The 270,894-nt window shown below is 39.7% G+C and overlaps 2 protein-coding genes across 2 annotated transcripts; both read right to left on the reverse strand.

The window, feature by feature from the left end:
• Positions 1-5,388: 5,388 nt before the first annotated feature.
• Positions 5,389-21,962, reverse strand: HHLA1 (HHLA1 neighbor of OC90; the record flags this gene model as incomplete). The annotated part of the gene is made up of 14 exons (XM_082755401.1): positions 5,389-5,432; positions 5,628-5,710; positions 6,045-6,201; positions 13,810-13,881; positions 14,470-14,667; positions 15,510-15,602; positions 16,352-16,438; positions 16,547-16,603; positions 17,167-17,250; positions 18,472-18,555; positions 18,648-18,731; positions 19,205-19,285; positions 20,395-20,454; positions 21,887-21,962. The coding sequence occupies 14 exons, from the start codon at positions 21,960-21,962 to the stop codon at positions 5,389-5,391; spliced, it is 1,260 nt and encodes a 419-aa protein (XP_082611527.1).
• A 16,701-nt stretch (positions 21,963-38,663) lies between these two features.
• On the reverse strand, positions 38,664-230,432 carry KCNQ3 (potassium voltage-gated channel subfamily Q member 3; the record flags this gene model as incomplete). Its single annotated transcript, XM_082752137.1, has 16 exons — positions 38,664-39,401; positions 40,364-40,448; positions 42,269-42,367; positions 43,078-43,209; positions 46,388-46,490; positions 47,579-47,766; positions 55,671-55,727; positions 59,497-59,523; positions 61,244-61,338; positions 62,716-62,811; positions 63,447-63,557; positions 64,962-65,117; positions 67,048-67,220; positions 69,120-69,246; positions 71,083-71,173; positions 230,086-230,432. The coding sequence occupies 16 exons, from the start codon at positions 230,430-230,432 to the stop codon at positions 38,664-38,666; spliced, it is 2,625 nt and encodes an 874-aa protein (XP_082608263.1).
• Between the last annotated feature and the right edge of the window lie 40,462 nt (positions 230,433-270,894).

A 270,894-nucleotide genomic window follows, 5' to 3' on the forward strand; every position in this document is an offset into this window, starting at 1 on the left:
TTGTAGTGGGAAAATGCTGAAACTGTTATTGATTTCTATTCATACAGTAGGAGTCTTAAGACTTGTTTTCAATAACATAATTTCTCCATGCATTTTGTGTTAGAACAGTTTCTTTACTGTGTTGTAATGCATGTGACACCTTAGAAGAGAGGCAATGAGAGAAAGTGAGGTAGGTCACTGTGGAATTTTGTGTGTGCAAAGGTGCTGGGCTTTCTTTTCACTTTAGAAGTAAGCCCACAGAACAACCAGAAATGGTGTTAGACCTTCTATGAACCCTTTTCTTCACCTGCACACTGCTAATTATATTGACATTCCCACACAAATGCAGGGATTGCAGAAATTTGAAATGTTTTCTCATTTCTATCCCTTTCACTGGATCACTTAGAAGCTCATTCACTTCATGACACCAAAATCTGAAGAGTTATATGAAGAAAGATAAAATTAAAGTAAATTAAAAAATCAAAGTAAAATTTCAAGGAGGAGCTTTAGCTGAGCATGAGTAATATTTCAGGACCCACTTAATTTTTATTTTTTTCAGTCTAAAGGACTTAGATCATGACCAAATGCTAGCAGAAGGGAAGTTGCAATTTTTTGTTTAAATATTTTAACCCTACTAAATGTTTCTTGCTTTACAACAAGTTCTAAGAAAAAAAAAAAAAAAAACATTTTACAGCTACTCCATAATTACACTTATTTCAGTGCATTTGAATGTTGAACAACAAGGTTTGAAGGGGTAGAAGGTGTGTTTCTAGAGTTCTATTTCTATGTGCACATAAAACAGTATTTAGGAATATATGCCAAGTAATCATAAAGAGTGAATGGTGACTTACCACTGTGCAACACCATTGACATAGACACCAGAAGAATTGCAATCATTTTTGGTTTAATCCAAAGATAAGAAAAAAATCACACAGAAGACTGATGTGCCTGATGAGTTAAATAAAATATTAGGCAGAATGTTATTTCTTGAATCTGAGAGTAGGAAGACATTAAATTAGAAAATTATTCTTTTATAATCTGGACATATTTCTGCTTGATGCAGTATGTTTTTTATCCTTATCATAGGAAGTGTACATATTGCAGCAAATAGTCTTACGTATGCTCCACATTTTATCAACACTCTTTATAAACCTGAATAACAATATCTATTTGGGTATTGATATAAGATAGTCAGCAGGCTCCTCAAAAGTTCCATGGACAGAGCAAGTCCATAGAGCAAAAAAATGGTGTGCTTGAAGTATCTTTTGTTTTTCAAACAGTTTTCATACCTTACTTGATCTAACAGAATGTTCAAACAGTTCTTATAAATGAACAAAAATTCTGGAATTGATTCTACTGAACCCAGTTAATTTGTACTCCCACATATTAGTTTGTTTCACGTCATGAAAATCACTCCCACTTTGTAGTCACACATTTGCTCTGATCTGTGTTGAGACTGATGGAATGCATCATATATTTTACTAATCACAAATTCTATATTGCTTGAAGATCTTCAAAATCTGGGTATGCTTGTCCTTTTAGAAATGTAAGTAAGGAATTCTTCTGAAGCCAAAAGCTTTGCACCAGTATTCATTAAATGACAGAAAATTGGTTTTGAACTACACTTACAGTTCATCCCAAAATTAGAATAATTTTCTAAGTCAGGCATGGAGTTTTTTTATAACCAAATAAATGAACAATTATTTATCAGTTTTCAAATATGTACCTACAGTTGATTTCTGGTTTGTCAAGTATAAAGTCAAATATTGCATTCATTTTTATTTAAAAATCTTGTAATATTTAATCAGGATATGAGGTTATAAATCTAACAGCTCTAAATATTTATAGTTTGCTGTCTGAAATCTCTTACCTTCACTTCAGTCTTACCTGTACTCCAGAGTGCCGAATAACTTTTTTTTTTTTTTTTCCTCTACATTTTCTTCCTAATTTCTGTATTATAGAGTACATCTAGAAAAGCTTACCTTGAGGGATATTATTCAAAAGCAGTTGGATGAAAGACAAATGGATTTCAGCAAAGTCAGTACTAAGTGATTTATACTCGCTTGGATATATACCTCACCCATGTGATCACTTCCTTTTTCAAACCCACTTCAACATTTATTAATTAATCCTTCCATGAAGTTCCTAAGAGTCATTATGCCCACAGAGTATTTTCGTAATACAGCTCCAGCCATGTAAAGGATCTATACTGAGAGGTCTTTTCTGCAGGTGCATTCACCGTATAGTAACTTGCCCTAATACTCTGTGGCTGTAATTAAATAACAATCATTCCACTGTTATTAATCACAAAATCTCTGTGGCATGTGAGTGTGCCTTAGCAAGAGGTAGTGTTCAGTGGTGAAAGATGAGTGAAAATTTATACAGCTTTAAACACTGGCATTCCTCGAGGTTGAGAAGTCTGTTCTTGTCTATCCACTGTGGCTCTGATCCAAAGCTGAGTGAAATCCAGGGGAAGGCTGAATCAATGAGCTTTGGCTCATTGGCTTTTCCTCCTCAGGAAGGTGTGCTTTCTGCCAGGGTCAGACACAGCTACCTTTCAAAAATACTTTAGCAAAGGTGTTTTTTTTTTGTTGTTGTTGTTTTTTCCAGAGATGTGTTTTTGGTGAAAGCTACTTCATCTGTCCTGAACTTCAGCAGGTGGCTGAAGTTGAAGCTGATGAGAAAACTTAGGTCCCAGTCGACATAGATGGTTCTAGTTTGTCACTACAGATATCCCATCACACACTCTCTGTGAGATGCACACCTTCAGTACTCACCCAAGGCCCTCCCCAAGGCTTGCTCAAAGCCCTTTCAGAGACGCAGTCTAGATAAAATTTTCCCAAAGTGCTGTAGCAGAAAGCAGTGTCAACAAGGTCTCCCAGAAATATCAATATCTCATCCTGATCCTCCCAAGACATAACTTGGACAAGAGGTCACATGGTCAGCAAATTAGGATGCCACAGCACTCTTAACTTCATTTAAGGCACTTTAGGCCAACTCTCCACTGAACATTACCATAATGAAGAGAAAAGACTGGCAAAAGAACTATAACAATATCTACATGAAGAAAAGGTTTGGCTCTTCCAAGATCCAGTGAACTACACTTGTCTGTATTGGTTCAGTACTGACATCTTGCCAGGAGAAGGACAAATATTTCTTGGTCTAGTCATACCAGCTCTGTGACCAGCTCTATCAAGGAACTTTAGACAAGAGGAAAATATGGCAGAGATTATACCAGAATGATATGAAAATAGATTTCCTACAACCTCCATGAGTTTTGATGTTTCCAGCTGGAGTCCTCAGCTACCTCAGGGGTTTCCTGTAGTGCATTTTTACTGTCTTGATGAAAAATTTCAACCTGACAAATCAGAGTGGGTTCAAGTGGGCATAATAGTAAACACAAGTCCTTTGAATTTCTGATGAATGATGATGAATGCCATCATCATTTATGAACTTATGAACTTCTGGCAAGGCATTGAGGCATTGCAGGAATGAAAACCCTGGAAACACGTTGTTTTTTGTTTGTTTGTTTGTTTTTGTTTTGTTTTGTTTTAAACAGTCTTGGTTTTTATTCCTTTTCATATTTAGATATTTTGTAGGTTTTTGTTTTTGTTTTTGTTTTTCTCCCCATTAATTTTCATTATTCTCTTGGGCAAGCCAAGCAGTGAGTCTTAAGCAACTGTGACAAGAAGTCTGTCACTCAGGACACGTGCCTTTAGATCGTTTCACAAGACACCTTTAACTACATGGCATTCACTAATTCTCTCCCCATGAACACATTCAGGCAGTAGTTCCCAACCCTTTCTAGGACCTTAAATTGGAGACAGCTGTGACCTACATGCAGTGCCAGACATGGCACTTGTTGTACCACACAGAGGTTAGTTAGCACTCTGCCCTAGGACTCATACTATTCCTGCAGCAAAAATGCAGAAGCCAGTGATACCTTACAAACACAAAAGCCTCCTGTAACATGGAGACTGTTGCTACAACTCAAAAACACTAAAATAATAATAATTAAAAAAAATCTTCTCAAAGGGAAGATTTTGACAAAAATATATTTCTTTCAATTATTGAAAACCAGAAAGTCAAACAAAATTATTCTTCTTCCCCCACCTTATGTTCATCCTTGCATGTCCTTCTTCCTCAATTCTCAGGAAATGTAATGATGATAATGACTGTAAGAAGCAATATAGATTTACTTTTTTATCATGTCTTCAGACTTTACAATGTTTTTGTGGGTTTGAAAAGCAGCTGTTGCACAAAGTTGTTGTCACCCAGCCCTTCACAACAGAATTGATCTTGCCTTGGGTGAGGAGAGGTGCTGTGGTGCAGCTTTGCAGTACCATGGCCATATTTAACACTCCCTTCAATTTACACATCCACTATATCTTCATTCCTATTTCTTTCACTGGCCTACATTGCAATATCAACTGCAATTGATGCTACTCCAGTCTGTCCTGAGCTTTGATATGAATGAAAGATTAATGCTTCCTTTGTGCCATTGGGCACAATAAATTAACCTTTTTTTGGGGAAAGAACTATCTTTCTCTGGTGTCAGCATTCCCTATGGTGCCACCTTTCTCTTTCACATTATATTACTTTGAACACAAATTTCAGTGAAACATCAATGCATATCATCTGTACTGCAAATATTCCTCTTTTGTTGGATGTTGTAATGACTTGATTATCCACTTTAGGCTGACTGAGGAATCATATTGCTGCAGTGAAGCAAAATACAGGACTGTGCCTGTATTGTTTGACTATTCTTTCTTTCTTTTTTTTTTTTTTTTTAATTATTAAGAATTTTATTTTAGTTTACCAGAAGTGCAATTAAGGAAGAAAAGTCATGATTCTTGCTGAGCTCACACAAATGTGTCACAGAGTGAGGGTATAAGAGGTGTGAACATTTCCTTGGTTGAGCTCTGCACGAGATGAGTTGCTGAAGTAGTGGGAGTATCTCGATTCAGAATCATGGACAGTCTGCATGGGTTTAGCCCCCAGGAAAAAATAAAAAATAAAAATGTTGTCTTTAATATTTCAGCTTGTTTTAAAATTATCTTATATTTGCTCATTTTGATTATTTTGTGTTAATTGTAAATTGTACTAGAGGAAACTACTTACATGCACTAACCAACCATATAAGAGTCCTTTATATATTAAAATTTTAAAAAGCCTTCCAATGTTTTTATTGCAGTTACAACACTTGTATAAAATGCATCTGTTTTTACACATAATTTTTACATTGCTTCGAGGAAGACAGATTCTAGGTTAACATCCAATTAATAACTTGTCTTGCTACAAATATTTGTAAATAACATATCACAATCTGATTTTTCTTACGCTGAGAAATGAAAGAGACTACTAAAACTGCCACTGATCATCTGAATTCCAGTGAAATTCTTCAGTGCTCTAAACTGATTTACAGATGTTTTTCAGGCATTTCTGTTTTAATGCTGGAAGAACAAAGGAAAATTGCAGTCAGAACAGGTTTTACAAGGAGAATATTAAAACCATACATGGTTCAATAAATCTCTTTATAATACCTGAAAAAATCTTCATCAGGAGAAATAGCTATCTGAAGAAAGTCAGCAAATACTCTGTTATATATTCTTAAGGTATGTAGAAGTTTAGATAAAAAACATACTTACTGTGGGAGTAAGCAACTCTTTTGACTCGTTCACAGACATAACTTGCATTTTTCAAGAACCAGGAATAGTATTCAACACAGTACCTAAAGAAGTAAAGTTAGGAGAGTACTGTCCTGCTATCTTACATAAGCATAGCTGAATGCACGTCATGCTGCTAATATTGCACTTTGAACATAGTAACAAAGAGATTCTGACCTCACCTATGCCATTAGATACTTGGAAAAATTCGTCTGAGCAACATTCACTTAGTCTGACAATTGGAGGCCAGATCAGTGCCCTGGGGGCCCACATGGGACTCAGCCAGTAGCCACAGACTTAAAAGTAAGCACTGGCGACTGAAAATTGTCATTTTTTTGCAAAAGCATGAAGGATTATTTTAAGAAGACAGAAGCAAGTGAAACTGCTGTCAGATTTTACCTCATGGCTTCCTTTCTGAAATATTTTCTTCGACCAACGCAGAGGCACAGCTGGAAAAACCTGCACAGCTCCATCACGCAAGGATTGATCTTCTGCACTATGACTGTGACAGGAGGCGAAGTCACACGGGACTCTTTGAAAATTGCTTGTGGACACCCTAGGAAAAACACAACTGTGAAATAATTCATAAATTTATCCCATAAAATTTCCTACAATTACTTATCTGGGCTAAGGGATATATGCAGATTAAAGAGCTCACATAGGTATCTTAAAATCAAGTTGAGTGCGGCAGATAACTGAATAGAAAGCCACACAGTTTGGCAGTTGTTAGAGTGATAGCACAAATGTTCTCTTCAATTTATTATTTATCATTTTTAGTTATTAAAGTCCATGTTGCTTTTATTTATCACAAATATAAGGAACAACTCTAAAGATGTAATTTATTTATTGTTACCTCTTTAGGTGGAGGTTCAGTTGCCACGGAAGCATCAGTTTTCCACAGCACAAAGCAGTTAGATAAACAGCACCATATACTTATTATATTTTCTATATGGATATGACACTTTAATGCAATACCCATTTCCATTTCCATACTCTTTAATACACACACCCTCTAAGTCTGAATCTTAGGCTAAATACAACGGAGATAATAAGCAGTGAGTCTCTCACTGTTCTTTTCATCTCCTTTTTAGCCTAATTAACAAAATAAACATGATTTATTTGTAGGTTATGGCTTTCTTTCTGTCTATTTCTATATTTGTCTGCCATTTTCCCCCTCTTGCTTCCAGTAACTTGAATCATCATCTAATTTCAGATAACTTTTTAGAGAAAATTAAAAATCCTCTGGATAAATAGTTTCCTACAGGTTTCTTGAAAACTACCAAGAAACTGGAGGAGAAAAGGTCAATTTTTGCCTGTATTGAATCATTTCTCCATTTTACTCTTGGTCAGCTGCCAGTTGGTTAATCTATGTTTGTTTTTGTTTGTTTGGTTTTCCTTCAAGTGACCATGATTATATTAATTTAACTTAAGAATAATGTAGGAAAATTGTGTAGTCAGGGATGGACTCCCTCTCCGTTCTCTGAAATCCACTAAAAGGAAAATATCTAGCTTATTCTGTTCATTGAATCTTCTGCAGTCAGCAGTGAGAGAGAAACATTTGTACACCAAACAGTTCACCCCACCAGAAAATGCACCTGTGCCAGGCTGCAGATAATGTAATATAACAGAATAGGTGATAGCAGGTTATAAGAATTGCTATGTTTTTTTTGTTTGTTTGTTTGTTTGTTTTTCCCCGAATGTGAAATACAATCTCCTTTCAGACTCCCTTTCTATTATATAAAAGAGAAAACAAAGCAAGGTGAAAATGAGGGAAACTTAGAAAGGGTAATGCAAAACTGAAGCTGCTTTCTTTTTTTTTCTTTTTTTTTTTTTTTTTCCACTGTTTTTCTTTACCATATTAAGAGAAAATATAACATTAGCTATAATCTTGTTTTCTTGAAGCCATACTCTGCCGCACATCGCCTTGAGTCTTTGCTGTTAGTTACATTAACTTAGTTAACAGTTGTGTTATGGTAGGTAAAAATCAAAGGGCTTTCTAGGAAAAATAAATGTGACATTTAAACTGTGCTAAAAGGCTAGGAAGTGGCTGAAATGGGTGTGGAATCAACTCTCCTTTGTGAATTAAATAATGTCGCTCTTGCAGAGGAGGTGCTGTGGGGAGGCACACTTGGGTCACTGTGGTGTGCAGATCGTGTTGCCCCCTATGTGCAGCAAGACTTCCAAAGATGCTGACCCTGTGCCAGAGTTCCAAAAACCGAGGGACATCCCTGCAAACACCACTGGAACTGGAAGAAGATAACCAGAGACCATGACAGGAGAAGCCATATTTTGCATGACCTGGGTGTCCTTCTCTCTTCCACCCGCTGGGGTGGAAGAGCCCAAATGTGGGGAGCAAAGGCAGCAGCTGTGGGATTGCTGGCTGTCTTTTCCATTTGTGAAACCAGCAGCAGGCTTTGGCCACATGCCTAGATAAACTGTCTTACCTGCAGAGCGTAATCCCCTTAGACAGTGTAATTGCATTTCCAGGTTCACATGTCTCACATGCTTTATAGCTTTGGGCCATCTTATGTTATGCGATAGGAGAGGTTACGGAGGTTAAATTTGGACTAATGAAGTTCTGTTGAAATAAGACTGAGTTGTCTAGTGCTGACAGGAAGTTTAATATAAAATGGCATCCGTGGGCAGAAGGAAAATAGAGGCACTGCCAAGCTGAAAGAGATTGCTACGAAACAATTTGTCTTCTGCCAGAGCTTGCCCGAGGTAGCAGAAATCATGGAGGAGTAATGGGCAGACCTTGCAGCTCTCACGCTCTTGGTCCCCTCTGAAAGAGGACTACTGGCTGTGTCACAGACAATGTGTTGTAATTAGTCAGTGACGGGCAAGAGGGAGCCCCATTTCCCTCAATCTCAGCAGTTTTGCATGATCACTAGCACTTGACACATCTTGACATGTCTTGATTTTTTCCACTTACTGGCAATTAAAAATGACCGATGTCTTGTTTTAACAAACAACCTTCATGTTAATAACTGAACATCAGAGCTTGCAGTGATGAGTTTTTCGTGTAAGTTATCCATTAAAAGGGATGTTAGAGTTGCTTGGAATAATTAAAACTTCCTAAAAGCCACCTTCCAATGAATCTCAACATCTCCACCAAGGTAGGTACTCGCTATTCCATCGAACAGGTGTTAGTGCTTTGCTCAAGCTGTGCATTTTGCCAGCAGAAATTCAGCTCTATCTAAATGTAAATTGAATGACTGCAATTTCAATGTGGACTCATTTATGTAGGGAAAAGAAGTCAAATAAAAAAGTTGAAAGTTAAACAAATTGCTCTGGTTTTCATTTCTAACAATAATTTCATTTTAAATTGATGTATTTACATAGTATTGCATTTAATGTTGAAATTCTTTTTCAATTAATATTAGATTTAATTTACGTGTATTGGATAGTACACTTACATGACAGCATTGAAATCAATATTTTCAGTGCTTCATAGTCATTTTTTATCTCATTGTAATAAATTTCTACTTTTTTTTTTTTTTTTAATTCCTAAAAATTCAGATTGAAGCAAAAAGATTTATATGCAGGAATTTATCTTAAAAGTTTCCTTTCTAATATTTTTATTTTCTAAGATAATGGGTTAGTCAATACAGACAAGATAGCACAAAAAACAGTTTCCTATGCAGAGCTTTGCTCTTGCCCTTTTGAAATTACTACACTACTGTTGCAGGTAGATAAGTGACCAGTTCTTGCTGCACTAAAGAGCCTTTTCCACTAGGAACCAAATATCACCTCTCTTTGACACTGAGATTAAATTTTGCCGTCAGTGAAAAGCAGTATCGTGGTTGCCGTGAATAATTCAGGCTTACAATATCCCTCTCTGCATGCTATAATACACACACACATATTTTATCAGTTGGCATGCAATAAATAAACAAGTAAATAAACAGATTCATTTTTGTGATTTAAGAAATGGCTTAATGGAATAATGTCTTCGTCTTCAGAGTACTGTGGCTGCTCTTCACTGCTGTGTGATCCCACTGTTCGATTTTATTTTATTTTTTTTCTTCTCAAAATGCCATGATTTATATATGCAGCTATATAGCCTCTGCCATGGTTTCTGACAGACAGGAGTTTTGTGACTCTCCATTCACTGATTGCAACCTTTTCAAAAAGGTCTGGTTCCCAGTTTTAGGTTTTATAGGGTTTATAGTGTTGTCCACTAGACAGCACATTGCAGATTAACAAATCCTGGACAGCACACACCACAAATCCACTCACAGACTCCAGGGTTGGGTGGCCCTTATTTAATCCTCAAGTCAAACTTATCCAAAGGAACTAGGAAACACAGAGAACATTGTCATTGCTGGTGTGTGTGTGTGTGTGTGTGTGTGTGCAGAATTATGTCTTGGTGGACAAGAATTACCATAGCATATTCATCTGATCTCTATTAAGATAAGAAGACATAGTTCATCTTAAATTCTTCCCTTTACACCATCAAGAGTGTCAAGAAATCAAATTATATTCATGATATTATACTGGTTCATTTTCTTCATACAATGTATTTCATGGGGGTTAAGATGAGGATGCTGGTTTTTTTTTTTTTTTGACTCTTTAAACAAAAGTGAAAAGAAAGAAATATCAATAATTTAAAAAAAACAAACAAACAAACAAACAAAAAACAATGTTGAAAGGATAACTAGCTCCTTAACAGAATGGTTTGAAAGGCCTCTTAACATCAAGAACTGTTTCTTGTCTCACCACCACTGAGTCCTCTCCTTAGAAATAAGTCTCAGTAGACAGTGCTTTACTGAAGTTTTTCCAAGCCTCCTAGGCAATAGATTCCTCTCCATCCTCTTTGCCACTGCCTTTCTTGCAGGTCTTCCCCCACTGTGTTTGATCATTTGATGCTGTTCTCAAAATCCTTTGTATTCATAATCATTATTTTTAATTAACTACAATAACATCAATAACATTATTTCCTCCAAGAATGGATGCCCCACTGAGTCCTATGCTCTCAAATGCTTTCTTTTCCTAATAGCATGATTGAAAAGAAAAAAAAAAAAAGAAAAAAAAAAAAGAAGAAAAAAAAGAAAGAAAAAGAAAAAGACAAACAAACCAACTTCTGCTAGTAAATTCAGCCAACCAAAACTATGAAAAATCTGATCAGAATCAGTAAAAGCTACAAAAATTAACAGCAGGGGATGCTATTCTTGGTTTGCTGCAACAGGCAATGACATCAAAACCAAGGTAAAAAGCAGACAACACCAAAGATATAAGATGTTACTTCTCTCCTATTATGTGATTATTCCCAGTAACAGCAAACTGAAGATCTACAACAGGACTTTTCTTGTCTGACACAATTATGCTTATCCCCTCACAATAATTCTTTTCAAACAAATAAAGGTGGGTTAGAATACAACAATGAGCAGACAGAAGTCAGTATTTAAAATACACAAACTGTGAGATTAACAGACAATCCAATGAAAGTCTTTGGCTTTAAGACTCAAAGCAATCCCAAACAAAGACCTGATGGTTGCCTGCATGGAGCTGGGGAACCAGCTGCATCTCTGATGTTCTGGGTTGGTTCCAGTAGCACAGAAGGAGACCACAAGGCTGCAGAGTGTCCCTTCACCTGCTGCTGATGCTCAGTTTTTCACTTTGCCTGTTCTGTTTTGACAAGACAGCAGCAGCTTTCTTGGTCAGACTTATTAGGAATTCATATCAAAGGCCCACATTTTTGTTTAACAATATCAGACAGTGCAGCTTATTTTTCCATCATCCCCATCAAAATACCACAAGCCATATAATCAGCACTTTTTTTTTTTTTTTCCATCCTTGCCTACTGACCATCTGAATTTGCTGGCCTTAATTTGCTCAGATCATCTTTTTTTTTTCTTCTTCTACTTCCCGTGTGTTCATACACACCATCTTAAAAGTATTATTTGATCGGCATTTTTGTCCTTTGGACAAATAAAAAATTCTTCTGTTTTTATCTATAATATCAAGACTAAATGATACTGAAGAGCCCCTGCATTTTAGTCTGATATATTACCATTGCACAGCCCAGCATCTATGCTTTTGGCATTAGACAGTCACTGCACAGAAACATGAGCAGGCAAGGAACAGATTTCCAAAATCCCCTCTGGCAGTCCTCACAACCAAGCAAGACTCGTGTTCCTGCTCATCCTCTCCCAGGAACAATCACATCTCTGGTAGCAACACAGTCAACTTCACCGTGGGGACCAAAGACAGCCTCTTCCCAGAGCATCCCATCTGTTTGTATCTCTATCACAGCTCGGAGCAGCCAAATAGGTGGATTTAGGGTGCAAGAGGCTGAGAATACAATCCTAATGCCAGGAAACCTTCGAAATGAGCGATATGTTTATTCTGGTAAAGTGGGGACCATTTCTTCCCTTTCTAGTCTTCTTTTCAGCTGCAGACACTGATCCTGAATTATGTTCTACAAACTGACGTCAGTGGTAGCTACCACGTTTCTCTAAAAAGATCGTGTTACGCTGAATAGCAGATAATCACAATCCCAGTCTGGAATATAGGTATGAAGATTTTGTCTGGATCCAAGTGCAGGCAGTGTGGATTTTCCCTCCAAATACAGCAGCAATATGAAATCATAATAATGCTCAAGTGCTTTTCTATGCGAATACCAAAGCTGGACCGTGCACCCCAGCATATCCCTCAAATTTACTTTAATTCTATTAATTTACTTCCTAAACTCCATTAATTTAATTCGTTAATGCCATTAGCATTCTATGATTCTATGATTAATTAGCAGGTTAGCAGGGAGTGCAATGTTTAATCAGGAGCTGAAATACACGCAACTTCTCTTGTCAGGAGAATCCTGCCCTAAGGTGTTGGCATTAGTCCACTGGAAGAGTTATTATTTCTTCCCTGTGATAAACCCATGAAAACCCAATTCAGAATTTATATTCTACCATTCTACCACTCCTGGCATTGCTGGAGCAAGCAGAAATTTTCTTCAGGTCTGTGACTGCTGATTTTGACTTTGATTGGGATTTGCAGCCAAGATTTATTCCTATTGTACTTCTGAACTATGCTTCTACTTCGCAAATTTGGGAGTGAGCAGCCTGGACTCATTCACATACCCAGAATCCAAAGTTTGGGATAGATTCTCCCAGAATGCAGATTCCCTTTCTGGAATTGTATCAGGTTCACTTTTTCAAAACATGTAACATCTTACTAAATACCTTCAGAGAAATATACTTTTATCATCTACATGACTAGATGAGACTTGTAAGTATAGTGGCATATCATCATATGTTTACTACACTGAGCTCCTAAATTCCAATTGTTTTGGAATTTATTCCAATTGTTTTGGAATTTAGGAAAAAGGAAAAGTTCTTCCGTAAAAGGAAGAACTGAGTTCTCCTCAAAAAATCTAGCTGATAACTGTCCTTCTTTAGCCAAAGAGGAACTTTGCAGAATTAAAAATTTGGGGTAATTCTGAAGATTCCATGTGTCAGGGATTGACTTAATCATTTTATTTGTACCAACAGGAGGATTTAAAGCATGACAATTTCTTTTGGAATAAAGGAATTTTAAGATTTCCCAATAACCAATCCATATTAAAATTGACATGTGGACTACACAATTTAAATATAATATAATTTGTGTTTTCAATCTGAGATCATGTATGATTCAGAAATATGGAAGCAAACCCTTTGACATTTTGTGTGTTTTACATTCATAAAATATACTATATAATATACTATATAGTACATTAAACATACACATTGTTTCTGCATGTGAAAAAGTGTACGTGGTTATACTTTCAAACAGGCTACTATTTTTGCTGTATGCTCAACTACTACTTACAGGTAATTGAGTGAAGTTTCACTGTCACACCAGGCCGGTAGGGTGCAGTAGACAGTACAGAGGAGAGGAAATCTGAAGGAGGAAGAATAATATAAAATGCTGTGACATACTAACGAAAAAAAAAAAAGGAGAAAAGGAAGCTTGATGAAGAGTAAAAAAAATACTGAAGTTGCAGACCACTAATACACACTTCTGTAGATGTTGATGCATAAATACATTCACACTCTCCTGCTTCTATACATATTATTATTATTATTATTATTATTATTATTATTATGTATTTATTTATTATTATTTTAATTTTCATGCATGTGCTGACCAACACACTGTTATTTTCCCAGATCAATCTCACCTGGCTCTGTTTGCATCAGTTTGCTGGCTTCTTGAGGAGGCATGGTCTGCATCCAAAATGCATATACATCACCTGTGGGAACAGAAAGACACACCACATTATTCAGGAAATTTGTTATTTGTCAATTGAGAAGAATATCCTGCTATGTATGAGACTGCTCAACGGACAAGGGTCCTTACCCAATACTTGCAGTGGCTTATAAAAATGTCATGATGAAAAAGAAAGGTCAGAAGCTGTATTTATTAGAACTTGGAAAGTACACGGGCTAAAGAAAGAGGATTTAAAGAAGATATTTTTAGTAGAGACCTAGAGAATCAGCTCTATTTTATGGTTGGTTTTAGTTTTGGTGTTCCCTACCCCACCCCTGCCCAGGTCTATTCAGTGGACTTGGAGCAAAATGTGAGCAAAGAATTGAGTGGCAGATCTGTCCACGAGAAGCAGGACCTGTGTTTTTCCCCAAAAAGTAAGAACTATGGGATGGTCCCTCTACGTTATGTTTGCAACTCTACAGTAAAGAAATCTACTCACTAGTGACCAAGAGTGGGTCTCCTTGAAGGGCCTCCTAACATCCACCTCTGAAACATGCTTTGGGTTGGGCTTTTGGCTAAACTCCAGAGCTAATAGGGTAAAGTAGGTTTTGGTCCTGTGTACAGAGCTCACCAGGGCTGGTCTGAAAGGCTGATGATGGGGCCAAGATCTCCTCAGCAGCCGGAGGGGTTCCAGCTGTGCCTCTTGGTCCTGAAGCATCCAAGTGCAGATATGGAAACCCTGATCCCTTCGCACCAACTGTTTTTGGCCATGGTCGGGACCTCGTGGTGGGAATGTCCTCCCCTTTCAGGGCAAGAGGGGTGCTGGTAGCTGGAGAATCAGGAGAGACAGAGGGAAGGCACCATAAAAGTGCCTTCTGGTGCCCCATGGCAGCAGAGAATGTAACACACTGTGGGAAAATACTACCTAAAATGCACCCAGAAAATCCCACCTTCTCCTCAAGTGCTTCCACTGGCAGCTGAGATTCAATTTTTCACTTCATTTTAAAGATTATGGTTTTTTTGTTGTTGTTGTTTGTTTGTTTTTTTATTTCCAGGAGAACATGAGGAGTAGCAATAAAGTTGGAACCTTTAACTGAGTACAGAATTATAGAATGATTTGGATTGGAAGGGACCTTAAAAAATCATCTAATTCCCACCTCACATTTCAATGTCCGAGTGTTCATAAACAAAAAAGAAAGTGTGGTGGTGTGGTGTTCCAGTGCTCCTTCAGAGTGTTTTTTTTTTTTTTCCTTTCTTCACATAAATTATTTTTTATTTCCTAGGCTTTTTTACTGTAGAGGAAAAGATGAAAGCTCTTGTCTATGTGAAGGGAAGCAGGCAGGTACTGGAGCACAGATAGTGGAATTGGAGAACTGATTACATTTTTGTGGCAGGAATAACAACCAGTCACTCGTAAGTGAGGGCCATATAAAATCAATGTTATCAATTTAAAATCAAAATCATTGTTTTTTTGTTTTGTTTCAATTTCAGTGATTTTAATTAAATAAAGTACATAAAAATGCCAGTAAGAAGAAACAAAACAACAAAACTTTTTATTGGTTTAAAACAGACAGTTATTTTTTTCTTTACTTCTCTGTCTCCTAGAGAACTCCTAGATCACTAGTTGAGACTAGTGAAGGAGAATATAAAGGTCTGGCAATATTCACTCACTTTTAAATGTCCACTTGTGTTCTACTGATGGATCCATGGTTTTGTTTGAGTCTTCCTGTAATTTCATGAAGCTTGAAAAAATTGAATCCAGATCTTTGAGGTAAGAGAAGATAATGTTAGTGCACTCAGCATTCATAGAATATCATACAATAAAAAGTAAATAAATCAGGTTCTGGTGCAAAAGGAACTGATGTATTTTTAAAATAAAGTTACTGGCAAAGTGTCTTGTATTTATTTATATTTATTTATAAATTTATTTATTTATATTTATTTATTTATGTTTATTTATATTTGTTTATTTATGTTTATTTATATTTGTTTATTTATTATTTATTTTAAATTTATTTTTAAACAGGTGAGAGGCTTCCTACAGCTTTCAGCACAGGTGAACTTGCCACTGATTTCCATGTCTCCCTGTTTCAATCCACTGTTAAAAATGAGAAATATTGGCAGCAATAAGAGGTCAGTATCTACAGTCAGCTCAACCTGGCAAAGAAGTTACAGGTGGAGAAGCCATGCAGCACGCTGTCTGAGCATATCTGACTCCTTTCCAAAGGATACTCACATAAATTCAGATTACTTGTGCTGAGAGCTAAGGGAGATAACCATTTAGTTCAAGAATATTACAGAGCCTTCCCAGCCCAGTGCTGAATCCGATGAAAGCTCTGATCCCAGGAGCTTTTGTTTGCTCTTCCAGTAGAAGACGTCATAGTCAATAATTTAAATGTTTGTAAATTTTACTTATTTTTACAAGATGAAAAAGGAACATTCATTGCAAGTGCTACCTGGGCATTGTTTTCACTGTTGTTGCTGTTTCTTTTTATTCCCCAGGATGTACTTACCCAGGTCAGATGATGTGTTACTGGAAAATGTGTAATTAATAACAGGGGGCTTCTCCAATATTTCCCAAAAGTCAGACAGATTTCTCCCTGCAAATATAAATGATTAAAAATATGAAGACAGACTTGTTTCTAGTATAAGTCATCATTGAAAGTAAATAGGACAATATTTTGAACAAGAATGATTTTTTCATTTACCTGTTTGGCCTGTCATCACACAGATGTAGATACAATCTGAATCATTGTTCTGACGCACTAAAAGGCAAAAAAAATGTAAACCAGGTCTTTGTTACCAGTTTTCATATGATATTATCTTAAACAGTGAAACACAAACCCAGAATGGTATATGGCTACTACAATTAGTCAAATATTTTAATTCAGATTTGACTTTGACAAAATCTCAATCCAGCACAAAATCCAAATGCTAACATTTCTAGGAGAAATGTTTCTCCTAGTATAAATTTTTAATTTAATTAAAATTCTTAATACAAGCATTTTTACAAGAAAAAAAAATCAAAAAATATAGCACGTAGGCTCATAATTTCCTAAAATATCAGTGTTCAATAATAATTAATCAAACTGTCAAGTAAAACATATATGTTCATAGAAACATACTATACTACATATTTAAAATTTTATATATATGTATAGATTGTTCCCCTAAGGAGACCTTGTTTTACAGCTGCAGTCATGCTTTAGAGCACAAATGCTGCCAAATAAGAGCAATAAACTTTTATATGCATTTCTATGCTTGTTTCCATGTCAGAACTAAATCACACAAATAAGAAAATGACAAATGTTTAAGAGGAAATGCAAACCTGAGAGAATAGAAGTAGATTTGAAAATTTCTGTGAGATAACTGGTGGAGTTTCCAATTATATCAACAAGTAAAGCTGTAAAATCTAGACAACAAAATACAGAAAATTTATATTTGAAAACATATTCAACTATCCACATTATCAGAAATCATTTTTATAAGTGATCATATTTGCATATGTGCTTGTACATGAAAATGATTGAAATATGTAAAAGTTCAGAACTTTTCTGCTGTATAGGAGTAGACTTAGGAAGCCATTGGATTACTCTGTGGAAATACGTGTCAAAGATTGTATGCAAAATAGCACCAATGTACGTAAATGAAAACTTAAATAGAATCTATCTGTTCAAGAGAGCTATTTAAAGTAACACTCTATTAAGGCTGCTTAAAAATAGAAGAGCCCAAGCCTGTAGGCTCTGTGGCAGTGATTGCCTATCTGCCACATGGGACCATGTGGGGACATGTGATTGTCCATCTACTCTGAAGTCTGCTTCAGAAAAACAGATACTGTTAGCTCAAAAAATGGTTAGTGGTGGTGTTTTTATTTATTTATTTATTTTTAAACTAACAGGTTCTAGCAGTAACAGGTCAACATTCTCATTTAGGGAGTGACAGACACTAGCTCTTGCAACCTGTGTTGAGCCCACAATTTCCACTGCCTGGGAGGGTGCTCTAACAATCATATTTTGGATTTGGGGCAGGAAGATTTAAGTTTCTGCACCATCTTCCAGTGCAGACTGGGTCATTATGCTACAAGGCTTGTGAGCTGTGTGTGCCCAGAAAAATAACCACAAAACACACTGTTTCTCTGTCGAGGGGTCAATAGCATTTGACACTATTAAACAGCTCTATGCAGGCATTAATCCTTACTTTTCACTCCTGTTTGGCTTATTGAGGTTATTGGATTCTGTTGGTGTAAAGAAACCCTTGTTTGTCTTCTGTGAGTCAACTCAGGAGGGCGAAAGTGGCTAAGATAATGTATTAAAAAATGCCATGTTGTCTGTCCTGCACTGCTTTTTGTACTCAGAGAAGGAAAGCAAGGTCCTTCCACCAGGCAAGCCACACTGCTCACTTGACTGATGGCTCCATCGCAGTGGCCGGTTGGGTGCAACCACCTGAGATTTTCATCAAGTTTACCCAGAGGTTCATAGCAACACTCATTATGAGTAATGGCTGCTGACTTCAGTATAGTGATGCTATTTGTACAAAAATAAAAAGCCTGCAGAGCTCAGGCTGCAGCCTTCAGCTCCTAAGGAAATAATTTACCTTAAGCACATTCAATTGCTAACCTCTTTTGTGTACCTACCTGCCAAGTCATTTGTCACATTGTTTAAACAGTAGCAGTAATGCATAGGAAACTTGCCAGGGTCAACATTTTTCAGGCTAGAAACTGTGGAGAGAGAAGGAGAAAATGGGTATCTTGATGCACGTGCCATGTGAGAGGAACTGCTCCTGTGCGGAGCAAAGCGCTGAGGCACTCACTGTTATAAACGGTGACTGACACTTTGTGGAAGGCAAACGAGCTGTAAGATGTGACACTCAGCAAAGAGAAGAGTTTTTTGGTACCTGCAGAAATACATGCCCATGCTATTAGCGTTTGGAACAAATTATGCGAACAGAATGTTTCGGCTCTGCTCATTTGGTTTCTAAAAGACTCCTGAGGTGCTGATGCTCTACAGCTGCCTGAGACTCAATTCCTTTTCATTTCCACTGAGGGAAGGATCATTGGTATTACATTTTTTTTTTTTTAAATCAGGCAGGCAAATCCACACTGGGTTACACAGTGCTTTCTAAAGGCATCCCATAAGTAATTATGCTATGCCTATATATAAACACTCTAATTTCTAAATTCTTTTGGGGTAGACAGCTATCTGCATTATATCTGCATTATAAATATGCAAGTGTGGCTTGCTCTGAGAGTTAATTCTGGAGGCAGAGAGCATGCATTTATGACTTCCCCTGCTAACACCATCAGCCCTTTATCTCATTCACCGTGGGGCTGACTGCCTGCGTGACCTGCCCAGCCTCTGCAGCATTACCTCTGAGTGCCGTGCTCAGCATGCCGTTCACCAGCTCGGTCAGGTTAAGAGCAGCCAGATCCACAGACTTTGCAGGCAGCTCTGGAAAATAAAGGGTCTCTGAGCAGCTGGAAATGGCTGCTAATCCCCTGTTTTGTGTACAGCAGAAAGCTTCCAGAACGGGAAAATGAAATAAGCCGTTTATGTATTGAGGCACACTGAAAGAAACTGTGGTTAGGAAAGGAATATTCCGGGAGTGCAGACAGAAGTTGGGAAAATAAGAAGATAGAGCAGGCAGTGCAACAGCAGGCCAAAATTCAGGCAGGGCTCTGTGTCCCCTGCTCCCTTGAGCATGCCCTGGAGCAGGCTGCCAGGAGCAGCACCCAGTCCTGGCGTTTTGGTGCCCCCTCGTGATGGCCAATGTGCATTTTCTTCTGAAATAAAAGCGGGTCTCTCTGTGCAGATCACAAATGGAGGTAAAAGTACCTGGGAAATCCCCAGTGCAACATAGAACGGTGATGAAAACACAGATTTTTTTTATTTTTTTTTTTTTCCAACTACCTTGATGGCTACACTACTACCACAGATTAAACTGACTGCAGCTGAAACACACTTTTTATTTAAAAAGATATTTTCTTCCTGTTGATGTTGCTTGTCTGTTTTTCCCAAGCTGTACTTTCAAATATGATATTTTGCCTCCCTCCCATGAAATCATACAAACTTAGAGTGCTGTGGTGCCTCTGTGTGTGCAAGGAGGAAGGTCTGTGTCTGCATGACAGAGAGAGAAAAAACAGAGCAGGATGGAAAACAAGCACAGAAAGCCAGGACGAGAACAAAATCAAATTTGTGGAGAAATATTATTTTCTAATGACATCAGTATCATTTTTAACCTGTTCCAAACTGAGTGTCTTAAGGCAAGTGAGACTGGAGATGACAGCCCTGTCCTACAGACCACGGAAAGAAGAAAGAGACAACTCCACCTCACATTGCTGGAAGGACAGAGGTTAAAATGGATTAAGCAGGGATTTTCATAGTCCTGAGGAGCTGCCTGTGTTGGGGTTAGGAGTCCCTGCAGTAGTGGTGGCTTTGTATTCACAGACTCCACAGGAGAAAGGCCCACCCGCCAACACCTCCCCGCTTGGTACAATATCTCCCATCCTATTAATACCCACACACAGGCTCGAGGGGATTCCTCAGGGGTTGCTTGTTACCTGCAGTAGCCAGCACCACCGCTTGCTTCTCTCTCTTATGTTCTCTTTTTATGCATGAAGCTGTGAAGTGAAGAAAGAGACTTGAGGAACTGTTTTCCCCATTGTGCTAGCAAGTGGCCCTCGGTTGAGCTCTCCATAAACATTACTTTGCTGCTGTTATTCATTATAACCCAGGCACCCATGGACATAAGCACTGCAAAGCAGGACACTGAATATGTGTAACAGCAGCTGATCAGTTGCCTAAGAATAAGGATGTCCCAAAAAATCTGTCAGGTCCTTTAGGTGCCAGCTAAAGGAGGAGAACAGATTAAATATCAGAGCTTGTCCCTTTAACTCAAAAATCAAAACAAAATACTGTTTTTGCAGTCTGAAACTGGACTTGCAAGCAATACATTGCAATGTATGTAATGAGGCTTAACCAAAAGGGATCTACGTAGGCTGCATGCATGTTTGTAATTCAGAGCAGGTGTTCAACTGAGGGCCACTCTAAAGAGACGTGATCTGGGAAACAGACTGGGGTGGGGCTCAGGAGTTTGGACTCACTTCAATGACCAACAAAGAGATGATACAAAGCAGTGATTTAGCCATCACAGGACAGGTTGAATAGCAGGACTTTTGTACTTAAGCTCCCTGTCCCACCACTGGAGATTTGAGAGCCCCCAAAGGGTAATCCAGAAGGCTCCTCAAATGAGCCAGCACTTGCTAACACTAAGCTCTCACATCTCTCTGAATCTTCAGTATCTCAGTCCATCCAAGATCACCAGAGGGAAGTCTTCTCTTGAAAGCTGGTGCTGAAGGAGGCTCGCCTGGTGAAGCTGGTGATGCCCCTCTCTGCGTTATAGACTAATGGGCATAGCTGTCACCAGAGGGTAGGAGACTTGGGGTCAGTTTCCTCTTCAGCAAGAGTAAAGCTGGAGGACTGGAAACAGCAGAAGAAAGAGTTGTTGAGACTGCATAATCTGGTCGTTTTTACCCAAATTGGTGAAACTTGGATGCTTGTCCTAATTCTTTCAAAAATTCATGCCTTCTACAGGATGGAATCTCATGATACATTTCTTATCATTCTTTCTTTATGTATGAATGCATAAAAAAGAAAAACAACCTGTGGATAATCGATGTTACAAGGCCTGTAAATCATGCCTCCTGGTACAATGCTAATCAGATGAGCCAAATTTATGAGACAAATTTATTTAGACTGTCAATCTAGCTGGTAAGAAGTCTTCTAAGTCTTCTTTGTCTTTCTCTATAAAACCTTCTGACTCCATATTCATGGCTCATAAGTCAAGAATAAACCTTTGCCATCACCTGTCTTGTCCTGCTGTATGGCACCAGTCCTGGAGCCCCAGCCCATCCATCTTGCCTACGGAGGGAGAAAGAATACAGAACCAAGTCTGCTATGGATATGGGAATGGGGAAATACTTCAGGCTATGGGAACAACTGGAAAAAAGATATCTTGGAGATTCCCTGGGGAGCACCAAACCACGTCCTTACCTGTGTTCCAAACCAGAAAGAGACACAGAAATCCTAGGCTCATCTTTGCTGGCACATGCCAACAGAACCACCGCATTATGAAGTCTGACTCCCAGTGGCTTTGGCTGCTCTAGGAGAAAGAAATGCTGTTTTGGTATGGGTAGTGTTGTGCAGTTTTGTCTAGACCTTGTCCCAGAATGATGTGACCATGAGAGTAATATGGATGCAAAGAAAAGATTGGTGGCATAAATGGCAAAGAATCAGAAATCACACAATCAGTATTTTTTGTGTTTGTATGAGTATACAATCTCTTGCTCCGTGAGTACCAATTAACTGTCTCTTTACTGGAACTTGGTGAGGCTGTCTACAGAGTCTTCTTCTCTGGCAGGATGAACTGTACCTAAAGCACAATGACACACCAAGTACCCACTTTTTTATTGCTGTTGAAATGAGATGACATTTATTTAGGTTCAATCAGTTATCAACCGAGCTCCTTTTCTGCAGAACTGTTGGTTTCCCAGACATTCTTAATCTTGTATTTCTACAGTTAATTATTCTCACCCAGCTGTGTCCTGTGCTGCCTTAGAGATAGTTAGAAAAAAACAGAAGGAAGGTCCTTGCTTTCCTCCATTATTATTATTATTTAGAATATTGGAAAATACAAAATAAAAAACTAGCTGTCAGAAAAGTAGGGAGTGTATGAAAATTAAAAAAAGAACAACAACAAAAAACACTTTTTTTATTATTATTAATATGTCAGCCATCTCCTCTCTTAGTAGCACACAGTGAACCATTATCTTGAAGATAGCACTTCTTGATTAACAATCTATTACCATCATGTTTAAAATCTTTCTCGTCTTTAATTCACTGGAGGATTAACACATTCTGAAAATAGTTTTGTACTTAGCAGTGGTAAAGAAAACCTGGATGATGAAATGATACAAAGCTTTTCTGTGTCTGAAACATCTGTGTTTGCTTGTCTGATGACTCTAAAGTGTTTAAGCACTAGCTCTGCAAATTCAAACAAAGCTCTGAGAAGCTATTCAGGTAATCCTTATCTATTAGGTCTATCTGGGTGATACTTTCTTCTTGGCCCCAAACCTAAGCTCATCCAGTTTCTGCATACCATGTACTGAAGAGTGAGGCTGAGGATGAGAGAAAGCCTTGGTCAAGTCTCATTCCCCAGATTTCATAACCCATCTTCTTTATGTGGGCTCAAAAAGTTATTCATAGGCAGAGTCCAGTGTCCAGATTTAACATCAACAATCCTAAACTTGGTTCTCCATGTAACGATGTTCAGGATCTGAGCAACAGGTAGACTATAGACCATGATTGTAATGCTGGCCTGACACCCAGGGAAATCTAGCTGTTCTTCCACTGTCCAGACTACGAAGCTTAATGGGACTTCTGAGAGATTTTTCTCTGCATCTATGGACTCTTTAATAGGGAAGACTAGCAGGTTTGCTCAAGTCTGCTAACATGCTGACATGATGGAAGTATCATGCTGGGGAGAGCAGGCTCTGGAGTTCAGGTGAGTTTGTGGAATGGAGAGCTGGGTGACCATGTCATGGGGAGGTTTGTCACTACACAGCTTTTGGAGCTGGAGGGCTACAGTGGCAGGTGCATGTAGTCAATGGAAGTGGCCTGAGAGCTCTCGTCAAGGGGGTGCTGTTGGGCTGTGTGTTTGGCTGAGGCCAGCAGCAGTATGTTTTGCTGGATTTTTGTTTGTTTTTAAGAGAAATTCAAAAATTTTTATTCCTGTACTATGAGAAGTAACTGACACCTTAGCTCTGCGAGATCTCCTTTAGGATGAGTCAAGCTTCGCAAAGACAGTTCAGTGTTTATGGGCCATACACCTCCCCCTGAGCGTGCTCCTAATGACCCATTTCCTGCACACGGTGTATGACCAGGCTGCACTGCCCATGCTGGCTCTATGCATGATGGTCCAAGGGACACAAAACACAGCCAACAGCAGTGCTGCCACTGCATTGCTCCTGCAACATAAGGCTAGCCTTGGCTAGAGGGTCTTTGTTGCTCAGACTGGAAGAAAAGCCCAAACTTCTGCCCTTCATGGGGATTTTGGCTGTGTGGCGAGAGAGAGACCCAAAGCTAGGAGGTGAGAAAAAAGGACTCCATCTGCTCCACTTCATCTCCCCCTACAGTTACCGATCAATGCTTTCACCGAAGTGGAAAGACTTCATTTTCAGGACATACTTTGAGCAGCGTGGGTTCTCCTGGGTCACCATGGAGCTAACCCCAAAGTCCTTGCTGTTCGTAAGAGTATTTTGCAAAATGATGTGCAAGCGCAGATGTTTTCTATGAAGATTCACAAGTAAAAGGGGTGATAGGCTGTAGATAACTTCGTATCAGGGATTTGCCTTCATTACTAATTTATTTAAATTGTCCCAGAGCTGTTCATGCTGGTAGAACAGGGAAAACATCTGACAGAGGACTCAATGCAGCATGTGAGAAAGCAGGGCCTATATGAAGAACATGTTTCCAATGTTAGCAGGGGCTAACAAACACATTGGAAAAGAGGGAAGAAAACAAGAAGCTGTAAAAAGAGAAACAAAATAGAGAATGAAGTACAAAGGTGTGCTTAGAAGTATCTCGCGGACATTGAGAGACATTTTCCTGCTCACCTGAATGTGCAGCTCACAGTTGTCCTCCTAGCTGAGCTGCTCCTCCAGGCTTACCACCACAGCCAAGTTTCTCCACATACAATGCTGCTTTGCAGCAGGAATTCAGAGCAAGTGTTAGTGTGGCCATTGTGCCCACACGTAGCTGAGATTACATTCTACAGGCTGCAGACTCAATCAAGTAAAATATTTGATGATTGGGACAAAATGCAAACATAACCTTGAAGGATGGATCATAAACCAAATCCTGTCTACTTCTAACATGAAAATATTAAACAATATTGCTATGGAATTAATGGAAATTTCTCCATTCATGTGAAGGCTTGTTTCGACTGGATGTCAGCTTTAATTTTCTGCCCATTACAAGCTTCTTAAAAAGAAATTGCAGAGAAACTTTAGTACTAAAAACAGTGTCTTGGAAAGACTGCCACTAGTGCTCAACAGTTAGCCAGTGGTTTAAATTTGAAGCATTAGGTTTTAGCTGCTTTCCAAGATCTTTTCCGAGCATTACCTCTCTGAACATTTGTGCTGTCCAATTAAATTTTAAAGCCATCTATGACAAATATTCCTAGAATTTCTACCTGAAACATCTTATCTCTCAACAGTGTGCATATTAGTAATATTAACTCTTATGATACACGTCATGTTTGCGTTATTCTGGTTATCTGATTTCTAATTTTTAATCTACCAGGGACAAGTCTTTATTACCCTGTAACTGTATCTCTTTTGTTTGCCAACATAAGCGACACTACTGTGATAACTAAAATACATGTCCAGATTGCAAATATGAAACCCTCCCTGGACTCCAACTCACAATCACTAAAAATTTCTATTGCAAAATATAGCGAGATTTGCAGGTGTTAAAGGAACAGGGGCCACACAACCATGAGCAGACAGATAAATTCCATAAACTGACTTTCAGTGAATATTTTTGTTCCAAAAATGTATCTGATACAAGATGTAGATCAGGCCTTTAGGTACAAATTCCCCTTTGCCACTACTGGATACATTAATACAACTTTTGTGTTGGTTTTAAGCTGAACAATATTACTAAAATCCATTTTACTCAGAACTGTTAATCCAGAGTTCCCTGACCTGCTGAACTGGGGGGTTTAATCTAGTTCAGACTACCTTTATGCACTCATGAAGACCTCTTATTAAATTCCCCTGTGCTATTCTAGATTTTGGGATTAATTAACACGGTTATTAGCTATGCTTCATTGAAATCATTTTAATGCAGCAAGTAACCATGAAGTTTGAATTGTTTTCATTTATTTTTTTTCCCCTCTATAAACAACTGTCAAGTAATTTTTCCATATCTTCACTTTAAAAAGAGTGGGACAGAATTTAATAGACCAATAATAATAATAATAATAAAACTCCTTGAGTTAAATTAATTTCCTTACCTTTGTTCAGTCTCACCATCTAAAGGTCACCTCTCATTTTAAACACACCATGATACACCCGGTCTAAAGAAATATTCCATGTTAATATGAAAATAAGCCTTTGTTACAATTACACACTTCATTAGATTGCTACAACCACTTTTTAAGTTAAGGTTTATTTGTACCAGAATTTAAGCAATACTCTAATGAAATTACATTTCATTTCCTATATTCTCATTCAGCAATAATAGCACAGATATTGTACAATATGATTCCCTCTAAGTACATTTGAAATGACTGAGATCTGGAATAATTAATATCAACTTACCCGACTTCTCTTGACAAAGATGATTATCTTCAAAGCCTATATAAGACTGGAGGCTATCACCAGGTCTTAATAACCACTTAGTGAAAGACTTTGAGTAGATAGGCTTGATAATCTTGCTTTAAAATCCAGTGAAAATTGTCATCCTAATCCCAGAAATACTAACTAAAGGTAACACAATCGTAAGCAAACACAATACGCACTGAATCCCTCATGGAATGACTCTGTGGCACACCAGGTTAGGACTGGAAGCTCCTTTTGGCAGTAATGACTTGAACTGCAAAGTAGAAAGGATTTTTTTCCCCCCTTTTAAAGGGACAGCTCATTTTACTGCAATTAGGCCAATGACACCTTTACAGGGAGAGGTAGGCCAGATGAAACCCCTTTGATAAAGTTTTATCCATGCTTGGGATAGCAATTTAAACAAGGGGTGTTTTTGGGAGAATATGGAAGAAACTAGTGTGTGTCTTAACTGTAGAAAATCAAAAGGAACAAAATGACAGATTAAATCAGAAAATTGTCTGGCATTGTGTTGAAGTGGCGGGGAAGGAAGAGCAAGCTGGTCACAACAATGATGTAGAGCAATTTTGGTCGTGTTGAGTGATATTTAGCATAAGCCAAGAGATGATCGTCACTGGAAGCTGTGAGTAAAATTCTGCTTCCATTTGCTCCAATGGCAAGTGATCCCTCTGAAATCAGTGGATTTAAGCCCAGCTTGGTTAAAAGCAGATACTTTACCATAAGCCACTGCAACATGTGAGGAATGCTGTCATTCAAAACCTTATGATAATTAAAGGAAAGAGAGGAAATTAAAAGGAATTTGCAACCAGTCAGTCAATGGACTAAAAGGTTCTTTAAGAACCAGTTTAAAACCTCAGCCGAGGAGTAGTCTGACCCCTGGTAGAGGACAAAGAAGACCTGGCAGATGTCATGTATGACAAACTGGCTGTACAGGATGGTCCCTGGCCTCTCCTCACCTCCCGTATTCGTCCTGGGAAATGTTGAAGCTGCTGGTAGGCCTGGATCATGAGTACTCCAAGACTTCCTATCAATGTCATGGTCTTATTAATGACACAGGCATTTGGGTTGTAGGGCTGTTCCCCAGCACTACTTAATTGATTATTGCTGATATTGCCTGGGTAACTGGTGTGTCATCAGACTTGTTTTGTTTGTACTTTATTTAACTCTCTTCCTTTAATTGCATTGTCTCACTTTTTCACTTCCACTAATTATATCAGAAAGAGCTGTGCTGTTACCCAAAGACACTTACTGCAATGGTTAAAACACCGTAGTCCTCCAGAGTGTCAGATAAAAGAAAGTGATTTTGCTGGGTTCTGATTTCAGTCATATACTTTCAGTTCTTGGTTTCTTACAGAAAAGAAATTTATGGGTCATGCTATGTGTATGTTAGGGTGGTGTCTCCATCTGTCCTACAAGCCCAAGAACTTCCAAAGCTGGAACACAACGTGTAACAATTATATCTGGCAAACATTAAACTTAAACGTGTACACACACACACATGCACATTCTTACCTTTATCTTCTTTTACTTTGCTTTTCATAAAAAATAAAAAAAAAATAAGAAAAAATATTCAGTGTGGTGTTATTGCATCTAGAATTATCTAATTCTATCTGGAAGTTACTGATATGATATACAGGAAAATTTTTGTGAATCGTGACTAAATGCTGCAGCTTGAGGAACTTGGAAACATCTTTTCTTTGACAAGACTTACTTTGCTTTTACTGACTTAATTACCAGTTGCTCAATATCTCATCAACAAGACTGGGATGAAAGTTCTCTCTGTAGCAGCTCACAAAACCAGGTATAGCCAAGAAAATGTGTGTGCTGGGATCTGTTCCAACCGTTTGATGTTTGGCTATGAGGATAATTTGACTTTCAGCAGGTTTTCCCTCATGCTGTGTTTTGCCCTGGGACCCTGTAATTTTAACTTTGCTCAGCTGCAGAGCGATGCACAGGTGACCGGGGAAGGTGCTATTGTTCAGCCCCAACTTTGACTCTTCAGGACAATGTGGTGTTCTCACTCAGAGCATCACTCTGAGCAAACAGCTTTCTCAGGAGTATAGTCTTTACGTGCCTTCTTTTTTCAGTGCCTCTTTGTGTGGCAGAGCTGTGTCCATAACTGACATCTCAAAATCCAGAACAAGTAAAGTCATTTTTAGTGTGTTCTCAGCAACGTAATATAGATGCGTAATTCATATAAGTTGCCATGTAAAAGCATTAATTTGCTGAAAGCTACACAGAAGTCCTCCCCTAATACAAGTTAAATAAACACAGTTTCATGCCACAAGCCTTTGATTTACCTGTAAGAAAGAAGACTGGGAAGGAGGGAGAAAGCAAAGTCCCAATGTTGGTGCTTTATCTCTCTGGGCTGGGAACACAGCATGGAGATGATGCACTACTTTTTTCGTGTTAAAACCATTGAACAATTTTTGTTAAATGGTTTCAAAACACCATGCTACATAAGCAGTTGCAATGTGTATGAGTGATGGCAAGGGCTCCAGCATCATGTTCTTGTGACCTGAGCCAGAGTTAGCACCCAGCATCCCCTCCCACTTCTACGTTTCAGAAAATCTTAGCACTATTTTTCTAACTAAATGTTATTTATTTTTGCACAAATTTCATTAAGTACAATTCTCAAATGTAATCATGTTTCTTTGTTACTCTTCTTTCGGAAGAGTAAAATAAATTTAATCTCTTAAGGGGAAATTATGTATATATATTAACTTCTATTTATTCCTGTCCTTAAAATGTCTTTCCTATTTGGGGAAATTTATTTAGAATTGCAAATGAATCCCATTCTTTATAATAGTATCTCTTTAATCTTTTTCATTAAGATTTTGCTAAGATTGGTACTAACAACAGAAAAGTCCCTGAAAAGAACGAATACCAAACTCTACAGCCATTTAACTTGAATTTACTAGCTTCCAGTAAGAAAGTTTTATCTATTTGTATGTCTAAAGTAGCTAAAATATTTCTTTAAATTTTCAGATATTGTAAAACTTTTGTGAATTTAAGCATATTATTAAGGAAAGAAGGAAAGGGAGAGAAACAGGAAGAAAAAAAAGGTGTGGAAACTGAAAATTATATAATGACAATAGCAAGTAGTTATCACAGCTGATGTGGAAAAGGTCTAGGAGTTGTTTTTGCCATATTACAAGGCAGAAAATGACTGCATCTGGAACATTAGAAAGATGTTGTGTCTTGAACACATTTTTTTTTTTCCACCTGTACTCTGGTTCACTTGGTTAAGCAGGCCAAGATTTGGCCACCCAGAATTTTGTCATCTGAAGACTGCTATTGCTTGTCCAACAGAAGAAGAATTAAAAGCATAAGAACTGAGTAGCTGTGAGAGCTGAGTATCTGAGTAGTAACTCAATTTCTCAATGGAGTTATTGACATATTGTGACAAGAAAAAAATATAGCAGAGTCAGATGAGCTGCCTCAGTGGGTAGAGAAAAACATATTTACTGAGTTATACTCATTGCACTCTCATTAAAAGAACAAAGCTATTGCAAGTATTTGTTGAGGGATTTTTGAAACAGCAAGGAGGCCATGACTTGCTGCAGCTGAGCAAACCAAGCTACCATGATGACTATGAGAAGTTCCCGTGACAGTGTTCCCACATCGCCCGATTGAGGAATTTAAAAAATATTGTTGCCAGCAGCTGGCTTCAAGGACGGGATCTACATGACTGCTAATCACAAGGGGGTTGTTTTCTTGCAGGTGGTGCTGTTTTCTTGCAGTTGTTTGTCTGAGTGCTTTTGACCAATAATCTTGTGTGAGACACTATCTGCCCCTGTTAAGTTTGCTATAAAAGTCAGACTATTCAGGTAATAAAGGGAGAACATGATCTGACCATACTAGTGTCTGTCATGTTTTCAGCTGTTCTTCCTGCAACAAGCATCTTTCTTCAGAGCTCTGTCACCAAATGTTCATTCATAGCATAAATGTTTCTCCAGAAAAAGCAGCGAGCACAATGGCTGTTGCATTGACTGCATAAATTGTGTTTCCCAGTCTATAAAGCAACATGGAAACTACAGGGAATGTACTGAATCTCAAAACAAAGTTCATTTCTGGTGGGCTTCTGATGATTTTGTTTTCTTCTCTGCATGGTATAGAGATCCCATGAGATTTTTACAGACTCATGCAATGTCTTGCATTGCTCCTTTGGGGCTTCTAAAAACAACAGTCAGAGATCGAACACTTCACATTTGTAGATCTTGAAACTCATAGGGCTTTGATTAGATAAACAGAAGTTTCAGCAGTTCAGAACTTATAAAATATTTAACAATTTATCCAGTGTTGTTATTTCTGATATACGTGTCAGACACACAGCTGTTCCCTGCAAACGTACCAAAATATTCACAGCATGTCTTACATCATATTCTCTTTTCATAATCCCTGGTCTGTGTTCTGATGACCATCTGTGTCTGACACAAGGAAAAGGAGAGAAGCTGCAGTGCTGTCCTGAGTCCACTGGGCTAACAGCCATCAGGGCCATATGCCTGAAAAACCTTCTTGGAGTGCAATTTCTTTAATGGCAGTCTAGCTCACCTGCTGGTCTGTGCCATGCAACTTGGCTGTCTTGACTCCTTCTCTTCTCTGTGGTCCAACAGAATGCTTGACGTTAAAGGGCATTTTTTATTATTATTATTATTATTTTTTTTCTGAGCTAATTTTCAAGACTGTGGAAAGAGTGCTAAAAATCAAAATTCCCTGATAAGTACCCTGAGAAGTAAGGGAAGGATGCACTTGGAGAAGAATGCACTTGCAGAAGTGAATAAGCCACCACCCCTGACAGCATTGCTTGATTATACTGAAGGCATCAATACTAACCCATTATAAAACATTCAGAAGTCTTGGCCATGCTCTGCTCAGGCAGAGAACAACTATATATGGTCTCAGCAGTCCCATATAAACATAAGAAGAGTCTGAAAAAGTGGAAATCTCCCTGGATACAAGCTGGGATCTTGTCTGAATATAGTCATCATATTTTGTTCTCATTTTAGAAAATTGTTTCTTAGAAGATTTCTCTGAGCATCCTGGTGTCCCTGCCCATGGCAGAGGGTTGGAATTAGATCATTTTTAAGGTCCCTTCCAACCCAAACCACTCTCTGACTATGATTCTTAGAGCAGAACCAGTGCCTTAGTGAAATCCAGTGATTTGGCACGTGTGCATATTTGGGTGGCTGCCAAAGGGAAATTTTAATGCAATATATTTCAGTTCAGGTGAGCAAAAGCTGAGTGGTTCACCTATTGTGTCTGTAAAGTACTCATTTAAATGTCATTACTGTGGCTGTCTGTTTTGCTTTGCAAAAGAATTCTACTGCATAGGTAGCTATTCAGTTAGCTGTTCATTGCTAAGTAATGTTAATGCATGGTAATACTGCCTATAAAATGGTGTGAATACATTTAAAATAGCTTTGTATTTGCCTGGAGAGAAATGCAGAGAAGAAAGAAAATGCTCGTGTCATACTTATTCTTTGAGGAAAACTGAAGCCTAGATATTCATAATTCCATGCTTTAGTCGATTTATTTATTTATTAATATATATATATTTAATATTGTCAATCTCTGGAAAAATTGATAAAATTTGTTTGTAAGAGCCTGGCACTGATCCTATTTAAATTGAACCATTTTAAAAACAAAGAAACAAAATAAAACATAAACACTTGGAAACAATTGGATGTTGTGTTACTTTAAGATTTTTTGAATTACTCCCGATTTACAGAGGTGTAAAACTTAGATCACAAACTGGATTAATTGCTGAATACATTTTTACCTACCACAAAAATTAAAGAAATATTTTTAGTTAAATTTCAATTTTTAAGCAAAGGTTGGTGAAAATCATGATGCTGATGACACAGGGAATGCCTTAAAATTATCCCTTTGGGTCCAGCCATATTTTGGGAAAAAGTTCATGTGCCATGTGCTCTCCTGTCTTGTTCAGGACAGTTACCTTTCAGCCTTCTCTCTGAACTGATTCTTTGCACATCTCAGTCTCTCCGTTTTAGGTTGTATATTAGGATAAATTTCTTTACTGACAGGGTTGTGCAGCATTGTAACAGGCTGCCAAGGGAAGTGGTTGAGTCACCATCCCTGAAGGTCTTCAAGAAATGTGTAGATGTAGACTTAAGTAGCATTCATGGTATGGTGGTGGACTTGTCAGTAGTAGGCTAAAGGTTGGACTAGATGATCTTAGAGGTCTTTTCCAACCTGAATGATTCTGTGATTCTATGATTCTGTGAAAAGATATGATTCATCTCACCTCACCTAGCTATCTAAAATATATTTGTGTCTAAGTGGGTCATATTGAATTCTGTGGTTAAGAAAAATGCTGGTTAAAGACAGGCACCACCCGAGAGAGGCACCACCTGAATCTGGTTCATTTGCAATATGACAGACTGAACCGTCCTCTGAAAAGCACTATTTTCCATCTATTCATTGCAAAAACTGTCTAACAAGAATAAAAACATGTATCTTCTTTGTGCGTTGAACTGTTACATGACTGTTGTCACTGAGAAAAATCAGACCCGCTGCACCTGATATTTCTGATACTGATGTGTATGAGATTGCGGTTCCTTTTCCTTCCAATCATAGTGCTTTCAGGAAATATTTCCAGCTGAATGTATTTTCCACTAGTTTTCATTTTCCCACACATTTATGACCAAATATGTGTAAGTTGCATGGCTACTAAATGAAAGGAAGTAATTAATAATTCAATCTACTATGCATTGTATTATAATGGACTAAGTGTGGAAGAAGGATAAAGCTTACTCATAGTAAGATTTACTTATAGACTTTATACAGACTTTTACTTATAAACTTCATATATACTTTATACTTTACTCATCGATAGCTTACTCACTCCTGCATGGAAGATCTTTGCCAGTATCTGCTGGAAGGACATTTGATATCATGTTCCCTGAATGTGTGTGAATATATCATGCTTTAAATGAAAAGAAATTCCTCCACATCATAATTGAAATTTCTATTTATTAATAAGTGGTGCAGTTTTTAAAGACAGAACATAAAAAATCAGTTAAGAAGTATTGTTTGCATAATATATTGAAATAAACATATTAAAGTTGTTCAAATATTGGACAGTGCCAGAATATAAATTACACATACAGTTTAAAAATTACAATAAATAATATTATAAAGAGCACTAAAGGCCACTTGTAAAAAAGTTGTGTTCCCTTGTCAGCCAGAATCTGAAAAGCATCTTTGTAGCATGGAGAAAATTTCAGTGAGCAAGGCACAAATACTAGTAATAATAAGATGCCATAACTAGAAAACAAAATGCAGTTGTCTATGTAACCTTCAATCTCAGCATATTCTGGAGGATGGAGATAGGATCCTGCTTTTTGCTTCACTTTACTTCAGAGGGAAGCTGCCGAAAGCTGAACAGGGAAGGATCAAATCTTACAGCCTAAATAATCAGAAGTAATAGTGATATCCAGTGTCTTCATTCTCATGGTGCCCAGCTAAAGACACTTCAAAATGGCCCCGTCTTCCTCTGCACCTCTGGAAATGGTCTTTTAAAGGCAATACCTGTGTTCAGTTGGCCTTCTGAAAAAGTGATACCACTTCAAATTCATGAGGTGCTGTAGAAAATTTTCGTTTGCTCTTGGCACCTAAAGCTTAGTGAAGGGGTGCAAGGATCTAAGATCTGTCTCTTTCTCACATGCTTTGCACTAAGTGGGACAAATCTAGTTCCTGCAAAAACTGGGCTCCCAGCAGGGACGAATTTGCTTCCTAATCTACATTTTCTGATTGCTTTAATTTACATTTTCTGATTGCTGATCCTGCAAACTGATCGGACCACGGTGCTCACCTGAAGGCCACGAGTCAGCCGTCCTGCTACACAAGGGTTCAGGCAGGAATTAGTTTGTGGCATTTCTGGGCCACAATTTGAAACAGACTAATATATAACTATTTCCACTCTGAACCATAACAATGCAGCAAAGTTAGAGATAAGAATCAAATAAATATACCCAAAGTCAGCTCGGGGACAGATACTATCAATACCTCTATATGTGTAGTTCCCAGTTATTTTAACAGGAGCCAAACCAACTAATTTAGCACAGGGAAAAGCCAAGGTAAGGACAACAGCCATTACCTGACTAGTTTTTTTCTTAAAGGAGCAATTTGCTAAATGGAGCATAAACCACATTTTCTACAACAGTGTGCTTAGCCTAGACATTCACTTCTGCATTAATGAAATATTCTTGCTTTAAATTTAATTTGTGGAAGCCTGACTGATGATAATGTTGCAAAGAGAACTACAGAATGTAAACACATATTCACTTTTCCAAAAACTTACAGATAAGCTTCATTTACAGTGACAGAAAAATCAGTGTAAAAATATCTCAAAATCATTGAAATTCATAAATAAAGGCAGATTAGGACCTAATTCTGACCCAGTGCATTTGTTTGAGGCTTCTTACTGACTTAAAGGAGAGCAGAGAAAACCCCACACTTGCTAATTATAAAAATCATTTCAAGGCCTGAAATGTATTCTTGGTTACTCATAGGAGTCAGCAAAGGGCAGATCCCAACAATTAATTGTTTTCTTATGTTAACTATACATAAACAAAGATTCCAGAAAGATTTAACTCCAAGAAGACTAATAGCTGAAGACTGGAATGCCACACACTGATGAAAGACAGGTATGAAGAGTAATAATGGACCTGGATGACTCTCCCACCTGAAATTGTTAATAATTTTTTCTTTATTTGTGGAAAACCTACTCTGAGAAACAGTCTTAACCTTTTAAATGTTTCCAGGGTTAACAGCCACAGATACTTTATTTTGTTTGTTTTGCCCAGTATCTCTGGCAGACACACAAACTGCAGCTCCTTGGTTGACACACTTCTTGGACTCAACCTAAGCTGGAGTTTTATGAAGTTTTGATGCACATCTCAGATCTGGGAAGATTTCCAGGTCTCACCTTACTGGTGATATCTAGACACATTTACATTGCCACCACAAAGAACAGCATGAATGCACTCTGTTTTTTGTTTTGTTTTGTTTTGTTTTAATCCAGATGATCTAGAAAGACAGTGTTGCTGAGCACATTGCCCTTCTGAAGTGACCAGTGACTGGTTTCAATGGAAATAAGTGTGTTGGGTAAAATAAATAATAAAATAAGCTAGTAAGACCATACTTGAACCTCACCTAGTGTATTTTCCAGAGGACCCAGAGATGCCCACTGTACACAGCCTTTGTGAACTTGCCACCAGCACCTTTAGGATGAAGCAGGCCCTAACTGGTCACTTAGCATGTCATTAAATATTTCATGATGTAACTACAGACACCTGGCCCTGTGTTTTTAACCTACTTATGTAAATTGGTACTTACAGTGCATTGCAAATGCAAATTTGAAGGTAGTTCAGCTGCTGCAGTGCACAGATTTTAGGGTAGCCCAAATCCTGATTTCCCTAGGGGTGCACTTTTGTGTGCAGATAAGACTGATCCAAATCCCTGCCTCTGCTTGGATTTTTTCTTAAAATTAATGTACCTTTTTAATGAGTTGATTTACAAGTTTTCAGCCAGGATTAATACTGAGAAAATATTCCTTTTATATGACCTGGCATAGGAGAGATTAGAAACCTGAACTGAAGAACTGGAGGGAGAACTGAGCAGAGAATTGCATGGCATAGCCACTGTCAAAGGTCTTCACAAACAAATTTCTCAAATTGCACTTGGCTTTGGGCTGTCTTGATTTTTGATTTCTCATCTCTAGAAAGAATTTTAAGAAGGGCCAAACTCCACTGAAATCAGTAGGAATGTCAGGCACTTGGCATACTAGAAATATGAAACAAGCTTGTCTACCATATACTTACACACAACTTCAGAAGAAGTCTAGCAATGTTAATATAAGTTTTCATTACTTTTCATTCATCACATGATGGTTAAGTTTTATGACTCACCATTGATATATATTATTACATTAAAGAGATTCCAGCAACTACAGTATAGGTATTTCCTAGAATCATTGGTGGCCAAAAGTTTTTTCTCAATATGTCAAATTACAGTGAATTACACTTTCATCAGCTAGTTTTATTCTCTTTGAGTTTAGCCATGAAACTGCAGCAAACACAGACTATTTGTCAATTAAGTAATTACCAAAATTGTATCTTGTATTATCATAGTTACTGACCTCAGAATAGCCCATGGACTCAGCTCAGTCTTCAAAGGCTGTAATTGGTGTGCTTTGTTTACTCAAGTAACTACAGCAATTTCTTCTCCTTAAAGATTTGGCCCAGAAGGGTGTATCATGATTTTAGCTAAAAAGCAGATCCAGTCTTAAGAGTACAAAAATCCTAATCCTTTAGATGTCTCTTAAATAGAGAATAAATAATAAAGATGAAGGCAATGCCTATATCTGGAAAAGAATAGAAGATGCCTGGATGAGATGTCAAAAATATGAAAGAATCGACAAACACAAAGTTTACTATAGTGGGAAAAACCCAACAAGGTGTCTTTCACCGAAGCACACTCTATCCAGGCCTGTGCATGATCCAGTTACAGATACACATGGGAATCCCAGTAGGGTGCATCTCTTTCTTGTGTTCTAATTGTATGTATCAATGATGCTCAGTTGTATAGCTGCAGTATAAAGTCACTACAGAAAAATCACTTTCTAATGTCTTTTTTGGTCAAATCCTTATTTCTTTGCTGGTCGGTGCTCTAGCCATGGTAGTACTCATTAGACATTTGGAGTGGCAGGGATGATTCTTAACAGAAAGTGGACAGGAGCCATGGTAGAGAGGCTGCACCATGGATCAAAGGGGTGGAGGTGAGAGCCTCATCCACTGACCGTGGGTATTTGTGACATGCCTACTTCTAAGGAAATCACCCTCAGCTCCCTTTGAAGTCAATTGGCAATTGTAAATAATGGAGTTAAAGGTCTGATTAATCCTATCCTAAAGATGATGTATGCTTTGGTTCTTGTACCCTGCGCTCACTGACTGTATTGATTATTTTTCCACAGCTGTAAAGTGCATAGCAATAAAATTTGACATCAGATGGACACTATTTCATGGACTCCTGAACTGAGATCAGGTGAATCCTGCATAGGATATTTGGACAGATTGTTTGCACTAGCTGTGCAGATACTACATTCCCATTGTGGTGGTGAGATCTCAGTTTCATTTTTGCCTGGTGCCCAGTGGGCTGGATGGTTTCCTTGCTCTCCCTCAACACATTTTCCAGTTCCCATGCAAAATGTTTGGCTGAGGCCTAATGAGTATACTTATACCTCTGTTGCTCAGGGACAGGACACAAGAATGATATTTATTTATTTTTACATTGATGTTAAATATGATACACATACATGGATTTGGAGCAGTCCATTTTGAAGAGAAACTGTAAGCCAAACCCTGGCATCTTCCTGCACTGTGGAACCCCCAGGGAACAAAACAGTGAGACTCTGCTCAAAGCACCTGACAAATATTAGAGAATTGAGTCTCACAACTTGTATATATGTAAGTATAACTCTGAATTAACAGATGGGAAACTGAAGCACACTTGCATTATGCAGCTTACTTAACATCATGTAAGTCAATAAAAGAGTGGAGAGTAGAAACCTGGGGTTCCCTACATTGAATACCTTTTGAATTTTTTAATATATATATATATATTTTTTTTTAACAGAAAGAAACCTTGTCCCCATAAGAAACCAATGGGCTTGGCAAAAGTTTTTTCTACAAAACAGTATTGTAGTCGCACTTCCATTAATTTTATAACCACTAGTGGAGATTTTCAAAGTATCTTGAGGAATTTATACAGTAAATAAATATCAATGACTAATCTACCCCTAGTTTCATTTGGCATTGTATTTCATTTGCCATTGTATTCATGGGTAGTTGTATAATAGATCACATGAGAAACATTTAGTTTACAAAACTGTTTCAGTAATGTTATTTACTTTGACTCAGCTTTTTCCCTTTGACTATTAGATCCTTTTGCCTAGGTTGGATAGAATTGATTTATTTATATTGGAAAATGGATTCAGACTTTTTATTTCCACAAAAGGATATTGCTTCTGGAACTGTTTTGACTTTGCTGCTCAGTTTACAAAGCGTAGCAAGGACCATCATATCTTGGCTGTTATCAATCCACCTTGTATTGAAGAGTATCAAATAGGTATGTATCATAGAAGAAATCAGCTGTACCATTTATATAGGGTAAAGTCATGCAAATCGTGCTCAAAACTAAGCTCCTTAGTTTTGGTAGCATGAAAAAAACTGCATTAGTAAATTGTATGAAATGGTGCAGAATGACTACCACTAATTACACATGCATCTTATGCAGCCATTGGTGTTTTGAACTAGTAAGCTTTGGGTGTAGAGTAAGAGAGATATACAAAGTATGCTTACATTACACGGAGAAGTCAACCAGTGACTAACCCTCCCCAACTTTTAAACTGGCTTATTTGAAGGGGTCCATATTGAATCTGAAATCCCATCCCCTGTTGAAGACAAAGGCATGGAGCCACTTGGTGTAAAAGGATCGGTGTCTGTGTCTGTTTCTCCCTCTGCTAGGTAGCGTTTCTCTCTCATCCATGCAGATCCCCCATTGGGGCCAAATGGAAAGTCGTCTCTGTCTTGGGAGATACTGAAGCCACTTGGGGAGCGCTCAAGTTCCTCATGGTTGACAGAGAGAAGGGACAATGGCGTATCGCTGTCTCTTGTTAAGCTCCTTCTCTGCCTTGGAGACACTTTGTCTGAGTACGGGCTTTGCAGGTCTCCTTGGGAGTGGTAGCTAACCTGCGAGTCCATCAATGTAAATATAGGCAAAACTGTTGGCCTTTCTGCATATGAAGTTGAGGAAGGTGTGGCTTGCAGTTTGCCAGAGTTTTGCCCACCCATTGATAAATGTTGTGAATGAGTCATATGACCATGTGCTGAGAAACCATAAGGACTGACTTTGTTGACTGGAACCTGCTGGAAGCTGTATGGAGTTTCATGAGCACACTGCTCAGTGTATTTGTATATTATTGTTTTTAATTCAGAATACTTATTTTCTTCTCTCTTCTCCTTTGCAGGAGAAGCAGTTTCTTTCAATGGACTTATCTCAGCGACTTGTATTTGCAGCTGTTCCATATGATGCATATGCATATCGACAAGAAAATCCAGTTTCTTCCCCATGTCATTAACCTGAAAAATACCAATTTTATCATATTGTCTCGGTTTTGTTATTTAATAAAATAATCAATGCTTTCATAGGTATACTTCCCCCACAATTATGTGTTGCCATCTTTACTGGTCATGAAGGCAATTAAAAGATAATCATGAGACAATTGCAAGATAATCATGACTTTTTCTTGGAAGCTGGACTGCAGTGGATGTCAGTTTATATACTAATTGCCTCAGATTAATTGCTTATGAATTGTACCAGCATTTTTTCTGTATTGTTGGGTATTTGTCAATCCACTATCCAGTGGTGGATACAACATTATGATCAAAGTTGTGATAGCATACTGTAAATAGCTATTACCAAAATGCAACAGATGGAATTACCTTTGCACACAGACCTCCTCTCTAACTTGATAGTTCTACAACATAAGGGTTAAATATCAGCACTAATTTTCCTTTCTCTTTTGATGGTATATTGCACCTGAACATCTACATTCCACGATAAGACCTGTTGTGAATCAATGCAACTTGCCTCCATCTTAGTTATGTATTTAAAAATGAGAGTGTCATGTTTTTCTAAGCATATGGTTAAAATGCATAAAGAAGACACAGAATATCCTGTGGAGGCAATAATTCTGAGTGCCAGAGAACATTGCAAGAGAACATTGTACTCACAGCAAAACACCAGCCATGATAAGCATGGAGTGAAAAAGTCTCACTTAAACATGCTGGTATGGGTCTTGCTGCCATACATAATTACAACCATTCAACAGGTCTCAAAATTTACTCTTCCCAGGTAATTACATTACTTCATGGAAAAATAATCAGATAGTTTTTTGATCATTAGTACAAGATCTTTGTGATGCTTGATCGCCAGCAATACAAATCTGCCTGGGTCAGACAAAGAATGACATATAATTGATATCAGTTTATTGTTTCTGTACAAGCACCTCAGTGTCCTTTGTTGTCATGAAATTACATACCTGTCGTTCAACTTTAACAAATTTGCCCATCATACTTTGGTCTTCAGTATCTGCTGTAGATGCTTTGGCTACATATGGATCATTTCTATAAAGAATTAATATATCTATTAGTGTTCCATTTTTCTTTGCATCACACTGAGTAGTTTATATCAGAAAACAGAAATGCCATGTTAGTGGTATACTAACATAGCTCATTGGAACCCCATTTAAGAAAGGATTGGATCTGGTTATTTGCAATACAAATGGAATAAAAATATTGCTATGTGCAATTTCAGTGCATTTCTAAAGAATAGGTTACTGATTTTGTGTTTCATTAATTTTTTTTTTTTTTTTGGGTGTTCAAAATCAAGACTGAGATTAAGGCAAAATAAAAGCAAACAAAAAAGCTCAAAATGGCAGTCAGTGAAATTGATCTCAGAGTTGGTGGAAAATTTTCAGATTTGTGAAAAATGTTGCAGTCTATTCTGATAGTAGGTTTACAGATGGACATATGTTTTGAAATCTAATTCTTTCTAATTAGTTTGTGTGAAGACTTTGAATATGAGTTTCATGGTCGAGTGTTTTTTTTCTCCATTTCATTAAACCAAATAGAAAGTGGCAGAGACTGGAAAAGCTGAAAAGAGAGTCTCGCCTGGATATTTAAAGTAGATTACTGAATACATATTCTTCTACACAATTTCCTACTGCTCATCTGTCAGATGAAGTAAGCTCAAGAGGTAGGAAGATAGCCTCTGCTTAACTAAAGAACCTTGATTTATAACATCATGGGATCTGAGATGGTCATTGTCAAGCTAAATCTTTATCTAAACGGTTCCAAATCAACTTCAAAGGAAACTATGTCTTTCCACAAACTGTGTCAAAGTCTAGAAAACTAATTTGTAGGCTCCTGTTCTTAAGATGACTTAGAAAAAATATGTCCTAAAACTTTAGTTTTAACAGGTCCAGTTCTTGTCCTCTCTTTTTGACAAAATTCAAAAATCACAGCTGTGGATATATCTTAAAGCAGAAACTATAACTAAAACATGTCAGATTTTGCAGGTTGGGTTATCACTGATATGGCTCATGCAAATTTTGCAATCTGCTTTGTTTCCAAAATCATCATTGCCTCTTTCCATATAAGTAGGGCTCTGTCTTCATATTTTCATGTTTTCAGATTTTTCACTGGGTGGGATAAACCAGATAGAGCCAAGTTAATTTATTTTTTGTAAGATTACTTTTGTCCTGAGAAACCGTAACAGCTTTGGGGACAGATTGTTGATGGCTTTGTGTGGTTCTTCATGGGTATTTATTGACAGATTAATAGTTGTAAATAACAGAAGAAAAAACAAAGCCATTTATTATTGAATTTTTGCTACCAGGATTGCAAGAATACAATAACATGCTGTAACATTCATACCCAGAAACCTGTTGTTGCAATTTATTTTCAGCAGTTCCCTCTAGTCATTGATTTTAAAGCTGCATCATTGAAACTCTGTGTTTGTTGTCGGTGGGGGCTATAATGAAACTTTTTTCACTTCAGGAAATTTTAAGTTTTAATTTTACCTTAAAATTGTTGGCAATTTTTATTGAGTTTTTAACTGTTTTCACTAGTTGAGTGTTAGAAATTCAGCACTTCAGCAATCATAAATACATATTCCATATAAAATCACATCTGCAAACCACAGAGAATCTGAGCTAGACAGTTAAGAAGCCATTAAGTTTATATTTCCATTATACATAATTCTTAGGGAAGCTAGTCTCATTCTGGTTCAACATTTACACATATGTATCTTATAGCATCATATCCGCTTAGTATTGTTACTATAACAGTGTTCTTTCTGGATTAATTAAGTGCATGCTTTTTGGTATGAGCAAACATGTATATCTGTTATGGTCTGTGCAAAATACTAAGCAGAATAATTTCACCTGGGAGACTGTTGTGAAGGGTAAGAAAAAGCTCCTCCCTTTTGGGATTTCTTATGCTTGGGAGTAGATGGAGGTCCAGGTGTAAAAATCATATCTACTCTGAAAAAAAAGAAAAGTGCAACTGCATAAGTCCACCTCTAAATGCTAGCACATGATAGAAACAACTATGGATCTCTGCAGAAAACAGTAACAAAGACTCAAAAGGGAGTTTTGGAAGTAGAGTTTAAAAAAGATCAAGGCAAAACTTGCAAAGCTAACTATTTCCTAGGCACCCAAGCATTGCAGGGACATATTTCCTAGGCACCCAAGCATTGCAGGGACATGTTGTAGACACAGATTTCTAACATCATGAGCTCTCCTCAAATTTCTGAGCTCAAAAAATATTTTTGTATATGTTAATTTACATCTGAGCAAAGGGGATGTGAAACCTTCCAGGCTAATTTGTTTTTTCACTCATACAAGGTCTTTCACGAGGCACAGGTCAGCAGAGAATCCATCACAAAGGAAAGTTCTATGTAGTGTAATTACTGCTTTCACTGATTATCTGTGCAAAGGAGAGAAGGGGGAAAACTTCCCCATAATCAAAGGAACCAATGATCAAGAAAATTCTCATGATTTTTGATTTCCTTCTTCTAACTATGAGCCAGTGCTCTTTTCTATAGCTATGCCAGCTAGCTGCTCACTCACCTTTACTCTTTGGGGAAGAGGAAAGTGCAAAGACGTAGCTTCTGGATGGCCTTGTACACAAATAGACCAACTATGCTTTTGCCAGCACTATACATTTTCCCCACTTCCCAGAGGATTCTTACCTTGCCTGAAGATACTTTATTCTGGAAAGCATATCAAGATGCCCTGCTGAGTATTGCTCTATCACATCCTTTACATCATAAGGCCTCAATGTCTCCTTGAATTTTTTTTTATAAAGACGAAACTGTAGTATTCTGTTAAATATACAGGAAAAAAGTAATACTAAGTTCTTATATAAATTCCATAATGACCATTTGCAGCTTTATCAAATAATTGGTGAATACTCTGGATGTCTGAAAAGTGAAGTTGCTCACTAGACAAATACTAGAAAATAAAACATAAGCAGAGAATCTCCAATATCATACTATGTTTTTAAACATATAATAGGTGGCTTTTCACAGGTAATAGGCTAGATTTTCCTAAAAATAATTATATACACATGATGTATCTTTTTCAGTACCATCTTCATAACTAGAAATTGTTCAAAGCAACCTATGATATGGAACTTGTTTTTGAACAGCATAGGTCACAGGAGATGTTGAAGCTGAAGGCACGGTTCAGCATATTATAAAGCTAATTTAGAGTGTATATATAGTGTTGAATCATTTTCAGCTTGTTTTTCATTTAGCACCTAGGAAAGTTTTTGATGGGAAATGTTAACTTGTTATAAACGTGGAAGTTAAGTAGTCAGCAGATCAAGTTGTGAAGAAAAAGAGAAAAATGTTAGAACTACCTGAAGTGCCCTTGAAAAAGTAGCAGTATAACACTATTGTAGTAGTGGTAGTAGTGGTGGTGGTAATAGTAGTAGTAGTAGTAACAATAATGATGATATAAATCATCATCATTACTGGTAAGTAATAACAAAATCATAGATATAGTAAGGAAGCATGACAGCAAGATTACTTGAAAACTGTTTTGCAATACTTTTGCAACCTTTTTTTTTTTTTTTTTACTTACTTTCTGTTTATACATTTGTTCATGTGTATCTTGGAAAATTAAACAAATAGAAAAAATACATATGTAAAGAAGGAAAGTATTTTTTTTTTTTAATATGTCTTTGACTTGGAATTCACGGATTTTCTTCCTCAGTGCAATCTTCATGTTCTTCTTGGTCTAAATTGTGGAATTGCTTTCATCAATTATGGTTCTGACCTGTCTTTTATTCAAGTTATATTATAAATATATATATATGGACTTTCATTTAGCAAAGATAATTCTAGCATGACTTTTAAAAGCTTTTTAGACTACTTAACTTTGCTGCTAATAAGTCTTTCAATGTCCAAGATTTCAAAATTTTACCTATGCCTATTCCAGCCAAGATATATATGATTATATATTATATGATTATATATTATATGATCATATATATGACCAGAACTATACTTAAAATAGGAACCACACTGTTAGTGATTTAAATTTAAAATCTTCTTGATTATGGCACTGGAAACTCATTAAGAGGTTTTGTCTGAAATAATTACTTCCTATTAACATTCTGGGTCTGGGTAAACTGTACAGGGAAAAAGAAAAGAAGAAATAAATAAATAAATACATAAAAAAGCTTGGCATCTTGAGTCATAATTGAGTTTAAGAGGAAATTACATGAATCAATTAGGTTTACACAGGGTGTGAGAGAGGAAGTTTTGCAAAAGTAATGCAGAGTCTTATGGAGTCTTAGTCTTATGGAGGTGGGGACTGTAAATAAAAGGCAGTGGTGTATTCTTTGAAAACAAGGAGATATCAGGGAAGGAAAAAGGTGAAAATTGTGGAGGAATCAAGGATGAAGTAACTTTCAGCAGGAGGGAAGCAGTCATGGGTAACAAAAGCAAAGCCTGTGGGATATGGCTTTTGGCATGCTTGAGAAAATTTGAAATTTTAATATCTAGTTTTTCTGCACTCAGCTGGAAAGCAACAAGGAGAAAATACTGCTAATTTTACTTTTATTTGTTAATATAATATAATGCAGTCTTGGATTATTGGTAAAAATAAAATGAAAACAAACAGACACTATAGTTATACAGAATAAAATAAGTACTAGATTCAGACCAGTCATCAGTTATGGAAGCTCAGATGAGACCAAAATGGAGTTACAGATAATTATATGTTGTGAAAGAAATACCATGTATACAGTGTTTTTCTTTCTCAGCCATTGCCCAGTTATTACAGATGTCTACTGTCGAGGAGAAGAGGAAGAATCTGACATTGGTTTTCAGTTATAATTCAGTAACACAACCTGTTAGTATAATATAGCATCCATAAATGGGGAAAAAAAAAAAATAAAGCTCTTCAGAAGCTGTTAATTCAGCTCCTGCAAACATATATTCTCTGGTAATACATGACTTACTCTGTGTTACCATCAACTGAAAATGTGAAATAATACCTTTCATCGCTTAGTAGTTGATTGGAAGTTATTATAGGCAGAAATAATCCACACTGAAATGGAGAGGAGGGCAGGTTGGCTAAGAGCCCTTGCATGGATTGGGAAAACATACAGTCATAACCAGTGACAATGGGACATTCATCTCATACACCTGCAGCTGATTTACAAACATTTCTAAATGTAGAATATACAATCATGTTCTCTGAACCTTTTTGAAGAAAATAGAGTTTGGGACACTCTAGACTTGAAATTCTTCTACTGGAAGGTGGTAACTCACTGAACTCACTGGTCTAAAACAACTGGTAGAATAAAAAAAAGTGACTGCAATGAAAATAGAATATTTTTCCTCTGGGGGCTTTTTTTTTTTTTTTTTTTTTTCTTTTTGTGTGTAGAGTAGAAAATTCAGAGTGGAGAAGTAACAGAGCATAAGTGAACAAATTTCATGTTTTTGATGTTCTAAGCACATTACCAAGCCTTACCAGGAGTTTTTTAACCCCAGGGATAATATCTTGTGATGCAAAACTAGAGGTGACATATGTGACAGGCTGAAGACCGATGAAATGGAGACTTCAGCATCTATTAAAGCATGACAGACAAAAAATATATTGCAGACTCATACAATTGTAAATAAATAAGAATTGAGTCAGCTAAGGATTTGCTACTAAGCTAGAATTCCAGCTGTACATAAATGTTACACTCAGTAACTTGGGCAAGATACTATATTTACAGCATATTTTAAAGATAAGCTGTATACTACATTGTTTTATAACAAATATGTTTATAGTGTCTTGCAAAAAATGGCATGATCAGTGTTACTGAAAAACATTTTCCTTTCCGTATATTTTGAAAGAGGACTTGTATAGCATTTATAGTTCAAGTATTAAACTATGAATAACAACAATGAATCAACATGCAGCAATACAGTGGTGTGTTTTCCTGAAGCACAAACATTCAAAATCAAAGCCAAGCACCAAGAAGAAGTCAAAGACATTTACCTGACAGCTCGGATGGCTGTCTTGAATGTGGGGATCATATCTTCCATGAGGAAGTCACTACTGTCGCCTCTCTCTTCTCCCATGGGTTCCCCTGTACCTGCATCTGCAAGGCAGGTCAAAAACAAACAAACAAACAAACAAAAATCTGACTGCACAATATACAAAGGGATAAAATAAGTGTAATTTAATAAGGAAACATTTCTTGTGGCTTCCTCTTTCTCTAGTCAACTTTTGAAATGATTTTCTTAATTCTGCTGGGATAGTAGTAAGACATCATTTGAGGCATCTCCTCTCAGATTTCAGCATTTTGAAAACATTGAGAACTTCTCTTCCTTTCAAATAAATTTAGAAGTTCCCACTTTTATGAACTTATATGGTGAAAAGTCTTTACCAATCTTATTTTACATAGGTCTAGAACAGCTGTAGAAGCTACAGGCCAAGTTCTCCAACTTGCACTACTCTGAGCTCATGTTACTTCATGGAGGAGGATACTCAAGTCCCCAGCACGGACACCCAAGCTACAGCCATGGTAGTATGGATAGATGCACAGAAGCCAGCTGGCACAATAAAGGAGAAACTGTTCTTTAGACACCATTTAGACACAATAGACAATAACAGAAAAATGTGTTGAGAGAGACTGAGAGGAAAAAATATCCTCTCTTGTGGTATGGACACCACTAAATATAAACCTGCCGAGGGGCAGCAGTCTTAGGGAAAGTGGAAAGGGAACAGCCGTTCACTCTATAAAATGTGGTTTTAAGGGATTTCAGTGAGGAGGTATTTGAGATGCCTAGACACAGGCTAATGCATGCCTGGATACAGTTTAGCAGGGAGCTGCCTTAGCATAGCATCCCTGATAATTAACAGACCCATGATGTCATGTGCTTTTGTGGGGACATCAGTTCACTGACTGGTGTGCCCTTTTGTTCAAGTTCAAATGGGTTGACTCCATTTATGGCCAAATCCAATATCAATTGCTCTGTTTTGGAGGGCCACTGCCTTATTTCATGTACTGTGTTGTCTGTACACCAGCATTCATTTCCTGGAGCTTCCCCAAATGTGCCACATGAAACCAGGAGGTGGCAATGCTTGGCCCAGAAAGTCACAAACCTTCAACAGAAGATGCAGAGGAAGAAAGTAAAATGAAGAGAAAAGGGGAGGGATAGAAAGAAATCAACACAGATGGGCTACCTTCTGAGCTTTGCCAAAAAGCGTACGCTTTCATTCGGAATGCAGTGCGAAAACGCTCCTTATTATTCAAGACAACATTCTTAGGCTCTTTTGAAGGACTTTCTTCAATGGCATCTACATTCAGAGGGGTAAATAGCTTTCCTTTAGTATTGGTACCACGAACCCGATCCAAGAGACCCAGCTTTTGGCTACAAAATAAGCAAAAGTAATCATTTTCCTCCTTTGTACACTTTTAACTTGTTTTCATGATGCTTTAAATATATAAGAGGCTAAATAAATGTTTTGTACACAAGGACACTGCTGGGGCTACCGTAATACATCAATGTCTTTGTAAGCAACAGCTAAGCTCCACATGTAATTAACTGCTTTTTATGAGCATTTTTTTGTATCAATGTTGAAAATGTTACCAGAGGGTTTTGCTATCCTCTCTACATAATGTATCACAGTGCTTCAGCTCCAGTACTATGTCTGAAGCATGAGATTTATTATTAAGAAGAGAAACACTACTACTTAGGCAGTTCTATTATCTAATGGCAAGGATGCTTGGCCTTTCCTGTTCAGTGCTTCCTTTTTCTACTGGGTCCATGGCAGGCTATTAAATGTGACTACCAGGAGCAGAAGAAAAGTCAGATGTGCTGTGAACCAAATAAATTATCAGCAAAACACTGGAAAGGCATTGCCAAGCAATTACTAGGTACGTGGTAGGGCAAGCCACCTAGTTCTCTCCATTATTCAATTTCAGTCATCTCTCACTATTATAGGAATTGAGGTGTTGTAGACAAATAGTAGTAAAGTGGCATATTTTGTTCCTCTGATGATTCCTTGCACTGTCCTCTTATGGATTTATGGACCAAAGATCTTTGCCCTTCAGTGACAACTGCACTGAATTGCAATTGCATCTGTCTGTCATCTTACCAGCATCATTAACCCTTCTCACAGCCCAATGACCATAACAGTCTTAAAGGCAATTACCAATGTCACTGGAAACAGCAGCACAAAAGAATTTCCTAGTTAGTGCATCAGCTTAAATACACTCTGAGAGATGATATAAATGTTTTATTTGCTTGTTCATTTTACTACTAAAAATATCTGTTTATTGACCATTTGTTAAAAAATATAAATGAGGGGCTAAGGTTTGGGAAGAAAGCCTACTTTTAAACCCAGTCTTGGGCACTTCAGTGTGGGACAGCTCTGGGAAGAGATGTCTTGTGCACACATAGTAGAGGCACTTCTCTGTGGGAGAGTGGGTCAGAAGGGTTGAGCAGGGGGAGAGAAGAAGCCACAGCACCTGGCAAATTTCTGAAAGTCACGGCTGGGAGCAGAGCTGAAGGAAGAGTTGCAATGGTGGCCAGAAGAAAGAGATTTCATAGGTATGCAGAGAGGTTTTTGTATGGTTTGTTCAGCTGAAGCCACTAAACTTGACTGGCATGAAAGAGCAAGGATGGGGAGGGTGCAACCTGCAAGGACATAGTGGTCGAAGACAGAGACCTGTGTGCAGACAATGCAAGTGAAGGGTCTCACAGAATGTTTTATTCTTTTTTAAGGGGTTACCTTGATCAGATGGGTTACTTTTGTGTTCTACTGATGTCTTTGTAAGCTAGGGGTCTCTGGTGCTACTGGTGCACCTCTTTGCCAGGAGTTTCTACCTCAGAGAGGCAGTATCCTGATGCAGTATCCCACCACAGTGGAAGTTCTTGGAATATTCCTCTTAAAATGGCAAAGGTAAGAGGCATTTAAAAACATATGATGTCTTTGCTGTTTTCATAACAGTACTGACTGTAGTAGGAATACTGCAATTTACAGCATACAAAGTTCCTCCTTCATTTGAGCATTGCAGATCACAATTATTGCAGGGTATTGTTGTTATTGTTGTTGCTGTTTTTGTTTGTTTTAATATGAATTAATGATACTGTCTTCTTTACTGTCAGATTCTTATTAATAAATCTTTGACCTAGGACATAAGAAAATATGGGTATTCCTGCTTTAGAAGTCTGAAGCACTAAAGATTACTGCAGAATGTTTTTTGGGGCTTTCCAAATCTTGTTGCTGACAACATCACAACAGTTGTGAATACAATTTCTGCAGCCTAGTAAATTCAGACACTTGCACTGTCATTGTCTGCATGAAGTGTGCAGGTGTGTGAAAGTATGGAAGTGGCAGTTAAGAAAGAATTGTGTAAGTATGGAGACACAGCTAGTCCTGATATATCAGCAGTGCCAGGACTGAAGTCAATGACGTGAGAAGAGAAAATAATGTATTTGAGTGAAGAAATAGAGCAGCCTAAGTGAATGGTATTAATGTTACCAAAAGTTTATTGTAGTGTAGTTTCCTGAGAAATTAATGGCTATGGGGAAGATGCACAAAGTGCAGACAAATGCACACAGCAGCAATTGCTTCCTTCTTTGGAGTAAAAAATTAAAGATGCTACTTCTTGATACCTGTGACAAATTAGTCACCACAGAATATGTAGGGTAGTTTAATGTTAAGCCCTAAGCACTTATTTAAAAAGTAGTTTCCATAGTGTTTCTTTTTGGCCTGGACTTTTGATCTGGCTGATCTGCTACAGTGTTCTAAAAGACTAAACTAATGATGAGTGCAAGATCCCAACAAGTGATTTGCTTTCCATTCAGACAGAGAATCCTGTGATGTCTTTTCTGCATTTGTCCTGGTTTCAGTTAGAACAGAATTAATTTTCTTCCTAGTAGCTGGTGGAATGCTGTGTTTTGGCTTAGGACGAGAAGAGTGCTGATAACACCCCAATGTTTTAATTGTTGCAGAGCAGTGCTTATACCAAGCCAAGGACATCTCAGCCTTTCGCTCTGCCCTGCCAACAGGCAGGCTGGGGGTGCAGTAAGAGCTGGGAGGGGACAGACCCAGGACAGGTGACCCAAACTAGCCAAAGGGGTATTCCATACCATCTGATGTCATGCTAAACAATATATAGGGGTGGCTAGCCAGGGGGAGGGGGCCGGACTGCTTGGGGTTAGGCTGGGCATTGGTCAGCAGGTGGTGAGCAATTGCATTGTGCATCACTTGTTTGTACATATTATTATTACTTTCCTATTATCACCATTGTATTATTATTATTATTATTGTTATTATTATTTTTGTTATGATTATTTTCCTGTCTTATTAAACTGTCTTTATCTCAACTCACGGGCTTCACTTTCCATTTCTCTCCCCCATCCCAGAGAGGGAGGGGGGAAGGTGAGCGAACGGCTGCGTGGTGTTTAGCGTGGTGTTTAGCTGCCGGCCGGGTTAAACCACTGCCATTTATCTACTCTCTCAGAGGCAGTGTTTGAGAACAGCACTGCTTTGCAAGACAGATGTCTTAACTACAGGGCACTGCTGTGAAATTTGGATTCTTCAAGCACTCATGTATCATATTTAGGAAAAAATATTTACAGGAAAAGAATACAGCTAACCTGAGCAAGTTTTGAAAGGGCATGACAAATAAAGTTGGGGACAATAAAGGCCAACTGAATGACTTGAGTGGGTTTTGGAGGGCAAAGTAGAAAAAACGCTAAAACAGATTTTACTGCAAAGGAAGGCACAAAAAATCTAGTTGAGTGATAACAAAGAGTCAGATGGGAAATATAAACTGATGGGCATGAAAATTAGAAGGAGTGAGCTTGTGAGGTCACCAATGTGAAGAAAGATAGAGCTGTTAAGCATGCTTGGCAAGGCAGTGATCTTTGTAGACTGAAAGAGACTGTAATGTACACTACAAAGAGGAAGAAACTCAAGAATTTTTAGGATGAGAACATCTAGAATGAAGAATTTTCCTCTAGGTAGGAAACAATTATATTTACAGTAGGGTTGTTGTGAATATCAGCTTTTTCCGTTGGGAAGATTAACAGATTACCAATGAATGACACATGAACCTCAAATGAAGGTGGGGACTATATTACACTTATACTTAGGATTTCAAAGTTGAGCGTATTAGTTCAAGGGCTTCTGCAAAGACATTCAACGATGTGAAAGAAACTCCTAGGAGGATGAAAGATAAAAGTGAAACTCAGATGATTTCAGGTGATGAGATAATTTGGTCAAAATTGGCCACACACAACACATTGCCTTGGAGCAACCTACCAAACTTCACAAGATTTGATTTGGTAACACTACATAAAAGTTCTAAATGGAAAAATATGTTTACAGCAGAGAACTTCAAAGCCAAAGAAGCAGAAAGATAGGTGAGACGGAGGGTTTCTATTGTTTATAAAAAGCTGTTAAATGTTGTATGAAAAGATAATTTTCATTACATATGGTTTTTGAGTCTCAGAAATTTGCTCAGTCCTTCAAAATACATGTCCAGGTCTCTCAAAGTTTGTCACTTAAAATTCCTTTATCAACTGTCTTCTTTACCAAAAGACAAGGAGGCACATAATGTGTTACAAGGTTTCACACAGATCAGATCAGCAGGAAAAGGGTCAGTGGACAATGCAAAGAATCCAACAGATTCATATTGAATTTTTATTTATTTATTTTTTTTTTCCCAATGTAGGGCTCAAAATATCTGCCATTAACTGACCTCAGAATAGGAATGATTAAGATTTAATATCTTCCTCACAGATCAAAACAGATCAAAATATTCCATTGCATTCAGCACAAAAGACTACTTTTTTGTCTTGGTGTTCTCTATTGCATATCTACTAATCTAGTAACAATTTATTTATTTATTTATTTATTCATGGAGGTAGATAATTTGAACAGAAAGCATTCCTAAATTCTCTTTCTAAGGTAACTTTCTCCATTAATAAGTGTCATTTCAAGAAGAAACCATTGTCTCAAGACTGTTGCTCAGGCATCTTAGGTTTAGGAGCTAGAACTCCTAAAGTTTAAAAAGTTGAATTTTTTGTCTAAGATTGACCTTTAGACACCTTTTTATGCTCTGTGGGAATTTATTAACCTACTGAGATCTGTTTCATTTTGGGGTGACTTTTTAACTGGGGGAACTTGTCTGTTAATACTGATTACAGCTAGATCTAGAAGAGAATTCATTTTAAAAGCAGATTTCTAGTCTCAGCTAAAGTTACATAAGCTGAAGCCTTTATCAATAATTTAATGCTGATAATTAACCCTTAAAGTAACATTCAGACAGTATGTTTACACAATAATATAGACAATTGTGTTCATATCCAGGCAGCCAGAGCAGTAGAATACTCAGAAAATCATTAATCAGCTTCACATGAAAAAAATACAACAATATGTTGTATACAAAACAAAACCCAAACTTCTTTCCAGATAAATGGATAGCTGTCATCAGGGAAACAATGGACTTTATTCTCATTTCCAGGGGATGAAATCTGGGTCTGCTGGGGTTTTTGTTTACATTGTGCTTTTTAAAAACACTTAAGAAACATTTGTTTTCATGACACAATCTCCTTCAATAAATCAGCATGCGCATGGCTCGGTCTCAGAGTATGAAGCATGCGCAGATCACATCGTCCTTCAATGAGAGTGGCTAGGACAGTGGTTCCCACCTACAGGTTTACATACTGCTGCTTATCTTTCAGACTCCTCTTACTGATATGAGCTGCTCTTCCTCTCCTTGGGACAGTGGTCTCACTTCATTTGGCTTCCTCACATTCAGGAAAATATGATTGTGACTTCCAGTGTAATTCCAGAAGTTGTGGGGAATAACACATCTCAAAATATTCTGATATAAATGCAGAGTATTTTTTCTATCTTGTGATTGCTTGCCTTGCATGTTATTGCATCTGCTCCCTTGTGTTGGAATAAAAGTTTTCCCCAAAACTTCGCCTTTAAGGTAGAGTTCAAGGATGAGAACTTCATAACTATGGAAGATACAAACCACCACAAAGGGGGAAAGACAGATGCATTGCAAACAGTTTGGCTTGAAATCTTCACAGCTAAAGAACAATTCAGCTCTCAGATTCTTGCTCTTCAAGAGCAGTGGGAATTATTTTGGAACATCTGAGAGAAGAATTTGGTTGCTGATATACAAGAGATGGATGGCTTCTGCAGAAGATGTTTTACCCCTGCTCAGAATAAAGAGTGGGAACCACTGAACTAGAAATACTGTTTCAGAAACAGTCATGCAAGGAAATAATGCAGTTACATCCCATCATGCAAGCCAGATACTCTCCTCTCTGTTCTTTGCCTAGTATTGGAGTTTCATAAGCAAATGGTACATGTATGAGAAGAAAAATAATGAATTAATAATAAAAATGAATCAAATACAGCCCTCTTCCATGTATTAAACACTTTCACCTCACATGGAGTAATAATATTCAGAAAATCTTTCCATATTTTTGCAGTTTAGCTAATCTGTAGGTTTATTTATTCCTGGTCTCAAGCAACTGGAAGCAAAAACAAGTCATGTTTACTTCAATATTTTTCTACATTATCCGCTGTCCTTATTTGGGTGAACATAGCTTTGGGAAATCAAACATTCTAAATGAAGTTTTCAGAAATATTCTCCTTTGAACTTCTCCCAGTGGAAATTAGCATGAAACTATGAGGACAGCAATGAGTCCTGCTGAAAATCTAACCCTCAGTAAATACATTCAACTGATCTCTAAGAGTCTATGTCTTTTCCCAACAAAGAACATTTTGCATTTCCAAAGTTCTTGAGAACTTTAGCCAAACAGTTTTTCCTTTTAAGGAAATCAAATAACATTAATTTCTATAGAGAAGAACTCACAAAAATGTTCGACCTTAAAATAGTTGACTCTAACTTCCTGAAAACTAATGCCTTCTTTAAAAGCCACTTTGCACCATGAATCCCAAGGTCTAAATTTACAAGTGTCTGATTTATAATAGGAAAACACCCCATTTTAGGTAACTTTTCCTCACCCTCTTGTGTTTTATGTTCTTATTGGTATTTATGTGTAGGCATAACTCTAAATCCAAACTCACCTACCATTCAAATTATTTGGTCAGAAACATGAGCACAAGTCCTTACTTAGGCTCATCTTTGATGCCCCTCAGGAAGAGAAAGAGCTGTTGTCCACACTAGAGGCTTTTGCTGAGTCCTTTTTCTCATATGCATTCACTAAAGTGAATGGAAATGGGCAAAAATAAGCAGTATCATGGCAATCCATGGAGAAAATAATCCAAATTCAATTCTTTGTGAAAACAGGATGGATATTTTTCACCAAAGGCTGCAGCCAGAAATGTAAATAGAAACCATGTGGATGTTGACTCACTCTTTACTTTGCAGTGAACATTTCTTCATGTATCAACCACTAGAAGCAAACCAAACTGAAAAAATCAATGTCTCTCAAATGTTTTGCATGGGCCAATCATTCAATGAAAAATAGAGTGCTTCACTAGCAGCTCTCCAAAAGCTGAAGGGCTTAGGCTAGGAAAGCTGTGTTGTGTGCTGATGATTTCATGTTTGTGGAATGAAGCAGAACTGAGAAGAACAAGCTAAAGTTGAATGGTAGGAAGATGTTTGTGCAGGATAAAATAGAATGTTTGACAATTTAGTCGAAATCTTAGTATTTCCAATGGTGTGTCCTTCAGATTTCTGAATTGCTACTAATTACTTCTATGTCCCATTGCAGGAAGATAAAGTTCTTGCCCCACATTTCAGGTCACAGTTCAGCAAGATGTTTAAGCATGTCATTAACATTACTGAGATGATAAAAATCCTCCACTTGTTTTCCATTTGCTGAACCAGTACCTGTAAATAAACATGCAGGGATGTTGATCCATTAAAATCAAATACTATGTTACTTCTATGTATTTGTATTGACAGGGTTGGGACTGCAAAATAAACAGTTTTCATCTATTAAAGAATGTTTTTCACCCATAGATTTCTGAATGCTTAGCAGAGTAGGTTAGTATCATTTCCATTCTATGAAAACAGTGAAAAGCAGTTGTTTCTAAGCAGATCATTGGCAGAGCCAGGACTAGACCCAATGTTTTCTGAACAGCAGAACAATGAACTACCTGCAAAGTCATGCAAGTTTCTTTTTATGTTTAAATAATGTTTCAGTCTTATCTCTCATTACTTTTCATGGTAGTTAGATGAACTACTGTAGTCAAAACAGAAAGTGCAGGCAGAGAATGGCATGCAAAAAATATGAAGAGTGAGGCTTGATTGTTACTTGAATGTATATACCTAAGTTTTCTTGTGAGGCTTGATCCAAAGAATGACTCCCTACTAAACATGACATTACTGTAAAGTGAAGAAAAGTTATTAAGATGAGACGTTAATGATTACCCATGAAAAGCTCTATGAAAAAGAATGGGAACATCCTTTTGTTTGTAGTTAGTGTAGTGTACAGATCAGATTGGCTTTTTTCCTCTTTCTGTTTCAGGAAGTTGCATTAAAAGGAAATGCTGACAGTGACATTTTCCAGCCTTGAAAGGAATGATTTTATCTGCATTATATTGTTACTTCTGGCAATATAAAAATGCACCACATTATATGCATTCTTTTATACTCATAGAATAGGTAGGACTAGTACAGGTTCTGCCACTTAAGGATCTCAAAACATCTTTCCAAAGACAGAGATGTTATTTATCTTGTAGACATAAGGAAACAGGGATCAATGACTTTTCTGCAACCACGTAATAATGCATCTAGGAATAAACATGTTCTCCTGATGTCTAGTTCTATGTATGGGAAATGCTCTGTGCAGAAATTAAATACCTGATTAGGAACAAGGCCCTAGGAGAAAGTTTAAAATCCTTCACTAAAGTGCCTGTATATACAAATGATTCAAAATTCATACATTAGTCCAAATCATTGCTAATAGCTGGTAACTGTGCTGAAAAATCAAGGCCACAATTCCAAACGCAGATGTAAAAACTTGGTTCAATGTAAACAACATGTCCATCCTGTAAAGGCCTACCCTAAATGTTGGGAAACATAGGTCAGGCACCCAAATATTTGCTGAATGAGAGCACTCTAGCAGATATGAACATTCATGTATTTTTTTCATAAATCTTCCTTCTTGGGAAGTAAACGAATACATACAGAAGTGCAACAGCACAGGAGTTTTCAGACCAAGTGGGAACAGGAGGTCCTCCTTTCTCTCCAGGTACAATTACTACCTGTAGTAATTCCATGTGCTCATAGTTTAAGGCATTGATCAAGGATTTAAAAAAACTGTGGCAACTGTAGCACAAAGTCAGCAGACTCCCCACCAGTAAGCAGTGAAAAGCACAGCCCCAGTTCCTCCTGGTTTGGGAGCCTGTATAAGGACACCTAGTGAAAGCGCTGTTCTTAACAGAGCAGCATGATATATACCACGTCCCTTCACTGCTTACATGATCCACCCTACTGTCTGAGTCAACGTGCTCTTCATCAAGTCTCACTTCTTCACAGTTTTAGTTTCAAGTAAGCTTCAGTAAAGCTATGGGCTGTTGCCAAACTTTCATTGGCTTTCTGCTACCACAAGTCCTTTCTCAAGGCCTTGCTTTGGGTTGCAACTTTTGAAATGGATTCTTCCGCACTGTTGTCTTCCCTGTGTTTCTTCCAAATGGTCTAAGAACATGGAGTTGCACCTCCCTGACAGTTTGTCAGCCTGCTTAGAGGAGACGTCCTCAAAGGATATGTCATAGAGCTGGCTATGTGGGGTTCCTAAAGAGCTACAGAATAGAAAACGATGCTCAGAGCACTATCCATCCTCAAAGTTTCACACAGCCTCATTTTTATTAACTAGCTATGTTTTAACTCTTCTGGGAAAGATTTGGACCAATTCTTCTTTCTCTGTTATCAAACACTGTTCAGAAAATGAACTTTATTACCACAACTTGTCCATTAAGTACTCCACTGATGCAAGATCTTGGAGACAGAGTGCAATGATGGGCTGCTCTCTCCACTAGGACCACATTTCCTTATTGACCTTTTATTCCAGTCCAGCCTCCAATACAAACTTCAGTGGAATACAAGTAATACTTTCCACACTAAATCACTGTAGGAAGAAGACTTTATTTATTTATTTATTTAATTACATGGTCTGTAAATAAGAGCTTTATGAGAGATGGGAGGTGGGACTGTCAAAATAACCAGATTTTAGGGCTCAGTCCTATGTCTACTCAAGTCCATGGATGCTCCCACAAGTACCACCATTTGCTAGTTTACCTGGAGAGCTTTCAATCCCTTTTAGTGAATGATTATTTCCATTAAAAAAGTCTTGCTAAAGCTCCAGTGCAGGATTAATGATGGTTTTGCTGAAGGTCATTACTTATATAACAACATAAAAGCAATGCATAAAGTGATAGAATGAGGGGCCCTGGGATTACAGTTTTAAAGATTCTGTGCTGAGAGTCATAATTTTCATGTTTTAATCCACTGCATTGGTGTTAAATGTCTTCCACTAACATGAAAGTTAGAGCAACTCAGAAGCTACTTCATGAACTGTTCTGTCACTGCAGGTGCAGGAACTTTTCTAGAAGGGCTGTGATTGACAGCAAACTTCAGTAATCATTCAGTTACACCATTTTAATCTGCTCTTGCATCTGAGTCAGAGCATGGGTTGGCTCAAAGTATAAAGTTACATACTTAAAAGGATTTCACGTCCTAAAACCTCTCCTAGATATTAAAGGCCAACACTGGAAATGCCTAAAATCTCCAGACTTCTGCATGCTTAATGAAGCTGCGTTTTCTCAAGTCTGCCTAGCCTGGGCAGTGTCATGAGTATGTAATACTTAAGATTCAAAAGGATCCAGAAACTAAGAAGCTCCATCCAGGTAGTTTTTGAAGAGGAAAAGGTTAGCCTATGATGATGGTGACAGGATTATTGGGAAGCCATCCCTTTCCCAATAATTAATGACTACAGCACTTGTTGAATTGTAAGGAAAACTGGGTTTCTCTGCTCTGTTAAAGGAGATTTGTACCCTCATCATTCATCGGAGAACACCAAATATGAACCTGTTTTTTTTCAGCTTCCTTTGTTGAAGCTATGCTTTGTTATATAAAAAGTTTAAATACATTCTTAAAAATATATTAAAAAAATATAATAACTTTTCGTCAGGTCTGGGACTGAAACCCAAGCCTCTTCTCTGGCAGTTTACAAAGTCTACTACAATTCTTGTTTTTCTTCTCTGTGTTTTAAATGGGGATGGAAATGGAAATAGTGTCATCATGACTCTTTGTGGAACTATATATCCTTTAATATCTATTGACTTTCATTGTGGGTGATCCATTGCTAGTAGTTTAGCATTTAAGTCCTTCAGGATCTTGACCTAAAAAAGTTGAAATATTTGATGTGCATTTGAATCTGTAACTTAGCTGGAGGGTTATGAAAACTTCATTTCCAAATATATTTGAGACCTTGCAGGTTCTTTCACGGTGACTGCCCTGTTGTAGTGTTCAGTGACTGATCAGTATTAGGACTGGTGATTCTTTCATTCTCTTTGCTCATAAATTCCCCAAAGTTACTGGGAACTTCCCCATCTATTTAAGCGGAGGTGGGAACAAGCCGTCAGTCTCAATGTAGCCTTTTTAGTACTGCCAGAGAGCTTGACTATCCTGCTGATCCATCTTAGCCTTCTATCTTACCATTTATCATCAAGAAATATGTGAATGTGGTGAAATAACACAGAGCTGATCCCTTACACCACAACATTGCTCTGCACAGAAGCACACATGAAGCAGAACTTTAAATTCACACCAGAACAACCTGGATGCTAATCCCTAGCCCTATAGCATGGACCAGGAGAAATCTATATAGACCATGATTAATCATAATGAACAATAAAGCTGTTTACAGACAATCAGCAAGCAACACTTTGCATTTGTACAATTAGCATTTTAGCTGTGCTGTTAAATTGGAAAAAAAGCAAGCAATTAGAAAATGGATTGGTTAATCATTTTTAATGACTATCTGTGGTGTTAGTAGCATGTTTTGGTTAACAGCTCATAAATCCACAAAGAACCATTTAACATTCCCCAATAACTGTATTAAAACAAGGCTATAATAATGACAGCTACATACCTGGCAGTACCATCCAATTGCTCTTTCCTTTTATACAAGAGCAGAAGCATGACAAGAAAGCAAGGGGAAAAGAATTACATAATAAATTCAGCAGATTCTTTTTATAGAAATTGTTAATCTATTGCTAATCACTTATACTTTTTCTGTTCTGTGACCATTACTGACAGCAAAAATAAAAGTCCTGACACTTCATTGTAAAGTACCCATAAAGCAAAGAAAGTGAAATAGCTTCTTGAAACTAATCTGTGCTTCATTAGAATGGCAATCCAGTCTTTCATGAGAACTCAGCTCCCTTGCCCTCTCTCCCAGGACCTTATTTGCAAAACACCTATTAAATTTCAGGTTGCATTTGAATCACAGAAGAACCTACATACAATGAACAAGCTTGAAATCACAGTAATGAGTCTAGATGCCAGGTGAACCTGAAAATTACTCTCTGAGCAAAACCTGAGGTCAAGAAACCCTCTAGAAATCAGTCTATAGTAGATAATGTGGGAATAGATACAGAGTGAGGAGGGATAACAAAAAGAAATGTACTGAGCCTTAATTAAACACTTGTTTTTTCTTAGAGATTTCCTTTGTGACCAATGTGAGATTAGTCCTAAAGAAACATTTAGATAAAACAAAGAAAGGGATAATATTTGTGATTTTCCCTTTGTGAAGGCAGAAGCCTGAAAAGTTTCTTCAAGTCAGTTTTGAGCAACAGCTGGTGCTGCAGTATTAGCTCAGTGAATACAGCTTACCTGTGCTCAGATCTCTCACCTGAGCAGTGGTTTAAGAGCACCTTTTTTTAAGAATGAGAGATATAACAGCAAGCCCAGAGGGGAAGTCTAAAACATATATTTAGTTTGTTAATGCCCATCATTAGCAGCTGACAGTCTATAGCTAAAAGTTTTGGCTTTCATAGGGCCAGTTTTAACTCTTAATACCTCAAAGTGAGGAAGGTGCCTGTTTGACAGGCCAGAAAAGTGAGGATCAGACAGATCCATCCATTAGTATGTGAACATAGATTAAGTATGCATGTTTGATGCATGCAATGCTTTCACTGAACTCTGGAGTGGTGATTAAAATTAGGATTAAAAAAAAAAAATAGGATTCTTGACTATCCAGAAAAGTTTTATTGTTTACTGTAAATGAATGGCTTCAGTGGGAGACAGCTTTAGACATTCTCTGGCTGTCCTCCATTGAATTATACCTGTAAGTAATTGGTATCGTCAAAAGGCAAGGATTTAATAAGCACTGATTTTTTTCTTGTGGCATGGCCACCTCCATGGCAACATAATTCTCAGTCTGGTTGAATTGGAGGGGAAATAATTTTCACTATAGCCCATATCTTAAAATACAGAACTGCATCCTAGAGGGTGTGAGTACAGGTGCCTGTGAAACCCAGGACTTAACCTTTCTTGGGATCAAAATTATGGAGGAAGAAATTGAGATATCCAGGTCAATAAACTCCAAAGTCTTACAAAATAAAGCTGACTGTGAGGCAACCATGTCCTTTGTTTAGCCTCATGAGAGGCTAAACACCAAGGGAGATATCCATGTGCTCCCACTACATCCCACTAATGGAATGGAGAAGAAATAGATCCAGAAACCAAAAGTGTGTTTTTCGCTCTCAAACAGGAATACATTAACTGGCAACTCTCTGATACGTACAAAAGCCTCATTATATACAAAAATTCCATGTTTCCTCTCATGACTAATACTTCACAGAAAATGGTGATGGAGAGGTGGACAGTGCACTTACCTAAAAAATGGAAATGATACAATTGATTCATAAAACCTCCAGGTAGCAACTAGATCAATCCTGTTGGGGTTAGTAGCATAGTATCTCCAGGCAGCCTGGAGACAGCAAGGGAGAGACAATAATTAGTATTAGGTAAAAAAATTCCTCAGACTGAAAACAGCCATATTGTTTCAAAGAATGTAATGATTCACCCGAGTTACTATCTGGAAATTAATTACTAATCAGCCATACCAAATGAGTGTCACTTTATGGCAAAATTATTAACACGAGTTTATTATCTGGGAAGCCTCCTAAAGGAAACAGGACATGAGGGAGAATCACCAAGACAAACAACAGAGCATACCTGACTAAACTGACTTCTTCTCTTGTAACCCTAAACACTGCTATATGTGTCCAGTGTTTCCAGAAGTGCTTAAGCTAATTTACTATCTAATGTAACATTAAAGGAAATTTTGTTGAGCAACTTACTACTTCGGCACTTAGCTTCATCCAAAATTCTCTAAGCACAAAACTACAAATATTGTGGCTAAATTAACTAGCTGCTAAGTGGATATACTTTAATTTAGAAGGTGGATTCCATTCACTACTCATTCTTATAGTCTCTTCTGTTTTCTAAGCAGCGTTTTTAATGAAAACTGTGTAATATGCCATTTGACCTTTTTCTCCTGAGTACTGGTTTGATCCTAAGCAGTCCTGAGCGTCATCACTTCACTCTGATATTACAAGAAGTTTCTCTCTCTTTCTATGAAAATGCTACCATTTGCTTCACTGCCCTCAGAGTGTGCTCCACACCTACACTGAGCAACTTCTGTCAAATTCATCAGCCCCCAGATGAATCATTTTATGCTTGAATTTTTGAACTCATAGCAAAGGCCAGAACAAAAGTCCAAGTGAGCTAAGAAGGCTCTTTCCATTGATTCATTTGTTCTTCCAATAATGTAATGGAAGATCCAACAGAATGTTTCAGCTTTTACAAACCACGCATGCTATTTATGTAATTTGCCTTGATTGAACCAGTCACTGTCTATTGTGTTACTTCCATTGATGTTTTCACATCAATAACAGCATAACTTTGTTTGCACATAAAACACTCTCTCAAAGGAACTGGCAAAACCTGGATTTTGCAAATAATTTTTTTTTTAACAGCTTGTTTTCTGTGATTTTGTGGCATTGACAGAGAAGATGGTTGTTTTCCAGAAACTAGCAGATGAGTGCCTTTCTTCTAAAGACACCTTTCTTCTAAAAGATATTCTGGCAGTTGAAAGATTCCTCAAAAACTGCAAGGACCACTGGATTGTCTAACTCAATGCAAAAAAAAAAAAAAAAACAAAAACAACTGACTCCTTTACAGATACTTGTCGACTCCAGCTATGTGAAATGAGAATTTGGGTGGGGGAAAGGGATAGTCCTGGTTACATGACGCAACAGTCTTCATAACCAACATCTTTTCAATGAGAGAAGTGGCTGCAAACCTGAATGAGCTCAGCTGCTGGCTTTCTTCTTTTCTCAAAATGTTTTTGACGATGTTGTTCCTGGACCTTCAGTGCCAGCCCTGATCCCAGAATGCCCTGAAAGCATAGAGTGATGCAAGATTTTAGGCATTTCTTACTCAGGAAAAGTGTAGGGAGGAAGGAGGGGGAATATATGAGATTAATTGTTCTGCAGAGATGCATGGGTTAAAGAACGATCACTGCTCATCTACTCAGATGTAGATCTCTAGCTTGTAAATATTTAGAGCTAGGTAATATGGTCCCAACACTAATTATGAAATCAGTGGGCCTCAAATCCTTTAAAAAATTGTCTTGTGTGGCTATGTCAATACCAGTAAACTAACCTGGGCCAGGATACAGGCTTGTGAACTATCCTGTAATCACCCAGACTGTTCACTTGCTGGATTGATTTTGTCCTTTGCCAGCTAGCACTGTCTCAGAGAAAGCCCACACATTCAAGGAGTATCAGGGTGACATGTTATTCCCAATAGTCTGTATGCGAAGTTGGGAAGAAGGTTGTTTGATAGCAGTGTGCTACTTGCCACCAGAAAGCAGAGCATGAATCAGTTATTTACTAACATAGACCAGCTCAAGTGTCTGAGTCCTCCTTTAAAAGGAATTTTATTTTAACTAGCAGTTTTGATCACTTCACCTTCTTTTTGCAAGCACACAGCTCTGGGCTGTGGCTAAGAGGGTAGGAGGAAGGTACTTACTGCAGGAAGAGCAAAGAAAGACACTCCAATGAGAGAGAACGTAGCTGCAATCAGCCGGCCCTCCCATGTCTTGGGGGTCTTGTCACCATACCCAATCGTAGCAAGGGTGATCTGTGGGCAAAATGACCAGGCCTTCCCATAAGTAAAACAAAGCCAACAAATTGTCTTTAAACATCACCATCAAACCTGTGTAACTCACTTAGCTCTACGGGTGTTCACACACAACTTCTTAAAACGGGATCTTTATGATGGACCAGCCAATTTTTTTCATGGTATCCTAGTCCAGAGGCACTGCACCTGGGAGAATGGATTTAGTTTTAAATCAGCTGCCTCTCTAGGATACATTTGCTGAAAGGGAACTGATGTGGCACAAACAGTGAGCCCACTGTCAATGCACAGTTAGGAATAGGACTTTTCTATTAACATTTTGCAGAGCTTTAACAACCAGTCAGAGCTACCTCTTTTGAAGCCCCAGTCCCTACAAAGCAAATATGATTTTCTGAGAACTTATTCCTTTCTTGTACATGTGCTAATCCTTGTTTTTCAGCCACGTACATTTTCTTACCACTAACACTTTACCTGAAATTCCTACTAGACAAGGATATGAAAATATCCAACTGTTCTGTGCATCACCTTTTTGGTTAATGATGGAAAGGGGGGAAAAACAAAACAAACCCACAACTTGCCACTTATAAGTGAAGTGCATTAAATAATAACAATAAAAAAATGTTGAATCTTAGTCACAAAATGATACAGACAACTTCCATAACTATTGGTAGAAAAGAAATATAAATTCTATACACCAGGTGGCAGGAATCTTATGTGATCACATAAGCAGAGGCGCAAACCAATACTCCACTCTTCATGAGAAGCAACAAGAACAGATGTATTAAGGGTCCCTCTTGCTCAGTATCCTACCCCCCATGGAAATCCCTCACATATTCTTGAGAAATGCATATAATACATAAACAAAGTGTTGATTATCCTTCACAGAGACATCTTTCTACCTTTCCATGCTTGAATCCAGAGAATCCCTCTGTGGAAGGGTCTTGTTGTCTCTTTATAGACTTAACTTCCATGAATATCTACCTACAGTGGCCAAACCTATGCTGTGGTTTGCTAGACCTACAAAACAATCCTTTGGCCAGATCTGCTTTAGCCGTTTGCTGAAGGATGTAGCTCTCACAAGCAGGATACTGCTGTTTTGAAAACCAGGTCTCCCATAGGGATAAGCTCTGCCAGTGCAGTTATACTTATAGAGACCCTCCTCCTGTGAGAAGCCAGGAACACAGACTGATTTCTGAAGAGGCTTTAAGCACTTAAGAGCCTTTGTCTGACTGAATATCAACAGGGATATCAATTCTAACAATTGGCTTTAGGGGTATCCTTACTATTGGTAATGTTATACCAAAAACACTCACCCAAATTCAGCAGCACTTACACTGTGGCCCCTAACATCATCTCTGATTATATACAAAGTTTTTAAGATCATAAAGTATTTTTGGAGTCACTTACCAGTCCCCACCACAATGCATCTGCATAGGTTTCAAACTCTTCCTTCATCTCCACACCATTAGCGTCTTTTTCAGGCACATCTTTTTCAACCAGATAAACAAGAAACGAGGATAAGATGAGCGTCAGGAACCCGATGTACCAAGCGGTGATGAGTTCCTGCAAATGAAACAGATGGACAATGGAGGGGCTGAAAACAGACTCAGTACCCCTAAATGGCAGAGTAAACGTCAGAAGAGGAAAGAAGCACTGGAGATAGCAGCAGAGCTGTCACTGCTGGCTTGGTCACAGTCCATGATCAGCTTGGCTCAGCACTTACTGGCAAAGTTGCAGTTCTGCGTAAAGCTGGGTTAAAAGTTTAGCTGCACTATGACACAGACCTCTGTCCCTGACCTTAAATCTTCTTTGCTTTTAACAGTCATGCCCATTCCTACTGCCCCCAGGCTGGATTTGTCTTGTCTGGCAAATCAACAGTTCTGCCCAAGTTCCACCTTCAGAGTGCCAAGGCTGTAGAATGCAGTTCCTTCTCTTTAGGCATATTAAAGCAGATTTCAAGGTATGTTTTCAGCCTGGAATGATGCAATAAAAACACACCTTTAAAAATGTTGGTGTTAAAACAAAACCTGACCTTGTTTTGGAGGGACTGACTACAGTGGAGTGTGTGGCTAATCTCATTAAGGTGGGAGACTCAGTGAAGCAAATTACAATCCCAGAAATGTCTGAAACAGAGCAGAAAGTGTTCACAAACAGCTAAAAATCAATATTCCACTTTCTTTCACCTTCTGAGAATGGCTCTTACCAAAGAAAGTGTTGTAGCTGCGAATTTCATAATTGAGTCTTGAGATAAGTCAACTTCTTTTCTGATTTCTGCTGTGCTACCACAAAATGTAATTTGTTGTCTATCCTTGTTATCAAAATTGTTTCTTTACTGTCTTCCAGTGAAGCAAATTTCTCTCAACCTTTTCTTATCTCTCTCATTCAGCTGAGACCCAAAGGGTAGTGATGGGGAATAAACGAGGAACAATTGAAAAAAATCTCACACTGTGAAGCCTTAAACATTTCTAGACAATGTCTTTGGCATGTATATTTCTTCTATGATCTCAGTTTCCTGAGAAACATTTTTGACATAAGTGTTTATGTGCCACCTGCCTTGTAGCAAGTTTGTACAGGGAAGAAACAGAAGTTGGTTTGAAATGAAGCAGGGTATCCCTATCAGCCACTACAAAGACGCAAAGCCTAATTATGCTGTGCCAGCTGGCATTTTAATTTAAACAAAACAAGCCAAAAAAAAAAAAAGAAAAAAACAAAACAAAACAAAAAAGAAACCTAAAATGTCAGGAATGTCATTCATGGATACAAAAAAAAATAAAATAAAATAAAAAGAAATGTAAGTAGCACAGATTATATGCAGTTTTTCTACACCCAGTGCAGATGAGAAATCTCATCTACAGGATTTTTATGCAGATAGTTTTTAACTTGTAATAGTGTTTGGTGAAAATGCAAGATCACAATGTATCTGTCGGGTGTGAGACAGAATGTCTGACTATAGCATCAAGTTAGACTGAGGAAAGATGATTTTAGAAATCCTGTCTGTCTGGATTCACACTGTGTGCATCTTTGTATTGTCTGACCCATGTTTCCAGAGAAATTATACCAGTAGCTCCTTCTGAAACCACATTTCTACTAGCCAGCCTCTTTCCAACCTTCTGGAGTCCTGCTCCATCTGTTGATCAGGCAAGCCTGTGAAGCCACTAAAAATACGTTGCAACTACAGAGGCGTTTCTGCCAAAGATTTCAATATACTTTACCATTAAAAGGATGTCCTTCCTCTTATTCTGTGTCATGACAAAATTCCTGTTGTAATGAGCATGGGAGTGAACACTCAGTTTTGTCACTTCCCAACACCACTATTGAGTAGAGGAAGATAGAAATGGTTCATAGAACAGAAGAGGGAATAAAGCTGAAAAGGTGAAACAAAAGCTTGTGCTAGAAATTATCCTAAGGAATTGCTGCACCTGTGCTTCCCCTCTCTTCCACTTTAAAATCTCTCCCCCAAGACACAGGTAAGTCCTTCAAGCTCCTCACTTACTTTGCTATGTGCACAAATGGCCGATCCCAAAAGTTTCCATGTGCCACCCCGCCTGTCCATTCGGAGCATCCTTAAGATCTGAAGGAAGCGAAGGCTTCTGAGAGATGTGGCCAGAACATTGCCCTGGTTCCCAACAGCAACCACTGGCACTGAAGCAATCAGCACAAAGATATCTGCAACGTGAAAAGAACAACAAAGCCTGCCAATAAAAGTGGCCCCATCACCCACTTCTTAATCCCATCTGGTTGTGCTGTAAATTTCCCTAGGTGAATCTTAAAGCTGCCTCAAAATGCCTCCTCATGCCAATTAAACAGATATCTGCACCTGCAGCAGTCAGAGTCATGCACAAAACCCACCAGAGAGCCTTGTAATCAATTTACAGATCAATGAACTGGACTTGAGACACTGGCTGAGCTAGCTTAGGGATGCACGGAAACAGTGTTGTAATGCTGACAGGAAAAAAAAGTAATCTTATGTCCCTCTGGAAGGCCATAGTGAACACAGATTTATAGGTCAGCAGACAAGAAATTCAGTTTTTGATGGTGCATCTAGTATTCTCTTGGCTGAGTTTTCCTATTAAAATCTTTGTAAGCACTCACAATGCCGATTCACTGATCAAATGAAAAGGTCTGAAATGCAAATCACATTGATTCTTGTTGGTGGTTGTTGTTGCTGTTGTTTTTTTTTTTTTTTCCCTTTCCTTTTTTCCCCTTGTTTCCTCCCAATTTTTGATCTTACACATGTACAAGTAAAAAGTGGTATCAAAAGACTTCAAACGTTCTCTAGGCACTCATTCTTTAAATTGTCTTCATATTTTATTTCCAGCCAAAAAAGTGGCACCAGATGGATTTCAGATTTATTCACTTTCAATTACTCTCAAAACAAACTTGTGCCAATAACAAAAAGAAGAGATGACATTAATAAATCCAGTGGGGTCTATTCTTTTCTTTACTCAGATCTCAATGCAGATTCATTCTCAGAGTGAGATGGCACTTTTATTAAGAAGGCACGAGGTAATGTCAATCCCACTTGCTCACACAAGCTCTGCTGCTCTCACAATGCTCTTAGAAATATAAGTATTTATACAAAAGGTGCCATTTTTATGCACCACCCATTTCAAGCTATCACAGATGCACAAAGAAAATTTGTTCCAATTTTCTCTATCATCTAGACCTATAAGATGAACAAAAGGGAAAGGGTAAGAGGGTGGCATGTATTTGTATAACTGCAGCACCACAGGTCCTGAGAGTGCTATGTGATGCACAAATAGCAACCAATAAGTTAGTTGGCCCAAAAAAAAAAAAAAAAAAAAAAAAAAAGGGAGGGAGTCCTGGAAAAAAATCACAGAATCACAGAATCACAGAATTTTCTAGGTTGGAAGAGACCTCAAGGTCATGAATGAATGTGGGTGTGCATGGCTGCATGACAGGTGCTCAGGGCAGGGTGAGATCCTGAATATTGGCTAGTTGGTTTGTGGACCCAATGGGGAGTTTTAGGAGATTAAAAGGTGAATAATGAGTAGTTTTATGGATAGCTGTATGTGGTGCCTTCCAAGCTTGAAGGATAACATGGGGAAAATCACAAAGAAACATTTTTGCAAATGTAGACCAATATTACAAAGGTAAAACACAAAAAGCGAGTATGAAAGGGGGCTGGAGAAGATGGCACAGATCTGACGGGCTTTGAAACTAAAGGCAGATAATGTATATTTTGGGACGAACTTAAGAAAAAAGCTGTTGGGCTCAGGACAAGGAACATGGATTTGAAGGGTAGAAGTATCCATTTGCTCACATTGGCCTGCCACCCAAGAGTCTCTTGAATGGATTGTTATTGTCAGGTACTTCAAACAAGCACTCCATGCTGGACACAGTTCCTAGCACAAAGGACTGGGGTGATTTCAGTGCTTTATTATTATTATTATTATTATTATTATTATTATTATTATTATTATTATTATTATTATTATTATTATTATTATTATTGACATTCACCAGTTCCTGGACACCCTCCCAACCTGGCTCAGAAGTAGAAGGACATAATGAGGAAAACAACAGTAGAGGGTGTATGCCTACCCAGCATGCACAGAGGCTTTCTGGCAAATTTGAGTCTTCCCCTCCATCCTTTGTAGCGACAGCAACACCCAGCAGCCCAGATTCTTAAGGCAAACTCTGCTCCAAAGATGAAAATGGCAAACGTTTCCTGTATTAAATATGCAAATGAGATCATTATACAACAATTTTGCAGTAACCCTAGACACATGGAGATAGCTGAAGCAAGAAGAGGAGGTGCAAGTGTTGAGAGAGAGAGAGAGAGGAAGGAAGAAAGTAGGAAAGAGAATATAGATTGATGAGGGTCAAGACAAAGTGGAACATAGCTTTACAGCCTGATAAATTATCTGTGTAAAGGACGTGCCTCTGCTGTTGGGTAAATGTTGAAGTGCATACCCTGCCCTGACAGAAGGACCATTACTTCAAAAAAAACTACCAACCAACCAAATGAAATAAAAACAAACAAACAAAAACAAACAAAAAACCTTCCAATTCCCTATAAAATAAGAACACATGTGACTGCAAAGCTCCCTGTGCACTGCACACCTACACCCAGTTACCCACCAGCTGCTCCCTCATGCAGCTATGGGTAGAGAGATAGGGACAGGAGAAAGTGTATTCACATGGTCATATTTAAGGAAATAATAAAGGTATATATAAGACAAATTTAAGGCATATATTACCCCTTTAAGTTTATCATGCACAGAAAAATAGGATTTTCTTATGGGCTGCTTTAAGGATAGGGATATTTTCAACTCTTTTAAGTGTCAGGAGAAACTGGGAATGAGAGAACTTCTCTGAGGTGCTCTGTGGAGATGGCCCAAGGGCATTGTTTGTGCCTCTGAATAGCTGACAAGGCAGAAAGGGGGATTTTCCCTAATACTCATACCCACAGTTGTTGAGTGCTTCTGAAAAATCACTGAAAGCCATGTGAAAGCAGGCAGAGGAGAAGAAAAATTGTTTCAGGCTTTCTCAAATGTGAAAAGTTAGGTCAGAGCAGGGTAAGAGGGACCAAGAGCAAGATTCACATACCCTAGGGGATGAAGGTGTTTTCATACAGGTACTTTTTGAGAAGGAACATGCAAGTGGAAATCACCCTCTAAGCCTCTTGGTGTTTAATTCTTATCTACACCTACATGTCTCTGGGGTACAAGGGGAAATAGAAACTGAGATCCCAGAACTACTGCTGCTGGGCAGTTCACCTAGGGATGCTTTTCTACAAGACCAGGCTAAGTGAGGCAAACTGCTCTCAATTTCATGATATCTATGGGACCAGAGGAAGTTTGTTAAGGTAATTTTTATAAAATGATTAATATGTCATTTTTATACTTAGTGGGCTTTTCCTATTTTTTTCTCCTTTTGCCAAGTGGGAGGCATATAAAAATGATGTTGACTGTGGATTCCAGCATTTATAAAATAAGCACACTGGAAACTCAAGAGAAAGGAATAAATTTTCTTCAAATCCATTTTCTCTCTTTCATGGATACTAAACAGAGACACTGCTGGCAACAATTTCAGTTATGCTACTATCAGGCATGAGTTCAAGTCCAATGCTGACAAACTCCTCTAAAGAGATGCTGTGATTTACAGAATATTATAGAATAAATCAAAATTATTGAGAGATCCTCCCAATTTTTATTTATTTATTTATTTTTCAAAAATGCTTAGTTCTGGCCTGGTCAATGGGAAACTTTTTGGTCCTTCAGTGACAGAACTGTTGGGTACCTGCTGAAAATTCATTATTTAAAAGTTTTGGGCTTGTGTTTTTCCTCCTGCCTTTCTTCATTTTTACTCATTCGGTGTAAACTGTACCCTTATATATTCTCTGTACCCTTATATATTCTGTAGTATATAAGGCTACAGTCTCTGCCCCAGGACCAATGGAAGACATTTTACTGCATGCAGACCAATTTTTCATCACTGCTGAAGGAACAGATTTGCACTGAAGGACATTAGCAGGGTGATGCACTGGCCACAGACTACTTACCAACAAGAGGAGCCAGTCTCCTGAAACAGTTTCATATTCCTTGAAAGTTGTCAGGACAGCTAAGATCAAACACCCCAAAACAATCAGAAACCTGGAGTGAAAAAAAGAAGAAATCAGGGCATTGCTATTGCTCTGTATTTGCATGGGACATTTTGCCTACAAAGTCCTAGATAAAGGTCTTCAGGAGGTGACTCCTTCACCTTGCGTGAGCAGTGGGGTGAGCTCTCATGAAGATCAAAGGGAACTTGGAAGTCATGGCAAAATCATGAGAAGTTCCTAAATCAGAATAGCCCCCCCAAAACACACATGAATTAACTCTGTTGCATTCTTCACAAAGAAAATAGATAATATTGCATTCTAGGACAGGATTATATGATATGTAATACTCAGGAGGTCTATTCCAAGCTGATGTGCTGTGTGCTTCATAAAATAGCACTGCAGTTACAGAGAAATAAATCTACTTGGCACATGCTGAGACCTGAGAAACAGTAAATGCTTCAATAAAATGCAGCACTGGGACAAACCTTCCCTTGAAAATAACACTGCTTTTCTTTTTCCTTCTCTTTTTGCACTCCTTTTTATGTAGATGAAGAGATGAAAAGGCTTGAAAAAGAAACAATAGAGAGGGTAAAATTCTGCTCTCCAGTGAACCTAGTACGTGATAAATCACTGCCCTTGCGCTATTGTCTGTGAGGCCCTAGAACACAGAGATCTGTCAGAAAATTTAACTCCCACAGCTGGTAAATCCAATCTAGTCCAATCTAAAGTCACGTTGATCTGCTTTATAAAACTATTCCCAGGTTCAAGCTATTCAAAATCTTTTATACATAAAGAAGTAAGAAAAATCAAGGGAGTCTCGTAAGTGATTGCTGTGAAGTAGAGTGGGGGAAGCTCATAGTCTAGTACTTTATGTACCCAGATCATGGGCATTTGAACGTGTTCCAAAGCCCGATCCACAGGAACAGAGGGGCAGGTGGCCCTGGAAATATTTCAGAGCTTAGTGAATAAATTGGAAGGATGTCTCTGTAAAAGCTCTGGATCCTTGACTAGGAATCATCAAAGAAATGATAGGCATTAGGCATTGAAATCAGCCAAGGGGTGGAAAAACAAAAACAAAACAACAACAAACAACTTGTTAAGACTTGAACTGTATTTAGTGTGTAATCCCTGTTCTGAAATTCAGCCTGATACCTAAAGTGTCATTTCATTTCTTGCTGAATAAATCCCTGCTTTCTTTCACTGGGTGAAATGTCCAGAGTCCATAATCTGGGGCTTGGAGGCAGAGGGAATGATGGTGGTATGGAAAGAAGGCTCAGCTCAGAGATGCACATCCTCTAACCTGTCCTGGGGATTTGTTTCCTTTGTGTATGGGGAAACGTAGGGCTAAGAGATCATATCCTGACATTTTACAGAGTTTCTGCAGCTGGAACAGAAGGGGAGAGGCAAGCTCCAGGTATCTCTCCCTGCCTTTAGGGGAGGCATTTCCTCTAAACACCATTAATTAGTGCCTTCATGCAAGGAACGGGCAGCAGTGAAACACCTCACAGCAAACCCTGAAAGATTACATTGCTGCCACTTTCCTAGACTTGAGCCTTGTTCAGCCTCAGGTTTCCTATGCCAGGATAATCACCTGGAAATTTTCAGATCAGCCATTTTGAGCAAGGTTAGAACAGATCTAAATGGATTTGCTTGTGGTAACTGATTCTGGATTTCTTTGACAAGTTTCACCTTCTCCCACTCACCAGCCATGCTCTAGAGCAAGGCTTATGTTTTTGGTAGAAAACAGTGCAGGATGTGTATTTTGCCATTAACCTACAGCCACACTCATGCCACAACCAAGGCTTTAACCAGTTAACTTAGCAATTCCGTGATCACACTTGCTTTGTCACACCATAACTTGCTGCCCTCATCTTGAAATTAATCAAGACCCACAAGCCAGATACCCTACACCTCCCTGAGCAAAATGGTGAGAACTCAACCAAAAAAATGTGATTCCTTCAATCAGCTATAAATCAGATATGATTTGCCAAATTACAGTTATTACAGTGGCACCATCACTGATTCTCCCTTTGAAAGCTTGAGCTTGAGCTACATGATGCTTTCCATTACAGCCATTTCTTTACACCATGTGGAAATTCAGTCACCCATCAGCTCATAAGTATCACTTAAATGATTTAATGAAAGGCAAATAACACTGAAAACAGTCCAAGGAAATTACATCATCAGCTACTTAAGACATGAATTTATGGTATCATGAAACAGAACAGCACTGTAACATAAAGATGATGTGCAGATTTTTGTCCAAAAGCAAGACAGAAGATAATTCAGTAGTGAACCTGATCTAGTGGGTGGCATCACTGCCAATGGCACGGGGGTTGGAACTAGATGATCTTTAATGTCTCTTCCAACCCAAACCATTCTGTGATTCTATTAAATTAAATAATCTTCTGCCAAAAAGTGCCTGCGGTTTTACCACTAGAGGGTATCGGTGCTCCATATACTAGACAGATCCTGCTCGTTCCTGTTTTACTTCCCCATGAAACAAACACATTGCAGGTGACGTTCAGGTGATCGCACCCCTGTATTTGATGTGCAAGAAAATGAATCTCGTAGTGGTGAAAAAACTTGTTCTTGTTCACTAGAAGATAACAACAACAAACCACAAATATTGGCCTGAATGGGCCAGAGGCACTTCTTGCTTAATCACTCTGTGCAGCACAGCCCACGCTGCAGGTTCTGCTGTTCCAAGTGAGAGCCCACCTTCAAAAACAACAGATCGTGGAAGATAAAAAAGGAAAACGAGGGTGGGAGGGTGAGACTGGAGATCACAAGTCACCATGAGTGATTTCAAAGGTGAATCCCAGAAGGGGACATGGTTTAACCCCCCGTCTGTAAAAATTTTCTGAATGCAGCCCAGAAGTGTTCCCGCTGAGATGCAACTTCTGAGCAGGAACCACATTCCCCCCAAAAATCTCAGCCCACAAAGCCAAGATGCTGCTCCTTCCTGCAGTAATCTGGGGTGCAGTGATGAAAAGGCTGTGCTGGGACACGTAAATGTAATCCATCTTGGAAGCATTAGATATCTTCCTACCTCACTGCTTCCGAAGGATAAACACCCACTGCAAGTTAATCAAATCACATCTCAGCAGTCCTCATTTACCATCTGAAATGATGATCGTGTTCAGAGCACATTGTGAATTTTAATCTCCATTGATACTATGAAACCCATTGCTTCCCTGCAGCCTGTCCTGTTTCTTTCTGACATTGGTGTTTACAAAGTCCAGAACTATTCTTAAGACCTTTTTATGGAAGATGTTACATGGGCTTTTTTTTTTATTTTTTTTATTTATTTATTTTTTTTTTTTACTCATGTTGATGGCCTAGTGATCAGAAAAACTCAGACTTGCTTGACCATCGCTGAGCCTATACAGTCCCATGGAAATAGGAAAATAGCTGAGTCTCTACTGTCTAATCTCATATTTTAGAGGCAACACCATGGGCCTAGTCATTGAATCTGACTGTAAAATCATAAGGGGCAAATCACAGCAAAAGAAACAGTGCTGAAATCACAGGGGATGTGCAGAGGAGAGGCTAACAGTGACCTGGGAAATCATTTGCCAGAAAGGGAATCTGAAATTTACAGTTATAATGAAACCATCCAAGAGACATATTGCACTAAGGGTTAGAAGAAATAAATGGGGTAAAAGTCAATGTTTAGCAATGAAAATTGAGTCCTATTAAACCTAAACTTTCTAATAACAGTGTTTCAGCAGGTGGCTGTCTGCACCTCTAGATTGTAATTTAGATACGCTAAATGAGGGTCTTAATTTACTTCTTCAGATTTAAAATTAACCTTGCTATCATTTTACATAATTTTTCACAGACCATTAAATTATACCTATTTGCAGGATTATTCCTAAAATCTTGATTATTTTGTTGTATGTGTAAGTTATAGACCACCAAATGGCAGTGCTCTTTTGTCACTGTCACAACTAATGTGCTATTCTAGGTAATAAATGTTCTTGCTATTGGGAATCACATTTAACACTCATATTTTCAAATCATACTATTTTGAGTTATTAAAAAGAGTATTCCAAAAACAATACGTATTTCTTCCAAGAAAGAACAAGTAATTTATGACCATGCTAGATCATTAAACTAATCCTTCTTGGATGAACATCACAGATTGTTTTGTTGATAGATTTTTATTTCTTTTAATGTTTCATATTCTTTGAATGTTTCTTCCATAACTGTTTTTATATGAAGTCAACATAATAAAGATCTGAGAACTTTTATATTTTCACCGTATATAGGTTCTTGTCATGTATCCTGTTCAGCATATCTTCCTTCAAATTTTAACAGATCACATAGTAATTTGCTTATAATTTATTCCAAAACTTAGCAGTTCTTTTGAAGCTGTCATGAGGACTAGAAACATCATAGGCAGGTCAAACAGTATTTGCATCTGCCATCATTTTAGCAATTTTTTGTCCTATGTGAAGATCCTTGCCATTACATCACAATCTGTCTGCAAGAATTTTCTTGAGTATATACTTACATGCAATATTAATTTGATTTTTTATAGCTCTTTGCTATTATACATGTTACTTAAGCTAACAGTTACATTGATGGAGTCTTGATCTTCTATAGTATCATCACCTATAGTGACATATATAATAGGACTATCTGTGGACATCAGCAATCAAATTCCTCAATCAGACTTACAATTAACAGAGAGAAACATATGCTTCTAATATACAACTCATCTTGTTTTGAAGTAGACAGTTCAAACTGGTCAGATGTACCTACAGAGACGATTTCTTCTCTAGATCTGTAAGAAAACCTTCTAGTGACTCATTCCGATGTGAGGGTGGTCAAACACTGGAAGAGGTGTCCTAGAGAGGTGGTTGATGCCCCATGCCTGTCCTCACTAATGTGCTTTAACTTTTGGTTAGCCCTGAAGAAGTCAGGCAGTTGGACTAAGATGGTCTCTGAAGGTCCTCTCCAACAGAACTATTCTATTCTATTCTATTCTATTCTATTCTATTCTATTCTATTCTATTCTATTCTATTCTATTCTATTCTATTCTATTCTATTCTATTCTATTCTATTCTGCTCTGCTCTGCTCTGCTCTGCTCTGCTCTGCTCTGCTCTGCTCTGCTCTGCTCTGCTCCATTCTATTTTAATTCTTTCAGTACCTAATGCGGGCTTACAGAAAAGGTGGGGAGGGGCTCTTTATCAGGGAGTGTAGTGATAGGACAAGGCGTAATGACTTTAAACTAAAAGAAGGGAGATTTAGATTAGATATAAGGAAGAAATTATTTACACTAAGGGTGGTGAGGACCTGGAACATGTTGCTCAGAGAAGCTGTGAATGCCCCATCCCTGGAGGTGTTCAAGGCCAAGTTGAACAGGATTCTGGACAACCTGATCTAGTGGGTAGCAGCCCTGCCCATGGCAGGTGATCTTTAAGGTCCCTACCAACCCAAAACACTCTATGATACTATGGAAATGGAAATATTTACTGTGTAAATTAGCTGAATGCCACACTTGATGTTCAGCACTATTTTGGATTTAATTACAAATCCTATATTTTAATAAAGTTTATATGCTTTTAGTACTGAAGGAATTAGCCTACTTGCTTTACCAATCCACTTCTTACACAATCAGATACCTCTGAAATCCCTTGTTGCAACTTTTGATATTATATTTACATGTGGTCCAGAATCCCACTTGCAAGATAATAATCCAGGCTCTGGGCAGGACAGCTTCTTGAACAAATACTACTAAGATATCCCCTTCAGTGGAACAGTGCATAGACTTGTATTTGCTTTCACATAATCAGTACCATTTATTGCAAACCCATTGGAATTTCCAGTCTCCAAAAGTTCAGTTGAATCTGAGATGGTTCTGCTTTGCTCCATTTGGTCCTTTCTTGTTTTCCCTTAAAACTTGTGAACTAGTTTCATTATGTTCTGCCACCTGGTAAATGCTAATGGATTTCTCTAAGACAGATTGCATCAGGAAAATCCAGAAGAGCTTTGCATGTTTTTTTTTTTTTTTTTTTTTTTTTTTTTTTTTTTTTTTATTCCTGATACAATATGGTCCTAAAAACAGGGTTCCTACAAGTTTTCCTAAATTTCATATTGGAACGGTCTTTTTTCCTTCAATTATTGGCTTTGGCCCATAAGGATTAAAATTGGATCTTTTCTCATACTTCTTTAATTTTCTCCTTATTTCCACCCACCGTCTTTTTCTCTGTATCCAAATTTCAGCTTTCACAGAACATCTGCAGTATCCTGCACTGATTGTTTTATGGTTGTTAATGAGAGGCTTGAGTTGGGATGTTTAACACTAAAGAAAAAAAAATCATATATTTGAGAAAAATTCTTTAGAGGGAAGGGAATGCACATCAGACTTTCACAGAGCTGGGAAAACTCACTATTTAGTTTTTCAGTTCTTGCATGTCTTCCATTTCTCTTTCACTGTATCTATCAATTTTGCTGAATACACATGCATATGCACAGCTCTGTGCAGGAACCCCTGGTCCAATGCCATCAGAGAGCAAGAACAGGGTAAAAATTACACATTCAACAGGCTAAATTGCACTCTTGCTATACTGTAATGGCAGAAAGAAGGGAAGATTCTCCACATATATCAGGAGGAAACCCTGGGAAGCAAGAAGAAATCTGAAAAGGGTTCCTGGTCTCAGTGGCACACTACCAGTTTCAGGAGACAATAACTGGTAGCCCAGAATGACATCAGTCTACTGGTAACAGGAGGGAGGACCATTATAAGTAGAAAACTGAGTTAGGAAAACTTTATTCACACCTAAGCAGTCTTTTATGTCCCTGGGTTCTGTATTGGCAGGAATTCCTGTGAATGGGTTTCATTGCCGGTTTCCTAACTTTGGAAAGCTTTTAAAAAGCAAAATCTGGGAAAGGAAAGCTGTGCTTCACACAAAGGAATTTAAGGCACTAAAGAACAGCTTTTAAGTCAGATGGTTCCTTCTTTCCTCCAAGCCAAGAGCCTGGTTAAGGCCTCCTCTTTTTGTTGCCTTTTCTTCTTGTCCATTGTTAAAAACATTTTACTTTGATACCCTTTTAATTTACCATTGACAGCTTTCTTAAAGAGTCTAGAATGCTCATACAAAATAGTTTGGGTTAGCAACATCAGATATCATGAATACCACCATCATGAATTTTCTGTTTTAGGAGATATTTCAGAACAATGGAATGTCATATTTAGCATATAAAAGTGCAAAATATAAACCCTGAGAAATGTCTGCCTGATAGTTCTCAGCTTGGAAGGCAAGTGTCATCCACCAAAACACCATTTCCAGCTTGTCTTTGAGACAAGTCTTGAAGATGCTCTGAGGGTCCTAGCATTCATAGGTTCCAAGAAGAGGCCCAGATGTCTTAACACATGGGTGATTAGGGACAGGTTGCAGAAGCAAAGGGTAGGAAATAACAGAATTAGTTATCAAGGAGTTAGATGTGTTGTGTCCTCCTGTGGCCTGAACAAGGTTGGAAAAGACAGACTGTTGCAACTAAATATTCTGAATTGCTCTGTTAGTGGCTTTAAATGCTATTTTTATATTAAGTGAATGACATTGGACTGAACTATTGTTTGGGGCTTTTATCTGCCATGACTAGTATGCCTGTCCATGGCCTTATCTCTCTCTAGCAGCATGCTGCTAATTGAGTTGAGACACATAGACTATGAAACACGGTGGACGATGCAACACAAAACAGCAGGAACAACAAAGAGACAAACTGCTTTACCCAGCAGCCCTAGCTACAGTAACTGCAAATCAAATGGGATTCAGAAATGGCTCTAACAGGACATTCTCCAAAGGACTTTAGCAAATTTGTGTGAAACCACTTGAAAGTAAACTTTAAGATTCATACATTGATTTCAGCTAAATTTTGTGAAATACACATGTAGGACATTTGAAAGTCAGCCTATAATTCAGCAGTCAAATGCCTGAAAACCCTGTAAAGAAGTAAAGTGAATTTAGAGTATATAATGAGTCTAAGGTAAGAGTATTAATCATCCACATCAATAGTTAAACATCCTGAGTAGGAATTTCCAGGAAGCTGTCTTTCTAAACATCACCAACACTGTTGTGTTCAGGGAGATGAAAGATCAAAAAGTCCACTTCCAAATGCAACAAAATCTCTGAGATACCTGAGAGTTAACATCTCTCACACAGGCATGCACTGGTATCAAACTCTTCCCATTTCTTTTAAAAAAGGGAAAGAAATGTATTACGCACTCCCAGTTAATTTTTAGGAAGCTCCAAATAATGCAACAATGGCGAAACATCTGAACCCATTGTCCTATCATTTGCCTTCACTGCACACACTGTTGTGATATTTTCTGCCTCCTCATTTGAAATATCTGAAAATCAAAAGACTGTAGGGGAGAAAAGAAAAAGAACAGTCAAGCAACTTACCTACCCTTTCTTCTACCTGACAAAATTCCCTTTTCTGACAGGCATGCACATAAAACTTATTATGTTCTCCACCAGCAATATTGTTGGGAGTGAATTTCTATCATCAGGAATACAGCTCCATCTTGAATAGCCTCTGTGGTCCCTAAAATAAGGTTTCTAGAGTGATAACATTAATTTGACAGCTGGCCAGATCCCTTGAGTGGGATGAAAAGAGAATCTTTACTATTTACCATTTACTTCTAACCATTTTGGAGTTCTGATGACATATCATTTTTTCTATTTTGGAAAAAGCATTGCAGAAGAACATGCTTTTTAAGAAAAGCTAATACTTCAGACATAATCTAACTTTTTGGATAGGTGGGATCACCACGTGAAAAAGCAATTTCCAGTTTGGACTGTGCCATCTCAACATCCACCACACACTCAGCTCTATGTGTACACACTGGTACTTAAGACAACAATCTCAGTTTCTACATGGAGTAGAATATTCAGAAAAAATGTTTGCATGGTGGCATTTCCAATTGACTTTTTTGTATGGTCAGAGATTTGTAACTAGGTATGAAAAAGATGCATGGCCACACATGAACTGCATCCCATGAAAATGGGATAATGTATAATTAAATATATAATATATTATATGAATATTATATTTTATATAATATATTTATTTATTTATAATAGTGTTTTTTCAATGTTTCATCTTTAAACTAATGAAAGTATGTCAGTAAAGTATGTCAAAAACTTTAAAGTGATTCAGTAAGGGGATCCATAGAAGCCTTGTCATAGGGAATTTCTATATGATCTGCACCTCCACGGGAAAGAGCAAGAGTGTCTGCAGCTCCCAGTGGGTTAAAAATCTATGGTGTTAACACAGCCACTGAGGTCAACAGAAGAACAGCTGAAGCATATAGAATTAATAAGTTGTATGTGCTCCACTTTCACCTTTAGTTCCCATTCATTAGTGAATTATGAGTTGCGTTAGCATGGCAAATGAATCACATCCTCCCTGAAGGTGAACTGCAGATAAGCACTTTAGAAGTCATTGTGCCACCAAAACTCTGTTTGCACAACCAAACATTAGCATGTGGTATTTGTACCTATGTAAATTTGATGCTGTTTTAAAGTATTTCTGCTGCTTTGCATTACCATAAGCAATTAATCAGCATTCAAAATTCAGAACGATCATCTATAAGCATGTGATATTTCATTTGAAGTCTGAAGTTGAAGTCTTTGGAGAAGGTTATCAGCCTTTTCCAGATCTGCCCAATTTTACTTCTGTAGTGTTTCACCAGCATCTTTAACAATGTTGTTAAATATAATGTATGATGGCCCTTTTGCTCAACTGACTTGTTAATATCTCAGATTACATTATCCTTGTTTAACCTGACAGTTTTAAATAAAGACAATCCTATCAAACCTTCAGAAAAAAAAAGGCAATATGGAAGGGAATATTTTTATTTGTTTTTCTTTGAAGAAAGATCTCTGTTTAGTCAAGTCATTTGAAATAGAACAGAATTCAGCATACGTAAGTATATTCAGAAAAATAAAACCCAATTTGCAGTAATGGGAAATTCTGCATGCAGAATACAATCTAGCAAAGCAGTTAAGTCTGCACTAAGCAGCTCTATTGAGACTTGCATCCTCAAAGAAGATGAATCTTCAGTTCTCTCCTAAATGGAACAGCTAGCTTGACTGAAGAAGAGTTCTCTATAACAAAGTAGTAATGGGCACAGTGAGACATAGCCTTGACAAGACTTGCCTATTCTTAATCAACATCCACGAGAATAGGACTTCCTGTTCCTAATTTGAGCTTTTCCACTTCCTTCTGTTTTGGCATCAGTGCAGAGAGGGTCTGGAATCTCAATGTTATAATGAATCTGTAAGACTAGAGAGTTAAATCCATTGTCAGGTACAGCATAACAGATCTGACCAGCAGCTAGCCAATAAAGCTCATTCAGTGAGCTGAAGTGCCCTCTGAGCTCCATCGACTGTACCAACTATTTATCTTTACTGGGATTGCAGATACTTAACTCACAAGTAGGCACACAAAAATATTTGGATGCATGAATTTAACTGCTTAATCACAAGTTGAATCTCCTCTAATTTAGGTGAACAGAAGCCGAAAGCCTGAAGCAGAAAGCAACAACTCTGATGTTATGCTCACAGTTTGCAATGCCTCTGCCAGTCCCAAATACCAGGATGACAGAGGGTGTTTGCATCAAACATACAGAGCATTTCCCTTTTGCTAAGCCTAATCAAGTGTGGCAGGGGATGAATGTCAGGTTTAGGCTTTTTAATCGGCATTCCAAATAACAGTGATGGTTGAAATAGACTTCCAAAGGGTTTAGAAAGGCAAATTTTCTCCCACCAGGACATCTCCAAGGATGGGGTGACACACTTGCCATGTGACTAGATAAATCATTAGTAAGTGAGCACTAGGCAGTAACTCTTCCTTGGATGAACTGAACAAAACAGACAATATCTCCGGTATCTCAAAGCACTGATTATATATACATGTAGATATACTGCTTGCCAGCAGTAGTAGTCATGCAAAGGCTCAGAAGACTGCTCTATACTCCAAGCAGTCTATATTTTGTTTAAGCAAGAAATAAAGATTTAGGGATATGTGTTTTTTTGTTTGTTTGTTTGTTTGTTTGAGTGTCAGAGTGCAGTTTTACCTGTTTGCTTGTATTTTGATTCGATAAAAATCAGGCCAGATGCACATGAAGTACAGTCCAGGATTTACCTCAGCTTGTTGCAGACATTGCCAGTGCAATCTTAGTGTGCTTGGCTCCCTTTAAAGTAGTAGGGAAAACTGGGGACCTTAAAAGCATGATTCACCTCCTCTATTTTAGGTATCTACTTTCGGATTAGATCAACCATGTATTAGATGTGTCTACTTGCCAATCTAGAAAAAGCCCCAGGTGACTAGGTCAGATGAATCTCACTCACAATGTCAGATAACAAGCCATTGATCAAACCCCAGATTCTATCACAATGTATGGAATGATAAAAAAGAGGTAAAAGGGAAGAAATTTTTCCATTGGGTCTCAGGGCACAAATATCTAAATACAACCTTTAACAGCAGGAAGAAAAAAGTGTTGTATTTTCTTACTCTATCTTCCCAGTGTAACCACATATAGCATGTTTGACACTCAAATGTTTGCCAGACTGAAAATTGAAAACTCATTAGATGAAATCAAAATTAATTATGAGATATTCTTAAATATACTTTTCTCCCTCCCTTATTTTTGCCCCTTTGCGTGTAAACATTCTAGTGTTTTCCCATAGCTAAGACAACTATTAAAGCAATTCTTTCTAAAGAATAGAAGTTTGTTTTCTCCTATGAAGGTAATGTCAGAGAAAAGTTGAAGAACCAGGTATTGCAATCCCCACCTCACCCAGTAAAATTATGTGAGCTGGTAACAATTAGTCTACAAATTATTTGAATTCAGAGAGTGCTTTGATAAGTTTAATGATAAAGTGAATTACTCACAAGGACAATGCTTGAAAGGTTTTGGTGGTATATACTTCACATTACATTCTCAGCACCATTTCAGCCATTGTGACATTTTAAAAATAAACACAGTTACAGACAGCTTTCTTGTAAAGTTACTAGATGCATCTCAAGGATCCCACATTAAGTGTATTCTAAACAGATGTAATGCAGCTGTGGATTTTATCTAACACAAATGATTCAACATGCCTGTAATAGAAAGCATATATGTTCTGTATGCACCATTGTTGGAGTTATGGGGCAGCCTGAGAATATCTCATGCTTTAGCCTCTTGAGGGAACTTTTGCTCCCTCTTTCCTCCTGCATGGATCACTGCATTCCTTCTTTCACAGAAGGTCAAAAGGATACAAAAGCATGTGAAATCTTTCAAACCTAAGTATTTTTTGCCAAGAATTTCAAATCATTCTCCTTATATGAGGCACAGTTCCTTCTCTGTTTGTGCCACGCTGTGCGTGAACAGCCTTTCTCTAGGATCTGGACAACTAAAGTAAATAATGCAGCAATTACCTTGTACATTCAGTTACATCTTTCTACTTTGCTCCAGTGCTTAAATTCGTAATATCAGCTTTATATTTTCTGTCACTTTTTAGTATGTGGAAAATTTTATGCTGGAGGATGCTGTCATATACACATTTTTCCTTAGTTCCTGAAAGTGTCTGCTTGGCATTTCTGGAATGGCTTTTGTTCATTCGTTAGTTTACAAAGCACATGTATGTTCATTTGATCTTTATTACTGCATTAACCTTTCCATTATCCAAAAACGTACCTCAAAAGCAGAGTCTATATTACAAACAACATGTCCAGCAGTGACTTTATAAGCTGATTTGGTAGCAATTCCTATCAGTCAGTTGATGTCTCACAGACCCAAACTTCATGAGATAGATAAAAGAAGAAACAAGAAGCAACAGCTAAAAACAGATTGGATTCAGGGGTTATTAGCTGCTCTGCATTTGCTTTCACGGTACAGCAAGCTAAATAGATTGGGTTCACACAAACAATTGCTTCAGCTAATTTTCCTAATTGATATCAGTGCATTGTGTCAGACATTTTTTGCATATGTGAGTTTCCTTTATTTTCTACTTCCAGCTAGGAACAAATTGAGGATAGATATATTTTCTGGGATTTATTCATTAAAATCCATGTTACATTTTATTTCACAAGTATATAGCCTTTTCGGTAGTATATATAGTATTTTTGGCAGTGACCAATTCTTATATCTTAATGACCCTCTAGAGTCAACATGCATCAATATGGTATGTTTCCGGTGTTTCTAGTTTGCTTTTAGTTTTTACTGTTCTAGTCTGTTATCAAAAGACAATCTTCCTATGCTGAGTCTGTTTTGCCTGTGGTGGTAATTGCCGAGTGATCTCCCTGCCCTTAGCTCAACCCATGATTTTTTGCTTTCATTATATCTTCTCCCCCATCCTTCTGAAGATGTGGAGTGTGAGGGCTGTGTGCTTGTGTTGAGATACCTACTGGTGTGAAATCACCACATCCAGCTACCAGCACTCGGGAGAACTAGCATTAAGTGAAAGCATGACAAAGTTTTCCTGGGTTATCTGACTGTCTACTGTTGCTTCAGGTTAACAGTACTGCTCCCAAAGAAATTCCAGCTGGAGAACAGTCAATGAAGCCTTTAGAAAAGTTTTTCATTCCTTGTTGCCTAGTAGCAACTGAGAAAACTTGAAATATCATTCTGAACATCCAGGTTGGTGAATTAATCAGACAACAATCTGCTTCCAGTACCGTCGTATCCTGGCTGAAGCTAGTTCAGGTATTTCTACATCCCACTGAAACCTGCCTCATAGTCACATATTTATTTATTTATGTATGTTTCTTAAATGCAGTACATATACAAAGGCCACCATTAAAGTAATGACAGCTTGAACAGAAGTGTCACAAAATCCAGGAAGTCTTTGATGTACAGGATGACATACTTCAAGTATTTTATCTTCCTCTTCTAAATTAAGCCAAGCAACAGATTTGGCATCAGGAAGGATGATCTCTTTCACACCACACTAGCATTGAGAGTTGGCTTAGGCCTGGATGTTTTCTCTCCCCTGGAACATAAGGCACTGCCCATTTCTTAGGCTCATCTGAAAATTATTTTGTTATAGCAGAAAATGATAAAGGGCTCATTCTTCCTCATTAACATTATAGTTGAGAGTGCTGGCCTTTAATATAGACTGAAGAAAACAGCTTCAGACTCATCACAGAGGTGTTGTTGTCATTGTGCAATGCATAAGTCGATAATTTCAGATATCGCCTAGAGAAAACACCTAATTTTCTGTGATTGCTTATGTCTGAAGTCGTTGTAGCCTTTTCCAATGAAATGGAGGACCCCATCTTCAAAGCCAGAAACCTAACCCCAGTGGTTTTAACTCCAGCGTATGCAGTGGTCATGCCATTGAAATGAATACAGAAAGAAGCACATCTGTCTCCTTGCTCCATCTTCTTGCACTTCCTCCACTTTCACTGCTCCAGCATCTCTCCTTGGTTCTCAGGACATTGGTAAGAAGCAGATGTGGGAGCACAAAGTGTCAAATGTAAAGTGCTAAATAAAGGAAGCAGACATTGGTAGCTTTATCCTCCCCTCCCTTCACCCTCTTCATAAGGATTAAAATATCTTCTGATGAATAGAGAGAGTATCTTTTTTACGAGAACTAAAAATATTACAGGAAATTAAATAGGGCTGTGAAGATGTTAAATCGAGAAAGTATATTCAATCATTGTAACATCTTTTATGTCAGATTTGGTTCTGATTTAAGCTCAAAACCTCACAGCAAATGTAACTTCGGAGCCAGAGTGTATGTCGGTTGCTATATTTATAGATGGTGTTACAGAAGTGTTCTTCCCTCTTTACATGCAACTAGTCAGTAGACAGCATGCCAGTGGGTAGTACTCCAGAATACATCTGCTTGGTATAAAGGCTCTAAAGCGTCAGAAAGGTTTAATTTAGCAGCTTTAACTGCATGAGTTGTTGACATGGTTAGATGTGAGCAACCAGAAGTGATATAATTATTTTTAATATGAATACCCAATTACTACAGGCAGGTTTGTGCATATGTGTACACATCTGAATTTATTTTATGGTAACTAAACATCCTTTGGGAGAGCTGAAAAATCTGAACTAACTTGATCATCACCTCTACCCTAAATAGGATTTTCCAAAATGCTTGAAGAAGTCAGACAAATCAAATTATTCACTGCTTTTCTAAAGTCTTCCTACTCTTTAGCCAAAAAAATAAAAATAAAAAGAGAGAAAGACAGAAGTGACATCTGTGCATTGGGGAATGAAGCCTAGACAGAAACATTTGGGAAACTTAAGAAAGAGCATGAAAAAAAGTAAGAGCTTGATCTTATGCTTATGGAAATTGCTGGCAAAGTTCTCAGTGCCTGTAACTGAAGGATCAAAACTCAAAGCATGAGCCCAAGAGAGGACGAAAAGAAACAGGATCTATGATGAAAACCAGCAGGCACAGAGAAATGGTGATAGTCACACAGAAAAGCCTGTAGCCACTTTCATGTAAAAAGCTTCATGCTTCAATGACCTATGCACATCTGATGTCCAGTGCATTCCCTCTTCGGGGTAGATGGCCACAAATATACTGTTGCTATGCACTGAACTGCAGGCATTCAAAGCTGATGATCATTTTTCTTCGACATTTATATTTTCCTCTTTCTCTTATTTCACCCCCAGTCCATCTGGTGTCAGCTCAAGATTTTTTACCCTACCAATTCTGAATAGCCATTTCTCTGATGAATGAGAGAAGTCTTAAAGAATGATTTAAAGACAGATCTTACGGTTGTAAAAAAACCTTCATATTGTAGTAGCTTGGAATACAGATGGCAAATTGAGATGCCCTTTAGCTAACGCTGTAGTTTCATGTGTTTTCCAACAGGCAGATATGTACAGAATAGGAGAAACCTGCTGGAGCAATGAATGGCTTGGAAGCAGACAGGATTTAGCTAAGGTTGTTTTAGGAAAAAGAATTAGTTTTGAATTTTACTGTAGCAGTTGTGAAGGCCTGGGGCTTTAATCCTACAAAGACTTTAAACATTCAATCTGTACTGGATATACAACCATTCCCTGTTCACAAGAGAATTCTTTTCTGATTTTCTGATTGAGATTTCTGAAAAAAAGGAAAAAAAGAAAAAAAGCAAAAAAAAAGCACATGATTCAGCTCTCATTGATCAGCTGAACTATACTATGCTGCAGAGCTTGTTAGGATATAATCCTTTTGGGGGAGTTAAATTTTAACAGACTGCTGGGGTTATTTTCGGTTTGTCATGTGATAGCTGATTGTAATCTCATTGGTACCCACTGAAAAGGCAGGAAGGATGATGGCTGTGCTACAGCTGGTGGTGAAAGGTTATTCTTAATTTTGATCTGGCAAATGAGTTATCAACCATCATGAATGACAAGATTCCTTCTCCCACTCAACCAGGGATGAGCAGACTTTCAAACATATTGTCTTAAGAAGGAAAAATTACCACGCCACTTCAAAGACCAGGTTAAAAATCGCAGATATTCATTGCCACATTGCAGGAGACTAAATTGCATCCACCTCTTTCAGCTCTGCCATCATAAACTATTCCTTAAAACAAACAAACAAACAAACAAACAAACAAAACACAAAGAACAACAAAAACAACAAAAACAACAAAACAACAAAACACTGTAATTGTTGTTTAAGAAGAAACTGACAGTTAAAGTATAAGGACAATGTTCAACCTTAAACTGGAGAAAGAAAAGTGATAGAAAAATGGGGAGCTTTTGGCTAAATCAAATTCTGGATCAAATTAATTGACTACGGAATGGAGTTCTTTGCCAAGGTGCAAGAATAAATCAGGCCACTGGCCATTGGAAAAAGCTTCTTGGGACTGGAAAAGGCTTTATTTTCATTTAGAATGCAGTGATTCAATAAATATGAAAAGTGGAGATCATCTCATGGGTTTGTAGGATGGCACACCAGGGCAAAGTAATGGAGTAAAGTTTTCCATCAATTCACTGACTTGAAACAATGCTGTTTTCAAAGTCGAACCATTCTGAGGGAAAAATAAATAACAAATGATTTCTGCAGTAAATCCTTCCATTCACCCTCAAGGAAATGTCGAAGAGAAACATGTAAGAGGATTGCTCGATCTAATTATATATATAATGCAAGCAAAACTCTGAATAACAGCTGCAGCACAAAGAGGGCATTAGTGTTAACTCTTCATGCCGGGCATCAATGCCTGATGATTATCACTCACTAAAAACATGCAAAACCCAGTTGCTAAGGGGACCTAAGAACTAGTTAAAGCTAGAATATGGCAGGCATTTGTGTTATGATGTCTCTCTGCAAACCTATTAAATTTAATGCAAATATTTGTGGTGAGAGGTATAATCTAAGTCAGGTGTGATTTCTACAGCCTTGCATGTATGACAGAAGAAAGGAAGAATGATAAAAAAGAATGATATATGGTCAGCAGACATGTCTACGTTCAGAAAAAGACACCGTTTTCTGCATCATGGTGACAAACTGAAACAATTGCATTTACTCTGCACATCCATATTCAAAGCATTTTAAATCATACTGCTGATGAAGTCCTACAAAACCTCTTTGTGGTGCATGTTCCATTGCCTTCCACAGACTGACAAATGTGAGACAAAAAGTTAACTTGTTCAACATTAAAAAGTTTGACCACTGATGAAAAGGGAAAAATCTAAAGGAGGAACTGAAATTGTGGGGAAGTGTCATTCCACACAAATACATGCTAAAAGCCTTCCAGTTACACTTTTCTGCCTTATAAGACTGGCCACACAATTCAAGGTACAATAATTCATGTAATCTGCTTGACTCTAATCACGTTGTTTAAAATGATGTTTTTATCTTTCTGGTATCAGTTTGATGTCTGTAAGTATTCTTAAAGCACTAGATCTCAGTATAAATTTGCAGATGTAGAGCTGAGATATATCCACATGAACAGCTTCTCAGTGGTCTCACAGTGTGCCTGATATTCCCATAACTATGAGATGCTCCACAGAGGCAAGACCCAAAACTGCAGAGGGGAGTAATATTTCCTTACAATGAACATTTCTATCAGGAGGTTTCTATTGGAAATTGATTAATAATGCAAGAAATTCAATCTGATGTCTTCATAATTCTCCTAGGTGACGTCAGATGGTACCTAATGCTGCCTTCCCTGAGTTGTACAAGTAACCCAGCACGCAGCACAAATCTGGAGTTCAGCTCAAAGAGACAGACTCTGGGAAGAGCATATTTACACAGGGCCATTACCTCCTGTACAATTCAAAGAATGGGTAGGTTAAAACAACTTTAACTAAAAGAGGCGTAATAGCTTGTCAAGACAGTCCTGAAGCATTAGACATGAGGCTGGTACACAAAACTAATACCAAAATAAATAAATAAATAGATAGATAAATACATTTTCAGTGTTATTAACACATACTAGCTCAGTAATTTCCTTTGTATGACATTATTTAATCTGAAGCCAGGATGCAGTCTTGGAATATGAATTACCTTGTGGTAATCCTATCAATACCAAACACCCACAAGTGCTTTTCAGTAGTAACTGGTGTCTTTATACAACCTAAACTGAAACCTTCCATTGCTTTTCAGTGCTTATCACCTCAATGTCTGATTTCAGGAAAAATCTCATGGCCAAAAGGAGGTACTGAGTAGGAGATGAAGGTTATCTGCCAATTAACAACTCTGCTGAATTTTCTAATGGTGCTGGTAATAAATCACTAATCACAAAGGAAGCCTTGGAAAAGAGACAGTGGATCACAGAGTAAGGACGAGGTGCTCTGATGGTGAGAGCAATGCCTCCTGTCCCAGTTCCCTTCCCAATGTATACACAAGTATGACACAGCCCCACAATTTCAGTTCCTCCTTTAGATTTTTCCCTTTTCATCAGTGGTCAAACTTTTTAATGGTGGACAAGTTAACCTTTTGTCTCACATTTGTCAGTCTGTGGAAAGCAAAAGAACATGCACCATTTTGTAGGACTTCATCAGCAGTATGATTTAAAATGCTTTGAACATGGATGTGCAGAGTAAGTGTAATTGTTTCAGTTTGGCACCATGATGTAGAAAATGGTGTCTTGTTCTGAACGCAGACATATCATTCTTTTTTATTGTTCTTCCTCTCTTCTGTCATACATGCAAGACTGTAGAAATCATACCTGACTTAGATTATACCACCATGGGATCCAAGCACAGACTGCTAGCACAGACTATTTTGATGGCCAGAGCTGTTGGTGGCACACCCGTCCCACTTGCAGGAGTGGAATCTTCCTGTGGAATAGGGCAAAAAACATCTCTAGTACATGCAATATGGCACTTAAGACCACAACAACACCATCTGGGGTACAGGGGCTGCTTTGACCTTGGTGAAGGAGTAAGAATACTTTCTATCTGCCTCAGAAGTGTCATTTGGTATCCCTCTTCTTCTCCATGAGAGCCTAGCACCTGGTTGCTTTGGTCCCCACATCTTCACCAGTCTGTACTGCTTTTGAAACAACAAGATGGAATAGATTTTGCAAGGGGATCTTAACCCACAATTTTAGTCTTGTCTCTTTTCAGATTTTCTCTCTTCCTTGGCAATTCCTTATTACTTGCTGTGTATTTTCTCCAGCAGACTCCTAGCCTACATCTGTTGGTCAGTTTCTCTAAATCCCTTTAGCCATGGCTTTGTCCAGAAGCTGCAAAGCATAAAACATTACATCCCATCACAACCACAACTCAGAACTGATGACAGCTCCAGAGAGCATCTCAGGCTGTAAACCTATATCTAGTATTTAGGATTCATTTTATGTTATCTTTACACTGCAGGCCCAGTAGTAATTTTAATACATGAGCAAACACAAAGATTCAACACACCAAAGGAGAAAACATTTTCCTGGGATATACACAAAAGGCTATTTATTTATTTATTTCCTCTAGGGTTTGCCAATGCCAAAAGATTTTGAAATTTATCCTGTAACTGCCCACTGGTTGGGTGTTCTGTTGATTTATTTTATTTTATTTATTTTTTTTTCCATCTTGCTGCTTCCTCCTTACCAGCCTGAGGACACATGGTACTTTACACTACAAAGAGATACAAAGTTTGTCCCAGAAAAACAAACAAACAAACAAACAAAACCACCATTTTTTACTGAATAAAAAAAAAAAAAAAAAAAAAAAAAAAAAAAGAGTTGCTTTGTCTCTCAAAGCAACTCTTTTCTCACTTTAACGGAACAGTGCTACTACCTTCAAAGCACCAAAATGAATCCTTCCTGAAATAATTTAAATATTTAACTTTCATTTTAAAATACATCCATCTGGCTCTTAGATATTAACATTTAAAGGGGTGAAGTCTGCCATCACCTTCCAGCTCTCTTGGTTAATCCCTGCTCTGATGCTACTAGGAAAGATATGCTATCCGCAGTCTTGGGTGGACTAAAATTCAGACCCTATAAAGTGCAACTTCTTTCTGTCTTCAGGTTACAGTATTTTATCGACTTTCAGCCACTAGATGTATGAGCTGTATGTCTGTATATCTCATTTCAAGTTAAACCCAAGAATATATAGTCAGTGAAGGTCTAATTGATTAATAAATAATGGCTGTGCAGGGGAAGGTAGGAATTCAACACCTTTTGCAAGTGCTTCTAAGGTTATCAGAAGTGCAATCAGGCAGCCCATGATGAGCAGCTCAGTCTGTCAGACAGGAGGACCAAGGGCACAGTATACGCTTGAAGAAACGAGTAGTGTTCCCTTATGACAAAAAGTCATTCTTTGTTAATGAAATTTTAGGACTCAGGTGATTTAAATGCATTTTTCAATGCCCTGTGTTTCTCTCTGGGATGTACCAGAAGCGTTTTAATGGCAAGACAGTAGGAGCCAAGTAAATGTCACAGTGAAATCCTCTGAAGTTGTCACTTGCCATGATGGATAGGCTCCAAGAGGTGATACAGCTGAATCTGACTTGGCTCCTTCAGACAGAGCATGGTGATACATGATACTTGGCAAAGCCAGGAGTCCCCATACCAGCCAACCCAAAATATATCTGTGAACGCGCTCAAAATCCGTTCCAAGCTATCCCCTAAAACTGCAGAGGCCGAGGGCTCTTAAATGCAGAAATGTGTTTCCCAGTCTCGCCTCTATTTTCTGTTTCAGCCATCTGTTGCTCTCCTACTTTCACCAGGGAGAGTTCAGCTCTCCCGGACTGCAGCAGCATACTTCTGGCTCTTGTGTAATGTGGCATGACAGAGACAACATGCTGCATCTTGCTGAGTGCCCCAGTAGACTTTCCTGCAAGATTGGCCCACTGACACAGTAATAAACAGACTTTCATAGTAGATGGTGGTCCCAGTCCTCACTTAGGAGCTGTCTCTTATGGAAGCCAAACACAGATATTCAGATAGAATAGGCTAGAAGAGAGGCTAGAAGTACTGCAGGTAATTTCTGGGCACTTTCAATGCAGAAGGCACCTCAGGGAAAAGAAATTTACAAAAGGGCAGAGCAGGCACAGACTAAGGAGGAGGCTCAGGGTGAGGGAGAAGCAGCAGAGGGCCCAGGCCCCAGGAGGAGGAGGGCAGGAGGGGCTCCAGGGCCACAGGCAGCCCTGCACAGTCCATGCTGGAGCAGATCTCCACCCTGCAGCCCGGGGCAGGGCCCACGCTGCAGCAGGGGGACATTTCCTGAGGGAGCTGTGGCCGTGGGGAGCCTCTGCGGGAGCAGGGTGTTCCTGAAGGGCTGCAGCCCGGGGCAGGGCCCCCGCTGGAGCAGGACCATGGGTGAGGAGGAAGGGGTGGCAGAGAGGGGCTTGGGGGGGCTGAGTGCAGCCCCCATCCCATCCCATCCCATCCCATCCCATCCCATCCCATCCCATCCCATCCCATCCCATCCCATCCCATCCCATCCCCTGTGCCACTGGGGGTAGAGGGGTTGGGATGAAGGGGGGACATTGAGCTTGGAAAGGGAGGGTGGGAGAAGGTGTTTTTAAAATGTTTGTCTTTCACTATCTGAATTTATTTTAAGTGGAACTTAATTAAATTAGCTTTCCCCAAGTTGACTCTGTTTTGCCCACAATGGTAACCCAGTAAGTGATCTCTTCATCTTGACCCATGGGCTGACCCACTTTATTCTTCCCCTGTCCTGTTGGGGAAGGGTAGTGAGAGAGCCAGTGGGTGGAATTTCAGCCCTTAACCAAGCCTGTCCCACCCCACTATTCAGTATTTTTCTGTTCATTCTTACTTGGATTCTACAATCTCATGAAGAGAGGGGAACATGCAAGGTCCAGGTGTGCACGGCTGCTTGCAAATAATGCTTTCAGTCCACCCGCTTCCCTCTCAAAACTTGAGGCAGCCATCACTGGTGAGTCCCATTACCCTAAGTGGGCTGAGTATAAGTTTATTCTGAATATTTTAATGTTTTCATTATTACTTAATCCAAAGTAAAAAGGAAAAAGATATTACTGGGACACTCATTCTAGATGATCTTCACCTAAGTGTCCAGAAGCTACTTGATGAACAATTAGTGCTGTTCACGCTCTACTAGACATTGTTATAAATGTCTTTGTGTTCTTTGCCTTGAAAAAAGGAGGAAAAAAAAAAAAAAAAAAGATTATTTCAAAGTTGTAGCTGTAACCCAATTATACCCCATGTCAGAGCAGAACAAAAGCAAATGTGATTTTGGCTTCAAGCCTGCCAGCATCATTCAGTGCTTCAGTGATTTTATTTCCCCTATGTCAGCAATATTTAAATTTCTCTGTAAATTATTCCTGGTAGTTTATTCATATCTAAGCAGCTGGGTTGTGGCACTGTGCCCTATACTGTATGAGTGTAGGGTGAGCACCATGGAGCCACAGGGCCACAGAAATCATCTACCAATTTATGTCTGACTCAGGCAGAATTTATTTTGGGATGACATAGAAAGAGGAAGACCACATTTGGCAGCAGGAGGAGAGCTGCCACTGCCTGGTGTATATATGGGGCATGCACAAACTCCAATTATGACAAGTATAAAAGGGGTAGATGAAGGGTATTTTACTATAGCCAAAATTTAGGCCAGAAGTCTGAATGAGTTCTTAAACTAAAGTAATTAATGCATCATTATCTTAATAGGTTGCTATCATTTGGTTATGGTAACTGGCCATGAATACATCTGTAGCCCTCTACAGCTGTGAAATAAAACATGATAGCTTAGAGCAAGAACTTCTGAATGATGGAGCCATCAATGATTTCAGCCATGGCTTCGGCTTTGGTAATAGCTTTGGCTAGGTTGGCAATTATGGTAATAATCTTTATTGTCATGCTTTTTAGGCAGTGATTTTAGTGTCAGTCTCCAGGGTAATGTCTGAGCAGATTAATTTATAATTGTTTGTAATGTAGGGAAATGGCACAGTGACAACCTTTTTCTGGGTGGATGTGAAGAGTATTTCAATGTTTTATCAGATAAAACTTCCCTGTAGCCACCAAAGAAGGGCTTTGGTGTCCAGTGACAGTGAAGTATTTAATGTTCTTAGTTCTGCTACAAATGGACTTCCTTACCCTTACTTTACTCATTTGTGAAATGGAAACCCTATGATTTATTCACATTTCATACCAATTACGTTTGCAATTTCAGCAATGTAAGATGAAATCAAGAAATGTTAGAATTTTATTCTTCTTGTTACAGGTATTTTTTTTTGTTTTGTTTTGTTTTGTTTTGTTTTGTTTTGTTTTTTACTCATGCAGGGTATCTTTGAATAAATGCTATCACTGCATCCTATCTGGAAGGTCCATGGCAACAGAAAAACTCTCTGAAGTTGTTGAAAATGCAGAAAAAGGAGTCCACCATTGCCCATCCTTCTTTCATATTGAACCTATACACTATTTAAAATCATTCTATGCATTCATCAGCCCAGAACAATGCTGTCAACAGCATCTGCAGAACCTCCCTGGGATGTGCCCAGTACCTGAACATATGGGCTGTGAGTGTGGTTGTGTTTGAGCTCTTGAGGGCACTGCACAGAGGTAAAGGGCCATGAGATTTAGCACCAGCTGTAGAAAACATTGTTCAGACAACTCTCTGGCTGATTCTTCTTGTGTATATTCAACAGAAGAACAGGAAGAATAACTTTTCAGCTTCCATTTTCATGCACTGCCTGACACTGGACAAGTCATTTAACCTCCTTTTGCCTTTTTATGCCTGAGTTAAATGTATGAAGCACTTATGTTCCCTTTCTGGGTGTTGTGAAGTTTTGGTAATTTATACTTGTTAAGTGCTTCAGAGTCCTTAGATGAAAGGTGTTAAAGGATCATTATTAATACCAATATAAGAAAGCAAAGCCTATAGCATAATGCAAACAACTTGAAAGCAGCTGTGTCATTTGTTAAGTACAGATCTTAACAGCATTGGGTTAATGATTTTATTTCTCTTCTGAGACAAGCATGATTGCAATAGCATCCTTTGCTGTTAGATCATTTAACAAGGACTATAGTTAACACTAATTGCATGTTTCACAAAAAGAAATAACAATCTGATACACATGGTACCCCAAATTTTGCCAAAACTGATGCATGCAACCTCTTGCAGAAGCACATGGAGATCTTGAATTTCAAACTCTCCAATGTCAGATAATTTATATCCATACATATCAAAAGAGGTGGTATCTCCTGTCAAGTGATAACATCCTGGTAAGGTACCTTCAGTTTGGTTACACGTGGGTATATGTTCATTCATTTGATAGGGGTGGTCTGGTCCATGACCACAATGTGAGCTTTCTCTGACATATGCTGAACACTTGGTTCAGTTACAAAATATGACTTCCAGGCACTTACCATGTCTCACAGTACACAAAAGTGCTCCTATCACTTGACAACACACTTGATTGCACTTATGTGACAGAGGACATTGGACCTAAGGTTAGCTAATTTCTTAGATACCAGTCATGTAGTCTGCCTAGCTCTTGGGAATGACAACATCAGGGACTGCATTGGTAGGACAATTTCTGTGGTCTGTAGTTCACTCCTAGGACACTGACCTTGAAAAACATGACAGCAGGTGATGGTAATATGGTCTGGATCTGTTTCACAGACACGCCTACACTACATAATTCCTTAGCTTCTCTCTCATCATTTGCAGTCAGTCTTTTCTTGTTTGATCTGAAACACCATTAGTCTATTTTTTATAAAACTAACCACATGCTCCAGTTCCATAAGACTTTGTGCAGAATTCAGATCTGCTTAATGACTGACTGCATGGTCTGCAGTGAGTTACCTGGAGGGCTAATTGTTGTACATTATGATTCAAGCTTTATAGAGTAAATTTCTTTATTATTACTAGAAAACCACATCTCGTTGAGAGCCTGATTTAGTAACTGAAGCCAATTGAAACAGGGATTTCTTTCAGTAAGTCAGCCAATAAAGAGAGACGTGTAAGTTAGAGCTGCTTGCCCAAGTCAGGGCAGAGAGAATTTAGGGTTGTCCTGTTGGATTTAGTGAGCACCAGATGCCTTGAAGAATTATCTCTCAACCCTCCAACATGAGTTGCTATAGTGCTAGTACCTAGTGCTACAGCTGCTAGGTACATGGCCTGTCTAACAAAGACCAGATTATTTGCTTCTGTAGCTCTTCTTTATGCCTCACCAACCTTCCTTAAATACGGTAGGAGCAAAGAAGGCAGGAAAAAAATCAAAAAACAGGCTTTTGCGTCTAGGAAAAAAATAAATGTGCGTCCACTGGGCTGAGAGATGACTCCCAGTGTTTTTCATAGTCTGATCACGTTCTCTAATTTCTCTGGTGATTTGTACTTAATCAAGGCCATTCTCCTTTGCTGCCCATTTCCCTCCCCTGTCTGGCCCAGGGATGAAGTCACAGGCTAAATTTGTGATGATGACTGTCAATGACATAGTTATACGCCGTGTTTTGGTGAGGAATAGATCTGTGTTTTTACTGCAGGGTCAAACAGGAGAAACTGAGTGGGTGAGATAAAACCTTTAATATTTTTAAGGAAACTAGCTCCTTCTCATCATGCTAGATGATAAAGCATGTAGAAATTACCTCAGATTAGAGGGGATTATTGAGAAGAGACACATTTCTGAGTGTAGGGTGTAATGCACTTGAGGGATTTATAGGAACCTATTTTCCGTTCCCCCACTCCTCCTGGCACTCTACTTCAAGCTAATTAAGCATAAAGAAAATTACATGCAACTTCAGGATGATGTAATGCATCTGCGTAATTGAGCAGTGCATTGTCAAAGAGCATTCAGTGTAATGTTATGTATATTTGATGGAACAATTTCCACTATTAATATTCACTGAGGATTCCTAAAATTAACTGTAATTACTGAGGGAGAGGGCCTAGATATGACTGAGCACAGCTCAAAGAAAACATCTGTTCAGTGCTCTGTGCTGGGCAAAACCACAAGGATAATGTTAGTCTGCATTAGGAAAGTGCAAGGTAACAAAATATAAAAGGGGGCAATTGAAAAAGAGAGATGAAATAATGAATGGCTTCAAATTAAAACCTAGTTATAAATTCTACTGATGACCCTGAGAAATGACAAAGCTGCAAGCTATTCACCCACAGTTACCTGCCTCTGTAAGTGTTGAAATAGCAAATCACATCAATTTTCTTTTTGTCTTTTTTTCTTTTTTCCCCCAAGAAAAATTCCTGTAACAGTATAATTTAGGGTAATAAGTAAGAAGTGCATCTTATGAACAAAGTGACACGTTACCATATGTCTGTACTGCAAATCAGAACCCTAAAAACAAACACCCCATGTGAAGGAAGGTTGTGAGGGACTGCAGTATGTTCTTTCATTTATTACACGTAGCCACACAGAAGTACTTTTTGATTCATTAACAGACCTGGTCAAAACCTGGCACAGAAAAGCTTGTCGTTTGTCTCCTGCTAGCTTGTAAAGTTCCTGCTGATTTTCACTAATGTTTCAAAATTTGACAGCTCTAATGAATTCATTTTTCAAGTGAATGGAAAAGGCTCCAAAAAGCATGTACTCGATGAAGTTGTATTTTTCTGTTACTGATGCTGCTACCTTTCTAGCATTAAGTTGTTGCCCTATCTCAGTAATAAATTCTAGGTCTGGAGATTAGTTTTCTATTACGATTGTGCCATATCCATGACAGTGGAGCTTTGATATTGTCATCAATACAAAGAAATGCAGTGAGGAAGGTTGACCTGGCCACCATCTACTCTGTTTTTTGTTCTCCTTACAGCAAGCATATGTTCTTTACTGGGTTGGGAGCCAGGTCTGGTGGATCTGGCTGAATAACTACATATTTTCAAGTTTCCTGGAGGTATGAATATACATGTACAACAGATCTAGTGGGTGTGGGAGCTGTCAGCATGTGACATCTGTGAATCTTCAAGGCATGGATTTGTTCTTTCTTGCTCTTTCTGACCTGGTCGTGAAGCAACTCCCTAGCACACTTTTGGGTTGCACACATTGCATTTTGCTAAGGATCACGAGTCCTCATCAGCTGTGATCAGTCAGCAGCCAGGAAGAGCATGCTTTGCTCATTCTGCTGTCTTATCATGAACCTTATTATAGGTCACCCACTTTAAACTTCTCCCAGTGGAGTAGTAATGGCACATTTCATTCCCCGTGTGCTCACGTTGTGATTGTGATAGGTTGGATTCACATCTACAGATGCTGCTCACACTCCCTTTTGTTCAGAACTGAATTCTGACACATCTATTTCACAGTTGATCTCATTTGGCTAAAGAATTCCATGAAAGGCTACAGTCACCCATTATCGTAACTACCAGCACCCGCCCAACTGCACTGGTTGAACTTTACTCTCTCTAGGGCCCCACAGAGATGCAATGATCTGTGGAGATGCAAAAGTAGCCTTTGCTGCTTTGAGGGAAACATGAAGTCTATCACACAGGCAACATTTTTTATCCTGTAGTAGCAAAACATCTGCCTTAATGTTGGTAGGAAGATTTTTCAACCTGACAGGCTATGGGATTAAAGGACCAGTGTGCAGCTAGGCAGATTACAGGAATATAAATCATTGAGGGAAACGGACCCCTTGAGTCTTTACATCCCTGATGTCATAGCACACCACATAATCCTAGGCAAAAAACAAGGCAGACTATCTTAGTTGTTGTTTTTGCTTCCCCTCAGGTACTTCTAATAGGAGAGTATCACAGAGTCTCACTCCCTAACTAGCTATAACCTTTCTTGTTATCATCCTAAAATATTTATGAGCAATATATTCACATATGATTCTGTCAGCATTGTCCTGTTAGCTTAATAATTGTTTCTTGCCTCCCCAGTGATCACACATTGATGTACTGACAGACAGCATATATTTTTGCAGCCCCCACTTTGCTGCAGTTAAACAAGCTGATTCAGTTTCTCTTTCCTCATAATGAAATAATCTTTCTGTTTGCTTCATTGTTGTATAGCCCACCTCTGTGGCTGACCTAGTTTGAACTTCTGCACTCTGAATAAGGATAGTCAGAATGGTATATAGGCATGAGTCTTGGCTTTCTTAGTGTTTGGACCTCTGGACATTTTTGAATGGAGTTTGAGATCCTTTCTAAGTGACCAAAGGCCTATGGAAAACAAAGCTGATTTTCTGAATTGCCTTTTTGTTCACTCCCTACAAGAAGTCCCTGGACCACAAATTAAATACAGACCTGCAGTATTTTAGATGATATCTTAGCAATAGCTTGCTTCAATATTTCTCCCTTTCCAGTGGCAAAAACATGTCTGATGCACGCTGTAAGTACATTTGGCCTTTCAGTCACCTTACATTTTCTGCTTATCTCTTTTTTTTTTTAAGAAAGAAACTCTTACAGACCTGTGTGCTGCTGAGGCCAGACTGCCAGGTGGTATCTCCACAGATCACCTTCTCACAATTTGACTACAAGTAGCCTGCTGACTATTCCTCATGAATGTGCTGTCCCTCATTTTGGCAGATCACAGAATCACAGAACTGAAGGGGCTGGAAGGGACGTCGAAAGATCATCGTGTCCAAACCCCCTGCCAAAGCAGGTTCCTTAGAGCAGGCTGCCCAGGTAGGCATCCAGACAGGCCTTAAATATCTCCAGAGAGACTCCACATCTACTAAAGGTCTACTAAAAACTAAGATCTACTAAAAACACTCTTATGACGATCAATATGCCAGTTTTTCAGGATTCTGGACAAAGAATGTGATGTCCTCCTACTATGAAAGCCTTATTTTCCTTGAGATTTGTTTCCATACTGGATATGACAAGTTCCTTTCATATATACTTTGTATTTTTTGGCTTGTACCCAAATAAGCTTTACTCTTGACCTCACTTTGCCTGCATTTCTGTTCTCACTCTCTTTATTTATATTGCTAGAAAACCTACTGTGATTACTTTCAATTTCTTTCACAAGGTTTAAGTGTCAGTTTGTTTTGCAATTGTCACATCATGTCTTCATTTCCTGTAAAGACACTTCTTTTCTTACTCAATTCCTTTTCTAACTCTTAATCTTAATACCCCTTGATTGAGCTAACCCCATGCTTAGTTCAAATAATATTGATTTATTGATTTTTTCTTCTTCTTTTTTTTTTTTTTTAATTATTTTTATTTCTTGTGGTTCTATATCTTGATAGTCATTTATACCCTTGGCAAAAGAAATGTCAAGTTTACACCACCTTCAGTTCACTGAGGTTTCCAGTCCCAATGGCTTCTCTAACTATACTCCCTCTCTTCTCAAGGAAAGATCTGTTGAAATCACAGCTCAGTAGGGAGAGGTCTATTTTCATTTATTCTAAATTTACTCATTGCCAGTCACTTGACTTGGTAGTGTTTGAAAAAGACAAAAAACACCCTTCCATAATGACCTCACTGTTTACAAAATAAAATCTAAAGTGGCACTTTCTTCTACTAGTTTAGTGACAATGTGATGAAAAAATGTCAACTACACAATCAAGAGTAGCCTGAACTTTCTGTTTTTATCTGCAGCTCTTCTCCAAACTGTACTGAAGATATCAAAATCTTCTTTATTGATTGTCCTTAGGAGCTTTTGCCCCTTTGATAACTTTACAGAGCTCTGTGTATATAATCAAGAAGGACCTACCCAAGGGAGCTTGTGACACATTCTCAGCACCACCATAGAGGAGTCATATAAAGTCATCCAACATGATATTACACAAAGGCAACTGTGTTCAAAACAGGAGGAGATACAAAAAGGAGTGCATGGAACAGAATAACAAAATCAAGTGATTTTGTTGAAAATATATATAGTGGCACTAGCTGAAGGATTACATTGAAGATCCTAGATACACCAGGAGTGGACATGTAGCCAAATGGTATGCAAGGAACAGAGATGCAAGATATTAATCAGAAGCATAAGTCCTTGGTTTAATGAGTCATCACTTTATAGACATACTCACTACCGTTATTTTTATGCCTGTCATCCTTGAACAGGTGATTGACTTCAATGCCTGTATGTCAATCATTACAGCAACTCCAGTACATTTTTATTCCCATAATTGTTGATTTTCTCTTCCACATCAGTGGTTCTCATGCCCTCCTTCTACTGCCAGATTTAATGGACAAACATCTTAGGAGCTTCTTACCCTACCTGGATCAACCTATCAATAACACTGTTTTACCTAAAGCATTTATGACCAATTTGATATACACATTTGTTTTCTGGTAAATAATCAAGACTGAGCTGTTGCATCCTTTCTCAACAGGGCCTATATATCTGTGTATATGTGTTAATAGGATTAGCTTTGTCTTCTGTGCTGTTCAATGTGCTTCACCTCTGTTGATAATTCACTTCATGAGTAAGCACTCGATAAGTTACACCAATTTATTTGTTCAAGTTTTGGTTGATACAATCTATATTTTCACATGTTTCAAAAACGTCTGACTTATAATTTCAAATGTGATTCTGCCTTAGGTCTTTGTCCTTACTTTTATATTATTACTATTGTTGTTGTTTTTGTATTATTATTATTATTATTATTATTATTATTATTATTATTATTATTATTATTATTATCTTCTGTAGCTATGTTTTTAGAGTTTTCTCTTCAGTAAGCTGAAAGGAATTAAAGATTTTCTTTGCTTGGTAAATTCTGCTTGCTTTTTCAAGGACAATTTCTGCTGACTATTATGCACCAGATCCTTGTATCTGTCCAATATGGTCTCTCTGAAAAGATTAGCATCTCTTACCTTTTTTTCCCCACCATGCAAACTTGGATCTTCAAGATTAGAGGAACTCTAATCCTTTATAGGGTCATCTTTTTGTGTGATCTGTTTGGAATCTACTTGCTCATGTGTTTCATTTCCACTGAGAGTGTAGGTTTCTATGACAGCATTTCATATGCTGCTTATTCCAGCAGAGCAATAAATGGAAACTAGTTAAGTACTGAGTTTCAGAACTACATTGAATTCCTATTTACTTGTTCCTGTGCCTTTCAGAAGTTGCTGTGTAAAATCTTTCCATCTGTTAATCTGTATTTCCATGGAGTTTCAATTTGATTTTTAACTTTTCCACTCTTTCTTCCATAGAGTTCTCTTACTTCATTGCACTATTAGTGCCACTTCTTGTTCAGGATTAACGCAGACCAAACAGGTTTGCAGAGCTCTGAGCTATTCAGTGGTGACTTTTTAAAGGACCTGATGATTTTTCTTTAACTCTTCCAGATCTAAGTATGAACTTTAACCACTGGCTTCTGAGTGAAAGGAGCAGTGGCCATGGGAGACCTCTTGTATTGTGGAAAAAGCAGGACTGATTTTATGTAACTCTCCCCAGCCCAGGCTTCATAGCCTAGTTGCAAATAAAAGGAGTATCTCTGGCCTGGTGTTAACAAACAAACAAACAAACACTCCCAAAGCAAGTCAAAAGTTGGCCTTTTCTGATCTTCTCATGACTTTTTCTTGACTAAGTCACATGTTCATCTCTTTGCAACAGCAGACTAGCAGACCTTGCCCTTGGGCACCTAACTGTCTTCACATATCAGACAGTGGCTATGGGGTATCACCTAAGCTGTGAATTCAGATGGTTTGATAGGTGTCAAAGAGTATATTCCAAAGCTATGTTTAAATTTCTGTGTTGGTCTTTCTGTACAAATTAATTAAAAATGTCAGTCACAGAGTTAAAGAATCACAGAATCACAGAATGGTTAAGGTTGTAAGGGATTTCTGGAGGTCATCTGGTCCACTCAGAATTTGGCCCAGAGGGATATTTGTAGAGAAATGATACCAGAACCTGGGGGTCCCAGCCAATAACAATATCTGGAAAGAGAATTTTGTTGTAGCACCTCAAAGCTGGCAGGTTGTTTCAGGACTTGTTAGGAAGCATAATTGTCATTTTGTCTCTGTTCCAAATTGGAACAGATCATCAGTAAGAATCCAGTAATGAAGAGAGCCACAGGACTGTGGCCTTTAGAGTACATTAGAAATTAATCTTAATTTAAGTCTTCCTTAGGGACAGTTCCGGTTCCCTTGGATTTAATATGGGGTTGAGAGTCAGGACTTGTGGATTCTGTTCAATTTCTGACAGTGAATCAAATGTTGTTCTCTGACAAGTTACTGACGCCAAAGTATCAACATAGAAGCAAAATAAATTATCTAAAGTTTTCAGATGATGAACTGCATTTGGGTTATAAAGGATAGACAGCTTTATTTCCGACTTGCTTCCTTTACACAGAGGGAACTGTGCTTAACTTTGTTTCCCAGGACTGTAAAAAATAAAATTGCATTCCTTAAAAATAAAAATAAAATAAAGAAGAAAAGAGAAAAGAGAAAAAAAAAAAGAATGCTTCTCTGAAAAACAAAGCAAATGCCAGAGTTCATATAATTATTTCAGGGATATAGAACAACATTGTAAGCTTTTTTTTTGTCAGAAAGATCCTTTCTTGACTTAAAAATGAAGGACTTAAACTATGAGAATATTTGAATTTCCATTTGGAGTGTTAATAACAAAAGGAATATTTTGGCATCTTCCGTGAATTCTCCTTAATGTCCAAAAAGAGCAGAATATGCTAAATCTGAAAGTTGATTTTTATACACCTTCCCTAGTATGTAAAGGACATCTGCTCTCTTTTACTTTAAGAATGAAATGGCTTTCTGCTTAACCTAAGTGCTTTATACTTGATCACTTTTCCTTGATCACTTTTCCAGTTGCAAACCTTCCACAGGTAGGAGAATTTCATCAGGTGATTCTTGAGCTGTTTTGCATCTGCCTTTTATATATCACAGACATCTTCTCCTCTCTTTCTTTAATGGCAACACATCTTTTGTGCAGATCTGAAACTCAAACCACAGCTCTGAACCTGCCGAGCGATCTTTATCCAATTGAGGGCACTTACTTAGCTCCCTTTTTAGAAGGAAAGCTGAAAGGTGATAGATTGCTCAGGAAGACCTAATTGTATTTGCGGGTCATTTTGACAAAAAGCAGGATAGGGAGAGTTTATACCACATCTTTTATAGTGGACCTGACAGGGTGGTGATTTCCAGGTCAAGGTGGGAGGTGAGAATTCAGTTGAGGTGGGTGAAAAGGCAGTAACCTCCTTCTCCTATATATATACTTACAAGGCATGGTGTCTACAGTTTGAGAAGACAAAAAATTTCTCCCTTGCCATTTTTCAGGTGTGGCTTACGTGAATATGCATTATCAAAGAAATACCCTCTTAGCTCAGACCAGTAGTCCACCTAGGTGTTTTGTTTCCAGAAACAGCAGTACAAAATGCTCTGTAGGAACAGTACTAAGGGTGGAAAATATTTTGCAGTCTACTCCCTGAATTCTTCCAATATACACAAATGTTGTATTAGCAAAGTTGCTAAAATCCAACTGTAATAAGGAATTCTTCCTAAAAGTTTATCTTGCTTCTATCTGGCTCAGTCAAGCTGACTTTATCATACCTTTGTAAAATGCAATTTGGACATAAAAACTTGAATGATGGTGACTGACTTACAGTAAAAGCTAATGTTTTGGGCCATAGATCTGGTGAACTCTGTTTGAAAAAGAGGCAGAAACATGGGATCCCAGTGGCTACAGGCATGGCAGAACTCATGAGTCTAGGCTGCATAAGCTATAGGGTAATGTTAGTATGGCAGACAGTGTAAATTTGTGGCCTCCAAGTTTCTCCTGAAATAGGAAGAGGATGCAGCTGGGGTATGGTGGTGGAGGTGGCTCTCTACTTTCTATCTAGAGACAGGGTAACCTGTCTATCCAAGCATCAGGGCAGGGTTACTTCTAAGACTAAACACAGATGCCTACCTGCGTGCTCAATCCACGTGTCTGCTAGATGTCTAAAGTTCCCATTAATATGAGTGGAGATCTAGGGATTTGTTTATTTGCACAGACATGGTTACCATTTGAGCTGCCATGAAGGATTTTCTTTGTATCTTATCTACCATCTCATACTGATATTTTGGGTGATTTTAAATGGCACTAGATGCCTGCATGTATACAACAGAGTCCAAAATGACAGCTCTTTTTTTCTCTGCCACCACCACCCCCAAAAAACTAACAAACAAACAAAAAACACCAGCAGAAAACAAACAAACAAAACCAAACATAACAAACCAATCAAAACAAACCCAAACTCATCATTAACATGTTCCCTTATTTATAGTGTGAAGACTGGATTTAGTGGGTAATATTGATGGTTGGGGGATGGGTGGATCAGATATCTTGGAAACTTTTCCGACCTTAATGATTCTATGATTCTATGACACCTTATACCCATTTTTAATGTCAAGTTCAGGTCAAGTCAATCTTCTGAAAGCCTGGAAATGGTGAGTTTTACCATTTGCTTACACAACCTTAAGTGAGGGATGCCTTGAATGTACTGATGCTCTTGTCTTGCCTGAGATCTGCGTGAACATGAGGTGTCATCATGTATGTGTATTTGTGTGCATGTGTGTGTGTTGTTAATGAAGTTCTGGAGTTGAATCTCCTCTATTCTTACTTTCTCATCCATTGTTTGACCTCTAATTTCTGATTGTAAAGGATGTTCCATACACTAATTTATTCTCAAGAAAGCTTAAAAATACCATCTACTCAGAAGTGCCAGTCTTCTTTCAGTAAACAATAATTTAATTACATTATTTCTTGAGCTTGTCATAGCATGCCATTCCACAAACCCCCTCATGTTATTGTCCTGATATAAATACATCCTCAGCTCATTTGCTCAAATCTGACTGTTGGCAATCACAGCGGGAGCTGGGAAATAATGAATTTGATCACACGGTAAGGTAAGGAGGCTAGCCTAGCTTACAGAGAGGCTTTCTGAATACAGTGCTTCCATTAACCCCCAAATGACATCCTCAAGTGATTTTTTTTTAACCTAGAGCACAAATATAACAGCAGCATGCCTGTGCTTGCTGGAAATTGGATATGTTCACAGTATTCAGTTCACTTCCCTTGTGACATAAGTTAGGGTGCTGTTTTCTGCCCTTGGGCTTCCAAGACCTGCTAACAGAGGAGTTAACACTTGTATAGTGTTCATCAGAATTAGTGCCTAATTCAGTGAAATGTCTAAGCTAGTTAGCTGAGGTCCTCCTTGGAGAGAAACAGGTGCCTCCACAGGAAGAGCCAGCGGATCTTAGATATTCCTCACAGGGTGAAATGAATTGCTGTATTGCAGCAATTTTAATTTGGAAGTCTCAAATTAATTCAAACTCACAACATCCCCCTGGTGTGCTGCAGAGTTGTGGTTTCTTTGAAAATAGAAACAGAGGAAAAAGAAAGTTAAGCTGCTTGTCTTGGGCATCTAGTGAATCAGCAGCAGCTGGCAACTGAAGTGACAAGTCCTGGCTCCACACTGCAGTCTCTAATCAGCTGATATGAGATCTCTTTGGATCCTAAAGCCTGCCCCTTTGGAAACACAGAGGGCTATGGCAGGGAATTAAATGAGTGTCTGCAGATTGATGAGGTCCCACTTTGGCAGCAGGGACCCACTGTTTCCTCTCTGGGTGGTCACTGGGGATCTGTGTGGTGAGGGTGGGCAGAGTCTGCAGCTCTGCACCTGGGAACAGTGCTGGAAGTGCATGATGAGAGGCTGATTCTCCATTTCATGAAGGGCTCTTATTCTGCTCTGGCAGAATAAAAGTTTGTCAACATGGCATGGAAATGGTCCTGCATAATATCCCCTGGCACAGGCTGCTGCAGTGTTGGAAATGTGGCTGCAATACACCCCCCTGCAACTGCTCCCCGGTTCCAAATTTAGCCTCTGCCTAACACAGATATTGAGGGTATAGAAAACAGCCCAAGGTGTTGATCACTCTGCACACCTACTGAGAATCTGCTCCAGAATGTGCAATACTTGTTTTATTGCTCACATTTCAATTGCTGCAGAAAGCTGAGCATATGCAGCCCATGGGAGCTGTGAAACCGAGTTCATGGCTGGGGGGAATCCCTGTAAAGAAGTGAACTGAATGCCAGAGAGAGCTGAGTGCTTTCTGCATAGGGGAGCAAGGGTGAAGAAAGGAAATTCCTCCTTTAAGGTTGTCCCAAAATAATAATCATGGAACTATTCTATTGTATTCCCAGTGTAAGGATGAGAATTTATTCTGAATAATCTAAACTGAACCCCCTGTAGACATCAATTGCACAGAGAAGCAGTTCTTCTGACAAATTGTAACAATATAACATGGTATTCAGCATTTTTCTTAAGCCCCAGCTCCTTGAGTTATATGATTACAGAAGAATTTCTGTTTTTGCAAAATAAAGGGAAAAAAAAACTGTTGATGTGACAGCTATACAGAAAACTGGGTATATCAGATGTGGAAGCTCCAAATTCAGAAAGCTGGTAACATTCATTAGTTTAAAATTTTATGACTTCTTAAATTTTTTGTATTTTGGGGTCTGTACTCATCACCTCATTAACACCACTGGGGTAGTAGACAAATAATGGCAAGAAGACAGCAGATAATTTTTCACATTGCTGCATCTGTGCTGAACCATCTCCTCTTTATGTATCAGTATTGTTAGAAGAAACACAAAATATCTGGAGCAAAGCAGATCTCCATGCAGTATCCCAGAAACTGAAGACCAGTCTCTAAGCCATAAAATATGCTTGCCTAAACAAAAGAAAAACTGAAAAACACATTAACCTCTGTGATAGAGAACACTAAGGCATGCCTTTGAGACTGAAGCAGCTCTGTGTTTGGCATTCTGCTCACGAGAATAAAAAACTGCAAAAGCTGTGGCTTGTGCCATGGCTATGTAATTCACAGCCACTGCATGAGGCCTAAAATTGGCCCTAGGAGCACCAAGAACTCTAATAGGCTTCACGTTTGTAAGACATTGGAATAGCCCCCTGCCATACCTCAGTGAATAGAAGAATGTGATTGTGCTCCTTGTCTGCACAATCACCATTCCCACATGCTCCCACCACCTCCTCCCTGGTGGATCAGCCCACTCCCATGGCTCCCAGGCACCAGGAAAGCACTGCTCAGCTCCTCCTCATCTTCCCACCACCCCCTCCCAGTATTTAATTCCACTTGCTAAGATTCCAAGAGATATAAGCACTCTAAACTCATTTCTAAGATAAAAAACTTGTCAGAGACTTGTTAAAATTGTTCGTGAGTTTGGTCACTGTGTCCTTCATTTTAAGAACACAGGTTTGATCATAACCAGAAGTAGCAGCACTCTTCACTGGGGTGGGAACAAGGTTAATTGACATGCAGTGTGTGGTGTCTCTATACAAAAGTGACTCCATAAACAGGATTATATCGATACAAACCAGTTCATTCAATGCAATGACATGAAACAGTTATGGCAGATAAAATTTCCTTCTTCAGTCCACAAAGAGTGCACTCTTGTTATGCTCAATTTGGAATCTGTATTCCTAAAACCTATCCAGTACTTAACCCATTGCTATGGAAGGACCCAGAAGGCAGTAAACAATGATTCTTTCATCACTTGGCTTAGCTGAAATTTGCATTGAAACAATCTGTTTGGGTGTTGTTTGTTTGTTTGTTTTGTTTTTTATGACTTGGAATAGACAAGTGGTTCTTTCAACCGGTCTATGCAAGAGTCTGAGACCTTTTCTCTAGAACAGATGCTATTAAATACCAGTGCCTTGTACAAATGATTCACTCATTTAGGGCCTGATCCAAGAAGCAATGAACAGTTTTGTAAGCATAAGCAGTTCCCCTGACTTAAACCTGTGTGCTTTACTTTTGAAATGTATACGTTTGAACTACAGATAGTTTAAATCTTTGTGCCTTTATCTGATGGAAAATTGTTCACTCCTAGGCATAGTCACACAGTGTTGCTGTGTTTGTAAACAAATCTCTCAGTTGTTTGTAAAGCTCTTAAAAAAATCAATATAAATGCTTTTGCTAAGTTATTTATTGTTGTGCCAGATACAGCTGTATGAAATGCAACTTCTGGTGTCACCAGTGCCCTATGAAATAAATGTCTATAAATCAATCGGAGACCCACCAGAATGAAAGATCCTATATAAGAAAAGACATAGTGGTTCAGATTCTCAATGTTCAAGTTCAAGTTTATAAATGGACTTTGCTCAGCTTACTCCAGCGAGGAGTTTGAACTCTTTTAAATAGTTATAGAAAGTAACAGAAAAATCTTAAAGAGGTTCAAAATAATTGTCTACAGCTCAGGTACTACATTGTTCCTTTGATCTAAAGTCATATTAATGCTGAACAAATTTCCTTAGAAGTTTGCCTCCCATATTTGCACATAATGACCTTAAAAATCTCCCGATGTTTTGTTCTATTGTTATAATTCCTGCTTTCTCAGTGACTTCCAACCTTTTTTCTTTGTGAATAGCCATTTTTTCAGAGGCATCACTATCATGCAGGGATGTATTATATTGATTTGCTTTTCCAAATTAATTTTAACCTCTTAGAAACATCCCTGAGGTCCTGCAGACCCCAAGTTGGAAACTACAGTTATGTTTGAAATGAAGCAAATATGTTTTCTGCACAGGCTGCTGAGAAAAAACAAGACAGGAGGGGAGAAAGGCAAGGAGAAGAGGAGGAAAGGGAGGAAAGGAGGCAGGAAGGATGGCAGGCATTGAGGCTGAAGAAGTCCCAGACTAATGTATTTTACAGGGAACTGGAAGAGTACACTGCCAAATAATGTCATTCTAATTAGACCTTTAATGATTAAACCTGAAGGAATTTTATAATAATTTCATTTCACAGTATTTCTAAGGTCCCTTTACTTAATTTAATGTAGACACTGAAGTCTGCTGCTTTTCACTATCAGTTTGGTTCTGCTTTGAATCAATTATGAATTAACTTTATAGAAAAGGAAGGGAAAGGAAAGGAAAGGAAAGGAAAGGAAAGGAAAGGAAAGGAAAGGAAAGGAAAGGAAAGGAAAGGAAAGGAAAGGAAAGGAAAGGAAAGGAAAGGAAAGGAAAGGAAAGGAAAGGAAAGGAAAGGAAAGGAAAGGAAAGGAAAGGAAAGGAAAGGAAAGGAAATCAATCTCACAACCAAACCAAACCAAATAAAAACAAAAAAAAACAAACAAAAAAGGCAAACCAAAAGAGGAAAACTAAGAAGGCAGGAGAACAGGACTGCAGCACAGGTTTCTGTGAGGTGGACATCTTTCCTCTTGGAAAAATCACCTTCAGAACCAAGAAGAAGCGCAGGAAAAGAGGTTATGGAAGTATACTGAAAATGTAACTGTGCTTATCTCAATATTTCAAAGCTCACTATAGTTCAAAGGAAGAAAACCCAACAGTTTATCACCAGTGTGTTACACCACATCAGATGTGCACAGCAGTGCAAACACATGGAGCCTTACCCATGAAAAGCCACATCCCAATGCACAGCTTCTGACCACAAGGACAGAACAACATGCAGATGAAAAGCAGTAACCCAGGAGAGAAATGCTGGCAGCATGACACCAAGCCGAAACCCTCAAGTTAACACCTCCCAAGCAGGAAGCTACTGGCTTGAGCACTGGGGCTTGGACAAGTGCCTTTCAGCTGTATCACCACTGCCACTCCCTGGAAAATGGGGCTTTGCACATCTTGCAATTGATCAGGAATGCTTCAAAGAAAAAGCCCACCCTGTCTGCGGCCCCTCCTCCTGCACAGACTTGGAAAGGATCTGTCCATACAGGGCAAGAAGAGGGAGCAGCCTGTAAAGTCACTAGTTAAACTCCAGCATGCCTACTACCCCCCAAAAGCAGAAGGTTTATAACAGAAATGTTATAAACATTTTCCTGTCATGCCAGCTGATTAGGATCTATTTCAAATGCAAGCTCAGTCATGCTACACAGATCTCTGGAGCAGTGGTGCAGGGCTGTTTGTTATCCTAGCAGATTGTCTCATTTCATTAAACATTATAATAACGTGATTTGGGAAACGTCTCCGGCCTTAAAACCTTGTTATTAAAAGAACTTGTCTTGGATGGCTCAGCTGGGTAACTAATGCTTTCAGTGACAATGAGCACCATGCAGCGACTTAGTGCAAAGTACTCCAAGGGTTAGCCTGTATAGTGTTCAGATGAGAGCTTTTCTGTCCATGTCAAAGGGTTTTACTGTTTGAAAATCTGTAAAGAATTCCCTTATACAACACAGAGGACAATGAGAGCAATGCGACAGAGTTAATATAAAACAGGACACGGGAATGATGTTTCCACTCAGAAACGCAGGTTGTGGCTAGATTGGCAGAGTCTAAGCATATACGTTCAGAGGAGCTTCTGAAAATAACTGTATGGTTGCTCACTCGTAGGGGTCTATATATAAGTATACCAGGAACACAGGACTGGGTGAGACCAGCTGGGCCTCTCCTCAGTCTTTGCAAATGCAGGTAACTATGGTGACATTTCATCTACAAGCACCCACAAAAACTGTTCCACAAGGCATCTTCGCATATTGTAACGATGTAGTAGTACAAAGGATCGAGAGTCACCAGAACTACACAATACAGCAGAAAAGGACAGGAGAGGTTGAGGACTTTGTTCCTTAATTGCAAAAGCTTTTAGGTGAACATGGTCTGTTCTTTGTGGGTAATGGATAATACACCAAATGACAAAAAAAGGGGGAAACAAAGAAACAAACAAAAAGAAAAAGCAGCTTTGACCATCCAAAATGGAGAGCATTTTCTCCAAACCATATATCTGATAGTCAGTTTAATCCAGGTTGTATAAATAAAACTCTGCAACAAGTCATCTACCACCTGTAGGAACACTGGCATGTTTTGGCCATCATCCCATCTCATGCCATAGCTGATCCTTCCTGTTTCACTAAAAGCTGTCAATCACTGTTTTCTTGGCAACCAAGTGATGCACCAAGGGTGGAGAATATCCTCCCAAAATAAATGTTATAAATAAAATAAAAGCTGATCAAGGCTCAGCCGAGGAGAAACACAGCACAGAGCTGGATCCAACTATGGTTTTTGTATCTGGGTAACTGTGATGGCAGGACTTTATTCATAACCAGATCTGAACTGTGGTCCCTATGCCGGGTAATCTGAATGGAAAAAGAAGGACAATCAGTAAATCTCCCTTGGGAGATTCATCCAAAATTCCTGCATGCTCTATGTAAAGAACAAAACTAGCAATAGTGTAGGATGACCCCAAGTCTTATTCCACATAAAATAAATAAATAAATAAATAAATAAATAAAGTCCTCTTTTCACTAACAAATCTGCTTAGTGACAATTATTCTCATATGACCTTGGTATGAAGGCTGTTCATTACCACAAAACTTGTGTATTCAAGTATAGAAAATAGCTTTTTATAAGCCTATTCAGCTGAAGTGTTTTGCTGTACTGAAAGACGCGGAGCAAGGATAGTGTCATCCATCAGAACACCAGAGGGTACTGAGCAATTTTCACTATTAACAATTTGTGTTCTGTCTTGCAGAAACTCAGGCACTCAAAGGTGGAAAAAAGCCAATGACACTGAACCCCTCACACTTGAAAAGTGAACTCCAAAAGCCTGGGAAAAAGAGAGCTAGCCATTCTCAGAGTGAAACACCAGGCAGACAAGTTCAATAAAGTTCAGTGAAAAGAAACAGATTCCCAAAGATATTTCAAACTTCTACATTTCAAAACATCCTTTATCACAAAGCACCCAGTAATAGGCAGAGAACAATACTCCAGTATCAGGGAGATGGAGAAAAGTCACATCCATACAATAGAAGAGCAAAGGGGGTGAAGCATGCTTTGTCAGGAAAGGTTGTTTCGTGATTATTGTATAAAGAAGAAATTCTCCTGCTGTAGGTTCTGCAGTTGGTTTTACCAGACATACTGAGTGTGTCTTTTGGCAAGTCAGATTGCCTGCTATTGAAACACTTGCTAATTTATCTGCTTTCCACCTTGCATACTCATTATTTTAAGTATGCACCTGAGTTAACTTCAAGGATTTGCTTAGTATTATACAAGAATTTAAGATCTCTGCTAATTAAGGATAGGCTGAGACACATAATTAAGTGTTTTGCTGAATCATACTTAACATGCATAGATCGCCTTGCTGGAAAAGAGCTTTAACAAAACTTTCCTCTCCCATGGGGAAGAGGCACGTTTCATGTGTGAGGGTTCAAGGTAAAACAGCAGCAGGTCACACTAGTAAGCTGGCCCTGTTATTTTAGGTTGCCTCCAAAATGGCTACTTTTCCCAGGGTCTTCTAGCAGTAGATGAAGAGAAAGACACTTCTTGTGGGGATAATTCTGCCCATTTTTAGAGAAACCTGACCACTTCCAGCCCCTTTTCACAAGCAACTCTGGAGGTGCCTAAATCTCTTCCAATGAACACAACGATCTTAACACAAGAGACTTCTCACCACACACACCTGTCATGCTGTAAACTAGACAGAATAAATTCTGGTTGAATTGGCAAGGAAAGGAACAATGTTATTTACTAGTTCACTTTTTGTCAATCCTGATATGCTTGTGATTAACAGGCTTTGTCTTCCTTTTTGGTTGAGCTACTCTGGTGTAATCAATAGTCAGTTTAAATTTCTTATTTTTCAGCGGCACTTGATTACCCACTAATCTACATACATATATATGTTTTTATAACTTTCTCTGCATTTTTACATAATTTCACAACCAAGTGAAACTAAGATAGGAACACTTTTTCAGAGCAATTTCTGTAATAAGCCTATATTTTCCAAAACAATCCCAATGCAACTAATTTACTCCAAAGACCCAGCCTCCACTAAGTAACCATTAACAAAGAATACATCTGTAAGCCTGAGCATGGAATCTGGTACAGACACACGTTGTATACCTTCAATAAGAGATTTGACAGATAGGGAGACAAAACTGGGAACAAAAAAAAAAAAATCCATTTGAAAAAAAAAAAAAGCTTTGTAAGGTCTATGTGTATTTTTTTGAGAGGAAAGAGAGTTGGCAGATGAAATGAATCTCACCGTCAGAATAACTTTTTCTTCTGTCACATCTTGTGATCTATGGTCCAACAGAAGCAGCAATTCTAGTTCTACCTTAGGTTTACGTGATATGTTTCCAGCAATACAATATATCCCCAAAATATGTCTCCTAAAGATTTCCTTGCTGAGTATTTGATTATAACTTTATCCTTCAAAGCCATTGCTAAAAAGCTGTTACTGCCCAATGGCCCTGTAAAAATGCTGGTGTCATCCTCACTGGATCTAACCAGTTTTTCCTAGTGGTCATGACACGTAGGACACTGATCTAATACCCAAATCTTTCTCATTTATTGCCTGCATAACACTAAAGGACAAATGATTTTGGTGGAGTCCTGTGGGTGGTTTTATGACAGAGAGAATAACAACATACAAAACCTGCACATCAACGGGGATGTCCAATAACAGGGACATACTTGTAGTGCTCTGTTTCACAGGCAGTGACCACCTCCACCACTAGAAAACTGTAAGGACAGAGATCAAAATACTTTTTGTTAAACTTTCCTTTAGGCAAAAAAAAAACCTGCCAAAGCAACTTCTCCAGGTCCTTTCCATCCTGATCTTACACCTGTTTTGGAGATAGGAAGCTGCAAACAGGAGTTCTGTCAGACAGGTCTTTTCAAAAGCCTGAAGATGCTCAGCAAAGTAACTGAAATGAGTTCAGTAAAGAAAACACTTTGAAATTAAAATGGACAACGCCGAGATACAAAGAGCCTGCCTAAGTCTGTCAAAAGTCCCCATAGTAATTTTGTAACATCTCATTTCACTTTCATTCACATGGGTGCTTGATCTTACCCTTTATGCACTTTAAGTGAATCAACTTCTGTAGCAATCACAGAGAAAGGAAAAACTACAAATTTGAAGCTGGAGGTGCAGAGGAAGCATCTCTGCTTTGTTGCATCTTCTCAGCTATTGCCAGAGATAAAGATAATTCACCAGGGAAATGAAAGTCATTCCGAGAACTTGGAGTGGGGAGAAGTGATGAAACATCCAGCAGGACATCAACCGCATTAGGAGATGGAACAGAGAAAACTATATAAAATAAGATTTCCTAGAAAGGGGCTATAAAGAACTGATGTGATAAAGAATGATTTGGCTATGTGAAATATTTCTTCCAGAATAAAATTTGATAACTGAACACTCCCTTAGAAAATATCACTGCACTCAATAAGGGGGAAAAAAAAGCTATGGTACAGTCCTCTGTGTACCACAGCTCACCTAACATCTGAATAGTTCATATTCAGTAATCGTTTTGACTCCTCCGCTAAGGTAGGTAATAAGGTATTAGCCTTATTTTGCTGAGGAGGAACGAAACCATAAAGTGGATTAAGTGAGCTACCTGAGAGTTTACAGAACTGCTGGCTCATGATAGGCTCACTTGGGACATATCCAGCAAAAGAACCGGCAACAGCTGAACTGAGAATTAATCCCAGATCTCTTGAATCCAATTTACCAGATTAAATTTTATCAAAACTGTTACTGGGACTTCAGGACTTAGAGATGTGTCTGCACATTTCATTTGTTTCCATATGAAGGTAGATGCAAGTTCAGGGCGATGGCTTGGCAATAGAAAAAGGGAGTACTGTCCTCAGTGGCTGAACACAGGAGATCTGTCCACTTTGGCTCTGCTTTAAATTCCGTGCAGAAAACACTGTTAATATCATAAAAATTATTAGCTACTATTTGTGATGTTAAAAAAAAAAAATGCCTTTACTTAAGGGAAAGCTCCTTTGGGTATGAGTAGGAAAATTAGATAAATCATAAGAGCAACAAAATCAGCCATAACCCCCAGGAAAACTCAGGCTGAGCAATCCTTCCTGCTTGCATGCTACCAGTGGACTGTTCCAGCTAATCTCCAATGAAAGCCCAAAACTTCATGCTGAAGAGTGAATAGAAAACAGCTAGCTCATCTCCTAGCATGAAGCAAAAGCAGCCTTAGCAACTGCCTAGCAACTCCAAGCGGAGGAAGGCTGGAGCTCCTGGTCAGCAGGATGCTCTCTTGCGGGGGCGAACCCAGAGCCCACGCCAGCCAGAGCCCAGCAGTCCCTGATACACAAACTGAACCTCAGCCTTGTCCCTTTCCCAGCCCTAGAAATACAAGGTGTTTCTGTCAATACAACAATGAACGTTCATAATGTGTTACATTTTCCTTTTTTTTTTTTTTTTCCCTAAAAATCTGTAACTCTTTATTAGCAGTAATTCAGTGGTTAACAACCAGTTCCAAGACTGAATTTTTATTTTATCTTCAATATATATAACCATGATTTCTTTGTTATTATTTTTATTTTTTTTATCCTGATTATAGAAAGGACAGGTGGTTGTGGAACCCTAATGGTCCTCTCAAATTCCTCCATGGAACATTGCGTGGGTGTAACTTCCACCTTTGCAGTTTATACCTTCCATAGTTCCTTTATGAACACTGTTACTGAACAGAAATATTACTTGGGGAATATATTGGTGCCCATTAGTATCACAGACTGAACATTATACATCATATTGTAATGTCTCTGATATAACAGCCAAAATGGTTCCAGGATGAATAAGGCTATTAACTCTAAGCACTGTGAGCAATTTGTATTCAAATGCTGCTCTACCTTGAAAAATATCCTTGCTGTGATCTTTGAGTTTGCAAACCAAATGTTAGCACTTTCCAGGTGGAAAGACATTTCTATGAAAACTGGTGAAAGCAGAAACAAACTGAGAAGTGTAAGAAAAGTGTTCATTTTGGAAGTCATTTGGGGTAAGAGCAATTATTTGCAATGGTTTTCAAAACCTGAGCACAATTATAAATAAACCAGTGAGTCAATGACCAAGAATTCATCTTCTTTTACTTAATGTCTATTTTGCTATTTTAGTTTCAGAACTAAACTGGCAGGTGCCATTTCTGACAGTGAGGTTATTTAAATTACAGACACAAGACTGTAAGATTTACCTCAAGTTCGCAGCCTACTGCAATACGTTTATGCAATTACATGGGATTTCCACAATCCCTTCTTTCTATATATGTATATATATTTTTTTCTTTTTATATTAAATACGTTTTAAAAGGAAATGCCTTTACTTCTTAGTTAGATCAACCTAATAGTGTTTTTTAAATTTCAAATCAGTTGTCCTTCAACTGGTAAACTCCAGACACACTTATTAAGGACCTAGAACTGTAACATGTGTCTTAGAAAGCTCTTCATGAGAGCAGTTGGGATTTAACATCATATCTCCATAAAAGACCCTGGTGCTCACTCTAAGTGCCTTGATTTCCATTGGTGCAGAGGTCAATTTTTGCCACTATTGATGTGTATTTTGTTTTTGTATTCATTTGCAGCCTAAATTTTCCCCAAAGCCCATAAAATGTCCTGTTTAAATTGGCACCTTGCTTTAACCACTCAGTGCTCTATATTTAAGCAGTGAAAAATACACAGATAGTCAGACCAGATCCTTCATCCCTGATGCAGTAATCCACTGGTATTTCAGTTTGCTAACCTGATTCTCAGTGGAGATGTAGGATTTGAATCTGGTTTGAATGTAAGGCAAGAGATTAATACAGGATATTCCTCCAGTTTCTACAGTGAAATGTATCCATGTAACAGAAGTGAAGTCCAAGAAAGTTGCCTTTTGTGTCATTGGCTTTTCGATAAAAGTGTCCAAACCTTATTTCATTTACCAGTTAAATGTAGATATTTCTAGTTTCAATGGTTTCCTGTACATGCAGTATCTTCAAACCCCACCACATGCTAAGAAATGAGTATGGCATAAGTGACCTTTCACTGTACAGCCAAATACTGAAATGAACCTATCAAACATTCATTTCTTTTTCTTTTTTTTTCCCTTAGATTTCTAAATTATATTACATTTTGAATTTTAATTTGTCAAGAGCTGAAGGTGTTGCAGCTTATTTCATGCATCTGAATGCAAAACATTTCTAAATGTTTTCTCGTTTTATAGAAGACAAAGAATATAGCACTGACATTTACAATTTTAGATCAGCCCCCTCCACCCTCACCCCTCTCATGTTTGGACCTGAATTACTTTTCACCTCCCCAAAACTGCACAGGTGCTAATGCTCATCATTGCTGACCCCCAGCAGGAGCTCTGTGTATTTCTTTGTCTAGGTATCCCCACTCTGATAGAAAGGATGAGGCAGTATCCTGCTACTTAGTATAATTCCCTGACCAAGTGTACCTCAAATAGAGCAAAACAATGATTTAATGACTTCTGGATATGGAATGGAATTTCTATGATCTCCAGGTTTGTCCCTACAAAATCCCTCATTTTAAATACCAAAAATACTGATATTTGATATAGAATTAGTTCTTGGATTGATTTTCCTAATGCTAAAATAGCACAAAGCTTCTAATGGAATCTTCTTTGGAGGCAATGATGAGGAATAATAAAGCTTACACAGTATTATGGGAGTGAAAAGGGCTGGAGATCAAGTGAGGAGGAAGATAGGGTGTTTATCTGAAAATCACAAGTGCAAATGCTGCAGTCTCAGTCTTCCTTTAACTGCTAAACCAAGTTGTTATTTCAAAATCACAGTTAGTTTCCCTATTTCGCTTTAACATTTAGATCAGAAATTATAATAATTCCTTGAGCTATTTAGAGACTTTGCTATCTGCACAGGCTGCCTGCTGTCTTTTTTCACCCCTTCTTAAGGAAAGAAGGAGGTAAGTTATAGCAGAGCCTAAGACCCACAGATCTTCTTCATGCTTCTTCAGCATAAAGTAGGTCTTAAGGGAGTAACTAAAATAGCTGGAAAAAAAAAAAAAAAAAAAAAAAAAAAAAAGGAATTACCAACCCAGCCACCTGCAGAATTCATTGCAGAGAAGCAGGAGGAGGACTAGGATGCACTCACATGTCTATGAGAACAAAGGGAGCTGTTCCCCATCATTTTACTTAGGAAATCAGAGACTGTGGTTGTTGGATAAGCACAAACTGCAAAGAGAGAAAGATTATCAAGGCTCACTGTTAAAGCACTTGTTGACTGTCTTACTCCAGTGAGGCAGAGACTCAGTGGGACAAAGCATTAAATATCTGTGTAGGTCAGACTCCCAGTCCTGCTTCTGGCTTGTTGTGGCCAAAAAAAAAAAAGAAAATAAGAAAAGGAAAAAAAAAAAAAAAAAGAGTGGTGTAAATCCAGACAGGATTTAAATGTAAAGCTCCATCTTACAAAAATGCATCTATCTTCTTGTTACCAGTGAAAACAAACAGCGTGGGGAATGAGTAAAATGCCACAGAAAACAAAACATGAGAGAAAAAATTCTGTATAAAAGTCAGGAAAACATCATGAAACAAGATCTGCTGGGTTGTGAAGTAGACTCACATTTAACCACTGCATTCAGAACAGGTTGATTTAGTCTAGGCCAGACAAAATATGCTAAGGAATAAATTTCTGAAGTGCTTAGAAAGAGCTAAATGATACACCATTTTGGCTTCAGCAAGCTTTTAATTTATGTCACTGTGAGCCAGCAAAGCTCACAAAACATAGTGATTTCAGGTCTTGCTACTTCCAGGACTGCAGAGGCAATAAACATCATCAGAGGTTTCATTATGCATTATAGAAAGGAGATGCATAAAAAAAAAATCTTTATTTTTTATTTTTTTAAGTCATCTGAGATGATTATTGTTACTTTTTTCCAAGAAACTTTCAATTTCGTTATTTTAGAACATAAGTGCAATTTTTGCAAGGCACTGTAATTTATATGCTGACATATGAGTTTTACAGGTGAATCCAGAATCTTTCTGTCCTTCATTCTTACTCCAGAATATACAGCAATAAATAGTATAAAATTATAACATTAATGCTCCATGTGAAGACATCTGTATGTCTCTCAATATAGTATTTAATTGTAATAAACACCAATCTTTTCAAACAGCACCCTATTTAAAATTTTATGTTGCAACTTTCAGAGGAATGTTTAGATTCATAATGACAACAACTACAGGAAAATAAATCCTTATTAGTAAAACCAGCAGTTCCCACTAAATAAATATCTGCAGGTAGGCTCGAGAGATCTGTCTGGAAGTGCTGCCAGCTGCCATGTATCAGCACGAGCATTTACCAGCTGCCTCACAATATAAAAAGAACTATATTCAATCAACAGACCAGACAAACCTTACTAAATTACCACATCTTTGGATCTGTGGTGGTGAGACTACAATGATGGGAACCATTTCAATCCCACCGTTTTCATACTTATGTTTCCATGCACCTAGCTGACTTCTGCTAACTATAGATGTTTCCATAACTACCTAATTCCCATCTGCTTCACTTTGAAAGCAGAAGTAGCAGGCTTCCTTCCTCACCCACCCCCCCACCCCACAAAAAAACAACAACAACAACAACAAAAACTGTTTATGTAGATCCCTGTAGGTAACAGTTTGAACAGTTATGGGCATTTGGAAAAGTGCACAGTATTCATATTGGGCATAAAAATCTACTTTTAATAAATTCCGAAAATTCCAGTGCCAGAAATAGCAACAAAGATCAGCAACAGCTGAAGATTCAACTCTTCTAGTCAGTGTCAAAGAAGCATCACTTAAGAAGCAACATTCCAGTTCTCCAGGTAGTTTTTATCAATGAATGTCCATAAACCTCTAAATGGAAATTTACAAAAGCACTGAGATAAGTTAGTTCCCAATGCCTTGATCCAAAACCCACTCAGATAAATAAAAAGAGTCCCATTTGTTCCAGGCAGGTATGAATCTGACCCTATGTCCATATAAATATTGACTTTTCTGCACAACATTTCCAACACACTGACATTTTGAGCCAACCTCAGGCCTAGGTGGTAGCAGTGCATGCTGCCAACAAAGTGCTTGTCCTGATGTTCTGATAGGGGAGTGATAAAGTACAAGAAAATATTGTTCCTGCTGTGGATGCTAAAAAGGATTTCCCTGTGCTTTTCTTGCTGGGCTGTGAAGTAAAGGAGCCATGGCTTTTTTTTTTTTTTTTTTCTCTTTCAGCTTCATTTGTGTCACTCTCTAATGGTCTGTCCCCCCTGTGAGTCTGAGTCAGGAACGAAGCCATGTCATGCTTTCTTTCAGGTTCAGGCCGTGTATTGTCATGGGTAATGGTCACCCGTTTGGAAATCTGAAGCTGTCCATAGAGATTGGCATTTAACCAAGGACTGTATTTTATTCCCAGACCCTCTGCACTCAGTAACAAATAGGCAGTCAAAGCTAGGTATGTTAAAGCAATAAAACACAATGCTGCTAAGGGAAATAACATCCTATGCAGCAGCACAAAGCGGTAAGAAGTCTTTTAACTTCACCTATGCATGATTGGTACAACAATCTCACAAATCATTTGTCTGGCTCATGCTGTCACTTCTGCCTTGACTCTTCAGATCTAGACTCGCTCCTTTGTCAATGGCTAGCCTGCTGCTCGGCTCTGTCAGTAGCAAATATAGCACATATTTACTTCTGAAACCTAATCCATCTTCCCACTGCACTGGGCAATGTTCAGAACAGCCCAGCTCTGGCGTCAGCCTGTGCAGCACTGCGGCTTCTCAGCTACCTCCTTGGTAAAAGACCTCCATGCCTCTGCTAACCCCATGTCTCCACCTGCCAAGCAAGTCTTTCCCACAGCCACAGATTTCACCTGTGATGTTCTGACCTCACGCTGTTTTTCTCCTCCTGTGTATAGCATTCATTTTGATCGATAATCTCGCTCTTTCCTGTCTTCTATGGAGATTCCCTAACAGAATCAAGTAAATTTGGCTTTTCTGCATGTTTGTTTTGCCTGGCCTCCTTTTGGTATTTTTATTGGCTGCCTTTAACCACTTCATCTTACCCAATTTAGCAACAACGTGAAAAGCCAATAGTAGTTACTATTTCTGGTGCTCCTGTTTCCTGGCATTTAAAGCAAAAACCTCAGCCTTTCTAGGTTGCAAAGGAATGCCTGCAGCAACAACTGAGCACAGACATGTCGACAAATAATGATGCTTAGGAAAACAAGACTCAAAGGCGAAGCTTACACAGCTTATGCCCAAGTACTTCTGTTCCATGTGGGATAACTGACATTATTCTAAAGCAGAAAGGGTCAGAGTTTTGGGGAAGTCTCAAAATGATGTTCTTTCCAAAAGGGCTTGAAATCAGCAGGCAGAATGGGGCATGAATAGCTAGGAGGGAAAGTCATACAGGGTATGTAATGTAATGTTCCCCAGCAGAGGAAAGAAAATAGAGAAGAATAGTGATACTGTAAAGTGATACTGTAAATTTCAGCCATCAAAGTGAACAGTTTTTGTGGAGCACCTACGTAACACTGAAGAAACAAAGGTTTCCTCTTCTGTTGCTTGCCTATCTGCCTGGCCTTGCAATAGCACTCATGCTACAGACATAAAGGATGGAGTAGGCCTATTAAAGAAATAATATTTAGTTCTGTGTAGAAGGATAATTCTACACAGAACACAGATAATTCTACATTTCAATGTCAAGATTTTTTTTTTTTTCCTTAAAAAAAAAAATAAATTAAATTAAATCCAGTGATTTAATCGGGAACATCCAGATAATGTTTATATACTGCAAAAGGATTTCACTAAAACAATATGAAAGCTTTAAACAGGCATGTAAGTGAGAGGTCAGACAAATTCAGTAGGTATTTTGCTCTGTGTATATTCCCTGTCTTTTTCTTGTCTGTTTTCTCTATCCAGTGTGGGTACAGAGAGCTTGCTGGCTGAAGGTGGAATATATTTGTGGAAAAAGAGATTGGTGGAGTTTGGAAAATCTTTTGGCAGTGAAAGTGAGGAGACCTCAAAGAGGTCAAGTTTGGATGTATTTATAAAGATGAAACTGGCTAAAATCAACTCCACTGGCTCCACTTCAAGCTCTTCATGCAAATTTCTCGTAGCATGGAGGCCCTTAGAGAGCCCTGGAATCTGGCTCAGTAGTTTTTGTGACATCTCTATTTTCAGAAACTAAATGTTGGGCCTCATCTGCTTGGGTAGGGCTGGTCCATTGGCAGTAACTGCAGCACACTATAGTGATTTCTTTTGTGTTTCAAAGATGTTACTTCAGCTACCCGTACTTGTTGGAAATCAGCATGTCTTCCATCAGCCTGCTAAGAAGTAAGGTGCTGATACCTCAGGTAGCTGATTTAAAGGCATCTTAGGTCCCCCCAGTGTGATGCTGCAGCCTTTTCTATCACTTAGTGTAGAATTTCCATCAGTATTCCTGTGTTTAATATAGCCCACACTGGGGAACATAAAATAGTAAGCAACCTCATGTCTCTAGAGATACTGGCACTATGAAAACTCATTTCTGATGCTAGAATTCCTAGAGAGCCTTCATAAGCTTGAAGAATGCTTCATTTTTAGGGACTCAGCTTCTAAATCATGTCTGTTGCTATAAAAGTGATACACATTTAAGCTCCATACTGTTCATGCATTTTTTAATATTTCTATTTAATTATTTGCTTGCTTGCCTGGGCCAATTTCTTTTCTCTTAATAAGAGCAAAATGAAGTTAAAGTGTATGCATTATTAAATTTAATACGAAATTACAATTGAATTACAAAGTAGCAGTCATTTCTCTTATTTATTATGATGTACTGGTCTCTCTCATTCACTCACAATGTCTCTCCTTTTCTGCTTGCAAGATACGGGAGAACTGGCGTAATAAGCTGTCTTTTACAGCTGAGATTTTCAGAGCAACTTCAGATGTCTGGATGTCCTCATCCCATTTAATTTAATGAGGACTGAGAATCAAATCCCTTAAGAAACTACGAAAACTTCAGAAGGGAGGGAGAGTCCAGCAGCCAGGGCATCTGTGTGCTGCAGCTGCCTGGTCCATCAGGGGCTCCCTCTGTGATTTTATGGGTAACCTCAGTTTGTCATCTGCAGTGGGGACAACACATTTTGTCGCCCAATACAGAGATCTGTGGGTTGTGTGGGGAAGAAGACATTAAAGATGCTGAATTTTTAGCCTGCACAGAGACAGGGGTGGGTATCTACTACAGAAGTCCATGTTATTTCAGAATCATTTCCTTGCACTGACACTACAGTCCTGGCATTTTCTACATATTTGTCTTATTGCAGAAAGCTGTATAAATCAATATGACAGAACCTGTGCTATTTAATAGAAGAGGGCATCAATCCCCTGAACAAGAGAGAGGAAAATAATGATTCTTGTAGAAATGCTGAGAAGAAAAAAATGTTTAGGTTAAGAAACCATCCTGTCCCAAGGATTTAAAAAAAAAAAAAAAAAAAGGCTAAGAACATTTTAGGCAACAAAATTGCTATTGTTTGGTATTGTTTAAATTGCAGAGGCTGTGAGAAGGAATTTCTGAAGGAGCAATAGGATCAAAAACATATAGCATATTTATGATGTGGAGTCTACAAGGTGCAGCAGCAAACAGTTGGATATAAAAAGCAAGATCTCTTTCAATCCTATTGTGCTGAAAACCATGTGAAATTCCTTTCAGAGTGAAAGACTCTTTATAACCATAGTTACTTCTCTTATGTAATTCCTACATAATATTGATTGAGATGTGAAGAGAAATGAAGAGGAGCAAACACACATAGGTTTCTGAGGTATACTGGAAATAACTGAGGACCATAAATAAGAAAAGAAAAAGAGGTAGGAAATGTTCATCTATTAGAAAAATGCAAAACAAAATCAAAGGCTAATCAGAAATATCTGATTGGAAATAACATTGAAGTGTCTTAAGATGAAAGAGTAGGACAAATGTCTAAAAGGAATGGACTGGATTTCCCACTGCAGAAAGATCTCTTTCTCTTTCTCTCTCTCTCTGTAATAGCCTTTAGAAGATCCTTTCAGACTCTGAATTTGATGCCTATGAATATGAAGAAAAATATATTAATGATAGAATGACTTATTAAATCTTTTTCTTGTCTTGTCCAAGAAATACAGATAGTAAGAGTTATACCAGATTAATGAAGGTAATATTAATTTAATCTTGCCTCATAAATTAGGAAAAATGGAAAAAAAAAAGGATTAGGAGCAAAACTACTGTGAATCTGGAATGAAATTATTTTCCCACTGAACTTGACAAAAAAGAAGAGGAGAGGAGAGGTTGTGAAGAGGAGAGGAGAAGTTGTGGCTCAGTTACTTGATCCATAACAACAAAAGGAGCAAGTAGAAGATGTGACTAGAGACCAAAATTAACTTGTGAACTAGGCCAGACAGGACATATTTCAGCTTTTGCTAAGATAAAAATGGCAAAGATCAAACTTTGATACTGCAGTACACAGTCCTGAATTTTTGCCCCTGAAAACCCTGAGATCTGGATCATAGAAAGTTCTGCAGTATTCTGAATTTACCTGACATGTATAAACTATTCTGCCTGAAAGCCCTGAGTGTGGTCTCAGCCCCTTATAGAAAACTCACAGACTTCAGTGAGTACCAGCCTAGTCATAAAACTCTGCTCCTCTGGATTTATTTGCAGGATTAAGGATTGTAAATCCATCTCACTGGGGAATGTCTGGCTCAGATGCTCAGCAACTGATATAGATGCTTTCCCATGTAGGTCATTGGACTGGATCTGCTCCAAGTCAGTAGCAGCCAAAGGTAAATGTTACCTCATTACAAAAGCTTACAGCAGATCCCATTAAAAACTTTAGATGGGTGATGGCTATTTTACCTGATTCCTTATGTTAGGTCTAAAAATGTCTTGCAAATGCCGTGACATGGAGGTTATTAGTTTAAAGACCAATTCTCAGTTATCCAGGATAATGGTGGGTTCAAATAACTGGGTTAACAGAAAGAATTGGTGATGCACATACAAGTAGCAAAGCTCTGGCTACTGAATGGAGTCAGCCTGGGTCCAGCAGTGCTCATTAGCTTCCAGCTCCAGTCCTCCATGATTTGGATTAGCTCCTGTCAAGCCACTGCCCATTCCGGTGCCCTGCAGTCCTGAAGGTGAATGTGCACCCCTGTGTGAATGCACAGAGCCTGCTCCCTTGAGGTGCCTGCTGCTAATGACAAACCACTGCCAGCACAGTGCAGAGAGCTTACATTTAGGAGGATCTCTCTTGCTTAGTGTTTGCCAGGGTTTCTATCACAGCAGCTCCACGCAGAAACACTTGAGCTGGCTCTATACAGACCTAGCTCAGGTGATCACTTTGTACTTCATTCCACACACAGGTGCCTCCAGTAAACCCTGCAAGGAGCATAGCTATACTTGGGCAGGTTGAATATTAGACCTAGCAAGCAGGGTCTGGCATTGGCAAGACCTTTAGTCAACAGATCAAAAAAAGGAAGGATGAGTTGCCTGTATTATGCCACTGGAACAATTTAATTATCACAGCCCAACACATTTGCCAACGGAAAGCCACCACCATATTTTAGCAACAGTTTTCCACCTTACTGGCTCACAGAAGAAGTTGCTATGATGCGGACACCTCCAAATTTCACCAACTGTTGCTGAGCATCCTATTTCCAGAAGTTGACAACCCTTCCAGCTTGATAAAGGTGAAAGGGAGTGTGTATGGTTCAGCACTCTCCTACTTTAATCCACAGCGCCTGACTGCTGACAAGATAGACTGTTACAGCTCCTTTAGGGCTCTTCTGCATGCTTGTGCCAGTTCTTAATCTACGGATCATTGACATGATGGAACATAACAGCAGCTTCAGAGCCCATTATATTTCCAGTTGTCAGATGGAACATGGGAAGATTTTCATCAACAGACGCTCGGTATAACGCTACATACGGACAGGTTCATGAAGCCTTTAATCTTTCATACCCAAAAGGTACAAATCATATCACTCGTTTTTTTTTAATTATTATTACAAAGGTCAAATTAAAAAAGTATAATAAAACAAAATTATTTCTTTAGAGTCAATTTTTTTTTTCTTTTCTAAGCTAAAACATTACAATTACAAGACTGCTATAGATTCTGACTGCTGTTTTTGCTCCTTTGCCTTGTATCTGATTACAAAATAGTTTTTTAAAGGCTGCTTAAAATTGCTGTGCACCATTACAACTTTACTGACAGATCTCCCTTTCAAGCACATTAGTGTTTACAGGTAAAGGGTTAAGAGCTGCAAAGTGGGATCCAGAATGGTAGCTCAATAGCATCCTGGTTAACATGCAGCTTAGAAGTGCAGTAGCCTAAGCAATCCATGCCTACTTGTACCTTAAAGATTTTAGCGGTGAATTTCAGATCTTCTCTCCAGTGCCTTTTGCATGAATTACAGTGGAGTGGGTAAAAACTGGCAGCTCTCTGATGAAATGACTGACAAGTATAGAGATGTTTCATGACCTAGCAGCTGACAGCAACAATGATTACTAAATGTGGTTTTATCATCAAAGCATTGATGGTCTTGGCTTTTTTCTACCTAACAAGCAAACAAACAAATAAAAGAACCTTTCCAACTTTCCATCCACTTAAACAAGTTCAAAAGGGGAAGGCTATAGCTTTTTCTTCATGAGACAGGAGTTTGAAATGGAGAATTTGTATGGAGGTCAGCATGAGTATAAAGGCTCAGTGAAATAAACTTCCACTGTAGCTTGATTCACTTTAGGTTCTTTCCCTTGTGTCTCAACTCGTCCCTTAAGATGACAGACAACCTTGATGGCAATATCTTAAGAGCCACTCCAAAGTAATTTCAAGCAATCAACAGGAGACTGAAAGCTCCCAGCTTACAAAGAAATAACAGCTGTGTGAGATTTGGCCCATCTAGCAGGATGGTAGCCAGCTTCTCCAGCCTCCTTTGCAAGCAAATAGCTTACCCACTTGAAAACAATTGAGGCTCCACAGGCTCTGACGCTCAGCTGTGTCTCTGCCTTCTTTTCCCCTGAGGAATCAACGTTTCTCCATGGACAAGTAGGCGCAGTTTATGCTACTGAGGTGAATGCCAGTGGGACGTGCAGACAGAGAGCTAGCAGGTAAGGAGGAAGGGCAGCCACAGCAAAGCTTCCTCACACTTGGTATAATCATGGTAGATCAACACTAATGGATATCTTGCTCAGTTCATTACTGAGGAGACTAAGTTGTGGACAATTTTCCTGGACATTCATAATGATCCAAGCCAAACAACCAGATACAAATGTTCCTCCCTACTTGTGCCTATGGTTAAGACTTGTCAACTGCCAGCTGTGCCATGTGCTTAACTTTAGCATTTTGGATCCAGCTCATCATGTTTCACATAGGCCATTAGAAAACAATAAACTTTAGCCATCACTGTCATCAGCCAGGCTTCAGCTCCCAAAGATGGGAGTTCCTCTTTGGACTCTTACTTTTGTGTTAATGAGAGAGGCATCAGATAGATACTAGATACTGGAGATGAGTCTTGAAATGATGCTGGAAAATAGCAATGACTCTTGTGGCACCTACCAAATTCATCTTCAAAATAATTTTTTACCATTTGAATTTATTCTCTCCCTAAAAATCTCATCCAATATGCATTTGTCTACTGATAAAAGTCCTCCCTCCCCCCACCCACCCCCCCAACCATCCATGTACATTCCTCAGATAAGTGTTTTAACAAGTGTTCAGGATTAATAGGTTAAGAGCTGAATATATATATTCATAAGTAAACAGATGGCTTTTCTCCAGAAGAAGTCACATCCAGAGTTGTGTAACTTAGGAGGAGAAGCAGCTTTAATGATCAAGTAAAGTATCAGACCTGGAAAACAAATCACTGCAAAAGACCATTCATTTGTTTAACATTTCAGAAAGCTCACAACATAAACCCTTGTTCCCACATCCTATTTCTGCACTCCAATTACGCTGATTTTCATGCTTTGTTAATGTTCATCTGTGATATCCTTGAGCTATGGAACCGAACACCTCCCTGCTCAGGAAGGCCTACACACTGCTCTTGCTGAATCTGATTCCCTGCCCAGTCACTGATCCAAACAGTACGGGTCCAAATGCTGAGTTTGGCAGAAATGAAGCCCACTGTCTGTATTTCTCTTCCATGAAAAGCAAACCCAAACCATGCAATCAGCCTGAAAACATAACCGGTCCCAGCCTGTAGGAAGAGTTACAAATCTCAGATCATGAAAAGAACAAGATGATCAATGTAGGAGCTATTTTTTTTTGCACTTATTTTATTATTTTGGCACACTGTGATGCTGGCCAGGGCAGGAGTTCAGCCCCCATGTTACCACCCAACCCCTGAGCATGCTTCCAGCATGGCACTGCCATTACTCTGCATGCTTGGTCTGGGCTGTGCCTACATGGAGTGATGTGATTTTGCAAAAAGTGCTGATGCCCATAGCATGGATTCCCAGTACTGACATGACAACCCAATTCATCCTCATGCCTGTGGTTCAAGGATACCCCTCTATTATACTGGTGAGACTGCACACTGATTGAGAAAACGTCATGGTGAAATAACGGCGAAGTTCCTTAGTTCTCTTGAATGAACTATAATTACTGTGCTGTCTAGAAAAGTAGCTCAATTAACAGAGATACATGCATGGGGGATTACTGTGGTAAGAACACTCTCCTTCTAATGACTTTCTACAGGAATTTTTACGCAGAGGGGATTTTAAACATATTAAATGCTAGGCTATGGGAGCACTGCAGGTAAAGCTCAGCTGCATTATTGAATTTTGAAAGAAAGAGCAATTTATATTACTGGAACATTTAGAAACAATTGAGGCAGAGATAATAAATGATTAATGACTATCAATAAGTGGTTGGTCAGTAGTTATGATAGTTATGAGTCTAAGAGGCCAACAAATTTGCTAAAGTGATGGGACTGTACTGCATACAAAGTACATGCTATTCCTCTTTGTAGCATGCTTTTATCACCTCTTTATTTTTACTTAAAGTTTTTTTAATTATATATAAAGATGAACAAAATATTAATGAAAAAAATATTGAATTGAATTTTGTTGGATCTACTGTAAAGATACAAGGATTTTGAACTCTTGTCATTCATTTTAAGCCATAAAGTCAGGCCAGGATCCAGCCCAACATCTGGTGTTTCAGTGAGAAGGGCAGTTGTAGAACACGCATGTTATCTATTGTCTGAGGACTTTTTCAGCTTGCCTCTCCATATTTACATGTGTTTCCCTTCAGTTTAGACCAAGAGAGGTTTCTATCAGCCTCTGCAGCATTACAGACCTCTCTCTTGTCTACTTTCTCCCCCCTGCATATTCAACCTTTCTTGCTTGTAATGCAAAGTTGCAGCTACCCTCCACTATTGCAAAGATGGATTCGGGATCAATCCCTACCAAAGCAACACATCTAGGGCTACTACCCACCTTCATGGATGGGAAGCATCATTCCATGGACACTGTCAGTCTTTATTTGGCTATAAAAGTGATTCACTCTTCCTTCTACATTGCTGACCTTTTCAGAACTACACCCACAGCCCACCCTGAAGCCAATAAACTCTTAAAGTGAAGGGAAATAAACCTGCCTAAGCCCATTTCAGGGCTCTCTAATTATGTCTGAAATGCCTTTGCACTTCCAGCAAATCTTGGGAGGTCATGGTACAATGGAGATGACACATGCAAGAGCTCCTCCCCAAACACAGGAATGCTACAGACCATGCAAGAAGAGCAGGCTGACAATGCCAAGTTTATTTCTGAGGACAGATAGATGCAAATGCCATCTCTCTACATAATATACACCAAGTACCTATTACCATGTGTGGGAAATAAAAATATAGTTGACATAACTAAGGTGTCCTGGCTCTGTTACACCTGACACCTGTTTTGTTGAGGACTACAAAAATAACATGGATGGACTCAAAGGTACCTCCATAATGCTTCAGTTGGTGTGGTTTATGCCTAAGACACATTGGCAGAAGTTCAGAGAAACCTGTCCAAGATAAAGTTCCCAGCCTGGGATTATCTTGGTCACCCACTGCTTTTTAAACAAGGAGCACTGAATGTGGCAAGGACCACTGAAACCAAGGTAATGCATACAGCTAGAAGAAACTAAACAAAGCTTTATTATTAAAAAGCTCTATCTCTAACCTGAGATCAAGATTAGATGCATATTATCCTTCCCAGTCAGGTGCTGTCTGCCCAGCACAATTATAATTGAGGATAGAGGTGGTCAGAGGTGGTCAAGGGAAATTATTCATATATTATTTCAGATTCAGGTACAAATCAGGAACAAATTATTTGGTTTTCCAGCCTTTCTGTCTTATCTCATTAGAAAGTGAATCAAAGGCAGAACCACAGCTTCTCAGGACACTGCTGGGGCTACTAGTGATAACAAAATAATTAAATTCCACCCCACACTAGAGCTAAAACAGAAACTTTTCATGCTTCTGAGCTTGTTAAACTGACCAATACCAGAACATAGGAGCTTGTTAGTTCTAGGTAAATTACAAAGGCCTCTCAACAAAGGCACAAGGTATTTCTCAATGGTCCTTACCCTATCTTTAATTTCAAAGAGCATGTATTCTTTAAAGATTAGCTATACTGCATGCAGTCACATTATAAAATCCTACTGATCTAGTGAGTTCTGTACACTAATTTACTAGGTTTTGTTTTCTATTTAGTCTTTTGTTTTGTTCCTCCATCATGATGCTCCCTCTTATACTTCATCTGACAAATTATGTTTATTTACAATAATTCTGTATTGAAAAATAACTACATCTCATAAAATTACACCATTAGGATATGAAGACCGGAAAATGCCTATGAAAGAAGAGCTGTGGAGTTCGTTATAAAGCATAATCAATTTTTAGACGGAAGTGCTTTGCTCTTCATATCATCCATTTCTCCATTTGTTGTTGGTGGTGGTGTTCTTTCCTGTAATTCAGCAATGTCCTTTTGTAGTTATTTAACCTTAATTCTGCCTTTAAATGTTCGAGCCTACACTTGACTCTCCTGGAGTTACATTAGTTAAACGTATTTCTGAGTTAAAATGGCATATATTGGGTAGAATGAGGTGCAAAGTGACAGCTAGAGAAAACCATTATCCTGTCATTGAAAAAAAATAATAATTAAACAAGTACTTCTCAAAATGTGGACTTCTGTTTGTACTGGCTTTCTTTTCCTCATGTTTGGCATGACAGTAGCACTATCACTCATTGCCATATTGGAATGGTTAATATTGCTCCTTAGGAAAGCATACTTCCATTGTTTGTCATTAAAATTCACACACACAGAGGCACAGAGATGTATGCTGACCAAATAAAAAGACACAAAAGAATTTAAAACATTTTATTTTTAACATTTCAAGATTTTAAGCCAAGACACCAAAACCTGTGTATTTCAGGCTATCTTTAACCCAAATAAATAAATATATATATATATATATATATATATATAACGCTTTTACATGCTGAATGGTTATTAAAATGCCTTTGCAATTTACTGCCTAAAATAGCGCAGCTGTTATAAGGTACATACATGCTCAAAACACCTATCAATTTGCTAAATACAAATGTAGATTCTGAAGTTTAGGTAAGTGCCACTGCTATTTGGCTTTGTTTTATGCAGCATTGAACACCCACAGTTATTTTTGCTGAAACAGAGAAAATAGAGGATAGAAAAGGTTCTGGAATGACATTTTGGAATGAAGATGTGCCTATCCATACAAGTGATACAACTCAGGTACTGCCCTGTATTTACCTACATTACGTCCTGGCTGTACTCCTGCATGACCTTCAAGGGAAAACTTTCTGAATGAAAGAGAATGTCTTCAGCATGTCCAAGACAGCCTTGGTCTCTGTTGGGACTTGCTATAAGGTTGCTAACTGGCATTAAACAAAGGCAAGTTCAACTTTGGAGAACTTTCTATTACGAAGTGGTTCAAATAAAGTAATCTCTGTTACGGTTTTCCATTCCGAAGTAAAAGAGGCAAGCACATGTGAAAGATGGCACCCAGAAACTGAAGTGCTATAGACACCTACTGACAGAAGCCAAGAGATAAAAGGTGGTAAGTGAACATGAGTTGAGTGTGGATTCACCTGTTTCCTCTGAACATCACAGTGGTGGCAGGACAGAATGGCTATGGTCTTCCATGCCTTGAGGAAACAGACTTTCACTGCATGAAAGGGAGGAAAGCCAGCCCAGCCCAGAGCCAATTTGTTCATCAGCTCTAATTTTGCTCTCCAGAGGGCAAGCTGAGACCCTGCAGCTTGTTAGAGTTATGAGCCTTGTGAGGGAAATAGGTAACAATCCTAACTCTCACTGTCACTACACAGCCACAAACAAGGCTGTAATATCCTAAGGAGAAAATGTGATACACACATTTCTGTGCCCTGTCCTCATATCATGGGTCACCATATGGTGGAGGCCCTCAGAGAAACTGACTGCTCTCTCTTTTATGCAGACTAGCAAAACGTGGCTGGGGAGTAAGTGCCTGACTACCACTGTTTGCCATCTTACTACAATGGTCAGCAGAGCTAACCTTGTATGAGACAAAGAAAAGGCTAGTACAGATGGCTGCCCAGTTCAGCCTCATTCAGTTCCTGTTTCCCTCCTGCAGATAACAAGATCCTCCTTAGTCATGGCAAATTGCAAACAATGCTTGTAGTCATCTACCTTCAGCCCCCTTAGAAAGGATTGAAATAAACATCTTAACCAATTAACAGGCAATTCACTGGTGGGATTGCAGCCTTTGGGCCACAACAGAATTAGTCCAAGTGGAGCATTGTGCTTACAAATATACCATCCAAAAATAAAAAATAAAATAAAATAAATAAAAATAATAATAAAAAAAATAAAGGAAAACAAAGGAAAATAAAGGAAAAATGCAAGTTTATTAAAACTTCATGGACTGTAAGGAAAACTTCAAATTGAGGTCTTTCTAATACTGAACCACATGGAATGATTGCTGTAAGACTGCCTTTGCTGTAAAAGTATGAGTTGTTTAATGTTGCTCAGCTTCCGTGAACTTTTATAAAGTTCACAGGTAACTTCTTCTAAAAATGACTTCTATCCACCATTGTGTTTGGTCAGTTCCCACTTGGTGGCACCTGCCAATTTCCTAAGCTGTTTCTCTATTACATCTTTAAGTTAATTAGTAAAAATATTAATAACTAGGCATGGTCCCAGGCCAGATACCTATCTAATCTTATTTAGTACACACCATCATTCATAATAAAACTCTTTGGTTTTCCAGCCTATTATACAATTGTGTTCAAGAAGTTTTGCTCAAGCCCGGTATCTCTAGAGGGTTTATTATAATATTGCAACAGTAGTTTTAGTGGGGTGCCTTGTCTTATCTTGAAGACCAAAACCTTAACATTTCTTTCCTTACATGTTCATCTAAAGCTCTCTTTCTTTCTCTGTTGCCTAGATTCTTCTTGAATGACGCCTCTAACTTTCTGTTTTGCCATCCTCTCTTCCCAGCACCAACTTTCCATTCCTTCTGTCATTTGTCTGTGATGTGGTCTGTAAAGCCTCTTGAATGCTTATTTTTGTGTGTGTAACTGTCTCATTGAGTCCACCAGAAAGTCCTTATTCCTTGAATTTCCACTACCAAAAGAGAAACTGTGCACCCAAATAAACTGTTTGCATTAAAGTCAAATAAGTCAAATGAGAATCCAGCTAAAAATTGTTGATTGAGAGAGCTTTTGTTCTTTATTATTATTATTATTATTACTTACATTACAGATAGAATACTACACTATAAACACTTGTTCTTCAGAAACAGGTAAGTTCTTGGCATGGATTTGTTTTGACTTGGACCCATAGCTGAAAATCTGCCTGTGGTTTGAACCCAACCTTCTACCCCATGAAAAAGCCAATATTGCTTTGGGTGGAAATCAATTCAAGAATAAGACACATATATATCCACATAGGTGCATGCCTGCATGCCAGGTGTTTTAAGCTCTTATTACAGCCAAGACATTTAGTCAATATAACCAATGGGGCCTGACCAGTGATTCAGTCAACCAAACACAAGCTGTCTATTCTAGAGTACGCTGAATTACTCCCTAGGCTGCATCAACATTACTGACCACATATCCATGGAAAACAATGAGATCCTTAGACACAATGGGCTCATTTTAACTGTCCATTTGCACCTTTACCCAGTGCCATTTGAGATGATTCAGGATATCCTTCATTTACTTCTGCTTGGGGTGCCTCATACAGCACTAAACGACTGCATCACACCTCTGCATGAAGTCCTATAAAAATTAAATGTTTTCTTCTCTTCCTTTGGACTAAAAGACTTAAGCTAGCTGAACCAGGAAAATAAACTTCTGGTTTTTGTAGCCCTGCTCTAGGGTATATGTGACATTTCTATATGTGACTCAGGGATACAAAACCAGGAAGAGTTAACAGAATCGTAAGCGTAGCAAACCGAGGGCTCACTTTGTTCCTCTCCTTGTAAAGGTGGCTGTAACAACTCTGGGATAATGCCCAGAGGTACTGGACTACTACACCAGCAGTTTACCTACAAACCCACTCTTTTTCTTTTATGAATTCCTTTGGATATCACCCTGCTGTACATTGGTCTTGCTTCACTACACTGTATAAAGAAACCTTCCATATATGTCATGAATCAGCAGAGATTATCGAATACAATAGGAATGTGTGCCTGAGAAGCATATCTGACACACAGAACCTTCTCTCCCACTATGTGGCAAGCTGCCCTGTTTGAAACACATGGGTCTCATTAGCCCAAGGGTAATTGACGACGATGTTGTGTAGGTATTTGAAGAGCCCTGGATTTCAACCTCACACTGTTGATCAGTTCTTCTAAATGACTTACTGCAAGCATGGGGAGAGGCACGCAGGGTAGATAATCTTTAAAAACCATCTTCCAGAAGTGCATTTGTTGTTGGGGTTTCTGATCAGGTCTTTCCCAGGTATGGCTCTTCATTTGTTACCTTGCCTGTCACTGCCCTTCTGTTTCTGAGGTTTGAGCCATCGTTTATGCCAAAAGCCAAGCTCTGTGCTCTTAACAGAACAGTCACCAATGGTAGCTATGAACCCTTTCCACTGACATCAGCAGGAAGTTATATGCCCATTAATGCTATTAATTTGTATATTACCAGTGTGAAAGAATGATTAGATTTGAAAAACAGATGAACCACAGTCTCCAAGGACTGTGTATACTAAATAAACTTCCTTAAATTTTCAAGATTTTTGGAAAGAACGCCCAGATCTGTAGAGATATTTCTCTGCTTGGGTCACACTTGGGAGCCCAAAGAAAAGAGTGCTTTTGTGGATCTTGGCCAATGTGCCTGCGCTCCAACACAGCTCCAAGGACTGGAGGCAATGGCAAACTTCCCATAAGGATCAGTGGAACAAGCTTCAAGAACCAGTTTGTTGTTAAAGCCTAGTATTAAGGCAGATCCTCAGTTGAAGTAGAGTGTCCCAGTCTTGTAGAAGGTAGTGGGCCTTGAATAATCAATGCTTGCACTGAATTTTCCCACTTAGAATCACAGAATCATAATACGGTTATGGTTGGAATGGATTACTAAAGATCATGTAGTTCTAAGCCCCCTGCCATGGGCAGGGACACCTCACACTAGACCAGGTTGCCCAAAGCCCCATCCAGCCTGGCCTTGAACACCTCCAGGGATGAGGCACCCACAGCTTCTCTAGGCAACCTGTGCCAGTGCTCAGATATTGTCTAACACAAGGCTGCTAGCAGGAGCTGCACTAGAGTCCTGCTAGGCTGTGGGAAGAGTGAGACAGGCAGAGCCTGATGGAGCAGACTTTGCACACCTGAGATATCAGAGGACATTTCCAAGGAGGATGGAGAGACAGCGCGATCTGAGATACACTCATGTTTGCTGACGTCTACAAGGTATTATTGAAATATTCCCACAGAAACTCTATCTAAATGGATCAGCAAATGAGAAGCTAAGGATTCTACTAAAACTCGGTGCTGGGTTATAGCATGCCTCCCCATCAGTTCCCCTGCAGAACATTAGGTAATCGGCTTTTAAATATTTTATTTGCTGTGAATTTCAAACATTTCCCCAGTGTGCTGAAATGTGCCAAGGATTGTGGCTTTTGATATTTAAGCCAAAACCCAATAATCTGTTGACCTGTCAAATGAGATATTCCCAGTGTTTAATAATAATTTTTAAAATCCTGTAAAAGTCAATTCAAAAATTATTCCTGCTAAACACACACTAGTAGCTGCTTTAAATCCTTCACTTAAGGCCTATGTGGAGGAGAGTAAGAGATAAGACCAAAGCCAACATATCCTTTGAGCACAATGATCAAAGTGCATAAGAGACACTTCAGCAGAATTGCTGTTGCTGTCAAAATTCTGATGCTACCCTAATGCATTCATAGTGCACCACTGGAGAGACTACTGAAGCATTTTCTCTTTTTAAAACACAAACTTCTCGTCATAAAACACACCAGTGAGACCCAAACCCCATAAATATCAGTGGATGTCTGACCAGTTGATTTTAAGAGGCTTTGGATCAGATTGCTAATGGCCTGACTGGACCATTAATGTTATGTTTTTAGTAGGACAGAATGTGTAATCAGTCCCATTGATAAGAACAGTTTAATCTTGGCTATTAAGCGTGGTGATGTGTATACAGACATGTCCAGAGCAGTCAGAACTTGTTGACAACAGTGACAAGCTGTACCAGCATTCCCAGAGACTAATGGCATTTTTTCAGACATGAGTTGCAGGATAGATGAGCTGCAAAAGACTCTTAAACTGTTGATCCCATTACTGAGCATACATATCAGTACATATATACACAATGTGATGGTGACAGTCCTCCTTGTCTCCCCAAGTAAACACTTATTTCAGATTTTTATTTTTTTTTTAAAGAGTTAAGCGCATTGGAGCTGAACTGGGAACCGAAGACTTTTGAAAGCCAGCACTAATAGGTGGCAGAATATGAGAATTATGAGTCTATTACAAAAAAAAGTATGGGCCTTAGACAACAGTCCCCATCATTACTGAAATCAGAAACAATCACACAATCATACTGAAAAGGTAATCAGGAAGGGACACTGATAATACACAATGTAAGCTTGATTAATAGAAAGAGAATGACCATGTTTTACCTTTCAAACTCAGTTAGCAAACAAATTAAAATGACCTTCCTATTCAGAAGCAAACAGCATCTTGAATTATTTCCACCTTAATTAATCAAGGTGGTATTATTAGTAAAACCGGTGTCTTGTGGGATTAGCAGAGATTTAAACTGAGTAACATTTGTACTGGGGAAGTGCTAGTGGTTTCTGTTTTCTGAATAAATAGAAAAAGAAGAGGTTCTCGAGGGATGCAGTGGTGGCTAAGAATTAATGCCTGTGTACGAGAAATGCAAACCAAGTCCTAAGCCAAGAGTCTGGATAAGTATGCTGCTGTCCACTGCCAATGCAACAAAGTCTGGACAGAAAAATAAATAAATAAATAAATAATAAACAATCCTGAAATTGCTCACATTTAAAATTGGGTTAATTCTGAGGTCTCCAGTGTGCACGTGTGCCTGAGAATATCTTGGTTTGAGGAAGACAAACTAAGCCAAAGGAAAGATATTTGAAGTTTGTTCTTTGTCTTGTTTGATTTCCTTGTCTTTCTTGTGCACTATTCAATACTGTCTGGTTGGTGTTTCTCTCTGCTGATTCAGCCTCCCTGCCCAGATGGTATGCCGTCTCACCTCTGCAGCAGTGGGGACACCAGAGCCTTGCCCTCAGCTCAGAAGGACAGCCACACTGCCATCCACATCTCAACACAAAAACACAGATGACATGTGGATAACGCCTTTTCCAAAAATAAGGTGCTGAAAGTCTATCCACTTGGTTTCTCTGAGCATATCAGAACTGTTAACATAAAGATGGGTTAAAAAAAAAAAAAAAAAAGACAACATATGGAAACAATATGGAGACTAATGCCACTATCCTCATTATCAGTCTAGCTGAGGGAAAATAAAGTTGGTTATCTTTAGCAAAAGCATTTCAAAATCACAGAACCAGAATGGTTGAGGTTGGAATGAGGTCATCTGGTCCAGACCCCTGCTCAAGCAGGGCCATCTAAAGCCATCTGCCCAGGAGCAAAATAAACACAATTCTGCTGGTAGCTGCAGAACAGCAGTCTCCAAACAGCAACTGCAGCCAACCTTCATGGAGGAACTTCATTGTACTGCAAACTGGAACCCCTAAGGTTTTAAACTTCCTTAGCAATTGCCTTCCTTCATGCTGTTTCAGTTCCCTGAAAGGGAAGAACAGGGCACAGTGAATTAGGAAATGCCGAGCCCTGCTCTCTTTGATTAGGGGTGTTTCTTGACACTGTTTTGTTTTCCTGGGGCTTCCAGGTCCCAGCCTCTATTTCAGCATTTTCAGAGAGGGAAGGACAAAGGGAGCAGGTTGGGTGATTCCAGGGAACACAGGACACTGGGAGGTGATAGGAAAGCAACACCGGTTTAGACATGATGAACGTGGTGAGGGGGAGTGGTTGAATGTATATCCATGTGACTCTACATGCAGACAGAAAAACTTGGACAGACTCAGAACAAGTGGATGGAACTGATGCATTTTGTCTGATTCTAACCAATTATCACTTAAAAAAAAAAAAAAAAAAAAAACACAAAAATAAAACAATTTAAAAAATTTACTTTCTTTTACAAGTGCAGATGGAGGCAAAAATAAACTGGAAAACTGGAAATGCAGCAGAGCAGTAACATGGGAAACAGCTATCTGACCCAGTTAAAGACATCTGACCTGGCTAAATCACAAGCTAAAATGGTGACCTCAGCAGAACCATGGTGTTATGGAACTGCTCCAGCTGGAAGGGACATCAGGAGATCTCTAAATGAAGTTCCTGCTCAAAGCACTGAAATCAGAGCAAGTGCATTGTCTAGTTGAATCTTGGAAACTTCCAAGCAAGCACTGGAGATCACACAAGCTTTCTGTACAACCTGTTCCAGTGTTTAATTATTTTCATAGGAAAAAAGATAAAAAATGTCTGAACTTTAGTTGTTCCAATTTTATGATCACTGTCTCTCTCCCACTGGAACTCAGTGAAGAGCCTTTCTTCATCTACTTGCTAACCTCGTACATAGTGGAAGGCTGCCACAAAGCTATCCCTTCTCCAGACTGAACATGTCCTATTCCCTCAGCCTCTCCTCACTGGGCAAGTGCTTGAAAGCTCTGTCATTGTGGTGATTCTTCACAGGGTTTATTCCAGTGTCTTTCTGGACATCTGGATCCCAAGCTTGGACACTGGATACAGTACAAAAGACAGTATCTAATGAGTGCAAAGTAAAAGGGAATAATTAGTCTACTTGCTATGCTCATGTTAACACAGCCCTCACTATATGCTGCAAACTTTTCTTCCCATCAGGGCACATCTCTGACTCTTGCTTGACCAGGACTTTCAGGTGCAGATTTTTTTTTGTGTGTGTGTGTAGTTATTTTTTATCTGTTGTATAAATCCACTCTTACAGAAGCCATAAGCTATATTTAACCAGAAATATACCTGGCATCTGATTTCACCTCTCCACGGATCATGAGATTAGCTCACCAATTGCAACTGGAAACATAATCTGTACTTCTAAAAATTTGGTAAGTGAAGGACACCATAAAACAGACTACAAAATCCACACCACAAATATCTCTCACCACAGTTACCTCCCTTGTCCAGCAGAAATAATTTCATCTGCAGATATTGCCAGAAATCCGCTCACAGATAAACCCTCTCTTAATTCTTAATTCTTAATTCTTAATTCTTAATTCCTGATTCTTAATTCTTGATTCTTGATTCTGAGCAATAGCAGCCTCAGTGCTCCCAGCTTTCCAGCACCTTAGACCTTATTCTGCTACTCAACACCTTAATAAGAGGTATCAGTCTAAGCATAGTCCAGCCTGCCAAGCAGCAGTCACTGCAGTATTTGAAACCTCCCTCCACACTGCCCACTGGTAGCAGCAAGACTTCTGAAACCATCTGCCAAATTGCCAGCACAGGGTACCATGACTTCCAGTCCTCCCACTAGCCAGCCCCTGCTGTGGTGTTGGTGTAAGGCTGAGATGCTTGGCTTCTGAGTCTTGGGAACTGAGCTCCAAGTCATCTCACTGCAGCTTAACTCTAGCAGAGAGTTGCAAAGCTGCTCTGAAACAAGATATGGCCAATAAGAATGTGCCTGGTGATGGGATGAGGGGGAATGGGCTAAAGTTGCACCAGGGGAGGTTTAGGCTGGATATCAGGTTGGATATCAGGTTGGATATTAGGAAGAACTTCTTTACTGAAAGGGTTATTAGGCATTGGAATAGGCTGCCCAGGGAAGTGGTTGAGTCACCATCCCTGGAGGTTTTTAAAATACATTTAGATGTAGATCTTAGTGATATTGTTTAGTGAAGGACTTGATAGTGTTAGGTCAGAAGTTGCACTAGATGATCTTGGAAGTCTCTTCCAACCTAGATGATTCTGTCATTCTGTGATAAGAATAGCTGATAAAACAAACATTCCTCACTGGTCAAGGGAATGAAGCAGCAAACTTGTGGGTTTTTTTGTTGGTCCTATTTTATCTGCCAGTCACAGAGATGAGCCCCTTTAAGACCCAGGAGACATTTATTAACAACTCTAGCTCTGCGGGAATTATTTATACAGGTCATTTCTGTGTTCTGGGTTTGGCTGTCCTCTTCTGCTTTGTACTTTGGATGCTCTTTCAGGGTTTTCATTAGAAGAAGTTCAGAGATGCTGCAGAGAGGCCTCATGGTGTCCTACATGTGGGGAGAAATGTGGCAGGCACCAACCTCTTCTCTCTGGTGATAGTGCCAGGATCAGAGGGAATGGCATGGAGCTGAGGGGAGGTTCAGGTTGGGTATTAGGGACTATCCACTATTAAACTATTAAAAGTAATAAAAGATCTTAATGTCTAGAATGTGGTTTAAACACATTTCTACTTAAAAAAAAAAAAAAGTTACTTAAAAAAAAAAATAGAAAATAGCCTTAAATATGTCTATATATTCTTATATTTTCTGCATAAAATATAATTCTGCATGTAGATTTGCAGTTATGATCAGAAAATATAACTTACATGACTTGCAAACAAACGTAGGAGATAAATGTGAAATGTGCCCTTACATTTCTGTTTTAAAAGAAATGTCTTGCAATGGATTTTTTAGGAGGCTAAATTGACACATCAGTATTTGAAAACTTCACCGGTGTGTGAGTAACATCAATAAATTTATTTCTTCCTTGCTCCAGAATAAAATCCACAGGAAGCATACAGTACTTTCTATATATCCCAGTTTTACCGCCCTTTTCTGTTCTTTCCATACTGTAAAGATATGCACATTACTAATAAGTACTTTGTCAATAGAAGAAAATTTTGTGGAAGAGAAAGATTTCCCATCCCTGATGGAACATTTCTCAGATCTACAATGGTTTGTCCAGCAACATCTTTTTTCATGAAAATTCCCCTTGCTGTAAATGCTACTGAAGCATTGAGTCCATTCAAAATAACATCAACTTTCATGAGGGTCGACTCTCAAGCACACAAATGCAGCTTCTGTCAGGCCAATATTGCCAAACAATTTCTTCATTTAATATGTAATAAGAGACTAGCCATGCTGGCTCAGAGCATGTGGGCAAATAGAAAAGAGTTTTATATTGTACTTGCATTTGGTAAGGGCAGAGGGAACATCATATGGCCATATGCAAGTAATGAGAAGAGGGACTACACTCACGACTCAAAAATGATAAAGAGTGAGAAGGACTGAGTCAATATGTTAGTCTAAAGTCAATTTACTAAGGGCTTATTCATGTCATAAGATAAGATTCCCAGCACGCAGTTCTGAAAAATGCTCAAGACAACCAAAATACACAACATCATAAAAAGATGAGTGAAAGCAATAGAGAAAAGGTTCCCTCTAGCTCATCCAGGGAAAATGCTCCAGCCTCAGCTCCAATGTCAGATCAGCATTTTATTCCCACTTTGAGTCAGAAGAGAGAAAGCAGACAGGTGCATCTGGCCCACGCTGCTCCCAGAAAACCACTGTGATTCACTGTTTGGGAACAACCAGCACCTTGAGCCTCTCAGATTTATGCAATAGGTAAACCCAAATGTTAAAAACAACCCTGTAAAAGGCTCTTATTTTTCAACATCTTTTTGGGTTTGTGCTTTATGGCTATTAATTCTGATCTTCTCCAGAAGATATTGGCCAGATGGAGACTGTGGATGTATGTAATGTCAGAAACTATTTACATCTGACCTACATAAGCCCTGATGCACAGTGCAGTGAAGTCAATGATAGGCTTTTCTTTCCTTCCTGTAGTGTTGGGTTGGTTTTGAGAAACTCAGACTTACAATGGGAAAGAACAAGCTGCACGAGTGATTACCTTAGGACACAAAATACGTTTCTTTTACCTTTCTGTTTTTAGGTGTAGTTGAACCTATTCTTTCAATCTGAAATCATGTTTTCACCCTAGAAACTGGGAGACACAGTCACACTTGTATACAGCCCAAGTAGGGCATGCAAGCTGTGGACAGTGATGCATAGTCACAAACATTACATCTCCATCAGACCAAAAAGTAGGGGATAGAACAGAAGCAACAGCAAACATTGGTTCTAAGAAAGCAGAAGTCTTTCTCATTGTGAATCTCTCTTTTTAATGCATGTTTTAGCTTCTGTTTACATCTTGTTTTCTTGTGAAATATGATTGTATATGGTTCTATGATTGAAGCTGGAAATTCTTAAGTTTGGGAAGGTCTATGTCAATGGATCTGAAGGACAAGAACACCAGCACACAACACTGAAGAAATAGATAAGAGGTGAGGTGGTGGGAAGTCAACCCATTTAGTCCTAAAACTAAACATTTTAGAGATATTCTTGACTCCTATGTCACTACTGTTCAAACTGGAGAGAGTAGGAGAGAGGCAACAAGTAACCTTACAGACTCCCAGAGTACATGTATGTGTGTCACATGCAGTTGGCAAGCCACAACTGTGACAGAATGATTTCTTGGTGCTGGCATAGAGGGATGAAAATAAAAAGAAAAGTTTCTCATTGACTAGAGCTGTTGGTGCCTTGTGGGCTGCAATGAGGAAGGGAATTTTGCAGAAATGCCCACTCCTCCACACTGCCGCTGCCTCAACCTCTCTCTTGTCACCAGACAAGGTATGTGGCTAGCACCTGACTTGATTTGGAAATGTGCCCTGTCCTGGGACTGATAGTTTGGGTCAGAGATATGATAGTTTCTGGGAGAAAGAGGAAAAAGCAAACAAACCGAACAAAAATCCATCAATGCAAACATTTGATAGTAAAATTTTACCATGTTTTGAAATTTCTCTTGTAAACAACATCTCTCATTTCTTTCTCCAGGAGATGATTCCTACAGAGTCTTTTATACTGGATACAACTGCTTTTGGGGAAGAAGAAAGAGATAGGAATGAACTCTGTTGCTCCTACTAGGATCCTAGCTGGTTTCTTTGGACAGAGTAACACAGAATACACATAGAAGAGAGAAAAGAACAGTAAAGATAAAAACTGTAATTTCTGATTTTGGTGCTAACTCTTGTAAACATGTTCACTGTAGAAGAAAGATAGACACAACATACTTTCAGGCCACCTGGAGACCTGGCAAACTTATGTCATTATGTTGCTTTTTAGAGCAATGCTATTCAGCTGCCTTTTCAGTGATGAGTTTACAGCCAAGTGTTCACTGAAAACAATCCATTTATAAACACATAAAAAGAAGACATGGGAAAAAGTAACAGTAGAAAGGGAAAAGAAATGTAAGATAATGTCCCTATTCCTAGGTGTGTTCAAGCTTTAACAGCAGCCAATCCAAAACCAGTCTTGGATGACTCCCTTAGGCTCATCCAGTCCTGCATCCTTAAACATGGCCCTTGTTCTGAGAATGTCTGAATGAGATGGACAAGAAGATGTATGAGAGAGGCAGACATAAGGAGACACGTCAATAAATATGTTCAATTTGCAAGTGAAATTATCCCCACATACCCACAGCAAGTGCCAGCCTTGCAGATGTAATTGGAGATCTGAAAGTTAAATTGTGACCTTTCTGTCTTCTTCCCCTTCACCAGGAATAACGATATTTGTGATATTTGTGACTAGAATTTAGCTGATTTATTTTTTTTTTGTAGTAATACTTGAAGCAGAATATCATCACCTCCCTCACCTAGAGATATGTTCACTCTATGAATCAGATTTTGTGTGTGGCAGACAAGAAACGTGCCTGAATCACACAGAAAAGTTAGATTTAATGACTCACTACATGCTATTTTTACACAGATCCATGGGTTCTTGTTTTATTTTTTTACAGCCACTTTTTGTATGATTTGTGTTCAGCTGCATTACAAGATAGCTCAGAAAGGCAATATAGGTCAAATTAGAGACTCAGATGAATTTTCACCCTGCGACTGATTCAAATCATCTAGCAAATTGCAGAAGATGGACAGATGTCTGATTAACCTTGCTCTGTTATACGAATTCACAGCTGAATGCACCAACATAGCTTTGCTATAGAAACACCTCCATCTATTACCTACACAGAAGCTTAAATAATGACAAAAACTGTCCTAGATGACCTAATGCATAGCTGTCAAACACAGACTCTATGAATCTAAGATGAAACTACTAGTCAGAGAGAAAGCAAGAAAAAATTAAATAAAAGGAGGGCAAAATGGGCCAAAAGAAGTATAAGAATGATCTCAGTGCTGAATATAATGTGTTCTAATAATAAATTAATCATCTGTGTGATAAAAATCCATAGGGAAAGCTGTTAACATAAACGAGGCAAAATCTGACTTTCAACATCTTTCACAGAGCAGTTTCCTAGGTTAGTATATAGGTCAACTGATACACTGAAGCTCAGCATTCAGAAGAAGAGTGAAATGAATCATATGGGAACTCTAGGCTCTTTAGTCAATAATCCATTAATGTAGATAAGCCATACTTGATTTATGGTTAAAGACATTCACGGACATTATTTTTCTGTCATTGGAAGCATGGCACATAACTCACAAGAAGTTAAAGGAAAATACAGTAATTGACCCCTCTGTGAGACAATGTCTGCAGTGAAGGTGGAAGGCTCTAGATCTTCCTGCAATGGTTAATTGCACCACCAAAAAAGATGTTTCTAGCACTTACTCATAGGCCATAGCATCCTAAACACTGAATTCTGAGAGTCATCAAACGTCTGGCCTGTCAGTTTGGTTTGACGATAATGCAACTCCCAGGAAAATCCACAGAATATTTTTCAAAAGTAATAAACCATAAGGTTTGGATGAGAAGTACATAAGGATAAAAAGGTTGATTGCCATAGCTAGTAGGATAAAATAAAATGTGTAAATTGGTATTAACTAATATATATATATATATAAATTAAAAAAGAAAAGGGAATTAGAAAGAAAGAAAGAAAGAAAGAAAGAAAGAAAGAAAGAAAGAAAGAAAGAAAGAAAGAAGCAAAGAAGGCAAAGAAAGAAAGAAAGAAAGCTAAATAAAGAATCCCAAGTTGAATATGAGTAAATAATGTTACCAATTACTGTTTTCCACTTAGCAGTCAAATGTAGGAAATTTGTTGTTCAAATTTGAGAGAGATAACAGGACACACATTTGATGATTTTCTGAGTTGTTGAAATCAGACAATGGGATTTAGGTAGTTAAACTAGTGTATACTTGCTCCAGTCCATTGCCAACTTCAGGGGAAACTGATTCTAGACTCAATCCAAATTTATTTCTCTTTGTTATAGTTAGGAAAATGAACTTCAGAAAGCTGTGTTTTTTATAAGTCTCCAGTTAAAATGATTACAATTCATTCTACGGGTAGAAACATAAAAAAAAAAAAAAAAAAAAAAAAAAAAAAAAAAAAAAAAAAGAGGACATGAAAAGTCTTTGAGGAGTCATCTAGCCTCATGCACCAAAATCTACTCTTATCTAAACTTCTTCCAATTACAGCATTCACCACTGCTGAAATATACTATTTGGATGTGTCAGCATCTTGGCAAAATGTAAGCAAGTGAAAAAAAGGGTAATCTTTCCTCTGCGTTAGGGTTTGCAATCGACTCCTTTAGCATTCTGCTCATGTTAGGCTATTTTATTTTTCTAATATAATCTTCCTAAGGTCCTCGTTTTCAGCTGAACTTTAAAATATGAAATCCACACATTTACTGAATTTAAAACTTCTTACTGAAATGTCTTTCCATGTTCATTTCTCTTCATTTCAGAACAGAAGGCATTAACCTTATGCACTTCTAGACAGCCTGCAAAGTCTCTATACAATAACAAACTTGGTGAAGACCTGACACGATCTAAAGCATGCATCATTATAGGTACTACTGACCATGAGAGATGGGGCAGAATAGAAAACAGTGCACAAAAGCTTTTCACATTTACCCTTTCATTGCTATCTTCACTTTCCCACTGAAAGAAGAGACAGAGATTTCTAAAATAATTTTCAGTATGACCTTGCAGACCAAGCAAAAAAGTCTTTAAACACCAAAGCAAGGAGTATTCACTCATTGAGTTTGCAACTAAACGGTACTTTTAATCTGAAACAGTCACCTGTGTGGAAAAAAAAAAAAAAAGAAAAAAAAAGAAAAAAAAAAAAAAAAAGCTTGAGGATATCTTCTTCAAAAAACAACTGAAGAAAAAAATTTAAAAACAAACAAACAAAAAAGAACACAACCTTCCAAAATTAAATTTCTTTATTTTCAGTCCAGATTATCATAGTCTAACTTTATCTGTATTGCTGTTTGGATCGATATCAATGACCATGTTTACTTTCAAACAAAATGGCAGTTGGTAGGACATACGACTCCCTGCAGTACGAATGCCCTATTTTCCAACAAGAAAATCTGGTGCTTTCCACTTGTCCTAGGGCAGCCAAAAATCTACTTACTAAATAGTCTTAGCTCCTACCATGTGTGCCCTACTTTGTGATACCAGGATATGCTATTATCAGTCTAATCTACCATGATTTCAAAGGAACAATGTTATCAGCCATCCTGCATGTCTAAACACTATACCAGTATGTTCTCAAGACTGACTGAGATTCCCTTAACAGTACTAAATTAATCTATAGATTGCAGCCAATCCTTGGAACTGTATTTTTAATTATTTTTGTATTGAAGGTCTTCCTTTTGTCACTTCTCCTTATCCTATGTGTTTAAAAAGGATATATTTTTCTGAATTTCTAGACCCCTGACTAAAGTGAACTTCACAGGAAGATTTAGATAACCTGTAGCTTTAAAATCAAAGGGTAATGAATGTTAAATTAATGATCTAAAAATGAAAAGAAATATTTTTAATCCTCAAATCCTGATTTTTGCATGTATTCTGCCAAGCACTTTTCCTGTCAATGAGAATATGGTAATACAACCTCTTTCTCTATGAGATGGTTGATCACTGGCTTGCTTGATAAGGAACTTCTCGTTGACTGGTGACAAGGGATTCATCTTATTTCATGGGCAGATCTATTTCACAGGCAGATCTGTATGTTTCTGCACAAATCAACCGAGGCTCCCATGTAGTCAACAGAGATCTAACTAGGGTGTTCAATGGAATTTGGGGTGAAATTCATCTTAAAAGATTCTTACTATTCATATAATCTATGAGTTATATGAATTCTCTTCATACATGACAAGACGAACTCAAGAAGAGATAAAATTAATGATATACCTTATCTACGCTGACTACCATGGCAGTCTTGATTAAATCTGAACAGTAGATAACCCGCTTCATAGATAGCTAAAGATTTTATTAGGGGAATTTCACCCCAGGTGGTTAAAAGTTTAAGGTATTCTCCCTATACAACAATAATTGCAGCTCGTCGAGAGAGACACCTCCATAAGACAATATGGCCTATTGTTGAGAGACACTCTCCCTGGGATCATTGCCTTTCAGAAGTGCTTATCTCTCTGTAGGGTTATAACTGGAGCCTGGATGACTAGTGCAGGGGACCTACCTATCAAAAAGCTAAAGCCAGGTGAGGTGAGATCTGCACTTATGTTCTATGACCTTAATGGGCAGGGACATTAAATCGGATAAAAATAATGCTTTTAGGAATGATTGTGCACAGTGGATCAGCCATAGTTCTGCACCAGGAAGTGCTATGAGATGGTTCCTCAGTAAGTAAGCTATGCCATGTTTTTCTTTCACAGAATTCCTCTTTCCTTCCTTGAAAGTTTGGTGGTCACTCTGTTTTTAAAAAATAATTGAACTGAACAGCTTCCAGTGTCAACACTGTGATATATCATTTATCTGTTTAACAGAAGGGTGTGTGTGGGGGGGGGGGGGGCATGACCAGCTAGGAAATCTGCAGATGGACTCACTTAGCTCATCTCTTTGAAGAAAACAGGCTTCACAGTCTTCTTGACTTGCCCAGCATGTATGTAACTCTCCAGGCTTCCTAATATTGCTGCCTGCTCTGCAAATCTTGTCTGTCTGCCACTCTGCTCTGAAATTAAAACATGAGGCAACCATGACAAATCATAACAACCTCCGTCCTACTAAAGGCAAAAGAAGAATTAGCACACACCTGAGACTGCATTTCTAAGAGATGTGGTTTCACAGGCTGAGCACTAAAAAGACCATGCAATGGCATCCCACTGTTTTATGCAAAGGACTATGAGGATTTGTTTCAGCCTTTCTGAGGTTTAGTTTTCAAATCCACACTCCAATATTCCTGCTGTTCTTATTTGCATGATAATAAGTGCATGTATTTTCTCATATGGTAGGTACATGGCATTTCTATCCAGTTATTCTTTAAAGTTTGCACAAGAAACTGCAGAGATTGTGTTTATGGTAACAACATGGATGAAATATGCCCCGTTTAGCATGGTGTTGAGAGGTGCTGGATCTGGTTCCTTAATTCTCTAGCCCGAGCTCCAATTCAAGCAGCCAACAGACTGCATACCCACTGAGAACCATCAGAGAACACAACAGCACACTATGGCTCCTTCTCCCTACCACAGCCTGACAACAGAGTGACAAGAGCTCTAGCTAGCCTGGCACAACAGCTATAGGGGAGTTTGGCATGCTACTCTGATGAGCAGACTGTGTGGGAGCATCTGCCCCTGGAAGCAAAAGAGAAGAAACAAGAGTGAGGATAATGCAGAAGCACTCTTGGACAAGCCAGAGAATCCTACTGATGCACAGGCATGAACAAAGGGTCATTCTGCTCCATCCCCTGTAATCCAATCAGTTAATATCCCTTTTTAATTAGCTACAATCAAGTTAGCATAATAAGTGCCTTCTCTGTTTACCAGCTTCATCTGTCCTCTTCCATTCTTGCATTTAAATCTGCAGTGCAGCTATGGCTGTTTTTTAATGATACATGCTAAGTAGCTTGATTGAGGGTTGTCCCAACCTTCCCATTAACCTCAGGGGAAATGCACCCACATAGCGACTTAGACACTGCAAGGGATATTCCTGCTACTCTCACTCCTAGTTAATGCATTGCCCTCTAGATGACAACCCCTACCTTTCTGAATATTCACATACCGTCAACAACCTCATCTAACATGAGTTGTGCACAACCCTTTTACTTGTGCACAAGTAGAAATATGGAGGAACTTGAAGGAGAGTTTAGACAAGAATAGCTGTCCTTGAAATGTAAGGTGTCACCTATATTTATTTGTACAAGAAAGGCATTAAAATACACAAGATATTTCAAAGACTTAAAGGGCATTTGTAGCAATAGTCAAAGACAAAGTCTGTTTTTTAAGAATTTGCTATGGATCTTCCCATTAATGCAACAAAATAATTCTTTCATTTCACAGCTCATGATTCTTTGTCAGATTATTGCACAGATTGCTTTTTTATTGTTCAGTGGTTTCTAATTGGTGTATATTGTGGGAAAGGAAATATCAATTCAAGAATGACTTAGAAATGCAAAATAACTAGGTTATTATCCTATTTTACAGTAAGACTTCTTTTAATAGCCAGTCATTTCTGCTGTTCAAGCAGCCCCTGTGAAAAGGGATTTTGTCCTTCAGCCAGAATAAAAGACATCTTCATGCTAAAAATAAAAGAAACGGGAATCACTTGCTGGAGCTGGAATCCTCCCCTGCAAGAAGGCTGTGACAGTGCTGAGGCTGGCAGAGGAGCGTTGTGATGGAACAAAGACAACAACAGCTCTGAGACATCTCCCCTGCACAGCAGGAGGAAAATATTCATAAGGGTCTCTATTTCTTAGAAACCACACAGTGATGCTATGTCTAACGTCAGGCTCACTTAAAATAAACCTTCTCATAAGCTTCACGAAGCTTAGCTGAAGATTTTCTAATAATTAATCCCCATAAACCATCATAGTCCAGTTACGCCAGTGTAAACAGGGCCAAAATAAGATTTTGCAGAGTAAAATAGAACATAATTAAAGCAACAAACTGCCAGTCTTTTGCCTTTATTTTACACTTTCCTTGTTCTCCCTATTTTATCTCTCCCTCTCTCCTTCAGCTGAGTAGTATTAGTATGCTGACTCTCCAGATATGGCACATACAAAATTGAACATTCTCATTGTAAGAAATGTTTACCTAAAGACAGTCTGCACCTGCACTCAGATAATGATGACGACTAAAATGGGAGATTCCCCTTTGTAATGTATCAGCTTTTCAAAATACACCTAAGCAAGCTGCTTTGTGTCACATACCAGCTCAGCCACCAAGCGTGCAGCAGCTAATTAAAATGCACAGCTCCAGCTAGGAAGCTTGTTCTGACTTCTTGCTATAACTGGCACGCTTCAGCCTGCTTAGATAAAGGATGATGAGGAAAAAGTAATGTAATGTCAGACAGTTCTCTCTTCGGTTTTGTTCCTTTCCTTGCACTCACCAGAGGCCAACCTGCAAAGGGACAGAAGTCTGTAGCTACCCAGTCTTTCTCTTCTCATCTTGCACACTCCCTCCAGTTCCTCAGCTCTCATCCTAACAAGCAAGCCTAGTTCAGAAAAGTGCAAATCAATTTTTATTATGTCATATTTGAGAGACTCGATAAGCACAATGTAATGACACCAAATCTATTGGCATTCTCAGGGGACAGGTGGAAAGTCCACGAGTCACCTGCCTCACGGGCAGGTTCTTTTATGAGTTGGCTGGCATTGCAGCATAAATTGTTCTGAAGACTGTCTCCAGTGTGCTGATGAAAAGAGACTTTAAAAGACTGACACACTCCCAGCCAGGCCTCACCAAAAGCCAAGAGGACTGCACATACAATGCACCCAGCTGCCAGGTCTACCTGCAGCAGCTGGAACAAGGGCTGTGCCCAGCAAGCTCTGGCTCCCAGGATGAGATTGGTGGTGGGCAAGGAACATCACCAGTCACAAAGATATCTTACTTAAAGACACATAGAATTATAGAATCATTTAGGTTGGAAAAGATGTCTAAGATCACCTGGTCCAACCTTTAACCTAGCACTACCAAGTCACTTTTTGTAACTCCTTTGGCTTTCTTTACTTCCTCCATAACCTTCTTTGGGGTAAACCAGAGAATAACATAGAGTGAGAAATGGCATGAGGCACAGAGGTTTCTCTCTAAGAGATGTTCCTCACTTCTCTTGCTGTGTTGGACATGCAGGAAAGCATGTTAGTTCTGGTCCCCTGTTCTTTAGTTGAAAAGCAGGTTCACATCTGTTTTTAAACAGCATTTACTGAATGACAAAAAGAGGGCTCAGCTGCCATTGTACAGAGTACATGAAAGAACTTTGAAACCATAATTACACAGTAATGACAATACATCCCTTCCTGTCTTTCAGAATTAATTGTAAAACACAGGCAAGCTGTAACTCAAAACTGTTCCAGTGATACCTACAAATATCTGTGTTAATCCTGAACTGTGCAATGCCATGATGTTCCTTAGTACGTCTAGAACATTTATTTATTTTTTCACAGTAACAGCAGCATACAGACTATGGGTCTGATTCTTGTCTGCTCAGGATGGCTATCTCCATTTGATTCTAAAATCTGGTTTGACATTACCACCATTTTCTCTTCGTAGTGTTTTTTTCTCAGCTACTACAGAGACAGCAGCTCAGATAAAACGATGCCAAAGTAACTCTAAAAGCATGGAGAAGCCTGAATGGAAATACATTAGGACTGAGAAGAGTCATACTGAAGGTAGAAAGATAGAGATGACCTCAGAGAAAGGAACGATCTGGATCCACAAGGAAAAAGTCTCCATTTTAGTGAGGTCTGCCTTTCTGGGTTCTGCTGTAAAGAACTCTAAAGTTCCCTCATTCCTTTCTTGGCAATTCGTCCATACACTGGTATGCTGCTAGCACACTGCAGGGACACAAATTTCCATGATGCAAGTTGCTTATTTTTCCTTAGTCCTTCTCTGTTTGTTTAACTTTGTCTATATGCTTCCCATGGCAATCTCCACTTTGATGACAGAATTATTAACAGTGGTGAGGGCTGATGGAGAATCTCAAGCAGAGTAAACACAAACACATACTGTGTAGCACAGTGTTTGTTATTGCACGTGTCATGGTAAAGCTTTATGAAAAGAAAATGAAATGTTCCACTTCTTATAAAACTGGTCTCATGGGAAGTAAGCCATTCCATCAAGAAGCTTTAAGAGAATACTGTAAATTAGTTTTCTAGCTCTAATGAATTAATGTTTATTACCACTCATATTCAGAAATGTATGTTACACAATAGCAAGTTTTAAGGTCAAACCATTCAAAAGTCAAGAAATTACCAAAAATGGAATAGCCATTTTATCCTCTGTTCTTTCTTATTCTATACCCCTTCTTCATGGGTACTGTGATAGTCCTTAACTATATAACAACACACTACTTTTCCCACTGGGCCTCAACCTCATTCTTTGCATATAAAACATGATGTGCACCGACCAGATAGCTATTCAATACTCCAATTTATTGTCATTGTACAATTTTTGTCATGATTCATTCAATCTCTGCATAGTTTCTATTCATTATTCACTTTTATTTTTTCTTTTTTTCTTTTTATTTTTTTCTGAGTGCATCATGATTGTCCTTATCTGCTTGAAGAGGAACTTATCTTCATAAGACTTCAAGAATATTATTATCCCCATTTTAAATATGGCATGCTGGGCCCAGTTTGTTGTGCCTATGGCTTGATATTTCTGAATATCTGACATTTTTGTAGCACTTCTATCCACAATTTGTTTCACAGACACTTGTGGACAAAATATTTATCAAAAATAAAAACTAATTTACTGAGATCTTGGCATAGAAAGTGCTCATGTGAGGAATCAGATCTCCCAAACAAGGATAGTTACTTGTCCACTGATGATGAGGGAGGGAATCTGCTTTGCAAATAGCCTTGCAGCAACATCTTTGTCCTGGATTGGTAATGCTGTTCTGCTCAGTTCCTTTATCCCAGCTGGCCTGTAGTCCTATGTGACCACCCCAGCATGCACATAATTCACCGATATCATTATGTCATAAATGCATATAAAACATTTCTCATATATCATAACTACACTAAAAAGACTGCTCCATATAACCAAGTCTGCAGCTGCAGGAATAATTTCTATTGACTGTTTACAAATGTCTTATCTAAGCACAACTTTATCACTGCAGGAATATATACTTTTTTGATCTCCTGTCTGGTCATTCCACACAGGATGCTAAACAACATATATAAGCGTATAAACTGTGTCTAGTCAGAGCAGGAGTCACCAGGGGAGACCTCTATAACTGTCTGAAATTTCCAGATGGATGGCTCCTATAGCCCTCAGTCAGTTCTTAATTCTGAAGGTTCAGTTAACGCCTACTTTCAAATCAGTCCACTGACCAAAATCAGCTCATAATCTCATCTTCACAGATGACTAGTGAGGTGGTTTTACCATGCTAGGCAGCTAAACACCACAATCGATCTCTCAGTCCCCCTCCTTAGATGAGGAGGTGAAGAAGTAAAGTAAAGAACAACTCACGGGTTAAGATAAAGATAATTTAATTAAAGGGAAAAATAATAATAATAATAATTATTATTATTATTAAGGAAAGATTATTATTAACTAAACAATGTACCTAAAGGGAAAAAAAAGGGGGGGGGGGGGAATGGGGAAAGGGGAAAAGGGAGAGGGAAAGGGAAAAAAAAATGCTATGTGGAAGTGCAGAGGAAAGAAATTACTCTCTGCTTCCCATAAATGAGCAATGTTTGACCACATCCTTGAAGCAGTGCCTCAACACATGTAGCCAGTGCTTGGGAGGAGGATCGACGTTTTCACAATGAGAGCCCACCCCTCCTCTCTTCTTCCTGTTTCCACCTTTTATTGCTGAGTGTGACATCATATGGTATGGAATATCCCTTTGCTTGGTTTAGGTCAGCTGCCCTTGTGATGTTTCTTTTCTCACTTTTTTGCCCATCCCCTAGGAGGGTTAGAGAGAGTCCTGATGCTGTGCCAGCACTGCTCAGCAGTAGACACAACACTAGTGTAATACTACTGCTGTTCTAGCTACAAGTGCAGAGCACAGCACTGTATGGGATGTTGCAGGGAAAGTTAACATCCCAGCCAGACCCAGTACAACTAGCCAAGTTCTTGGACTGCCCAGAAAACAAATCACTTATGTAAAGTGGGTGTGAACACACAAGCTACACCACAACTGCAGTTAAAGAACAACTTGATTTTCACACATTTAACTCACCAGTAATTTCAGCTCTATAAATCTTGCCAGCAGTTCCCACTGACTTCATCTAAAGCTACCACTGCTTGACCTTTCTTCAGACAAACCCCAAACCTCATATGTTGCACACCACATTTAAAAAAAAATAAAAAAAAAAAATCACTTTGGGTTAAGTATAACTTATTAGTTTTAAATTAAGACACATTTTAAGGCTGAATAAGAATCTGGTGTGTGCATGTGCAGTTGTCTGTTTAACCATGTCATGTTGTCCCCTGCATTATTCATCATACAACTAGAAACCTTCAGAAGATCTTCACTTCACAGTCTTAATATCCATCCCCTTCAAAAGTGAAACAGAGATCTTTTCTCTCATCTTCCACACAACCTAAGTACAAAAATAAGAGGTTCTGAGAACATTACCCATTGTCTTCTTGTTCCTGAGTGCTTACAAACTAATCCTAGTGTCAAGGATAAGAAAACAAAGGGACAAATCTTTCTAGACCTCTGACTTGATGCTTGCCCAGTAGAAAACAGGCTGAATGCAGAGCCTTACAATGCAGTAGAAGAAGAGGATGGAGTAAGTCTAGCATATTCAGAAATGTAGAAGAATTCATGCCCACAGTCTCCAGGAAAACCACAGAAAAATCGATAATCTTTGACAGATTCAGGCAAATTTTCACAACATTGAAACACCCAAACAAGAGGTTAAAGCCACAGCTGAAACCTGTGTTTCAAGGTAGGCGATCCCTCTACTACTTCTGAAACTTCTCAGAGTGATACATTAAAAAAGTTCCATTTATTTCTGTGGGCTTAATCTTCAGATTTGCAGCTGACAAGGGCAAAACTCCTCATGAGCTCACTCAAGAGGAAAGAAGATTTAGCACTTGAATGTCTCCTTACCTTTGCCTATACATATCTGGGTGGAGTGAAAGCTGGGATCATTACAAAATCTTAGTCTGAGCATGGAGAAATTTCAGCTCAAGCCCCTGCTCATCCTCAGCCTTCCTTTTATATCTTTGAGAAATCCCACAGTCCCAGGGCTTTAAAGTTACTTAAGAATCTGCTTACACTTTAAATGCCTACTTTAGTCTGGATATCATTTCACTTAGATACCTTTGAAGATCAAGGCCACACCCACACTGTTTCAGTTCCCCATCTCTAAAATAACAGCCCTGGCCTTATGGCACAATAATGAAGATAAATGAACCATGACTGGTAACATGCTTGCCAAACCAAGTCAACCAGGAGACTGAGGAAGTTCTGCACACTTTTTTGTCATTACTACAAGCATTTTAATTTACCTGTATGCACGCTGCGCTGGATGGCTGGGGAAATTTAAACCTAAACAAAACAAATACAACATGTCAACATTAAATGAACAACAATGAATTCTTTGGGAAATAAATGGGTTGTGTGGTTTATGGAAAGCTACTTGCTGCTGTCCACATAGTCTGTTTTTCCCATGCTTACAGCAAGATTGGTAGGGAACACTTTACCACACCTGGCTTGTGATTAAAAGGCTTTAGTGTTGGTGGATGTTGTGCAGGCACATGGAGCCCAGTGCACATGCAGAAGAAGATGTGAGAATGTTTCATGATGTACTGTCTCCTGAACAAGGACAAGGGTTGCTTGGCTGACTGGGATTTATGAGAATACAGTAGGACTTTCATGGTTTGCATTAGCCAAATATGCACACAGGCCTGTGCTCCTTTCCCCATTACTCAGTTTGCCATGAAACTTTGGGTGAAAAGATAATGTTTTGCTATGAAGAAACTGTCAAAGGAAGAAAAGGACATTTAGGCACCAAGTGCCAAAAAAAATGGCTGAGAAATGTGTCCCTATGGAGACTTAGTCTCTGAGTGAGAGGGACACTGTGATGGAGAGGAAACGTCATGAACCCAAACCTGATGTTTACGGACTGCATGAGCAGGACTAAAGGTAAGCTGCAGTTAGTCCTCTTAGCTAAAAGCAACATCCACACACCATGGAAATTTAAAATTAAAATGGACTAATGTGGCATTTGCTACTTGACCTCTTCTTTTTCCATTTTAAATCATTTCTCCTACAGGTCTGGGTTTTCCTCAGGTTTTTTTATGATTGAGCCTGTTTTGCATTGTGGGAATGTACTGATCCTACAGCATGTGGTCCTGATGTCTAGCATGGATTTGGGTATTATTTTAATTAACAGCAATGGCAGTAGTGACTACCAAAAGGACTGAAGGCCAGCTTAAAGCACCATTTAACATTAAAATAAATTAGATCTCAGGAAATGGGACCACGAGTACATAATACTTTATGGACAGACACTGCTAAGCAGACAGCTCCACTGACCTGAAGAGATTAATCTAATGTATGCATAGCACTCCCCTTTTAAAGTATCACTCATACTAGAATACTGTTTTTCTCTATTCTTTTGACTTTGCACCAGAATGAGAGAGAAAATAGCCAGCCAAGTTGTCTAGCTTTAAGAAAACTAGCCCTTCAAACACACTATCAGCAGATTTGTGCAGTAACATATTTTGTAGCAAGACTGGTGAACCCAAAAGCCATAGAACAATTTGTGTTTTAATTCATGCAGCAAATAGCCTTGTGAGAAACTCCGTATTAACTCATTTATCATCTTCTCTCTCTCTCTTTTTTTTTTTCTTCTGCTCAGCTCACAAGCTACAGCTTTATTTGCAGCCTAAATGCTGCACTATAGATAGCTTGAGAGGCAGAATTTGAAATGAAAAATGAATACACCTTAAAAACTTAGCACCTTGTGTGGTGATCTTGTCAAGCCTTACAAACTAAGCAAAATTGAGTTAGGTCTGCTGTGAAAAGAGAGCTATCAGGAAGGTGAGGCAAGAGCAATCTTGGGGATTCAGAAGGTGACATTCAGCTTCACTTTCACCTGTGCAGCAGAGAAACAATTCTCTGGTGTGGCACTGAGCAGATTATGAAGACAAGCCATAGGATGGAGTATATTAATGCTGTTAACTTTGGTTCTCAAGGTGTTAAAGGAGATTTTTGCATTGAAAAGTGTTATGAATGCATTTTTTTTTTTCATTACTCCCTTCACAATGCATCCTCCTTTTGCAGTATTTGCAAGTCGGACTTGTAGTTTCCGACCACTGAAGCAACAGTACTCGTGTCTACAGCAAAGTCCAGTGCTGTCCATCTGAGGCATCTTGTGCATTTGCGTGTCTGTTTTCTGCTAAAATAAATGAGGAATGCAACTGTTACAAAGCTTGGTCTGCTTAAAAACAAAATGATATTTTTGCAAGGAACAATACAAAATGTATTCTATATATAATATTTGTGACAATTACAAACATCGTACAAGACTGATAAGAATGAACATATATATTTATGTGACATCCATACTGATGCTAAGATTTTTATTTTTTAAAAACCATATTTAAATTTTATCCAAAGAAAACACACTTTTTGAAGTCATTAAAACATTCCCAGTTCTTAGCCTGGCTTCATTTGAAACCAGAGATTATACGATCTGTCTGCCACACATTCCTCTACCCTTTTCTCCCAATGCATTTTTACCCTCTTCCAATTTGTGATGAATTTGAAGATGAAGGAGATAAATGTAAAGACAGAAATTCCCACGATCTTCCTCACAGTCAGTATCCATAAAGAGGAAGGGGACCTGAATGAGTTTCTGCAGTGAAAGAAAAGCTGCTCTGGGAATTCACCTACCAAAGTCATGTTACGCAGTCATGTACCCACAAGTTGGCCATGCAGAACGAATACAAGCCAACCAGCCAGCAAATGCAGTGTCCCTGTCTTGGGCATGCCTGCTGCATTAGCTGCCACATGCCCAGCCAGCAATGAGGAAGCATGGGAGATAGGTTGAAGAAAACATGGGAGATGGGTTGAAATATTGTGTGTCTAGAATGGAAATATTGGTGTATGCAAGTGTTGCTGGGTTCAGAGAGAGAGAGGGCTCCTGTGGGGAAAAAAAAATAAAAATAAAAATCCATGTTCTCAAAATTTAGTTTTTTAGTTACCCTGGAATGATTTTGTCAGATATTTGTTCAATATTTGCCACCAGAACAAAATCCTCATGACAGTTTTAAGATCAAGGTGCCAAAAAGCTCAAGTACGATGGTTCCCAGCCGTAATACTGATTGCAGGTGCCAAAAATTACTGATGAAAGATAGGATCAGTAAATCCAAAAATGAAGCTCCTTACAGACAGGGGTGGAACCAGCTGTAGCCTTTGAAAATGTTTTATCTGGTAGGCATTTTGTTGTGACTGCTTGGGTCTGCTCCACTGTTCAGTTCAGATGGTACCTTTAATTTTCTGTTTAACTTTTTTGCTTTAGGAGTAAAATTTCACCCTGGAAGGGTTTCTACCTCATTGCTGAGATGGACCTTCATGCCTATTAGTGTTATGGCATGAAAGTGGTCTTTCCAATCATTTCCTGGTATTCTTTATGCTTAAATGCCTTTGTTACTTAGTAGGAAAATAACAAAATCTTCCTTCAAGTAGAAGAGGGTCCTGAAAAGCTAAAACCTCTGAAATTCCTGTTTGAAGTTATATACCTTCCCAGAAGTCTGTTTTCTATTTCAATAAAAGTCAAGAGACATTTAAATCAGCTAGTGCACCCTCTACCAAGCCAGTGTCCTTGGCATGCACACTTCCATAAAACAGGCTAATAACAAAAAAAAAAAGCTACTGTTTCATAAAATTAAAGAGGATGGATGGTCTTGGTAATAAACATGAATTCGATTCTTACCAGCTTCCTCAGCAAATCAAGTTATGTCACTGAGGCAACTTTTCAACATTTGCCACTAATAGGAACAGCAAAGTCCTCAGGGAGTTGATCTAGCATAACAGATGACAAGAAACACATGGGGCAATTGGTTATGATAAAAACTGCACATTTGTAAACACTGAGTGATCTGCACAAGAAATGAACATAAATGAAAAAAAAAAAAAAAGAAAAAGAAAAAAAAAGGAAATATTTTCTCGTGGATGTAATAGGTTAAGTAGGTCAGATAGAGGTCTGAGGGGTGCTCCAAGAAGCAGCAAGAGCAGGTGTCTGGGTGCAAAAGGCAGGCAGGAGGCTGAGGCTGGGGAATCTGCCCGCCCTCTTTCGGCAGCAATGACCCAAACCCAGCTGTGTGCTTGAGCTGTGTTCCTTACACCAGTAAATTCGTCCTTTGTAGTTCACAGCTGCTGCTGAAGCAGTGTGTGGTGGAGAGAATCTGAGACAGTGCTGTGAACTTCTTTAGAGCACTGAGTTGCTGCAAAAGTATCATATATTTTATCCAGACAAAAACAAAAAACAAACAAACAAAAAAAACAGTAGATGCTGAAAAACAAAACAAAAACAAACAAACAAACAAAAAACAACAAGTATTGGTTTGTCTTTGCACAGGTACCTTCCCAATGACTCCTGGCTGTACGTTGAGATGCAGCAACAAGCAAACGAAAAGTTGAGATGTTTCCCATGAACACCTTCATTCAAAACCCCTGTCAGTCGCTGATAATGAAACAAAACAGGACAAAATAAAAAGCCCAGCAGGTTAAGAAGGGCATGGGGAGTACCGTTCAAAACAATTGCTGGACCTGGACAGAAAAAAAAAAAAATCACTGTGAAAGTATGATCTGAGACACATGTGCATTTTAATCAGACCATTTCTGAAGCTGGTGAATAGAGGCCATGATTGAAGGCAATTGCTAGAAAAAGGACAAGTCTTTCCTAAGCAACAGTTTGTCCTGCAAATACATCTCAGTGAAGTATTGCAAAACATTTTGCAAAACATGGACAAAGCCTCATCATGCTCAGAAAGGCAATCAGTGTAATTCAGCAAGGAAAAAGCTGTTGAGAGATGAAGTTTCTTGACAGTAGTCATACACTGCTATCTCCTCTAACTTCTCAGTTAGTAGTTTTCTACTGTATAGTGACTAATTTACTGAACCCTCTGACAGCAGAAACTGTGTGTAGATTTATGCTCTTTCCCAGCTACATTTTCCCTCTTACAAAGCTTCTCAGTACAAACTTTGCCTATCAGGCACATATGGTGGGCTCTTTTATTTCCTGACTATCCATCACAGGCATGAGTCTGGTTGTGTGGACCGATGGAGTCCCCCAGCATCTCCAAAAGAGGTCATGCAGCCTACACTGCTCAACTGGTCCCAGAAGAAAATGCTAATCTAACAGAAGCTATTTAATTTAGTCTCTTAATCAATATATCAGGAATATAAAATACCATTTAACTAACCAACATAAGAAGGATTTATAGCAACCCTAGGTACTAAAGAGGAATATTAAATAACTATGGCCTTCCTTGATTTAGAATTTAGACCCCAGTCCCTCAAAGGATGAAATATATGGTTGTCTGCCTCCTCACTTACTGGAACTGAAGTGTGTTCTGAAGTAACTAATGAATCAAGATAAATTTAAATATAATTCTGACAGTTTCACTTTAAAAGCAATGGATAACTCTTTTGACAACATATTATAATCTGTATGCCATGTTACTCACAGCCATAGTTTACCACAGCATCATAAGTGGTGCTTGTGCACAAAATGTGTTCCTTGCTTCTACCAACCACTTCCTGAGGGCTGAAGCTGACAGCTTATACTTCATATAAAGGGGGGACAGCAAAAAGTGCAAACATGACCAACCACCACCAGGCCATCGCAGCACTCGTTAAACTGTACTAATTCACTTCTCAGCTCTCCTGTGACCATGGCCCAAGCCACATTGTGTGAGTAGCCCAAGGTCACGTAGAAATATTGTGGCAGAAAAATGAATGGGCTGCAGGAGTTCCCTGGCTAGTGAAAGCGCTCTTGTTGCTGGATCGTCCTTCATCTGTAATCGCTTCCAAGGAAACCTGGACAGATGCAACACAGAGAATGCCAGTGAGCATAAAACATTACAGAGAGGTCAACAAGAGCTCAATTTTTCAAACCTGTCCCCTAGTGCTGCTACCTCTTCCCAGTAAATCTTCAGTACCCAAATGCTGAATTGCAACTGGGAGCAATGCAGGTAAGCTGGAATACGAGTCTCTAAGTATATTTGTCCAAACTAATTCAACCCCTTTCTTTTGTGTCCTTGACACTGGGATAGGATGGAAGAAAATGTGTCATTTGATGACACGTTACTTTTCTCCATCTTAATCCATCTTCCCCAATGCTTATTCAATAGTTACATGACTTGAATTCATCACGTCAAGTGTACACTAAAATTGAATTAAAACAATCTGAGTCAGAAAGCATACAGATGCTCCTATGTTTCCTATAGCTAAGAACATCCTGTTACAGTAGCACAGCTGCAAATTTTGAAACATTTAAAAAGAAAATTGCTTTGCATGGGGGAAGGGAAGGAACAAAAAGATGACTGAATTTAAGCAATTCATGCTCTGCATTATGCTGGCTGGTATATTTCTGAAGTTTTAGAAATGGGAATGCTGGGTAGAAAGGAGGAAAATTCCATTAGTGCCTCCATAAAGTGTTTTAAAGATGTTCTGTAAAGTGTTTCAGCACTGAAGAGCATTTTCTAGCCATGTTCCACATGGGTAAATTAGACACATTCTTCTTCCACTGAGAATTTAAAATATAATTGAAGAATGCATGTTCACAGCAGCTTTAAGAAAGGGATTTCTAATCAAATCTAGGTGACAAAACAATGCTGGGGGCATATTCTCAGCTGGTGCAAAGGACAGTGTGATGTTGCCGAGAATTTAACCAAGAGTACCTGATTTTTTTATAAGTATCATTTGTCATTTTTACATGTATTTGCATGACAGCAGGAGGGAGGTTACTTGCATTTACTGTTTATTTAATAGCATTAAGAACTGACCCAAGGCATGGGTCATAGAAGTATATGGTGAACAGATTTTTATCAGGGAAAAGGATTAAACAAGAAATAGATTTTGCAATCAAGACGTCCTCCATATAAATACACTGCTGTACAACAGAGACAGCAGTCACAATCATGATTTAAGATTTGCCTCCATGAATTTTGTCCTGAACCTAAACTTCTTATGAGAGAATGAGGACCCCACCTTTTGCATGTTCAAGCTCTTGCCTGTGCATTGTGTCTGTGAACAAGGGTATCATTTACTTCTATCAGTTCTTAAGAGCTGACATGTTATAATCATCTAGATATAGCTTCTTATTCATTTGGCCTTACATATATATGTATATATATATATATCTCATACCATCAGGGTTTTGTTCCTGCAGAACTTCTTGTTTGTCTGCATCCTGTTTGACACAGAATTTCTGTCAGAAGAATACAGTTGAAAATCTTGGCTTCACCAAAAACAATAGGTCTTTTGTATTTGTTTTCAGATGTAGCATAAGAGAAAAGGAGAAATTTTTAACTTCAGATCTTTGGAGGAAAATTACTGTGAAGTTAGTCTGTCTTTTGTCCTATTTATCAGTGTGTTTTCTTTTCATTTACTGCAAATAAAGGATGAGATTGAGAAATACAAATTTCTGGGAGCCTATGGGAGTCCCCAACCCTTTGCCTTTCTTTACTCCTGAAGAAATAAATGGATATTCAACCAGCAAAATCTTTTGTCCACACCTTTGTTCTTTCTGGATAAATAATAGCAGCTGAGAGAACTATTCATAAGGTTCACTCTTCTATGGCAATCAAAAAATAAAAGTCTCCATATCACTGCTGTGAGCATCTTATGATACCTACAGCCACAAAGATGGGGAACAGCACCTTCTGTAAGAGAAAGTCATTACATGTTTGCTTTTAAAAAGCACCATTAGTAAGGAATAAAAATTGTTTGTGGTAGGGAGCTGAATAGGACGCTCATGAAGCTACCTGTAACACCCAACTAGCTGTGGTGGTTTTACCGTGCTGGGCAGCTAAACCCCACAACCGCTCTCTCACTCCCCCTCCTTTAGATAAGGAGGGGGAGAAGTAAAGCAAAGAACAACTCACGGGTTGAGATAAGAATAATTTAATTAAAGGGAAATAATTATAATAATTAAATAAAGACTACCATGAACTAAACAATTTAACTAAGGGGAAATAAAAGGGAAAGGGGAAAAATGGAGGAAAACAAACAAACAAAATAAATGAAAGCTATATGGAAGTGCAGAGGAAAGAAATTACTCTCTACTTCCCACAAATGAGCGATGATTGACCACGTCCTTGAAGCAAGGCCTCAACGCACGCAGCCGGTGTTCGAGAGGAGGACCGACATCTTCTCAACGAGAGCCCACCCCTCCCCTCTTCTTCCTGTTTCCACCTTTTATTGCTGAGTGTGACACCACATGGTATGGAATATCCCTTTGATTGGTTTAGGTCAGCTGCCCTAGTGATGTTTCTCTTCTCACTTTTTGCCCTCCCCCTAGGAGGGTTAGAGAGAGGCCCGATGCTGTGCCAGTGCTGCTCAGCAGTAGACACAAAACTGGTGTGATAACACTGCTGTTCCAGCTACAAGTACAGAGTACGGCACTGAATGGGCTGCTGCCGGGAAAGTTAACATTCCAGCCAGACCCAGTACACTAGCCTGAAAAGTTCTGTGGCCACTTTGGCTGCAAAAGTTCCTTTTTAGCCCAGAGGATTTGGCCTTGCAAGTGAAGAATGTGAACATGAACCATGGATGCAGGTGTGATTTTAACTCTGGAGGTTACAAGGACTTTGGAAATGGACCGGTCCATTTGAATTGAAACCTCCTCTTTCAGAAAATGTATCACAGGTTGTTTAGTGATTGTATATCTCCAGGACAACGTCCTGCATTGCCTGAGAAGAACAGATGTAACACTCAGCTGTCTTGTATAGCTGATACATATTAAATCATCAACCTGCCAATACTCCCAGGATTAATTTCTAAAGGCATTTTATCCAAGTTCTAACTTGGCTTTATATCAATTAATTTGGGAGATATAACAAGATCACAACAGGAGATGAAATGGCTGTGTCTTCACATGCCCCAGATCTTAACCATTGTATTTTCTAATTAAAAATGCATAAATAAAGAAGATATCCAAGAGCTTGTAGGTCCTTTTAATGAAAACATACAAATAAACTCACATAAGATTATTCAGAGAAATAACAGTAATGTTAACCAAATGTGGATTCATTAAACAGTTGTTTACAGCACAGCTGGAGCTCCCTTTTATTCATATAGATTAGGATTAAAAAGATCATTGTGTGTAAGTGAAAAACACGGATACAACTTTCTTAGAATCAGAATCATAGAATAGGCTGGGTTTGAAGGAACCTTAAAGATCTAGTTCCACTCCCCCCACCACAGGCAGGGACATCTTCAACTAGACCTTGCTCAAATTCAGACCAGATTGCTCAAATTGCTTCAGTTCTTAAACTGAAATACCTGAAAGCCAGCACGTGATTCCTTATTTGGGTACCTTCATTAAAAAATGCTAATTTCCAGTGCTGTAGGGTGTTTGAGGTATCAATGACTTCACAAGATTTGGAACAAGTACTAGATAGCTACAAATATTAAGGTTTTCATACTATATTTAGGTTTGGTGTTTTTTTTGTTTTGTTTTGTTTTTGTTTTTGTTTTTTGTTTTTTTTTACATCATAACTTTTGACCTTTAGGTTATATGCAAATCCTAGTAATGATAGTTTCACTATTACTTTAAAACATGTTGCCACTTGGAGAGAATTGAAAAAAAATATTATATTGATGTCTTCACTGATTTTATAAGCAATGCTTTTTTAATGTTTCAAGAGAATGACTTGCAAGCATGAGGGGTTGTTTTTTATTATACCATGGTGCTGCTCTGGCCATCCTTGGCTTCCCAGTAGCTTTCTGGAAACCAGGCTAGACTCCTAATTTTGAAGTGGACAATACTGGTAAGATTGAACCAACCTGATGTTAGATTCAGTTTCATGTTCGTCACGAAGCATAAAGAGGTAAAGTGTACAAAGCAAATCCATGTCATTCCCTGGAAGTGCTGGGCTCTGTATGTCTGTAGCCAGTTCCTTGCTTTCCCTTTACTTCGTAAGTTACAAGAGAAGAATCTCTTGCCTAAAAGAAGGCAGTAAATATCACATGGCATATCCTCTAGTGTCCAATCTGTCCTTGAGGAACTATTGAAGAAGGCTTCGGTCCCTTTCATACCTCATCTCTTTTCTACTACCCTATGTAGTTATTTCAGATAACCTAGGACTTCTCATTGTAGACTTATGTTTAGGCAACTGACTCATTCCATCGAACATTTCCATCAGGCAGTGCTGGTAATTCAAGACTTTTGGAAAGGCAATATTGGTTCCCGATTGAAGAAACTGATTACTTCAGACAAACTTTACAAAGCAAATTAAAATTTTTATATACTCCAACTACTCCCAGGAGAAAGCTGTAACATCACTAGCATGGTCCATTCCACCATACGATTATATCTCTCAAAGTACAGTTATAGCCTGAGAAGTAGCTTCTATTTGAGGAATTATTATTATTATTATTTTTTGTTGTTGTTGTTAACTGGAGATGAAACAATTTATACGAAAAAGGTTTCTGATTTCATAAGTAGCACAGAGACAGTGAAAAGCCGGACAACTGCAACCTGTCTTTTCCAACAAAATACAAAGAATAGCATAAAACCATCAACTACCAGTTGAAAAACAAATAAAAAAATATATTTTTTTTACATACAATCTTTACAAGAGACTGCAATACTAGAAACCATTTAATTTCAAAGCTCATCTAGACATTAATGGAAGTGAAACCAGATAGGCACTGCAAAAACAAGAATCCAGAAGTATCCTTTGCTTCCAGAAATTTCTGAGCCAGAAGCCTCAGGAAACTGAGAAAGTATCCTCAGAAAATATCAGGATATTGTTGCTATATCTCTTTCCCTGCATCCAGTTCAGGTGAGTATTGGGAAGATGAGCTGGTCAATTTTCCTGATAATGAACACTCTTAAATTAGCAAAATGCATGTGTAATAAATGCTGCAAATGTACACTGGAAAGAAAGAAACAATATTGACAAAAATAACCTAAATGAGTCTTGATTTCCCTTTATCTTTATTGCTGTAGTTTATCCACATCACAGGGTGCTAATTAGTAGGTGCTAATAGGTGTCAATCCCAGGCAGTGGACAGAGGTACAGTGCCAGAAGCTGGGGAAAGAGATTTGGGAACTGGTTAGACCCTGCAAACATTATGTTGGGTCATGGGCTCTGGGATGTATAAGAAGGTTTATGAAATTTGAACTTATCAGTTTTCCCTTTTCCTTCTGAAAAAAAGTGGTTCTTGCAATAATCTTACCTTTTCATCCAGTGATTCTGAAAAGTTTTATTTATATGCCTGTGCTACTATCTTATTTACCCAAAGCAACTTCCAATTCTGCCTTTTCATGTACACTACAGCTGTGCATTGTCCCACTGCTAGTGCTCAGCCCTGCAAGGTTTGGCATTCTTAACAGACAGTTAATTCCCACAAATTCAAGTGAAAAAAAAAATAAAAAATGCATCAGCACCATCAGAACTGGACTTTAATCCTTACAGGAAATGGCAATGAGAGAGTGGTGTTTAAACTGTGGGAGTCAATCACCTAATTTGTGCTTATGCAGCACCTAGCACAGTAGGGGTTCCCATTTCACTTGATTCATACATGCAACACTGTAATAGAAATAAATAATACTAAGATTGCAGTACTGATCTTGCTGTTCCCTGCCACTGGTTAATGAACTCTCATTATTATATTATGGAAATCCAAGTGTGTGTTCTGTAATTAGTCTTGTATCTGCCGCATACCATAACTAGTCCTTACATTCTCCCTAATGACATGCATCCTAGCATGGGGGCTTACAAATGCATTCCTCTTTAAAGACAGACTATATGTTTCACTTCTTTTAATTATCCTCATTTTAAAATATGTGAAACAACAGTACTTTCACATCTGGTCTTCCTATAATTTTATCTAACAGCTCCCCACACCCTCAGAAGGAAAATCTTTCAATTGCAAATTAGACTTGATTTTTGTAGGGGCATACAGCTATTTATTCATTCAGCTATTTCCTCTAAGAAACAAAGCAGTCCAGCATTCACTGAGTTAAGTGTAGAGTAGCTGCTGCCACTGCCAGTGACATCTTTCAGACCCCTGGGAATATGTTTCTTCAAATTCCCCTAAGTAAGTCTAGAGCCTTTCTACCAACTTTAGTGGGAAAACAGAGAATAGGATTGCCAGTACCATTTGGTCTCATATTTCCACTCTTCTAGCTCCTGCAGCTAAGCTTATCATTGCTGAAGATGTGATATGTGCCTATTTGTCAGGAAAGAAACAAGAAGAGTCTGACAAAATTGGAAGATCTGGTGTACTATAAAATATCTGGCAATGCAAAGCACAATTATATACACAAGTGACTCCTAGAAACCACAGATCTTAACTGAGGGTTCATTACCTAGAATAAAAAGTTTTTTCCCAAGACAAGCAATATCTGCATTAAAGCAAAGAAACCGGTTCTGTTTAGTTTTGACTAAAAAGAGGGGAGGGAAGAGGAAAGTGAAGAGCAGGCAGGAACAGAAATGCAGACACTAGATGAAAGGAATAAAGGTGTTCCTGGTGAGAAAATCTCCTCATTAGGTTTATTGGTGACTGTATGATGCTTGCATTCAAAACTTTTGCTGATAAGCTTACAGCACTCACAGTTTTGTATATTACTGTATATTTCCTATACAGATGGCATCAGTCAAGTCTACCTCTCCCTATGAGACCAGTCTATCCAGGTGTGTTTCTCACAGCCCCTTCCAGAGAAATGGGTGAATTGGGTGTCAGTCCTGAACTTGAAGAAGAAATACTAAAAGTCAAAAGAATCACACAGTTAATGCGATGGGACCCAGATGGGTCATAAATGCTCATAACAGAAGGAAGAGGCATTGTTGTGCACATTGTCACGAGGCTCTGAATCATTGCCCAGGCAAAGACAGACATTCTTGCAGCCAACACACCTCTTCATCTTTGAATCTTCATCTTCCTCCCCAGTGTCTTTCCTAATGGTTTTGTTCTTGCATCCTGGCAGGCTTTGTCAGTACAGTGTATTTCCCTTGACGAATCAAGACCTGCTCTGTTAACAGAAATGAGCAGCTGGTCTTCCACAAGCAGGGATTGCCAGGAAAAACAAAAAACAAAAAACAAAAACAACAAAAAAGAGGATTTTCTAGCATTTACCACTAATATGAGTTTTGGCAGGTTGGCAGGAAAATAAGAATCATTCACAATAAAGATTTTTTTTTTTTTTTTTTTTTTTAGGGATGCCTGTCCCAATTTAAACAGAAAAAAAAATATTTGATTATAATGAAAAAGGAAATGAAAAAGGAAAAGAGAAATGTCACAAAGAAATTGGTTGATAAGCCAGACTCTCCCTGGTGTCTTCAGTTTCCTGTGGGAGTTGCTCCACTTTACTTATATAAGAGATTTTGTGCCATTACCATGGCCTCTTTTGTTCTTCATCAACATCTCAGGCACTGTTACATACACCTGCCATGTGTGACATGATTCCCATGCTTAATGTAGGGTTATTTTGTGGTACTTCAGCTTTAGCTGAGAAATTATAGCTTGGAGGTGAGGTCCATAGGGTCCATGATTTGAATATCAGGAAGCAGAATCTCTGGCCCCATCTCCTATAATTACACCATCATCTGAGAAGAATTCCTCTTTGAAAGGCTTGTGCTAGTTATGATGGCAAACAGGGAAGTCTTGCTTCCTACAGACTTTGCCAAGTGGTAAACCACTTCTGTAACATCTTTAGTTTCTTCTAGAGATGTATTAGCAATTAGATTCCAGTCTATCTAATTCCAGAATCAGGATGTCCTTTCCAATATTTATAACTACATACAAGCAAAAGCATTTGTTTCACTCTAAATGAGTATTTACTCTAAACGAGTATGCGATTTCTCTCTATTTAACTAATTTACATGAAATTCAATTCGAGTTTTTGATGTGTTTTTTTTTTTTTTTTTTTTTTTTTTGTTTGATTGATTGATTTTTTTTTTCACTCTGTGAGAGAAATATCCAAGGGAATAAGGGCGTTCTCAAAAAATAGAATCATAGAATCATAGAATATCCTGAGTTGGAAGGGACCCTTAAGGATCATCAAGTCCAACTCTTGACACCGCACAGGTCTACCCAAAAGTTCAGACCATGTGACTAAGTGCACAGTCCAATCTCTTCTTAAATTCAGACAGGCTCGGTGCAGTGACCACTTCCCTGGGGAGCCTGTTCCAGTGTGCAACCACCCTCTCTGTGAAGAACCCCCTCTTGATGTCAAGCCTAAATTTCCCCTGCCTCAGCTTAACCCCGTTCCTGCGGGTCCTGTCACTGGTGTTAATGGAGAAAAGGCCTCCTGCCTCTCGACACCCCCTTATGAGGAAGTTGTAGACTGTGATGAGGTCTCCCCTCAGCCTCCTCTTCTCCAGGCTGAACAGGCCCAGTGACCTCAGCCGTTCTTCGTACGTCTTCCCCTCCAGGCCTTTCACCATCTTCGTAGCCCTCCTCTGGACACTCTCCAACAGTTTCATGTCCTTTTTATACTGTGGTGCCCAGAACTGCACACAGTACTCGAGGTGAGGCCGCACCAGCGCAGAGTAGAGCGGGCCAATCACCTCCCTTGACCTACTAGCGATGCCGTGCTTGATGCACCCCAGGACACGGTTGGCCCTCCTGGCTGCCAGGGCACACTGCTGGCTCATATTCAACTTGCTGTCTACCACGACCCCCAGATCCCTCTCTTCTAGGCTGCTCTCCAGCGTCTCATCGCCCAGTCTGTACATGCAGCCAGGGTTTCCCCGTCCCAGGTGCAGGACCCGGCACTTGCTCTTATTGAACTTCATGCGGTTGGTGATCGCCCAGCTCTCCAACCTGTCCAGATCCCTCTGCAAGGCCTTTCCACCCTCATTCGAGTCCACAACTCCTCCAAGTTTGGTGTCATCAGCAAACTTGCTCAAAATACCTTCTATTCCTACATCCAGATCGTTTATAAAAATATTGAAAAGTACCGGCCCTAAAATGGAGCCTTGAGGGACCCCACTGGTGACCGCCCGCCAGCCTGACGCAGCCCCATTTACCATAACCCTTTGGGCCCTGCCCGTTAGCCAATTGCTCACCCATCGTATGATGTTTTTATTTAATAAAAATAAAAATAAAAATGTTAGCATTAACCAATGGTGCTTCACTTTTTTTTCTTTTTTGGCTGGGTTGTTCATGAAGTTGCCTTGGCATGAAAGGACTCTAAGCTATAGCTCCTGCTCTAACAGGTTATTTACATCTATGGTGTATGGGCAGCACAGCAAATCAGTGGAGTAAATTCAGGTTTCCATAGAAGAGCTGAATTTACTGGACATTCAATGGACACCATATTCATTGGACATGAAAACAGTAGCTTTGTACTGACCTCAACAGCAACAGCCAACAGTCAGCCATAATCTTCAAAGCGTTTTGGAATGAGGCAGAGAACAGTAGGTGAAATGAACACTGCTCCAATGGTGGTAACCAACTCCTAACTCCCTATTTGCTGGCTATCAGGCCACCTATCACATGACAGGAAAGGTACCAAAGAGAGAAGGCTATATAAACCCACTCTGTAAAGGTATAAACCCACTCTGTAAACATAATACACTACCTTGTTGCTGCACAACTTTTTCTTAAAGGACAATTTCTACCATTGCAACAGCACTACTCCAAGCAATCTAGGGGACTCTTCCATAGTTTAACCGTGTCAGTGCTCCCAATCATTCCCCTACAACCTGCCTACATCTTCATTTCAGTAATTCCAGCCTGTTATATACAACTATACCACCTTGTACCATCCTCTGTAATTCCCCTTCCTCCTTGCTGTTTACACTTTTCAGAGATGCGTGGGTTGCCCACAGCAAGAACTTCACTCTGGCTCATTAACATTTAAAACCTCCAGCTAAATGTTTACAAGGTTACTTTTCTTCTAAGCTAACCTAATGTATGAGTTTTTCTATGCAGTTACACGTTAAGGGAATTCAAAAATACAGGAATTGACAGGAAAATGGAAGGCATAACAAAAGGAACAGAAAGAGTTTCCAACAATGCTAAAACGTAGCCTAAGTTTTCTCTATTTTATCTCTCAATTAGCTCATTTCATTGCTATCTCTAAACTCTTGATTAGAGCATTAGAGAACATTAGAACAAATAAGAAGGCATGCATTTGTTATTTTCTGTTACAGATTTTCTGTGGTCACGTTACTCCTAATACGGAGAATCAAGTTTAAATCGTGATAAATACTGAACATTTTACAAAACAAAATAAGAAATTCCACCAGCTTTGATCATCCTGCTGGTCTGTATGTTTCCTGATCTGAAGTCACAAACTCCTGTTGTTTTGGATATACAAATAGTTCATTAGTAAGGGCTTTATGGAACCAAAGGTCTCAGCCTGTCTGAGAAATGAAGAACTCTACATGTGACACCCAGATTCTCTGCTTCTACTTTTTCCATCAAAAGTAAGGCAAGAAAGGCTAAAGAAATAGGGAAGAAAGAGCCTGAATCCAGAGGCATATTTCTATATAAAAATAGTCCTGCTTTCCATTCATCCTTGAATGACTTATGCCACACAGGTGCTCAGCTGTTACATGGAACTGTAATTAAGACACCTGCTCAATAGAGATCTGTGCCAGCAGCTCTGGCTGGCAGATGCACGCAGCTCCTCGGATGTTGCTTGCTGGGGAAGCAGTAACAGGGAGGAGAAAGTTCCTGCAATTCCCAATGAAATGTGGGAGCTCTAGCAAGTAAGCAGAATCAGCCAATGAATGAAACAATCATGTGAAGGTCAGCCATGGTCCACAGGATGCTGAAAATGTGATTCTGCACAATCAGAATGCCAGAAAACAAAAGAAAAAACAAACAAACAAACAAACAAAAAAGAGAAACAGCCAAGGTTCTTATCACTTGACACTGGTTGTTTGGGTTTTGTTTGTTGGTTTGTTTGATTGATTTTGTTTGTTTGTTTTTGTTGTTGTTGTTGTTTTGGAGATCACAGTTCAGAAGATCAGCTTTGATTCTAATTTCCTGTATTTGCAATAGACTTTTATAAAAAGAGGCTCCTTTCTCTCTTAAAATGTCAAGAAGAGGGATTATTTTTCTATTTTTAATAGAAACACTGCAAGGTGTGCAGAGCAGTACAAATGAATGGCACCAAGGACTCAATAAATTTACCAATATCCACGTATGGATGCCACTGGTGCCACTGGAGATGGCCAGGGCCCCTGGCACATCTGCAGGGCTAGCTTATTTGGCACAGGATCAGAACCTTCTATGTGGGGAAAATAAAGGCAGCTAAGATGCCCTAGGGCACCTCACATGGTCCATGTGGCTGAACCTGATGCTAAAGGATGAGACCACTCCTATCTATAGATGCTGTACCTGAGCAATTGGCCTTGGCTTGTTTTTACGTTCAATGAAGAGAAGGAGGTGCAGTTAGATCAGAGTTTTCACAGCTTCTCTGCCCTGTTCTAGGGTAAGAGAAATCTTTCCTCAAAGACCTGTCTCTCCTCATTGATGAGACTGGGAGCTCTGATGTGGTGTGGTCTAACTGGAAGTGGGATATCTAACCTGCAGGCATGTTACATCTGAGCATCATTTGCTACTGATGGCTACAAAAGCTGAAAGCTCATGCCTACATCCCCCCTCCCCCTTGTTGCGGAAAGGCTTGTGTATAGGCAGAAAGTTTAGAACCATTCATCCCAAAGTAGATGCTTGCCTTTGCTGAGATCATTTATACATTCACCCAGATGAACATCACCTGAGGGTTGGTCTAAGCCTGGGGCTGGAAAAGAGTGCTGAGAAGAGTAAAGATACACAACTAAGGGAAAATAAGATGTGCTACCACTGTCTGAAGTCCAACCTTATATATTAAAGAGGTAAGCATTCACCCCCCTGTAGCTCTATGTCGTCCATAAGGCTTTATTTAGTTTAAGAACTCCAGAGAAAAAATATGCAAAAGAGAAAAAAAAAAAAAAATAAAATCAGAGGGACCTAATCTCTACCCACTTCTTTTCCTTAAAAAAATCATGGTCAACATGAAGTTCTGTTGCTCTTGCATGTCGGTATTCTCACCCTACCAAGTTTAGTTTGAAGTTCAGAGTAAATCAGCTTTTTTAATGAATCATTTAGTACTTACAAAATAGTAAAACATCCCACATTATTAAGTTAGCTGTGATTAATGTTCCATAAAAGATTTCTGCATGTATGGATATCTCCTGCAATATTTATCACAACCCCACAAATGACTGGGTCAGCACTTTTATGGTGAACCTCTAAAGCTTCTAATCTCACACTGGTATAAATCAAGAATAGTGTGGAAGGCTCAGAATATTTTTCTCCCATGTGTGGGAGAGTTACAGTGTTATAAAAATATTAATTGTACAATATTTAATGGTTTCAAAATTAGAAAATTAGTCTTGAGGTTGCACGTTATTATTGCTCATCATGATTTTTGTGGAGAACAAGAACTGATTTCCACCCTATTTCATTCACTGAGTAAAGAAAGAAATATATGCATTTTCATTAGGGTTCCTAATCTGGAGTGTTCCTGCATTCTTAGTAAGGAGGTTTACTTGGATAAGGATTTACTTGGATAAGAATACTTGGATTCCACAAATTCTCAAAGTTTTTCTGTCCTGGATATCCACATGATCACCTCTTCTCCTGGCAAATAAAGGAATAAGTTTTCTTTCTAGGGCAAATTCTTCTGAGATAATTAAAGACCAACTTTTATCCACTCTTTGACTAGAGGGTGTTTTACATCCATGAAACTAATAGCCTTGATGCACCTCAGGGAGTCAGGCAAGTATCTCTACAAGTAGACGATAGCTCAGTGCAATCTTCCTTCAATGCAACTCAGAGAATGATGCAGATTTACACACTCACTATTCCAAAAAGCAGGCTGTGAAAGGGTGCCAAAAAGTTGCCCTGGCATCCCGGTTAGATTCAAGGTGAAGTGTTTTGTATAAGATGGATTTCCTGTGACTTATTCCCTCAGAGATCAATTTTATGAACTATTGCCTGCCAAACTCAGAGCAGCAGCGGGGCTAAAAAGCAGAGCTAGTGGGAGTCACCTAAACTCGATTATCAATAGCTTTCAGGTTCAGGGGAATAGTGATATCCCTTCCTTCTTGTGCTGCCTGGCTCTCTTCTTTCATGATGTATCAAGAATGGTTGTTAAATGAGAGGACAAGACTGACAAAGGTCAGGGTCTGGTTTGTTGTAAATGCACAGTGAGTGTTTTCCCCATCTGGCCCTGTTTGAGCATACAGGATGCCACCTGGGGCAATGCCAGCCCCCTGCTGAGACTCCATCTCAGTGCCTTCAGTGGAGGTGTCCATCTGGGAGCAGCCTGTGGAAACCCATCACAGACATTCACAGAGCAATCCTGCAAACCCACACTGGTATCTGCCAGCCCCACAGAGATTCCTCAAATATTCTTGGGTATTTGATGTTATCTAACATTAGATAACATGAACTACATGTGTAGATAAATTCAGACCTAGACCTCCATCTGCTATGAGAGTGTAAACACCTAGAGCACATTGTAGACATTCAGATGTCTGAACCTGAAGGTGAGTCATACCCCTGGGACTCAGCTCAGGAGCATTTGAGGACCTTTGAGAGAGCTAAATCCTTCTGGACAGTCTGCTGGAGGCTGGTCTGGATAGCCCAGGGCAGCTCAAATGTTTCAAAGGGCTAAAGAGTGAGTGTCTTTATCATCTTTGGTCAGTGAGTCAGCATTGAGGCCAGTTGCAGAACTTTCACTATGTTTTTTGTTTGGGAGATTTTTGTCTTTTCATCTTTTAATCTTAAGCACTATTAGTTTAGTTATGCATATTTGCATATTAAGGAAGGACTTTAGCCTCGCTTCATTTATTTTCCATAGGAAAAGTTGAAAGCAGTAGTCTGTGCAGTACAGATTGTTAAAAATGAAATATTTCCTTTGGTTGTCAAAAAAAACCCTGCATTAAAAATGAAAAGGTTTCCAACAAAATGTTAAATTAATGACATCTTTTTTCCCTCTTTATGTCTTTTCTCATTGTCTCACACTTTCTTTTTCAGTCATGAAATAGAACCAAAAAGAAGAGAAAACAGAAGCTGGGATCACAGGAGAAAACATAGAGCCCCCAACAAAATGAAGGAGAAAACAGCAGAAAGCAAATGCTTTTCTGAGCTCTTCAGTTCAATCACAACAACAAAAGTTTCTTTCTGGAGCCCACTGAACAGCAGTGATTTCAGCTGTCTGCTTGTTTTCTGAAAAGAACTTTTAAATGAATTTTCAGCTACTTTCAGACTGAACTAAAACAGCATTCAGACAAGCTGATCTGCACTGATGACCCAAATGTGATTTCCGATGTGAAAGGCAGTTCCTCCGTTTGCTTTAGAAGCCCTTCATGTTACTATAAGTATTTATGGTCATTAAAACAAGCCAGACAGAGACTGGCCACTATAGAGGTAGTTCCCAAACAAGAAGCTTCACATTCATGCAACTCAGATGCCATTTATCAGTGCTCTGCTGCTGGTCCACAAAGCACACCTGACTTTGCAGTACAATGGGCTGTTTCAGGTTGCCCTGTCCATCCTAGTATCATGATTTGTCTCCTTCCTTTTGGCATAAGCAGGGGAAAACATGTCTCTGGATACACCACATATATAGCTGTAAGCTGCACTTTTGTCTAAAATACATACTAGTTGCTGAAAAAAATATACTTTAAAACCATTGTTCAAGCTTTCTATGAAGTGTCAAGTCCTAAAATAGTGTCAAGTCTACTGTACAGATTAGACAACCAAAGAAAGTATATTCATGTCTTTATTACAAACTGTTTTCTTCTAGTTTAGTTCATTTAAACTTACACATACTGATGTCTTGATATTGCACACACATGTTGCATTGCATATTGCAAACTGTCTGCTTGATGACCTAAACAAACATGGGTGTGACAGAGGTTACAGACCCCAGTGACATGTCCTGTGGCTTCTCAGTGACCTCTGATAACAGAACCTGGAGTCTCAAGGTTTGATCTCTGCTTCAGCCCCTCTATAAATGCAAGAGTTCAGAGGCCATTATGCTCTTCATTATTCACTTAAATTGGAAAAATATGTGAACATATACTGAAATATAAAAGGTACAATATGCACAAGGACCCTAATATAAAATGAATGTGGTAGGCTATCTACTAGAAAATTGCGAGACAAATTCTGAGGCTATGTCCACGTTAACAAGTAAAGCAAGCCCACAAAGATCAGACTTGCAGGCTCATGCCAAGAACCTGATGTTGCTGCATTGTACATCAGGAGGTTTTACATTAGATTGTCTCCAGTCTAATCCATGCAACTAGATGCTTGTTAGTGTGTGGAGTGTGTTACATGTGCTTGGGGCGTGTTTTTTTTTTTAAAGCAATCCAGTTTATGCATCACTGCTCCCCTATGCAAACAGAAGACAGTAAATGGAGGTGATTGGGACATTAGCTCTAGTAGAGCATTCTTGTTCCAAACTGGAAGGGTAATGTAAAAGTATCCTGGTAAAACAAAAAGGAAGTTGGTGGCCATTTGTTAGTTAAAAACAAACATACAAACAAACAAAAAAACTTTTCATGTACCATTATTTTGCAAAGATTTTGACTCAGAGAAGTTCTTTCTCCCTTTGTAACACAAGGGGTGATGAGACAGACTGAAAACCATTGTGTTCAATTGAAAGGCAAGTAGTTGGGATTTAAGTTTAGGTTAGGTGAACTGGAGGATAAATTGACTTTTTTTTGGCTGATAGGGCTATCACTAGGCTAAGGTGTGGGAAACAAGGCCTGTGGCTTCTCCTTGGTATTTGGCATAGTCTTGGTCCAGAGAGGAAATCAAAACTGGGGTCACAGTAACTAAAACTGTTTGTTCACGTTCACAGGAGACCAAGCAGAAGCAATTGCAGAAACATTTGCAGAAACAATTTTTACCGAATATATGCTGAAGTTTTCAGAAGCTGGAGGTCACTTCTGTCAGTGAGCCCTATAGCCTTCATCTCACAGATAACAAGCATTGTTGCAAGCTTTAGTGCATTTTGGAGTGACTCCTGAATCCTTAGTTCTTCTGATGTGTTTTTAAAAATCAGTCTTTAACCAGGGCTAAAATGTGTTCGACATTCAGTTCTTTTGGGAATGTGTTAACAAGTTTTTCGTATTTACTTTGTAGGTTACAGTGCCATCCATAACATGTAATTTGTCTCAAATGTACAAAGATTTTGTGACTCAGATCTCTTGTTCCTTCTTTGGACTTCTCAGTATCACATTACATATTAAATGTCTTTAAAACATTTAATGTCTTTAAAACATTAGTCCTGAAGTTAAAAAACAGGATGAAGAACACAATTGCAGAGAAGTTATTTTCATATTATTGGGGGGAAAAAAAAAAAAAAGTTTTTCTCAAACAAAAGCAACATCATGAAAAGGCAATGCATCTGAGAAAAACACTGTGTCTGGAGCGCTTCATTTTGAATAATGGATTTGTTCTTTGTTCAAAAATCTTCTGTCTTGACTTTAATTCTCAGTGAGAAAGCTAAGTTTATATTATACTAAATTTAAAAGCTATAAACCCAGATGTTCCCTGATGTACTTCTATATTTTATCCCAAATCAGATTATAGTGGCATTGAATATAGTTATGTGACAAAACCTGTACTATATTATGCCATATTAATCCCTCTGTAAGAAAATAAATATTCTGCTCCCATTAAAATGGATCTTATTCACAGAAATAACCAATAAAACATTCTCAGCCATGAACACAACCTGAGAAGTCTGTGAATGTATTAATGAAATATATTAAGGAAGTATAATATCATCATAATACAAATCATGCTTCACTTTCATCAGATTTATTTTATTTTATTTTTTTCAAAACCAAAGAGAGAGACACCTCAGAGGAATTTGCCAAAGTTTGATACCTCAGAAGTCATTCATCTTTCCAGTCTTGGCATGCATACACACGCCGCAGGGTACTCCAGGAGAAGGAGGGGAACACACAGCTAGCTGGAACTCCTGAAGGCAGCACAGCCCACGAAGTCCACAGATGATTATCTCCTGGCTGCTGTCTTCTGCCTCTGCATCTGTTCACAGGAACTACCTGTCCTTTCCAATAAGACTGAGGTACAGATGGCAAAAAGTACTCTCTCAACAACTCCTTTTGATGTCACTCTGAGTTTTCTACCATGCAAAAGAGATGAAGAAAAATCTGATTTTTCATCTGTAAACTCACGTTTCCCAAAGAGCTCTTCCCCATAAAGTTCCAGCACTTTGGAGCTGAATGATTTTCAGGTTTGGAGGAAAATGCTCCTTTTACTTGGTAGAAGACAGCATCCTACCTGTGCCCACACAATGCAGGGTGCTCTGAGCCACTCCAGTCAGGATCTTTCGGGGACAGAGTCATCTTGTCTGGACCACACTTCTGCCACAAGTCTCTACACACTGACTGGGGCCCAGACAGATAATGAGTAAGCTCTAATACTCAATAAATCAATGAAAGACTCAATGACAGAAACCAGACTTCTGATTCCAGTTCAGTGCATTCTTTATTAGAGTGAGAATATGCAGTTACTTACATCCTGATAACCTGCTGGACAATCCCCTAATACACACAGCAGTGCTGTGAATGTGTGGACAGCTGAAGCTCCTGCTGTCTAAATTGTCATTCACAGTTGGAACATGAATACTTTTAACCAGCTTTAAAAAAATTAGTCTTATCAGTAGCAAGCCCATTTGCATGATTTAAGAGTAGATTCTCTCTAATTAGTCCACCATCCACAATTGCACAGACTGAAAGCTTGTTTTTGATATTGTATTTTCTCAACATCCATAAACCTAATAATTTTAATAAATATAATTTGTGCCCAGATCAGGAATTTGTTTTCCCGTGAAGTGTTTCTTCTTCTTTTATGCTGTTCTGTTTATTTTATTATGAATTGGTCTTTGTTGGAGCTACTTGGGATTAAACACCCAACACAGATAAATAACATGCAATGCAGTATTACTTCCTTATTAGACTTTGGACCTCTGGAACTCAAAAAATAGAATTATGCCACTATTACATTTCATGTTTTTCTAGTGGTTTATTAAGACTAGCAAAGCAATACTTAGGAACAAACTTGTCAATGCTTTGACACACACTGCACCTAAGAAAAGACTCAGCATCTAACACTATAACATAAAGACTCTTAAAACTACTGCCTGCTTCCTTAGGCTAGGATGGCAGTCAAAAAACCCTGCTTAACTTGCCTTCTCACATCCTCTTCACCTTCCAGGCACCTGCTTTGCTTATTAGTTTTGTTTAACTGTTAAGATCCCTGGGGAAAGGACTGCATTGGATATTTTGCATTGCTTGCAGAGTACCCATTAGATAAGGTCTTTATACTTGAGAGATGTTATTAGGCACTATGACAATGAATCTAAGCAGCCTTGCCAGGCATATAAATCTTATTTTCCTCTTGACCACATGCTTCTCCTTCTTCGCTCATTTGACAATAGGAACAGAGGGCAATGTAATACAATTTTTAGTATGAAGGATCTTATGTGTCTGACAAGGACTAAGGAAAGATGATCCCAAATGCCCATATTCTTGCACAGAGAACACATGAACCTGGTGGCCATACTGGGAATTGCTAACGATCTACACGGTGCACCAGAACTTGTAGATATGCTTATCCTTTCCTAGTAGGGTTTTCTTAGGTTTCTTTCTAAATGTTTTGGAAAAGAACTTGACAGGTAGATGCCAGAGGCTAAAAGCACTGTAGCAAGTTTTTCCATGTTGGACTTGGGTTGCCACAGCAGAGAAGAAAAACTTTATGTGGCTAGGGCACTCAGACCCAATTCACCTGAACTTCAGCACAGTGATCTCGTCTCTGAGCCCAGCAAAGGTCACTGCAGATGAGAACACAAGGACTATCCATGCTGACATAACCTTGCTTAGGGCTCTTAAATGGGTCAGAATAAATGTAGTTTCATGCTGATATTCAGGGTAAAGACTGACTTCTCCAATGTCTGAGAGAAGGGGAATGCAGTAACAGAATCACAGAATTGTAGGAGTTGGAAGGGACCTCAAGAGATCATCGGGTCCAACCCCCCTGCCAAAGCAGGTTCCCTAGAGCAGGTTGCCCAGGTAGGCATAACCCATTTTATGGTGTGCTCTGTATGGATGGGGTTTACACACAGTCAGAGGGCATTAACTGCCCAGATCCCTCTACTGTATTTAGACAAACCTTCTAACTTAACTTATGCTTTCTGGCATATTTCCTATGGAAATGGAAGGCAGGTACTGCTTTTTCATAACAGCACCAATTTCAGAAACCAAAGATAAGAATATACACGTGAGGCTAAAAATATCTGTATGAACCTTCACGAGAGAATGAAATGTAGCAGACAAAGGCATCATGTTTACAGCTAAATGCTCTTTCCCACACTGAAGGCAAAATTCCAGTTTTGTTTAAAGCTATGAAGAAATTCAGTTTACATGGAGCCAAGATTTCACCCCAGTTTCCTTCCTCCAGTACAATGTCTTCATGGAGAAGTAGAAATTAAATCTAAATAGTCCATATTTGATGTAGAGACATATTTTCACCTTCTGAGGCTTTCACAAGGACTCAGTGTTAAATTGTGTACACACATCCTGAGAAAACTGATGTTGAAAATTTCCATAAAAAAAAAAAAAAAAAAAAAAGAAAAAAAAAAGGATATTTTTCCTTTAACTATGACCAAGCCTAACATAATAAACTGTAATACAGGCCTCTTTAAAACAGAGATGTTCTTACATATGCATAAACATACAATTACACTGGAATTTGAAGCTCAGAATATTGCTTATTATATTTGATAGGGTAAGACCAAAAGGCCACTGGTGTCCAGTAATATAAAAATGCAAAGCAGCAACTGGTATTTACCCTACAGAAAGGACTAAAGATTATTTTCACTTTTCTTTTCTTGAATCTAGAACAGATAAAATGAAGTAAATATCATGAGATTTGGTAAACATAATAAAATCATGTTGTAGGGAGGAAGAATACCTATGCACAGAATGGTATTATAGACCTTTTCCATCACTCACTAAATTAGCCTGTTTCTCTAGCTGTGTTAGCAACATGCTATAATTTAGAAAGTTATTCAATAATTGCACACACATAAACCTTCATTTGACTCCCCTGTGCTCATGCATTGCAATGAAGCCCTTAATTACAAATGAACATATATTATTATTTTCACAGTGTTCACAACTCAATGCACAGAGAAAATGGGGCACAGTAGACAAAACTCTGTGTAACATTTCCTTACATTTGCACCAGGTATAACCCTGCTGCACACTTCAAAACCCTGCTAGGAAAGCAAGATTATTAGTTTCCTCACATCCAGTGCTACATACCTCTGCAAGCTTCAGATACACACAAAAATGTCTCCTCATAACTCTGCTGCCACATGAGTGGTCCTGGATTTATTTTATTGAAGGGAGAGCTGAGACCCAGAGGATTGGATCAACAGAACAATTTCATTTTTGACATCTTAGAATAAGGACATGGAATTTCAGTTTTCTCAGACTTTTCATCAATCCACAGCACAGCTCTCATTGACTTTGGCTGCAGCTAGAAGCGATAAGCACTTCTGCAAGTTAGATGTGCTGTCCCGCTTCCTCCCACGCACACACCCAGCCCTCCTCCTCTCCAGGGCATCAAGAAATCAAGAAGGAAAATCTGTTCTCCTCTTCAAGCCTCCTGCCACTCTTTCTGGAAGAAATTGTGTCCCAGAGAGTCCAGCTGAGACCCTGCAGCTCAAGAAAAAAAAAAAAAACAAAAAAAAAAAAAAAAAAAAACAAACAAAAAAAAAAAAACAGAGCTGCCAGAATCTGGGAACAAGTTAGCTGCCTAATTTCAATGATTATTTTTTTTTTTACCAGGATTGTCCAAAAGTCACAGTTTCTCCATTTATGGACTCTCCTACTGGGGCAGCAAACAGAACATTTAAGATAAAGGCAATGTTTCTCACCAGTTCTGAACCCATAATAATAAAGATGCTATAAGTTCCTATGTAGCATCCTTCTTTAACACCAGGGGAAAGAGTAGGTGGGAGGGGGTGATTCTAACTGAATTTCCTGAAATAGCTTTTTTTTTTTTTTTTTTTTTTTTTTTCTGAAAATGTAAGAAGTTCTGGTAGCAGCAGACTTCCACTTGGGGAAATACTACCCAATTATCAACACTTTGGCAGTACTGTCTAACTAGCATTAATGACAGACATCAGAAGCAGTCCTGCCTATATCTGACACAGAATGAGCTCAAAACACCTGGACCTGTCTACTTAATGCCACTAGAGAATACAGAAATGCAGCAGTTTTGGGGAAAAAAAAAAAAAAAATCAGATTCCTACTCTAGCCATTAAGTCTCTTATTTTAGCTAGTACCTAAATTTTAAAAGGCAGGAGGAAGATGGGACTTTGAAGCTCCAAGACACCACGAGTTAAGGGGGATTTTGCATCCTGACTGGAACAGCTGGATGAGCTCCACGTTCCCATAGCCTGCTCCTGCCTCTGCCAGCTCCTACTGCTAGTGCTGATGCAATTGCCCCAAAATGTAGTGTGTGACTTTTTCTTCAGGCAGTCAAGAATCAGCTCATTAATTAACAGTTACGGTACTGCTTCCAGCTGCCACTTCAGTTGAAGGCAATTCTCTCCTCACTTTTGCAAGAAATCAGGGCTGAGGTCAGGAAAGGCATGCCCAGAACTACATTAAAAACAGTAGGAAAGGGGGCTGCAAAGTGCTGACAATAACAGACATGAAAATATTATGACACCAAAATATATGGTTATGGGTTTGAGTTACTCTGCATGGAAGTTGTCTGTTCTGAGCATGCATTTGGTGTTTTTCAGGATGTTGTGTGTTCATAATATGCTGTCCAAACATACCATAGCATGGTCTGCAAACCAAACCAGGTATGGGATGGTTAATAATATTCTCCACACAGGTATAATAATGTTTTGCTCACCCTGAGGCAAGCAGAAGCCAGCTAGGATGGCACCAAGCCTAAGCTTAGGAACCTGTTGGGATGGGTGCATTGGCAGAAGCTGAGCAAACAACTCCCACCTTCCTGCAGCAGGCCCAGCCTTCCTAAATGGGCTCTCGCACTGCACTTTTCATCAGCACATCTGAAGCATTCAGGAAAAGAAGGCTCAACATCCCACCTACGCTGGGGACGTCATGCCATGCTCTGGGCTAGCCAGCAGGGCACTGTCAAAGCTGAGCATTGAAAGCTGCTCTTCCAGGCTGAAATCAAGAGTACTGAAGTGTTCTGTAAAGCCACAGCGCTCAGCTGGCAATGCTTTTAACTGTGGCTTTGTTGTGTTTTGTTTTGTTTATGTGCTCAAAGACCAGCTCTTGGGAACGGTGGGATAAATATTCAGAGAAATGTCACCACCTAGATTAAATATACAATAAAAATATGATGGAAAGAGGCTCATTTAAAAGGGGATGGTTTATTTTTCTGATTACACTGTGCTTCCAATGTACTCTGGCTGGTAACAACAAGAAACTTCTGTTTACCTTTCTCATCTCTGTTTGTATTGAGTTGGACTTTTTCACAGGCAGTGAAGAGAGTAGGGTACCCAAACAGAAAGGGAAAAGACGTGCCTATGTAACATCCTGAACTTCATCCTCCATTTTATAAACTCCATCACCTTTAAGCTGTTAGATCTAAGAATCAGTCATTGGGAAGAGGAGGGAAGGGAAGCCTAATCTGTTGATCTGTTAAAACATGTTATCACTTGATATTGTAAACCTTGAACAGGATGTGTGTAGGCAGTTGTTTGCATCTGCACAATGTCCTATTCATGGCTGAAAGGAGAGAGAAGTTCAGCACTGGCAGGGGAAGTGGGGATTGCTTTCACCCAACTGATGTGCAAAAAACATCTTGTACTTGCAGAAAATTATGTGTTCTTGTTCTTCTGGCCCCTCCTGGCACATTTACACTGTCAGACAGCTTAGTATCACAGCTCATACCCAGGTGACCGCTGCCTGGAACAGCAGTGTAGATGTAGCCCTACAGGTTGGCTCAGCTGTGGTCTCTGATGAGCCTTTTGGGCACTGCTTCTCCAAAGCAGGATTTCAACATCCTGTCTGTGGGCTCCTTCAGCACTCAGGAAAAAAAAAAAAGAAAATCAGCACTGCTTTCTCAGCTGCAGTCAGTTGAGGATGCCAAAATGAGATATTAAATGCTGTATATTATGTTTGTTGACATCAGCAATCGATATGACAGTGTATGTGAGTAAAAACCCACAAACATAAGTACAGTGATTCCACCTTACACATTTCCATCAGTTTCTCTTAAGCCACATAGAAACAGTACATCAGGCTACTGGTTCACATTGGGAAGGTTTCCCTCCTGTCAGCAAATCACAGAAAATAGCTGAAACTCACAGAAAATAGCTGAAATGTTGATGTGTTTCAGCTATTTTCTGTGATTTGCTTTTTCAGCACAAGATCAGATTTTACAGCTCTTGACTGTAGCTTGAAATCCAATAACCTTGGTGATGTATCAGATAGTATCTTTAGCTTCAGCTGTGGTTTGGTTAACTTTGGAACATCTCAGCTGGGTACTGGTGGGACTCTGAATGACCTCTTTTGAATATCTTAAGAGGAAATTTAAGACACAACCTTTGGGAACACTGACACAAATGAAGATTGATATGGTAGTAGTTTATTCTTCCCTCAAATGGTCCTTCCCTTAAGTTATCCAAAGAAATTTTAATTCAGGAATGTCAGTTTTGACTAAAAGTCATTTTCAAAGAAGTATCTGAAATTCTCAATGATGAGTCAACAATCCTTTTCAGTTTGGTCATAGAACTTGATACTTCTTGTTTTGCTGCTTCCAAGTAGAAAATATTCCTGAATACTTTCTAAAATTAAATATTAGTAATTTTAACTTTAATTTCCAGTTACAGATAAGTACCTGAAAACATTGAAATTTTTCATAGTGAAGAAGCTTTGTTTTCCTTTCAGCTCAGCTGCTGGTGTAAGAACAGCGAGGACTATGCAGTTTTCTTGCTCAGGTAAATGAACTTTATTTATTGATTGAGGAACACTTAACAAGACTAGGAAAAAATAGCAAAGAAACTATTAGCAAAGAAGAGGATGATGATGAACATCAGAACATACAAAACCATTTGTACTTTCATTTTTTTTTCTCATAATGTTACCGCTGACACTCAGTTGTGATTAAGGATAAATTTACCCTCTTTCCCAGCAAGTGTCACCAAGAAAAGATTCATATCCCAGTCTCTGATGAGAAACTTTCAAACAGAGAAGAGGAAATGGGACAGATGTTACAGTAAGTCTGTTTTATTCCTACAAGGAACACTTCTGTGCAACCAACTTGCAGAAGCTGCTGTTTTCACCTATAGCTGGGAAAGGTTCAAAATAGATCTGATTCCTAGAATGATGTCAGGCTTGAATATTGAGTTCTGGACTCTTTGAGATGAAACGCTCTGTGAAACATTCCTTTTGCTGCATGAAATTGCTCATTTCAGAAATATCCCCACTAGGTCTATCAGTGTCAGAAAACTTCAACAGAGAATAGTCAGGGTCAACCTACAAATGCAATACACATCCAAAATGGAAAAACATCTCTGTGACTTAGAATTGTAATTGAAGTGCCTGATCCTGCAGCACAGGCATTTTCTTACTTGTGCCGAAGAGGTGACATTGGGACCTTTCATTACATTTCTGATTGCAAGGAAAACATGTGGGGATAAACTTTGTCCTCAGATTTGCACTGTGCTGCTTATGTCACAGCTTCTGGAAAACAGAAAGCCAATGCAGCCTAACAGCTCAAAGACTGGTAGGTTCCTGACTTTTAGAAGTCTTGTGATGTTTGTTCATTTGGGTCTTGACTTTTCAAAGCCTGAGAGTTTCCTTCTGAGGCCTCATGATGGCCCTGACATATCTCACTGTGCTGGGACTTTGTTTTGAGTGGCAGGAACCTACCTGAAGCCCTTTTTGTTGAAACAAAAGCCAGAGTAATCAGAGGTAATCAATGTCTTTTCCAACTGCAGTCTTTTATCTTGATGACCCCCAGCTGAAAGGGATCCCACAAGTTTCCGGGCTCCACCACCCTCTCCGCACTGGACCTATCAACCCCATATGCCTGTCCACCTACATCAATATGAATGATGAAGATCCATGAATCATATATCATATAGTCACATAGAGAAGCACAGTCTCAGGCTGAGCAGACTCACCCTCTCTCCTTTTTCAGGGTCAGTAGGTTTCTGCTGTGGGGTCAGCTGAGTCACTGGAATTCCTTGGTTGTGCTGTGTTCACACCGAAATTGTTCAGTGCCCTTTGAGCTGTCCCCTTGGCATCCCACCTGGCCTCTAGCTGACCAGTTCAGAAAGCTTTGGGTTTTCTGCAGGTCCCATATCAATCTCAAAGCCTGCAGCTGCCCACTCCATGGTGATGTCTCTTATGCTCAGATGCCTACATACAGCCATCTGAACCAAGCCCCAGGTCAACACTGACTAAAATGCAAGCTGGGACTACAAAGCATCTCCCTGTAGGTGTTTTAAATTTCAACTGAATGCCATCATAATTTTGACTCTTAATATTTGTGCATCTGTTTTGAAAAGGGGAGAAAAAACAACTTAAATAGTCAAAAACAAGGGTACCATGCAAGTTGTTCTTTTTCTCATATAGCATTGTTTTTTGAGTGGTTGAAGTAGATATACTATAGTCAAAAAATGTGTTATTCATTCATAAAAACAGAAAGGGAAAAAGAGGGAAATTTCTGTTTCCACAGATGTTCTCCTGAGGGCATAAGTGAAAAGTCCTGGTAGCCTTCCTTACTCTGTTATACCGCATGTTTTGGGAGAAACAGTATCTTATTTTAGATATGTGGATCTTTTAAGCTTTGAGTTCATGTAGGGTATTCTTGACCTCCTGCATCACACAGGCCACAGTTCCTCTCGAAAGACCTTCCCTCAAACACAATTCCATTTGATAACTCTTGCTACATTTCTTGGAAACCTTTTGACAATTTTTCAACAACCTCTATTAAGCTTCGGCAGCTTAATAGACGGTTAACTCTATGTACCAAATTAAGCAGCCTCCTTGATATTCTTCTCCTCCCACAGTAAGGGTCCCATTCTCCATGTATCTAAGGTTCCCCAGCAAATTATTTTGAAAATAATTCACTAGAGGATGTTCTATAAGTATTTTACTACATTCTTCACATATAGCTACCATGTTTATATTACCAAGAAGGGAAAGAGTTGTTTCATGAATTCAACAGCATTTATCATCCGTATTTGCCAAATTAAAAGTAAATGAGACAACACTACATCTAAAATATTCTTTGCTCCTCTTTTTTTTTTTTTTTTTTTCATTTTTTTTTTTCTCTATGCTTTACGCCTTTTGCCACAAAACAGAAATGGGTCTGAAAGCAAACCAGCAGACATTCAGGGCTGCATTAATTGGGCTCCCTGTCTCTTTGCCACAGCAAAACATAGCTCTGTTTACAGCCAGATGCTAAGAATTAATTACATCCGTGGCTGAATGGAAACCTGCAAGCAGCTTCTAGTGCAAACAGAAGAACAGAGATATTGTTATTGTTTTCATATGTCAAGTGACAACAGACTGGGAAGCCTTATGCAGTTCCCACCAACAAACTAATTAGAATAGAGGACGTTTCTCAGAATATGGTGGTGGAGTTTGTGGTGGTTTTACCCAGTTGGGCAGCTGAGCTCCACCACACCACTCACTCACTCCCCCTCCTCAAAGGGAAAGGGGGAGAAAATACAATGGAAAGGGCTCAAGGGTTCAGACAAGAACAAGGAATTCACCCTACAATTATCATGGGCAAAACAGACTCAGTATAGGGAGATTAATGTAATTGATTACTTATCACTAACAAGCTAGAGGAGTGAGATACTTAAAAACAAACAAACAAACCAACAAAAAACTAAAAGCACCTCCACAGGCTGCAGGCCCAAATCACTTCAAACTTCACACCCAGTTTAACCAAGCTTCATATCATTGATTGTAATGGTGTCACTCCAAGTGGAGAGGCAAATTCTCCATGCCTGATTACCACATATTTCACAGGTCCCTGATCCACATGTAGGAAATGCTCACTACTAAGTGAGCAGTGTTCCCTGGGGTATTACAGAATGGAGTTGCCCTTTGGTCCTTTACCATCCCCTCCACCATCCTCTGGTTTGGTTATCAGGACTTTTTGTTCCTGCTTGTGATACAGTGACAAGACAACTCTCACTATCCAGACTGCAGTCTGCAGTAAAACAGCTCTTCAGTGAACTGTTATAAAATTGACTGGGAAAATAGAAAAAAGTCAGCTGGCTAACTGATTGCATAAAATAATGATTAATGACAATATTTGAGCTATTTTCTTGCAAATGAGGTTATTGTGAAGGACACACTGAAATCAACTTTCTTCATTTACTTACTCCATTTTTAGGAATTAATTTTGGGTCTAGAAAGCAAGACATAAAAATAAAAGCCTGTTAAAACTACAGAAGATCTTAACAAAATGGCCACAAGCCAAAGCCATGTACTCTGATAGAAGCTGTCAAGTTGCATGATAGGGTGAAAAAACAAGGTGAAAGATTAGCTAAAGAAATGGCAAAGCTAGAAAGATTGTTGTACCATTGCTCCTGAGCCAATATCTTGGGGGATATGCTGAGTAGTAGAATCATCCAAGCTAGCAAGGGTATTTGGGAACTGTCACTGGCAACAGGAGCAGCAGATCTAGCAACAGCAATTGAACTCCAGTAGAAATCTCATCTAAGATTTGCATTTATAAGGCTCAGGTGCTCAAACTGAGCTGAAAATTCTGGTATGTGCACCAGCAGGTCATTACCATGCTGCAGCAGGTCTCATTGCATCATTTGTTCTATGCCTCTGGAGCCAAGGAGAAAAAGAAAATGGTGGTGACGCACGGCATCTACACTAGACTACTTTCCAGTCAATGGCTGTGTCTTGCATACATGGAAGTGCAGTTATGACTGATCTTTTGTCCCCAGATACCACAGAATAAACCAAACTGCTTTGCCAATTGCATGCCACCTGTCCCCAACATGTAAGGGAAAAGACCTCAGTCCAAGTGGTGCTTGTTGCAGGAGAGGAGCATGGCATGCTCAGAAGATCCCTCATAAATGGATCATTTCCCCCACTTCAATCTCACCTCCCAGTGACAGCTTAGTGCTGCAGCCACTCTCCCATCATCCAGCTAGACATGGGTCCCGCACAGTGCAGTCCCATCCCCTGAAGAAGAAAATCATTCAGAGGTCAGACATCCAAATGCAGAGGGAGAGAAAAATTTGGACATAATATGCATCACCTGAAAGGGAAGAGTTAGAACCAGATGGAGTGAGATAAAGGGGCTCCAGCTACGATCATCAATGAGTACAGATATTATCAATGCACAGCAGGTCTGAGACTATTCGTGAATGCAGGAATGACTCAGCCAGTCCTGCCGCAGAGACCATGCAGCTGATATATCCTTTACATAGAAGATAAAAGATTAACAAAAAAGCCAACAGACCCAATAACAAAGGCAAAATCTGATGTAGGCACTGACTGCAAGAGCAGAAAACATCCAGAGGAAATTTTGTAACTTGATGGAAGAGGGAAAAAATAAAATAAAATAAAAAATAAAATAAAAAAAGATTCACCCATTTTAGATCAATTTCCAGGGAGATTTAAAAGCTTTGGAAACAGGGAGTAGCCAAAATGCATATCCAGGACTGACAAACTGAAAAGATGAATAAGCTGGACCTACAGTTTTGAAAAGAGACTGACACTGATTACTTTGTTCTGAGAAGGGGACTTTCTGATGCAGACAGTCATTTTTCTTGCATGCCTGAGACAGGTATCTCAGACCATCTGAATTATAAAGTCATGATGAATCAAATCTCAGAATTATGAAAGTATATCCTTCCGTGGACAAAGGAGCATCAGGACGTGTTAGGACAGGATAAAACTTTAAGGAGATGGACACTTCTTACTTTCATTGGCAAATGAAACTGGAAAAGAAGAGGTACCAACAGAAGCACTAACAAGAGCTGTACCAATACAAAAGGTCACAATTTGAAACAGCATCAGAACTTAAAATCCCCCATGGACCTCCTTCTGATGCCTGTCCAAATGTGTTTGACCCAATCCCAGCTTAGCAGGTGTTTAAAACAGGCTTAAAATTAGAGCATTAAATATCAGATGTCTAAAATCATCTCTAACTAAGAGCATGTCTGACTGTTTGTGTTATTTGGATATCGTGTCCCTTTTAGGCAATTTTTGGGAAGCCACCGAAGGTCAGCATGACTTAAAGATATTCTCATTTTCTTTGTGTGATGGATCTATGCACATGTTGTAAGCATTTAAGAGTTTTGCTATCATAAAACTTTAATCTCCTTGTAAATCACACCCCACCTCCAGACTGGAGACAATAATGTTTTCCTTCCTTCCATCATTTGTCTATCTTTTTAATTGCAATTTCTTTGGCTGTAAAGTCTTTGGTTGCAAGGGCTGAAAATTCCCTAGAGCAAGAATTGTATCTCATTATCTATTTTAATAATGCATAACAAGGGATTGGCAATATCCTAAGACAAAAAGCAAGACCAAACAAACAAAAATTTTCTTTAACAAAATTAAAACCTTCTCAGATATACATTCCCTGTTCCTCAAAAGATCAAAAACAGATGTTTGTGGGTTTTTTTGTTTGTTTGTTTGATTGATTGATTGTTTTATTTTTTAATATATATAAAATATTTCCAGAAAGTATTTCATCTTTTGTTCTAAATAGCAAGAGCTGGCATATGTGTTTTGCTATTGAACGGGGACAGAAATTCTAAGATACTAGCCATAAACGGTTTATCTTCCCAATAAATTAAAATTCTTAAATTTATTCCTCTTCCTTTCCTCTGTGAACAGTCAGGAAATGTATTTCACCACAATGTGCTTCTTGAGGAAGAAGCAACAGCTCTTACAAAACCAGAGACTCACTCCATATGAATTCTGCAACATATATCTGCTGGTAATGCTGACTCATGATGTATACACAAGCCACATTCACAGCATTTAATATGCAACATTTAAAGTACCAATATGTGGATTGAATAAAAGGGAAAAATAGAAAGTCTGTCAGAGAGATGAATTCAGATGTTCTTTTCAAAATGTACCCATCATAAAATTCCCTGAAAAGAAAATAAATAAATAAATAAAATCTGTACCTCAGCTCAAGCATGGGGAATTCAGTCTTGTTTCTTTACAGCAATACATTTCACCAAGAGACTAAACTTCTTTATTCCTATTCATGTCCAGAAGTTCCCAATTGCCCTCCAGAGAGTCATCAGCTCAGGGATCCCTTCTTTGGGCCAAACACTAGGGCATCATAGCTGTCTGTGTCAGGTGTGGGTCCAAGTCTTGGGCTTGCCTTTATGTTCCACCTCTTCTCATGCCTGCTGCCACTCTTCTCACCCACAGAGATCCTTCTTTTCCAGTAATCCACACCTATCCCTGTTGGCTAATAATGAATGAAAAAACACCATCTCCACTGATCAGATTGACAATTTCTCACTTTTTAAAATTTAAGGGAGAGGGCACTTTGGCAGCTCACAGTTGAGCATCCAAGCCCTTGAAAGGGGGCATAGTGCAGAGAACTTTGTCACCTCCCTTCAAGGCTCCCAACAGTTTTTTGCGAAGTCCCTTTTTGGACCTAAAGGAATGGAGTCCTTCCACTGGTGGTCTCTGCTTTGATTGTACATTACTATGGGATAATCCTTGTATCCCTGTGATGAGGATTAGGCCTGATCCTATCTCTGATATTCATTTATTCTGTCATTATTCCTGAAAAGTGCTGGCCTGTTCACTCCTGGAATACTGGTAGGCTGAGCCCTCTGCCTGTTTTTCACTGAGTTGTACTGATGTGGCACAGTCTCATACTTAATCCCACTGAAGACTAACTTTGACTGAGAATATATCATTTCCCAATGTAAATACATAATTTCCTGACACTCAGCATCAAACTGAGTCAGGCACCAGAGTAATATTGCCCTGCTTCATACCTCCCACCCAGGATGCTAATGAGTCAAGCTATGGAAGTGCCTATGCAAGAAGGAAGGGCACCGGGGCATGGAATAGAAGCAAAAAACATTCAGGATGGAAAAGACCTCTAAGATCATCTAGTCCAACCTAATACTGACAAGCCAACCATTATACAATGCCACTTAGGTCTACACCTATATATTTCTTGAAAACCTCCAGGGATGGTGACTCAAGCACTTTCCTGGGCTGCCTGTTCCAGTGCTGCACAACCCTTTCAGTGAAGCAACTTCTCCTAATATCCAACCTAAAATGGAGAGGCCGAGATGTACGAAGAGACCTAAGGAAGTCTGTTGCCCTGTTCCCAAAAGTCTCATTTGGTGCAGGTGAGACATCTATAACCACTTTCCCCTCTCAAAAGTGTAGCCTACACAAACTACCCAAACCATCTGTACAAGCGGTCCAGACACCTAGTCTCAATTTCTGGAGCTGACCTGCATTAGCTGGTATCCCGAGAGCTGCTGCCTGCCAGGATTAAAAATAAATTAATTAATTAAATTAAAAAAAAAAAAAAAAGAATTGCTTCTACACCTACCTGCATCGCATGAATTTACAGGGAGACAGGGAAAATCATTTTCTCTTTTTCTTACACATCAACCTCCTTTGGAAAGCACTCTGGGAAGCCTTGCAAAGAAGGGTTATATAACAACTATAAATTATTATTATTACTGTTACTATTATTGTTATTATTATTGGTGGTGGTTTTGCAGTTGCTAGAAATTCTCCAGATAGTCTTGATAGCACAGCACAATGCAACACTGAGCAGTCAAAAAAAGAGGTTTTACCCCAAGAACAAGCTTTTAGACGAGCTTAGTGATGAAACACCTAAGTGTCACATTTTGTTGTACCATTCTATGCAGCACAAAAAAAAAATATGAATTAATCCTCACACCAGCAGAAGGGGAAGAAATGTCAGTTCAGATCAGCCTTTAGGTCTCCCCAGTTACAACACCTCACCTCCCTCAACAAAGATGTTGAGAGGACAGCGTAAGAAGCCACACAGCCACCCAGAACAGAGGAATCTAACCCCAAGGCAATTCTCTTTGTAACTTCATGTCATTTGGAAGCTACAGCTGAATGGAAGAGGCATTGTTCCTTGTGCAAGGCAGGCAGGTAGCACCCTGTCAGTCTGACAGCTAAAGGAGACAGGGATGCTAAATGATTTGCTGAAGGCATTTGGGCCATGTTTGTATGGAGGAAACTCCCTACAATACGACCGCATCAGTGGAAATTCTGTAATGCAGTCGTCTGCACTGGCTCAGGGCTTAGAGTGCTCCAAGCCCCGCTGAACTCTGCTTTCAGATTAAAACATGCCACCTGCATGTACAAACTGCCCTTAACGACCTCTCCCAGCACCATCCCCTCTAGCTCAGACCCACACTAAACCTCAGTCCTGCGCTCAATCAACAGAACTTGAGCAAAATCCCAGTCCAATAGTGTGAGATTTTGATCCAGCTGAATCTTGTGGAGTGATTTATTCGACCTGCAGCAGAATGATCAAAAGCAAATCACTTGGATGGGGAGAGCCTTCCCTTTCTCATGGCTCCCCTAACTCACGCTGTGCAGCACTGCAGCAGTCAGCAACAGGCTGAGCTGTGTCACAGGGAAACCCCTCTGCTCTCGTCACAGATTTATGGCTGCCCGTGACAAGCAGATGTATCTTTAGCTCTGGCTAGAAGACGCTTGTGAGGTTGTCTAAATAATTCATCTTTCAGAGCTGATGTCAGCCTTTCCAAAGCCACGCTCCAGCGGGAGCTGCTTCCTGCAGCTAACAGCCCAAAGTCCCCACCGTGCATAAAGCAGCCTTCGGCTCATATGGAAAACATGCAATGAGACAAAGGCAGCTCATCGTACTGCATTGCAAAAGCCAGGCATAATGAATAAATTCACATGCCTGAGACCGACCGCTGTCTTATTTTGCTCCCACTGTCTGCAGTACTGCTGCTGTTTTGCTATTTGCACAACAAACACAGCCCTGATCTGCTCGATACGCTGGAATCAATATTGCTGTTTGGCAGGCTATGCAATTATGTGCAGCAATGAAAGCTAAAAGAAGATAATTGGGGCTTCCCAGGTAAACAGAAAGCTATTTTATCACCACTAGGACCCACTGGTAAGGGGTTGTTAACAATATTCTAATAATTTCTTCATCCAGTCCACAAATACAGCTACAGCACATCTTTCAAGAAGATGCTAGTCTGGATGTAAAGGTTTCAAATGACTGCAAATCTTCTGTTCTCTTACTAAGCCCTGACACTTTCAGCCAGACCAGCTGCATTGCACCCATTTCACAAAGGACTAAGTTCAGAGCCAATGCTGAAGTGAATTCTGAAGGTCACACAGAACACGTGGTAGCAGAAGGAAGATATTCTCCACCTTGATCCTGTTTCTAACCAAGACCCAAGATTGAGTCAAACGTGTCCCACGATTCTGCTTGTGACACTCCAGCCTCAGCCCTCTTAAAAACCATCTAGATCTCTTCAGTGTTTTAGTAATGCAGATGAGGGAATGTTAAGCACCAGCTGGTTAATAAAATCCCGGGCAGTGTCCTCAGCTCACATGGTGTGTCCCAAAGCCATCAACAGCATATCCCAGAAGGAAATACACTTTATTGAATGGAGATAAACATTCAAAGTGAACAAAATAAACAAGCAAGTTGAATAAAGTGAGGAAGACACTGCCTACTGAGACTGGCTGAGATTTAGACTAGACTCGGAACAGGTCCCCACCAATAAACTGAGGGGGTTGATTTTGAAAAAAACTAGCTGCAGCTCCTTTTTTTCCTTTGTGAAGGCTTCGCCTGCCTTATCCCAGACAGTCCATTTTCAGGCACACAGCTCCTGCACAGCTACGAGGCAGGGAAACCCCCATCTGCTCCCCTTGGATTTACGCTCAGCCATGACAAATGACTCCAGCTTCAACTTTCTGCGAGGAGACGCATATAGAAAATGAGGTCAAAAAAGGCTCGCTTTAAATTATTCATCGTGAAAAATGTGCCCTGGCTTTTTCGAAGACTGCGCAGCCAGAGAGGAACCACCAGCTCCCTGGAGCCAGAAGAGCTGAGCTGTGCATCTGCTCTGCCGCCTCTCGCTCGGCTCTGCAGGAGGGACAGCGAGCGCAGCACCACAGCAGGGCTGTGGGAGTCGGGGATCTGGATGACTCTGTTCCAAGAGCTGCCAACTGTCTCCGTGTGTCAGCCCGGGAGAGTTGGAGGCATCGATTCGGAGAGCAGAAGGGACTGAGTTGATGCTGGAAAAATCTCTCCACAGTGAAATCTCCCTGGTCTGCGCTAGGCGAGAGGTCAGACTGATTGACTGGGGTGGGGGGAGTGCAGGAAAAGCTCTGGGAGACTACTAGGATCATCTGGACTGTTTTTTGTAGGGTAATACAGACCAGGAATTAACACACAAATTTTCTGGAATTCAATTCAGTTATTTTTAGTTAGACAAAATAGAAAGAGAGCTATCCTCAGTGAAAAAACTGCTGGCAGACAGCGTTTGCAGTGAATCACTCACACTTTCAACACATAGACCCTTCTTTCTTCATACACAGACCTTAATTTTTCACCACTCAAATGTCATTGACTTGACTTTGCCCGTCCTTGTGTACAGGGGCCTCTCTCCTCACAGTTATTTCAGTTTGACTGAACCACAGTATTCACTGGTGGAGACGGCCTGCCAGGTGTTGAAAGGCAGAGAAAAAAAAAATAAAGCAAATAAAACAGGAAAACAAGATTTGAGCACTGATGGAAGCCAAAAAGTTTGAAGTCAGTACCAGTGCAACGTGGCAAAAGGCAGAGGGAATCCTCATCACAAGATGTGCTAGGCTGGGAAACTCTGTTGCCATAAAATCAATTGTATGTAATCTGCAGCAGAGATGCTATTCGTGCTGTAATGTATTTGCGTGGTTTGTTGGCTATTTGTGTAGGCTCGCTCTCCTTCCAGTTGACTTCCTCTTTCCAGAGGGATTAATAAATTCTCTCATTTTTCCTCAGGCCCCACATACTCTTTCACAAGCACCTTACGTGACACAACATCCTAATTTCAGTTTATTTTTCTGAGCAAAGTGTGGCATGTCTGCAGTCTGGTGCTCAGTGAATCTAAACCAAGCAACTGCTTTGGTATAAGCCAGTGTGTTATTGATCCCCACTGGGAAATTGCAAAGGGTTATTGCAAAGTGTAAGCAACTGCCAGGGTCCCATCAGCTCTGCAAACCCTCTATGTCTCAGGGTTGGGCTCTTATAATTTATTGTGCGGTGTTACTGATCTTTTTAATTAATTAATTTAATTAATTAATTTTAATTAATTTTAGTATATGCATATGCTTTCATATGCATATATGCATATATATATATATGCTTCATAAAGCATATGCATATGCTTTCATCTCTGCCTATATCATTTTATTTTGAGCATTAAGACAAACAAAATTCTAAATGATGAAAGCTTTCTTTCTAAAGTGATACAAAGACTGTGTTTTCTCAGGAACCACGTGCACCACTATGTGCACCACCATGTGCACACTTTTTGCCTGGGACCACTTTTCAGAGACCAAACCCTAGAAGATACTTTTTGCAGGGATGTGCAAACACTAATATCAGCAAACATGTAATCTTGTTCTATGGGTTACAGCAGTGTGCAGCTGCCTTTTTTAATGACTTCCAAACAAGCATTCCTTGCAGACAGCTATTTTGTAAATGTACAAGGGAAAAAAAATAAAAAAATAAAAAATTATTCCAAGCATAAAGGTTAGAAGAAAAAAACGTGAAATCTTGACTTTGCCCAGCATACCAAAATGCTCCCCTACGTGGTGTGTACATTAGTTTGTTAATCAGATAATGAGTCTCATCAATGCAGTTCACAAAAGGGGCTGCAAAGGCAGTATCAGTTCTGCACTGAACACCATCAGCTGCGATGGGAATGAATATTAGAAACAGCCTCTCAGTCTTACACTTTGGGAACTGGAGCCCAGTCTTGGAGGGCAGGGAAGGTCTCCAGTGCCGTTCATTTCAGTAGCAGCTGAAGAAATTTAATACTCTCTGGGAGTCACGACTCTGTGCACGAGGTTGGGTCTTTGTATCAAATAGAGAGCAAAGGAAGGAGGGAGAGAAAATAATGCTATAATGACAAACGCCGAACAGGCTTTATTTACTCTCCTGGAACTACATAAATACCAGTCTGCAGCCAGCTAAATGCATCGCCTGCTCAAACGTTTTTATAAGCATGAAATTTACTCAGCTGTACCCGTAACTTAATAGGCCAATTATTGATAAGAACACACCATCTACACCAGGATTAAGAGCTAAACACAGGATTTCTTAAAAATGCATTGAGAAATTAAAAAGCTATGTGGTTGTTACAGTTAATAATACCAGCATGAAGGCAATGCCTGGAGACATAGCTGGGATCAGGAACAAGTGCACCAGGAACCGTGTAAGAAAAAGGCAGCACAACATCAGCCCAGATGGGCTGAGAAGAACGGAAGAGGTAGAGAAAAGGCTGGAGAAGGGCAGCATGCAAGCAGCAGAAGATCTGCAAGGGTAATGCAAGTGCCACGAGTTGTCTAACCCCAGCTTTCTCTATGGGGTAGGTAAAATGCAGAGGTGAGGAGAGCAGTGTGGACATTGCTGGGAAGGTGAAGGGGAGACCAAAGGGTAGCGGGGCAATGCTGGAAAGGCCATGATGAAGGAGGTAGGATTTCTGGTGAAGTGATAAATGGATGGTCAGTCAAACAGTACGCAGCCAAGATAAGTATGGCCCACCTTACAGGAGCACACAGAGAGCAGAACATGTTGGCACCTTCTCACCAGCCCACAGACTGAGTGTCCTGGGAGCCTGTGGGGGGTCCAGCATGGATTCACTTCTGTTAGGATCCCACAGGCTCTCACAGGCTCCCAGCTGCTTTGTTCCCGTTGCCTTTTTTAAGATCTGCAAGTCTCTGAGCCTGGTAACGCTTCTGCTTACTTAGCAGTCGCTTTTCCTCCCTCAGCTGTTGCACTCCTTTCGTGCCCTCCCAAGGGTGCTTTCCTCAGCTTTCTTTATGTCCTTGCTGATCTGTTCAGTGAGTCCTAAATCTCACAGCGCTGCTTCTCTTCTCATCACTGGGAGGTGGGAAGTGCACCACAAGTCACACGCATTGCCTTCTGCTCCCAGCAGCAGGACGATGTTTGAACTACACAAGTAGAGCTGTGTATCTGCTCTTGTCTATGATGCAAGTCCCACCCTGTCAACGGCATCTGAAGCCCCATGTAGACAACAGTTTGGAGTGAAAATCAGGAACCCACCTGAAAGAGCCTGTGTGTTTCAGTGCCAGCCCCTGAGCAGGCCACCTATTTTTTCTTTCTTGCAAACACTTCTCCACAGGAGCAACCTGAATCTAGATTTGCTGCCTGTCCACACTTTGCACATGCTCCAGGGTGATCACCTGGTGTTGGGGGATGAAATAGAAGAGCACTCTCTTCAAACAAACCATGTGAGCACAGTTCCTTGGTGGGGGCACAAGACCAGTGCTCACCTCTTGCTCCAGCAGAACCATCTGTCCCGGATGTCTTCATTGTAATAGTCCCAACTGATGTTTGGCAGAGACAAGGGCTCCTTAAAATTACTCTGAGATTGTCTGCCACAAGATTGCTAGGATTTGGACACAGGCTCATATAAGGGTTAGCTCCAGCTACCTATAGAAATAGGAGCACAAGGCGTGGGTGATAGGAGCTCGGGTACAGCACAATAACTGAGCTACTGCATCTCTGGTCCGCCACCAATAAAAGAAGGCTGGGCTTTTTACTGATCTTCTCCCTTTGTGTTAATTGGGACTGTTTGTGTAATTTTTGTTGTTATTTTTTTATTTTCAGTGTAAGAATATATATAACTATGTGCACCACTAGATTCAGACAGTCCAAGCTTGTTCCTCCACAACATTAGTATTCATCTTGGAACCTACCTTGGACCAGCTCTCTGGAGGCTCATGACTTCATTCCTCATCTCCCATTTGGGGACAAATAATCTCAAAAGACTTTCAGGGAGCACAGGGAAAGATAATAGACTGTCATTTTAAGGAGTCCTAAGGTATAAGGCACTGGGCACATAATTATGCATGCTGTTCACCATGCATTGTATGACTGCAGCTATTTTAATTATTCATTTGCATATGTATTAATCCACATTATGTACGAACAAGTGGTACTCGCAGAGACAAATTAGGCATGCAATACAATGGCTAAATTGTTTAAATAACATGAATGTTTATCATTCAGTTCCCTGTGTGCAAGACAGGGCTGTTAATAATTAGTTTCCTACCTCCAAAAGAGCACACATGTTAATTAATTAATAGTTGCAAAGCACTTTGAAGTTGCAAAGCACCATAAGAAAGCTATCCATTATTATGTACAGTAAATGTATTTCTAAATGAAATAATTTGGCTATTTAAAATCATTTCCCTTCCCAAAATCCCCTAGAATCTCTTATCCATAATATTAATTAGCATCTAATAAAAATATATGGGTTTAAATATTCATTTGGAGTTTCAGGAGCAGAACTAGTTTTCCATCCCCAAAGTGTACAGATAAGACAGAGTAGCATATTCAAGTACATGTACAAATACAGCTGTACAAGCCAGGTACCACAGACAGGGTGAAGTAAAAGATCTAGTTGAGAAGAGGCCCTCCAGACTTATGCTAGCCAGGACCAGTAGCCTTGGGTTTAAATAGCAGCTCTGAGGTGACTTTCTGTACCACCTTCATATTGTCTCATGACCTTCAGGTTGGGATGTATCAGTCACCTCACCAAATTGCAGCCCCCTCCTCAGACACAGTCTCAGGATGTATCAGAAAAGAGTTCTGGAGCTTTTTCACAAGTCCTGTATCAGCTTTTATTATGGCTATACTGTCTCTTGTCTGTGGACTTCAGGCCTCAGAAACTCATGGTGTACAGTACTTTGGTGATTTCCTGTTGCCTCACAAGGAAAAGTGTGTTCTCCTAACTCACATCCTTGGTGAATACTTATTGAACACCTGAAAAATTGCATAAAATGTGAAGAGGCAACCAGGCTAAGAATGAAATATCTCAGCAGGCCCTCAAGAGCTTGCAGGTGGTTTTAATTTGCTGCTGCAGGAGCACTCTGAAAGGAAAACAATCACCACCACAATGCCTCCGTGCTCCCTGAAAGAGGCATTTGATATTCAGAAGGCTGAAAAGAGGACTTCCAGCATGGAAGCTTATGGGGTTCACCTCAGGATTTTCCATGCCTTCCAGGTGCCAAGAAATTTCTAAAGGGCTTTGTGCTGCAATAAGGAGTGGGCCCTTAAAGTCTGATGAAATCTGTCAGCCGGGTAAGCCCTCCTAAGGGACAGGGATGATGGTTTGATGGTTACCTCTCTGAAAAAAAAGAAATCTTACACTTTCCACATCCTCAGTCTTCAGTGTTTTGATATTTCTTAGCTGTAGCATGGTTAAAGGATAGGAATAAGCTCTCCTCCTATACCTGCTATCAACTCACTGAATGTCAGCAAACAAGACATTTCATTTCTTTGGTTCATACCAAAGAAGAAGAATGAAGAAGGAAGACTGGATATCTGTTATCAATTCTTAAATCTCATTGGAGAAGTTAGTGATTTTATCCATAGGCATTAGCCTGTAAAGTACAGAAAAATTCATTATAAGTACCTCACTTGAGAGCACACTTTGATGAGTGCAATCAGTAATAAAACTCCCTAGATATTCTAAAAATAATAGTTAATTTCTTGAAAAATGAAATCTTCCATGCAGCACAGTGTAACTTAATACTGGACCTCACTTTGTTGGCAAAGAAAAGTCAACTGATAACCTAAAAATGAGTGGTTGCTTAGATACTGATGGTTATTAGAATGACCTGATTACTTTTGTTGTGTGCAAATAGAACATGCCAGTGACCAGTCATCTAAGAATTTCTAAAAGGGCTAATTTTTGCCGATCTACTGAAATTGTCAACATGACTGGCAGGAACTCAAATTTAAAGTGAGAAATTCTAATAGGGGACAGTAGTGGAATTTGTCCTCAAATTTCCTGCTTAAGGCTCCAAAAGCCAGAATCCTCGTGCTCTGCTGGAAATATATATAGAGTAAATGTTAAAAGGGGATATGGAAGTGACAGGAAGGCATTTATTTTTATATATTTTATTATTTTTTTTTTATAAAATACATTTATAGAATCAGTCAGAAAGCAAAAAGGAAGTAGCAATTGATATAAATTTAAAAACATATGATTGATAATGGGGAAGTGAAGGGAGAAAAGAAATGACCAATACAGCTGGAAATAATTACAACACATTTTTCAGTGTGGATATTGCTAGATGCATACAGCAAAACTGTTCTTAGGCAAGTAGAAAAAGCAGATTTTTGCAAAGGATAGATATTTCTGTCTGTATTTCAAACTGAGCAGGAATTTTATACCGAGGGTGGAACAGAAAGTTTGCCATCTGTGATGAAAAGAGGATGTGAGGTAGCATTTGCTAAAATTAAACATTTTTTAAAAAACAACAGACACATCTTGCACCAAGAGACTTTAAGGGATGGAAAAGTCTCAGTAAAGCTAATGTTAGTTTCAACAAGTCTTGAGAAACAAGGAAAATTTCAAATGGCTGCAGGACTGCCAACATCGTTTGAATATTTTAAAAGTGCAAAAGATGAGAACCTAAGCAATTACAAACCAACCAAGCTGATGTTGATCCTGAATAAAGATTTTGATGCTGAATTCTAGACAATATCAACAAAAATTATGAAGCAAAATTGTAATTAAACCCTTCAGCATGATCTCATGGCAAGTGGGTTTTGCCAAACCATCCCTTTTTGGGATTAAAGAACAATTGATCAATTAATTATAGTGTTTGGATTTAAAAGCATGTGACTTAGTAGTACCACACAGCATTCTGAATTTAAAATTGCAGTAACATACAATAAATGGATTACAACCGGCTTACTGACAGATCTCAAAAGACACATACTAATGGTAGATAGTTTTTAGTATAAGATCTCAAGAACTGGTCTGTGATCCAGCACTGTTTTCATTTTTATCCCAATGGCCACTGACAGAATGCCTTTACCAGTAACGTTTGCAGTCAGTAGGCAGTAAGCAAGAACATTACAATGAAATGACAATGAAAGAACTATTACAAAACATATCAACTGCCTTATCTAGAAAGCTAACCATGATCCCAAATAAGGTGATTCAGATGGAAATTCTTCCTAGATTATGGTCACACTATGAACTCCTGCTGCAATAATAAAAAGGAGCGGGGGAATCTTATTTATGAAAGTAATGTCAAACAAAAGTGATGGTATATAGAGAAAAACAAAAGAAGAAATGGGTTTAATTTATGGCAAATTTAAATAGACATAGATGGATACTGTCCCACAGGAGAGGTAAGGAAATGGAAGTAGATTGTCTAAGATATTTTTTGCTCACCATCATTTAAGATTTTCAAGAACAGGTCAGGCAAACACTTTTCAGAAATGACACAAGTAATATGACCTCCTTTCACTTTTGATCTAAGGATGGACAACATGACCAGCTCAAGTGCTATCCAGTCTTACCTACACTCGCTATAACCTCAAAATGTAAGACTTTGTATTCTCTAGAATACCTTTAGTCTGGGTGTTTGGAAGAACATCAAAAGACTGGGGGGAGCTCAAGGAAGTGTTATAGAAAGATAATGTACTTGGGGGTTTCACACAGTCTTACTCTCAAATTCCATTTCCCTCTAAATTGGAGAAAATGTCCTCCAAGCTCATTTAATGAAACTGGACTCCAGAGGCAAGAAAAGGTTACGTTTCATGTTGTTTTTCTTTTTTTTTTTTTTTTTTTCAGCCCTACACCACTACAGTGATTTTTTAATGTTCCTAAACTCCACATGACGTCTAGTGAAGCTTGTTAATAACACAGGATAATCATCCACTGGATTCTAATGAAATTTTAGAAGCTATTAAAAAAATAGATTAAAATATCCTGGATGTCTATTAGTTACTTGGAGTTTCTTCCTCCTCCTTCTCCATCAAATCATTGGCCCCAAACTTAACACAAAGGGGCTAGTCAATCACAGTCATTTTTATCTGATCTCTTTGTCATCATTTATCTGCACAGCTTTAAAAACAAAAGCTGTACGTGGCAGCGTCAGATGCTTCCCCTTTGTGCATGCTCTCATCACCTGTCCCACTTTTCTTGTTAAATCTCTTTGATAGGAGTCTTCAGCACTCCTGCAAAATAATTTATGCATTCTTCCCACCTCTGCAACTACCTTGTGACAAGAACAAGAAGAAATCAAGGAGGAGGCTGTAATTAATGCATTTCCACCGTCTGAAATTAATGCCACAAAATCAGTGCCCAGCCTTGTCACAAACATACAGTGATTTTGTCTCTACTGACAGAGCAGTACAGGTACAAACATGGATTGCTCCGGCCGTGACTCATCAGTGAATCCCAGTCACACCTTAGTCCATGTCTGGGATTAATTCCGCAGTTTATCGTAAAGGAAGACTATAAATCTGATATCTGTGCAAAGATAATCTGTTTGACTGATCCCTTCCCAGAGCTGGAGCTTAACATCACTGAACAACTCCACACATTTAATCCTCAAGATGTGATATTATATATCAGAGCAAACCCTTCCACCACCACCACCACCCCCCCCCAGAAAAAAAGAAAATAAATAAATAAAAAAAAATTGTTCCATTAAGGTTGTTAAGGTTATCACTTAGAGGAAATACTGATCTGTTCTCAATAATACAGAGAAGTGGAAATTAGGGTTAGAGGTGTCCAAAGAGGAGATATAAGAAGAAATGTATTAAGTGAAGAGCAAAACAGCAATAGAATTATACCCAGAACATCTTCAAGCAGTTTGGAAGAGTTCATAAGGGAAATTATGGGAATTCATAAGGAGATCATGTGGGAACTGCTAATCAGAGAGGCAAAATCTCCTTGGCATCATCTCAAGGAGCAGGGCTGTAACAAATGTTGTAGCCTGCTTTTGTAAAGCAGGTGAGCTAAAACTTGTAGGCTTCATTGGAGACATAGGTAAGGTGCCAGTGAAACACAGGCTGCTGTGTTTCACACTCCCTTGGTGCCACTGTCTCTGCTTCCCAGTACTCACACCACAGAACTGGATGGAGACCTCAAGAGTTTCCAGTGGTCAGGATCCAACTCATGCCAGAGTATCCACGTTTTTACATTTCCAGTATTCTAAGGTATAAAGTAAGATTTAAAAAAAAAAAAAAAAAAAAGCAATTTGTATATTTTTAGGCACTCTTCCTGCCTATATTACTCTTCCTATAATAAATCATGAGGGAATAAAAAGAAGCCAAGTTCAAATTTAACTAGCTATTTTCAAGCAACCTTTAGGAGGATAAAGTACATCCATTAAGAAGGTCTCTCATGCCCCATATTTCTGGAATCTCTCTCATTTGTTATAATCATAAAGTGGGCAGGTGGGAGGAGTGTTCTTATCCTGTGTGCTTATGCAGTGCCTTGGAAAATTAGAAGTTTGATCTTGACTGGGGACTTAAATACATTAATGCTAATAAATCACAAGACAGTAAGGGTTTGTCTTAGTTAACTTCTCGTTCATATGTTACAGAAGAAGACAGTAAAAATTGTGAAAGAGGTCCCCCCAAAAAGTCACAAGGTTGGCTTTTGGTCTTTTCCTCTTAGATCCACAAATGTTATCTGTTCAGTAAGCTGAACAGTTAAAATAGAATATGACTGCTTCCTTTAATTATGCTGGGAAAGTGAGGAATGGGGGAAGCAGAAGAGCTGTTTGAACTGAAAACCAGTACTGGCAAAAGACAGAAATGAATATACACAGGCTGTGCATAAATATAGATATGGAATTGAAAGGTTCTGAGCCACTAAAATAGCGAAAGCCTTGAAGAGCCTTCAAATAGCAGCTGTGGGAGCAAACCAGCGGGATCCACGTACCCGGCAGAGATGTGCGGATGTGCCCAGGCTCTCGGCACACTCTTCACTCTTGGGAACTGCCTGGCTACAGAAGTGTGGACCTCAGTTCAGGTTAATTTACAGAGTATTGCAGCCTTTTTGCCTCCTTCTCAGCCTCCTTCATGACCCCTGTAGAGCTCCATTCTGTAGCTGCTACAGACACCTGTGCTAATCATTCGAAGCTAGTGCCAGCCCAGTACTGCACTGCAGTCCTCTTCCAAGTCCAGTATGGACAGCCTCTAATTAGCTTTCACAAAGACTTTATTCATTTAAGGAAAAGATCACATTATGTGATTGCCTTGGATGGAAGAGGACAGAGCTCAGTCACTGCAAAATTTCCTTCCCGTCCTGGATTCTCACTTCGCCGGCTACTTCTTTTCAGAGAAACAAATTAAACTCTCCTCATCTCTATAGTTCAGTCATGAGCTTGCCAAGGGAGTCTGAGAGTTACAAAGTCCTCCTGATGTCCAAATGAAAGCAGAGCTTCCTGAGCACATCAAGGGAGGATCCAGTTTTACCCTGTGGCTGTACATCATGGAGACCAATGCAGTCCTCAGTCACCAGGACACTCGCCAGGTGCTTTTGTAATATCAGAGAAGTAAATGGGATATTGTCTCACACAATATCTACTGAACAGACTTGTCATTTTTTCCTCTTAACTACATCAGCTATTTCTCCTTCTGTCCTCAAAATCTCACCCACACCATTTTTTTTAGACGATGAACCTGTTATGTTTCAAAAAACTTCTTCTGCATTTTTGCTTTTCTGGAAAGACACAATAGCAGCAGCCCTTTGCAGGCAAAATCTGAACCAAGTCCCTGGGAGAAATGAGAAGATTATGATTCCTTTTTTATCAAAGTAATAATAATAATAATAATAATAAAAAGAAAATGCACATTTGAGAGAGCTAGAAGTATTTACTTTCCAGTTTTGTATCTTGGAGGGCTTATGCACTCATCTCTGTGACTGCTTGGAAATGTAAACCTTCGAAAGGCAAAAAGAATAAATAAAGAAGATTAACATATATGTAAAAAGCTGCTATAATTAGCACAAAAAGAGTCTTGTGGTTAGAACTGCAAGAAACACTGCGAGTATCTTGGGATCTGTACTGAAACCGAGATTCAGGACCACTTTTCGAAAAGATAGATGGGTCATCTCTAACTGAAAATTCAACAAAGGAATGTGTTCAAATTTATTTCAAATGGTGTTTCCCTAACAGTGATACAATAAAGACACTGTAGGTTTAAAAGTTTTGTTGTTGTTGTTGTTGTTGTTGTTGTTGTTTTCCTGTTTATGAGCACATAGAAAAGAGGTATTTATTTGGAAATGGCTTTGAAACTTTTAACTCTTGAATAGGTGTTAGTGACAACCACCATGTATCTAATTCTTTTAGAATGATGAACGTGCTTCCTGCAAACACCTAGGTACAGACAATGCTAGCAAATAATAGATATATGTTAAACACTGTGCCTTTCTGCTTAAAAAATAAATAAATAAAAAATAAATGCTGTTTTATAACCTAGAGGAAAATAGGAAGATTTGACTGATCTTTATAATCTGCTCATTTTCTGTACCTACCTTTTCATTTTTTCCGGCTATAAATAATCCTCCCTCACATGACCCAGTGCACCCACAGATCCCTTGTGCCTTCACTCACATAGACACCCCAAGTGTGCAAGGGGCCCTGATTGCTTTTTTAGAAGCTTCTTGAGCTGGCCATATTTCAAGAAGAACATGGACACGGGCACGGGCATGAATCAGGAGAAGCCACAGAGGAGCCGTGTGCTCCAAAGGGCAGTTATCCCACAGGCACAATCTCCTCTGTTGTAGGATCTGGTCCTGACTGCAGAGCATGCCACACCAGTATCACGTGTTGCAAAACCATAATTAACGTTTAAAACAGCAGCTACAGTTAAGTCCCTGCTTGTAAAAGATGCCCAAACCTGTTTTCAATAAAAGCATTTTAATTGCTTTAAAGGTTTTATTAAAATCCCAGCAGACCCATTATAGTCAATTGTTTCCAGCCTCTACCTACCTAGTAATCACTCAGTTCACAATAGTGAAAGATATGTGCTCCATTACGTGCTCTCCTCTCCCTCTCTCTGGTAACCACAATTTTTTATTGACTGCTGTTCCCCAGGTAGTTTAGCAAATTTGGATCATCAACCTCTTTTGCTAACAATAGTCTACTTTACATTGAATTTAGGGGCTCAGATATCAAAGGATTTAGGGCATCTAAAAACAAGGAACGATCATTTTGAAACAAAGCAGCTTAAGCATTATACCCAGAAAAAAAAAAAGACAATTTGTAGAAAATATTATCTTTGAAACACCAATGACAACTTTAAGCAGACAACAGAAATTCTGGGTGAAATATTCTTTGCTATGGAAGCTTTAAGTCTCCTACGATGAAAAAAGCTAGCAAATCCTCACCATTCACATAATCACCCATTCAGCTCTTCATGCCATGGCAACAATGTCATTAAATTAAGCATCCTGTCAAACAGAAGAAGGCTGGTGAGGAAGCACTGCCCTGGGTTGCATCAGAAGCCCACAGCAGGCAGGTAGGGTGGTATGGCACAGGGAACTGCAACAAGGACATGCCCTGCTCAGGGGGACCATGCCCCTGCACCCAACAGCCATAAAGGGCCCTGAGAGGTGATTAAACGTGTGTAAAAGGAGATGGCAACTTGGAAATGCTTCTTCAGTCTGAGATGTAAGGGGCTGAGTCTGTGCTGTGCAGGGCTGCGAGGTTACCTGAGTGTTCCTGGCAGTGACAGTGCTTGCACAAATACCGTACACACCAGGGAATAGGACTCATAGATAATATCCGTGGTGAGATGGTGGCATTTCAGTCTTGGAAACATTTCCTTACATCACATTTAGTAGTGGAGGCTAGCAGCTGTTTTAATGACATTAACACACCCAAAATGGGGAAAAAAATCAGTGCAAGATGACTTGGAGATTTTTCTTGCCTACAATATGTGTAGCCACACTGTTTGACACCAATAGAGTCATTTGTACAATGTGGTGGCATTTAAAATACTTACACTTCAAGCTAAGCTGCATGCAGGTACACTGAGCAGATTCTCCTGCTGCCTTCTCAGCTTGCCAAGGCTCAAGTGTAGCATCAAAACTTTCAATGTCTTGGAAGATGTTGGTTTTTTTGGAGGAGGTCATTTGCTGATTTATTTTATTTTATTCTATTTTTTAAATGATTATTACAAGAATTCATGGAAATCTGAAAGAAGCTTTATTCTGCTTCCTTTTGATGTTTTCAACTGTTGTCACCAGAATGAACCCTCTCTATTAATTCCTGCACGACCACTACTTTTCTAGCCAGAGATTTAAATAAAGCAGTGAGCAGCGATGTGCCATATTGGCATTTCTAAAATTAGCTGCACACTGATAATTCTGATTTCCAAACTCTGCTCCTTGCTGCAACAGAGCCAAAGGACACGACACTGAAAGCTGCTGATAGGCAGAATGTCTCATGGCTTTGCCAGAAGTATTTTTTTTTGGGGGGGGTATTTTTGCATTATAGGCCTCTGCACAGCAAGTTCTTAGTTCACTTGATCTTCACCAGAAGATGCAGTCAGCTTCCAGCTCAGCTCATGATACATGGAGATGCCACTGTTTCTTCTGAGGGCAAGCCCCTCAATGTGCTGCTCGGAGCTGCTAACTCAGTTTTCCTTCCATTCATGTTGTCAGTGATAACTTCCAATTCACTAACAGGTTAGACAAGGATCCTTCTAGAAAAAAACATCTGCAGATGAATTGAGAGAGGTACTGGGGCTCGTTTTTTTTTTTTGTTGTTGTTGTTGTTTTGTTGTTGTTTTTTTGTTTGTTTTGTTTTGTTTTGTTTTTTACTGAGACACAACAAGCATCTTGCAGCAGAAAGTGCTAATTTGTACAATGCTGAAGTGAGCTCTTCAGAGTCCTGCAAGGTACCCCCTAGGATCTCTCAATATTTGCCAGCTGAGACTGAGGAGCAGACACCGAGCAGAGGTGCCCTTCTTGGAGCGTTTCATTACCTTTTGCAAAGCACAGCACGATGTTGTTGTTAGGAAAGCTTTGCCATTGAGGGCTGGGCTTCAGCACAGCTCTGAAAGCAGAGCACAGCCCAGACACTAGAAGACCATCTTGACTCAGAAATGTACCTCTGAGTCACGGTTCCTCCTGCGCTTTCTTTTGCTTCTGGCTGGGAATATCAGTTTGTCCCAGATCTGTGTCAGCCCCAATTGATCACGTGTCAAATCTTTACTGCGCATCAGTGGCACTGGCATGAGCTGGAAGATGCAAAGGTGGATGAAGCTACCTCAGTGACTACTATCTTTCTTCAAACTTTCCTCTCCTGTGGCATGTGCAACATTAATAACAGTATATACTGACAGCAAACTGGGAGCACTGGCAATGATTTTTGTGTTTCACCCCTCTTCCCCTGGATCTGACCCTTAATTCCTCTCTCACACTGAAATTGTAAGGTTTTGGGGGCAAAGATCAGTTATTCTGAGTTCATACAAATTTTTGCCTGTTGAGATCATAGATTGAAACTGTGTCCTTGCTGCTACTGCCACAAAAACATCTTTAATTAAAGTCCTACTTCTGAGGAACTGGTCTTCCATTTTCTTTGCTTTCTCCTCTCTCCCCTAATTATTGAAAAAAAATAGCAAAGTTCAGAAATTGGCCCTTTGTCTTCCAGTTATCACTATCATCCCACTGTGACAAGTTTCGGACACTGAAATTACAAAATCAACCCCCTGCACTATCTTGCCAGCCCTTCTGGCCCATCGCTCCTCACTGTAACTTTCCTCCCCAGTTGAAGCAGACACCTCACACCCCAAGCCCCTTGCTGAGAAGACAGATTGCTGCTTGTGAGAGCTAGACGGGCAGGTGTAACCCAGCACCTGCACGAACACTGCCCACGTCGCCTGCACGCAGCGGCACCACATAAGGGATTCAGACATATGCAAAACTGGCTTTGCTTTCCAGAGATGCTAGAAACAAAGCCAACCGCAACCTATCTGCGCAAATCAACAACATAAACAACACACATGAGCTGAGCACTTGCCAGCTGGAGGATCACAAACCCACCTTGAGACCTGTGCATAGGATTCAGCCCATATATCTCCCAAAATGCAGCAGCAGCTGCTATTTTTCACCAGCTCATGGTGTCCCAGAAGAGGGTGAAACTCTCTATGTTGCACAATTCTGTGTTCGCAGCCACCTCCCTAGATCCTCTGCATTTCCATCAAAAACGGAAACTCAGCAGTCCGGGAAGGGCAGAGATGAGACAGATCACAGAGAGGGAACAGACTAAGCACACAGCATTTATCTCCTACCTTTTTCAGTCCCCAAGTGTCTGTAGGCCCACAGAAACATGAGGGGACACCTTTTGCTATCCATGAGTCCCACCTAGGCTTGGAGTCCACTCTCTAAAGAGGAGTGACAAAGCAGAGGTGCCTAAGAAAGTCTCCTAATCTGTGGCCTAACTGAAGACACTGCCAGCGTAGTTGTTATAGGGGTGGCTTTTGAGTGTTGTTTCAAGGCCAGTTAGAGGGAACAGACTTCCCATTAGTACCTGACTTTTCGTTCTCAGTGTCTTCCCATATTACCCCTCAAATGGCTGAAACCCCAGTACTCAAAGAATATTTACTAATGTTGAACCCATTGCTATGCCTAGAGTGGCAGCACTCTCTTTTCCACCAGTGATGCCGACTTCCCCTCCTTACTAATACACATTTTTCACACTCTTCTTTTCTATCCAGGGCTGTCTGTCCCTCAAGCCAGGAAGGAGCAGTCTGTGAGAATCAGCACCATGCTCCTTCCAGTCTTCCCTTGCAAGAAGCTTGTCTCTGTGCCACGCATGCAAAACACTAATCATACTGAGACCAATGTTTATTACTGTAATGATAACTATTTTCTTGTTAAATTATGCCTGCCTCAGCTGGCAATGTCTCTGAGGAGGTCAGGTACGTCTGAGTCTCACCAGGAAGAAGGTTGGAAGATTTATGGAAGCAACAGAAAGGAACCTAAAATGTTGGCAGGAGCCTGGGGCTCTCTGGGTGGTACGAGGATGTCTCCTGGTGGTTCTGCATAGCCCAAAAAGCCTTCATCTCTGCTTGGCCCTGAAAGTACTTCCATAGAGTGTATAAATACATTGTAAATAATAATTTCTGAATTCATAAAAAGGAACTTCCTTAATCCAAATAGAATATGAGCTGCAGTGACTGTGGTCCTCTGCTATTTCAAACACACATTCACAGGTATGTCAAATGTAACCTTTGCCATCCCATTCATTTTGGCTTATCACATGACTGCACACTGCTAATAATTTTCTTATCTCCACTAAAAATGATTCTGGGGTTGAAAAAGGGTGCCATGACATCAAAATTAATCTCCAACTAAAAGCCTGATTTTAAACTAGATTTGCTGAACCAGGACAAGGCCAGTGACTTTCCTCTATCTAATCTTTAAATAATAATAAAAAGAAAAAACTGCAAGGAATGTCCTGTACATGATACACAAACCAGAAAGAGGGAATTAGAATTTGTCTTGTACCTCACTACCATGTTTCAGAGCAGTGCATTACATGAGTTGTAGAAGTGAATAAACTTATTGAAAAATGCACTATCAGGCCATGTGAACAGAGAGATCTGCTCTTACTAAAATCATCACCCCTCTTTTGTTCCTTTCCCAGTCCTACAAACCCTCAGGCTTACCATTGTTTCCCTTAGTCCCCCAGCTTGTGAATAACTCACCGCAGTCACACCTTTCCTTAAAGAAAGGAAGAAGTAGAAGTCTCACTTCATTGTTGCAAAGAAAAGCTGGAAAACCTGACCAGGTGGTACCATCCTGAAGAACCACAACCCAGTCATTAGAAAAAATCCACACCAAGATAGTCGTTTCAACAAGCAGTGTTTAAGACAGATATAGTTTTAGGTCTGATGTGGCATGGGGCTGCTTTCCCCTTTTAAAGGTGCAGAGACCATGGAAGATGTTTGTCCAGGACCATGCCTCCAAAGCCACTAAAGCTCCAGCATCAGGGAGAAGTAAGAGGAACAAGGAATCACTTGTGAACCTTTTCTGAGCCATCACACTGCTGCACAGCAAGGACTAAATGGGATGCCATCATTGGCTTCTTTCTGGGTCAAGGGGTCAAAGCTCTAACCTTGTTTTCTCTTTCTAGATTAGCATTTGTGGTTGTTATTTGAGGTAACAGGCAGACTACTCCTGAGAGCATTTAAGCACAAGTGCAATCTGACTTCTATCTCATTGACATCCCTTTTTATAGCTCAAGAGCAGATGAAGCTATTCCTCTCATTTCCCCCTGAAGTTACATTCAATATGCCTTGAATATGGTGTTCCTTTAGTCTTCCTCTTTATTCTTTAGACCTTCTTCAGGATTTGTAGCTAAACCATGTGTCTAGGAGAGAGAGGAAGGTTCACTGTCCCAAACAAATTGCCACAAAGCACACTGCCCTCTGATTTCAATTCTGGCCAAGATGTCCCACTGCTGACCAGGTCTTAGGGTTGTTCTCAGTCCACCCAGAGTGCACAAAGTCCACCATGTAGGCCAACAGGAACAGTAAGTTTTAGACTAAAGATGCTTCACATTTATAGTTGTGCAACTCATCTGACACAGGCACCAAAGTGCCTGTAGGGCAATGAAGCAGCATCTTCGTTACATAGCTCCTAACTTGTTCACCTACCAGAACAACCTTAATTCCCCTCCTCTTTGCATTTCACCTCTTGCAACCCCGTTACTCTTCATCCTCCTCCGTTTTGCAGCTTTATTTCCAACAGTCCCCTCACCTCCTCCCCCAGCTAGGCTGCTGTTTTGTCATCATCACTGAAGCTGCCTTCACAGCTGCCAGCTTCTTCCCTGTAACACTGCTGCTCTTACCTCACTCTAATAAAGCTCTGACTTTACGGTTTTGGTTAGGTGTGTGTGTGTGTGTTTTTTAAACGGAGTGGGTTGAAAACTATTCTTTTTTTCCCTCCGGACAAAGCAGAAAACAGACAGGTCCATCTGTTCTCCTTGCAGGATCAGTGGCAAAGAACTGCATGGACAACCAAAAATTACATCCCACTCTTCAACAGAGCTGACAGCTCTGAAAGACTGACCATATTGTAATTACTTTTTACATAACTCAGAGATATAGCTAGATATTTGTGCTCTGGGGAGGATAACATTGAGTTGGGACCCTTTCCAGGCAGAAGAAAAAAAAAGAAGAAAAAGTAAAAATAAACATTTTTACAATTATTTTCTAACTATCAGTAAGGCCTAAAGCAACAATTTCTAATCCCTGTCCTGCAAAGCTGTGTGACATGATCTTTGATTTCTGCATGCACATGGAGCTTGGGAGACATCATCAGAGTCCCACAGGAACACAAGCTCAACCTACAAGATTTAGGTACAAGACTGAATCAGGATCCAAAGCTGCAAAAATTTGGAGATGTTGGTTCCTCTATTTACCTTCTCTGGAGGGAGAAAGTGTCCCAAACTCAAGACAGTTAGAGATTTTAATATTTGGCAGCCATCTTAACGGCAAAAAGGATGGATTCTTTTCACCTATTGTCCAGAGAACTTTGTGAAGTTATTATCTCCACAAGACCTTCAGCAATGTGATTAGGATGAAGTTGATTCATTTAAATTTACTCTTGATAATGCAGTCTAAGCCATGTTTTAATGCTCCTATTATAGACAAAGGAGATCTATTTATTTGGTATCATCTTTAGTTATCAGGGTGTGATTTATCGATATCATTATTTGCTTCAGGAAAAGTTGAGCAATCACCAATATGCCCATATCTGTTATCTATACCAACAGCTGAGGAGATAGAAATGAGCTGGTATAGACACCCACAGGGAAGAAGCCCACATTTACTTCTAGGAATCCCAGCCCTATTCTATTTCTGTTTCTATTACAGTTATTACTTATTACTTATGCTATGTTACATTTTAATATTAACAATTTGGTTAGGAAACAAGTGAATCTCTTCTTCCTGAGTTACTTCATCACTCATTTGTTTGTTTATCTGTTGATAAATTAAAATGCACACACACATATATTCCTAGTTATAACTGAGTCCTGCTTAATGGCAGCCAAGGATACCCAGAATTATTGATTTAAGCCCATCTTTTGCAGCTATGCTACAGCCTACAGCTTTTGTTTGAGGAATTCGCCAAGGTTGGTTTAAAAATGATAAGTGGAAAATTGGTAATTTGCAAATTCTTCCAGCAGCAATCTTTCCTGCTGTTAAATCTTATCTCTAGACTGAATCTATCTTGCACCATCTTCCAAACATTACTGTGTCATCGTTTATGCAGTTAAAAAGTCTTCTAATAACAAAAACTATTAGTCTTCATAGCCTCAAACAAATACTGATGCAGCACTCAGATTAATGCTTATAAGTACATTATCTATTTCAAGTTGCTTGGAAATTAACTCATGGTAGAATATGTGAAAACAAGCCCTGCCAATGAAGATGAGCACTGACACATTTCCATCTGCCCCAAATCTCTTTTCATCATTCATCCTAATAATGTTTCCTTTAGAGCTGCTGTTTCCAGAAAACTATAAGACATAACTCTATAACAGAAAAACTGTTTTATGGTCTCCAGCAAAATGTTGCTTACGAGGTGATAATGCCCTGCTTTGGTCCCTGGGAGCAATGATGTGTTCTCATCCCACTTGCTGGGGAATGTGATAATTTGCACAGCAAGACACGACCTTCAGTCCTGGGTATATGCTCGTTCACTAGAGAATGTTGTTGTCCAGGTATTGTTGCAGCAGGAGCTGCTATTCTTTATGTTTTGGGACATACCAGCTCTGGCAACAAATGGCTCTGCAAACCAAGACTTTGCATTGTTATTGTGTCTCTGGGAGCAATGGATGCAGGTGTGGTTCAAGCTGGGTATGAAATGTCATGCAGATCTTGGGTTAGTCTGTAAGTGGTGCTCCTAAAAATCTTCCTCTGTGCCTGGATACACTCAAGGGACAGATATTGGCTCAGACACCAATAAATCGCTCATTCCCTAACACCGCCATCACCCCTAGAGCAAAAAGTGATCACGAACAGTGACTCAGAAGTGTGTGGGTCTGAATCACAGCTCTAAGAGCTCCTCCTACAGTGATGTTGCTTGTACAGTGACGCTAACTTAGGGCTGTGCCCAGCCACACGCTGGTCCAGAGGGAGTACCTCACCACCGGATGCTGAATTCTGCATCAGGGAGCTGTGCAACCAAAAAAGAAGCACTAATGATGATGAAACACAAGGTGACTCAGAGAGAATTCCAGCACCTAGACTGCCTTGCATGATATGGACAAAGTAATTCCTATTTAGTCCCTATTCTGAGGGAATGAGAGACCTGCTCTTAATGCTGACATAAGTCTCTTGGGTGTGTTGGCACTACCAAAGCAAGTAGCAGAATCAAGTGTTTGCTATCTAAAGTGAGCTCAAAGCCAAAGTCCAGTATTAAAAAGACCAAAAAGTAAATACAACTATTTATGCAAGTCTGGATAGGAGATAAAATTGTCATGTCAGCCCTGCCGACCTGCTATCAGAGCACTTAGTCCACCTGAATTTGAGTCATACAGTTATGGCTGGACTCTACTCTTGTAGTGGCATAGAGCATGACAGGCTGAGGTGTCCCTCAAAAAGCACAGATGGATGGCTTCCTCGAGTGATAATCCAGAAAACGATTCTCGGTGCTGCTCTTCAGCAGGCATTAAGTGCCACCAAAGGAAGAAGATCGGAGCAGGTGAGGAAGGGACAAGGACAAGGAGATGAGAAAGTCAGGAGGAGCTGTAGAGTGGGGATAAATTACTGAAGACTGAACGATTCTGCCTCCTGTACTTGGAGAATTTGATGAAGAATTGGTGGAAATGTCAAATTACAACAGCATCAGTAAAAAAAAAAAAAAAAAAAAAAAAAAAGAGAGAAGTCCTTGAGAAAGGACTATTTTCAATGAACTTAGTTGATTACCCTAAAGATCATCCCTAGCATTTCCCAGTGTCAGCACTCCAAACATAGACAACATTGGTGCTAGTTAGCCTAGCAGCAAGCAGCTTTGTTTGTGGTTAATATGAGGGTTGTTGCCTCCATGGTGGGCTGACCTGCCCAGCATCTCTGGCCAGATGTTACAGTTCATTTCTGTCTATGCATATTCAGGATTGAACAGAGTGGAAGACATCCCGTAATTCTGGCCCAGAAGACTTTCTGTTTTAAGAAATACATAAACTGACATACTGTGGGAAAACCAAATAAATAAATAAAAATAAAATCTATCAGCCCTCACAATATAAAATCTTTCAAATCTTCGAGATGCACAAAATTTAACACAACACAACCCTGTGGAGCAATTTGGTTTGACTTTGAAGTGAGCCCTACTCTGCAGATTGGACTGGAGACCTCTGAAGATCCTTGATATACTAAATGGTTTTATGGCTGCTCCTTCCGACAGCCCCATCAGGATCTACACCAAAAAAACAAGCAGAGAGATGATGCTTTGCTTGCTCAACTTCCCCGGGCTCTATCTGGGGAATATCCTCTCTCAACACTGGGGAGCAGGGAGAGAAGGAACACTCCATGTCTGCATAAGCCAACTCCTGAGGCAACGGAAAGAAGCCACAAACAGCACTGTGTGAGTACATCTGAGTCCCTGGCAAGTCCCTGGGACAAGTCAGTGCTCCCTCACTACCCTGCATCTCTACCTCTCCTGTTTCCCCTCAAGCTCTCTTGCCTTACAGGGAGTTTGTTTTGAGCAGAGAAGCTGAAGCTCCTCACCAGAGGTGCAGGCCCTTAACCTTGGCATCTGTCACTAACAGAAAAATCAGTAAAAAAACAAACAAACAAAAAAAACTTTTGTAGTGGATCCAGAACATGCTCACGTTGCAGCAGCCAAATCCAATTGTTCTTCTAGCTTTAATAGATTTACTCTACATTTGTACTGACATGACTAAAAGAGGTTGCTGGCTCAGTATTTCTGTGAAAACAAGCAAAATACAAACTAGCAGCTGTTAAAGGAATACACCACCACCTAAAAACTGTTCCTTATGTCAGAGGCATTTTCATGCATTCAAATATGGAGTAGCTCTCTGATGATTTCAATGTTACATTCAATTCTTACTACTGATTCATCCGGTGTATGAAGGTGAGTATGCCCTCTAAAACTACTGAGTGGTGCTTGCATACCTACAGAGTTTCCAGCTTCACAGAGAAAACTATAGCACATAAAAATTGGTGTAGCTAAAAAGACACCTTCTAGAAAGCAGTGCTATCTGTTCATTGGTATGGGGGGCTGAGTGGCAGAGCAGAAGGAGAGGAGCAGAAGTAGATAGAAGCAATGCCAGTGGACAAAAATTCAGGAACAGGAAGAATTTGGACTGCTGCTTGCAAACTCCCACCCCAGTAATTCCTGTGACCAAGTGAATCTCCTACTCCACCCCAGTAACTCCTGTGCCCAAATAGCCACAAGAAGGTCCCAGGAAAACCAAGTCGATCACAGCCCTCGGTTTTAAAGCTTAGTTCAAAAGGTAGTTAAGTGTGGGTTTGAGCATGATCTCAACTGCAATTGTGATTATAACATAAACTCCAAGCAGCATCAAGAGCAATGTATGGGAGAGCTCAGGGAGATAGACACCATAGCAAAACAGAGACCAGAGGGAACATGAAGGGGTAAACTCAAGATTCCCAACTAGGGAAAGATCTTAAAGCTACTGAAATGAGCAGCGTAAGTGGGATACCAGAACTAAGAACAGCTACACCATCATTTTTTTCTTTGGCATAATGTCAGGGATGACTGTGGGCCCCTCATGGCCTGCAATAATAAGCAGCCACATATACATGTATACAGCCCTTCAGGAAAGGGAATCAGAATTTTATGTAGAGCCTAATATTAATAAAAGCCCATCTAATAAGACTAAAATTTCTCCTGCATTTATAGACAAGACTCATCTGTCTGAAAATGGCTTTTACTGCAGACTTTTGCTAGATATCGAGTCACCTTGGCTCATACTATAGACAACGGAATGGAGCTGAAGCTGTGATTTATCCCCATGTAAAGCAGACCCCTACAACTGGTTGGACGAATTGCACCATAAAATGTATTGACTGTATTGACTAGATCTCCAGTGACTATAAAGAGAACTGAAATACCTATTGCAGGCACAGAACATTACATGTACATATCTAAATTTAGTTATCTTAATGTGGCTCTGAGTCCCATCTCTCAGGTCAGGTGAAAAGTTTCCCATCCTTCAAGTGTTTTCATCATAGACACCTAAATTCATGTTCATCACCCAATGCATCTTCTGTAGTCAGTGAGAAGTTTCAGGCACTGCAAGAAGTGATTAATCTCACTTATTTTAAGAACCATCTTCAGGATTAGATTAACTGCACTCCAGAAACTTCTATTTCCTATTTTTCTTCTGCAAATACAAAAAGAGTCCAGACAGCTACCTCAGATAAAGCACTAGATGGATGGATCCCATTGTGAATGTTGATAAACAGCCTCTCAAGCCCTGAGGGAAAGCAGGGAAAACAAGTTGTTTTAAGTAATTTAGCACTAAATAGAGTAGCATGTTTGTGAATGTGCGGTGTGATAATGCTATATTCTGGGAGCAGAAACTGCCATGAGCTTCAGCTGGCAGACCTCTGCACAGTGTCACTGCACGCAGGACCTGACAAGATAATGGAGCAACATCTCCTACAGTGAGTTAGACAAAACTGGGAGAAATGTCCAAATAGCAGCAACAATGCAACTAGCAATATCTTCTGTGTTGTACAGAAATCATAAGTTTGGTACTGAATGATCAGTGGTCTCCATCTCCTGGATTAATACCCCAAAAAACTATTGGGCTTTGTTGACATGCTAAGATGTGGAGCTTGAAGTATCTGAACCTCCATGGGAGTTTGATCAGCACAAGAAGGGTTGAAACAGAAAAGGTAAAAGCCTTAACAAAGTTTCATGAGTAGGAAGATGAAAAGCTATAGAAAATAGAAAGTGTCATTAGACATACACAGAGGGCAAAACCCAAATTATTTCATTGGGGTAGGATTTCCTGATTCTTATCCCAAAGAAAAGCAGCCATTTGCATAGACCCAGGAGGGTACCCTCAAGGTGTCCATTTAGTTGTCTAGGACTACAGCCATGGCACAGGTCATCTAGCCATGCTGTTACTGGCCTGTGTGTGCCACTGCTCGGGAAAATCCCCAGCATGGCTTTGCCAATTAGTCTAGACGTACTTAATGGCTGTGGTAGGCATGGGTGAAGATACTGCCACAGTGCAAGGCTGGTCCAGAGCCATGGTCCTACACATCTGATGCTACTGTGTAAACAATATCTGATCAAGGAGCCTTGCCAGTTGTGTGCATTGAAATTCTCCCAGCAGCATCTCACAAGCAGCAGTATTAGCAAAGGTAGAAGAGCAAATTCCAGTTCTTGTAATTACCTTCATAAATTAATTCCCCTGTAATTTCAATCAGCTGCTCTTGACATTCCCTCCTCAGGGTGTAATCCCTCCTTGTAAATGCTCTGAGAACTGCATGGAGAGGCATGAGTGGAGCAAAGATAAGCAGAGCTGATGCTGCACTGCTGAGCACCTGGTGGGCAGCTCCCCACCATGAACTTTGGGGATTTTACTATCAGACCCTCAACAGCTGTACCTACTCCTCCTTCATCCCCATTGAAAACAGAAATTTTTTGATTTTTTGCATTTTCAGTCAGTGGGAAATGCCCTGTAAAGAGTCTTATGTTTTAGGATGAACATCTCTGTCCTTCATTTGAAGTAAGGTATAGCCTAAACCGAATGGTTCCTATAAAATGTATAAGAACTGTGACTTGGATGGATTGGGGCATTTAAGCTTTCAGCGTTGCTTTAGCTCTGCTTTGGTGGAGGACAGCACTAGAAACACTGAATTGTTATATGAGTTGCAAACTTAATATATCAAAAGGTTGGAAATCTGAGATGGGAAGGTAAATAAATTCATACATTGAACTGAACAGATAAAAGTAGCCCAACAATCAGGTCTAAACAAAAGGAAATGAGGAAATAATTGCTGTTTAAACATAGGTGCAGTGTCTCATGAAGTCCTAGTTCTTGTATTAATTCAGTTGACTAGCAGAAACTAGATGCAATTAAAAACTGGCTTCAGAGATATAAATAAAGCCATAACAAATGATATCATATTAACCAGGAGGGGGAGAAGTTGTTATTTAGTGAAATGCTGAATGGATTTTCTTAGTTCTGGTTTTATTAAATGCTTCCTTAATGATCTATAAAAATAATTAAATTGAACGTTAACAAAATTACCAGATACTAATCTGGAAGGTGATCAAAACACCAGTGAGGAAAGAAGAAAGTAAATATGAAAAACATCTTAGATTAGAAAACAATACTGGAGAGTCAACACAACCAAATACAGCTTGGCAAGGGAATGCAAAACACAACCATACAGCTCTCAGCAGCAACTCTGAAAACAAGGAGGACAAATGAAATGCAAATATCCAGAAAATGACATAAGGTCTAGAAAGTCTAGAAAGTCAAAGGAAGCAAAAGATAACACCTAACATGGACAGGATTAGGGTTCCTGCACTGTTGCTGCCATAAAATGGACTACCGTGTACCAGCAACCTAGAAAAAGGAAATTAGGAAAGATTTTGGCAAGACTGATGTATGCAGAAGGACGTGCACGCCACCTCAAGAGATATAGGATGCTTCTGAAATCAGGGTCTCAGCATCTCCCAAACTGAGACTCAGCAGGGCTGGAGAAACGCATCTCCACTTCTGCATGGTTTTTAAGACCCACCCACGAACCAGAAAAAGTCAGCGCCAGGTTGGTTGTGCAGAGGAAGATGATGACACCTAGCACTGCCTTCCACCACACCTCAATCATACTCCTTCACTGAGGCTGACCTCAGTGTCACCTTGGGTAGGTTTCTCCTGACTTCAGTGGCACCTTTCACTGGTTCCAAGTTAAACAGGCTCTTAAGTAGTTTGCATGCTTGAGGCTGGGGAAGGCAATTTACTTATTTCCAGCCTGAAAATTCTCCCAATGCGCCTTTTTCTAAGTAGGTTGCCATGAACCTAACTATCCCTGGGCATGTCCCTTTCTCCACAGAAAATGCTAGGTTTCCCAGCTATCACCCTAAGACAGGAGGAGGCATACACGTAACAGCTCTTGTGGCCCATATTCCTTGTAATGCTATTAATATTTATGTTATCTCTTTTAATACAGGATCTGCCTGAAGCAGTAGAGGAAGCACCGGCTCCATGGCTCCATTCCTTCTGTAAAGCTTCACACACAAGAAGGGAATCTTGCATTATTAAATACAAAAATAAACATAATTATTTTTTTATACCATACAAGACTGATCACAATAGTGTCCTACCACCCAGCTGCCTGGATATATCTAAGGTTACCACTCTATTGTGCTTCCAAACAACATATAAATAATCTGTAACACTCATGTTACTGATTTTGATTGGAAAGTTTATTTGAGCTGTTAAATTATGACCAAATCACTTAAGTCCAGACCTTGACCTTGAATGTGCATTGTCATCACCTGACCTTGCACACACATCAGTGCTGGAAAGGACTTCTTACTATCCATGTATGCACATGCACAGGTTTGTATCTTGGCTAAACTGTGAATAAAGATGAATAAAGAGGATTTAGTCAAGTAATGTTTGAAGATGGGGAACCCCAAAGAAAGAACAGGAAGATGTCAGGTGAGTAGCCTTTGGTGGGATGTTTGGGAGCAGCAGGCACTGCCAAGGCACCTTCATGTTCACTTACACACTGAAGCACGGTGGTATATAACAAGGTAGATATGTGAGGTTTTTTTTTATCCAGCTGTTAATATACATCAGCTTCAGTTACTATTTTTTCCATTGGATTTGTCTACCAAATGAAGCAAAACATATGTGGGGAGGCTCTCCCAGCTCAGTTTTAAAACATCTCAGATGAAATTAAGAAATAAAACCCGTGTGACCTCTCCACCAGGCAGCCGACCCACAGGTGCCCAGACCTGCGAGGTGCAAGGAGCGAAGCGAGGCACGAGAAGGGACTGAACTGTGCGCTGCCTCCAACCTGAGCCCATCTGTTGTGCTGGGGACACCGCAACATGTCTGTCACAGGGTTTTTCTGGAAATGGTGCCTCCAGGACTGGCAGGGCAGCACTGCGACAGTGCTACTCCTCACTTCTGAGTTTCTCAGAAGAGGAGAAAAACCCAGGTTGGTGGCTGCTGGAGGGGTTCTGCTGCACCCCCTCTGGACAGGATGATGAAATTTGGGACAGTTTGGTTTTATAGAAATGACAGTAGGGACTCTGGCATCTTTCTGAGGGGCTCATTGCTGGTGGAGTTGATGGCATGAGGAGCTGCTGAGGGTTTGCTGTCACTGGTGGTGCTGATGCTCCCCAGCACTGAGCTCTCTGCCCACACGAACGAGCCCAGCCACTGCTTCACCTGGCCATGACCCACACCCCTGGGGATTTAGGGCCCACAGAGGAGCACATCTGCACTACAGACATCTGTGTGCCCTCAGCTCCTGCCAGCCCTCCCAGGCAGGCGTTCGCAGCACCAAAATTCGGCAAGTTAGCGGCGTAGCCATGGAAACACTGAGCACTGCAGGCTGACCGACCCGGCACTGATCCCCGAGCAGGTCTCGCTGTCAACACCAAAGCCCTGGTGAGGAGTTCTGGGGCTGTAGGTGATGGCAAGCTGAAAACACACATCTCCACCCAGACCCCTGCCCACCAGAGGGCCAGGTCTGTAGTCTCAGAGCCAGTTTGGGCTCTTAAGGAAGCGCTGGGAACCCATGAGTTTTGTTGCACCTGCCAAAGTGACTCCAAAGCAGGACCGTAACCCTCTGGTGCTCCACAGACAGCCAAGATTTCCCCAGGCTCTGCCTCCCCTTCCCCACCACCACAAGCAAACACCAGCTCACTGCTGATCCCAGCAAACACCAGCTCACAGCACTGCTGATCCTGGTGGAGGAAACAGTCACATCCTCATGCCAGCCCTGGGCAGCTCCTGCAAGCCTTGGCAGCAGAGGTGTGCGGTAAGGTCTCCAATGAGTAAGACTGCGTTATTTTTTACAAAGTACAGAGCAGAATATTTATCCGTGCATTATGATGGATTAGGATAAATAATTAAAACAGGGCTTGCACTGGCGAATGCATTCACAAAGGGAGCTTGCTAATGGACCAGGCTTGCTCTCCTGCTCCAGGGATTCAGAGACCAGTCCATGCCAGACAGGCAAAGGAAGGGATCTGATTTATCCTCCTTCTTCCCCCAGCCTGTTCCCAGATTACCTTAGGGTGATGGCTCGGTGCATCTTATGGAGCATCTCCCGAAGGGCCAAGAGGAAAATAATGGAAAGTCCCCAGACACCCAACCTGTTCCTCAAGTCCCTCAACACCCTTTCCCACAAACAGCCCACCCAGGATCAGTCATCCAAGAGGTTCCCAGAAACACCAATGATCATATCCCTCTGCCTCCTCTGTTTGTTCCAGGTGGTATTGAAATATGATTAGATGGGAAATAGGGAAGGGCGTTCATGTGTTCCCCGTGGTTTCCCCTTTCCCATCAGGAGGTATTCTGTGGTGATCCACAGCAGCAGAGATCAGCCAATATCGCACACTCTTCAAAAAATAAAAATAAAAAAGGAAAATCCAGTCCTGAGCCTTTTCCTAGTCTTATTTTTCTGTGAAAGTAATGGCTGCAGTTGTCTCGGGGGATGGTATGAAAATAAGAATATCTCCTAGCTACCTCTCCTTCAGCCTCTCTTTTCATTAAGTCAGGCTGAAAAATTTCCACAAATTGCCATTGCAAAGTTGATCTGAATTCTGTTACCTTTCTGGAGTCTGTCCATCATCCACCAAATTCTTTCTGTTTATAATTAAAAATAAACAGAAAAATCAAAATCTTTATTTCTTTTTTTTTTTTTTTCCCATTAAATTAATTTGTGTTTTTGTGCATAAATAAAGCATTTGGACATTTCATGGAGGTGAGCAGGGCTCAAGTCAGCAATCCTGGCCAAACCACTCATCCCACGAGGCTCAGCATCAGGGGATTCCTGCTATACAGCGTGATGCTCAGCACAAAGGAAAGCTCAGTGCACCACGGGAGCTGTAGTTACACCTACAGGGAGAAAAGAGCAGGGATAACTTGTAGCCTGACCTGCCACCCCCACGAACCATTTCCAAATGAAAAATCTCAAAGATTTCAACAGTTGTGTGTTTTGTTTTTATATTATATATATATTAATATATATACACACACATATACATATACATATACATATACATATACATATACATATACATATACATATACATATACATATACATATACATATACATTCCTGCAAATGTGCAGTAGGTGTTCAGCTTTGAGTAGGTGAATTTTTTCATGGGGAAAGTCAATATTTTCTCTTACCAACCACCCCAACAAGATATTGCCACCAGGTCTGAGACCACTGGTGTTCTGGCAGAGCAAACTTTAAAGGTAAATCTGCCCAGCAGTACGTACAGGGAATAGATGTTTTCAGGAGAAGGAAATGGAGTCAGCTTCTTTGGGACCAAATCACCTTTCTCTGTGCTATAAGCACAGAGCAAACTCAGGGCAAACTCAGATGTGCAGGACGAGGGAGGGGGAAGAATCACAAGAAATCTCTCTCCTATATCTTTCTGCAAATCACTGCCACTGAAGGCTGAATGCCAAAACTGACACCAGAAATTCCCCTGCATCTTGTCCCTATGGCCTGGATGGGCCTGATCATATTTTTGCATTCTCATTCGATTATTTCAAGGGATTGAATCATTTCAGTAGATCCAACTGCACCTAAAACAAATGAACTGTTTACACCAGGAACCGTGTCAAGCCTTATTTATGTGCACATTAGAACAGGGAGATGCACGAAGGATCATGACCCTTTCGCAGCCATATGGGCATCACTGTACAATTTAATGAGTTCCCATCTGCACTACCCTTTTAAAAGGTAGGTTGTTTTTTTCTGGCATCCAAATTTTGCAAAAACCTTTGCAAAGCCCCTTCCTGCCCTCACACAACATCCTCAGAGTGTCTGAAAAATGCAAGCCTCTTCCATTGGCAGCTTCCCACCTCTGAAATCCTGGGATAGACAGCACCAAAGCCCCTTGCATCAGCCCTTCCTTAAGCACCTTATGAGGAATCCATCACAGCCACCCATGCTGCAACCCCTTTTGTTCCTCAGCTGTTTATTCTCTCAGTCCTACAGACATGAGAGCAACTGTCTTACTCTTAATTTGGTTGTATTGCAAAAATATTGATATCTGCTGAAAGGTGACTCTGAATGAGATGAAGTATGATGTTTTATTAGGATAAATGGGACTTTCCTTTCTAAGTAAAATGGCAAATTTGTAGACTTTATGGAAAGGTTGGCGATCAATCTCTCAGCAACCCAAAATAAAGTGTAAAGCATTCTCGTGTGAAAAGCAGCAATGGGGAGCTGCCGGGACAGCACTGCACGGCGTCACAGCAGCACCTCCAGCCTGAGAGGGACTCCTTTTCAGAAAGAAAAAGGCTAAAAGGCATTTCATCTGAAAGCAAGAACAAAGACTTCAGACATCAACTCAGAGTGCTGCTTCCCTGCTGCACTGCTCCTGCTCTCGAGCAGGTCATTGCTCTCCAGACACAGGAACAAGCTCAGAAAGCTGGCAGCAAGATCTCAGCATGCTGCTCCATCACTTTCAGAGGGTTTCTTTTGTAGGGCCTGATTGTGTAGCGAGGTAGGAGCCCACAGCTTCTGCTGAGTTCAAAAAGATGCTGAGACTGAGCAGAAACTTGGACTGCAGAGCACCGCTGGGTGACTCAGGAGGGGATGGGCTGGCAGAGCCCAGGCAGAGCACTGGGTGGCTGCTCAAGGTGTTCCGTGCTCATACCTCCTGAGGGGACAGGACACGTACTCCAACTGGAAGCACTGCCATGCTCTCTGCTGAGCCAGCATTGCTCATCTGGAAGCCTGTTCTCCTCAATCTTAATGCCATAAAAACCCCACAGAGCAGCATTCCCTCATCTCCCCATCAAGTTCGATAAAGTTTGGGGAGGATCTGGCCGAGAAAGCACTTTTGGGTTCCTGCCTAGGGGACAGTGTCTTCCCCGCTGATGTTCAAAGGGGCACAGCAGAACCTTCACCAAAAGAAGTGGAAGCATGGTAGGAGTTGTGTGTTTTACTTCCCTTAAGGATAAAGACTCCTAGAGGTGTTTTTTCATTAATGTTCATTGACTGGCCAATACTCTTACTGATTTGTGTGGGAGCGCATCAGGATCACATCTCAGCGTTTTGCAGGACTGCAGTCACCAAGGAGCTGTTGGCCACACAGAACATTGGGGCCACTCCTAAGAAGGATCAAACCCTACAAAATTACATTTTTGCCCATTCTATGATCCAGGTTACACAGGGATTTGAAGGGTAGCCACACACCTAGGCAGCTAGTTAAAATGAATGTTGTAACGTGGAAATTTTTATACTCACTGCACACAAATGTGACTTAGCCCACCTTAGCCTCTCTAGCCCCATTCACCACCCCATTGCTTGTTCCCAGGCAGGAGCCTGGGCATGGATTTGACCCAGCTGCCATGGCTGTCCACAGAGAGATGCCACGCTCTTGTAAGGTTCTGTCGTGTGCCAAAGCTTCTTTTATGCAGCCTGCGTGGGCTGAGTGAGGCAGGAGGAGCGGGAGGTGCGCCTCCGTCCAGACACAGCTCTCCCCAGGCAGGAACCATGTTATGCAATACCGAGCACAACCCAACAGCGAGCTCTGTACAAAAAGCCTCCCCCAGCACAGCATCTTCCCCCGGCCCCAAATGCTGTCTCTCCCTGCCTGCTACCACAATTTATTCCAAAGGAAAAAAAAAAAAAAAAAAGAAAAGAAAAAGAAAAAAAAACAACACATGATGGTAGCTGGTGTCCACATTGTCACAAAAACCAAGCTGGAAAACAGGAGCCTTTGTCCCAAGACACACTTCATGAAAATACTGAGCAGAGGGGGGTAGCGATAGGTGAATGGCACATAACGCTGCCTTCTACTTCTCGCCCAGGGCTAAATCCCTGCAAACATCCACGAGAAATTTGCCGGAAGGTAGAATCACAGCCCTACACTCAAGGTGTTTATCTGCAAGTGCAAGAACTACACTGGTGATCAGGGCTTCCCAAAATCCAGCTCCAGGCTCGCAGCCCATGCAGCCCAGAGCACTTTGTCTTTGGCAAATGAAGCAATTTCAGAAATCACTGCTTAAAGCCTCTATCACACAGAGCTCTGTATACGTTACAGCTTTCAAGAGAAATAGTACACCACGATCACTGATAATCCCTGGGGTTTTCAAACACATTCATAACACTAAAAAAGCGCACATTTATTTTAACAGGACTCTGCCAACTTCATTGTATGCTGTAAGCAGCCTTATTTTTTTTCTATTTTCTTACAAAAGCTTAAGGGTTGTGAATTTTTAGGAATGCCAGTGGTCATTAATTTACCTTGGCACCTTTGGGCCAGAAAACGAGTTTGTTTCGTCTCTGCCTGTGGCTGGTTTAACTTTCTGGTGGAAAGGGCTGCAGTGCCTGGGCTTCATGCCCTGCAGGGTAACACTCAGTGGACTGAAACCTGATGGCTTTCGTTTGCCACCTTCAGCTACTGTAGGAGCCGGCTCACACGGGGTTTATAAAAGCTAGTTTAGCCACATGTAATGCTCTGTGCTGAACTGAAGCCGGCAGCGTCCCCTTAAGCACTTCGAGCCTTAAACCCGCTCAGAGCTAGCTCCCGCTCCCCTATCCCGCTTCCAGGGGTTGAGGCGCGCAGATTTGGGCACAGCGCCCTGAGGCGACGCGGGGGCACGGCCAGAGGGAGCCACGGGCTCGAAAGAAACCGTTTGTTTTGGGAAACCAGAGGGAAAAAAAATAATAAGAAAAAAAAGAATAAGAAAAAAAGAATAAGAAAAAAAGAATAATAAGAGGATAATAGTAAGAAAAAAATGGTAAGAAGGAAATAATAAGAAAAAAAAGAATAAGAATAAAATAATAAGAATAAGAACAAGAATTAAAAGAGTAAGAATAAGAAAAAAAGAATAAGAATAAGGAGTCAGAGTAATAATAAGAAAACCACTCAGCCAGCACATCCCTTAGTGAGGTCCCTGCCGTTCCCCCGGCGCTGGGAGCGAATCCCCCGGCCGGGGATGATGAAGCAAAAAGGGGCCCCCAGGCGCATCCTCCCGGGGATCCCCGGGGGCCGGGGGTCCCGCTCCCGCTGCCTGTACTCACACGAAGCCGTGGTAGAGCAGCGCCCAGCCTCGGGGTCGCTCCAGGGCGTCGTAGATCAAAGTTTGGACCCGTCGGTACTTGGCGTGGTTCCTCTTCACCGGGCGGCTCAGGGGGGTCTTGGCCAGCAGCCCCAAGCCCGGCGGGCTCCGCTTGCCCCCCTCTTCTTTCCCGCCGCCCTCCAGCAGCAGAGTCCCGTCGCGATCGGCTCCGGACCCCAGGGCCAGCGAGCCCTGCTCGGGGTCTCCACCGCCGCCACCTCCGCCGCCACCGCCGCCACCTCCAGTCGCCGCCCGGCCGCCCGATGTCGCCGCCGCCCCGCTAGCGCCGCGCCGAGCCTTCAGCCCCATGGCCGGGCCCCGGAGGCGAGCTGCGGCTCGGCGGCAGCCCCGGGAGCCCCAAGGCCATGATCCGAGCTCCCCGCCCTCCCCCCCACCCCCCCCAGCTCCCCCCCCGGATGGTTGGGTGGTGTGTTTGTATATATATATATATATATATATATGTATATATATATATACGTGGATGGGGGTATATATATATGTATATATATATAATAAGGGGAAGGGGGGATGGAGGGGGGGGGAGGCGGTCACATCCCCCTCAGGTCATCCCCGCCGGCGGGCGGAGGGGAGGCTGGAGCAGCGCGGTAGGCACCTGGGAGGGGAAGCATCGCGGAGTTTATTTACCAGCCCGATGCCCGAGCCCCTTCCTCCCCCCTTCTACCCCTCCTCCTCTTCCTCCTCCTCCTCCCAGCTCCTGCCTGCCTCCCCCCTTCCCCCCCCCCACCCCCCCCAGCCTTCACGTTAGGGAGTGGCCCATTGTATGCACCAGCAAATAGCCGCCTGCCCCCCCCCTCTCTCCCAGCCCTGGGGGGGGAGCTGCTCAGCCCCCTGTCCCCCCAAACCCGTCCATCACCCCTCCCAAATGAAAAAAACACCGGCTGTCAGCCCCCCCCTCCCCTCCTGCATCCCCCCATCAGCCGCCGGAGGATCCGAGCGGGGAGATCCCGGCAGGCGGCGGGAGGGGGAGACCCCTCTCGACACCGGGGGATCCCCCCGCAGCATCACAGCCCACCCACACCCCCCCCATCCGCACACACACCACCCCCCGAGGGGAGGGGAGGGGAGGGAGGGGGAGGGCATCCCCGGCCCCCCGCGGAGCAGGAAGGAGGAGGAGGAGGAGGATGAAGGATGCCGGGAGAGGCGGCTGGAGGCGCTGCCCGCCGAGCAGGGCTCGCTCGGAGCCGAGCCGAGCCGATACCCTAAGCACGGAGGTGGGGTGGGGGCAGGACGCCCGGGCAGCCCCTAACCACCCAGGGCTCAGGTTTGGGCACGGTTCTCTCGGGGAGGGGATGCTGCTTCTGCCCCGGGGCTCCAGGGCTGGGATCCAGCAGCTCCACAACACCCCACAACCTTCCCCCAAATGTGTATCAGTCCCCGGGTCCTGCCCCGACCCTAAATCCAGAGGGGCTGTGATGGTCACTCTCCTTCCCCACTCAGTTTGGTGGCTGAGAAGCCGGGAGGAGACAGCTTTTGTGTGCTTTGCAGCCCGCATGCCCTGGGATTTCCGCCACAGCGCAGCAGGAGGATCCCCTTTCCTCCTAGAGGTGATTTTCCGTGAAAAACCTCTCTGCGGGGCTGAGCATTCACATACCTTGGGAGGATACCAAGGGTCTGATCGTCTGATCGAATCTTCCTTGTCAGATAATATCTAAAAAAAAAAAAAAAAAAAAAAAGAAAGAATAGAGAGAGGGAGAAAAAAAAAAAAAAAAGAAAGAATAGAGAGAGGGAGAAAAAAAAAAAAAAAAAGACAAAGCCCTACAGATTGCTGGTTGTTTTCCTGAGAAGTCCCCCTCCTCCAGATGGGGGAGTTTTCCTGGTATCTCCTGAAGAGATGCCAAGACACCCAAAAGCCCTTCCAGATTTATAAGGGAAGCAGATTTGCCACCTACTCGAGCAGCTCCTGCTCCCCCAAAGGATTTATGATCTGAGTGGTCCCTTCTCTTTCGCATACCAGGAAAGGATAAAAAAATGGAAAGGGAGCTCCTGGAGGTGGACCCACCAGAGGCTTGCAGGGGCCACTTCACAGCACCCTGTAGGAGATGTCACAGGCATGTCTGTCACTGCAAGAAGATGCTGGGGGAGAAGGACTTTATTCCCTCAGGTATTTGGACCTTCTGAAAAATCGAGCAGCTTCTGTGTCAAAGAAAAAAAAGGCTCTGAGAGCCCGCAACTCCCCTTTGCTACCATTCCCCTCCCAGCCTGTGGCCACCACCTCTGCCCTCCACTCACCAGTGAGCTCCAGTGTTAACACCATCTCGGTCACCAGCCTTTTTCCAGCCTTCATATCCCTGAGGGGTTTGTCCAAGGGCAGATGTGAACAGGCACCACGGGGTCTCACCTGCACACCTGTGGCATCAGCAGCCAGGGGCAGGCTTCCCAAAATCCCCATAGCCCCAAGGCCATTCCCAAAATCACCGCCCCGGTGTGGCACCAGGAACATGCAAGTTCTGCTCCCTGCTCTGCTGACATCTATCAGCATCATCCAAATGGCATTTGTAGGCTGTATTCCCAATGAGGGCTGTGGGAGGCTAGGAAGTTTGGATAACTAGGCCATTTATCTCTCTCCAGCTCCTGTTCTACCTCAGTACAATAGCGATGATGCTTTCCAATACCACAGGGGAGCTGTAAGCATTAGCGAGGATGTATGGGGCGCTGAGAACAGAGCGCTTATCCAGATAACCCCCTGTGCCTTAACCTTCATCCCAGAACTGCATGGGAAGAGGCAGGAGGAGAAGGGGGAAGGAGAGAAAATTTATAGCTAACCAATTCATCACAGTTTTGAACCACAACAGTGAATGTTCAACAAGAAATGGGAATGATAAATTTATATATATATATATATTTTTTTTTTTTTGGGGGGGGGGGGAAGATGTAAATTATTTCCATTAACCAAGGGTTGTACAGATGTCAAATAGCAATCAGTGATTGATAGGCCAGCACACGAGCTTGTTTGGCCTTTACACAACACTTTTCAGTATCAATTACAAGCTGTTTTTTGTTGTTATTGTTGCTGTTGTTGTTTTTTTTCAGTTGCATCCTCCAAAAGGCAGTCCCTCAGACAATTTCAAGTTCCAAATTACTCCCGTACAAACTAGCCATTAGGACCAAAGAGGATATGAGTTTCCATCTCCTCTCCAAATTTAAAATCCCATTGCTCAGTGTCAGGAATTCTCCTCCTCCATGCTCCATCTGGGATAACTATTGCGAAGATGTATCTGCACTGGCTGGGAAGCAGTTTAACACAGGGGGAGTTAGGTAAAACCTTATAAATCAGTGCACAGACAGCCAGTAGTTTTGTGGGGCTCTGAATCAGCCCCTATTGCTGCCCCAGATACCCTCGCTGCTCCTTGGGTCCCCAGCCCTATTGCACACCTGCTGGCAAAAAGCTCCCAGCAACTTCCAAGGGAGCTTGGACAGATGGAGCACTCCAGGCTATGATTTGGCTTGATGAGCAATTACGCTCCATTACTATTATTTATGATGTGTTGCTGGCAGCACCCAACGCGCACAAGTTTGATATCCACCTCCTTGGCTGACACTGGAGGTCTTGGTAATCAAAAGCAAGTGCTTCTTGCTGAGCTGGAGTTTGCAGCCAGGAGGCTGCAACAGGCTCTGCTCAGAGAGTGCAGAGGGACTGGTGGTAAACATCTCCAGTGGGTTATGCTGGCCTTTGCCAAAAAGAAACCTGTTTCAGTCAGACAAGTTACACTCTAAAATCATAGGAAAACAGGAAGGGATTGTATCTGCTGGTCAAGACAGCATGGTTTGTTTTGGCTTATTAATAGATCTGATTGATTCAACTGGAGCATCTGAATCACGCTTACAAGAAGGAAAAATGCAAATGGAAATTCAGGAAGATTCAGTTACGCTGAAAAAAAAAAAATATATATATATATATATAAATGGGAGTGGAATGGACAACCAGCAAACAAAATTTGAGAGTGGAATGGACAACCAGCTGCTCATGAGCTTCAGTGGCAGGGGGCAGAGATCTGGTACCTGAAAAAAGTGCAGAGGAATATCTAGGAGTCAGGAAGAGAAAGCAATGCTATCTATATCATGAGTGAAACAGTCCTTAAAATGCCAGAGGTAAGTGGGATCTCAGTGTCAGTGCTGTGTAGAAGGTGTTGAATATTTTTGCCCTTCTCTTTCTGTCCTTCTGCTGGCTCCCCTATCTTATCAAACAAAATGTTTGCAGTGCTTCATGGTCTCTTTTTTTCTCATTTCCCAATTAATTTCATTTCTGTCTGGTCTCTAGCACCAACCTCCACTCAACCTTGATAGAAGCTACATCAAGCACCCTCATGCTCTCATCTCCAACTGCTTCAAGGAGGTCTCCAGTCACATACAAACCTACCTCATGATCCATTTAAGTTTTTTGGTTTTTTTTTTTTTTAAACTTCAATACTGGGATGTCCACGAAATCAATCAAAGTGCTTGCCCACAGTCTGGAAGCACCCACTCCTCATGAATGAGACAAAATACAGAGCACAGCACCAATACCCCAGCTAATTCCAGCAGTAGGAGCAGTCCACTCATAAAAGAGATTGAAGCTCCATGGGACTGATTTCCAGGATTGCTGTCCCAGTCACAGCACTGTGCTGCAGCAGCTACACTATTCAAACACCCACCTAGCTTCATACTGCAATTTCAGCGTTCAGCAGCAGAGAGATGTTCAGGTATTTTCTCTCTCATCTCTACACATCCATCTCCTCATCCTTTCCTTCAGTTATATGTGAAACTTATTTTCAGGGCTTGTGTTTTAAGGCTTAGCATTGGGGGAATCTAAGCTATGGCTATGGCTACTGCCTGCTAAACTAACACAAAATGAAGCTTAGCAGATACCAGTGCAACAGCCTACAGTCATGCACAAAACACTCTCAGACTTGGTCTTAAGTCAGTGTTGCAGGTTTGATCTTTATTTTTAAAAGCTGTGACCTAGTTTAACCCAAAGTTACAGTCTGTGATCTGCAGATGGTCCAAGTGATCAAAATGTCACCTTCTGGCTTCCAGATCATTGCATGACCTCCATGAAATCAGGCCAAGGAAAAGGGCACAAAAAAGTGTTACTGGGGAGAGTGACATCAGTGTCTGCTCCTTGAAACTGCCAGTGGAAAAAGGGGGGGGAGAAGCTTAGAAAATCTCAAAGCTGTGCAGAAAAATAAAAGGTAGTTATGACAGCCAGCTCTTCCTTCCCTAGACTACAGATAAGCCTGATGAAAAGTAGCTGCTGCCTCAAGCTGTTTTCCTTTCCTCTGCAGCAACAAGGTGCAGCTGAAAACCAGAGCCTATATTAGCACCTTAGTGGCTGAGGAACTGTGACTGGGGTCCCAAAACATCAGTGCCTGTAGACCTATCCTTTTCTCCTTCTTTGTGAATTTTGTGGGGTGGTTTCACTGTCTTGGAAATTGCTGAGGCTCTATAGCTGGCAAGAGTTCAGCCTTTGGGCATGACATTTACCTTGGTGAAACTGCAGGGAATAGACAAAACACATTAAAATATATATATATATAGAAAATACATATATATACATATATATATATACATACATACATATATATATATATATATTTGCTTTCTCCATAGGAAAGACTCTCACTTGAGGGCCAGATTCCTTGGTCTGGGAGAAAGCAGGACAAATGTTTCCTGTACTTCAACTGCACAACAACACATAAATCACATGTCACCTGTTTCTGTGGCACCCTTAGCAATGGTAGGCCACAACTGCTAGATGTCATTGGCCTCACTGCCTACAAGCTTCATGGAAAAAAAAAAAAAAAAAGAAAAGAGAAGAAAAATAAATCTTCGCCTCTATAAATTATGGCACAGACAAAAGAAAATCAATAAACTGTATCTTCACACTGTCTCAATGCCATTAAAAGAGCATCTTAAACCAATCAAAAGAGCATTCATAATTCACTCATGCACACCTTTCTGAGCCCATGGCACAGTGCAGAAAGCACATGTGCACCTGTAATCTTGTCCAATCATTTCACATAGTGAGGCAGGAGGAAGGATTTCCTCCAGCAATGTTAATGCATTGTAGAGGTCTTGTCCATCAGCAGCTCCAAACCTTGGACTACTGGGGTCCTTCTGAGCTCTGACTATCTCAGTCCTCGGATTTCCTGGGGGGAAAAAAAAAAAAAAAAAAGTCTCAAACTTCTTTATTTCTCAACCCACTGAGCAGAGCAGGTTTAAACTTTCCAGGCTGTTGGATTGCCTTACCACAGTTCAATTTCAGGCGTGCCCCTTGAGCACAGGTGGCAGGGCAGAACTGTGACATTAAAAGTCAAAAGGCTGACTTGAAAAAATGACAAAGTTCTTCAGAGAGGGAAAGCAAACAAATAAAGATGGTTCTTCCTGTTTTTTTTCTCTCATCTAGTCTCGTGTTTTATGACTTTCCATCAGCTGCTTGGAATTTCTCACTCCCCCTGCTGACTGTAAGTGAAGGAAAGTAAGGTGAGAATCTCACTTCCACGTGTGGGGACATCACAGGATCAACCTGAAATCCTGACGTCTGAACTCTCACTGCTACAGCTGACAACTCTGAGGAATATGTAGTGGACTCATTACTGGCTGAAATGATTTTTCTATTTCTTTTCAGATAATTGTTAGGCTTGCAGAGTGTGCCTAATATAATGCAGTGTCTGTTAAAGCAAGTCTATCAATCTGACACTTTCTCCTACCGTCAAAATAATGAATTGAAATGCCAGTACTGGAAGTCTGATCATGCTGGGGATTCAACAACAGATGAGGACACTCTAGATTCAGGCCTTTAGACCTGAAGAAATTGTGTTTTCAAAGATGTGTCTCACAGGGAACCTACCCAGTGATTTCCTTTACACTTTCTACTTTCAAACAAGGGAGTAGCCTGGCTTAGCCAACAAGTAACTCTTCTGGGTGTTTTCTGGGGGAAAAACAAATATCCAAAAACTTATTCTAAACTTATACAGAATAGAAATATTCACATGACATAATTGAAAAAATAAAAGAGGGAGAAAGGGTGGCCACATATGGGAAGAACCGTTGAATATCAGTTAATATTTGATATAAATTGACCCATCACAGTTCCTTCTAGTAGAGTGCTTTGAGTGTCTTGAATGCCAGAAGCATGCTTCTCTGTGACACGGGCTTCATCAGTGTTGGTAAAATGAAATGTTTGAATACTGGTACAAAACTAGTACCAGCTTTGGGTAGGATCATAACATAACTTGGTTGTATGAAGCACCACACAAGATGATGGCTGCCAAGCCATCATGGTACAGTCTGCTTTGCAATACTCAATAGCCTTATGCCAGTAGACTCCTAATAGTTTCAGTGAGAGCTCTGATGAGTAGGAAGGGGTCTTCAGACATTATCTCAGTGCTGTGTCTGACTTCTGAACACCCAGATGGACACGACTGATAGAAGGACCTGGCATATATTTTAGTTTCAAGGAACTTTACCCAGAAGTGCACTATAATTCACAGATGTCAGCCTTTTATATCCAACTCTGATTTGCAAGGCTATCCCACTCCTACTTCACATTCAGCCCTTGAGAGAAGAACATTCTTTGAAAGAGGCTGTGGGCTGGCAATGATCCTATGGGCAAAGTTTGTATTCAGCATCTTTGGTAAATTCTAGTCCTCCAAAGATGCCACTTACCACCTTCCCCAAGCACAGGAAGAAGATGCCCTGTGTTAAGACACCCTCTGATTTCACAAGTGTAAAAGTAAAAATCTATTTCCAGCCTCCCTTTCCCTGCCCAGTTATCTATAAGATGACACAAAACAACAGCCAAATTCCCCCTCTCATCAGCAGCCATCTCTGACAAACAGCTTCATGAGGGCTTCCAAAACACTGCAGCTGTGAAGGCTCAGCAAAAGCCTTGAAGGCACCACCACACACATATCCTAGTTTTCAGATGGTTTCTCTTAGGGCAAGCGCAGCCCTCATACCTATGCAGTCTCTTCATGCTGAAGACAACAGAGAGCTGCACAATGCCACGAGAACACTTTTTTTTTTTTTTTTTCTACTTGGTTTCCAGCTGGACACCCTCCTCAGAAGTGATATCCCCTTTGAATTATAGCCTAAAATATATGGTTTCTGTTATTCTAAAATGTCCCCTTTCCACTTCATAATTTGCGTCTTCTGACTGTTTTCAGTAGAACAGATTGTCATTGTTTGTAGAAACCTGTATTTTGGTGCATAGAGATAAAAATTGATCAGCCTGCACATCACTAAAGCCAGCTTTAGGTAAGGAAGCACAGCGTGGCTTTGTTCTTCTTGCAGGCCCAGCCATAGCACAAGGCTTGTTGTTGTGCAAGGGATGGCTGCACTGTGAGTCTGCCACACTGAATGACTACCCAACTTTTCTGGAGAGGAAATGTCTACACCCGGTAAAGAGGGGCCTGGGTGAGTTCACAGCTTTCCAGTGACAATATGGGCATACTCCTTAAATCATATTATTGCTAAGTTTGATTGCAGAATGGAATATCAATAAATAAATAAATAAATAAATACTGTGATAAAAGACAGTGTGTCTAGTGGATACAGGAGGAAGGAATAAGATTTGCTCTCATCAGTTCAGAAGGAGAGTTGATTTGGCATTTGAGGAGATGTAGCACTTTAAAGATCTTGTTGTTTCTTCCTTCTATTACCTTTTCTCCATGTGGCTGTGTTCAACACAACCCCATGCCCCACCAAGGCAGCAGCTGTTTGTCTCAGTTCCTTGGGACTCAGTCTTGTGCTTGACTTCCTTCCAAGGCCAGAGCACAAAGTTCTTGGGAACACCAGGGCCTTAGTGCTTTGAGACTGCAATGTCTGGCACTGCACAAGGCCTAGAATGAGGAATGGGATCCCTCAGTGCTGCAAGAACAGAAGTGCTACATTATTAATAAGCAGGTGAACAAGAACTTATATCACTGTGCAGTTCTTAAGTATGTGTATTGAGGCTCTGGCAGTGAAAGCACATCTGTTAGTCTCATCTCCACCAGATGGTTCCTTTCAGCGCCCGAAGTTGCTGTCATTTATTTCATCACTAATTTTGTTCAGGGGCTGCTGAGGAGTGGGCAGTGGTCTGATACCTGAAAAATTTGCCAGGAGCACAAATCTGTAGGAATTCTTCAGCAATAAGTTTAAGCCTCTGTCAGGGTTTTCTTCCCTTTGAATGGTTTTGAACAGATTAAAGAAGCGAAATATCTCTTTTTAATAAATACATGAATTTTGAGTTAAACCCTTATTTATTTATTTTTTTACTTTATTGGAAACAAGTTCTAGAAGAAGGCAAATCACTTTTCTCACTAAAAAAAAATAGTTTGTAAAGCTGGTTCTTTTTCAGTTTTAAATAAATAAATAAATAAATAAAGGTACATTTCATAGTAAGTTGTTAAAACTAAGGCTAAGCAAACAATAATTCAAAGTTTAAGTGTCTGAGCAGTTCTTAATGCCCAGGATTTTGGGGAGGTTTATACCAGGGTACTGTTTTTTCCTTGGGGAGGACTCTGAGGACATACATGGCTGGCCATGGCAGCACCACTGAGCAGCAGGGACTGAATAGGATGTTCTCAGTCAGTTTTGTCTGTTTGTTGATCTGTGGGCCCTGTGAACTGGGAAGACTTGCTGCAATTTTAGCTGAGGTTCAGTAGCAAGGCCACATATCCATATGCCTGCTTGAATCTTTAGACAGCCTGAAATCACATTCCATCTTGTAAAGTTTCACCTTTTAAAGATGATGTTATAAAATTCTGGACCCCCAAGCTAAACATCAGTTTTATTCTCTGGTTTTCTGATTAAAAAAATAAATAAAATCTTCCTTGCACTTATATCTGTTCATCTATCTGCCCTAATTCATTTTCACAGCAGCATACCCGAGCTTTGAATGAGTCTGGAAATTAGTTTGTAAAAGGAGTTTGAAGCCAAACTGAGGAGCACTCAAAGTTAATTCCAGCTTGATCCTCTGTGATATGCAGAAGATCATTTGTGATATCTAGATTCATTGCAAATCCTTTTGCTGAAGACTTTGATAGTTGCTCCTAGAAGGTTAAAAGAACAAAATCATAATCAGATGAATAGATTGAGTCTCTTGAGTTCATGATAGGACTTAAAACAGAACTGAGGGATTTTTTTTTTTTAATTATTTTTATTTTTTAGTCAAACTCAAAACATATTACTGGGAAAACTACTATATAGATAGAATTGTGTGGAATTCTTATTCTACCTATTTCTCCAAAAGTTTAGACAGAGTCAAATTTTCTCATTTTAAGGTTCACTTGAGGAGTATATTTGTATGTTTTACCATTGCAAAGTTCTCTTTTAGAGGTTCAAACCAGAAGTAGTATAATTAGAAAGTTGGTAAAAATAAGTAAGTAAGTAAATAAATAAATAAATGTTTTCAAACAGACAGAAAAAAATGACTCCCACTGCCCTTTCTAACATCTCCTTCCATGCCTTGAGATTGCTTGTTCTTGCGTTGAAGTTGCACAATGTTCTTTAATGGTGTCGTTCTGCATCTAGCAACCAACAGCAGCCAGAAACCATTTTTTTTCCCTTTCTGGTGTGGTAGTTCTTTCTCCTGGCTTATAACATAATCCATCAGTGTGACTCTAACATCTTAATAGGCTCAGATACCAAAAACACCACCCACCTAAGCTGATAACCTTGAGGCATTCCTGGAGAAGCTGGAGTTCAGGATGTTGTTGATTCTTCACTAGTGCACAAGGAAACTTAATTCTGCCCACAGAGAAATGACTTTTGACTCTGCTGTAGCAATAGTTTTTGGCTACCTAATCTGGTCATTGCTCTAGGTTAAAATGTCATTTGTTAGTAAAAATGTCATTTGTGGGTAAAAAAAAGTAATTTGTTAAGGTAAAGATGTCCTTTTTTGGTAGTAAGATTTTAATTTAAGAGAAATTAGAGCTTGGGGGATCTGATGGCCTCTCTTTTCTGTCATGGGGATTTACAATTCCAGAAGGGTAATCCCCATGATGTGGGGACATTTCCTGGGAACAAGGGCTGATAACTTTTCTGTAGCTTCAAGTGATCACTTAAATACACTCTTCTGATTTCATGGGCCAGTGGGGGGGAAGCAAATTAAAAAATAATAATTATAGGTTTGGTCCATGTAAAGGGATATTCCTTAAGTTTGTTTCAGAAAGGATTGCTTTCTCTTAATGCCACAGTGTGAAGATTTGAAAATTGCAGTCCCTGCGGGACTGAAGCCTTGGACATTTCAAGGGCCAGAGCACATCCCAGACTTTGCTATCACTTGTAGAGGATCATTCTGCAGCCTCTATTTCAGCAGACTCTTGCTGAAATGACTCATGGTTGAATCTCACCAAGAGCTCTTCATGTGTTAAAATGTCTTCTCAGGCATTATCTTGTCCAGCATAGGTGCCAGTTAGTGAATGGGGACAGATTTACTACAGGAAAAAGAGATAAAGGGAAGAGCTGTACATGAGGAGCTGTTTTGCCAGATCACCACCTACTTTCAGGCCATATTAGACCTGTTTTGCTCCTACCTTGGACCAATCATTCTGTCATTAAAGAATGTTCTATGAAAGAAAATCTAAATGTATCTAACCCTGGAAAAATTGCTCCCAGCAATTCGTCATGGAGGTAAGTGACAGAGCAGTTTAAAGGTATTCTTGGTGCAGATCCTTCGCCTGTAGCTGACCTTTCTGCTTGAAAAGAGACTTAATTCTTTCTGACTGTCAGGACTCCATTCTTCAGAAGCATCACTCTTCACTAAAAGGGAAAGTGCTCGCACCACAAGATATTTTTGTTCATACCAGGAAACTACAAGAGCATTAATTTAAATGCATTAGCAAGGCATTACACACTTGTGCACATCAGAGAGAAGGCTGTATTCCTCCTAATGACCTCAGCTGCTTTTTGGTGTTTCTGTCTGTGGCATAGCTCTGCTGGACGAGAAGTGTCACTTGCTCCTACCAAAGAATGAAAGCTGGAGGGGCAGGAGACCTGGGAGGTTGAATCTAGAATTCCCAGGTCTCATCTCGCCAGCTCAAAGCACAGCAAGGGACAAGCCACTTGGCAGATGGTTTCCAACACTTGCACATAAATCACCTGGGTATAAGGTGCATTAACCACCAGAAGTTCTGCACTAATGCAAGTTATCAAAAGCTAAGGGTAAGGATGACTTAGCCAAACCAAAAGGCCTCAGTCAGGTCTTTTGAATACCTCTATATTTCCCTGACAGATTTCCAGCAAGCTTGGAAAGACCAGAACACTGCAATCAGTTGGACATTTTCCATACAGGCTTTAGTGTCCAGGCTGGGAGTTACTGTTTGAAAGCCCCAGTGCTTACTGATCCATGCCTTCATTTCCCTACTTTCTAATAGGAATAATAGTCCTGTGGCAATAATTACTATCTGCAAAGCACTTCAGAAGCTTGTACAGAGCATTCCCTAGAGCCAGCTACCTACAATCAATGGGATATAATGGCCTCATACTATCACAATAATTAAATACTTCCAACTCTTCACTTAACCAATGTTTACAGTGCACCAGTGAGACACAGGAAATCTTAACTTTATCTGGTTGACAGAGAACAAATGTAAAGGAAAAATTTGTACAATGTTCAGAACATCTCTATAATGTGAGTAAAACCTCGGGCTTCTGAGCAATTACATTCAAAAGGGCTGTTAGGCAGCTCAGACTACTTAATTTTAAGACTGCAGGAGTCCCCCTTGCAGCTCAGAGAAGTGCATCCATGCACTGTATGTCCTATGCTTGGATCCTGGCAATCAAAATTTTACAGAATATAGGTGGAGCAGTCATATTTCTCTGGACCTCTTCAAGATGTTCACTATCTGTTTCTAAAGAGAGACCTTCAATAACTTATTTCTGGGACAGGAGAAATGTTCTCTAAAGTATGTCTTAATAGCCATTTGCAAGGGACAGTATTATATGTTTCTTAACAAGAGATTTTGAATTCACACAACAATTTCAAGATTATTTTGGCCTTTATCATATGTATACGGTATCAAAAGTGGAAGTCTGTACTGATGGAATTAAGAATAGAAGATAGAGGCATTTTGTAGGTAAAGGTATGTAGGGCCACATGAAAAATAAATAAATAAATAAATAAATAAATAGTTTTAGCATTCCGTATCTGAATATCTGCATTAAGTTCTGCCTCCCCTTTCCATCCTCCAACAACCTGGAAGAGAAAGGATAATTCTGGAGTTTCTGAGCTTGTAGTGTAGCTACATATGTTTCCATTTCTTTTACTATAAACAAACACACAGGCTAGACCCATAATCACAAATGCTGTCTCACCAAAACCTGAACTTCTGTTGACCTGCCCCCGTGTTTTGCGTCTTTGAAAGAAAGCAGAGACTAAAAAGATGGATCTGAATGAGGAGTGTTCTGTGCATAGCATGGTGCAAAGTGCATCTCCAATGTGATTACCAGGAACCAAGTGGGACTGTGCTATTTCAAAGTGATTCTGAGTCATATAATGTATCCCCCGGAGAATTTACTGCAACATAACAGCAGACAGACCATCCTGTGTTTGGAAAACACTCCATTTGATGCATCTTCAGAGTAATGCTGAATAATAGAAGATATTGTGTATCATCTTAATTTTTTATGATACAGCACCACAATACAGGTCAAACAGAAACATTCACTCTTAAAACACCATGGACAACTCTAGGAAGTCAGAGTGGGGATTTTTGCTTTGACTTCTGTGCACTTTGCTAAATCAGGTTGTTTATAACATCAAAATTTGCACAAAATGCTTTGAAAATGGCATCTGCTGCCATTTTTTAACTTTAAGATGAAGAACTTTTCTGGCAGTTTCTGAATGAAAAAATTAAAGGAACATCTGCTGGCCATTTGTTTCTACTTCCTCTCGTTACACTCATATATTAAACTGCTCATAATCATTCACAGAAAAATTACTATTTGACCTCAAGTAACAAGAAAGATCTTTTCCTTATGCCTGACCAAAGTCTACCTAATAATTCCACCATACCTAATGGACTTTTCTATCAGATACTTCCACAAGTTTTGCTGAAACCCACGGCAAGCTCAGTGCAGTTTCAAGTGGAGAAAATTTTATCAGTGTGTAGTGAAGACCCCTGGACTTTTGACAGACACCCTTTCCCCAACATTATGTCCCTCATGCCTTCAAATCCAAAACTCACTCTGCTCATTTAATTCCTACTTTGGGTTAAGTCATTTTATGTCAGTGTCATTAAGCATGAGCCAAACTCTGCTTTACGTGAATAAACAATAGAAGATAAATTCTGTTGTCTTAGAAGGACACTAAAAGCAAGGGGGAAGATATAAGGAACTCAACTTTAACAACATCTATGTCTGTGCACTATATGTGATTTGAGAAGCATTAGCATTTTGTTTTGTTTCAGTCTTGTAATTATAAGGATTGTGTTTCATTATCCTACTGTAGCTCTCTCTGTGACATGGTCCCAGTTATCTTTCTGAAAGAAATATTTCATATACAGTATCTAATTCTGTTGGTTGATCACAAAGCTTTGGAAGTTTCTCCATTTCTTATATCAAGACAGAAAGAAATAAAAAAAACCAACCATTTATTCTTAAGGAGTTATTATATTCTTGAGGATGATATAGGGACACATTTCGAACAAGACAGTTCATATCCATAGAACTGAATACTTGGAGTATTCACAGAAGAGATATATTTTGGTGGCTTATTTTTCCCCTTTTCTTTGCAGGATATCTCATTAAAATGGGGGTGGGGAGGAACAGTCTGCATTAATTGTCTGACATAAATGTATGGGGAAAGGGTTTGGGTTTGTTTGTTTTTTATTTATTTTTATTTTATTTTTTTTTCCAAAAGATCCTGAAGACATTTTTCCCCATACTGTATAGAACCAGTTTTCTATCTCAGAAGCCTCCCAGGTTGCCTCTATAAACAGTACCCAAAGAGTTCTGTCTTCTGCTTTTCTCCTCACCTCATATGCCAGTATTCTGCCCTTCCTTTAACAAAGTCCTTCCTCATGCAAACCATATGTTCATAGCTAATAAGATGATGTTGCCAGTGATACATATAATCTTATGTTCCTGTGTGCATATGCTAACTACAGTATTCATTTTGAATATTCTCATATTCAGAAGGGAAAAGGTCTTTCCTATATTTATGCTAATTAGCATAACATACTCTACCCAGAATTCATCATATTCTGCTAAGCTCTGCCAAAGAAAATGTATTAATAGCTGAACTGTTGCAACCCTTTATTAATATCGACTTTGCAAGCTCTGTACCAATTTTAAGGCACACCACGAAGACAGGATTTTTGTCCTCATTCCTTAAATCTTTATGACTAAGTAATCAGAGACAATGAAAAAATGCTCCAGGCAAAACAGCTTGGGTGTAAAGACAAGCAGTGTTTAACTCTGCACTGGGTCGTTCCGTCTTATAGCTGATGATCAGTGACATGACTCTGTGTCTTCCCTTAAAAAAATTATCTAATTATGCTTTATCAGCTCCTGACATTCATGAAAGAAGGATTCCTAAAGACAATGACTGCTTCCAAGAACTGCTTGATATGAGTGGAATCTATATGTACAAATACATATATTTGTGTGATGATGGTATTGTCCAATATGCGATACACTCTCTCTGCCTGGGGGATCACTCTTCTACTGAAGATTTTTAGCAAAGGACCTGTTTTGCCTGCATGTTGAAAGGGCTCATTCTTCTTGGGTTTCTGGGTACAAACTGACACAACCATAATTAATAGAAACCTCCCCAGATTATTATTGTTTCAAAAAAGAACATTCATTAAGATACACAGGGAGAATGTGAAAATATGGACAGAAAGATTAAGAAAAAGGAGGTGCATTATAATTTGTACAAAAACAGATGCATGACTATAAAGCAGAAAAACAAACAACATGAAAGAACCACAAAACATCCTTGCATTTGAGCTACTTTCCATTGTCTCAGTATTGGAAGAAGAAAAAATTGTGGCAAGACTTGTAGGTGAGCACCATAGCAAGGCAACAAGTTCATCAAGGTAGAAGTTTTACCAGCTATCTTGGCCAAGAACAGGAAAAAAATATATAGTAATAGCTACATAGTTCTATTTGGCATATTTTTTAAGACAGTCCCTGGTTCTGAAGTAGCTCCCCTAGCAAAACAAAAACTCTACAACTTCTGCTGGTAAACACCACAGCCGCTTTTGGTTCCCAAGTCAAAGCATGAGGGCTGTCTCCTGAGGTGCTAACAACCTTCCTCTGCCTTTGTTTTCTACTATACTTTTTATTCTGATTTGACAGGGCTTTTGAGATCCCACTGGGTTTAATGAGGTCTAATTTTAGACTACAGTCTTTCCCATTCTGTTAATACTTTATTGAAGACTATTGGTTTTATAAGATACTGTCTCTCCATCTTCCCCACATTGTTCTATTTTATCAATATAGCTCTTTTTTTTTTTTTTTTTAGGTGTTATTTTTTTTTTATTATTTTATTTTTTTTATTTTTTAGGTTTATTCATTAAGCACTGATATGAACAGGGAGATATATATTTGAAGGCTGCTAACCCTGACCATTTTACTTTAATGCAACAAATATACTTGGTTTTTAGTAGAAAACTTGTCAGACAATACCATTGGGATCACAGAGCTGTGATGGGATAGTTTAAGTGACTGAAGTGATGCAGATGGACAGAAGCTCTTCAGGAAGGACAGGCTGGAAAGGCAAGCAAGTTGCCCTGTATGTGGGAGCAGCAGAAAGTCATAAAGCTCTGCCTAGGGATGGATGATGAATTTACAGGTTAGGATTAGTGGTCAGAGAAACGTGGGTTCACTGACTCTGGTCTTTACAGGGGATTTGAGTCACCCTGGTATTGTCTGGAGGTCCAACACAGCAGGTCACAAGCAATCCACTGCCAGACGCAAAGGTTTGTTATCAGTGGCACAATGTCACTACTGGTGTACCTCTGTGGTTGAAACTGGGACAAATATTGTTTAATATTTGCTCTGCTGACCTAGATGAAGAGAGTGAAGCCTCAAAAGCTTCCCAAGTGATAAAAAACTCAGAGGAGTGGCAGTACCAGGATGTGTTAAAGGATGTGCTGCCTTTCAAAGGATCATCAACAGAAAGTAACCTGAAATTGAACAAATGGAAATGAAGAGTCCTGCATCTAAGATAAAACACCATCCTGACCATATGAAAAGCAGCTTTGCAGAGAAAGACCTGGGGGTCTTCCTGGTGGACACCAAAGTGACAACGAAACAGAAGTGTATTCTTGCAGCAAAAAAAACCAACAGACTCCTGGGTTACATTAGGCAGAACATTGCTGGCCAGTCAAGGGAGGTGATCCCTCTCCTCCATTCAGCACTGCTGGGATATCTGTCCAGTGCTGGGGACATGTACAAGAGAAACATGGACATACAGGAGCAAGTCCAATGAAAGGCCACAAAGATGATGAAGAGACTTGAGCATCTGTCTTATAAGGAGATATTAAGAGAGTTGGCAATGTTCAGCCTGGAGCAGAAAAGAATCAAGGGGATCTTCTCCATGTGTGTAAATACCTGATGGAAAGAGGAAAGACTCAGATTCTCCTCAGTGGTGCCCAGTAACAGGACAAAGGCAATAGACACAGTTGAAATAAAATATTTTTAAAAAGCTTTTGTACTATGTGGGCACTTGAACATGGAGTATGTTTCACAGACTGGCTGTGGAGTCTCCATCCTTGGAGGTATTCAAAACCCAGCTTGAGATTGCCTTGGGCAACCTGTTCTAGACCACTCTGTTTTGAGCAGGGGATTGGACTTGGTGAGCTGCAGAGCTGCCTCCCAACCCCAACTGCTAAGTCATTCTGTGAAATACAGACAGCTCAACCCACCCGGTGACTGGATGCAAAAAGGCATTAACATATTCTTTGGTTGAGTAAATAAATGTGTAACTTACATTCTAAAGATACATAAAAGTGTGACAGGAGGTTTTTGTTTGGTGCTTCAATAAAATGAAAGTAATAGAACAAATTCTCTTAAGTCATACTTAAAGATCACTGCCTCCAGCCCAGCTAAGTTCTGAGGACTTGTACTACAGATCTGACATGCTCAAATCTTTAGCACCCTTAATAGTGTTACTTAATTCTTTAACACAAAACTTTTAATCTATTTTACTCAGGTAGTGGGCAAGACAAGAGAGACAGTGTGCCAATAGCTGACCTAGAAATTAAAGCCAGCCTTTAAGTTTATGTTCAGAACTCCAGCTATGAGATGGGACCAATGCATTTGACACTGAAATACGTTTGTGCAATTAGTCTGTTATCCATCAAACAAAATTAAAACCCCATTGCTCAGAGATCTTCAGGTGCCATTGTTTGGCTTTGAGCAAGATTTGTTCTCTTGCAGAACAGTAGTCCCACTGGATGTTCTGAGTTTACAGTTTTAATTAGCCAAGGATAAATTGCTGGGGGAAAGCAGACACTGTTCGTTTGCCATCTCAACATGGTAACTCTTTATATGTCAGCATGGAAGAAACACAGATCAAAATGAAATGGCAAATATACCCTCAGACATTGCCATGCTTCTGTTTCTTTTTCCATCAAAAGCTCCTGGGGAAGAATTTCCTCTGGTATCCAGGGCCCTCCTTTTGCATGAATCTCCATATTTTTCTGCATACTTATGGTACAGTTAAAGAGAACAGTATCCTCTAGAATTTAATTTTATTCTACTTCAGCCTAATGATTTCCTGATCAGCCCCAGCAGGGGGGCTGATCTCCTGAAGGAGAGGGATTAGGAAGCAAGAAGCAAAGTTCTGAGAGCCCTGTGGCTTAGCAAAGGCAAAACTTTTTTTTCAATCAGTATGACTGATGAAAATGAATATCTCAGAGATGCTGGAAATGATTTAGTGCATAGCCTTCCCCATGTGAGAACCATAACTACAGCCTGGGAAAGACATGCTGGAGGTTGCCCAGAATCCCAAGTCATCTTGTTGTAACTTAAACTGGGATAACAAGTCTCCTGGCAAGCCGTGAGATATGTGGCAGGTCCCTGAAGTCTTGGCAGCATTATCTGCATTGGCAGGGAGCAGACCTGGGACCACCCAAAAGCCCTTCCAGCATGAGCTGAGAAGGAGGCTGAGTCCATTAGGAGAATTACAGTCATTGAGCAGGAAGACTTGGTTCAAATGATGTAGGAGTTGATCCCTGGACAGAAAACCTTGGCCAGACTTCAGCAGAAAATCTAAGAGGATATTTGTTGCAATACAAAAGAGACACAGGCCAAATGAGGAGAACCATATACTGTAATTAATTAACGAGGAAGGACATAGAGCTATTGCTGCATTGTGAAATCCAGCTACTAATTATGAAGAGGAAGATACAAAAGCATTGCTTTTCTGCCCACTAGTTCAGCCTTATGACTCACTGGGTCAAACGCATCCTTGGTTTAGCACGGTTGATGTCAGCATAGTCAAAAGTAGAGAGAAATTTAGTTTTTCCCTTTCTAGAAGCAAGCAGTGATCCCCAGGTTCAAGCAACTACTTTATATCAGAGAGAAGCTGCAGATCACAGAGGTTGACTGCTGTGTTATTAAAGCAGGTGAGTTAATTAAAGCTTTCTGGTTTACAACAAGGATTGTGTCTCGTTCCTAACAGTTGATGTATCTGAGCTCTCCTCAAAGGTCAAGCATCCTTTTTCCTTTCTGTCACACAAGTACTTTTTCAGCTGGGTTTGTGGAGCAAAGATGACACTCAGTGGCTGGTTAGGTTATCACAGGTATGTGTTTCCAGCACTTTTCTGAAAAGTTTGTTCTTAGATGCTGTTGGCAGAGGCTGTTCACAACAGACTGCTTTGCCATTTGGGGTACAAGATCATCTTCACATTTCCAGCAACAGTAAAGCACTCCTGCCCTCCAGTCACATTCGTACTAACCAAGGTTTTATTTTTCATGCACATTTTTGATGTAGAATTTTTATCCTTTATATTCTTTGTAGAAAACAGGATCAGGTCCTTTTTGAATTCATGGTCACAGCTCCCTCTATGCTGTTAGGAAGAGCCTTTGTGTACACCCTCCACTGCAGAAACCCAAAGACCTTTGAAGGAACTGTAGGCTTTGGATTTCCCTGAATGCAGCAGAGATGGAGACTTGCATCAGGAGCACAGTGATGAAGCAAGGCAAAAGAAATGTTAATGGGGTAAAATAGGGATCCAGGTAAGGATTTACCATGTAAGGGGGAGAATTGGGATTCAGGGGGGTTAGGTTTCTCCCCTGTTCTTTCCCACTAACATGGCTGATGGAACCTACTGGTGTGGAATGGCAACCCATCTAACCTGGCCATTGTCACTCAAAGACCTAGATAAAAGACCACTGACTGCACGGTATGTACTACATACGCTGTATTGTGGTGACCTCCGCAGTGCACGCTCATCTGTCTCAACACCTTCTGATTATGCCTGACCCCCTTACCAGAGATGAAGTTATGCTCAGGCTCCTGCATTCATTACTGTTATCACAGTTTTACCCCTCCCTCCCAACACATCTCCCAGAGTAAGGCTGTATGCAAGCTGGAGGTTTGATCACAAGTATCATTGTCTTCACTGATGAGCTACCCAGATGAAAAGACCTCTGCCAACAGTCCCATTTCTCAGAAATAGGTGTCTGTATCCCAGATATGATGTGTTCATAAGCCTCTTTCATTAGCAACATAAATATAGAGAAGGCAGAAATTCAGTTCCTTCTATGTCTATGGCATTGTCATATGGCAGTTCCTTCAATGTCTATGGCATTGGGGAACAAGGATTTTTTTTTTTTTTTGCATTAGAGCAAAGACAATCTTCCCTGCTGCTGCCCACGGTCTTTCTGGGTTAAAAGAGAAGAGTTGGAGCCTACAAGGTGTGTCTGTCAACTTTTGCTATCTGTAAGATAATGTATCAAAAAGGAGGAAAATGAGGATGGATAAGATTTCACTTTCTAAATAGAGTGGTGCTGGTTTGGCTAGTGACTGATGCTAGGAGATGATTGGCAAAGTCCTTTTTGCTGATGGTTCTCAAGTTGAAAAATGCAGAGGGCAGAATACAGCATTCCTGTAGTGAGTAAACTCTGGAAATATCTGTGATTCCTAGCATGCTCCACTTGCAGCAAAGGAGAATATCTCTTGCAATATATCATCCGAATTTTTGCTCCTTTGTAATCTGACCTGGACTTCCTCACCTCTGCCCCACTTTCACAGACTGTCCCTGCCTGCTTCACCTGGTAATGCAGCAAATAGCAGAGCATTTATTAATATTATATTCTAGTTATACAGTTAGGCATTACAATTATTGGTTAGCTTCAGGACTCAAATGGGAATCATTTATGATTACTCATTTGATTCTTTTTAGGGCAGGGATCACCATTTTTCTGTGTGTGTACAAGGCACAGTGAATGGCAGTAGGTCATATCATAGTGAGTCTAATGGAGAAAAATGCTGCTGCTTCTATCAACAAGGATAATGATGAATAGCAGGTAGAGACATCATTCAGAGAAAGTGTTTTGTGGTGCCTGAAGAAGAAAGAGAATGCTGCAATAGTGTTTGGATTTGGGAAGCTACATTGGCAGACATGTTGGTGTTTTAAAATGCATGTTTATGCTTAGAATACATTTATATGCTTATATAAGTATGTACTTGGTTGTTCATACTCTGCAGAACAATTGTCGAACATACAGGTAGCATGAAGATGGCAGTTGGATAAATTCTGATTCCAGGCTTAAATATTCTTTTTTTTTTTTTTTTTTTTTTTTTTTTTTTTTTTTTTTTTGTACCACTTTATTATTATTATAATTATTATTTGTTTTTACCACTCAGCCTTGGATCAAAACTTTTACTTAAACCCAACTTTCTAAAAACAGTTAAGGTGTCTGATGGTACCAAAATCAAAGCAAACTAAGTTTCTGAATGCTTTTAATGTCCACTGAAATAACAGCTGCCTAGAAAATCACTGAACGTTTTTCTGCCATGCTAAGGACTGACTAGACTCACTTAGCATTTGCCTCACTGTTTCACAGTTTTTGTCTTTAAGTCACCAACTTCAATCTATTCACACTTTGATTGCTTTCTCCTCCAAAACTCACTTCTCTCTGCCAAAATCTTTCTAGCATTATATTATTACTTGTTTCCAACATGCCTAAAAGTTTTTAAGTTTATCTGGATGCAGCTCAGTTTGTGAATTAAAGCTATACAAGTGCATAACCAATAAGCCAGACAAAACAATACTATCCATCACTCAATGTATTGCCTGCTGCAGAAGTCAGACTAGATAAAGCTCAGTTCACAATTGCAGATGTTCCTGTTAGTACACCCATGAGAACTACATTAGGGTTAGCACCAAAGAAAATCACCTTTCTCAAAATAGTTTGCGAACATGAAAATCTTTCAGATTTCAGCTAAAGTTTCTAAATATGAACTATATTGACTTTATAAGAATATGGTTTGCATACAAAAAAAAACATTGAAAAAAAAAAAAAAACATTATACGCAAATGATTTGAATACAAATGCCCAAAGAAACGAGAAATTAAAGTGCAATCAATGTATCGCTGGCTTTAAATGGAGGAGTGTAAACTTAAAGCTGATGGTGTAAATAGGGTCATGAGCTCAGAAGAGGGTGAGCAGCAGGAGGACTACATTACAGACAGCAAATTGTGCAAACACTAAAAGTCAGGAGCTGCTGTTTAGCGACTGCATCCCGTGCAGTCTGGAGTGGGACAAACCTGAGTATCCAGTCCAAAATTATACTGGCTTCTTTTAAAAAGTTCCCTACAGCTTTGCAAGCTCATATCTAATTCACTGCTTGCAGTTCCCTTATGCCTTCTTCATCATTATTGCTTTCTCAGTGTCTTTCTCCTATTGAGTGTTTCAGCTGATTTCTCTCTCCCCAGATGTAGGCACTTACATTATCCCTGAGTCTCATTTTGCTATTTTCTGCTCTTACTTTTAACCTCTAAGAGGGCTTTAACCAGTAAAGGTCTTGTCCTTTTGTCTGCCTATCAGCTGTCATTACTGGGATCAACAAGGCCCTAAGTCACCAGTCACCAGCTCTCTGTAATCTCATCAGGACTTGCAATTGCCATCAGTGCATTTTCCAAACTGAGTGTAATGAAAATAGAGCACCCTAATTGAAATTCTTTTCCTTGCATTCCTTCTGTGTACTAAAAAGTCATTTCTGAAGTAGGACACTTCTCTTCAGTCTGGACCTGTATCCTTGGTAAGGTTGACTTTTAAAACACCACTGCCCTATTCACATGCTGCCCTTTTCTCTGTACAGGCTGTCAAACAGTTAGGATGTCTACAGAGTCTTCCTTAGTTCTGTGGTTTTGCAAGTCTCTGTTTCCTACATAGTTACTGAATACCAGCAGCGATAATAAACCACCCTACTCTTTGTTTTCATCTTCTTCAATAGGACAAACCTTTACTCATCTTCCTGGCACCATTTCAAATGAAGACGTAGTACCAGGTAGGACAAAATCGCAGGTAGGTTCACATTTGGCTGCTGAGGTGAGATTACCTTCCACAAACATTTGCATAGGCTTTAGGGAAAATAATATCTCAGATTAAATTCTGACTTAATTCTGCTACCAGCTTTTGGAAAGAGAGTAGATACATGAAGATGTCTGAAGGAGTAGAGTGTTTTGGAGACAGCATCAGCTGAGAAGCAGTAGGAGAGGGTGGTACAGCCTTTTAGGATTTGTGGAAAACAAGTGAGGTTGCTGTGCAAGGAAAAATCAGTACTCAGCTCACTAAGGACAGAATAAATGGTGATGCTTTAACCTACAGTAAAGAAAAGCAGGCAGCAATATATACCAGTTTTAAAGGCAGGTTGGGCAAGGATCTGGGAAATGTTTGGTCTATCTGTTCCGACCTTGAGAAACCAAGATGGTCTCTGCATGCTCTTGGTGCTCTAATTCCCAAGGCCCTGCAACAGTTCAGGGAACCAGAAGCTCGGCTGGTTCCACAGTGAGTGGGTGGCCACAGAAAGTACTTGACAGTGGGGCCACACTGAGGTGGGACAAGAAATACATCAGCAATGAGGGGCAGAGGACTAAGGGCTGCCTGAGCAATTATAACCACAGGCTGCTCACCTCTCATTCTCTAGGGAGTAGAGAAGTGCTCCACAAGAGAAGTGGAAAGGGGGCCTCAGAGTCAGCTGCAGCTTTGCTGAGGTTTATTCTGCTGGCATAGTCTCTCAGAGTCATCAGCAATGCTGGTTTAATTGCATTTACATACTGTGCTATTTCCGAACGCCATGCACAACAACCCTAATTTCGCTCCTGAGGTGAGATGCCTTTGCGCTTCGCTGACAGTCTTAAGCTTTAACTCGTAAGTGACACAAAGCCCTGGTCTGTGATCATGTCTCTGGGCACTGGTCCTGTTTCTTTCTCCCATTAGATCTCCCCCACCCCTGTCCTGAAATTAAATAATCCAAGAAGGCTCGGGTAGGAAGACTCAGCTCTCAGAGAATCATAATATGAATGACCTGACCTCCACTCACTGACCCAATTCTCCCTGTTTAAAAACAGAACTGATTTCTTCCCCGGCTCTTCTCAAGGAAGGGACTTCTGCAATAGACAGATAGTGTCATATCATGAGGCACAACATGTTTTATAACATATCTTTGAGTTGGCCTGTAATTTTTATAATGGAAGGCATTCAGCGATGTTTTAAAGGCCTGAAATGATGAAGAATTTATCTGATTCATCATGAAGATAGGATAGTAAATTGCCCTTTTGGTTAAATATCAGCTCAATTTTTCCATTCCTGGCAGTGTAGTTTCAGTTTATAGTCGCTGGGTCTCAATGTATTTTTACCTGCTGGATTAGAGGGCCTGTGGTTCTGTGTCAGCTTTACAAGGAGGTGCTCACAGACTGTCAGCAATGTTCCAGCAGTGCCTGTGGGCTCCCCGTGTGGAGGCTGGGGCTGGGGCTCTCACTGCAGTGTGCGATTTTCAGACCTTGAGCCACTCTCAGTCTGTGCTGCCAGCTCTCACTGGAGCATTGCTGGCGGCCCTTCTTGTCCCTGAGTGGCCATGTGCAGATCTCATTAAAAAACCAACTCATTCACTTATTTGTGAATATAGCTTATGCTTTTCATTTTCTGACTTTGATGGGTGTCTTTTTATCTGCTACTTGAAAATAAGGGAGAAAGCACTAGGTATCTATGAAATGTTCACAACACTCATCATTTTCATTCATTGTGTTACTGAAAAACTATTTTTATTAAGTTTTACCTTATTCTTTTTTATTACTGTTTAATACTAGAATTTAGAAAAATGTTTAACAACACTCAATTGCTTTCTAGATCTATTAACAGACCAAAATGTTCCTGTTGCTGAGGAAGATTAGTACAAACTTGTTTGCTGAATGAAAAGCAAAATTAAAAGAAAACATTTGTACAAATGAGACTATTTGTCACAAGTGTCCTTGGTAATGAAATACAAGGTGAAGTTGTAGAAATACTATGATCTTGATAAAATTCTAGTAAACTTGAATAACCTGTGTGTGTGTGTGTGTGTGTAGTCAGTTCAAGGAATTAATTTCTTGCTGTTTTCCCTGGGGCAGGGTTCCTAGACATCATGCCATCCTCATTAATGCAGGAATTGTTAAGCTAAATGACATACATACCTCCTTAATTTTAAGCTTAACAGGTATGACTCTCTCTCTTCATTTTAGGCTAAATGAATCCAGCACCTTATGCTATAATTCTGTGTAATAGAAACATGAACCAGCAAAGGTAGCAAGGATTAACAGAGCCTCATTTAATTCCCAAGAGCACAGTCAATAATAGTTTCTTGAATGTACATTTTGTTTTGCTTCAAAATGAAAAGCAACATACTGGTATTATAAACTTCCATTATACGTCATGAAATTAGTTTAAAGATGCAAGAATATCTTTCCCAGTTTTCTCCTGGTGAAAACTGACATAGGTAGAAAATCTCAACATGATTAAAATTCTTGAATGGTCCCAGTGATTTGAAGTCCTGTTATTTTTAATTTCAGTGACAATGAGTTTACAATTTCTTGGCTGATTCTGAAAATACCTCCAATAAAATTGTGTTTGGATGGTCAAGATATTCACCTTAACTTTTATATAGTGAATCTACTCAGATTTTAGAAAAATCACACTCTCTTAAACTGACCTGGGATTAGAATAACTGAAGCTGACTTTTTTCAATGGCCTTAGGTAAACTGATATATGTCTACTGTACCTCAAAGTGAACTTCACAAACACATGCCTAAAGATCAGCTTTCTTCTGTGTGGAATTTGGAATAAAAATATATTTAAAATAAAAGGCACAAAGTGTATGAGATTTGAGAAATGTTCAGGAATGCACTGTCACCTCCCCCTCCTCAGAAGAAGAGGGGAGAAAAAAGTATGATGGAAAGAAAAAAAAAAGGCTCGTGTTGATATAACAATAATTTAATTGAAGGGAAAATGAAGAGGGAAAACAAACAAACAAACAAACAAACAAACACAGAAAAGACCACACAGAAACACAGAGAGAGAAAAAAAATACATACTCTACTTCCCATCAATTCATGATGTTTGGCAACTTCCTGGGATGCAGGGCTTCAATAAGCATACTGGTTGTTTGAGAGGACTGACATCTTCATAACGAGACCCCTTTCCTTTCCCTTTCCCACATTTTATTGCTGCGTGTGACACCACATGGCATGGAATATCCCTTTGGTCGATTTAGGTCAGCTGCCCTGGTGATGTCCCCTCCCCACCTCTTGCCTACCCGCAGCCTGCTGGCTCTTGGCAGGGTGGATTGGAGGGAGTCCTGATGCTGTGCCAGCACTGCTCAGCAGTAGACACAACACTGGTGTGATACCACTGCTGTTCTAGCTACAAGTCCAGAGCACAGTGCTGTATGGGCTGCTGCGGGGAAAGTTAACTCCATCCCAGCCAAACCCAGTACACTGGAGCAAGTTTCTTAGGTTATGAGATGCCTGCTATCTACCACAAAGCAAAACTGTCCATGCCTCTAAGAAAAAGTTGTTTTCCTTGTGAAATAAAACAGCTTCATCCATACTGCCCATGGGGAATGTCCCTGGGTTGCATTTGGAACTACCTGGGAAAGTTAGCTGGCCCCAGGAAAAAATGCACCAGAAACAGCTTCTGCAACCTGGCTATGGAAAATCAATACCATTTTTGCACAGATGCATCAGATGTAGCCTGAAAATACACTTTCAGCTAGTCTGGAGGATTAGGCACCTTGTCATAAACACTAAAAATAGATAACTCACATCTTCAGAGTGCTTATTTCTCTCCATGACTAAAAAAGTGTGAAAAGTGACTAGGAGAGAAACATCTACGTGGTAGACATCTAAGGGTAGATGAGATGACTCTCCCTGAAGTGTCTTACAGTTACATTTGCAATATGATGTCCCAAATTAGATTCAACAGAACTTAATTAATAGCTTAGTTCTAAGTATATACTTCAAATGTCCTTCTTACTTATGGGTGATTTCTGAAATCAAGGCCAACTCTTTTAATTCTGGTTTCACTGAAGTTGATGGCAAACTCCCACCTCTTTCATTGGAGCTTGGACTCCATTGTAGGATTCAAACCTCCAAATAAGAGATGCCTGTTTTATTTGGATTACTTGCCAGTGGTTCTGGTGATGGGCAGCAGAGACTGACAAAAACAATTATAATTCTGATATTCTGGACAGCTTTTCTGGTGTAGCTCTCCTCCAGCATCTGAAGACTTGGCAATTCTTAGAAGAAAGTCCTAAGACTAAATTAGGAAACGTTCCTCACTGCTCTATATTAACAGCTTGCAAGCAGCAGGAGACCAAGGAGATTTGCTCTATGAATTACTTTTATTTATTTATTTTTTAAATGGAGAGAATTAGTTCTTTTCTTGTCCTCTATTTTTATTGCAACAGTTTTGCCAGGACTCCATATGCCAAGATGTAATTAGTTTTCAGAGTAGACATTTGGAGCTCTGGCATAGACCATGGATAGTTTTAACAGCTTCTTTTCTCTTTCTTCTGAATATTAAGGAGGGGTATATAGTTCTCTTATACTTTTTTCAAGCATCTCCAGAGTTTAAATAATTTTTCAGAATTAAATAAATCAAAAATAAAAGTAAGATTAACACAAGTCTTAGTTCAAAGAAGATATTTTAGGCACATAAAAATCAGGAATTCCTATAGTTGTGATGGTTCATTTCAGCACAAATTCAGCCCTGCCTTTTAATTATACATATATTCATCCTGTCTCTCTCTTTCTATATAAGAGAAGAGAGACTGAATAAATATTGCCAGGTGAGTGCACTAGAGGAGAGCTGATTTTCTGAGAAGAGCCATGTCTTCCGTTACTCTTTGTCTCTGGAATGCTCGATATTTCAAGCTTAATGTTCCATTCATTTCTCTTTATATTTCATGTTTTTTTATTTGCTGAGCCATTTGGAGCTAACCAGACATCTGGAGGTACCATAATATTTGTAGTGAGTTGGAGTCAATGAAACTGAACTGAAGTTATTGAAAATTTTTACTGATTTCAGTAGCTGGGATGTCACTGTTACACTACTCAAACCTGTGCCTGCTCTACATGGCATCAGCCATAACCACACTGTTCCTGAGCTCCTTCAGGTTTGCCTTTTCTTTTTTTTTTTCCTTTTTTTTTTTTTTTTCATTTTCTTTTTTTCCTGCTCTTTTACTTCCTACAATATTGTGAGCCTGATCGAAAGGAAGCAAAACCTAGGCCTCACCTTGGCTCTGCACTCGGAGGGCAAAAGAAATTGGGACCTCAGTTTACTCAGCAACTAAATACGCAGAGCTATCAAAGAAAAAAGGATGTCACTGTTCACTGAGCTGGTAACAGAGACTAATCCTTTGTAAGGCTGGAAGAAATGTCTCTTGGGTCTTACATAATCCAGAGAGCTCAGTTTCAAAGGGATGTATTTTCGTACGTCAGAAAGCCAGGCTCTGGCTAATAAGGTGTTTAACATATATGACACAGTTTTAACAAAGAAAAAATGACAAACATGCAGAATGTGATGTTTCCCCTACCCACTGGCTCCCCCTGGACATATCCTGAAATCCCACGCTAACTAAATGCATGTGCAAGCAGAGATGTGGCATGTATTTTATAATCAGAGGCTTGTTTTCTATGAGTTAATTTCACCAAGAAGCCCTACAGAACCTCCTTTTTCATCAAAGAGCAATGAATACTAAGAACAGCTGCATACTGCATGCTGTGCATGCCCTGCCTTCAGCCTTCTAGTATCACTCACCAGCCAACTCCCCCTGCCCGAGGAGCTCAGAACAAGCCACCTGCTGGCCAGGACTCCCCCCATTACTACATGCCAGCAGGCTTCGAACAAGTGCCTGGGATGCTGCAGACTTTCCTCAACTCTCCTGTAGAAAATCTCATTCCAGGCCCAAACCAGAGGGCTGGGTGTCATCATCAGATTGTGATGCTGTGGACATTGCAGTAGGAGGCTTGTGACCAGCCATGAATGATCAAAGCTGCTTATAAATGCCAACATGCACTACGTGGAGAATGTTCACACACACAACTTCCCACAAGTCCCTCCCACCTCCTTTTCTTCAACGTTGCCATACATCTTCATCCTCTCCATCTCTAAAAGAGTGTCCTTATGGCTGTTCAGTTGTCCTTCCGTCTGCCAGGATCACTGCTAGCAAGATTCTCCATTTTTCCTCAATCGTGTTCACTCCACTGTTGAAGAAGATGCTAATTTTTCCCTCCACTGATGACCAAATCCAGTCCTTCCACTGAGGTGCAGTCTGTTCTTCAAACTCACAAGCTAACATCAAAACAAGGTAATATAAGAACAATGGAGGTCTTTCTTTTTGTTTTTTTTTTTTTTTTTTTTTTCCATGAACCACTTTGCCATGTCTCAAACAGCAAAGATTCCATGGTAAAGGATTTGACTTAATGGCTGAAAAATAGCTGAATGAGGAGAAATACCATTGTATTGATTATAAAACTTTCTTTTCTGGATCAATAAACACAAAATAAATATTTTCTAGGTCATGTTCCACTATTGCCTCATCTTTTTTCTCCTGGTACGAGGTTGTAAGATTTGAGATGGAGATTAACAATCAGCATTTTTCCATATTAGAACTCACCTTGCTAACATGGAAAAGTCAAAAGGTGATGCAGAATGTTAATGAGTTTCAGCCCATTTTGGAGTTGTAATAAAGTCTTTGATTTTTATTTTTATTTTTAATCTTTAATTTTTAATTCTCTCATCCTTGGCCACAGGGTGCAGCATGCACATCTCCAGACATTTTCATAGCAAACTTGGGAAAATGATGTGAAAAAAGATGGGAAAAATTATGTGAAGATACTGGAAATGATGTGAAGATGCTGGAAAAAAAAATCATTACACGATATTAGAGTTTGTTGGCATAAGTCTTTAGGCGTATAATCACTTGAGAGTGTCTAGGTTAGGAGCATGTTCAGCCCACAGAAAAACTTTCTGGAAGTTCCTTTCTTTTTCCTTTGATAGAAGGAACCTAGATTTGTCACTTAAATTTAGGTGAGATAAGCCACACTCATTTGTTTTCTGAAAAAAAAGCCCTTATTTGTTCCAAAGCCAGACTTGTTACAGGAATTGAAGGTGACCCGCTTTAGAAAGTGACATTCTCACCATATTTTATTTTTTACATCTACATTTACCTGCCTTGCTTATTAATAAATAAATAAATAAATGATTAAAAAAAAAAATCACAAAAAATTAACTTCCCAGTAATTTAGGCATCTAGTTCTGTAACTACTCTGTGCTGGTTTTTGTGCAATACATCTCAGACATAGCCTGAGTTCAACTCCCTAGATGAAATTTAGCTTGAGTAACCAGGAAGACATCAATTCACAGATTATGTGCCGTCATTTTTCCCACCTAGCCAAGTCTTCAGATTGCAAGATATCCAGGGCAGGAGCCAGAGCTTCCTGGACCATTACTTTTATGTTCTTTGGCACATTGCTGACACATTTGGTGTCATTTTTTTCTCTTATTCTGTTAGCACATAAAACACCCTGTCTTGATCGCAGAATGACCACTATCTGTAAAGAACACGAGCTTAATCCCAGAAAGAGAATGGGAAAAAATAATAAAAATAATAAATAATACAAAAATAAAAATAAAGAGAGAGAGAGAGAGAGAGAAAGAGAAAACAAATGTACAAAACAGGTCCTTCTGCCAATGAAACAAAATCCTATGACTAGGAAAAAGCAGAGCAAGATCATAGTCACAAGAGAGCTGTGTTTTTACAAGAAACACAGAATTAGCAAATAAATGAGCCACATTTTCAAAATTAGCCTATTAAACTGTTGAGACAATTTTCATTCTATGCAAACCCTTTTGCTTTGTTGTAATTTTGCAAATTCAGTTTCAGGGACCAAATTTAATTTAAAAACAAACTGGCGAAACCTTCCAGTGGAAATGGTGAATTTGTCAGACACTATGAGTACTACAGTGCTCCCTACTACCACCAGGTGATTTTGCTGCCTGACACCCCACATGTCCCTGTTTTGAAATGGGAATCAGAGAGAGTGAGGATTGTGATCAGGTAACCCCATCAATCCTAGGAGGATTATATAAATCCTTGTGGAGAAACAGGCAGGTGTAAGTGAACTCTGGAAGCTGCAGTGTACATGTCAAGCTAAATACATGTAAAATAAAATAAAATAAGGAAAAATGAAACAGTGGTAGTGAGGACAACCCTTTCAGCAAGGCCACATTTTCAGAGTCTGAAAACAATGCCAGAAATCAGATTGGAGCAAGGGCAAGGCAGAGAGCTGAGACCCTATCGTGCAGTCACAGAATCACAGAAGTAGCAAAGCTTGTGATGGAGAAGAGAGGGCTCTGACAATTTTTTAAAAGGCATGCATTTTCACATGAAACTGCTTAAGTACATGATAACACTTCACATTTTCACCTGTCTAGTTCTTTGAAAAAGAAAGCACTTACTGTCTTGCACAGGGAGAGTGGTTCGGGCAATAAGTCAATTCTGAAATCATGCAGAAAGGTCCAAATTTGGTGCTTTGCACAACAAAGCTTTGCCAGCTTTGCCATGACTAAGGGCTGTGAATGGGAGCCAGGCTGCAGGAATTCAGGTTTCCTGGCAGCAGGTTGGTAACTCCTGAGCCACTGTGTCCTTACTACTGCTTTTGGTGCACAGCTCCAAAACATCACCAGCCTTCCAGCAAGGCATTTTGGTGAGGTTGTGCACACCCTCCTCAGTTTTGAAGTGAAACCCATAATTTTCAGCAAGTGAAATCTCCCAAGACCAGAAAAGTTTGAGATAAAACCATACAATTAGAGTTTTACTTTGACTTGTGGACAAGTCAAAGGCTATGCTACCAGAACAAAGAGCAGATTGAAGATGTTACAGAATCAGTCAGCTCTGCATGGGTGCCTTCCTCTGCAATGCCTAGGGTTCTGCAAGCAGCACCATTCTGCACAGGCCTGAGGGATGCTGATGAGATTTGAGATGCAGGTGACAGACACAGGGCCTCAAGCAGCTCTGCTGGTTGGGTAGACAAGTCAGGAGAAGGGAAGAGTGTCCTGTTGGAGAAAGTCAGCAGTCCTCTCCTTTCCAGGCCTCATTAAGGGTCAAATTAATCACTTGATGGACAGTGTGAGGAATAAGGCAATAAATCTGAGACAGCAACAGCAATACTTGTTATTAAGATGTTGTTTGTCTCAAGCATGATGAAAAAAAAAAAAAAAAAAAAAAGCATTTGTCACCAAGTCATGGCTAGGAAAGACTGCAGCTGCAGACTGGAGGAGGAAGCTTGCTGGCGTTGCCTCTCTTGGCTTGCTCAACTTTTGAGATATGAGAGCAAAAGCAGGCCAAGATGGCAGGGCCCCATCTATCACAGAAAGATTGAATTCACTTCTGCAGGCTGGATTTTATTTCTTTAATCTGGCACAGGGTAAAGCTGCTGTCCTCAGTTAAACTCAAAACGAATCTATGAGAAGGAATGAAAGTACTCTTCAGATGAGGAAGGTTGTTTTGTTTTTCCTCATCTGCTCCTGCTATGGCTTCACCTCCCATTCCATCTGGGCCTCTTGTTTTCCTCAGATTGATTTAAATGGGTGAGCTCTCAACTAAGATGCCATCAAGAGCCAAGTCTGACTGCAACACTGTGGATGGGGTGTGCCTTGAAACATAGACAGGAGAGTTTCCTACCTTCATGGTCCATAGCCAAGCAGAGAGGACAGACGGATAATTTGTTTTGCCAGGGCTACAAGTTCTAGTCTTCTCAATACTTTTTGCAGAATTCTGAATCACCAGCTGAGAAATTCTGCTTTATGTCATGGGACAGGATTAAGGCCCAATGTCCTATTAATGATGGGTTAAACACATGCACACTTAGCACTAGTTTGTGGTGCATCAGTGGCATGCATAAGCACTGCACGTATTTGTATCTTATTTCCAAGGATGCAAAACCTATGCATGATGATACAGTTGGATTTTTGAATGCACAGACTTTCTTAATTTGAAATGACAGAATGGAGGAAGAGACAAATGAAAACTGCCCAAGCTCATAGTGAAAGAAGGGTTGGCAACTGTTTGCAGATCCTGTATGCAGACCACAACTCTTTCTCCTGACTGATGTTCTCACTGATGTATTCACTACTGCCACTTGAAAGATTATGTTTAGACTCCAGAGACAGACTTCACTCCAGAATTATTTACAATGAAATTCACAGTGAGTTTCTTAACTAACATTTAAAAAACTTTTGCATTTTTATAGTCTACCATATCTCTATATTAAACTATCAGAGTATCCAAGGGGAAATTGTCAAATTCTGCACACCCGACAGAATGCAGCAATAAATTTAGTGGAGCTACTGTAATTGCTTCTCTCTGAAATGGCAATGAATATGATGAATAAAACTTCTCACCGACGTCTTATCATTTCCAAGAAAGATACGTCATATGCAGATATTCATTTGTTAATTGTCATGCAGTCAAATGCATGCAAATGATGTACAAAGTGGATCAACTAAAGACTATTGACATGCAAATCATATGTTCTTTCAAGTCGAAAAGGATTAAGAGAACATTCAGTTATTTCCAGCTCCAGTGCAGAATAAGAGTTCATTAAGTTTGGGGAAAAAAAGGGTGTGGAGGGAGGGCAGCAGGAGGAGGGGGGAACAACTTGAAAATGGGTTCCTAAAAGTAAAATTAAAAATTTGCACTACCATCTGTTGGAGAACTTTTTTTCTGGAATGACTTTCCAGTTGAAAATGTCAATTTTGAAAAACATATTACTGCCAGTTCTTATTGAAAACAAAGATGGCAGTTGTATGGTACCTACTGGCAAAGGTCCCAGGAATTTACTGTCAGGCAGTGACATGGACAAAAGTGCTAGAAGGTTTTTTGCACTTTGTTGCTTCAGGGTATCTCATTATGTTTCAGTATGTTCTGCCTCCCCCTCATCTCCCCTCCAAAACATGAGAGTACCCTAGCTCTTGTACCTGCTTTCTGTGGAACTGGTAGCACCTTTCCGCATCCTACCTGCCAGCATGAGGAAGAAAAAAAAAAAAAAACTCACTTGTTCATTTATTTTTTGTTAAACCAATAAAATCATATGGGAAGAAAGTGTCAATTTTTAGATGACACCTTTTTTAAAAATTCCTTGCTGTTGTGTCTTGTGACCATCTTATGTCCTTAGCATAATCCGAAATGCTGCTATATTCCATTTTTTCATGTATTTCCACATAGCCAAATAAAGTTTTTAAGCAGGAACTGATCATCCCATATGTTAAACTCAGTGCTTTTCAAAAAAGAGGAAAATTACTGCCCACTTACGGCATCTCAGATTAGATATTAACAATGGAAATAACTGAAATCACTAGTCACTTGAAAATTTTAGTGTCAACATTTCAATTTAAATTAAAATATTTTAGTGAGCATGTGAAAGAGGATGTTCTAGTTGATATAATGCACTCAAAGAATGTTTTGTGTTTTGTTTTTTTTTTTCAAAAAGCTTTTGACAAGGTTGAAAGATTATGAAGGGAGCTCAGCTGTCATAGGATAAGAAGGAAGGTCATCTCAAGGTTTAAGAATTGGTTAATGACAGCAAATAGAGTAGGATAAATGGTCAGTTTTCACAATGTAAGGGGATTATCTGTAGATCCCCAGAGAGACCTGTGCTCAAAGTTGAGCTGCTCAACATCGTCCAAAATGGTAAAGAAAAAGAGATGGATAGTGAGATGATAGCATTTGCTGAGATAAATTTTGAGGTGATAAAATGACTTGGAGTAGTCACATCTCAAACTGACTGAGAAGAGTACAAAAAAAAAAAGTGAAAATCCTAAGTGGACAGGTGATTGAATGAAACCATATTTCGATGTTTCTAAATGCAAAAGGAAAAATAACTCTCGATCTATCAGTACATAGTGGCAGGTGCTTGTCTAGCTATCGAAAATCAGGAAACAAAATTTGAGATCCCTGTAGAGAGTTTTACAAATATGTGGAATCAGTGTTTGACAGTGTTCACAAGATAAAATACCATTAAGAACCTATAGAAAAGCAAGATATAAGTTTTCCCTTTGGAAAACCACAGAACACTTGTTTCTTGTATATTGTCCTAGTCATTCCTGGATGTAAAGTAGAAAAAGTTCAGAGAAAGATGGTAGTGAAGATCAGAGGAACTAGAAATCCCCAGAGATATGTTGATAGGCTTAAAATAAACAAAGCCCAATATTTACAAAACACATAATTAAAGCACAAATCTTGTAGCCACAGGATACAGAATAGAGGGTTATAAGAATAGCTAATATGAAAAAAAATTACTACATGGATGCATGGAGCAGTGTGCCATTGAAGATAATTGCCTGTTAGCCCTTAGGTCAGGATATCCTACAATTGCTGACTATCTGGGATTTTATCAGGCAAGGATCACTATTCTCAATATTCAGTGCTTCCCAGCAGGGTATGTAAAATTGAATTTTGCTTCCCGCAAAAGGAGTGAGAAGAGACTAGGCTGGGCTAGAGTGTCCAAAATAGCTTCTGTATCTGTCCTACCAACCTGGAGGGCTACGAGGTGTGGAGGGGTGGTCACACAACCCATCAGATCTGTGCGTATGGTGCCATTCCCTACATTTTGCTGGCCTTCAACACGTCCTCTTTGGTATTGAGTCACATCTTGGGCTAAGAAATTTATCAGTGAGTTTGTTCTTCTTGTGCTCAAATAATAGGCTTCTGAGCTATATCCTCAGCTCTGCCACTGCTGAACTGAGTGGCTAAGATACATTACTTTATATCAGATCCTTTATGTGTTCACCTGTGAGATGAGGATAAAGATCTTTTCCCACCTTTTACTCTTGGTTCACCATTAATTTCAAAGTCAGTGAAGCTCAGCTACATGTGGGAAGCTTCTAGGACTCCTCAGGAAGCTAGCAGGGGCTAGATAAAACAGTAAAGCTCAGATCTTTCTGGGAATATCTCAAATTTGACATATGGGAGCAAAAGACCTGTGCATCTGATGAGGATTTATTATTGCAAAGGAATTTTACCTTAAGTGAGTCTGATCTTGACTTTATGCCATACTATCTGCAGAATTTTAGAGTTACTTTACACATGAGGCTGTTTATTCAAATTCCTTTTGCAAAAGCAAATGGCAAGCTCCTGTGAGCATAAAACAAGAACTCCAAAATCAGCATGAAAGTTATAAAATGTCACCACATACACAAGCAACAGACAATTGGAAATGAACTGGTCAAATCTGTTTACATCAGAGTTTTAGTCCAGAAAAGGATGGTAATTTTGAAGTGGTTCTCCTGTTGGTTTCCATTTGCTGTACCCTTGCTTGCATTGCCAGCAACCTTGGGGTACGCAAAATCATAGAATCATAGAATCATAGAATATCCTGAGTTGGAAGGGACCCTTAAGGATCATCAAGTCCAACTCTCGACACCGCACGGGTCTACCCAAAAGTTCAGACCATGTGCCTAAGTTCACAGTCCAATCTCTTCTTAAATTCAGACAGGCTCGGTGCAGTGACCACTTCCCTGGGGAGCCTGTTCCAGTGTGCAACCACCCTCTCTGTGAAGAACCCCCTCCTGACGTCCAGCCTAAATTTCCCCTGCCTCAGCTTAACCCCGTTCCCGCGGGTCCTGTCACTAGTGTTAATGGAGAAAAGGTCTCCTGCCTCCTGACAACCCCTTACGAGGAAGTTGTAGACTGCGATGAGGTCTCCCCTCAGCCTCCTCTTCTCCAGGCTGAACAGGCCCAGTGACCTCAGCCGTTCCTCGTACGTCTTCCCCTCAAGGCCTTTCACCATCTTCGTAGCCCTCCTCTGGACACTTTCCAACAGTTTCATGTCCTTTTTATACTGTGGTGCCCAGAACTGCACACAGTACTCGAGGTGAGGCCGCACCAGCGCAGAGTAGAGCGGGACAATCACCTCCCTTGACCTACTAGCGATGCCGTTCTTGATGCACCCCAGGATACGATTGGCCCTCCTGGCTGCCAGGGCACACTGCTGGCTCATATTCAACTTGCTGTCTATCACGACCCCCAGATCCCTCTCTTCTAGGCTGCTCTCCAGCGTCTCATCGCCCAGTCTGTACATGCAGCCAGGGTTTCCCCGTCCCAGGTGCAGGACCCGGCACTTGCTCTTATTGAACTTCATGCGGTTGGTGATCGCCCAGCTCTCCAACCTGTCCAGATCCCTCTGCAAGGCCTTTACGCCCTCATTTGAGTCCACAACTCCTCCAAGTTTGGTGTCATCAGCAAACTTGCTCAAAATACCCTCTATTCCTACATCCAGATCATTTATAAAAATATTGAAAAGTACCGGTCCTAAAATGGAGCCTTGAGGGACCCCACTGGTGACCGCCCGCCAGCCTGACACAGCCCCATTTACCATAACCCTTTGGGCCCTGCCCGTTAGCCAATTGCTCACCCATCGTATGATGTTTTTATTTAGCTGTATGGTGGACATTTTGTCCAGTAGGATCCTATGGGAAACCGTGTCAAAAGCCTTGCTGAAGTCCAAAAAAATCACATCAGCTGGTTTCCCTTGGTCCACCATACGGGTGATCTTATCATAAAAGGAAATCAGGTTAGTTAGGCAGGACCTACCCTTCACAAACCCATGCTGGCTGGGACCAATGACTGCTTTGTCCCCCAGGTGCGCCTCAATGAGTCCGAGAACCAACTTCTCCATGATTTTACCAGGCACTGACGTGAGACTGACAGGCCTGTAATTGCTAGGGTCTTCTTTCTGACCCTTCTTGAAAATTGGCACAACATTTGCCAGCTTCCAGTCTACAGGGACCTCTCCAAATTCCCAGGATCGTTGAAAAATAATTGATAGAGGTTCCGCGATGACATCCGCCAGCTCTTTCAGCACCCGGGGATGAATCCCATCCGGACCCATGGACTTGTAGGGATCCAGGTGGAGTAGCAAATCCCGCACACGTTCAGGGTCAGTTGGGAGTTTGTCATCCCCACCGTCCCGGTCCTCCAGCTCAGGGCACCCTGGGTCCCGAAGCCCATCATCGGCATTGAAGACAGAGGCAAAGAAGGCGTTAAGCGTCTCTGCTTTGCCTACGTCATCGTCTGTGAGGAGACCTTCCCTATCAAGGAGCGGCCCTATGTTTTCTTTAGTTCTCCTTTTTCCATTTACATATCTAAAAAAACCCTTTTTATTTTCTCTCACAGACACAGCCAGCTTCAACTCTAGCTGTGCTTTGGCCACTCGAACTTTCTCCCTACAAACACGAACAGAAATGACTCCTCTGGAATGAAAACAAGACTGTGGAGCGGATCTAATGCCATTTACTGCTAGTGGTGAAAAAAGGGTTTGAATCAGTGAACCAGACATCACCAAGCATCACCATAGTCCGTGCACAGGGTGAGGTGGGATGCGGGTCATTAATGACTCTGTATGAGACAGAAATCAAATGGTGATGAAGCATCTGGGTGTGACTGCAGGTCTACTTGAGCCCTGCTCCGTCTAAGGAACATGGTGAAAATAGCTACAAGCATCATCTCTAAAAAAGCAAGATAGAGCAGCAGTCTGCTAGCAGTCTTCCTGGGTGATCTAGGTTTGATGTGTTTTGCGTCTTATTCATGTTTTTAATATTCTCAAAGCCTAAGCTGTATTTAGCTCAGCAGGAACCACCTGCTTTGAAGTGAAATTAGAGGTATCATTACGAATTTTTGTCACTTTCTCTTTAAAATCAAAATAGACGGCAAGGATTTATTTATTTTTATTTATTTATTTTTATTTATTTAATGCAACAGATTCATAGAACCACCTGAACAGACTAAACAAAGTCTTGGGTTCTTTCTTCCATTCTGAGAAAAGCTCCAGGTCAAAGAACACTACATAAAATCTTTAGAGCCAAGTAGGGAAATCTGGAATCTCAGTCTATCCAGTCAAAGTATTTCTTCTTTCTTGATTCAAGGGACAAGTGACAAATTTAAGGTCTGGTAATTCAGGCGTTAACAGGTGCTGAAATTAATTCAGTGCCTTATATAAAAGGCAGACTTTTCTGTCTCTAATAGTATGTAGTAATTTGCTTCAATGTTGAGTTTCAGATATTATAGCCAGCTAATTCTTAACAGTAATGTCCCTGATTTAAACGATCATTTTTGCCACCTGACTTTGAATCCTGAACTTACACAATGGGTAAGAAGAAAGAGTATTTTTATCTATCAAAAGAATGTGAAGTAGATCTAAGATTTCAATGATGAGATATCAGAGTTTAGTTGACCCAGGGAAAATAATTTGACAGAATAAGTACAACTTCCATGCCAAATATTTCTCTACTACTTGGAAGAAAATATTAAGCTAAGTAATCTCTTTGGAACAAGCTTTAAAAAGCTTCCATTAGTCATTAAACCCTTTCACTGCCTCATTAATTCTAACAGTATAATCTGGTTTTGATTAGCCAGGTTGTTAAACGTCCACTGTCAAACAGTGATAAGGGGAGAAAATTTGCTTTAGGGATCACAGACATGTAATTATGTGTCTCATCACAGCTGATAAAGAGTGAAAAATTACCTTCAGCCCCACAGAAATCACCGCAACACAGTTAGCACAGAGTAATCTGCCTATATATTCATATCTAAAAGGGACACACTAACACATCTCAGGAGCCTTTGACACTTCACTACCACTTTGAGAATGTTCCAACCAAATCTCAAGATTTGTGGGAAGGAAATTGAGGAAGTTTAATTGATTGACCTAAAATATTATAGACCTGTACTGGAGACAGATTTGAAGAAAATTTTAATAATGTTTGAAAATGACATAGTATTATACGTGAATTGCCAGATTGAGCAAAACTGTAAGCATAAATTGAAACAAACATGTGTTTATTTAGAATAATTTTAGTGGAATAAATGCATCTTTTCCTATAGACATAAGGGAGGGTACTCATACATCTGAAGATGTAACTCAGTGCTGAGGATAAACACATAGGAAGTTCTGAGAATTCTGTAGGATATCAGTATATTTAAGTGTTCAAAAGACTAATAGAAAGTCTCAGGTTCATGGAAATTAAAATAGAATGAGATAATAATAATAATAATAATAATAATAATAAAAGATTCCCTTAGATGATTTCCACTGCAGAATGAAGTTCTGTGCAGATCCGGTAAGCCTGGATTTCTTTTAGAGCTGATGGCTTGCTTCACTTTAGCTATACTTCACAGGTGACTGAAAAATCTCTGTGGATGTTTTTCCCTTTGAATTTTTTTTTATAGTGCTGGTGCACTTTCATTTAAATCTGGAAGCATATTGGAAATTTATTATCAATCTCAGTG

This window comes from Aythya marila (genome assembly GCF_965140915.1).
Source record: "Aythya marila genome assembly, chromosome: 2".
Taxonomy (NCBI): Eukaryota; Metazoa; Chordata; class Aves; order Anseriformes; family Anatidae; genus Aythya; species Aythya marila.